This window comes from Sitophilus oryzae, unplaced genomic scaffold (assembly GCF_002938485.1).
Source record: "Sitophilus oryzae breed Bouriz unplaced genomic scaffold, Soryzae_2.0 scaffold_476_pilon_pilon, whole genome shotgun sequence".
In the NCBI taxonomy this organism is placed as follows: Eukaryota; Metazoa; Arthropoda; class Insecta; order Coleoptera; family Curculionidae; genus Sitophilus; species Sitophilus oryzae.
The window spans coordinates 758,062-1,046,419 of NW_022147058.1; the positions used below are offsets into that span (position 1 = coordinate 758,062).

Below are 288,358 nucleotides of genomic sequence, written 5' to 3' on the forward strand. Positions count from 1 at the left end.
AAAAATATTTAACACAACGTAGGTTCCTTTTTTTCTTTTAAATTTCTTGTTGTACAATTGGCCAAAGTATTACCTCTTCAACTTTGTTGACGAACATGGGTTGGTACACTACAATATTTCGCGAACAAGAGAAAAAATAGTCAGTGGCATACATGCTTTTTTTCGAAAAATATTCCAGTAATAATAACCCATATGCACGTCCCTGGTGAATATGTCGACACTTTTTTAGCTTTAAAATATGTCGTATTTATAGTAACTTTTACCCTCAAGATTTCATTCGCAACGCTAAAAGTTCTTGGAAGAAAATCATAATAAATCGAAAAAATATTAAGACTTTAATACCCTGTAGCTACGAAACAAAGCAGAATCAGATCTATGTTGATATGAAAAATAAATCTTATTTTTACGTGAAGAATCTCCCCACGAGAGATGGCACATGTTTTTTGAAACACCCTGTATAAATTTATAATAATTTATTATTGAGCCTGGAAATCTGGTACTGCAAAATCTAAAATAGTTAATTATGTATAGATATTCGTATTAGTTCTACATTTGGTACCGATTTATGAGTTTTTTTGTTTATGAAGTATTAATAAGACTTTTGATAACCTACTTTCAGTTTTTATCTTTATAAATTACTAATTTACTACCTGTTACTACATTTATTATAATTAGATTCATTGTTAAAAATAAAAGTGACTAAATTATTTCATCGATCAAACTTGTTTCTAATAGCAACCATCAAAGTTCTGATTAATCAAGTCTATGAATTCCAACAAACTTATCATGTAAAATATTGCTTGTTTTCAATCGTAATGGTAGTTAGTGGAAAAGAATTTAGAAGTAACTTGAGAAAACCCTTACCTCATGCAAAAAAAGATAGAGGATGTAGACTTGTTCCCGCATTTACCATACAAGCTTTTCAAAAAGGTAAAATTATTTTAATATTTGCTTTACATTGCTAAATCGTCAATTACTTTATAGGAACTTGTGTATTACCTCCACCAAAGTGCAATGCTTTTACCGAATCATTACCTAAATCTTCAAAATTTCGAGTAAATTATAATCGAGGAAATCTTCCTATTTCTATGGAAGCTAAAGGAGGAAAAGTCTCATGGAAAGTAAGTTTAAAAATACTAATTTTAATAAAGTTTTAAAGAAACTTTTACTACATTTAACATTTATTTGGAAAATAATATAAAAACAAATTTATTTTGATTTTGGACTAGCTACATTTTTTTCAGACATCTTTAAACAAAACCAGTAGTAAAATAAATAATAAATAGGTATCAAAAAATAAAATGGTCAGTAAAGACAAATAAAAAAATACACAAAATTTGAAATCAAATTAAAATGTTTCAATTAAAATGTCAAACAGAACAGTCATGGATGAAGACCTATGATGTCGGTACCCTCCACCAAGAATGAATACATGATAGTATTCTCGATAGTACTGTACGATCGAACAAAAAACGGCGTCAGCGATGGCTATGAAATGAAGATCGCTGTCATTTTATATGGAAATTTATATGGGAAATGTTATCGATCGTCATGTCTCAGCCACCTGGACGCCGTTTTTTTTTTTCGATCATACGGTATTATACTCTTTCTTTAATCTTTTTATTCAAAGCTATAGACTTTACACTATACAGGATTATTCACCTCATACGACACGAAGTATTGTAGCCAAACGATTAGATTTTTACAAATTGTAGAAAAAAGTTTTGGGTTCGTTGACGGACTATTAGAGCTACAATTAGCTACAACTACAATTGCGCTACAACAGAATTTTTTTACAAGATACAGAGTGTCCCAAATAAATAAAAAACATCAAAGTTGTATTTCTCTGGGCGTATTTAAGTTTTTAAAACCAAATATTGTACTGAAGTTTTTCCATTTTCTAAATTTTGTGTTGCAATAATAAAAAAATAATACTCCCTTATACAGAGTGTCAGTCTAAAAATTTATTTTAAATAATTATAAACTTTAAACGGCAATAACTTCTTTAATTTAAATGGACCATCCTGTATATTTTACGTTAACAATGCACAATTTAATTGTCTATCAAATTGTATTATACCATTTTTTACCTATCTCTTCAAGTTTTCGCAGGAAATGCATTTAATTATCATTTAACCTCATTTATCAATATACCCATGGAATATTGACATTTTAGTTTTTTATTTAAAAATAACGAATTTAGAAAATATACAGATGCTAAAAACGATAATATTGCTAGCCCATTTGTTTACAAAAAGAGAACTATTTAATTTTTAACTAAATTTAATCTTTAAATTATTTTTTTTAATTAAAAGAGTACACCATTAATTATTAAATATACCACCATTATTTCCGCCTTTTCCGCCCGAATATTAATTAATTATACTTAATTGTGTTAGTTAATAAATTATTCTAAATAAATGTGTATCTGAATCAGAAATCAATATACAGGTTGAGTTTCCTACGATGTTCTCTATGGGCATCTCGGAAACTACTGGAGATAGAGAGTCGGTTAAATGGGGAAAGAATTGCAGTTTTGTGGGGTCATAAATATGCGCTTTTCAGATTTTTGAAAACGTTCATGGCTTACTAGATATTTCGAAAAAATCAAATTTTGGCTATTTTAAAAATTGTCCCTAATTGCATTATCATCTATTTTAGACAAAAAGTGTTCAGACAAAAGTTGTAGATAATCACATTCCTAATGAGTTTTTGTTCTCCGATTTTTTCTAAAGCCTGTCATTTTTGACATATGACACAAACATATGTTTTTTTAAATAGAAACCATAGTTGGCTATGACTTCATAAAAAGCGCCATTTTTTAAGCTTTTCAGCGATGTAAGCTGTAATATGTTTCTTTCACAAAAATTAGTGAGTTATAGCCAATTCTTATCTTTCTTTACTAATTTTACTTAGTTAGCCATGGAAACAAGTTCAATCGTCGTTGCTCTCAGAAATGTGAAATTGTGTCACATCCAATCTTTCTAAATTAAAATAAACAAAAATTGTAAATACATTTTTTTTCAAATGAAGAAAAGCGTGTAGGATTATTAATTCAACTTTTCTTGGCCATACAGGATACGTTGGCCGGTGAAAGTTACTTACGTTTTTTAGAGAACGGTTTTCAATGGTGTTCAAATTTTGTTGTGATTTATAACTTATAAAAAGACAAAATATATTATTTAACGGCTCTTTAAAATTTACACTACACAAACTAAAACTTAAAAAAAAATAATATCACTACGTACACTTTAAGTTATTTTAGAAAATGTTCAAAAAATCCGCAATTATTTTGAGTACATAAATGCATCTTTTTAAAACTGAATTTCTAGCTGTCACAGAACAACCGGTCGACTTAATTAAACTTCTCCTGTTCCGCCTCTTCGAGTTCCTCTCTTAATTCATAAGTTCTTTTGTAAACCTTGTTGTTAACCATACCGCATAAAAAATCTAAAATGCATAGGTCATGTGACCGAGGAGACTCATGCAATTGGTCCACCTCGTTCTATCCCTGAGTTCATAATTATGATAAAAATAATTTTTAACATTTCTTTCATTGTGGGGCGGGGGTTGGTGTGTCATAATGCAAGTCATGTTGGAACCACTGTATTAATGCGCGAGTATCTAAATTTAACTATTCTAACATGTCTTGAAAACCGTTCTCTAAAAAACGTAACGTTCACCGGTCAACGAATATCCTAAAGTATCCTCGAACTCCAACGAGTATCCTCGAAACTGTATGGCCAAGAAAACTTGAACCAATAATCCTACACGCTTTTCTTCATTTAAAAAAACTCTTATTTACAATTTTTGTTTATGTTAATTTACAAAGATTGGATGTGACAATTTCACATTTCTGAGAGCAATGACGATTGAACTTGTTTCCATGACTAACTAAGTGAAATTAGTCAAGAAAGATAAGAACTGGCTATAACTCAGTAATTTTGTGAAAGAAACATGTTATAGCTTATATCGCTGAAAAGCTTAAAAAATGGCGCTTTTTATGAAGTCATTGCCAACTATGGTTTCCATTTAAAAAAACATATGTTTGTGTCATATGTCAAAAATGACAGGCTTTAGAAAAAAACGGAGATCACAATCTCATTAGCGATGTGATTATCTACAACTTTTATCTGAACACTTTTTGTCTAAAATAGATTATAATGGAATTAGGGACAATTTTTAAAATAGCCAAAATTTGTTTTTTTCGAAATATCTAGTAAGCCATGAACTTTTTCGAAAATCTGAAAAGCGCATATTTATGACCCCACAAAACTGCAATTGTTTGCTCATTTAACTGACTCTCTATCTCCAGTAGTTTCCGATATACCCATAGAGAACATCGTAGGAAACTCACACTGTATAAATAAGTTGAATGTGAACGACTCTGTTGTTATAAATACGCATTTGTCAAAAATAGCAAAAAATCTAGAAGGTGAGATGACAAGGTGTTACTTTTTACCACATTGGCTAATACACATAACAAAATTCAGTTTTCTAGTATTAAGAGTTATTAATCAACAAAAATAGTCAATTAATGTATTTCGAATAGTGGGAATATATTAATAGGTCCTATTTACAAATATTTAAATAATTCATATTTTTTAAAGAAATAAGCGAACTATATGGACAACATTAGTACCGTATGGTCAAAAAAAACGGCGTCAGCGATTGTTATGAAATGAAAATCGTCATTGATGTTCATTTCCAAGCCAACTGGATACCGTTTTTTTATCATACGGTATCTGTACTGTGTTAAATCTTTAAATAATAAATATCAATATTCCATGGGTATATTGATAAATTAGGTCTAAATGATAATAAAATGCATTTTCTGCGAAAACTTGAAGATATAGGTAAAAAATGGTATAATACGATTTGATAATCAATTAAATTGTGCATCTGATTCAACTAAAATATACAGGGTGTTCTATTTATATTAAAGAAATTATTGCTGTTTAAAGCTAGTAATTATTTAAAATAAATGTTTAGACACATAGTATAAGGTAATATTATTTTTATTATTGCAACACAAAATCTAAAAATAGGCAACTTCAGTACAATATTTGGTTTTAAAACCTTAAATATGCCTAGACAAATTTTTGCTGCATTTTCACAAAATCGTAAATATTTCAAAAACGGTACGATTAAAGTCCAGTAAACCTTAATCAAATTTACCTTTATTTTAATCGTAGAAACTAAAAATGTGGTAACATACAGGGTGTTCCATTTAAAAAATACAACTTTGATATTCTTTATTTAAACTACTCAAAACAATTATCGCATATTTTCTAAAAAAATATTAATTTGAAAAACAAGATATTTTGAATTTCCTGACTTACGGTTTTAAATAGTTTGGATATTGATGTGAAGAGAAATTCGAAACAATAAGCCTACCCGTTGACCTGTAATTTTTAGTCGACCGACTATTTAGTTGTAAAAGTGAAAACAATACATACTTATGGAGTCGATAGGCCGACTATTTGATTGCATGTGAGCGCGGCTCCATAAGGATATATTGGTTACAAATATGAAACTAAATAGTCGCACGATTAAAAATTGCCAATATGAGTGTAATCAGCGTATAGCCTAAGGCTACGCAATGCAATCAAATATTGGGTCTCGGCTTGAAAATGCATGCTTCATTTAGTAATATGTAATAATTACTTTTAATCAAATATGCGATAATTGTTTTGAGTAGTGTATTCGGGACACTATATACCTTTTGCAAATAATTTTAAATTGTAGCTCTAATAGTCTTACAACGAACCCAAAAGTTACAATTTGTATAAATCTAATCGTTTGTCTACAATGTCTAGTGTCGTATGAACTGAATAACACTATACGTGTTTTGTGTTGCATACACCCTGTGAATGTAAACGGTCATCATTTCTAAAGTAACTAGACGCCGTTTTCTGATCATACGGTATATAAGAATATTGAATAGTAATTTACTTTTTTGAAAATGAACGGTCCAGGGTAAAAATATGATAAGCCCCATTTAACTAATTTCACAGGAGAACCTAGGACAGTTGGTGGTTGTCAGGTTTATTCCCTGTACAGGGTGGCGCCTCTCATACGACGCCGAGGTTCCAAGGAGAACGGTAATCTATATTGAAATAAAATTTTGGGAGCATATGTAGATTAATTGAAAGCATTTTATAAAAATATATTGAGTTCTACAGGGTGTATTTATAAAAACCTACAAATTTTCTAAAAAAAATAAAAATTAACACATTTTTCAACATAACAGAATAATATCAACTAAACAAAACTAGAAAACGTCATTTTTGCAATCACAAGCAAATAAAAATTAATACGTGGCCAAGAGTCATAATTCAGGATTTCTCTGAATGACTAAAGAATACATGCAAGGACAAATAGCACCCGAGACCAAACTGTGACCATTCTTCCAAACAGTTTCTTAACATAGACGCTTGAAGCGATATTTATATTTTTAATAAATATTTTCACTACGCCTATGGTGTATCCGGTGGTATCATACTAATTAATTACGAAAAAAATGACAAAAACTAGTATCGACGTATAGCACATATCAAGTTATCAGGTACATATAATATCAGAAAAATAATTATCGAATTCAATAAAAAAAAAACGCTATGTAAGATGTAGTGGACTGTTTATTTCCCTATAAAACGTAACTCCTGGCTCTTTCTTATCATTGCGCCTTTTACACTTGAAAGCTGAACAAATTACCATTGTAATAAAGTTTATACAAAGTTCACTACAGACAACCAACTATTAAAAATCACTTAAAATTGTCGCTGATGACAAGCTGATGACTCATTCGTTATGTCCTATAAAAAGGTTATGTCCAAAAAAATGGCGTCTAAGGTCACAAATTCTGCTGCAGCCCGTATATGGGCGTTGAATGTAGAATGTTTAGGAGGGGAGTTAATCACCGCGACCTTATAGATCTATCGTGTGTTCCCCTTTCTTGAGTTATAACGAGTTATAACTCATCATTCAGTCTCAGGGCTTTAAGAAAAGTCAGTATCTGAGACGGCTCCACAGAGGCCAGCTCTCCATCCTCGACATCAGACGTACCAAGGTTCATGGCACGAATGGTCGTCGTCTCGGCTCACTCAGTGATAAGGTGTTCTGGTGTTTCCCCATTTTCCCCACGAAATCTGCATTCGCCGTTGTTTCTCAGTTTCAGCCTACTGAGGTGTTCGTTGAGGAGACAGTGTCCTCTTAGAAACCCCGTGACAATCCGAAGATTGTTTTTACTTAAATCAAGGAAAACCTTTGATTTTTCTCGGTCATAAGTTCTAAGGAAGTTTTTCGAGTGTCTTAGACCGTTGGAGGACACCCATTCCAAGTTACGGATGGAGTCTTCCAGATTCTTCAGTTCCGCTTTCAGTTGGTTCCCGTTTGGAAAACAGAACGGTTCTGGTCCAGTTAGTGGAGTGTTCGCTCCTTTTCTAGCTAGATCATTTGCTTTTTCATTGTCTTCTATCCCTTGGTGAGCAGGCACCCAGAGTAGGAGGACTTTATTTTCTTTGCCTAATTTGTTGAGCTTCTCTAGGCATTCTTTGACCAACTTCGAATTGATGGTTACTGAGTTGATCGCATTAAGTGCTGCTTGAATATCGGATAGGATGGCAATTTCCTGTTTTCGATAGTTCCTATCTAAGATAAATTGTACGCATCTTTCGATAGCGCAAATTTCTGCCTGAAGGATACTGGGGTAGGTGCCCATTGGTTCGGAGTATTCAGTTTTCGGCCCAAATACTCCTATCCCTGTCCCTGCTTTGGTTTTGGAAGCATCCGTATACCACATGATGGTATGGTCTTTTATATATGCTGAGTAAGCGTCTCTTTCTTCCAATCCTTTTATTACTCAATACTACAGAGGGTGTTTCTCAAAGTTGTAAATTCTTGGTATGTCATCCACTGGGAGTTGGAGAAGTGGAATTTTCTTTTTGAGGGTGTTCCAAGCCCCTGACCTGAAAGTTCTCCCAGTACTGTTTCCGTCAGTAACCATTCTAATCATTGTCGCATTGGCATAACTACCGACGACAATGTGCAGTGGTGTTAGGTCTAGAATGACCTCCATTGCTGCTGTTGGACATGTTCTCATGGCACCTGTGATGCAGATACATGCCAGTCTCTGTACTTTGCACAGGTTTTGCCTTACTGTACGTTGCTCTAGTTTTGTATACCAAGCAACTGCTCCATAAGTAATCATGGGTCTTACTATCATGGTATACATCCAGCGCAAAATGTTAGTGGCGCAGCCCCACCTATTTCCCGCCAGTCTTCTGCATATCATGAAAGCCTTTGTGGCTTTGCTGGTAATGGTTCTTAATATGCCTGTTCCAGAGAAGTTTACTATCCAGGGTTATTCCCAGATATTTCACTTCCTGTGATGGCAGTATTTCCTTTCCATCTAGATGGATTCTTTGCAAGTTTTTCAAACTTTGCTTTCTGGTGAATGGCACTACTGCGGTTTTATCTGAGTTAATACTCAGCCCGACAGTTCTGCACCATCTCTCAGCGATGCGGAGCCCTCTTTGGATAATATCTCACAGGGTGCCTTCATGTTTCCCCCGTGCAATGATGACTATGTCATCTGCGTACCCTATGCAGTGTATTCCCGCTAGAGTTAATTCTTCCAGTAGTCCATCCACTACCTATAGTCACTCCACCTTGTGGAGTTCCTTGCGTTGTTTTAACAACTACAGTTTTGGTACCTATCTCAGCCTCTGCTGTTCCTGTTGAGAGCATTTCCCAAAACCAGCGAATTATCGTATTGTTCACCCCTCTTGTTTCAAGAGATCGCTTGACCACCTTGTGAGGGTATATGGGCATTACATGTCCTTATCCTTTAGGGTGGCTGCAATGATCTCCTGTAATCGTGCTGTTAAAACATGACAGCTGGTTTTTATATATAAAAACCAATTGTTATGTTTTAACTATGGAGGGCTTTTAGCCTCCATAGTTTTAACTTAACAGCAGTATTACGGGAGGTCGTTGCAGCCACCCTAAGTCATTGATTTTTCTAGATATTTTAAAGCAGTCACAATCATTTCTTTCGTGTTGTCGACAATAGTTGGTCGAGTTTGGTAAACATCGTCTTTAACATACTCCAATAAAAAAAAGTCAAGACCAGATAAATTATGAACATTTAAGTATCCTATTAAATGGTGAACGGACACTACAGTTACCAACTAATAGAGTCATATCAATTCTCTCTGAGATTTTTTTTAATTTTAACTGACATAAAGTGATAACTGGTTAGCAAAATTGAACTAATTTTACAACTATGTTGAAGTAACGTCAGACGTAACATAGCCACCCTAGATTTTATCAAATAATAAAGATCTACTCACACTAAATCATAGAAATGAAAAAATCTAGGAAATATTTGTTTGAGGGGTAGGCAACTTTAATAGTATTTTGAAGAGACATGAATTCCTCATTGAATATCGAAATAATATACTGGGTGTTCCATTTAAAATAAAAGAGTAATTTGCTTTTAAAGGTGACCAATGTTCAGTATTAATTTTGTCTCACCCTGTTTCACTTTTTGAGCCAAGTTTTAATTTGATTTAAAGTACAATCGTTATTTTAACTACATATTGGGCTATACCGAGTAAATTCGAATTTAGGTAGATTTTATTGAAATTTAAAAATTGTTCTTCATTTTTAGAAAATGTTAAATAATGCCAAAAACCTTACATTTTAGTCAGATACTTCTCTATTGAAACTTGCCTTTATTTTTCTCCTAGAATCTGAAAATAAATTAATATATAGGGTGTTCCATTACAAAAAACCCAACTTTAATATGTAACTTTTTTTTAGGGACACCTGTAGAACTCTCTTTATATTTTTTTAAATTTAAATTTCATTTTAATACAAACTGTCGTTCTCCTTGGACCCTGTACGTATAGTCTGTCCAACGACGGGATCCCTGCCAGTCACAATTGTGTATGTCATTTTAATTCACAGTCAAATTGTATTTTCTGTCATTAAACAAATAATAATAATTATACCATAATATTGTAAAACCTTAAAGTTAAGAAATTGGCGCTTATCATGTTTTTCCCCTGGACCCGTCAAATGTTATCATTACAATAATAGTTATTTTTAAGCGAGAAGCGAGTGTCACAAAAAATGAAGTTTTACGGATCTATTAACGTCCCCAAAAGTGTATCTTTTTTGGCCGCTTTTTTACTTTACGGCTGCTTTTGCAAACAAAGTCATTATGAGGGCAGCCTACTAGACACATTTAATTTACTTATTTGAGTTATTTCCACGTCCGATATTAAGATTGTCAAATTAAGCTCCACGCACACTGGTGCGATCACGGCCGCAATCACGATCACGATCAGGGCAGCGATAACATGAGCGATCATTCTAGCACACACCAACGCGTTCACCGCTGTACCTATATGTAGTGGGCCATCCTGTAGGTATACATAGGTACAAATTAAAATTGTGAATTATATATACCGAAAAAAAACATTCTTAAATATTTACCTACAATATTTAAACTTAAACAATAAAAATGTATACATATGTACTATCCAATCCAATTGCAACTCCAATTTTGTCTCAAATTTTTTATTTTTAACTCTATTATTTTAACTTGGATCGAATAAATCATATAGAATTTTGTGTATTTTTACAGTCTTAATTAGCTGCTCTGTTAACTCCATTTCTAAATTGCAACAAGAAAAACACACAAAATAATGGAAAATTTCTATCAGTTGGGTCGCGATCACGCGATCAAACTCGACAAATTAAATCTGATCGCCACCGCAGAATAGACCGCCGCCAGGCCGCTTCTTCTCCAAAACTCGATCGCGCCAATGTGAAACAGCTCATATGTATTCTTCAGCAACTACTGGCCGCGGCCGCGTGGAAATCGTGATCGCGGCCGTGATCGCACCAGTGTGCGTGTAGCTTAAGCTGTACGCACACAGGCGCGATCACGGCCGCGATCACGATCACGATCAGGGTGTTTGTGTAGCCAGTGTGCGTACAGCTTTATAAAGGCGACCTACTAGACACATTTAATTTGCAAAGAAATTTAATTAAATGGAACTTCAGTCAGCAGCTTTCCAACAAGAACCATTGTTACTGAAAATCAAGAAAATGAAATGTTTGTTAACAATATCATGTCTAAAAGTGGTATTACTTTTTCAAAATGTAATAAATGTACATTTAACATAACAATTAATAGCAAATAATGTCCTAATTTATTAACTTCTTTATAACCCAACCAAAGACCCAACTTCTGTTTATAATACTGTTAGTAATTCTGTACTAATTTTTGTTACTTAATAATACACTTTTCATTTGGTTAATAAAAATTTGAATCTAATCTTTCAGTTTCGCCTTTATTTAGAAACAAAATTGTAAAAAAAATTGTTACCTACTTCAAAATATTCTTCAATAGTTATTTGTGTACCAAGGCCGTAAAGTTGATCTTTTTAGGCCGAATCTTCTGGCCTTTCTTGGCCTCGGCTACGCCTCGGCCGGAAATTTCAGGTGAGGACAGAAAAGATCATACGGCCGAGGTGCACACAAAATTGTATATATTTAACGAGTATATTCCGTGTAATGTGGTTTTTATTATTTGTTGGTTATTTATTTGGTTATTTATTTTAAATTTCATTTCACTGATAAAAACGAAAACCTTGTAAATAAATAGCCTAGCAACCGACGGACTACTACATGACGCAAGCCATGACTGGCCATGGAGTATTTAGCGAGTATCTGCACAGAATCCGCAAGGCTGACTCATGCTGGTATTACAAGGCGTCAGACTCGGCTAACCATACACTATTTGAGTGTCACGCGCACGAAGATATACGCGAGAATGCAGAAACAGTAGTTTTTTTCGGGTTCTTGTTATTACCGATTGTGAACCGTCCTAGAACTCTGCAACGCATGCGCAAATGAAATAATGTCTTCATATTTCCTTCTGCGCATACGCATCACAGTTCTAGGACGGTTCAGAATCGGTAATAACAGCTTTGTTCGGGTTCTTGTTATTACCGATTCTGAACCGTCCTAGAACTCTGCAGCGCATGCGCAAATGAAATAATGTCTTCATATTTCCTTCTGCGCATACGCATCACATTTCTTCAGCAACTTCTGGCCGCGGCCGCGTGGAAATCGTGATCGCGGTTCAGAATCGGTAATAAGAGAAACCCGAATTAAGCTAACAAGAACCCGAACAAAGCTAGTATGTGGTACGAAGATTACTAGAGTAAACGTCGGAAACCTTCTAACATCATCGAATGAAAATATCGAAGCGATTTGCGGCATGTTAAGGAACATTATGAAGAAAAAGGCAAAGGACGAAAAAGACAAGATCTGGGTACAGACAAGACCAACATAGAAGAATGATAAGTCTCTAACAATGACTAAAGAATCCAAGGACAAATAACACCCGAGAGCAAATTGTGACGTCACCAAACAGTGCCGTGGCACATATTTTTCTTAACCTAGCTGTTTGAAGCAATATTTATATTTTTTGATAATTGTTTTGACTACGCCTATGGTGTATCATCCTAATTAATTACGAAAAAAACGTATTAAAATGTTAACAAAAGGTACAAAACTAGTATCGACGTATAGCACATATCAAGTACATATAGATGTTAATTGAAATTGAAGAATAATTATCGAATTCAATAAGAAAACGCTAAAAAGTTGGAGTTGACTGTTTTTTACCTATGAAACGTAACTCCTGGCTCTTTCTTATTGCTGCTGCTTTTACACTTGAAACACACAAACTGTTAAAAATCGCTAAAATTGTCGCTGGTGACCAAATGATGACTCATTGTTTGCCACCAAAAAAAAAAGTTAACAATTTCTGCTGCAGCCCGTATAGGGGCGTTACATGTCCTTATATTCTTTAGTCATTGGTCTCTAATCTTGATGAAATACCTTCGGCGGTACCGAGATTGGCGAGCTTAGATAGTTCAGTCATTGGGGATCAAAAAAGGGGCCTGCTTGGAAAAAAGTCCGGAAGTTTTGCAACTTTGCCGGTTTATAGGTTTTGGGGTCCCTAACTAAAATCCATAAAATGCACATTTCCAGACCTGCCGCCGGCGCCGCCATCTTGCCAAGATGGCGCCCAAAATCGGTATTTTGTAAATATCTCGAAAACTATGCGTTTTTCGCAAAAATTTTAGGAGCGCAAAATTAAAGAGAATAAAATTTCCTATAAAAAAGATTCTATGAAAATTTTTGCGAATGTCAGCCCTATAGGCACAAAATCCCTGGAAATTTTACAATTTTGGGTAAAGTATGATATATGTATGTATGTATAGTCGATTTTCCGAAATCAAATGTCGATTAGGGTTTACTAAAACTAGTTTTAGTTTAGTTTCTTCAATTTTGTCATAAAACAGTGGCGTACCATTAATTCGTTTAATATAATAATAATTAATTTATTATTTACCAAGCATTCATGGCGAACTTACCACCAGGTTCAGCATTGGTCTGTTTGTACCAAAAATGCCGAAAAATGGGGTTGGAAGAAAACAAAAACAGGCATTACTCCAGTCACAACGTTGACAAATCCAGCTCCAAAATCCCTATTTGCATTTTTATCCTGTAAATGCAAAACCAACAACTGTGGTAAAACCTGCGGATACAGAAAAGCAGGATTAAAATGTTGAATGATTTGTGCCTACTGCAATGGGAAATCCTGTGACAACGTCGCACTGAAGTATCACTCGACGAATCCGATGAAGAGGAGTTGGACTTGCCTGTAGATATCCCTCTGGCGGCTGAAGTTGAAGAGTTGGACGAATTGAGAGACCACCCTGATGAGCCCAGCACAGCAGACACGATCGACTTTACATCAATGAACCAGGTCCGTCGAGCTTGTGCAGATAAGTTAAAGTTTTTAATTTACCTAGTGGAATAGGCCTCCGGGGACATCACGTTAAAATAAACGTGCCATGTACTTTACCTCTTGGGTGGTGTGGAAACAAGTGCACATTTTTAATAATGAAAATTAATTATTCATAAATTAATGAGCGAATTAATGATACGCCACTGTTTCATGACAAAATTGAAGAAACTAAAATAAAACTAGTTTTAGTGAACCCTTATTGACATTTGATTTCATAAAATCGACTATACGTAATATATCATATTTTACGCAAAATTGTAAAATTTCCAGGGATTTGGTGCCTAAACGGTTGACTTTAGCGTAAATTTTCATAGAACCTTTTTTATAGGAAATTTTATTCTTTTTAATTTTACTCTCCTCAAATTTTTGCGAAAAACGGATAGTTTTCGAGATATTTACAAAATACCGATTTTGGGCGCCATCTTGGCAAGATGGCGGCGCCGCACAGTGGAACGAGCTTATGGGAGCGGTTGGACATGAGGTTTTCTTCTCAGCACTTTTAATCCAAAAGACGAAAAAATGATTTTTATATACCGTAATAATGTATAAACAGAACAATTTTAAATTTTAATGAAAGAAAGTGGTTGGCTCATTACAAACCATCCACAGGGTGACCTAAAAATATAGTATGTTTTGGAAAAATCTTAGAATTTTTAAATGCTTATAAACTTTGCCAAACTGTTGTGGAATGTTTTAGTTTTAATCTTTTTAAAAAGAAATAGCGTTAGATTTTACCACTGAGATCTAGGACTACTGATACCATGTTATAAAAATATGGTAATTAAGGGCTTATATTTTCCTATTTAATATAATTTTGCTAATATGTTCGGTTTGAAAAAAGATATCAAGATGCGGTTTTCACTGACTTTTTAAGCTTTTATTACTCTTTACTATCAGCTAAAATTACATATATTATCGCATTTTTTTGAAAAAACGCGCAATGTTTGTTAATTGTAAGACAGCGCCCCGTAGCGTCTACGTTCAAAAGCTTAGTATTATTTTTTATATGGTATAATATAGAGTAAGAAACGCTCTTTTAAGTGAGCCCCCGCTAGTTGGATTCCGTCCATCCAGTCCGGAGTTATTAATATTTAAATAAAAGTAGATCTAACTTTCCCCCACCACTTTATTTTGGCATAGAGTGACATGGCTAACAGAAAATATTCAGAATTTACTGAAGATTATGAAGCTATTATTTATACTACCCTTTATCTAGGCAAAATTGTGTAAAAACTCCATTTTCTTATTTTTTATAGCAGTTGTGCCCTCTAGTGGCCATTCTACAAACTTGAAAATAATTTCCAGCAATTTCTCATGGCCTCTTTAGTTATGAATATTTTTTTCCGCCGGCCTCACGGCTAATACTTTCCGAGATATAGCCGAAAGCTATTCTTAGTCGGACACCCTGTACAATTTATTATAAGCAAAGAATATAACAGTAAATCAACGCACTAGAATATTTTTATTACAAATAAAAAAGTTCAACACTGCACTTTAACCCGCTTTCTTTTTCCATAAGTTTTCCATATATTTGTAGCACCCTGTATCTGTTTTTGATTTAAGCGTCATTTTGTATTTATCCAATTAATAATTAAATATTAATAAATTTATAAAAAAAATAAAGATAATTTGACTCTAAAAAATTTTAATTAATTTATTGGAATTGAAAACTTTTTGATTTTAGTATAGCATGTATTAGTAATATATAAAATGAAAATGTTTAGAGGGGGCAAGCTGGGGCAAGATGTTAAATTAGTTTCGTTATTAGAAAGGCTTAATCTAGCTTGTGACATATATAAAGTCTTGGCCAACTTTGGCCATTTTTTTATTTTTCTACATACACATTTTTTTGCTACTAAATATAGTATTTAGTAGCAAAAAAATGTTTGTGTCTCTTATATACAATTATTGTTCTCCCAAACTTTTGTGACTATATATATCTTTTATTTTAAAGTGAAAACAATCGTTTGCACTAATATGTATGGTTAAAAAAAAGTATTAATGTCTTTGCCACTTTTTATAAAACTAGGTTGTTTCACAAGAAATGAACACCATAATTATTAAGTCAGTGTAATATCTTCATATGAAACTTTTCAAACAGACATATAATTAACAATATTTTTTTGAGTTGGATAAAATATAACGGTCTGGACTTTAAGTAATTAAAATCTTCTACCAAAATTATTTAATTTAAAATTTTATTTTTAAGTCAATGTCCAACATTTTATATTGGGTCTTTCCACCGTGCGCCGGCGGCAAATCTGGAAATGTGCATTTTATGGATTTTAGTTAGGGACCCCAAAACCTATAAACCTGCAAAGTTGCAAAACTTCCGCACTTTTTTCCAAGCAAAAATCCCCAATGACTGAACTAAGAGTACAGATGGGTTTTTAGTGGGTAGACCCTCTCGCATGAGGGAGATCTTTTCTTTTGTTTTATGGGTAAATAATCCAAACATGGAAATTAAATGTGTCTAGTAGACAGTAGGCCGCCTTTATAATTTGACAATCTTAATATCGGACGTGGAAATAACTCAAATAAGTAAATTAAATGTGTCTAGTAGGCTGCCCTCATAATGACTTTCTTTGCAAAAGCGGCCGTAAAGTAAAAAAGCGGCCAAAAAAGATACACTTTAGGGACGTTAATAGATCCGTAAAACTTCATTTTTTGTGACACTCGCTTAAAAACTGCCTTGCTTTAACTGCCTAAACATACTTTATTTAATTATAATACAGTATGTATATTTCTGTATACAGTATACTTTTAGGCAGACATCAATAAATTGGATTTCCATTACTATTTGCCAATGTTTTTTGAAGGACTTTGTGAAACCGAAAGTCCTTACAAATTGTTCGCCCAACAAGGAATACATGATATGTTAGCTTACGGAGGGCAAAAAATATTTCCTTGTATTCCCCAATTGATTATACCAATCAAAGATGCCCTCAAGACGAAAAATAAAGAAGTAATGTGTACTACGCTAAAGGTACTTCAGCATTTAGTAAAATCTGGAGATATGATAGGCGAGGCGTTGGTACCCTATTATAGACAAATTCTACCTACATTAAATTTATTTAAAGAAAAAAACGGTAAGAAAATCAATTTGGGTAGTTTTTAATTGTTGACTGTTTATTATGTTTTTAAATTTATTTATTAGAGAATTTGCACATTTTTTGAAGTTAGAATATGAAATAGTAATAATAACTAATTAAAAAATTGAAAAAATATTTTGCCGATGCCTTTCAAATATTGCATAAAAATGCGTAGATGATACATACAGGGTGGCCCATCGAAAACGTTCCGCAAGGCATAACTGCCAGGGTATTTTTTTTTTCAAAAAATCCAAAAACACGTCAATTTTGTTTGTGAGGGGGACAACTTCTGCCCCAAAAATGAATGCAAAATCTTCAACCCTCTAAGCGGGGGTGTCATCCCCTAACTTTTTTCAAATGGGAAGGGGGGTCAAGTGACACTACAATGAAAAGAGCTTTCTATTCTCTATATTTCCCCGCTTCGTTTTTGAAAATCGGTCGAGTTATTGAGAAAATATGAAGGATTGAAATTTGAAAAGTTTATTTAAACATTTATCAGAGTAAATGATAAGGATAAATTCCTTCGACCAATTTGCTGTTTTTTCTTATTATTTCTAGATGTTTACGCATTTTTTCACTTGCCACAAGGTTGAACGATCAGGTGCGGTAGTTGATAGATAGCTGTTTTGTGACTTGTGCGTTGAAGTTCTTCTCAATATCGTTAAATTGACCCACAATAGAATTTCCAAAAATACCAGCCCACACGTTCAATTTCTAAGGGTTTTGTGTGTGCACCTCGTAAAAAACCCTGGGGTTGTCCTCAGCCCAGTACCGACAGTTGTGCCGATTAAGTACGCCGTTCAAAAATAAAGTACACTCATCCGAAAAACACACGTTAAATAAGAAATTATTATCATTCGCCACTCGTTCACTCATAGTTTTACAAAATTGCAAGCGACGATCAAAATCGTCCTCGTTGAGTTCTTGAACCAACTGAATTTTGTACGGGTAGAACTTCTGTTTTTTTTAATATCCTTTGGACACTTGTACGATTCACGCCGGTCTCATTGGCTAATTTTCTTGTACTCAGCGTACTATTCATGGCAACTTGGCCCAATACGAATACCTCCATAGCTTCATTTACTACAGGATTTTCCCTCTGCCTCTTTTTGTTCATAACGGAACCAGTTTCGTGAAATTTTGCTACTAACTCGCGAACAATTTTGCCAGAAAGGTGTTTGTCAGGATAGCGTTCAATGAATATGTGCACAACCCGATACATTCATTATTTTTAAAATAAAGTTCGATTATTTCCACTTTTTCTGCAAGTGAGTACACCATGATTGTTAAAAAGTTTAACGATATTGAGAAGAACTTCAACGCACAAGTCACAGAACAGCTATCTAGCAACTACCGCACCTGATCGTTCAACCTTGTGGCAAGTGAAAAAATGCGTAAACATCTAGAAATAATAAGAAAGAACAGCAAATTGGTCGAAGGAATTTATCCTTATCATTTACTCTGATAAATGTTTGAATACTTTTCAAATTTTAATCCTTCATATTTTCTCAATGACTCGACCGATTTTCAAGAACGAAGCGGGGAAATATAGAGAATAGAAAGATCTTTTCGTTGCGGTGCCACTTGACCCCCCTTCCCATTTGAAAAAAGTTGGGGGATGACACCCCCGCTTAGAGGGTTGAATATTTTGCAATCATTTTTGGGGCAAAAGTTGTCCCCCTCACAAACAAAATTGACGTGTTTTTGAATTTTCTGAAAAAAAAAAATTACTCTGGCCGTTATGCTTTGCGGAACGTTTTCGATGGGCGACCTTGTATGATCGAAAAAAAACGACGTCCAGTAGGCTGGGAAATAACAATCGATGACATTTCCCATTAAGTTTACATAGAAAATGACAGCGATCTTCATTTCATAGCCATCGCTGACGCCGTTTTTTTTTCTCGACCATACGGTATTTCAACTAATTTGAGACTACATGCAAATTGTTCATTGTCGACTGAAAGATGCTGAGAGGGGGAGGAGAGGGATATAATTAAATTTACGTTTCTATACCGGGTGCGTCTCAAAAGTGGCTCACCCCTATAACTTTTTTATTTTATCAGATAAAAAAACCAGATTTGATATGTTAGTATATGACATAAATTAGGATTGATTGACGTATTCAATTATTTTCGGCCACTTCCTGTTTCATCGGAAATGACTACAATAAAAAACAAAATTGAATTTTAAATTTCAATCTAGAGTTAAAAACACTAGTTTTTAATTAGGAGCCAATTTCCAAGGAGCCTTGGAAAAATAGATTTGATCGTCTAATGTTATTCATGTCTTATCCTGGCCGGTTAAAAGATGCCCAAATCGTAATTTTAATCATATCTCAATTTTTTCAAATGGAACGGAGATGGCTCATTAGCATATTTCGAAAAAGCATTTTTTACGAATAATTTGGTACTACACACTTGGTGTTTCGAGTCAAATTGTCGTTATGAATCGTATGTTGCAATTTCAAATAAACCCTATTCAAAAATGTCAAAAGTTGACATATGATATGTCATTTTATTAAGAGTGTCATTTTCTATCGAATAAAGCAACAAAACACCGAGGGTACCATTTAAAAATTAAAAGTTGTAGTCATTTCCGGTGAAACAGGAAGTGACAGAAAACAATTGAATACGTCAATCAATCCTAATTTATGTCATATATTAATATACCAAATCTCGAGTTTTTATCCGAAAAAATAAAAAAGTTATAGGGGCACGCCACTTTTGAGACGCACCCGGTATAAATCAGATACTACTAAAACACAATACTTGCTATAAGTTTTTTAACAGAGTTATTTCAGATATTGACACATAGAAATTGTTTATCGTCAAAAATACATACAGATTTTTAGCTTATTTCGACATTCGTTGATATTGATTTTTAACTATAAGGCTACTATTACACTATCAAATTTCTTTGTCAAAGATTTTATTCAAAAGAGTAAAAAATAAAAATAATTAATAAAATAAATTTATAAAATATTGTATATTAACAGTCAAATTTTTCATCAAATATATTTTATAAAAGATCTTTGACAAAGAAATTTGAGGTGTAATACTGGGCCTAGTTCTTGACAAGTAGCAAGAATTATTTATTTATTTGTCGAATTGACTCTATATTACTATACGTACAATGAGAATATCTATACCGGGTGCGTCTCAAAAGTGGCTCGCCCCTATAACCTTTTTATTTTTTCAGATAAAAAAAACTTTTGATAAAAAAAACAGATTTGGTATGTTAGTATATGACATAAATTAGGGTTAATTGACGTATTCAGTTGTTTTTGGTCACTTCCTGTTTAACCGAAGATGACTATAACTTTTGATTTTTAAATGGCACCCTCGGTATATTTTTACTTTATTCGATAGAAAACTACACTCTGAATAGAATGACATATCATATGTCAACATTTGACAATTTCTCTTAAAAAATAGTGTTTTAAATTTCAATCTAGAGTGCTACGGCTGTGTCAAAAATATTAATGGTTAATCAAGGAGCCTGGAAAAATAAATTTTATCGTCTAATGTTTCTCGTGTCTTGTCCTGACCGGTTAAAAGATGCCCAAATCGTATTTTAATTTTTTAAAATGGAACAAGGGTGGCCCATTAGCATATCTGGAAAAAGCATGTTTTTACGAATAATTTGGTACCAGGCACAGTTATGAACCGCATCTTACAATTTGAAATAAACTATTTACGAAAATTTCGAAAATTGACATATGATATGTCATTCTTTCAGAGTGTTATTTTCTAACGAATAATGTAAAAAAATACCGAGAGTGTTATTTAAAAATCAAAAGTTGTAGTCATTTTCGGTGAAACAGGAAGAGACCAAAAACAAATGAATACGGCAATCAATCCTAATTTATGTCATATACTAACATACCAATTCTCGTTTTTTTATCTAAAAAAATAAATAAGTTATAGGGGTGAGCCATTTTTGAACCACACCCGGTACACAACTAAACTATAAAATTTATCGTCCCGTAGCCGTAGGCAAGGTAATTCTCGAATGTCAGTTGGATTGGTTTGGGACTCTTAATTTATTTTGTTATTTAACTATCTGTTATTTTTTTTTTTCGTCTACCCGGCCTGGGTCAACCAGGCGGGCTAGACGATCCTCTGAGAGTAGGTCTTAGCGGAGCAGAAGCACGGAGATACCTTCGACTGCTGCACGAAGGACTTGCTCCAGAGGAAGCAAAAGCGAAAATACTCCTCCGAAAAGGGGAGAGTAAAGAAACCAAGAAACAACCTGACTCATCTCCATCAAAGGGCAAGAGAGGGAGCGAAAACCTCTCACCTCTTCTCCGACAGGGAGAGAAAAAAGCCAGGATGGAAAGCCGTCCAACACCGGGAGGCAAGCAGGGACGTATCACCAGCTTTGCGGCTATTGCTGGTCAAGTGAAAATGGCGGTGCTGCCAAAGGATTTCCCAGAGGTTGCTCAGACCACCGACCAACGAACGTCTCTGGAAGAGGCTATACCGGACGAAGTAGTGGGGATTGGATCGCAACACAACGATCTACAAAATGTGGGTCAGCTGCGTTTTGCGGGGATACATTTTCGGGCGGGCATGATCCTCATAGATTGTGTATCTCAAGAATCGGCGAATTGGTTGGTGGAAATCGCCGGAACTGGTTGCAGTGAAGGGAGAAAACATCCCTAAAGGGTCGGCCATCAGGGTCTTTCTGCCGAGAAGCAAAGGGAAAGACACCACCTACCTACTGAGCCTTATCCAGGGTCAGAACTTCAATATAAGGACATCGAGTTGGCGAGTCATCAACTCGAGGCAGGAGGATCATGGTCAGGTCCTCACAATAGGAATTGACCTCAAATCCAAGGAGACAATAGAGAAATCATAGAGGGACATATCCTCTATTATAGATACGGGACAACACCGGTATCAGGTCTAAGGAGAGATCAAGTTAAAGAGGTGGAGAAAATGGAGACAGATCCTCCAGCCTCCACCTAACGGGTTCCTCAGCCGGAGGCAAGCGACTGTGAAGGGCGGCACGGAGGGCCAAACTCAAACCCACAACTCCAACCGTGGAAGGGTGTGTACCCTCGGAGGAAAAACTGTTGTCAGAGGAGGATGGGAAATACCGTGCCCCCTCTACAACAGGGGTATGATGGGTTATAGACTCTGTGATGAGTCAAGGAAGGGGGGCATAATAGATCTTTAAGGTCGCTGTGATTACCCCCCCCCCCTCTTACTCATTCTACATTCTACATCTGTTATTTTACAATATTTATTTGCAACAGTTGTTAGTTGTCATTGATATGGGAAATATCATCGATCGTCATTTCCAAGCCAACTGGAAATCTTTTATTCGATAATACGGTATTTATTTACATTCATGGTGAGTTTATACTTTATACATCCGACCTTAACCCTAACTGAAACACTAACGTTAGTCCCAATCCCAAGAATTTGAATAAATATTAACGAACGATAGCGTTCGTGTTTCCAACGTATCGATCTTAACAATAGCCTTAGTCATAATAAAGTTCTAAGAAATATGGGATATTTTATGTTCTAAAAGTTATTGCTAACTCAAAACTGATTTGCACATGCTCAATACTAGGGGTTTTAAGAATTTTCCAAATATTCGACATATGATTCGACTGGATTTGAAGGGTTTATAAATGTTAAAAAATTATTTATTTTTTTGTCTAAAAATTATTAATGTAAAAGTAGTTTCACTAGTATTTGAAATTCTAAAAATATTTGTGAAGTTAGGTTAGTTCAAAACATAGGTTTCATATGTACGCAAGCGCTTACTAGAAGTAGACTAGGGGTACTATGGGACGTATGGACGCATGAACGGCATCTCCTTAAGATCTTAAGGTTAACTTCTTAGGGTTAATGTTAAGGATAAGGTTAGGGCTAATCCTCGAGGTATGAACCCACCATTAAACTGTTTATCAAAGTCTATATATTTTTTTATTTTGCATTAACACTTGGTTATTTTTATTAGTATTTTTATATATGTACTTTTATTGTTTTTGCTATGTTTGAAAACAGTTCAAAAAACAAATTTAGGTAGGTACTTACATATCAAATACCAGCAATAATGATTAATATTCAAGAAATTGTTACTTAGAAATCCACCAAAGAAAAATATTAGGTATTTTTGAACTACTGAAATAAATGAAGACTGTCTAAGCTATTACATCGTTAAAAATATTTTTAATTAATATTGATAATTGTTTAAAACACTACCTACTATTTTCTTTATTATTAATATAATAAACATACCTACGTATTCAAAAATTTATAAACAGTGCTTATGAATTTCAGATTTTATATTATTTTTTTATCATTTTTATGATTTTACGACAATTTGGACTATGCTCTTTCAGATGTTTAACATTTTGTTATTTTAAGCTGTTATATAAACAGCAGTAACAGTTTCAACTGTTATTTAACAAAAATAATGGTTTCTCCCACCACTTATGCCGACAATGACGAAAAGGCAGTGCTTAAATTCCTGCAGAGTCCTAAACGAATCAAACTGACTTTGGAAATACTAAGGATCACAAGAGATAAATAGTGCCCCTATGGAAGCATTTCTACCACCAGCTGATTATGTACCCAATCTGTTCTTGTCATATTTGAAAGAAACTCTCTATCAGATTGACCTATCTTGAACAATATTGTTGTAGTTCTTTTTTTTATATTTTTAAAGTAATTTTTTTTGGAAATAATTTGTATTAATTATTATTACATTATTAACATTAGATATTATTTATATATTTCAGTAAACTGCGGTGACGAAATCGACTATAGTCAAATGCGTGGTGACAATTTAGCAGATATAATAAACGATACTTTAGAAGTATTGGAAAAATATGGAGGCGAAGATGCGTTTATTAACATTAAATATTTGATTCCTACATATGAATCATGTATGCTCAATTAACAGAGGAATAAATTAATAAATGTTAACAATAATACATTTTTTCTTTGAAGCTGCTAGAACAATATAATTGTCCAATAGGAAACTGGTGAAATGATCAAAGTGTTTTATGATCAAGCGTACTTTTTATGATGAAAGATGTAGAATTCTTATTGTTATTTTAAAAATTATACATTACCATTTTTGTAACTTCAGACTTAAAGCCCGCTAGATCATAAAACGTTTTGAACGTACTGTAGAAAAAATTATACTGTATCATTAAAATTTGTTATTGACTTTCATGGTTAGAAAAGTGATAAAAAAATAAAATAATTGTTTTATCTGTTGCTGCATGAAGCGCACATGATCATAAAACTTATTTATTTCAAGCAATAATATAAATTTTAAATTTTATTCTCATATTCACACTACAGATTTATAAACATGTGATAATCATGATCTATTAAGTTATGTAATATAATCATATTTTAAAATTTTTAAATAATAAATAGTAGGTAATATGTTCTATATATCCTTCCACTTATATTGCAATTTAGGTTACTGCATTATTTTGATTACCAAAATTTACCAATTTCACAAAATTTTTAAACAATGAGTGTAATGAAATAATCAGAGGTTGGTAAATTTCAAATGAAATTATGTATTTATAAACTATTACAAAATGGCATTTTCTATTTTAAATACATTTGAAAAAGTATTTTCTATTTTGTATTTTAAATAGAACAAAAAAATCAATTTTCTATTTTAAATAGAAAACGATTATGAAGTAAATTGATTAATACAAGAGAGTATAGGGACGACTCTTCTTTGATATGATATCGTTTTACAATCAGAAACGGATTAACATCTTCTTGCTGGATGTTTTTCCGCCACATCCAAATATTTGAATCATACTAAATTCCTTTGCTTAATACATATTCAAGGATACTACTGAGAATTGAGGACGACATATATGCAATTCATCAGCTTGGTCCTTATCACAGGTAACATATAATATTGGTTAGAGTTGGAGGTCGGAACCTTCGGTTTTACAACAGTAAAATAAGCCACCAATTCCCAACAATACACCAAAACACTTTACTTTTGCACTAAAGTAGTTTTAATCATCTGCTGATGATGCTAAGGCCGTTAGGTTAGGTTGTAGGTTGGCCCAACATAGCTGAAGGCATAGAGTACAATATGTAAAAGTCCTATTGTAAAATTTTATTGACACGCATTTTTTTGTGTTCTGCAATTGTCCATGTATGTTCTATTTGTAATTTTAATGACTTGCATTTTTTTGAATTTGTATTGTATATTTTTTATTATTTGTATATTTTTTGTGCTTTTGTTTGTTGTGTAAATGCTTTATCGATGAAGCTATTTTGGCTTTTTGCACAATAAAGCGTTACATATTTGTTGTTGTAAAATACGCGTCAATCTGAAATACGCTTCGCCCGTATGTGGGACCACTAGCTTCCATTTACTTCAATGCATTTAAACGCTTCGCGGTCCTCTCCGCTCTGCTTGTCGCCTCATATGGGGCTAAGCACTAACATGCTTAGCGAAACGCGCGTCCAGAGCAAAAGTAAAGTGTTTTGGTATATTGTGGTGAATTAGTGTTATATTTTGATGTTGTAGCAACAAAGGTTCCAAACCTCAGCTGTAATAGAGAAATGTGTTTGACGCAACACTCCATAGCATCCGCATATGGTTAGTGATCATCTGCCAAACTCATTTACCTCAACAGACGACCCATGTAATCCGGCGCTATATTTTATACGCTTGGAAAAATATTTGCCTGCGTACTTCTTCTTTCTTTGTTCAGTACACGGCACAGCTTCAGTACACGGTACAGTTTACTTGTTTACTAAGGTACAGCGGAGCCTTCTGTTGCATCACAGTAGGGAATACAATTTTAAAGCGCGTATTTTAATACTTCATTCCTTACCGCGGTACAGGTACTTACCGCTTATCGAGGTACGAGCATTGGTATCTCGGAAACCGAAATAGATAAGAAGATGGTTAAATTGGGACAAAGTTATTGCGCTCTAGGATGTTCACCAAGATGTCATCAAAAAAGTTTTAAAAATTTCAAGGATTGCCGAGTTTTTTGGAAAAACGGATTTTTTTGAAAATCAATTTTAATTTTTCCTGTCGTTACTTTTCAGAAAATTAATTTTATTAGAGCTATCTGATGATGTTTTTAGATTTTCAAATTAGCTGATAATTTGTGAGATACAGAGGCCAACTTAATTTTTTTAAATACGGACCTGCAATTTTTATTTCAGGTTTTAAAAAAACTCGGTCTCCTGAGTACAATGATATGGCACACTTGATACTTTTTTTTGTTTTGGGTACCTTAACAGATAATTTCAAGTCCGACTCTGGTTTTTTAATTTATTTAATCTGATTATATTCAGCACAACAATATTGATCAGCTCTAATTAACATTGAATACGGAAAATCACGCCAATTGAAAGATTCAAATAATTAATATCCAGGTCACCAATTTAAAGATATCTATTATTTTTAACTTTTTTATTGTGAATTTGAAATCTCAGTGTACGATCTAATAATATGCACAATATTAATCGTAATTATTATAAATAAATCAACTTCTACAAACTAGTTTCTAATGCTCTGCATGTTCGAAAGGGTTACCACCATCTATAATGCCCACATTTGTTTTTCGTTGAATCTTATTTATAGCTCTTTGAACAGATCTTCTTCTTATACTTCCGAATGCATTTTGTACTCTTTTAATTGTTTTTTATTACTCCTTAATTGTTTGTGTATTGTTTGTACTCTTAATATTGAAATGTATTGATTTCAAATGTCCAACAATTTTTGTTGATTTTCCTTATTCAATGTTAATTAGCGCTGATCAATATTGTTGTGATGAATATAATCGGATTAAATAAAGTAAAAAAACCAGAGCCGGATTTGAAATTATTTTAAATAACAATTAAATAGTTTTGTTATTGTTAAGGTACCCAAAACAAAAAAAAAGTATCAAGTGTGGCATGTCGTTGTACTCAAGATGCAGCCACACTATCCTAAAAACGGCGTATCGGCGTAATGACCTTGAATCGATTTCCAGTAATTCTATTGGCTGAAACATTCATCTGTCAGAAATTTTATCTGTCAAATTCATTTGTCAGAAATTTTATCTGTCAAATTCATCTGTCAAAAATGTCAGCCAATAGAATTACTGGAAATCGATTCAAGGTCGTTACGTCGTTACGCCGATACGCCGTTTTTAGGATAGTGTGGCTGCACCCTCAGGAGACCGAGTTCTTTCAAAACCTGAAATAAAAAATGCAGGTCCGTATTTAAAAAAATTAAGTTGTAAAAATACCATCAGATAACTCTAACAAAGTGGCTATGAGAAAGCGCAATTAGTTTTTTGATTTTCTAAAAAGTAACGACAGAAAAAAATAAAATTGATTTTCAAAAAAATCCGTCTTTTCAAAAAAACTCAGCAATCCTTGAAATTTTTAAAACTTTTTTGATGGCATCTTGGTGAACATCCTAAAGCGCAACTCTGCCCCAATTTAACCATGTTCGTATCTATTACGGTTACCGAGATACCAATGCTCGTACCTCTAATTTGTAGCACCCTGTATACCGGGTGCGTCTCAAAAGTGGCTCACCCCTATAACTTTTTTATTTTTTCAGATAAAAAAAACAAGATTTGGTATGTTAGTATATGACGTAAATTCAGATTGTTTTAGTAGTATCTGATTTATACCGGGTGCGTCTCAAAAGTGGATTGCCCCTATAACTTTTTTATTTTTTCAGATAAATACTCGAGATTTGGTATATTAATATATGACATAAATTAGGATTGATTGACGTATTCAATTGTTTTTGATCACTTCCTGTTTCACCGGAAATCACTACAACTTGATTTTTAAATGGCATCTTCGGTATTTTTTTACTTTATTCGATAGAAAATGATACTCTGAATAGAATGACATATCAATGTCAACTTTTGACATTTTCGCTTTAAAAAAATGGCATTTTAAATTTCAATCTAGAGCGTCATGGTTGTGTTAAAAACAGTAATTTTTATTCAAGGAGCCTTGGAAAAATACATTTGATCGTCTAATGTTTTTCGTGTCTTGTCTTGGCCGGTTAAAAGATGCCCAAATCGTATTTTTAATCATATCTCACTTTTTTCAAATGGAACGAGGGTGGCTCATTAGCATATTTAAAAAAAAGCATTTTTTTACGAATAATTTGGTACCACACACTTAGTATTTCGAGTCAAATTATCGTTATGAACCGCATGTTACAATTTCAAATAAACCATATGAGAAAATGTCAAAAGTTGACATATGATATGTCATTTGATTGTGTCATTTTCTATCGAATAAAATAAAAAAAATACCGAGGGTGCCTTTAAACATTAAGAGTTGTAATAATTTCCGGTAAACCAGGAAGTGACTAAAAACAATTGAATATGTCAATCAATCCCAATTTATGTCATATACTAACCTCCAAATCTCGTTTCTTTATCTAAAAAAATAAAAAAGTTATAAGGGTGAGCCACTTTTGAGACACACCCATAATTCAGATAATATCCCAAATGATGAGTAACATTCGAATGCAGTAGCTGCAATGTCACAGCAATTCCAGCGAATAACTAATTTGTTGCTAATTGTAATTCAGTTGATATGACAAATACTGTTATAAAATTAACAAGAGAATTGAAATGTATAGAAACACCTGCTAATTTTTCACATTTCTTTCGTTCGATTCCCGCGTCTACTTCAATTTCTAGAAGAAAAATTCGACCTGGACTTGCGTTAGGGACAAAAAGAGTCCAAGCAGGCAGACCTTCGAAGCACAGGTCAATTTCGCAGAAAAAAAACGAAGATATCTACAGCGAATGTAAATAATAAACAAAACGCCAATCCGCATTAATAACAAAATATGATCGTTTCCTAAATGATTTTGCCTTCATTCTTGATTTTTTTTCTTTTTACTAGGTATAGTCTATGAGAAGTGAATTTGTAAAAATAATAATTGAATAAAAAATTTGACCTTTGTCTGATAAATTCATAGAAAAAGAAAAATCTGGATATTATCTTTTCAAAATTATTTCTTGAGGTTGATTCTCACTATATCTTCCGCTTCCATTCCATATTTTTTATTGTATTGACGCTATATTATATATTTGTATGGAAGAAAAGGATGTGGAACGGAAGGGAAACAGAACGGATAGTGTGCATTGTCCTATTCATTTACATAATATATTTTATGTAAACGGAAGGGAGCTGATATGGAAGGTATAGCGTAAAAGCAGAGGTAAAAGCGTTCACTATACCTAAGCTTATTATTATTATTTATACGGTATAATATAGAGTAAGAAACGCTCTTTTAACGAGCCCCCGTTTGTTGGATTCCAATCATCCAGTCCGGATAAAAACAGATCTTTGGCGATCCCACCACTTTATTTTAGCAGATAGGGGAAAATGGTTAACAAAAAAGATCCAAACCTTAAAACCATAACTTTTAAATTGGTAGACAAGAGCTGAACCTCTACATTACAGGGCATATTTTTTGGAAATATTACAGCTACAAATATTATATACAGCTTAAAAACGTAAAAGTTTACATATGACAACTAAACAAAAGTGTTGTTTTCAATTTTTTTCATCGTCAGGTTCCATTTCTATAAAATTTTCTAACTTCACTTTCTTAGTTGCAGATAAATTTTCGGTATTTCTGGAAATAATAAAAAATATTTAAAAACAATGTTTTAGTAAAGATTCTATCATTTAAAAAGCATACTTAAAGTCATCGTGCATGTCTTCATTAAGAATCGAAGCGACTTCATCAGGCTCTATTTTTAAATCTTCTAATTTTACTTCATTAATCACAGCCGGACATTCAGCATTTCTAGAAGTTATAAATTATATTATTATCATTATGTTAGTAAATATACATTTAAAGAAAAACATACTTAGAGTCATCGAAAAGCGGGATATGATCTTCAATTTCTATTTTTAAAGAATCTAATATCACTTCGTCAGTTAGAGATTTACTATCAGCATTTCTGGAAAACAATAAAACGAAATTAAAATTACTAAATATATGTCTGGACATTTCTGATCCAATGCTAATGTTTCGCAGAGCCTTTTTGATAATTTCTATCATTTTGAACAGTTCAATTCCAAATTTTCGAATTTTCGGCCCTGTATCTTTTTTTTACTTATAAAAAAATCGTGGTCATTTCCAGATCAATCCTCACGCAGTTTTTTTCGATCATATGGAGATATATAATATAATAAAAGTTATATATAATTATACAGGGTGGCGCACCTCATTCGCCTCGGTTGATTATACGAAAAAGGAAAGATGTAGAAATAAAATTTTTTATGGGTATATGTAGAGAGTCAATGTGCATAATTTAAAATTATTTTCATATATACAGGGTGTGTCAGAACTAAGATCCATACCAAAGTTATATTTTTTCTTATGGAACACCCGGTATTTTATTTCATTTTTGGATTCTTGGGCATAAAATAAGGCATTTATTATAAGGGTTTAATATGCATGCTATAATAAAAAGGTTTGTCAACACCCTGTACATTACTTTTCAGAGTTAATTATTGTGCTGACTTTGAAGCCAGAGAAATAAACTTTACTAAAAAATTGTATTGCTCCCTTAAATGTATACAGGGGTATCAAAAATTGCTGGTCTATTTTAAATATTTATTTTACATAACTTCGTACTTCGTTATTTCAAATACAACACTATGTATTTTTTAAAATAAGTCAAAGCAGATTTAAATGCTCTTTCAAACTATATTAGGGTTTCCTATATCTATCTGGCTCAGATTTTGAATAAAAAGCCATTTATTACTAAAATTGTAATCAAGATAGCTGGTGTCGCCATCGCAATTTGCTAGTGACAGTTAGTAGCTATTTTCAAAATCGACATTAGTTTATGGAGTTTATCTAAATTTATAACAGTTTACTTTTATTTAATTTCTACAATAGTTTGATAAATAAGCATTTATTATTTTATCAAGAAAAATGAAGAAGTAGTTCTTTGATTTATATTACGTTGACTTGTGACGTATGTAAATATACGGATTTTCTATAAAAGAACCAATTAAGGCAAATTCATTTTCTTCCCTTCCATCGACAGGTTTCTGCCTAATAGGTTTTTCATATACCACACTATCAGCTCTACGAAATAGGAAAAGTAGTTTTTCAAAGGAACGCTTGTCAAGAAAATTCCTATTTTGATATCTTTGAGCATAAACCTTCCAGGCGAACAAGCAATTGTCCTCACAAAATAAAATCACTAGTCACATATCCATTCCTTCCCTCAGCAGATATTGCTTCATTTTTCTTGATAAAATACTACTTTCTTTTTTAACCTTATTGTAGGTAAATTAAATAAAATAGCCTGTTATAAATGTAAATAAAGTCTATAAATTAATGTCGATTTTCAAAAATGGCTACTGTCACTAGAAAATTGCCAGGGCGACACCAGCCATCTTGATTACAATTTTATTGAAAAATCGCTTTTTATTCAAAATCTGAGCCAGATAGGTATAGGAAACCCTAATACAGTTTGAAAGAGCATTTGAATCTGCTTCGACTTGTTTAAAAAAATACAGTGTTGCATTTGAAATAACGAAGTTTTTATGTAAAATAAATCTTTACAATAGACCAGCAATTTTTGACACCCCTGTGTACATTTAAGGAAGCAATCAAAACTTTTAGTAAAGGTTATTTATCTGGCTTTAAAGTCCGTAAAAGAATTAATTCTGAAAAGTAATGTACAAGGTGTTGACAAACTTCCATATTATGGCATGCATATTTAAAGATCTTTAAATATCTCAAAAACCAAAGGTTTTAAACATATTAAACCCTTATAATAAACACCTTATTTTATGGTCAAAAATATAAAAATAAAATAAAATACCGGGTGTTCCATAAGAAAAAATATAACTTTGGTATGGATCTTAATTCTGACACACCCTATACATTTCAAAATAATTTTCAATTATGCACATTGCCTTCCCACATATACCCATAAAATATTTTGTTTCTACATCTTTCCGTTTTCGTATAATCAACCGAGGCGAATGAGGTGCGCCACCCTGTATAATAATATTATAAATAAGTTATTATAATTATTATATAATAATTATAATAATAATAATAGTTTACTTGTATCATCAAGTATGTATCATCAAGTATCCCATAAAAAAATATAAAAATTTGGTCTTGAATTTTATTATGGGTCATGGTTTCAAATAAAACAACAAAATCAAACATGATATTTAGTGGAGTAAAATCACTGAGAAAGGTATAAGCACATAAAATCGTTATGAAACGATCGGTTAGGGCTTTGTGCATGTGAAATGACTAATTACCACCTTTTTGGGGGGTTCAGAAATTTTTTATCTCGGAAAATGTCAAAAATCTGTCAAAAATGTATAACCATGTTTTTTTACCTTTCCTACGCGATAACTCCTAAACTAATCAACTTATTCCCATACTCTTTTTTTTAATCGATTGAGGACACATAGACGGTCATAGCTGAAGTAATTAAAGTTCCATAGTGAGTGTATTTTTTTTTGGAAAATGGATTAAACTTTATTGTATCACGATTTTCGGTAAACGAGAAACTTTTTTATTTGAAGGAATTTTTACATAGTATCTGCGTATGAAATAAAGAAAGAATATTGAAAACGTTTTTAAAACTTGTTACAACCTTCTATTACTAATAGTTTTATAGTTATACTGATTTAAAGTTATCAGTATCCCGTGCGCGCGCTGTAGTTACTCGCCGCGCTATTATACCGCCCGGCTGCATCACGTTGTACCGCGGCGTGCTAGATGTGGCATTAATTTATGTTTTAGAGTAAATGTAGAAAATTCTTTATAAGTAATTATATAAGTCGATTTAATATGACATATTTTCGTAATATGTTTTTATGAAAACATGATTACATTATTTTTATTACATAATAAAGACATATCCTGAAGTTTGCATAGAATTGAAACTCTTTTATTAAACTACGAATTTCTTCTTTTAATATATATGTATGTAGGTGTTATCATTTGTGTTTTCTGATTTTGCTCTATATACCACTTACATAACTTACTTATATAAATATGGTTTTGTTTTAAAGTTTGAGCTAAATCTACTAATCTTACCATCGAAGTATATATGGTATCACATTCGGTAGGTGGATTGTTTATAAATGGTAAGTATAATATTTTGGAAACAAAAATGTCGTTGTCAACTAAAGTGTTGTTAAAATCAGTCCAGTTTAAAAAGGTACTTTTGCCATGCTAAATCTAGCATGGCATATCTAAGTAATCACTTACTACTTGTCACGCTAGATTCTTTTTTAGATTTTTCTCTTCTTCGAATCTTTTTTTTTAGATTCTTTTCTATCCAATGTTATAGATTTTAATGAAGAATGTTAGACTAGATAATATTTATTTGATCTCTAACAGTTAGAGATCAAATAAATATTAACTAGCCTAACTATAACAAAGTATTGTTACAAATCCTAATAAGCATGGAACATTGTTAAAATTGAATTAACTTAAGCCTAAAAACCAATAATAAATATGACTACAGTTGAATAAAAAGATATACATATGTACATATGTATATATATCGCATTTAATATTAAATAAATATTTACTAAAAATAAATATACTTTCAATTAAAATGCAAAAAATTTACTAAAAGTAATTTTAACGCAGTATTAAAAATTAAAATATGTATATGTGAATCACATGTATTTAATAGCATTTATAACATATTTCACATGATGAATGAATTGCTATCTATAACACAAAAACTATAATTACCTATTTAAAAAAAAGCACACAAGAAAACAGCACAACATTTTTTTCACAAACAATAAAAGCGGGAAGAGTTACTATAAAAATACTTATCTAAGTCAGTGAAAAATTCATGGTCATAAACGGTTATAAACTTTAATAAATACATATTTAATTTTTTATTAAATAACTCAATAATTTTTTGATCTACATTTTTTTGTGTCTCACGTATAAAAAGATTTACGGTAAATAAAAATAATTAATATTATTCTGGTTTATGAGAAATTATTCAGCCGTATTGGCAGAAGAAATACTGACTATGGATTTTTAACGAACAAGTCAATTTTATTAATTAATCGTATCAATTAATTAATTAAAAAAACTTATAAACATAGTTTACAACATAAGATACCTGTTTGTCTAGATGTTAATTTGTGATGTTTGCCCGTTTTTCCTATTTTATCACATATCAAACACATTATATCAAAATCTCATATTTAACTAGTTTTCTTTTTGTTAATACAGGGTTGTTCACCACATACGACACGGAGTATTGTAGCTAAACGATGAGATTTTTACAAATTGTAAGTTTTGGGTTCGATGAAGGACTATTAGAGGTACAATTTAAAAAGAATTTTACAAGATACAGGGTGTCCCAAATAAGTAAAAAATATCAAAGTTGTATTTTTTTAAATAGAACACCCTGTATATTATTACATTTTTAGTTTCTACGATTAAAATAAAGGTAAATTTGATTAAGGTTTACTATACTTAAACCTTACCGTTTTTGAAATATTTTCAATTTTGTGAAGTTGCAGTAAAAATTTTAAGGCTTCATTTCTCCAAGGGTATCAAAGTTTTTAATACTAAATATTTACTGAAGTTTATTTACTGATCAGTTATTGTGTTGCATAGAATACAGAGTGTCTAAAAATTTATTTTAAATAATTATTAGCTTCAAACGGCAATAACTTGTTTAATTTAAATGGAACACCCTCTATATTTTACGAGAATCAGATGCACAATTTAATTGTCTATCAAATTATATTATACCATTTTTTACCTATCTCCTAAGTTTCTGTAGAAAATGAATTTTCTTGTAATTTAGAACTTATTTATCAATATACCCATGGACTATTGACATTTTAGATTATTTTTAAAGATGTACCAAATTTTTAAAGAGTACAAATATTAATATTGTCGATATAATTCGTTTATTTCATTAAAAAATAAAAAAAAACTGTTTAAATATTTGTTAAAGAGGATCAGTTAATATGATTCCAGTATTCAAACAACATTAACTGACTGTTTGCTTTGATTAATAATAATTGCTCCAAATACTAAAAAACTGAATTTTGTATGGGCATTAGACAGTGTGATAAAAAGTAACACCTTAAAAATGATATTTCATTTTTTAATAAATGCTTATTTATAACTACAGAGACTTTAATTTGATAACTTATTATTATATTGATTTCTGACTCAAATCCACATTTATTTATAATAATTTAATAACGAACACAATTAAGTATGTAATTAATTAGTATATGGGCGCAAATAATGGTGTTATATTTAATTAATGGTATACTCTTTTATAAAGATTTAAATAGTTTTCTTTTGCATACAAATGGGCTAGTAATATTATCGTTTTGCTAAAAACGATAATATTACTAGTCTGTACATTTTGTACATTTGTTGCTTTAAAAACAATCTAAAATGTCAATATTCCATGGATATATTGATAAATGAGGTCTAAATTATAAGAAAATGCATTTTCTACTAAAACTTGAAGGGATAGGTAAAAAATGGTATAATGCAATTTGATAGACAATTTAATTGTGCATCTGATTCTCCTAAAATATACAGGGCATTCTATTTAAATTAAAGAAGTTGTTGCCGTTTGAAGTTAATAATTATTTAAAGTAAATTTTTAGACACTCTCTATAAAGTAGTATTATTTTTATTATTGCAACACAATAACTGATCAATAAATAAACTTCATTAAATATTTAGTATTAAAAACATTGATACCCTTGGAGAAATAAAGCTTTAAAATTTTTACTGCAATTTCACAAAATTGAAAATATTTCAAAAACGTAATGTTTAAGTATAATAAACCTTAATCAAATTTACCTTTATTTTAATCGTAGAAACTAAAAATGTAATAATATACAGGGTGTTCCATTTAAAAAAATACAACTTTGATATTTTTTATTTATTTGGGACACTCTGTATCTTGTAAAAATATTTTTAAATTGTAGCTCTAATAGTCCTTCAACGAACCCCAAACTTACAATTTGTAAAAATATCATCGTTTAGCCACAATACTCCGTGTCGTATGTGGTGAACAACCCTGTATATAATACATTAATAATTAATAATTGTTAATATAATACATTAACAATTATTAATTAATATATTAAACCAAGATTATCATCTTTTGGCTTAATTTCAAAGCAACATCATCTTGCCTTTTAATATAATAATAGCTCCCGTATATAGCGTTTAACGCCTAGCTCGCTATACTAGAGCCGTTCGGTATACAAGGAAGGTAATGTGGCTAGCACTACGCTTCAACCGCCTATTATTACCTCAGGATTGTGAATCCCAAGTACTCATTTAAGGCTGAGTCGACCTAGGTACCCAAACTATTTTTATTTTAATAAAAATAGTCGGCTGATGAAATGCCGGGTGTGGGAATCGAACCCACACCTTGAGATTGGTAGACGAGAGCCTGTACCTCTACGCCACCGGGCACCTTATCTTGCCTTTTTTCCGCAGCATTTATGATAGTTTTTAGGTCTCGTATAGTAGGATTTTTAATAAAAAACTTATAATTTTCGTTAATAGTTTTTCTGTAAATTAAACAGTCCATAACTAAATAATTTATAACGTACAGAATTTACTACATTTCAAACTGCAGGTACAATGCACATAATCAGAAATAGGCTTACGGAACGTGGCGTTCGCCGTGCCACCAAATAAGGGGAATCGAAGAGTCTCGGGGCGGCGAGGCCCGAGCGGTCTCGCGCGCGGCCTATTCGTAAATTTAATTTAGGATAACTAGAAAAGTATTAGCAATAGAAGATTATACCAAGTTTTAAACACTTTTTCAATATTTTTACTTTATTTCATACGCAGATACTATGTAAAAATTCCTTCAAATAAAAAAGTTTCTCGCTGACCGAAAATCATGATACAATAAAGTTAATGTTTGAAGTTTAATCCATTTTCCGAAAGAAAATACACTCACTATGGAACTTTAATTACTTCAGCTATAACCGCCTATGTGTTCTCAATCGATTAAAAAAAAGAGTATGAGAATAAGTTGATTAGTTTAGGAGTTATCGCGTAGGAAAGTAAAAAAACATGGTTATAAATTTTTGACAGATTTTTGACATTTTCCGAGATAAAAAATTTCTGACCCCCCCCCCCCAAAGGTCGTAAAGCCCTAACTGATAATCCTGTATAGATATGATGTAGTTAACCTCCAAAAAATATTTTGACACATTTTCATATCGTTTTTACTCGACTAATTGGATTTATTCTATTAGTGGAGTGCCCGGAGACTTTTACTTCGGAATTCAATCACTTTGAATGTATTAATGTGAAACCTTCTGTATTGTGTTTTAGAGATAAAATACTAAAATGTTTACCCATTTTTTCCGTTGCTTTTAATCTTTTATTTTAGTCATTTAGTAAATTCTTAGTTATTTCCTTCTTATTTTTTTAAGTGTAAAACTTGGAAAATAAGTTAGTCATAATAATGCTTTTATTTATTCACTATTCTAATGAACAATATGCATTCCTTCGGAAACTCTCTATTTATTTATCTAGTAATGCTAAAACACTCTATTTGAAAGTCGATTAGAGAAAATAGTATGATTCATTGGCAAGCGACCTAAATATTTGTGATCAGGTAAAATTGTGATGTAAGAGGAGGCTTAGCTTGTAGGCGGCGGGACAGTAGTTGATAGGCCGACCGGCTATAGTGTTGTGTTTTGTCACAGAGCTGACATTTGGAAGTAGCGAGTCTTTTGACTATGGAAGTAGAAAACCTCTTGTGACGTCGTTCCTTCGAGGATGGTCTTGAGAGTTTGAGGTCTCTCTTGCTTCTCGATTGACACGGTGGGGCGTTGGTAAGGACCCCAATTAGCCTCATCGATTGGAATGCGAATCTGTTTAGCAGCAGATTTGCGTCCGGGGGAAGCCCCTATACTATTTCAGGTAACACTAGCTAGTTGTTGAAGATTATTAACCATTAGATCCGAATAATATTTGAATTAGATGGAAGATATGGAATGGGATATATTGAATAGAATATCAGTGATGTCAGTGGCTAGGGGGCGGAGTACCCCCGGGGGAGTCTTACTATTTAACTATCTATTTTATCCAGATCAGTAAATGTTTGTTTTGTTATTTTCAAGTACAATGAGAGAGTGCTTGCCAATGACCAACTAAATGGATATTTGAGGTGAATTTGCATTAAGCCCCAAAAATAGCAATTTTACATAAGTATATTTATTAAAATATATGAATCTAATCTATAAGCTATACCTATTTTGCTTATATTCTAATCATTGAAATTTTGATTTAAATCGAATTATACAGGGTGGCACCTTTTATACGACGCGTGTGTCCGAAGGAGAACGACTGTTTGTATTGAAGTGAAATTTTGTTAGCTTATGTAAGTTAATTTGAAGAATTTTTTTAAAATTAATATAGAGTTCTACAGGATGTCCCTAAAAAATTACACATCAAAGTTGTGTTTTTTTTAACGAAATACTCTATACATTAAACTGATTTTCGGATTTTAGAAGAAAAATAAAGGCGAGTTTCATTAGAAGAGTATAATATATTATATTTTAGTTCATATTATACATATTTACTACTTTGTAATAAATCAAAATAGAATTACAATATAAGTTGTAAAACTTTTATTGAAAATATTAATAAAAGTCTCCCGTATACAGCGTTTACACGCCTTGGGAGTAGCAAGGTACAGCTTGCCAGGGTCGGACTGGCCATGTAATCAGGGTGGCAATTGCCATCCTTAAAATAACTGAGCTAAAACAACAATTGTGGGTCATATGTTAATAATAAAAATTTAAGTATAATCTGTGGTACAATGTTGTAGCTTTTTCTTTATATATGTTTTTTTTAGTGTAGAAATGAAACAGGAAAAAGTTAAGATAAAATTATCAGGCTATCCCAAAAACTTTATTGTATTAACAATATTTACATTTGCATTGCATTACGGCAGTTCCATGATTCCAAACACTAACAACAAATCAATATAGGAAAAAATTGATCAAAACATAAGGCGAAATACGCAAAATATTTCCAACCGGGCCCCTTCTCACAATTCCACCTAGCCGGAGAGCTGGCGACATATTTAGTGAACATATTTTAGGCAAGTTAAAATAACAAAAAAATTAAAGTTTATTAACTGGTGATCCAAGAATCCCAGATGTCGGGCTGGCATTTTGCTACTGCGCAACCTCTTATATTTGCAAGAAAAATAAATCCAAAAAATATCCTTTAGGCAACTTGAAATTTGTTTATTCTTAAATTTTAGGATCCATTTAATACAGAAATAGGTATGCCAGACTTTTTTTTCGGGTTTAAAGTGCAACCCGACCATCCCAAATATGTTTAATTATTATACCTCGAAAATATATTTTAGGTATTCTAAAATTTTTACAGCGTGTTTATTAGATAATATTAAAAAATATTTGTTAATTGCCAGACGAATTCAACGGTTTTTAATACTTGCCTGACGCAAATAAAGATTTTGAATGAGCGCGACGAAAAAGTCTTATGAGTATTTATAAGCGCGAGAAAGATAGTTTGAGACTCGTCGGCAATAGACGCGGCTGACGTAACAGTATTTTACACTGTTTATATGCTATCATCTGTTTCATCAAAGTCGAATTTAAAAAAAAAAACAATATTTTCGTCATAATTACAATATTAACATTCATAATCAATTTATCTGATAATTTTAATTGTTACTTTAGAAATTATAGTCAAGTTATTGATTCACAAAAAAATCAAATTTAAATCAATAGAAAACTAAAATAAAAAACTTTTATTTTAATTTTTTTTGTTACAGTTAACATTTTTAATATGTTAAAAAAAGTATTACAGAAAATGTGTCAATTGTGGCAATAATGTATAATAAAAGTCTGACAAAACACAGAAGTCAGATAAGAAAAAAAAAGGATTGCCTAAAATACAGATCGTTGTTTTCCACACTTCCAGTTTTACTAAAAAGTTATAAAATAAACTCATAAAATAAGCGTTTTCCATATTATTTTTGAAGATGAATGAAGATGGTTTAGGAAGTGTATTTGAGGATCTCAATGTCTGTTTCTTCATAACAACTGAAAAAATCCTGTAGCACTGTGTATGGTACCCTTTTGTCGGGGATACATTTTCTGGTAAAACCACTTCTTTGAATTTTAGGCCATGTTGTTGGCACACTTTTAAAAATTGTTTGCATTATTCTAGTCTACCTTCAGGAGTAATCACTTTATCAATAATGTATTTTTTACAAACTACACAACTTAAATGTTTTTTTATCCATTGTGATTTATTAGTAGGTACATAATATCCTTAAAATTAATAGTTACTACAATATTTATTTACTGTAATTATTCTAAACTATTTACACTATGCACATCAACGTTTAGTTTATAAATACATACATATTTATACATGGTAACTTAATTGCGACAATCTCGGAATTAAAAGCCTGCAAATAATTGAAATGAAACCGAAAAAAAAATTGTGTTTATAAAAATTTTAAGTACTCCAAAATACTGTTACGCCAGTCGGGTCTCCTGCCGACGAGTCTCAATAAACTATCTTTCTCGTACTTATAGATACTCATAAGACTTTCTTATCGCGCTCATTTAAAATCTTTATTCGCGTCCGGCAAGTATTAAAACCCGTTGAATTCGTCTAGTAATTATCACATATTTTTTAATATTATCTAATAAACACGCTGTAAAAAATTTAGAATGCCTAAAGTATATTTTCTAGGTATAATTATTTAACATATTTGCGATGGTCGGGTTATACTTTAAACCCGAAAAAAAAGTCTTGCATACTTATTTCTGAGTTAAATAGATGCTAAAATTTGAGAATAAACAAATTTCAAGTTGCCTAAAGGATGTTTTTTGGATTTATTTTTTGCAAATATAAAGGGTTGCGCAGTAGCGAAATACCCGCAATACCTCTGCCCAACTTAGGATTCTGGGTTCACCAGTTAATAAACTATACATTTTTAGTTATTCTAGCTTGCCTAAAATATGTTCTCTAAATATGTCGTCAGCTCTTAGGCTAACCCGGGCCCCTCTGGTCCAGTCCGTTCTTGCTATAGCGCAGCTGTTCGGTATACAAGAAAGGTAATGTGGCTAGCACTATACTTCAACTGCCTATTATTACCCCAGGATTGTGAATCCCAAGTATTCATTTAGAATATTGGACTCATCCTAATCAATATTACTTATATTAGCTATTAATTTACCTGGAATCAATACGATGATGCTTGAGGTGACGATTTAGTGCGGCTTTGTTCAAATACTTCGTGTCACACTGTTCACAACGAAACCACTGTCGTTCTTCTGGGGCCAAATGAATGTTCATGTGTGTACTAAAGACTGCCCTACATCGTGTTTGGAAGCTACACATGGAACATCTATAGACTTTTTTCTGTGATTCAAGCAATTCCTTCGCCCTAATAAAATAGTTTTTAAATATTGCAGTGTTCTAACTCTATAAAACAGTTATAACTGTGAAAAGTATATAAGTGTTATAATTCACGGACGACTGTTAAAACTGACAACAAGAAAAGATTGTTAGAAAATTTGGAACAGAATTACCCATATTTTTACGTAATAGTTGGGATGTTATTACAGCCAAATTCCACAAAAGTATGTATGATCTAAACATACTTTAATTAAGTTTTATACAATATTTGGGGCAAACCGAGTCCCTCGCACTGGGCGGCTGTTTCAAGAGACGCCGAAATATAATATCACAAAACACATATACAGGGTGGCGCCTCTCATACGCCGCGGAAGCTCCAAGGAGAACGGTAGTTTATATTGAAATGAAATTTTGGCAGCATATGTAGGTTAACTGAAAGCATTTTATAAAATTATATAGAATTATACAGGGTGTCCCCAAAAAAAGTTACACATCAAAGTTGTGTTTTTCTAATGGAACACCCTATATATTAATTGATTTTCGGATTCTAGGAAAAAAATAAAGGTGAGTTTTATTAAAGAAGCATATACCTAAAATCTAAGGATTTTGACATATTTCACATTTTGTGAAAATGAAGAGAAAATTTTAACTTTCGATAACAGCTACCTAAATTTTAGTTGACCTTGAATAGCCTGATATTTAATTAGAGTAATCATTGTATGTTAAACCAAATTGAAATTTGACCCGAAAAGTTATACAGGGTGAGACAAAATTAATATGGAAGTTTTGTCACTTTTAAAAGCAAGTTACTCCTTTATTTTAAATGGAACACCCAGTATATTTTTTCGGTGTTCAATGGGGAATTTATATATCTTCAAAATATTATTAAGGTTGCCTACTCCTCAAACAAAGATTTTCCCAGATATTTTAATTTTTATGATTTTGCGTCAGTAAATCTTTATTATTTGAAAAAATCTAGGTGGCTGTGTGATATACCTTTTGTTAATTTAACAAAAATTAAAGATTTTAGAGTAGAGTACTCAAGGGTACTAAAAAGATACACGTTTAAAACATATTTTAATTATTACAGAATTAAAACTAGATATAAACCTATAATTAGGCGACAAAAATTAGCTAGATGAAATCAAATGCTCTAAATGCTTCCCTTCCTGTTAACTACATAAAATGATTGCCTTTTAAAAAAGGGTCTTTTCATTTTAAAATGCATATGTGGAGTTCTACCTCGAAAAGCAGCTACAATAATTTCTCTCATGTTGTCGACACTAGTTGGTCGAGTTTTGTAAACACTGTCTTTAACATATCCCCATAAAAAACCAGACTAGATAAATACAAGAGCATTTAAGTATTCTATTAATTGGTGAATGCACACTGCATTCACCAACTAATAGTGTCATATCAATTCTCTCTGATGTAGGATACGTTTGCATTTTCGGCAAATATCTGATTTTTTTTTAAACTGACACAAAATGATAACTAGTTGTTAAAGTTGGACTAATTAGACAGTCATGTTGAAGTAACGTCAGACATATCACACCACCTAGATTTTATCAAATAATAAAGATCTACTCAGATCAAATCATGTAAATGAAAATATCTAGGAAAATCTTTGAATAGGTAATTGGTAGGGAACCTTAATAGTATTTTGAAGAAACATGAATTCTCCATTGAATATCGGACTAATATACTGGGTGTTCCATTTAAAATAAGAGAGTAACATGCTTTTAAAGGTGGCCAATATTCAATATTAATTTTGTCTCACCCTGTATACATTTTTGGATCAAGTTTTAATTTGATTTAAAGTACAATAGGGGTAGGCAACCTTAATAGTATTTTGAAGAAACATGAATTCTCCATTGAATATCGGAATAATATACTGGGTGTTCCATTTAAAATAAGAGAGTAACATGCTTTTAAAGGTGGCCAATGTTCAATATTAATTTTGTCTCACCCTGTATACATTTTTGGATCAAGTTTTAATTTGATTTAAAGTACAATAGACGTAGGCAACCTTAATAGTATTTTGAAGAAACATGAATTCTCCATTGAATATCGGAATAATATACTGGGTGTTCAATTTAAAATAAGAGAGTAACATGCTTTTAAAGGTGGCCAATGTTCAATATTAATTTTGTCTCGCCCTGTATACATTTTTGGATCAAGTTTTAATTTGATTTAAAGTACAATAGTTAATTTAACTACATATTAAGCTATACCGGGTAAATTCCAATTTAAGTACCTTTTATTGTAATTTAAAAATTGTTCTTTATTTCTAGAAAATGTTAAATATTAAAACCTTACTTTAGTCATATTAAAACCTTACTTTGGTCATATACTTCTCTTAAAAAAATCACTTTTATTTTTCTCCCGGAATCCGAAAATCAATTAATATATAGGGTGTTCCATTAGAAAAACACAACTTTGATATGTAACTTTTTTTGGGGACACCCTGTAGAACTCTCTATATTTTAAAAAAGGGCTCTGAATTAACCTACATATGCTCACAAAATTTCATTTCAATAGAAACTGTCGTTCTCCTTGGAACCTCCGTGGCGCCACCCTGTACAGAAGAAGTGCAAAGTTTCAGCCATTTTGGATGCGCAGTTGTTATGTAAAAGTAGTTTGAGTGAGTTGATGTCAGTGTTTTTGTGAAAATTGACAAAATCGAGTATCGAGCTGTCATTAAATATCTGGTTTTGAAAGGCAATACGCCTACACAAATTAAACATGAGTTGGCTTCTGTGTATGGGGACTCTGCACCATCATTTACCACAGTGAAATTTTGGGCAGCTGAATTTAAACGTGGCCGTAAGAGCATGGGAGACGATGAACGTTCGGGACGTCCAAAAACTGCAACTACCGACGATAACATCGTCAAAGTTCACCAAATAGTGCTAGACGACCGCCAAATTAAAGTGAGAGAGATAGCAGAGGTTATGAACATATCAAAAAAACGTGTTTGTCCCATATTAAATCAATATTTAGGCATGAGAAAGCTGTCCGCGCTTTGGGTGCCGCGTGTGCTCACGTTAGACCAAAAGCGTGTTCGTATGAACATTTCCAACGCTATGTTAACGCAGTTTAGGCGCAATAAATCCGACTTTTGGCATCGATTAATTACTTTAGATAAAACTTGGATACACCACTATACACCAGAAACAAAAATACAGTCCAAACAGTGGACGGCAAAGGGAGAACAGGCTCCAAAAAAAGCAAAAACTGTTATTTCGGCTGGGAAAGTGATGGCGACTCTTTTTTTGGATAGTCATGGAGTTATTTTAATTGATTATCTTCAAAAAGGAAAAACCAACACAGGAGCACAGTACGCATCATTACTTGACAAGCTAAAAGCAGAACTTACGGAAAAACGGCCACATTTACAGAAAGAGAAAATCCTGTTTCAACAAGATAACGCACCGTCTCACACCTCAGCGGTTGCCATGGCGAAAATCCACGAATTACGGTTTGAACTGCTTGACCATCCGCCTTACTCACCAGATCTAGCCCCTAGCGACTTCTTTTTGTTCCCTCATTTAAAAATTGCGCTCGGAGGACAGAGATTTTCGTCAAATGAAGACGCAATCACCTTCGTGAACCACTATTTTGCAGAGAAAAACGCCGAGTACTATTTGGACGGGTTACAGAGATGGGAGCATCGCTGGGAAAAGTGTGTAGAGTTACAAGGGGACTATGTTGAAAAATAAAATAAAATATTCAGAAAAAAATGTCTTGTATCTTTGTTAGGTCGGAAACTTTTCAGACCACCCTCGTATTAAGTTAAACTTCAAAATTAACAATTACTACCTGATAACAATTACTTAATAAGGTAAAACCAAAAAGCCCAAACTTTCTTTATGATTATTTTTAAATTTTATGTATGTTATGTTTATTTATGTTATGTTCTTTAAAATCAAAGAAGCGATTGCCATACATTACTAACATCTACAGATGCATGAGCAATACATTTATTTTTATTAGATTGAATTAAAAAAGCCTCTTTTATTTTTCTTTTAGAGGCTATCGCTTCTTTCATTATAATTTTGGCGTTATTAAAATTTATTCTGTGCCCTGTGTCCCATGAATGCTGACAAATCTCCCTTTCTTAAATAATCTTTATGTTCTTTAATTCTAACATTTAAAGGTCTAGATGTTTCACCAATGTAAAATTTATCGCATTCACAGGATATTTGGTATATTACATTTTTTGTTTATTGTTCTGTATTTATTGGTTTAGTATGTGATAAAATGGATCTAAGTGTATTTTGTGTTTTGAAAGATGTTCGTATGTTATATTGTTTTCCTATCCTTATTTTTTCCGAAACGCCTCGTATGTATGGAATTGTAAGTTGTATATATTGTGTATTGTTATCATTGTGTCTATGATTTGGGGTTTGTATTTCGTTTAATGTTTTGTCAATAAAATATGGTGGATAGTCGTTTTTTATTAATGTATTTTTTATGTGGTTTATATCTCTGTTTAGTGAAATGTCGTCTGTACATATTATTTTTGCCCTATCATATAAACTTTTTATAACACCTTTTTTTACACTTATACTGTGATTAGATGTGAAATTTAAGTATCTATCTGTGTTTGTGGGTTTTCTGTAAACATCTAAAATTAGTTTATTTTGAAACTTTGACACTAAAACATCAAGAAATGGCACAAACGATTACCTCTCTCTACTTCTAAAGTAAATTTTATGGTAGGTTCGCGAGAATTTATATAATTCAAAAAAATGTCTATTTCAGAAACGTTATGTTGCCATATTGCAAAAATATCATCAACATAACGCAGCCATATTACAGGCTTTTTTGAAAAACTATTTATTGTATTATTTTCAAAATCTTCCATAAAAATATTACTTAACAAAGGAGAGAGAGGTGATCCCATTGCGATACCGAAATCTTGTTGAAAAAATTCATTATTTAATTGGAAATAAGTAGTTTTAACACAAAGTGTCAACAATTCCAAAATACTATCTATGTTTAATTTTGTCTATCTATTAAATGTGTATCTTGTTCTAATCTATCCCTAATTTTTTTAAGTGATTTATCTACCGGCACGTTAGTGAAAAGACTAACAACGTCAAAACTAACCATTAAACTGTTAGGTGTTATATTAATTTTTGAAATTTTTTCTATAAAGTGTGGTGTGTTTTTAATGCATGAATCGGTGTTATTTGCAATCGGATTTAATATGTCTAGTAAAAATTTTGCTAACGGATGGCATGGAGAATTTATACTACTGACTATAGGTCTAAAAGGTATGCCCTGTTTGTGTATTTTCGGTAAACCGTATAAATGAGGTGGTATGGTATAAATGGGGTAAAAAAAAATAACTTTTATTTTGTAGATTTTTCTTGCAGTGCAGTGGCGAAATACTCATAAAGGATTTTTTTGGATAGATGAATCCGCCACATAGATATAGACATTTTTTATTCTTGTTTTTATTACCTAAGTGCGAACCAAACTGCCCAAAAACCTAAATTACCGTTTTTTAAATTTTGCTATGAAAATTTACATTAAAATTTTAGCGATTTGGCCATGTATGAAAATGGTATTTATTTTTTTACGCGAAATCGGTATGTCATACCAAAAAAAAGTCAAGAGCTCAAATTTGTTCCAAATTTATTGTAGATTTTAAAAATAATTTTTATTTTAGAAAAAAACAGTGGCGTACCACTTTTTTCTTCAATAATATTTAGTTTAAATACCGTAGGGACGCCACTGATGAAAATAAAAAATGTTAATAGCATCAAAAAATGTCATTTTATGGTAAAACAACGTGTACCAAATTTAGTGATTTTCGTCCAACAGGACCCTGAGATATTAAAAAAAAAACTCTTTTTAGGGGCGAAATTCAGGAGGCTGTAAATCCGAAAAAAGGGGCCACTCGCCAAAAAATAAAAAAATACGGGTCACCTATTTTTTTTTCAAGAATCTCTGACCAATTTTTTTTGCATTAATTTCCGGACACCCTGTATAATTAAATTAATTTAATTATTTCGATACAATAATATTTAAGACAAAAACCACTCGAAATTTGTTTATTCTTTTCAGTTGACACACATATTTACGAACACTAAAAGACAATGAAACAATAACCTTAAATTATAGTTTTGATAAATTGATCATAGATGGCGCAATATTAGTTTTCCAATTAAAGTTGGCATCCTTTTTTAGTAAAAATCAAAAGGCGCAATTAGAATTTGCAGTGAATGATAGAAAAATTTGATTATAAACAATGTGCATAACTTTGACCGCGAATAACTTTTAAAGGAATGTTTTTATGGAAAAAATCAAAGAGACCTTTTTTTTGTAGAGTAAAATTTTTTATTACAGCATCTTATTTTAGACAATAATATGGAAATTAGGGCATGTGAAGATTACAGGTACCTGGGATCGATATTTACAGGAGATGGAACGGACGATAGAGAAATAAACAACAGAGTAATACAGGCACGAAGAGTTATCAGATGCATAAATGGCATTCTATGGAGCACTGAAATTACAAAAAACAGGAAATATAATATATACGAGACACTAGTTAAAAGCATATTACTCTATGGATGTGAAACATGGCGACTCAGTGAAAGGAATAAAAAGAAATTAGAGACAACAGAAATGGACGCGATTAGAAGAGCAATGAGAATTTCACGGAGGGATAAGATCATAAATGAAGACATTAGACAACAGATGGGAATAGAGGGAACAATAGTAAATGATATAGAACAAAAACAATTAATATGGTACGGCCATGTTCAGAGAATGCACAATGAAAGAATTCCAAAACAAGTCATTCATTGTATACCACCTGGTAAAGGAAAGAGATGACGTCCCAAGAAAACATGGATGGAAGGAATAAGAAGGTCGATGAGCGAGAAAAATCTGACCGAAGATCAATGGGAAAATCGCACAGGATGGAAGTTAGGCATCGGACAACGTTGTAGGACGTTCTGACTCGATATATCTATATATATATATATATATATATATATATATATATATATATATATATATATATATATATATATATATATATATATATATATATATATATATATATATATATATATATATATATATATATATTTTTTTTTTGTTTTCACTCCTTGGCTTTAGGTCGTTGGGGTTGCAAAGATGTTTCTAGATTTTGCTCATTATTTTTTTATTTTGTGACGACGTTTCGGTTTTTTCCAAGCCAATTATCACCGAAAAGATCGGTGATAATTGGCTTGGCGGACAGATCAATTCGTCTATCCAACCCAGAATATAGAGATGCTGCAATAAAAAAAGCAAAAAATGCATTAAAAGAAAATAACCATCCACAAAAACTAATAAACAAAATATTCAAAGATAGACTCCAAAAATTCTTAAACACAAAAAACAATCAAAATTAAATAGAAAATAAAAAGATTAAAAAAGATATACGATATATTGCGCTCCCCTTCGTAAATGGGTTGTCTCAACAATTACAAGGGTTACATAAAAAGTATAATATAACGATTTGTTATAAAGCACATAACTTGTTAGCTAATAATTTCTCTAAACTAAAATCTGTAACACCGTTAAACAAACGAAGCAATGTTATATATGAAATTCCATGTTCGAACTGCGCCCAAGTTTACATAGGACAAACTTCTCAATGGTTAGAAAATAGACTGAAAGGGCACAAGTATTATAAAAAAATGTAACCGCCCTCACAAATCATGTGTCAACAGAAAATCATACATTCGATTTTAATAAAACTAAAATTTTAAAAACAGAAAATCACCAAAAAAAGAGAGAATTTTATGAAATGGTGGAGATACAAAAAAAAAAAAGAAACAAAAACGCGGTAAATGATAAAAAGACCTAAAAATCTAAGCAAAATATATCTGTCGATCCTCTAACGCACTAAGAACAGTAGACATCGGGTATTGAAACGATAAATACGTACGTGCTCTATAGTAAAGTGTAATGTCCAAAACAATTAAAAACAATAGTTAATATGTGTTATTGTGTTGTCCAGTTTAACAAATTTTAACTCTGTAAGAATCTACGTTCAAGGTAAGACCTTTTAGTTTGACATTTTATCTTATTGATTTTAACTGACTGTTTTTATGTACTTAAAGAGGCTTGAAAAAGACATATACCGTCGAAACGTCGTCACAAAATAAAAAAATAATGAACAAAATCTAGAAACATCTTTGCAACCCCAACGACCTATATCAATATATATCTATATCTACATCTATATATATATATATATATATATATATATATATATATATATATATATATATATATATATATATATATATATATATATATATATATATATATATATATATTATATATATATATATATATATCGATATATATATATATATATATATATATATATAAATTTTTTATTAGAATATGTCTTTGTCGAAGCTGTAGGTTCATTTGCTTTGAAGATAAAAAATTAAATGCAAAAGGTCTGAAAATCCCAAATTTAAATTTTTTTTTATTTAAATGGGGAAATTATCATGATTCCGGCACGGTTTAAATTAAAAATTAAGAGCTTGTTGACGTTGAACAATTTTTTTAGAGCAAAAACTAAAATTTCAGAGGGCGGCAGCAAAAAAAAATCAACTTGGAAAATAACGGACACCCTAATATACAGTTATTAATTACATCAACATAACTCACCTCTTTATCAGCGCGTAAGAGACATAAAGGGTCATTATTACCGCTTTCGCGTTCAAAATAATCTAATATGGATGGGATGATTTTTTTTAAGTGTCAAAACGAATCAAAATGTAAGGAAATAAATAAATAAATGTGGCAACTTGACATTTTTACAGTAGAGCTACCATCTGAATCGCAAGCGGGAAATTTAAATTCCAGTTAGTCAGATCGGCGCTAAATATGTCCATGGTTGGCAAAAATGAATTCAATATCGCGCCCTCGATGATGTAACTATAAGTTTATTTGGTATCGACTATACATATACGTCGCCTTCCACACAAAGTGTCGTAAATAACATTTTGCAAATTTAGAGTAGCAGAGTGAAAAAAACGTCTTTTAGTCTGAGCTAAACAATCTTTGTTAGATATGCCATTTATTTTGTCTGCCACAGCTAAAGAGCCTTTAGTGTTGCAGTTACGACACTTTGTGGGAACATGCAGGAAGTAACTCATTTTTTGAATTTTCGTTATATACGACACTTTATGTGGAAGGCGACGATAAGATTAAGCTGTTATTTACTCCGGGGTCGTTATTTTCGATTCTATGGTGCTCGTGGAACAAAATCACATGAAGCTGATTTTTGGTTAATATCTAGCTTTGGTCGCCCCGATTAACATACAAAAAGTCCCCATTCCTCCGAGAGGGCAAACCACCCCAAAACCATCCCCAAAGGTACATTTTTTTCGTTTTCGCCCATTATCTCGAATATGGTTGATTTTTTCAAAAAAAGACTAGACATTCAAATTAAATCCAATAAAATTATCTACAAATTGATGTATATAAGTCTATATTTTAATATACACAGTGGAGTGCAGCAAACGTCTTAAGTCGACAAAGTCCATTTTTTTGTACATTTTTTAAAGTTTTTCTTATTTATTTAAAAAATGGTTGATTTAAGAAAAAAATACTACATAACAGAATGGAAGCCAGTAAAAATACCTACAAAATAGTGTATATATTTAAGTTAACACAGTGGCGTACACTAAAGGTCTTTATGTTGGTGTTAATATTTTCCATTGTGTAGCGTAAAATTAATAGGTACCTTATTTAAACAAAGTGTTCTTCGTGGTCATCCTCGTTTTCATCAACTTGCTTAGGGACGAGAACATTGCTACAGGACTGTTCTTGGCATTGCCCACAAAGATTGGAGCAATCTAATCCAGCTATCCAGCTTTTCTGCAACTGCAAAGTTTTCCACAATCTATCCTACAGTTGCAGAACACCAATTTTAAAATAAAATTATTAACAGTTGTTGGCAGCAAAAGCTCCCCCTGTTTTTTCCATCCCCAAGAGGTAGCATCCAATTCAATCCCCAACCATGCCTGAATTTGGTGATACATCCGCAAACTGTGGTTGGATGCAGCGTCGGATGTTGGCGGCAGAGATGGCAAGGAGAAGTTCGAGTTGAGGCTTTGTCGCGCAGTATTGTTGTTGAATTTTAAGAACCGGAGTTGATCTGTTTTTATTGATTTACCGGCTCCATATAAAATTAAAAGAAATTATTCTCCTACAAAAATTAATTCACTTTTGTTGGCATTTGGCGTTAAAAAAACTGCTACTTTCCTTTGTAATTCCGGATTTTTTTCTAAAAGCTTATAGGTTGACAACTTTCCCTTTTTATAAATTGCCGAAGTCGTGTCACATCCAGAAATGGCATGGCAAAATAGGATAGAGGTTGTAAGGACACCTATCTGGTTCTGCAGGGAACCTATGTGCGTGATTCTATTAGATTTTGTGGCTTGGCCAGGTCTTAACATGTCTGATTTTGTTTTAAATAGCAGTAAAACCATTAAGTCAGTGTCTTCTCCAACCAATGTTACTCGAGTTTCTGATTTTCCTAATTCTAAAACTTTGTCCACTATAAGTATAGCTGCATCACCGTCTGCCTGAAATACTTGAACTCCAGCTTCTTTAAGGTTTTGAATCAGTTGTTTAATAAATATCGACTTATTGTTCTTATTCGAAAAAAATTGTGATTGGTCGATGGTTGCCATAGTGTCTTCCGAAAATTGGACGTCAGCACAAGTATTTTTTTCACACCAACGCGCGACGCCGGAGTAACTGTTCTTGAATTTTTGTAGGAAAGTCCTTTTCATACCCGTCAAACACAACAACGCATTTTTGGTCGTAATTATAAAGAATATAACTTATGTATTGCTAGTATAAAACCTTGTAAGTGGCTGGAAATTACCAGATGACTTTATGAAGCAAGTGTCCTCTATCTACGACAAAAATCGTATCTTCGGGAGTGGTATTAAATGGAGTACATTTTTTATCAAATAATCCAAGCAGCGCAGATTTCTTTGTTTTTTTGAAAAGTTCCATTATCGTTCCTCAAGTCGAACTTCTCCTTGGCATCTCTGCCTCCAACATCCGACGCTGCATTCAACCACACTTTGCGGGTGTATCACCAAATTCAGGCATGGTTGGGGACTGAATTGGATGCTACCTCTTGGGGATGGAAAAAACAGGGGGAGCTTTTGGTGCCAACAACTGCTAAAAGGCCCATTGCCCCAGATTTTATTTTAAAATAGGTGTTCTGCAACTGTAGGACAGATTGTGGAAAACTGTGAAATTGTAGAAAAGCTGGATTAGCTTGCTCCAATCTCTGTGGGCAATGCCAAGGACAGTCCTGTAGCAATGTTCTCGTCACTAAGCAGGATGACGAGGATGACCACGATGAAGACTTTGTTTAAATCAGGTACCTATTAATTTTACGCTACACGATGGAAAATATTAACACCAACATAAAGAAGAGAATAGTGTACGCCACTGTGTTAACTTAAATATGTACTTATATATGCTACGCTCAATAGTTAAATTCGGGCAATGCTCGAAAAAAATACGCAAATCTAGTTTTGAGCAAGGAATATTTCCCAAACCCGAAAAACCAACTAACCAATGAATTAACACCCTCCAAATAACCACGCTAACCAACATGCCAAATAACTAAACCAATCCAATCAAAAAGAGTGAAACCAATGCAATCAAAGCACACTATAAGCAAAAAATCGAATAAAATAAATTTTTCGTGTTTGGGAAATATTCCTTGCTCAAAACTAGATTTGCCTATTTTTCTCGGGCATCGCCCGAATTCGACTATTGAGCGTAATATATACATGATTTTGTAGGTATTTTTACTGGCTCCCATTTAGTTATGTAGTATTTTTTTCTTAAATCAACCATTTTTAAAATAAATAACAAAAACTTTAAAAAATGTACAAAAAAATGGACCTTGTCGACGTTTGCTGCACGCCACTGTATAAATTAAAATATAAACTTATATACATCAATTTGTAGATAATTTTATTGACTTTAATTTTAATATCTAGTTTTTTTTTTGAAAAAATCAACCATATTCGAGATAGTGGGCGAAAACTAAAAAAATGTACCTTTGGGGGTGGTTTTGGGGTGGTTTGTATTCTCGGAGGGGTGGGGACTTTTTGTATGTTAATCGGGGCGACCAAAGCTAGATATTAACCAAAAATCAGCTTCATGTGATTTTGTTCCACGAGCGACCTTAAATGCCATTGGGGTAATTATGCTAACAATAAACTTACCTGGTATTAAGATGATTATACTTAAGGTGGTGTCGTATGGCTCTTCTACTCATATATTTTTTCTCACAGTGTGCACAGATAAAACATTGGCGTTCTTCTGGTGGTACCGGTTTAACTTTTTTCTTGTGTCTAAAGTTTAAAGAATTTCTGGTTAGGGAATGAATAATGTGGGGTCATTAATATAAAATGCATGACATTATTTATCATAATAAATATTTTTATGTTAACTATTCAATTACCTGGAATTATCCCTGGAATGATATCGCTCGATGTGACATATTAAAGTGGATTTTTGCACATATTTCTTGCCACAATGTGCACAACCAAACAAATTTCGTTCTTCAGGTGCCAAGTGAACTACCATGTGTTTGTTAAGATTTAAGTTATGCGGTGTTCGATAGTTACATATGGTACATTTATAGAACTTTTTCTGCACTTCCTTCGACCTAATAATTTTAAATATTACAATCTAGCAACTGTATAAAACAAGATTTGTTAAACATACAGGGTTATTCACCTCATTCGACGATTTGTAGCCAAATGATTTGATTGTTAGAATTTGTGAGTGATGAAATCGTTGGAAGACTACTAAGAAACTACAATTTAAAATCATTTTCAAAAGGTAAAAAGTGTCCCAAATAAATAAGAATATCAAAATTGTATTTTTTAATTAGTACAACCTGTATATTATGACATTTTTAGCATAGATTTTTAGTTTCTGCGATTAAAATAAAGGTAAATTTAATTATGTTTTGCCGCACTTTAATCTTACCGTTTTTGAAATATTTAAGTTTTTGTGAAAATATATATTTTAATGAAATAAACGGACTATATCGACAATATTAGTATCTGCACTCTTTAAAATTTTGTTATAGCTTTGAAAATATGTAATATAAAATGTCAATATTCCATGGGTATACTGATAAATTAGGTCTAAATTATAAGAAAATGCATTTTCTACGAAAACTTGAAGAGATAGATGAAAAATGGTATAATACAATTTCATAGACAATTAAATTTTTCTTCTGATTCCGATAAACTATACAGGGTGTTCCATTTAAATTAAACAAGTTATTGCCGTTTAAAGCTAGTAATTATTTAAAATAAAATTTTAGACTCTCTGTATAACGTAGTATCATTTTTATTATTGCAACACAAAATTTAGTAAATAGAAATACTTCAGTACAATATTTTGTTTTAAAAACTTAAATACGCCTAGAGAAATGAAGAATTAAAATTATTACTGTATTTTGACAAAAACCTAAATATTTCAAAAACGGTAAGATTAAAATGCGTTGAACCTTAATCAAATGTACCTTTATTTTAATTGTAGAAACTAAAAATGTAATAATATACAGGGTGTTGATTTAAAAAATACAACTTTGATATTTTTTATTTATTTGGGACACTCTGTATCTTGTAAAAATATTTTTAAATTGTAGCTCTAATAGTCCTTCAACGAACCCAAAACTTACAATTTGCAAAAAAAATCTAATCGTTTAGCTAGAATACCCCGTGTCGTATGTGGTGAACAACCCTGTATATACGACCAGTTGAAAGACCGAGAGACAAAATAAAAAGCGGCATACAGTGTTGCCGGTTCGTACGAGAAATAAAATAATAAACGAAGATAATATATCTTAGCTATTCCATAAATTCATTTATGTTAGACAGTTGTTTAAAAATCTATTACAGCTATAGTAAAATGAGTAACTAATTGTGAAAAATGAAGTTCCAAACCTAGATGCAACATTTTTCGTAAACACTTACTAGTGCGGTTTGAAATTTTGATACAAAATCCAGCAATACCGCACAGAATAAATGTATCGACCTAACTTTTATCTCTTTTAATACATTTGATTTTTCATTTAAGCTGTCTACATCACTGTCTTAGGCTAAAAACATAGTGGAGGATAGCGGCGAGCAAACAGCGCGATACCACGTCGAGCAAGCCTCGAGGTGCTAAAACATAGTAGAGCGGCGAGGAATAGCGAGGTACTTGTGCAAATTTATTATTTTCATTTGCTTATTGATAATTTAAATGTAAACAGTGGCTAAAATTATTGGCGGTAGTGTCGCAAACATTTGGTTATATGAAATTTTCAAAAATCGGAGAAAGTGTGGCAAGTTTTATAACCTTTATGAAAATTTGTTGCCACTGCATCTCATAACTTATCGAAAATGTACCGGTTATGGTGATTACTATCTTTCTGATCTCATAAAATCTCTCTTACAAATACTAAATCTATTAATTTTTGGGAATTTATCATTTTCTACAGCGCCACAAAGCGACGAAAACAAAATTATTTGAATCGATCTCACCGCTCGATCTAACCGCTCGAGCAGATCGCCTTTACTATGTTCGCACGTACTTGCCTCCACAGGTTTGTTTTGGACGCGATGTCGCATTGCTTGCTCGCCGCTATCCTCGTCGCTTCACTATGTTCTTGGCCTTACACGTTAAAATTCAGACCACGCTGTTTCGATGACTAGATCCGTATATTATTATGACCTATGACCTAAGTACCGTATGATCTCAAAAAAAATGTTGTTAGCGATGGCTATGAAATGAAGATCGCTGTCATTTTATATATGTAAATTTATATAGGATGTGTCATCGATCGTCATTTCCCAGCTAACTGGAACCAACTTTTCGATCATACGGTATAATAATTCTTATACTAATAATAATTACATATACCTGAAATTCTTATGATTAGTATCAAGGTGATAATCTAACCCGTATCTTGTCATATATTTTTTGCTACAATGCATACAAGCAAACAGCTGTCGTTCCTCATGGGCCAAGTGAACTTTTTCATGATTTCTAAGGTGTTGCATTAGTTGTGATTGGTAATCACATTTGGAACAACTGTAGAGCTTTTGCTCCGGTTTTTTCAACCTAATAAAATTATTTTTAAATATTAGTTTTGTAACTCTATAAAATAGAAATTTAAAGAAGCGTCCATTCTTCTCAAAGAGACCTGGTTTAAATTAAAAGAGAAGTAGAAAACATTTTGTCCATTTTTTTTTAATTTTGCCAAACAAAGAAAAACTGCTAGCTTTTTGCAAGAAACTTACCGAAAAACTACATACACTACATCTTCAAATGAAAAATCTAGTTTTGATGATATCTGAAAAAATTGAGAAAAACTGTTGACTGTCCTTTAAACGCAAAATTTCTTTTTATTATTGCTACCACGATCCGTATCCCCGACTACATGGTCCCCAGTCGTAGTTCCATTCATTATTTTAAGTAGTATTATTCAAAAAATAGAGAAGTTGTACCAAAAAACACTCATCTGGTAATGACAAACAGCGGTATATCCATAGATAAATGAAACAAGTTTAGATTGGAAAGTGCTCATAACGACAATTGTAAACCACACTATTTGGCGCTATTCTTGCAACGGTGGCGACCCAAAGCTTTTGATAATTTCGGATCGGTTCGGCTTTTTCCGGAATTATGTCGTCAAATATTGTTTATTCAAATTTATTATTATTTCCTTTTAATTTTATAAATAAAATACAGTGTGTTGCATACAAGAAACTTTTATATCATGTATGTGAAATACCTATGAAACATTGGAAACCGACGCTATGCCACGATCCACGATGGTTTTTGCAGTTCACAGTTCACAACACAGTTTTTTAGTTTTTAATGCCACTTTTCCACAATTATCACGGGTTTGAGTAAGTAAAATTTAAATTAAACTCACAAGATAGCAATAATTATTTTGAGAATGGACGCTTTAAACACTTTTCGGTATTTTTTTCAATGAAGGCGGTTTAAATTTTGAAAGATTTTATAATTTTTGAAAATTCTTGATTTGACTTTTACAAGAGAAAATTATTTCTGTTATTGTTTGCAGTTCTTCTTAGCAACCGCTATAGCAGCGCCAGATCGCGTACAGCGGTCGCGACCCAGAACAATTATACAGGGTAGCGCATCTCATTCGCCTCGGTTGATTATACGAAAACGGAAAGATGTAGAAACAAAATATTTTATGAGTATATGTGGGGAGGCAATGTGCACAATTTAAAATTATTTTGAAATGTACAGGGTGTGTCAGAACTAAGATCCATACCAAAGTTATATTTTTCGAACACCCTGTATTTTATTTAATTTTTGGATTCTTGGGCCCAAAAAAAGATATTTATTATAAGGGTTAAATATGTTTAAAATATTTGGTTTTTGAGATATTTAAAGATATTAAAAATGCTACAACATGCTACAACAGAATATATTATTAACACCCTATACATTGCTTTTCAGAATTAATTCTTGTGTTGACTTTTAAGCCAGAGAAATAAACTTTACTGAAAAATTTGATTGCTTCGTTTAATGTATACAGGGGTATCAAAAATTGCTAGTCCATTTTAAATATTTATTTTACATAAAAACTTCGTTGTTTCAAAACACCCTATATTTTTTTAAGTAAATCGAAGCAGATTCAAATGCTCTTTCAAACTATATTAGGGTTTTCTATACCTATCTAGCTCAGATTTAGAATAAAGGTCAATTTTTCAATAAAATGGCAACCAAGATCAAGTCAAGTTTCCAATAACAGTAGCTATTTTCAAAATCGAAATTAGTTTATGGACTTTACTTAAATTTATAGAAGTTTACTTTTATTTAATTTGCCTACAGTAGTTTAATAAATAATATTTATTAAATATGTATTTATTATTCTATCAAGAAAAACGAAGAAGTAGTTCTTTCATTTTTTTACGATCACTTGTAGATAATATATGGATTTTCTATAAAAGATCCAATTACGGCAAATTCATTTTCTTTACTTCCAACGACAGGTTTCTGCCTAATAGTTTTTTTTTATAAACCACACTACCATAGCTCTCCGAAATAGAAAAGTATTTTTGAAAGGAACGCTTATCAGGGCGATTCCTATTTAGATATCTTTGAGCATAAACCCTTGAGGCCACGAAGCAATTTTCCTCACAAAATAAAATGACTAGTACATACTACATATCCATCCGCTAGCAGATACTGCTTTATTTTTCTTGATAAAATAATGAATACTTACTTATTAAACTATTGTAGCTAAATTTAAGTAAACTGTTATAAATTTAAATAATAATGTCCATAAACTAATTTCGATTTTGAAAAGAATTCTAACTTTAACTAGAAAATTGCCATGGCAACACCAGCCATCTTGACTGCTATTTTATTGAAAAATTGCTTTTTATTCAAAATCTGAGCTAGATAGGTATAGGAAACTCTAATATAGTTTGAAAGAGCATTGAATCTGCTTTGATTTATTTAAAAAAATACAGGGTGTTGTATTTGAAATAACGAAGTTTTTATGTAAAATAACTATTTAAAATAGACCAGCAATTTTTGATACCCCTGTATACATTAAACGAAGCAATCAAATTTTTAAGTAAAGTTTATTTCTATGGCTTAAAAGTCAGCACAAGAATTAATTCTGAAAAGCAATGTACAGGGTGTTAATGATATATTTTATTGTAGCATGCATTTTTAAATATCTTTAAATATTTCAAAAACCAAATATTTTAAACATATTTAACCCTTATAATAAATACCTTTTTTGGGCCCGAGAATCCAAAAATGAAATAAAATACCGGGTGTTCCATAAGAAAAAATATAACTTTGGTATGGATCTTAGTTCTGAAACACACTGTACATTTCAAAATAATTTTAAATTGTGTACATTCCTTCCCCACATATACCCATAAAATATTTTGTTTCTACATCTTGCCATTTTCGTATAATCAACCGAGGCGAATGAGGTGCGCCACCCTGTATATTTAGACGGGCTTTCCAATCTAAATTTATTTCCTTTATCTATGAGAACATCCACAGCTCAAAAATGCATACTTCTGTTTGTCTACCGCCAATGGACATACAGCACATAGAAAGTCTAAGGTATTTTCGCCATTAAATTCGAATGGGATAAAATGAATTTAGAAAGTCGTTTCTGACATAATATTGTAACTCTGTTTATGTAGTTTGCAATGCGACCTTTTGGTTGAAAATCTTAAAAAATGGACAAAATGCATTTAGTAAGTCTGCTCCTCAAATATTCTTGTGCTTAAATTTGAGAAGTGAAAAGTTCTAGTCCACATATTTAGCGGAAAAACGCGGCTGTTGTCAATTTTATTGTCAAAATATTCAAGATTTTTCTTTAATGACAGATACTAAAATCGCAATTTGTCAGAATTACGTATACAGGGTGCTACAAATTCGGGGTACGGGCATTGGTATCTCGGAAACGGTAATAGATACGAATATGGGGCAAAGTTGCGTATGGAATGTTCGGCAACATGCTATCAAAAAAGTTTCAAAAATTTCAATTTCAAGATTTACTTTTAAGAGTTTTTTGAGAAAAACTGATTTTTTCGAAAATCAATTTTGTTTTTTCCTGACGTTACTTTTTAGAAAATTAAAAAACTAATTGCACATTTTAATAGCCACTTTATCAAAGCTATCTGATAGTATTTTTAGATTTTCAAATTAGCTGATAATTGGTGAGATACATAGAGCAACTTATTTTTTTTTAAATACGGACCTGTATTTTATATTTGTGGTTTTGAAAAAATTTAGTCTCCTGAGTACAACGATATGCCACACTTTATATATATACATTTTTTTGGTACTTTAAACAACAACAAAACTATTTAATCCTTATTTAAAATAATTTCAAGTCCGACTCTGTTTTTTTTTAATTATTTAACCTGATTATATTCATCGCAACAATACTGATGAGCGCTAATTAACATTGAATAAAGAAAATCGAGCCAATTGAAAGATTCAAATAAGTATAATTTCAAGGTCACCAATTTAAAGATATTATTTTTAACTTTTTTTATTGTGAATTTGAAATCTCAAGGTAATTAATATAAATCAACTTCTACAAACTAGTTTCTAATGCTCTGCATGTTCAAAACCCTCCTTATTCACACAATAATGCCTTGGCGTCAGGTCCTGGGACAACCCTATTGCACAAATTTATTTTTCGTTCATTTTATACCCTTTCAACAGATATTTTCCTTCTACTTCCGAATGCATTTATGTACTCTTTGTTGTAAATGTTGAGGTGTATTGATTTCACTTTTACAAATGAGTCCAAACAATGCCCCCCAGCCACTTGGCGACAGGTCCTGGAACCTCGCTTGCCATTATACTGCTCCACCGTTTCCAGTCCATCTTCCGAGGAAATGATTGAATTGTTTATATTATATGTATATTATATATTTTATATTATTTTTTAATATTTTATTGTAATTGATCTTCCATATTCAATGTTTTATCCCACGTCATTGTTAAGTTTTAAAGCTCATCGATATTGTAACGACAAATAGATTAAATATTTAAAGAAATAAGAGCCGGACTTCAAATTAGCTAGAAAAAATATTAAGTGTTGTATATATCATTGTACTCAGGAGACCGAATTCTTTCAAAACCTGAAATAAAAAATGCAGGTCCCTATTTGAAAAAAATAAGTTGACCTATGTATATCACAAATTGTCCGCTAATTTGAAAATCTAAAAATACTGTCAGATAGCCCTGATAAAGTGGCTATAAAAACGTGCAATTAGTTTTTTGATTTTCTAAAAACTAACGACAGGAAAAAATAAAATAGATTTTCAAATAAATCCATTTTTCTCAAAAAACTCAGTAATCCATAAAATTTTAAAACTTTTTTGATGGTATCTTGGGGAACATCCCAAGGCGGCAACTTGGCCCCAATTTAACCATGTTCGTATCTATTACGGTTACCAAGATACCAATACTCGTATCCCAAATTTGTAGCACCCCATATATGAGTTAGGCCTATTCACCTCCAAGCCAACGATATGATCTAATTACAACTCATACACAACAATAAATTTACCTAGAATGATTAGACTCAAGATGATAATTTAATCCGGCTCTTCTCTTATATTTTTTGTCACAGTGGACACAAGCAAACATCCGTCGTTCTTCCGGTGCCAAGTGAAGTTTCTTGTGCTTGCTAAGACTTGAACTATATTGTGATTGAAAGTCACATAAATCACATGTATAGACCTTAAACTGGGCCTTCTTCAGTCTAATAAAGAAAATTATTGCTTATTACTACAGTGTGTTCATTTTAAAATGTTACAATCTTGTAACTCTATAAAACAGGATTCCCTAAACATATAATCTCCCATATTTTCCCATGTTATAATTCACAGACAACTGCTGAACAGACAAAAAAAATTAGTTAAAAAAGTTAGAGCAGAATCAGTCCGCCAACCAGTTCCGAAAAACTAACATTTTATTTACTAGTGGTATTGAGCATTGTTTTTTTTATTCTGCAGCTTGACTACCGCCTAACAGTTTAAAAAGAAATGCTGCTGTTTAAAATAAAATAAATGATATAAAAAATTATCATAAAAAGATACAAAACTCTGACTTAAGCATTTTCTAAAAAGACAAATCTTTTTTTATTTCGGAAAAAAGATTCAAAGCACAAATCATTCGCTTCCTGACAAATACCGGAGTTAGGCAGGGATGTGTCCTAGCTCCTCTCCTATTCAACATATTCGTGGCAGCGCTCTCTATTATAGTGGACAGCAAACTGCAGGAAAGAGGAACGGGTGTTAGATACAGGATACAGGTATGACGGCGGTCTGTTAAAGACTCAGGGCAAAAATACGTATAAAATTCATCACAATGTAACTATGTCCATAATATCTGTTATATCCTTTGAATAAGAAGACTAAGGAAGGAGCATATCAAAAATCTTAGGTACACCGCGATGGGCCTCAAATATGGCCGATTTAAATTCCGGTTTATCAGTGTCGTTCTAATTTTATTTAAAAAATGTAAAACTATGATGTAGGGTAGACGTGGAGTAGACACAATAATTTGTTGTTTTATGTTACGTTGTGAATAAATGTTGGTAGTTATTAAAATTGTTATAAAAATATATAATTCTAATAAAAATAGATAAGTTATAATAAGTATTTATTAACACAAACATCCGATACGCTACTGAAGCAGGTAAGTCAAATTAACGTATCTAAATTCTTTGACAAGTAATAAATAAAAGCTAAAATGCAAGAAAAAATATATAATTAGTAGTTAATTTAAGTGAATTTCATAAATGATCGGTTTACACGTATGTATATTATATAGTCACTTACTGAAATTTGTTCCATTATTTAAACTCATTTTTGCTGAAATCTACACACGCTACACAACCAACTATTTTAGAAATCTCTTTTTCGATAAATCGCGATAATTAATCACTGTTAATTTAAGTTCTGCCACAATTTCCATCTAGATTTTTACCCTTTATACAACTATCAGTAGTAGAATAAATGAATAAATAACATAAAAAATAAGCTCCAAGGTAAAGACTGACAAAATCCACAAAATTTCAAATCAAATTCAAATGTGTCAAATGAATAGTCAAACAGAACTGTCAAGGATCCCCACCCTAGAGTGCTTTTATGGCGCTTTTTCCGCCCACCATGCATGAATACATGGATAGCATTATGCTCCTTCCTTAGTCTTCTTATTCAAATCTTCTCTTTCCCAGGAGGAACAACTCGAACGAACAACTCGAACGCAACTCGTATCCGTGTCGATGTTCATAAATTACTTTGTTAAATTTTAAAACTATGGAGTGTAGAGGTAAGGAGAAATAACTCTTACGGGACTTTTATTGAAAAAGTGGTCACAAAATGGGAAGAATAAGGGTTCGCCAAATAACCACAGTGGCGCTAAAAACGCATGATTCTAAAAAATGAAAAGTAACCATAGATAAGAGAATAAAAATAAATATAACCAAACAACATTACCCAAAAAATTTTTCGACTTTTTATTTTTCAGACAGAGTTTTTGAATATAAAATACTATTGTTTACTATCAATATTTTGTGCTTTATTTTATTATTTAACAATGGTTAAAGTGTGTGGTGCGAAAGTTGATTGAATAGCTGATGGAAAATAAAGAGGAAGAAGCAAAGCCTATGGTATGTAAAATACATAATATAATTCAGTATCGTATTATTTGTATTATGTAAAAATTGAGTCAATCAAAGAAAGTGTAGTAAACATTTTTTCGTAAGATTATTGACATACATGTTACAAAAGTATGTTTTACAATCTTTTTTTATAAAGTTACAACCTAACTAAAATTTATTTTTAATGATTTTAAGTTTGACAGACATGCACAAATTGTTGGCATTTTTTTAAACAAGTAAAAGTAGGGAAATACATAAAATTGTAGGTACTTTCAAGAAATATAGTTAACTGTGAGTGCTGTATTTCAATAATCAAAAATCAAAGTGTAAGCAGCATAAATATTAGGTATTGATTTTTTCAGACAAGAATTAGATTACAGTGATGGCCAAAAGCATTTAGATATTGCTTTGAAATCTACAAATAAGGTATGGCAGTTTCATTTTTAAGAACAAGATGTTTAAAGTTTGTGATAAAATTGTCATCAGAAAAAACTGTCCACTTCAGTATTTACATAGGAAAATATTGGAGGATGAAGCCTACACCTACTGCCTCAGGTTAATTTAAATTCTGAATTGCAACAACAGCAACAAGCAAGAAGGGCACCATTAAAATGTATATTGCTACATAAGTACCGTATGATCGAATAAAAACGGCGTCCAGTTGGCTTGGAAATGACGATCGATGGCATTTCCTATATAAATTTACATATAAAATGACAGCACGATCTTCATTTCATAGCCATCGCTGACGCCGTTTTTATTTCATCATACGGTATTATTATACACAGAAAGAGTAATGTTATACACATAAATATTAACATTTTGTAGAGCAACAACACAATAAAAAACCAAAATATGAACACCAGCAACTAAAACAGGAACCATTAAATGAATATTATACACGTAAGTACAATTTGATTGAATAAAAAACGGCGTCAGCGATGCCTATGAAATGAAGATTGCTGTCGTTTTATATGTAAAATAATATGGAGAATGTCATCGAGATGTTCATTTCCAAGCCAACTGGATGCCGTGTTTTTTTGATCATACTGTCAAGACTTAAATATAGGCCAACTTGGGTTTACATCAAATTGGGAAAAATCATGTAAAATATAATTCTAGTAAACCAATTTGATGTGGATTCAGAAGGAAGATAAATTCACGTATACGTCGACCTGAATATGTTCTTATAATAAAACATTGTTAATTAAATAATTAAAATCAGGTCGATGTAAGCGTGATGTTTCAGGGCTAGCTCGTACACTAAATATCGGTGCTGGAAATATGCAAAGGAGATTTTTGAGCACGTACCCGCCGATAATTGGGACGAGCGGAAAAATATAAAATGGTGTGCTGAAGACAGGAGGAGGCGAGTTAGTCCACGGGATGTGAGCCGTATTATACAGTTAGTAATCCGCGTCATCAGTCGGTTAGCAGAAGACAGCGCAGACTGAAGAGATGTTCCTGTAGAGGTACTTAGTTAACTAAACCATTAAGTCTTTGGCATTCCCCAAACTTGTATTATACTGTGAACTCTATGTTAAATAAATGTGTATTTTGTTCAATGGTTGTTTTGATTGAGAGAGAGAACCTGGTATAGCGACCCTAGCAAACAACCCCCAGCTAGGTCGCGACATATAATACGGCTCACATCGATGGACTAACTTACTCTCCTCCTGTCTTCAGCACACCATTTTATATTTTTCCGCTCGTCCCAATTATCGGCGGGTACGTGCTCAAAAATCTCCTTTGTATATTTCCAGCACCGATATTTAGTACGGAGCTAGCCCTGAAACATCAAGCCCCATCGACCTGAGTTTTTAGTATTTTAATTAACATGTTTATTATAAGAACATATTCAGGTCGTCGTATACGCGAACGATTCCCTTGAATCCACATCAAATTGGTTTACTAGAATTATATTTTACATGATTTTTCCCAATTTGATGTAAACCCAAGTTGGCCTATATTTAAGTCTTGACAATACAGTATTATTATACACATAAATAATAATATTATACACATAAACATCCCTTGATAAAGATCAACATTTTGTAGAGCAATAACAGCATCAAATAATGGAAATAATGGACCCTACTGCTCAAATCAAAAACAAAATTTCAGCATTACCACACTTTATTGGTTATATCAAAAAGAAAGTATTGAGTTTATGAGTCTAGATCCTACAAGCAAGCAGACCTATCACATAATTTAAAAAATGAAGATTTATCTATTATAGTATGTATAAACACTTTGCATCTTTTTATTCAATGTTGTAATGAATTAACAAATTGCAGGTAATTTAGTTCTAATAACGAAAAAAACTTTGGATCAAAAAAAATATTTTCTTCTGATGAGGTTTATGAATATTAAAGAATCTGTTGGAAGTTTGGCCATTACGTGTTGGTATACAATTTATTTATGATGTTACAGTAGTTAAACCATCCCGAGTACAAAACATAAGTTTAAAATCCACTATTATTTTTAATGAATGGCAACTACCAACTTGAGAGGAAGCTAAGAGAAAGGTTCTATTGGGTGGACTACAAGGAAAAGGGACATATACATGAGGATCTGGAAGGGCTATAACATTACGTCTCAAGCCATGGAACAATAGGAAATAAAATTCAAAGGAAAATATTACAATACATGGGATGCAAATTATAGTGCAAAGAATTGAGAAAAAGAATCATTAAAAGTAGTTATAGTTACGATAGTTAAACCATCCGACTACCAAATATATTTAAAATCCACAATTCTGAATGAATAGCAACTACCAACTTGGGAGGAAGCTGCGAGAACGATTCTATTGGGTGAACTACAAGGAAGACATGAGCATCTAGAAGGGCTATAAAATTATATTATTATTTCACGTCCCAAGCCATGTTGGAATAGCTGGGAGTGAAAAAGAAGATAATACGATTCTTGTCTAGAAGTAGTTGATATTAAGGTAGTTAAGCCATCCGACTATCAAATATTTAAAATCCACTATTCTGAATGAATGGCAACTACGATGGCAAAACGTAAATAAATACTTGTACAGTATAAAATTATATTATATTGGCTTAATTTTTATACTAAATAAAATGTGTTACGTTATTTTTGACCTGCATTATATTTATTTAAATCCCATATCATCAATTAAACTTTTAATAAAGTTTTCCTAATTATAATTAACATTAATTTTAAACTAAAAAGCTTTTTCATCTTGAATGAGATTTAAGGAAATAACTTATGAGAAACAATAAAAAGAGGCTCTGATATCTGAATAATCGATAATAAAACCACATATTGACTTACTTTTATACTAAATCAATGCGGGTATGAAGTTATTTTAAAAGCTGCATTATATTTATTTAAAACCCATCACCAATTATTACTTTAAATAAAATTTGTCTTAATTATAATTACCATTAATTTTTAAGCTAAAACGATAAGAATATTTTTCGTCGTCTTGAATGACATTTGCGAAATAACTTATGAGAAACAATAAAAAAAGGGCCTAGTCTATTGCTGCTGAATAAAAATCTGTAATTTATTTCATGCAACATGAAAATAAAATTGTATTTTTTTTTAAACCCGCGGCTTCGCATTTGCTTCACGTCAAATATTTATGTCTTGAATCATCTGTTCTAAAATGTTCGGCGCAAGTCTTAAATTTTAGAATCTTGCTACAGCAGCGCCATCCTAATTCTTCCCTTTTTTTGACCATTTTTTAATGCACGGAGTTATTTCTCCTTACCTCTACACTCCATATTTAAAACTTAATAAAGTTTTTTTTTAAGTATTTTAATGTTTTTTTAAAACAGTAAAAGTGAAAGATAAAATATAACATATCTGATGAATATGTTGACGTTGTTGCTACCAACGATTCAAGGTTGCCATGTGATATGCATCACCCTGCACTCGAATTTAAAAAACAGAAGTGATATAGGTACAATTTCAATAAGGCCAATTATGGCGCAATGAATAATTATTTATTACAGGTGAATTGGGTAGATCTTTACGTTCAGAGTGATATTGATGTGATTATTGCTAAGTTTTATGAAGTTATACACCAGTTCATGGATTTTTTTGTGCCTAAATATTTGGTTTGGGGTAGTAATTTTCCCGTATGGTTTTCAGCAGATCTAAAACAAGGGTAATAGCCAAAAAGAATGCTCATACTAAATACAAGCAAAGTAATAGTTTTAAGAATTATGTTGATTTCTGTAACTTGAGGAGTGAATGCAACAAATGAGTAATTACAGTAATTATATTTGTAGCATGGAAGAACGGTTGTGTGAAGGAGGGAGTGATTTTTGGAATTTTGTGAGATATAAAAAGGGTGGTGTACATGGTATGCCCGAGACTTGAATGACCAGAAGGCGAACGATGGGCAGCATATTGTAAAATTTATTTGCTTTTAACTTTTTTGGGACGACTTACGAAGAATTTAAGAACACGGACTTGAATTATCCTGAGATTGCAGAGGAGTGTATGGACGATTTTGGAAACTTGAATTTCATTGATATAACCTTTTCTGACCTACTGGGTGCCTTATTGTCGCTGAATGTGAAAAAGGGCGCTGGTCCGGATGGTATACCTAATGTATTTCTGAGGGAATATGCCGTTTCATTGTGTGAGCCCTTCAGTGGCGGCTCGTCAGGGTAGGCCTCTGAGGCCGCGCCCCACCTTTAAAATGAAGGAACGATTTATTTTTGTGTATCTAGTTTTTTATTTAATCCCAGTATAACTTATTACAATCCTAAAACACATTCAACATAATAAAACTAAAAAATATATATTTTATAAATACAACCAGGTCCAGGCACAACATAAGCCGGGTAAACCCAGCCAAAAAGAACGCGACTCGACAGGTGCACACAGAGGCGAAACAATTCTAGCTTGCAAAGTTCGAATTGCCTACCTGAATAGCAGCGACGATTTAAGATCATGTGACGCCGGTGACGCGACGGCCGACAACGGGGTACATGCTATATACATATATATATATATATATATATATATATATATATATATATATATATATATATATATTACCCCTAGTAGTACTCTACATTTATATATATATATATATATATATATATATATATATATATATATATATATATATAAATGTAAATTATAACCAAACAACCTGCTATACTACTATATATATATATATATATATATATATATACCCATATATATATATATATATATATATATATATATATATATATATATTGCCTAGTAGTACTCTACATTTATATATATATATATATATATATATATATATATATATATATATGCTATATATATATATATATATATATATATATATATATATATATATATATATATTGCCTAACTCATTTATGTTTATTATGATTTAAGATCAAAATATCAGTTAACTTGTCCAGACCAGGCACATTTACCCTATTAAACAACTTTTTTCTTTATGTAGTATTGCTAGGGTTACCAGATGAAAACATGTACACCCTGGACCAGCCTTCAAAAAAATCCAGACGTCATAATTTTTTTAATGAAGTAACATTTTTCACATTACCTAGTAACTGATGATGGTTACCAATTTTATTTTATTAATATAACAAGATCAAAAAAATACGTTTATATTTAAACTTTTAAAACCTAAAACTTACAAAGTAAAACAATGAATTTACACTACTGAACTGATCAACATTTTTTTAAATAACTATACAGGGTTGTTCATCACATACGACACGGAATATTGTAGGTAAACGATTAGATTTTTACAAATTGTAAGTTTTGGGTTCGTTGAAGGACTATTAGAGCTACAATTTAAAAATATTTTTACAAGATACAGAGTGTCCCAAATAAATAAAAAATATCAAAGTTGTATTTTTTTAAATAGAACACCCTGTATATTATTGCATTTTTAGTTTCTACGATTAAAATAGAGGTAATTTTGATTAAGGTTTATTACACTTAAACCTTACCGTTTTTGAAATATTTTCAATTTTGTGAAATTGCAGTATAAATTTTAAGGCTTCATTTCTCCGAGGGTATCAGAGTTTTTAATACTAAATATTTACTGAAGTTTATTTATTGATCAGTAATTATGTTGCAATAATAAAAATTTTACTACCTTATACAGAGTGTCTAAATATTTATTTTAAATAATTATTAGCTTTAAACGACAATAACTTGTTTAATTTAAATGGAATACCCTGTATATTTTATGAGAATCAGATGCACAATTTAATAGTCTATCAAATTGTATTATACCATTTTTTACCTATATCTTCAAGCTTCCGTAGAAAATGCATATTCTTGTAATTTCGAACTCATTTATCAATATACCCATGGAATACTGACATTTTAGATTATTTTTAAAGATGTACCAAATTTTTAAAGAGTACAGATACTAATATTGTCAATATAGTTCGTTTATTTCTTTAAAAAATAAAAAAAAATGTTTAAATATTTGTCAAAGAGGAACAATTAATATGATTCCAGTATTCAAACTACATTAATTGACTGTTTGCGTTGATTAATAATAATTGCTCCAAATACTAAAAAACTGAATTATTTATGTGTATTAGACAGTGTTGTAAAAAAACTAACACCTTAAAAATGATATTTCATTTTTTGACAAATGCTTATCTATAACAACAGAGACGTTCATTTTCAAAACTTATTATTATATTGATTTTTCTGATTCCAATCCACATTTATTTAGAATAATTTTTAACGAACACAATTAAGTATGTAATTAATTAGTATTTGAGCGGAAATACTGGGGTATATTTAATTAATGGTATACTCTTTTATAAAGATTTAAATAGTTTTCTTTTTGCATACAAATGGGCTAGTAATATCATCGTTTTACTAAAAACGATAATATTACTAGCCTGTACATTTTGTACATTTGTTGTTTTAAAAACAATTTAAAATGTCAATATTCCATGGGTATATTGATAAATGAGGTCTAAATTATAAGAAAATGCATTTTCTACGAAAACTTGAAGGGATAGGTAAAAAGTGGTATAATACCAATCTGATATACAAATATATTGTGCATCTGATTCTCATTCGATATACAGGGTATTCCATTCAAATTAAACAAGTTATTGCCGTTCAAAGCTAGAAGGTATTTAAAATAACCGGAATTAAAGAAACTTTGTATAAGGCATTATGATGACATTGTTACAACACAATAATGCTGCAATAAATAAACTTCAGTAAACATATTTGGTATTAAAAAACTGCTGATACCCTCGGAGGAAAATGGCAAAACTGCAATAATTAGTACTTCCATTTTACTAAGTGTGATAAGCTGTCAAATCAGAACACGCTTAAGCGTTTAATGAAAGCAAAAATGCAATATTACCTTTATTTTAATCGTAGAAACTAAAATGCAATAATATACAGGGTAAAACCCATTTAAAAAAAATAATAACTCTTTGATTTTTTGTTATTTGGGACACTCTATATCTTGGCAAAATATTTTTAAATTGTAACTTTAACAGTCTCTTCAACGAGGCCAAAACTTTCGAACTGGCGAAATCTAATCGTTTAGCTATAATACTCCGTGTCGTATGTGGTGAACAACCCTGTATACATTTTTTAAAACTACTATATTACTAAACGTTCTCTAACCCAATGTGAGTACATATTATCAAAGCAAAACCTTTGAAGGCGGGTAAAAGGACAATAACTCACAATCTTTAAGTTGTTTAATTTAAATTTTAATGCTTAAAAAAGCAAGGGGGGGCTTCATAACTTTGATGTGAATAATAATTTTAGAATATTACATAGAACAAACAAGATTAGTTTTTTGAACCATGCTGAATCCTTTGAAATACAGAAAGCCTATAATAAAAAAGATTGTTTATTGCTTAACTCTCAAATAGCTTTAGAATAACTTTGAATTTTAAATGATTTAACACAATTTAATTAAAGAATTTTTTCTACAGTGATATAATTTCGTTAATTTGCTTATTTCATAACCTATTACAAATAAAAAAAAAATTTCATTTCACCTTTTGTTCAATTTCTTAATGATACAACCATAGATAAATGAAACAAGTTTAGATTGGAAAGTGCCCATAAGGACAATGTAAACACTATTTGGCGCTATTCTTACAACGGTCGCGACCCAAAACTTTTGAAAATTTCGGAGCGGTTCGGCTTTTTCCGGAATTATATCGCCAAATATTGTTTATTCAAATTTATTATTATTTTCGTTTAATTTTATAAATAGAAATACAGTGTGTTGCAAACAGAAACTTTATTTTTATATAAGGACGCATGTATGTACCTATGAAACATTGGAAACCGACGTTATGCCACGATCCACGATGGTTTTGCAGTTCACAGTTCACAGCACAGCTTTTAAGTTTTTAAAGCCACTTTTTCACAATTATCACCGGTTGGAGTAAATAAAACTTTGAATTGAACTCACAAGATAGCAATAATTACTTTGAAAATAGATGCTATAAACACTTTTCAGAATTAATTTAATGAGAGCGGGTTTAGATTTTGAAAAGATTATTATGATTTTTGAAGATTCTGACTTTGACAAGAGAAAATTATTTCTGTTTTTGTTTGCCGTTGTTCTTAGCGACCGCTATAGCAGCGCCAGATCGCGTATAACGGTCGGGACCCAAAATTTTTACGGGCTTTCCAATCTAAACTTGTTGCATTTATCTATGGATACAACCAATTTTCTAATTCTTTGGCAGTTACCTACTTATTAATAATACAACCTTTTGGTTCCCACACACAGAGGGCGCTTATGGTTTGTTTTATTTTAGAATTTGTTCATATTTTAATATTAAAAAATTGATTTTTTCGTTTAAGAAAATAATCTCCCTATCTGGGTTATCAGTGTTTCTTTTTTCAAAAAAAAAAAAAATAAATATGGATGCAGAGTACTCCCTTTTTTAATTTTAATTTTACATTATCACAGAAACATTCTTTTAAGAGGAACGTCCATTCTCGTCAAAAATTAAAATATAAAATTGAAATAAGATGGTACGGAGATTATGATATAGACATTTATTTGGTATTACAACGAAAGGCTTCCTTCTTAAAGAGTTATACAATTTATAATTACAATGAATGAGTTGTGTAAATGTTAACAACTCTAACTAATTTTATTTCTTCCGAGTGGTTGTGTTCTACTTCCTAGGTGACTTTTGTGTGAGTATGCTTTTATTTTAAAGAACACAAGTTTAATTAAATTAAAATAAAAAAATAATTCTTCTACATATATAAATTAAAATAAATATTAAATTTCTAAAAATTAAACTAAATTAAATATTAATTTTCTACAATATATAAATTTGAAATATAAATTAAAATTCAACATATACTAATTAAAAAATAAAAATAAACATAATTCTTAACTAACATAACTAAAAAATTTATCCTACATAATTGAATATCAGCATATACAGATTGAAATAATTAATTCTGAACTTACATTGTAGAATGTAGAATGTACATTACTAATACAAAAAATAAAAAAATATATAAATAAAAAAATATATCTCTCAAAATATATTTAACTAATGCTTAAGTAAATTTCTTTGAATTGTGCATTGAGGTATGATTTGATTATTGCCTTGTTTTTTCTTTCAATTTATCTAATTATAGTTGATTATACGGCTCCCCTCACCTTATGATTTTAGTCTAGTTGTTTTTAATTTTTTAAATTTAGCATACCATATTGTTATCTGTGATTGAACAATTTTTGTGATAGATATAATTTTTGACTTTGAAAAAAAAAATGTTTGACTTTTTTAACTTGTTGTGATTGTATTTTATAAATCTGACCTCTGTAATTTGCTTTGCTTTGGGCCTGATGATGGGAATAGTTTAAAATTCCCGAAACATGTCGCTGCCCTTGCTTTTTTAAGCATTAAGAGGTGAAATTAAACAACTTAAAGGTTGTGAGTTATTGTCCTTTTACCTACCTTCAAAGGTTTTGCTTTGACTACTATATTATTTTGCAATAACATTAAAATCCGGACGTTTATGAAAAATCCGCCTGGACCCACCCGGACGTAGTAAAAACCCAGACATGTCTGGATTAATCCGGACGTCTGGTAACCCTAGGTATTGCAAAGCATGCTATATACAATAAGGAACTACCTAATTAAACTACAAATATTTAGTAAAATATACTCACAGTTCTAACTTATCATCTGGTAATACTCCATTTATAATTTGTTCTGAAATATTTTCTTGATTACCATGTTCTATACTTATTGATTCATTATTTAGAGCAGTATCTGTTGGGCTGTAATATTAAATTTCACAGTATATTTTCCACAGCCAAATATCAATTTGATAATTATAATTTATTTTACATTAAAATTTCAAACTCCAGATCATTATTGAATAAACATAAGAAATATAGTATGTTAAATTAGAGGTAAGTACCTATATAGTTAAATATATCAATATTGTACCTTGAATTTTTTTGAGCAATAAACTAGAACAGTTGAATCTGATACATACAGTAAGGTACTAAACAAACTACATATATATCTTCCCCTAGGAGATGCAAGACCTTGTCGTTGGTGGGGAAGCTCCTTGTCAGGTGCTGGCAGAATCTCCTCTAGCACTTTGGCTCGGTCCAAGAAGCATCTCACTCATTGTCTTGTCTCTGGCTGTAGTGGCCAAGGAATTGCACCAAGACATTTAAACCAGGCACCTTCTACTGTCTGTGGGCATGTCTCGCGGGTAGAGGGTGGGGGGGGTCTTGGCTTAACCGCCTGGACCAAGAGGAGACAACCTCACCAAAAACTCCTATCCTACGATGGCGGGGGCCAGGTCAAAGGGATGCGTGGCTAGATAGAGGACTAGCCATTACTGGTCTCAACCTTGGGGCATCAGGGGCACCCCTTGTATTTACCCCCTTACTTCTACATGCGGGGCTCTGTAGAAGTGGACTGACATATCCTTAGCGACTCGTGGGAACACTATGAGCAGTAATAAAAATAAAACACCACCACTGCAGGGCTGTGGGGGGAAACCCCTCTAGCGACACTGGGAACAGGGCAATGAAAGTTCCAAGGGGTCAAACACCCCAAAGAAAACTACGGAGAGGTGGCTGACACTTGCGCGGGACCGTCCTGCGCTAGTGGCACTCAAGCTACTACCACCTCCTTTAGCAAGGGTCGGGAGCTTACCTCTAAACCCAACATCCTTTCTTCCTCCCCCCCCCATGCATGGGATATCCCAAAATAAACCTTCACCATGCAAAAAGGGTCTTCCGCTACAATAGCAAGACTCTTTTGAGAAAAATCATTATGCAATGGTACTAGCCCAGGAACCCTAGGTGTATCAGGGACAAATTAGAGGTTTGTCTGGAAAAAAATTCAAAAGGTAGTATATGATAACAGGCAGGAATTTCCCCGAGCCTGTATTCTTATAAGAAAGGACATTAACTACACACATGTGTTTCAGAATTTACAACCCGAGATCTTGTTCCTATCATGGTTCAGCTTAATATCGAGGGATTGTAGTAAAAGCATCGTGATTGCTCTGCTGCTTACTTTCCGGGTGACGAAGGGGAGGCACCGCCTCCGGAAGTACGTGGGGAGCTCGTGCGATTCTGCAGCCAACGGCGACTACCTCTGCTATTGGGATGCGACTCCAATACACACAATGAGGTATGGGGAAGCACTAACACTAACACTAGAAGGTGAGTGTTTGCTTGAATTCCTCTTAGCATGCAATCTTGAAGTTCTCAATGTAGGGAACAGCCCCACGTTTGTGACAAAAAACGTGCGGGCAGAAGTGTTAGATTTAACAATCGGGAGTGCTGGTGTAATCAGTTACGTGAAACAATGGAGGGTCTCAACGGAACCCCTATCAGATATCACAGAATCATCGAGTTCAAATTAGGAGGAATCACACTCCAAACAGAAATCGAAGGAATCCCAAGAAAAAACAGACTGGGACATGTATAACACCAATCTCGTAGACAACCTAAAAACCGTATAGATGCAAGTAGGGCCAGAAACCATCTGCATCTAGAATGGTACACAAGGGAAGTCAGCGGTGCAATATTGGATGCATATGAATCTAGTTGCCCTGCAAACAAAGGCATACAAAAAAGTAACAACAAGCCCTGGTGGAACAAGAAGTTGGCCAAACTTAGATCGGAGGTCCGACGACTCTTTAGTAGAACTAAATCCAGTAGCGAATGGCAGCTCTACAGCGAGAAATTAACTGAGTATAAGAAGGAGATAAGAAGGGCAAAGCGGTCTGACTTTAGATCGCTTTTGCGAAAACATCACTTCTACTCCTGATGCAGCTAGATTACACACAGCTATGGCCAAAGAGTGGATCTATCCCCAACATGGCACTTAAGAAATCTGACAGAAGCTACACGGAGGGAGAGGAAGAGAGCAAATCTCCTACTTTATACACACTTCCAGGTAGCATACCTATTGATACTTATGTAGCTCCCACTGAACCCCACAATCCTTGCAGGGGGAAGATTGGGAAGTGGCCAAACTAGTAATAACAGAACAAAAAGCTGGAAAATGGGCGATCGACACCTTTCAGCCCTATAAAAAGCAACAGCAGGAGGTGGATGGGATCTTTCCTGCCCTTCTAAAGGAGGTCAGCAAATAGCTACTCACCATCTACTAAGCATTACAAGAAGCAGTCTAGCGATGGGATATATACCAACCACATGGAGAAAGAGCAAAAAGTGAATTCATACCCAAAATAGGCAAAACTGACTGGACAAATCCCAAGTCATTTAGGCCTATTAGTCTCACATCGTTCATACTAAAACGCTGGAGAAAGTAGTTGACAACCATATTGGAGAAAATCATCTAAGGTTAAACCACTGCATGATAGTCAGCATGCATATAGAACAGGCAGATCCACAGAAACTGCTCTGTACCAATTAACGGGAGCTAATACAGACAAGTCTGGATAGCAAAAGAAACAACAATTTGTGCCTTCTTGGATATTGCGGGGGGCGTTTGACAATATACCACATAAGGTGGTCAGGCGATCTCTAGAAACAAGAGGGGTGAACAGAACTATTATTCGCTGGTTTTGGGAAATGCTGTCAACACGAACAGCAGAGGCTCAGATGGGCACCAAAACTGTAGCTGTTAAAACAACTGCAAGGAACTCCCACAAGGTGGGAGTAACCTCCCTTTGCTGTGGAGCTTGGTGGTGTGGATGAACTACTAGATGAATTAACTCTAGCGGGAATACACTGCATTGGGTATGCAGATGACATAGTCATGATCGCTCAGGGGGAAACATGAAGGCACCTTGTGTGATATTATCCAAAGAGGACTCCGTATCTTTGGGGAGAGATGGTGTAAGACTGTCAGGCTGAGTATCAACTCAGACAAAACCGCGATAGTGCCATTCACCAGAAGGCAAAGTCTGAAAAACTTGAAAAAGAATCCAACTAGATGGAAGGAAATACTGCCAACACAGGAAGTTAAATACCTGGGAATAACCCTGGACAGTAAACTCCTGTGGAATAGGCATATTAAGAACACTACCAGCAAAGCCATAAAGGCTCTATGATATGCAGAAGACTGGCCGGAAATAGATGGGGCTGCTCCCTAACATTTTGCATGGATGTATACCATGATAGTAAGACCCATGATTACTTATGGAGCAGTTGCCTGGTACACAAAAACTAGAGCAACGGATGGCAAGGCTAAACCTATGCAAAGTCCAGAGATTCAGCATGTGTTTGCATCACAGGAGCCATGAGAACCTGTCCAACAGCAGCAATGGAGGTCATTCTAGATCTAACACCACTGCACATTGTCATTGGTAGATATGCCAATGCGACAATGATTAGAATGGTCACTAACGGGAATTAGTACTGGGAGAATTGTCAGATCAGGGGCTTGAACACCCTCAAAAGGAAATACCACTCCTGCAACTCCCAGTGGACGATATGCCAGAGAATGTACAATCCGACGACAAACATGTCAATGTAGTATTGAGCAATAAGAAGGATTGGAAGAGCGAAACGCTTGCCCAGCAGTTAAAAAGACCATACCATAACTTGGTATACTGATGCTTCAAAACCAATACGGGAACAGGGATCGGAGTGTTTGGGCCGAGAGCTAATTACTCCGATCCAATGGGCACTTACCTAGTATCCTACAGGCAGAAATCTACGCTATCGAGGAGATGCGTACAACTTATCTTAGATAGAACTATCGGAAACAAGAAATAGCCATCTTATCTGATAGTCAAGCAGCGTTAAAGGCGATCAACTCAGTATCAATCAATTCGAAATTGGTCCAAGAATGCATAGAGTAAAGCTGAATAAATTAGGCAAAAGAAAACTAAGTCCTCCTACACACTGGGTGCCTGCTCACCAAGGGATAGAAAGCAATGAAAAAGCAAATAATCTAGCTAGGAAAGGGCTTGAACACTCCACTAACTGACCAAGACTCAGAACCGTTCTGCTTTCCAAGTGGTATTTAACCAACTCAAGGCGGAACTCAAGAACTTGGAAGATTCCATCCGCAACCTGGAATGGAAATCTTGCAATGGTCTAAGACACTCGAAGAAGTTTCTGAGGGCTTATGATCAGAGAAAATCACAGATCTTCCTGGGTCTGAGAGTAAGAACAATCTTCGGATTGTCACGGGGTTTTTAACAGGACACTGTCTCCTCAATGAGAACACCTCAGTAGATTGAAACTAAGAGAAACGGCGAATGCAGATTCTGTGGGAAGATGGTGAAACACCAGTACACCATCACTGAGTGCTGCCGAGACGACAACCATTAGGTGCCATGAATTTTGGTACGACTGATATTGGAGATGGAGAACTACCCTCTATAAAACCGTCCCAGATACTGGCTTTTGTCAAAGCCCTGGGACTGTATGATGAGTTATGATTCAAGAAAGGGGGACACAATGGATCTGTAAGGTCGAAGTGATTAACCCCCCTCCCACTCATTCTAAATTCTAAAATTCTACATATATATAGTAAAATATACTTACAGTTCTAACTTATTATCTGATATTACTCGATCTATAATTTCTTCTGAAACATTTTCTTGTTTAACATGTTCCACACTTGGTGATTCATTATTTAAAGTGGTGTCTGTTATGCTGTAACATTAATTTTACAGTATATAGGTATATTCTACAGTCATATAACATTAAAATTTCAAAATCTAGGCACATCATTATTGAACAAATAGACATAAACAGATAGCAGTAAGAAATACAGTAAGGGTAATTAATGTTTTCTCTGAAAACAATACATCACAATTGCATGAATAAAATTTCTACATCCTATGTAGTGATAATATACTTACGATTTTAGATCTATTACTTCATCTATTTTATCCATAGTTTCTAATAAAAAATATCAGATCGGAATAGGATAGGAATTCAGATCCAAAATGAGAGCAACTAATTATCGTCAGAGTTTGTTTTTTTATTTCTATTAACTATACTAGTTATACAATATAGTTATCATTTTTATATTTTTTATTTAAATACCTATATGTAAAGTAATAGGAATTATTTATAATTTAATAACCACAAAGTCTTCACGACATGCATCAACAAACGAATTTTAAATCACTAAAAATACTAATTTTACATGAATGATGATGATTAATTATCAATTTATTATTTCTATTCATAGTCATAGATAAAAGAAAATAATTTACTATTATATTAAGATTTCTATTTTAATTTTAGATAAATATGAATCACGCATGGTACAAAGAATACAAGGTACAAGGTATGATATTGCGCAGATTCCCGTCGCTACGTCACAGGTGATAACAGGTGCTATTGGTCAACACGCTCCGCGCGCCAGTTCAAATCGTCAAGATATTGTTATAAACCTGTTTTTTTTGTTTATATACCGTCATTGAATTATCGCTAAGCAAGTTACTGTTTCTAAATATTTTCATTATTTTTTCGAGTTTTTTATTCTAAATTCTACTTTGATTTTGTTCTTTTATTTAACACTGCAACCTGGAAATTTAATTATATAGTTATAAATAATCTTTTCACGTCAAGAATTTACGAATAGGCTGGAAGATATTCCAAAATGTGTAAAACGTTTAAAAACGTATTCGAAAACATTGACTCGTTCACAAATTCGTGAAAATAAATTAGTCCAGATGTTTGTAAAAAGGTCTCCCTAGTATTTTGAGAAGTTTCCTCGTATCAATGAATTTTTTGAATACTGTTGTATTCTATAGTTTTTGTTTTTGTAGTATAAAAAAAAGAACTATTTATTCTGTTATTTTTTTAATGTCCGTTATTAATATCAATTTATTGTTAGTACAATACCTCATTTAATATAAATAATATTCTACTTTTTGAAATGTATCGGGCCCTAATTGTACCTAAAAGTAATATATTTTTAGTGATATACTATAGTGTAAACTATTTAATATTTCAGTCACTTAAAGTTAATATTTGCATTGAATAATTGCCTACCATTAAAGCGAGGAAATTTGAGCTATATAATCCTTGATGGGCATATTCTGGGTATGCAAATACTCGCTAAATTTTGGGTGCCGTCAACCGGTGATTTATTCTCTAAAACCAGAAAACATCTACATATAAAGAAGCACAGGTCACTAATTTAATAAACTTCACCCTTGGTATTACTTCCCACTAATTATAATAAACTTCACGCTTATAATTACTTCTATCAAAAATACAATATGTTCCTGCATTGGCACTTTAACTTTGAAGCTATAAGAAACAGGGGAGTTAATATTCTGACTAGAGAAAGTTTATAAAATGCCTTTAAAGTAAAATCTCTTCAGTCTGCGGTAAAATACCTTTATTCTTATTAAATAATTTCAATAATCTATGTTTTATTTGCATGAGCAACCACCTAATAACCTAACTGAAAATCAACTTGCATTCTAGAAAAATATTATTGTTAACCAAAGGTAAATCAGAATTTCACGTTCAATAACGCCAACTTATTTTCATTAAAAAAAATTACCACCAATTTTCGTAACTAGGTGATTCGGCCATATTGAGGAACTTTAAAAAAGAATAGTACTATACAAGGTATGATATTGCGCAGGTTGGTCGCTACGTACAGGTGATAACAGGCGCTGTTGGTCAACACGCTCACTTTGCGCCAGTTCAAATCATTAAAGATATTGTTCTAAACCTGTTTTTTTGTTTATACACCGTCATTTAGTTATCGCTAAACAGGGTTACTGTGGAGCAGTGCGTAAGGGAGTCGGAGCTAGAGAGCAGGGGCCAGGTTCAGTCAGCCGGGACAACTTTTTATTTATTTTTTTTGAATACTGTTGTATTCTATAGTTTATTTTGTAGTATAAAAAAAAGAACTATTTATTCTGTTATTTTTTAATGTCCGTTATTAATATAAATTTATTGTTAATTACAATACCTCATTTAATATAAAATAATATTCTCTACTTTTTGAAATGTATCGGGCCCCTAATTGTACCTAAAAGTAATATATTTTTTAGTGATATATACCATATTGTAAACTATTTAATATTTTCAGTCACTTAAAGTTAATTTGCATTGAAGATAATTGCCTACCATTAAAAATTTGAGCTATATAATCCTTGATGGGCATATTCTGGGTAATACAAATACTTCCTTTAAATTTTGGGTGCAGTTCAGCGATTTATTCATAAAACCAGAAACATCTACATATAAAAAGAAGCACAGATTACTAATTCACAATAGCTTCACCCTTGTGGTAGTATTACTTCCACTGAAGAATTATAATGAAAACTTCGCACTTAGAATTGCGCTTCTATCCACCAATTACAATATGTTCCTGCATTGGCATTTTCTACTTTCGATGGGAAACAATAAACTTCCCAACATTTTCTAAATGATGTAACAATTCCTCTTGTGGTTACTTTTCCCATAGATATCCTCAACTCTGTCCTCATGTGAATTTAGAGGCAATGAAAATGAAAATTATTTACCATAAACATCGCAAACTAAAAACCTAATAAACAATTTTATACCGAATATAGAAATAAATTTAGTATTCTTACCTATCGTCAAATCCATGTTAATAGATAATTATTATTTTTAAATATATTTTTGGAACTGCTGGTTTTAGTAATTATTAAATTAAACGAACTAAAAAAGTCTTTAAAATAAACGTTTCTTAACCATAACCTCAAAAAAATGCAGAGATCTCCTGTCAACTTTCTTTATTTTTTATTTATTCATTATTTTCCTAAGTGACGTCACAGGTGGTATGCGCGAACTGAACGAAATTGGAGCCGCTATCGATCATACCTTGTATTCTTTGTACCATGTTTGGTACCATATTGAATCATTATTTTTAAATATATTTTTTGGAACTACTGGTTTGGTAATTATTAAATTAAACGAACTAAAAAGAAAGTCTTAAAAAATAAAACATTTCTTAACCATAACCTCAAAGTACGAATCTCTCCTGTCGCTTTCTTTATTTTTTATTTATTCATTATTTTCCTAGTGACGTCACAGGTAGGTATGCGCGAACTGAACGAAATTAGACCGCTATCGGTCTTAACCACACTTGTATTCTTTTTGTGCCCATAGATCACGGATATGAATTTTACAGAAGTCAAAGTCGTTGTCATATCCATTAAGTCATATCCACACAGGGTTGCCACAATAAAATATTTGATTGTGCAGAACTTGACCATAAAAATGTGTAGCATTGTGTAGCCACCCATGACCAATAATAGTAAACTATCTAATAAGACTATGGAGAATAAGACTAAGAAAAAGACGTACGTTCACCAAATTTTAAAACATGGTTGACATCAGGCAAAACCAGTACAATTGGTTGTACTAGCACACTTCGTACAGTTGGGCTGCACCCTCATACTCATTCTACAAGGCCGTCCGTCCTTGATCTCGTGTATCTCGTCGTACGATACAATTAAGTCCTTGGCCGTGGTAAAGATGTGGATCCATAGATGTGTGGATCCGGTGACTGACCTTGAAACTTGAAACGAGCTTATCCTCTTTAACTTCTGCTTTAATTCGACCTTTATCGTCGTATCGTTAATCAAACATCGTTTGTAAAATATCGATAACGCCGCCCAACACTAACTAAATACAATATAAAATCAGTGTTGCCAACCGTAGCGGAATTCCGCTACGCATAGCGGAATTTACCGTCAAGAGCGGTGTAGCGGCGGCGGAACCAAATGACAGTAAGACGTAGCGGAATATTTTAATTCTCTTAGACGCGTGTAATGACGTCAACATTCTAAAACAGATTATTTATCAGGTAAAGGTGTGGATCCGGTGGCTGACCTTGAAGCCCATATTTGCTGCTTTTGATCATCGATACTACGCAAGCGCACATCGTCGATGTTGCCAAATTGCAGTTTATTTTCGAATTATTTGCAGTTGAAATTTTTTTTGGCGTGTTATTCAATAATAATACAAATTCTATAATTAATTTTATAATTTCAGATTTATCTTGATATCCAAAATTAAGGTAAGGATAATGAATGATTTGAAATGAAAGTATTATAATATATAAAATTGTAATAATAATAATAACATTTATTTATATATTTACATTAGAATTAAAATTTATCATTTACGGATTTTTTCTTAATGGTTTTAAACTTATTAGAATTATTTTATTTCTTTCAAGTTATTTAATTTCTAGTTATTTACAGGCAACAATATTTTTGATTATATGTATTGATGTTTTGAAGTACTACCATGACGGGTCTTATTATAGAACAATAAACGTCAATCGGAGATAGAGGTAACATTTTACCTATTATATAATGTTACTAATATAATATACTTTGATTATAATTTTATTAATGTTTGTATCATAATTTCTTAAAAATATCAAGTTAGTGGATTTTATCGAAGAGTGTGTTGATAAGACTAAAATAAGCTTTATGTTTTATCTTTTTCTCTTTAGAAGGGAGATGGTTTGTATCGTAGAATACATTACAGTATTTAATATCGTGTACTTTGTTATTCTTTTCTTAATTTACTGTAATTTCTTCTTTCCTATAATGCCAAATCTTGACAATATGCTGAAGGTTGAATTTTGATCTTATTAGTTTTATAAGAATAATAATAATAATAGAAATACAAGACTAAATTAAGACTTAGTTTGTGATTTATATTAAGATCTTTCTTATAATATTTGTTATGTCTTCATCTTAATACTATATTATGCTTGGTCTGGAAAATAAATGTTAAAATATCTTAATTTTGCATATCCTATTATATATAAATATGGTTTATAAATCATATATGCTAAGAAAATCACATAAATTAGGTGTAAGAATAGAGAAATCTTAATGTAGCAGAAAAATTAATGCAATATATGTATAAGCAGAATTAAACAAGGTAACTGTTAATGTTGCTGAAGCTGATTCTATTATTTTTAATTACGGAGGCTAAAAAGGCGTTTTTAAGGCCTCCGTAGTTTAATGGAATGTTAAAAAAAATCTATTATGAACATGACAGCATTTAAAAGTTAAAAAAAAAGAAAAAACTTGGACACATCCCTTTTAATTTCCCGAATTTTTAATAAAGCACTTTTTAAACGTGGCATAATAATCTAGATAGGAATCTAGAGTTTTATTTCTATATAATTTTATTGACTGAAAATACATAATAAGCGTTCAAGTGTTGTGCGAAATATTAAAATAATATACCGCGTACTATGATGGAAAAAAAATAGCGTCAGCAATGTGTGAAATGAAGATCGCTGTCATTTTATGGAAATGTCCTCAATCGTCATTTCCCAGACAACTGGACGCCGTTTTTTCGATCATACGGTATATATTGACAAAAAAACACTGAAAAGCACATATTTGTTTTCTACTGAAAATAATTCCAAAATAACTTGCAATCTGGCAACATCGAAGATGTGCGCATGCGTAGTGTCTGTGACTATATGCAGCAAAAACTCGTTTCAAGGTCAGCCACCGGATCCACACCATTACCATTAGTACCATTTATCATAAGTATTATGAGCAGTAAGAAGTTATGTGTTTTATTATATATTAATCTTATTTATTATTAACTAAAACTCAAATCAACAAGGCAGCGACATCTATCAATCAATCAATCAACCGGCACTGTGGCGTGCCAGGTAAAATGTGTTAGAGAGCGCCGGGAGCGGTAGAGGGCTCTAGGCTCTAGTGCGCTGATCGCTATTTACTAGTTCTCGGTGGTTCCCAAAATCTTTTAAAGTAAACAAAACAAAAGCAATGTAGGTTGTACGTGTATTTAGTATTATAAAAAGGTATGCTAATATGATTTATACATATATACATGCATTCAAGCAGAATACATATCTAAATATGCATAAATACCACAATAAAAAATTACATAATTTGCACTCATTTCAGGGGCGCAATATGTCTGAGTTATCTGATTCTGATATAGGAAAAAGCGGATCATCTACTCCGAAAAAGAAAAGGGCAATGAGGCACGAACTGGCCAGAGATGAAAAGAAAAGCCGAAAACAACTTTTTTCCAGAAAGTGGATGGAAGAAGATATTTTTAAGCGATGGCTACTACCAACTGAAGATCCAGCTAAAGCTAAGTGTAAAGTATGCCAGTTGAATTTAGGGACCAAAAGAAGTGATTTGTTAAGCCATGGGAAAAGTCAGAAACATTTAAAAAATATGAACTTAACGCAAATAACTAGACCAATTACTGAAATATTTCAGTCTTCTAAACAAGATAAAAATCTAATAATAGCAGATATCAGATTTACTTTGTTAGCTGCATCTCATAATTTTAGTTTTAGTTCTATTGACCATGTAACCGACACTTGTAAATTAAGTTTTAGTGATTCGAAAATCGCAAAAAATATGCAATTAAGGCGTACAAAATGCACAAGCATTTTAAAAAACGTACTTGCATCTACAATTAAAGAGGCATTGTGTGGTGAACTGAAGAATAACAGTTTTTCTATTCTTGTAGATGAAAGTACAGACATCAGCAATTATCGGTACCTGTGTATTTTAGTTAGATATATTTATGAAAACAAAATCAAAACCGAATTATTAGACTTAATTCCCATCAAGGCTGATGAGGGGTCAGCAAAAGGTCTCTATTCCCTGTTTAAAAAATGTCTGACTGATTTTAATTTAAGCGTGAATAATATTGTGGGTTATTGCTCTGATAACGCCAGTGTCATGATGGGGAACAAAGAATCATTTAAGACTTATCTCTTAAACGAAAATCACCATATTGTTGTAAATGGATGTGTGTGTCACTCGGCTCATTTAATTGCTGCTGCCGCTAGCCAAGAATTGCCAAGTAATATAGAAGCATTATTGCAAAATATCTCCAATTATTTTTCTAGAAGTCCAAAGAGACAGTCAGTTTTAGAAGAATTTCAACAATTTATGCGGGCAGCTCAACTTAAAATTATAAGCCCCAGCAAAACCAGATGGTTGGCACTATCAAATTGTGTTGAAAGGCTAATTGATCAGTGGGATGTTCTTTTAGAAGTCTTCCGAGTAGCTGCCTTTGAAGATAAAAATCAAGTAGGCAATATGATATTTAATGAAATGCAAAATCCCTATGTCAAAGCTTATCTTCTATTTTTAAAACACGTTCTTCCGATCTTTAATTCATTTAATGCTATGTTTCAGTCTTCCAAAGTCCTTGTAGATAAAATGTATGTAGAGAGTAGAAGATTTGTGAAGATACTATGTGTAAACTTTGTCAAACCCTCCTGTTATACGAGTGAGGTTGAACTTGATCTATTAAATGTATTTGATCCAAATGTGTTGCTTCCGGTGGAAGAAATTAATGTGGGTTTGAATACCATGAATTTACTCAAAGATTGTATCAAAGCTGATAACGAACAATTTAAACTTAAGTGTTTGAAATTTTATCAAGTAGCCGTTGCCCAAGCATTTAAAAGATTGCCTACTAAAGATAAATTTTATAAAAATATTACATTTGTACAACCGCAAAATGCTCTGAATGTAAATCTAAAACATGATATTGATGAAATTTGTAACACATTTAAAAATAAAATAGACCCCGTAAAAGCTATAACTGAATATAATAATATAAAAATATATTTTTCTGAAGAAGAAAAAGAAAGTCTAACATGCGATGATGTAATTACGTTCTGGACAACTTTGTTGGACATGAAAAATTTTAACGATGAGCATTTATTTAGAAATATCAGCATAGTTGCTCTGATCATCCTTACTTTAACTCACGGCAACGCGGACGTGGAAAGAGTGTTTTCAATAATGACTGATGTTAAGTCAAAAAAAAGAAATCGCCTTTCACCTGATACTCTGAGTGATATTCTCAGAGTAAAAATTGATTTAGCAACCAAAAATAAATGCTGCACGAGTTATGCAATTAGCGAAAGCCATTTTCAAAAATTTAATCAGTTCATGTACCAATTTAAAACCAAAAATGAGGCAACTAGGTCCACCGCCCCCAAAGAAAATGTTTGTGACACTGACACGTCTGATTCAGATTAGAGCACGATTAGAGTTAGTTAATTTAAGTGTATGTTTATCTTTTAAAGAGAAAATATATTTTTGATTTATTTTCCATTTTTCCAGATAAGGATTTATTTGTGATTTATTGTTTATATTTATATGTTTACAAAATAAAAGTGCTTATTTTGCTGTAATTTTTTTTATATTGAAAAAAATCAATTGCCAAATGGTATCTATATAAATCATAATTCCAAAATAGACTAGATTTGTAGTGAAATTAGAAATGACACGACCGTAGCGGGGAGTAGCGGAATTTGTGTAGTGACGTAGCGATATTCGTAGTTTTCTGGTTGGCAACACTGTATAAAATGAATATAAATGACAATAATGACAGATCGGTATATTGCTTTTTTATAAATTTATATTTTATTTACATTTTTTTAATAAATTAATGTAAATATTTTACTTCCAGTACAAAAGTTAAAGTTTTCTCAGGTAGGTAATATTTTCTGCACTTATAAATTGTCATTTTACATAATATAGTAATATTACTCCGTAAGGAATTTTAGGAAAGAATGCCTTCAAATGTTCGCCTAAAAGGCTCTGGAAGCTCAAATCGGGCACCACCAGTTACGCCAATGTCCGAACGCCAACAAATGGCATTACTAATGCAGATGACTTCTTCGAGCGAATCGGGATCTCGTAGTCCTAGTTCAGGATCAAGATCGAGAGATCGGAATGAAAGAGGTGAAACCCCATTGCATTTAGCTGCTATTAAGGGGGATGTAGAACAAGTGTGTAGATTGTTAGCGCATCGCGCCGACCCTAATGTAGCTGATTTTGCTGGTAAATTTTCAAATAAAATGTTCATGTATTAATTTTGGTTAGTTCTCGGTTGTAGTTCGTCTTGATATTTTGTTATCTTTGATGTCTTACATAGGTAAAAAAGTTTTTAGTCTTGAATATACCTATTCCAGTTCTGATAAGTTCTTTATTTACATTAGAAATATCTATGGGAGAAGGTGTAATCAATATAATAGACTGGTCCAAATTGTATTCTGGAAACTTTGGCAGAATATTCTACTAATAAAAATAGGCAGATAAAAAAATTCATATAAATTTATATATCCTAAAATGCTTTGTTTTGGAGATACAGGGTGTAGAAATTTATAAAGGAAACTTGATTTTTTCTAAATAATTCCTGAACTAATTTCAATATTTGGATGGACATTGCTGTCTGGATGTTTTTTACATGAAAAATTTGATTTTAAGATATGACTTCTCAATATGACTTCAACTTGTAGGAGGCACATGGTGCGGCAGATGGTAATTCTAGCGGGACAAAACTGATAGAACGGAGGGACAACTACTGATAAGAATAAATAGTAGACATTCCAATTGATATAAAAATGCAACAATTATTTTTTGGTCATATATATTCTTTGTATTTCGATACATTTTTATCAACCAAATTTAGTCGTTTTCTGCTCAGTACGGCAGAGGTCATACGAAACCAAAATATTTACAAGTGCTTATACATTCTATTCCAATACCAAATTATTTTGAAGATTGCCAAAGGCATGTACTATTTTACTGTATGTATATTATATGTTAAAATCCTTTGTGCCTTTGTTCTGCAGATATCAAACTTGCACTTTTTTTTCAAATATCGATATAAAGTCTCAAACATCGCTTCAGAGGTCTTGTCCCGCTAGAATTACCATCCGTTGCCACTGTGGAGTGCCACCTAAATATTCTTTAACTGGTTAGAAGAGTAACAACTTTTCGTCTGCTACCTGTATAAAACTACTAAGTAAAAAAATGTACACTTTCGCTGGTTTTTACGTAAAAAAGGCCTCTTGGTAAAAATTACAATTATATTTGGAATGGAAATAGTTGATACATGTCATTGTTGACAAAAAATAAAAACATATTGACTAGGTAGTTATTTGACTGAAATGATAAATTTGGGAAATTTTTGTATTTTTAAATCAATACTAATTTTTTCTAGTAAAAATTATAATGAAATAGTTAACCTAACCTAACCTAACCTTTGGCACAAAATATTTCAAATTTATGATTTTGAGTCTAATAACTATCTATTGTAGTTACTAGTCACCATGTTAAATTTTTGTTAATGGTGACATGTATTGATTATTTCGAGTCGAAATATCTCGAGAACCATTAGTCGTAGCAATACTTAAAGAAACCTTTTTTTACATAAAAAACGGCGAAAATGTATATTTTTTCACTAAGTAGCTTTATACAAGGACGGACGAAAAGTTATTACTGTATTTACTGTTCAAATTGGTTAAAGAATTTGTAGGTGGCGCCCACTACAAATAAGAGTCATATTAAATAAAATAAATAAAATAATATATTTACGGACCAGCCATTTAAATGTACATACAACAAGAACTATAATTACAACTAGAATAAAATCCATCACAACAGAGACTTTACAATAAATTACTACAAAACCACCGCCTTTACTTTATTCTTGAAACTATTTATATTATCACAGAAGAAGTCGATATCACAATCTTTATCAATAATCTGATTAGCCTCTAGACAAAATCTTGTAAGCGCAGATGACATTCCATAATTAGTTCTGTGAAAAGGTATATGGAACAGACCGAACCCACGCAAAATTCTCCCCGGAACATGCAAAGATAGTTTGCTTAGTAAGCTGGGACAGTCAATCTGTGAGTTGAGAATCTTGAAAAGTGTGCAAATATCTATAAATTTTCTCCGATCTCCCAAACTTGGCAAATTCAGTGAATACATTATTTCCTCAATTGCAATATCTTCCACGGTGATTCCCATCCTAAAGCCCACAAACCTCAAGAATTTTCTCTGTATACGTTCGATCTGCTCCACATAGATCTTATAATATGGACCCCAGACTGGGCAAGCATATTCTAGTATCGATCTCACATAGGCAATATATAAAGTTTTGATACAGTTTATGTCATTAAAATCAGTTAACGTTCTTTTAATAAAACCCAACATCTTTAACGCTTTGTTTATCATGAAGTTAATATGATAATTAAAATTCAGATCCTTAACAAAGTATACACCTAGATCTTTCATCACATCAGTTTTATCTAAAATATCATCTTGAATCTTATAATCATAAAATAAAACATTTTTCTTTCTGTAGAACTGCATTACTTTACACTTTGATATATTCAATGACATCCCATTCAACCTACACCATTCACTCAATCCATTCAAATCCTGTTGCCACTTAAAGCAGTCATCCAGTGACTGAATTACCTTGTAAATTTTGAGATCATCCGCGCATAACAAAAATTTAGAGTGTGTAATAAAGTCGGTTACATCATTAATAAATATATTGAAAAGCAGCGGAGATAAATGAGACCCCCGTGGAACTCCGGACTCGACTAAAACCTCCCTAGAAGTGAACCCTTTAATTTTAACATATTAATTATTAACATCGAAATCAAATTTTTCATACCTATCAAGAAATTCCCAGACACCAATTTTCATCCAAATATCGACGTTAGTTCAGAAATTGAGAAAAAAATCAAAATAAAAATGAAACTTCTTACACCTTTTATCTTTGAAACGAAGCATTTTAGTCATAAATTTATACAAACTTTTTTACTTAATTTTATCAGTAGAATATTCTCAATATAGAAGTTTCCCGAATAGAATTGGGACCACCCTGTATACCCAGCATTCCCTCTGCATACGTATCAGTTTTTCAGTTTCAAATTTTAACTCCAATGTTAAACATGTTGGGAATAGCTAGGCATATTTTAAAAGTATTTTGATCAATATAGAGGGTGATTCAAATCTATTTTCGAACTAAAGTTGTATATGGATACAGGGTTCGGCAATAGTGCGTCGGTCATCTGTAGCTGCTAGAATAAAAAACTTAAGAATGTTGTCTATGTGCAAACCTAAAGTATGTACTAGGATGTATTTCAGGAAGATATTTTAACATCTACAGGATGGCTAAAAAAAGTGTGAGTGGATCGGGATGATTTTTTTTAGCAGAACACCCTGTATATTATGGCATTTTTGGCTTTCCTTCTGATCACTTTACATAATCCAAAGATGTTAGTAAATATGTTTTGATAGTTTTAGAAATATTAATAAATAACACAGGCCGACATGATTTTTGTAACACGAGTCAGTTGCAGAATTTCTTCATAAAAATATGCTTCTAATAACAGAAAAAATACTCCTGAAGCTCCTACACGTACCACTTTTCAGTTGCCTAATTACGCCTCTTTTTTGCAGGTAGTCAATTTTATAGATGTCAGGTATTAAGTCTAGGTAGATTCGTTTACATACAGGTAAATTTTATGATGGGATGATTGAAAGGGACGCATTTTGTGCACTATAATATATTGTGAAAAACATAAGAGAGTTCAGTTTTCAGTTGATTTTCGACGTGAGTTGTTCTATGCGTGTAGATAAATAGTACGAAAATGTCAAGTCAAACGCGCCGCAGTTGTAAAGTGTCTCCTGATCGATTTTGTTACATTTGTGGAGAATTTATGGTGCAATCACAAGCCAGACCATTTTCTGAAAATGTGAAGAAAGCCTACTTCAAGTATTTTGGAGTTTTGGTTGGAGATCAAGACAAGCAGTGGGCTCCTCATGTGTGCTGCGTTACTTGTAGCGTGTCGCTTGTGCAGTGGATGAAAGGGAAGAGGAAAAAAATGCCATTTGCGGTTCCAATGGTATGGCGAGAACCAACTAACCATTTTGACGATTGCTATTTTGCCTGACGAAAACTGAAGGTTTTTCCAAAAAACAAAAGCACAAGATCGAGTATCCCAATTTGCCGTCTGCCATACGACCTGTTCTTCATGGTGCAGATCTCCCAGTGCCGATCGCGCCCTTAGACTGGCAAGGTATTGTTTTTTGGAAGATAAGGAAGATATTGAATCAAACAGCTCTGGAGACCAGTGTACTGATCCTACCTTTACCCCAGAGGGCGGTTCCGACAAGCCACATTTGATTGTTCAAAGCGAGTTGAATGACTTAGTGCGTGACTTGGGGTTATCAAAGCAGCAGTCAGAACTTCTTGGATCCCGGCTTAAGGAATGGAATCTGTTAGCCAATGAAACAAAAATCACCACTTTTAGAAAAAGAAATGCTCCGTTCTCTGCATTCTACAGTATGGAGGATTCGTTGTGTGCATGTACTGATATCGATGGCTTAATGCAGGAACTTTCTATAGAACATTCTCCTGTGAGTGGCGCTTATTCATAGATTCGTCGAAATATAGCCTAAAAGCTGTGTTATTGCATAACGGAAATTTAAAACCCTCTATACCAGTTGCCCATTCAGTGACAATGAAGGAAACTTATGAAAATATGCGCATGCTTTTAGATAGAATCAACTACAACAGGTATAAATGGCAGATATGTGGGGACTTGAAAGTTATAGGAATTTTAGTGGGACTTCAGGGAGGATTTACAAAATATTGCTGTTTTCTTTGTTTGTGGGACAGTCGTGCAGTAAATCATCATTATGTACAGAAAATTTGGCCAGAAAGAAGTGAATTTCAACCGGGTTCCCAAAATGTCAAGTATATCCCTCTTGTAGACCCCAAAGACGTCCTCCTGCCTCCCTCTTCATATCAAACTTGGCCTCATGAAAAACTTCGTGAAAGCTATGAATAAAGAAGGTGATGGATTTAAATACCTAAGGCAAGTCTTTCCCCAGTTGAGTGATGCCAAATTGAAAGAGGGTATTTTTATTGGACCACAAATCAGGAAATTGTTGGACGACACAAATTTCACAGACACGCTTACCAGGCAGGAACTCAGAGCATGGACCTCATTTGTTAGTGTAGTGAGGGGATTTTTGGGGAAACAATAAGGATGCGAACTACGAACAATTGGTTAATGAGCTTTTAGATGCTTATAAATCGCTTGGTGCCCGAATGTCTTTAAAAATTCACTTTCTCCATTCTCATTTGTCATTTTTCCCTGAAAATATGGGTGCTGTCAGTGATGAGCAAGGTGAGAGATTCCATCAAGACATAAGGACAATGGAAATTGTTATCAAGGACGATGGGATCCAGCCATGATGGGTGATTACTGTTGGTTTTTGAAGAAGAGAAGACGCGGTCCCTCATAAAAGGAAAAAGTAAAAGTTTTTGTTTATGTTTTGATCTCGTTTCGATTGTTTTTGTACTTTTTAGGTATAAGTAATGTTTGAGGAGTGTAAACTATAAAATATAATCGGTATATAGGCTTAAGAAGTATTAAATCATGTTTTGAATAGCTATCTTAATATATTGAATATTGTAATATTGAATGATGTTTTATTAATGTAACAAAAAAACCTTACGTGTTACGACTTTTTTTTTGCCACTTTCGTGATTAGATAGGTTCATTCTACCACAATATCCTATTGAGCTTTGTGTTACATCGAAAAATTTTTTTTTTGTCGGCCTGTGTAATTAGAAATATTAATAAATATATATTTTTCAGCCTTTCTTAAAAAAATATTAAAAATACAATAGTGGAGTGCCCAGAGACTTTTACCTCGGAATTCAATTACTGTAAATATATTAATGTGAAACCTTCTGTATTTTGTTTTATAGATAGAATACTAAAATATTTACCCATTTTTTTTCCGTTGCTTTTAATTTTTTATTTTAGTAATTTTAGTAAATTCTTAATTATTTCCTTCTTAATTTTTTTATTTTTTTTAATTCTTTTCCTAAGTAAATTTATTGAAATAAATAAATCTAATGCATAAGCTATACCTATTCGGCTTATATTCTAATAATTTAAATTTTCATTGAAATCGAACTATATAGGGTGGCGCGTCATATACGACGCGGTTTTTGCAAGGAGAACAAAAGGTTGTATTGAAGTGAAATTTTGTGAGCTTATGTAAGTCAATTTAAAGCATTTTCTAAAATTATGTAGGGTCCTACAGGGTGTCCCCAAATAAAGCTATATATCAAAGTTATGTTTTTTGTAACAGAACACTCTATATATTAATTGATTTTTGGATTCTAGTAAAAAATAAAGGTTTGTTTCATTAGAAAAGTATATGACTAAAAACTAAAATGTATAGTTTTTGAAATACATTCACCGGCACGAAAAATGGGTACCTCAAAACTCTGATGTATTTTAAACGTTAATATATTTTGTTTTAATAGGCCGATTTTGATGATCTTTTAAGCAGTATGTAGCCAAATTTATTGACTTTTTAGCATCTTTTTCTAAATTAAAAATGAAACTCCCCATCTGTTAATTATACGAGGGAAAACAAAATGTTGATATTTTGGTGAAAGTTTAAAACACCCTGTGGAATAACAGCAAGAAATTTAAAAATCATTTTATCATCTAGATACATCCTTTCTCGATGGTTTGTTTTTTGGTTCATCTCATTAGCTTTATTTTTATTGGAAATATTCGCTTTTGAAGAAGACACTAACATTTTTTCGTAATTTTTACATTAAGACCATGCTTTTACTTTTGGGCCTAGTCAACATATCTAGTAAGTTCTAGTCCCGAAACAGGCCTTCTTGACATAAGATTTGCTTCATTTAATCTTCTATAGTCCGTTAGTTAATATGTACGTTCCTTAAGTGCAATTCATTATCAATTTGAAAAGCTTGCAAACGGCGTCGGCGATTTCTTAGCGACAAACTTAAATAAGTCAATCGTCTCGATTAGAAGTTCTTATATGAAGGTTCCTGGACATCTAAATTGACATCCTCATGGACGTGGCCATAATTCAAAAACCATTTAGTATACTCTATGGTATTAAGGTATTTTTGAAACCGGAATTTTATAGCAAATTCACTGAACTAAACAAATATAGATATATATTTGACACCCTGTATATCTATAAAAATATTTTTCAAATGTGAACTACCACTAAACACATATTTTGTAAAAGGTTTGGAGTGAAAATCTCAAATAGGAATCCAGATACAGAGCTTTTCCAGAATACGGAGCCATCTTGTATGTATGCATTTGTATATGTGTGTTTATTTAAATACTAAAGTGAAACCAACGAATTTAAATGGGTAAACTTTGTAATATATCTTATTAACAATACAATGCAAAAAGTTTTATAAAAATTCGTTTACAGTAAATGAATTCCGAGGTTTGTATCTCATAAAGGCTTAAAGCACTCCACTATAAGAACTGTCCTGAAATCAAAAGGATTTTAGGTATTTACTATAGATGGTATAGGCTTACTTTGGGCTATAAATGTGGTAAAATCTTAAATCATACAGGATCTTCAAATTTCTGCGCCAAACTTCCTAAAATCTACATATATGAAATGCTAATGTTTATCTGTGTCGTCTCTACTGAAGTAACGACTTGCTCTAGAAAGTTGCTTTTTTACTAAAAGATAGCTAATTGGCTCTTCTAAAAACTGTCGTCGCCGGATTTTTTGTTTTTCGTTTAATTTAAAAAAAAAGTATTTTTTTCCTGATGTCGTGGCGGATGCGCCAGGCTTCAACTAGTATAAAATAATTTTTCTTGTTTTTCTTGTTTATATTACTTTTTTTTATTAGATGGAGACTTAAAAAATGGAACATTTTTTGTATTTAAAATATTTCAGAAGGTTTAACGGTTTCGCAGATATTTGAGGTAATACACTACATATATGGCATTTTCCACAGTAAATTTTTATCAAAGCCACCTAATGATTTTTCTCTGGTATTTTACCGTTGAAAGAGCCATATTTTATAATACCGCGTATATCTGGGAAACCGTTAACAATTTTGAAATACTTTAATACAAAAAAATGTTCATTTTATAAATCTCCATCTAATAAAAAAATAATATAAGGCTGTTCCATTAAAAAAAAACGAAGAATTATTTTATATTTTAAAATGTTTCCGTAGAATTTTGAACATCCTGTATGTTTTAAGGATACGAATTACGATATTTATAATTATGTAAGTACAGACTAACTATAGTAAGTACCTAGCATAGTTTTGGTTTCAGGACACATTTTATATTTATAATTTCTTTTAATTGCTGAAAAATATATTTTTTTCTTTCATTTATTTATATTTTTGAAATTATAAAAGCAAATTTAATAATATTTTAGGACTATGTAAAGTGATCAGAAAGGAAGCCACAAATGCAATAATATACAGGGTGTTCCATTTAAAAAAAATCAGCCCGATCCACTCACACTTTTTTGAGCCATCCTGTAGAAGTTAAAATATTTTCCTCAAATACGTCCTAGTACATACTTTAGGTTTGCCCTTAAACAAAGTTTCCAAGTTTTTTATTCTAGGAGCTACAGATGCTTAGTCGAGAATGTACAGGGTGTACATTCATAATAGAACTCGAAAACATATTTTTCCAGCAAGACGAGGCGCCGCTTCGTCTTGCTGGAACTTGCGAGAACGCTGAAGTTATCAACAAATTTTTGCAATTTCGAGAATAATTGAATAGCTAACCAAGATCTCAGCCGTTAACCATGGAGGCCGCCGAGGCCGACGGACTTAGTGTCTATGGATTTTTATCTTTGCGGAAGAATAAATGTTATTATTTTTAAATTGTCCATATAATCTAGACAAGAATTAGAAGTGCTTAGCGGTTATGCGAGGGTATCTTCAACTACTACTGAGTTAATGAATTCCGCGAGAAATGTTCAAAAACGGTCCCGTCTGTCCATGACAAAAGACGGTCGACTTGTCGAACACCTGTGCAAAATCTCGTGTCTTGGTTTGCTATTATTTTTTATTGTTATTGATATAGTTTAAATGTGTTGATGTTAAATATAGTTTAAATTGTTATAAAATTCTGCATCTCTCATTGCAAATATTATTTTCGTTTTAATTGCTGCTCACAGCTAGAATTTTTTTTACATTACAGTCGGCGCCGTTCAAAGTCTACTTATTCAAAGTGGGCGAATTTTTAAAGAATCTATATCTCGAAAAGGAATTGAGCAAAATATCAAGTATGCTATATTTTTGAAAAGGTAATTTTAAATTCTTTTCAATAAATTACAAATATATAGGGTGTTCCATATAAAAAAATCAAATTTTATGTTGATAATTCTTAAATTATTAATTTAAAAAAAAATTACTTAAACCATTAAATTCCACGTAAAAAGGTGCTTTGGAAATGTTTTCATAAAAATACAACATTTTCCATAGCAAAAAAGTTACAGCCATTTGTTGAAAATGCACATTTTTGAAAAACACCCCGTAACTCCGAAACGGTAACAGATTATTGATGTGTGGTTTTTACCATCATGTTTTTGATAAAATTTGAGTTCCAGACACCGATATTAGTTTTCGTATATTCTCCTATAGAAAAGGGTGTTTCTCTTTAAAAAATGGTTATACATATTTCAAAATCCACTCTCCACTCGGTATAGAATATAACAGTATGGTACTTTTGGAATGGAAAATTCAGTGTGCCAAAGATATACTCAATCACAAAGTATAATAATTCATTTAAAAATGTATAACTTTAGTTTAAGAATATATGTGAATCTTATTGCGTACCTAGGTATACAACAAAAGTACTTTGAAAATGTGCAAAACCATTGTTCGCATATTTTATAAAAAGATTGGAGTCAAATTTTAAAACAGAATCCAGATATAGCTTGTTCAGAATGCTAGGTCATCTTATAATATAAATAGTTTTCTTTTTACCGTAGTGTTTTATTTTTTTATAGGTTGGACACCATTACATGAAGCTTGTAATCATGGTTGGTATGATGTAGCCTTTCGATTAGTTCATGCAGGAGCAAATGTCAATGCTAAAGGTATGTAATTATTTTTTGTAATTAATAACTTGTTATCTTATAAAAGTGTTTGCTTATAGGGTTAGATAATGACACTCCTTTACATGATGCTGTAATTAATGGCCACCTAAAACTAATTAAACTACTGGTAGAAAAGGGTGCAGATATTAACGCAAAGAATTCTAAGGGCAAGACTCCGTTGGATATTGCATCGGCATCTGTGCAGCCTTATTTACTGAATCACAACTTGCCTTTGCCCGGTAAGTGTTTTAATCAATTTACTTACACATATAAATTACAATAATAAACTTTAACTTTAAGCTGCTAAATGTATTCGATTGATTGGTATAATGCTAGGTTGCAGTTCATAGTATCTTTACGAAAAAAGTATTTTTATGAAATATAGTAGTGTTGGGAAAAATCGGATGGGGGCTCGTTATTTATTGTTTATTTGTCGGCGGTCGGTCATTGAGATAAAAAATATATTTTGTTTTACTTTTTCATAGCGTACTTTCACCGAAAATAAACTGTAGTATCTAATAAATCGTAGTAGCATTGTGTTATTGTGAATATTTTAAGTTTTTCTGCGACATAATATCCAGTTTTAAAATTGAATTTACCAACTGTATTGTTTGGGCACAGCTTAACTAATAATCGAAAAAAAATTGTTAATGATGATTGTTTCGGATTTTCAACCTCTTTCTCTTGTGAACCCTCATAATAGAAAAATATTAAGTAATAAAATTTTACTTAAGGCCGAGCTTAAGGCTTACAACGAGTCAGCTGTCGCTTTAAAAACTGTTTAAAAAAATGAAATAAAATATACAGCAATACAGTGAAAGCTCTCATAAACGGACACTGACGGTTCCAGTAATTTTTTCCGCTTATGAGAGATGTCAGCTTAAAGGATAGGACTAAGAAATAATATATGTAATATAAAATTACAAATAAATATGTATGTACTAATGATTGCATTTACATATGTACATACATGCATACATTACGACGTCCTATGACTCAATATGATTTATATAATAGTAATAAGGAAAAAAAAAAGATAATACGATATAGTTTTTAAAGAATTTAATTTATATAAATCTTAAAATTACGTGTACATAAGCATAATATGTTAAAAATATTCAAAGTATATAATATTTAAAATATTATTTGGGGTTTTTGAAAAAAGTCTAAAATGTGTGTCTGGCGGAATCTCTCCATTTTTTGGAATGTTTTGGCTTCTATGTTTCACAAACCACTCAAAACATTTTTTGTCTATAATAAAACCTTCTTTTTCCGAAAGTCTTTTTTTAATTTGTATTAATTCCAGATTGCCATTTAGTTCTGGTATCTTCCTTATTTTTGGCTATTTCAGCAGCTTGCGTTTTTCCAATATTAAACCTTTTTGCTAAATTACTAACTGAAACTGTTTCTTTATCTAAAACATTAAAAATTTCCATCTTTTTCTTAAAGGAAAGCATTCTTTTTTTTCGGTGACATTTTAACAAAATAATTACTATACCAATAACAGTGCTGTCTGAACTAACGACAAAATATCAGCACAAACGCGATGCATACTAGATAGATGAATAATCTAATATAAAACGGGGAATGGATGCGACTAAAAATCTCGTTCCGCGTCCGCTTATAGGAGATTTTTAGTCGCATAGCGGAATAATCTAGTGTCCGCGTCCATTTAAAAGAGCGTCCGCTTATCGGATAGCATTTAACATTGAAAATCACATGCTGAAATTCGGTTCCAGGAAACTTTGCCGGTTAAGGGAGATGTCCGCTTATTGGAGCTGTCCGCAAGGAGAGCTTTCACTGTATTGTTATTGTTCTTGTTGGCAAATTCCGCAAATCATTCACTTTATATCTACGTTTAATCACACTAAATTTCGATTAAACTTTCATCAGAATATAGTCTCCCAACGTACTGAACGTACAACTACAAGCAAAGGTTTTTTACAAGAAAACGCGTAAATTGAAAATTAAAAATGCAAATAAAGCAAAATCTCCAAAGCCTTAATCCAAATAAACAACTGTGGTTTTGTCAAATGGAATTTTAAAAGTCGAAAACTGACGTATTATGAATTATTACACAGAAAAAACAACATTTTATTATTATATCAATGGTTAAAAACTATAAATCTTAAAATATAAAGTATGGAGAAAAAATCTTTATAATTTAAATAAATATTATAATTAATATATCCCATCTAAACATTTAAACAAAACAAAAATAAGTAATGTATTTCTGTTCAAAAATGCCAGGTTACTACTCTGAAAACCGACTATTATTGTGAGCGATATGCGAGCAAGTGATTAAACGGTTATCCCACGGTTATCCTCTGTCCTCTATACATAATAATAATAGGTATTGATAATTTCGATTCCAAATATCCCGAGGACCATTAACGATTTTTACCAAGAGACCTTTTTTACGCAAAAAATGTAGATGTATATTTTTAACTCTGTAACTTTACTAACTGTAGTTTTATACAGTTTTATATAAGGACGAAAAGTTATTACTATTCAAACCAGTTAAAACATATGTAGGTGGCGCCCTCTACAAGTAGGAGTCATATTGACATCAAAATCAAATTTCTCAAGTCAAAAAACTCCCAGATAAAATCATTTTCATCCAAATATTGACGTTACTTTATAAATTATTTGGAAAAAATCGAAATAAAAATGAAACTTCTACACCCTGTATCTCCGAAACTAAGTATTTCATGACATATACATTTATACGAACTTTTTTACTTATTTTTATCTGCAGAATATGCTGCCGAAGTTTCCGGAACACAGTTCGGACCACCCTGTGTATAAAAAGGTAGGACTTTTTTACGTAAAACAGGTGCCAGGTGCTCTTCGTTTAGTTCGAAAGGGTGAACGGTTTTCAAGATATTTTCGTTTAAAGATTACGATGCATCGATTTTAGTATGAGTGAAATGATAAAATGTTAAGAAATTTTAAATAAATTAATCTCCTGATTTCGCTAATGCTAAAATCGATACATCGGAACCTTTAAACGCAAATATCTTGAAAACCGTTCACTGTTTCGAACTAAACGAAGATTGGCTTTTTTACATAAAAAAAAGTCCTAGCTTTAATTTTCATTTATTGAAATTACTGTATCTACAAGGATAAAAGAAGTACCACCAATAGTACTTTCCACCCTAATGGAAAGTACCCTTTCAGTGCTATTACGGAGTTTTTTTATAATCACCATTCGCTTTGGCATTAAAAGGTGTGTAAGAGTACCAAATTTCAGGTAAAACGGTTTAAATTTAAAAACGTCCAAAAACTTTACAAATATTTTGGAAAAGAAATTATATTATTTCTTTTAAGTATGAAATAAAATGCCGCTGGCACTGGTGGTAGTTTGACGACTGATTGATTCGTATGACGTTAGGTGACATCAGATTATGACGTGCACGCAAAGATCCATTGATCCAACTGTATGTGACATAAATTGGGATTGACTGACGTATTCATTTTTTTTCGGTCACTTCCGGTTTCACCGGAAATGACTACAACTTTTGATTTTTAAATGGCACCCTCGGCATTTTTTACTTTATTCGATAGAAAATGACACTCCGAATCGAATGACATATCATATGTCAATTTTTGACATAGTCACTCAAAAACAAATTTTATTTTAAATTTCAATCTAGAGTCCCACGGCTGTGTTAAAAACACTATTGTTACTCAAGGAGCTTTGGAGAAATAGATTTGATCGTCTAATTTTTTTAGCGTCTTGTCCTGGCCGGTTAAAAGATGCCCAAATCGTATTTTTATATCATATCTCAATTTTTTCAAATGGAACGAGGGTGGCTCATTAGCATATTTGGGAAAAGCATTTTTTTAAGAATAATCTGATACCACACACTTGGTATTTTGAGTCAAATTGTCGTTATGAACCGCATGTTACAATTTCAAATAAACCATATGCCAAAATGTATATGATATACAGTGTGTCCCAGGCTGAGCGTGCATTAGAAGTTTCTAGAGAACCACAATATCTAGATCGGAGATTTTTTGCACATCATTGTTTTTCAATGAGATCTATGGATTAAAAATATTTTCAATATGGCGGCACTTCCGGAAATACCGGAAGTTGACAGCAACTTTCTTATTTTAAATGGGTACCCCCATTTTTTATTATGTACTTAAATTCTCTGTAAAATTCTATGAATATTGATGTTAAACACTCTATATCTAACATTAACCGTTTCTGAGAAAAAAATTATTTAAAATTTTTGGACGAAAAAAACTACCTGTCAAGAAAATTTGTATAGCCTAAAAGTCAAATTTAGTGATTACCACAGCCACTGGACATAAAGAGAAGGCATGTGGCTATCTATTTCAAAAATTAACTTGTTCAAATGTCATATAATAATGGCGGTAGCTGTCATGGAATTGAGTGATTAAAAAATAAATCATTTTTTTCAAATGGAAACCCAGTTTTTTTATTCCACTAATGAAACGGTTTTTCAATTTGTTACTTTTTAAATATACATGTTCCTATACCTTAAATAAATCGTTTTTAAGTTATTTAAGATTGAGTTAGAAAACGTATATTTTTCTTGATTTTATCTAGCTTCCTTTGACATTAAGTGTCAAACGGTCAGACAATTTATTTCCATCTGTCAGGAAACGAATTATTTGAATTTCCTATAGTACAAATACTGCTTAAGAGTTTAAAGTGTATTTATAAAAATATATCTCGTATTTTCGCTCTTTAGTGATATCTAATAGCTGATAAAAAATGGAGGCACCCATTTAAAATAAGAAAGTTGCTGTCAACTTCCGGTATTTCCGGAAGTGCCGCCATATTGAAAATATTTTTAATCGATAGATCTCGTTGTGAAACTATGATGTGCAAAAAATCTCCGAGCTAGATGTTGTAGTTCTATAAAAACTTCTAATGCACGCTCAGCCTTGGACACCCTGTATATGATATGTCATTTGATTCAGAGTGTCATTTTCTATCGAATAAAGTAAAAAATTCCGAGGGTGCCATTTAAAAATCAAAAGTTGTAGTCATTTCCGGTGAAACCGGAAGTGACCGAAAACAATTGAATACGCCAATCAATCCCAATTTATGTCATATACTAACATACCAAATATCGTTGTTTTATCTGAAAAAATAAAAAAGTTATAGGGGGTGAGCCACTTTTGAGACGCACCCGGTATACAGGGTGTTTTTTGAAATTTTTGAAATTGTGTTACCTGTGCATTGCCCCCATATTCTGAAAAAAACTGAAATGAAAATCACAAACCAAAAACCTAATATAGGACTTTTTCGGTTGGCCCTCTATTTTATATGTCTAAACACATAAATGTTTATACCGGGTGTTGCATCGTCGAGCGGGACATAGGAAATCCCATATAAATTTTAATGGGGTCAATTATTGGCTTCCCTAATTATTTTAGAGAATCATCCTATTTAGGTTTATTGAAGAGCACTAAAACCCACATTCAAAAGAATAACTTTAGATATTTTTGATTAGCCCGTTTACGAGTTATCGTCGATTTCTTTTTAAATATTTCTCCTTTCTTATGGCCCTGTATTTACTTATGAGCATCAGTCAAGGAAAAAGATAACTGTCAAATGAAGTTTTCATTTCAGAAATTTATCTATTTAGTGCTTTATTATTATTATTAAAAACTCATACCTACATCGAAAATATTAGCCATGAATTACACTACCGAAGAAAAAGTATTGATGATTAAATGGTATTCAAATAGTTATCAAAAGGTGTCGGACATGTTTGCTGCTCTTTATCCGAATAGACCGATACCTGGAAAATCTACAATCGCAAGGAATATCCAGAGATTTGAGACCAAAGGTACCCTAATAAATAACTGCAAATGTGAAGCAAGGCAGAAACAAAGAGAAGATGCAAGAATGATACCGACTTGGAAGTTTTATTGTGCGTGGAAGAGAACGATGGAAAGATCAGCACAAGGAAACTTGAGGATGAAATAGGAATAGATCACACTACAGCGTTTCGAATTTTGAAACGACATAAATACTATTCCGGTCGGTGAACTATCCTGACACACGATTTTTCTTAGAAAATGAAGTTTATGTTACCTTAAAATGAATTTCTTGGAATCTTTGACTAAAATCTGATGCGGAAAAACACGTTTCACATTTAGAGTTGTTGGTACAAGCGATCAAAATACGCCTACGGCCTATTTTGATTGCGTTGGTTATTCTTTGGTGTGAGTTTTTTTTGTATTTATAGATTGCACGCTGTTTTTATTTTTTAACACTGTTTTTATTTTTTTCATTTATTTAGAGTTGTTGGTAGAAGCGATCAAAATACGCCGTATTGCGTTGCTTAGTCTTTGGTGTGAGTTTGACTAGTACAAAATTATTAAAAATGACTATTTATTTAAAATAAAAATAGAAAACAAAAAAAGAAAATTCAATGAAACTGACAACATTGTTTTTTATTCTGTCGCTATCATGTCAAATCAAGCGTTAAAATTCTGCATAACGTCAAATATGTGCCAAAAATTACTAAAATCAAATTAAAATATTTTAAAATTCTGCGCATAATCTCCATTTATTTTTATTTAAAACTACTACTAAAAATGGTTACTTTATGATAAAAAAAAGAAAAATGCAAAATTCGTGTGTCAGGATAGTTCACCGGACCCTACTATTCCTTCAAATATGAAAAGCACCAAGAGCTACGAGATGGGGACGAAATACGGCGGCAGGCGTTTTGTTTTGATATGATGGAAAGAGCAAACACGGATAGGGAATTTTTAAAAAACCTGTGTTTCACTGACGAATGCACGTTTACCTTAAATAATGAACAATGTTCAAAATTATCGATATTGGAACAAAGAAAACCAACACAGGTTTGTTGAAACAAGGACGCAATATCCACAGAAAGTAAATGTTTGGGCAAGGATATTTGGACAATATTATCGGGCCATTATTTCTTACGCGAAATTTAAATGCAGAATATTATTTGGAACTACTCGAAAATCATATTTTACCTGCTTTACATGATGCCGCTAGGGAAAATCAGGAAATTTGGTACGAAATGGATGGCTGCACGGCACATAGTACCCTGGCAGTTCGGGAATATTTAGACAATAGTATTAACGGAAACGTTATTGGCCTAAATCATACAGTAAATTGGCCAGCAAGGTCTCCTGATATTTCGCCAAATGATTTCTTTCTCTGGGGCCATTTAAAAACAGGATATACAAGGATAAAAAATACCCAAATCTAAACGAGCTAAAAAATGCTATTTCTGCCGAATGCAATAGAATTTCAGTTTACCAACTAGCGAATGTAAGAAGAGAATTTTATGATCGCCTGGGTTATTGTCTAGCAGTCCATGGAGGAATATTTGAACATCTACTTAAATCCTAAAGTTCCAACAATTTAATAGTACCTAAATTAATAAGTTATTGAATATTGTAATAATACTATAATTAACCTTGTAATTGATTACTTTATTTTACTTTAATTCATATTAATTTGTATTTATAAATACATCTTTAAGATTTCCGATGTAGGAATGAGAATTGTTTTCAATAATAATAAAGCACTAAGTAGGTAAATTTCTGAAATGACAACTTCATTTGACAGTTATCTTTTACCTTGATTGGTGCTCATAAGTAAATACAGGGCCATAAGAAAGGAGAAATATTTAAAAAGAAATCGGCGATAACTCGTAAACGAGTTAATCAAAAATATCTAAAGTTATTCTTTTGAATGTGGGTTTTAGTGCTCTTCAATAAACTTAAATAAAATTATTCTCTAAAATAATTAGGGAAGCCAATAATTGACCCCCTTAAAATTTATATGGGATTTCCTATAATAATAATAATAATAATAATAAAGACTTTATTGCGAAATTTAAAAAAATCACAAAAGGCGAAGTTGAAGCTTAACTTCCTAACTTAACCCTAATTAGTAGACATAATTAATATATATTATATAAAAATATTATAATAAATCAATAATAATTATAATAGAAAACTAAAGGGTAGAATAACATAGTTAGAATATACCGAAAATCAATTAATTAAATATTTATACATGAAACATGAAATAATTGATAAGTATTTATATATGATAGATACACAAAGAGAATAATTCTATGAGTAAAAAAAGCAACCAATAATTAATCCCGTATTATAGATAATTATACAGAAAGTAATTAACAAGTAAGTACATTAAGTAGATAAATAAATAAATCAAAACAAACTAAAATGGAGGCATGACGGGAGATTATAAGATCTGAACATTTAAATTGAAGAATTAAATATTAACTGTCGTATAGAACTTTTAAATTTCAAATAAGAGTTAATTTTAAGATTTACAGAAATTCTATTATAAAGACATGCCTGATAACTGAATGATCTCTCATACAGAGTTGTGCGATGTATAGGGGGAGCGATATTAAACTTGTGACGCAAGTCCAGTGAATGTTCATCATACCTAAATTTAATTTTATCAAACAAATAACATGGACTTTTATTATTGATTATCTTATAAATTAGTAAGTATGAATGAAATTTTCTTCTCCCAGCCATGTTGAGCCAACCAATTTCCGCCATTTTATTTGTGATACCTGTATCATATTTTTTTATACTGCCTATCAAACGGATACAACAGTTCTGTAGTCGTTGAATGCGTTTAGCATCATGATCTAAAATACACGGTCCATATAGTGAGTCACAATAGGTAAATTGTGAAAGAACTAAGGTGTCACATAATTTCTTTTTGAGATTAGGATTTAAGATGTAACGTTGATTGTAGATCAGTTTTAAATTTATGAAGGCCTTTTTTATACATTTGTTAATATGTTCAGTAAACCTTAAGTGAGTATCCATAATCACACCAAGGTTCCTTGCAGATTTACAGCTATTCAACCTCTTTCCGTCCAAAGACACAGAAAACAATTTTTCATATTGGTCTCTAGCCTGTATTCTACCAAATAAAAGACCGTAACATTTATTGGGATTAATGTCTAAACAATGATTAGATGATGTCTTTAGAAGTATACTAAGTTCACTAGAGAGGATGGCATTGGCTTCCAATATTTTTCCTGGTTGGAAAGACATATACACTTGCGTGTCGTCTGCATATAAGCGAAGCGACGTTGAATCTCTCAAACCCGAATCGAGCTGTGATGTGTAGAGGATAAAGAATAATGGACCCAGAATTGATCCTTGTGGGACACCACAATTAATATGTCGAACACTAGACAGCGTGCCATTTAATCTTACAGATTGTGTCCTATCTGAGAGATAACTCTCGACAAGTTTCAATGCGCGACACTCAAGCCCAAGAAACTTTAATATTGCTAATAAGAGTTGATGATTCAACTTATCAAAAGCCCTCGAGTAATCCAAGAGAACCAAACCAGTGAGGTCACCCCGATCAGCAGCCTCCAGAATATCATCCGTTACCTTGAGTAATGCTGTTGTACAACTGTGGTTTTTCCGAAATCCCGACTGAATCGGAGGCAAGAGACTATGTTTATTATGTATTCTCTCAGCTTGATTCAAGAACCCTCTCAAATATCTTAGAGAGGGTTGGAAGGATACTTATTGGTCTTAGATCACTCATACTGGTGATACTGAATACTTTAGGCACAGGAAGTAGAAATGAATACTTCCAACGCAAAGGGAATGTGGAAGTTTCAATGCATGAATTGATAATATGCGCAATGTACGGAAGAATAACTGGATAACAATAAAGGAGCATGGTCAATCCAATACCATCGGTACCCACTGCTTCGGATTCGATCGATAAAAAAGCTGAGCGTACCTCGTCAACCGTAGCGATCCTGAACTCAAATGACGCATTTGTTTTCTTCCTGTTATGTAAGTAGAAATTCAAAGTATGAGGATCGGGAGTGGTAGGCCTAACGGAACTGATAAAGAATTCGCCAAGATCCTCAGCACTACCCACAGAATCAGGAATGTGTTTGGAATCATTGGAATAAACACCCAAGTTTCTCAGAAGCTTCCAATTATCTTTTGCACTGCGGTTACGTAAATTATACTCAAGAAACGCCTTTTTTTCTCTTTGAATAGTAGCACTTGTAAAATTTCGAAGCTGCCTATAATACTCCCAATTCTGAAGTGTCTTTCTCTTTTTATATTTGCTTAATGCTCTGTTTCGAGTCTCCATCAAATATCTTATATTTTGTGTGATCCAAGGTGCGACGATGCAACACCCGTCCGACGATGCAACGTCCGACGATGCAACACCCGGTATATAAAGAACATGTAAAATTAGAAGGTGAACGGGGTGGCGGTGGGGGGTTGGGGGGGGGTAAGGTTAAAAGTAATAACTTGTATGTAATTATCGAGACACTATGGTTACGCTCGTTGAATTTGAGACTTTATGTCAATCATAGATAAATGAAATAAGTTTAGATTGGAAAGTGCCCATAAGGACAATGTAAACACTATTTGGCGCTATTCTTGCAACGGTCGCGACTCAAAGCTTTTGAAAATTTCGGAGCGATTCGGCTTTTTCCGGAATTATATCGCCAAATATTGTTTAATCAAATTTATTATTATTTTTTAATTTTATAAATAAAATACAGTGTGTTGCATACAAGAAACTTTATTTTTTTATAAGGACATTTATGAAATACCTGAAAGTGAATGAAACATTCGAAACCGACGTTATGCCACGATCCACAATTGTTTTTGCAGTTCACAGCACAGCTTTTTAAGTTTTTAATGTCACTTTTTCACAATTATGATCACCGGTTTGAGTACTAAATAAATAAAACTTAAACTCACAAGTTAGCAATAAGTAAACTGCCCGTCAAATTAAATACCACAGCGATTTTTTTACTCATTTTCAACGAATTGTAACTTTGAAAAAATGGACCAATTTTGTTGATTTTTTTAGCATATTAAGGATCGTTTTTCGTAGATTGATCTGATTTTTCTAAATTTTGTATGAGATTTAGTTTTCTATGATACAGGATGTGAAAATAAAAAATCGGTAAAAAAACTTTTAAGTTAAACGGTTTTATCTTATGTGCACTGAAAACTAGAAAATAATAATAATTAGGTATTTTGAACTTCTAGTTCAGAAATATTTTAGTACTAGCCAGAATAGCTTTTAGGCATATTATACTAAAATAAAAACGTGGGGCCCCTCTGAAATCCTACCTATGGCAAAGCATATCTTTATACTTTGGTAGATCATGAGCTCGGCGTTCGCTGGTGAAGCCGCCACGGCTGGTTATTGATTGTCAAAATCTCCAGTTAGATTATAGTAAGTCGATGCAATCCACACTTAGTATAGAAGAAAGTATTACAGCAATAGTTAATGGGCCCCACGTTTTTATTTTATTCTAATATGCCTAAAAGCTATTCTGCCTAGTACTAAAATATTTCTGAACTAGAAGTTCAAAATACCTAATTGTTATTATTATTTTCTAGTTTTCAGTGCACATAAGATAAAACCGTTTAACTTAAAAGTTTTTTTACCGATTTTTTATTTTCTAGTTTTTAGTATTTAACGGAAATGCCTACCGAATATTCCTCATTCTATTTAATTCATTTAGTGCATCATTATTACATGATTTTTTACCTGATAATTTATTACAATCTAATTCCTCAATACATAGCCCTTCCAGAGACTTGACTCGACTTAGAGCCACGTATGTGCTTGCCCTTCCTCAAACAATTTTGAGCCCAAATACACTACTGCATGGTCGACTGTGCTGCCCTACATTTTATGGACGGTGGGTGCCCATGACAAAATTAAGGGTAACATCCTTCTTTCAGCCGTACCATAATTGAATTTTCCTGGAAACTGTATGGCTTTCAGGTGTATAACGTGTATGCCGTCTCTGCCAAAGTCAATCCAAACTGATGATACATCTGTTTCGTACATTTGGGTTCGACGGAACTGAGGCCAAACAATTTCTGTAATGTGGCCTATAGCACCATTTACCAATCCTTTTGTAACGTCAATTTTGGACCGCAACATTACTTTTACTCCTACAAATATTTCAAGTACTGATGGTAAGCCAACGTCACGTTGTGCTATTAACCTGGCATCATGTTGCTCAGGTGTTTCTGTTGCTAACCGTTCTCTTCGTTTCTGTAGTCGACTATAGGTTTCATTTTCACTTTCTTTTGCACGTTTCGTTCTATACTTTTCTTTCGCCATTTCGAGCCTTCTTTTTCGTTGTGTAGCAGTTTCGTTTTTATTTTTGTTTGTTTTTTTTTATTATTGTTTCCATGTTGTTCCCACGAGTAATGGACATTTTAACGGTCGACCCCCCAGAGGTCCAGTAGAGGGGCAAGGCTATAATATACAACAAGAGGCGCCCAATCTTGAGGGGAAAACGCTTGCGACATTACATTTTTAGCCACCCTAATGCCATACAGTCCTCAGCACGTTTTAACCTATTACCTTAACTTGGGTGGTAAAGCTACCGCTAACTACGTAGGTACATTTAATCACCTATTTTTTTTATCTGTCCTTCTAACGTCACACAATCTTGGACACAACTGTTCTGGACACGACTACTTATGCCCTCACCTAATACGCCATTTTGTAACGACGTCCATCTTGGATTTTAAATTTTGTCATAATCACAGTATTCTACTAGTGTAGCCCTTTCATTTGATACCCATATTGAGGGGGTTGTGGAAAAATAAGAAATCCGCCATTTTGTACCGGCGGCCATCTTAGATTTACAATGTTATTGATATTACTATATTGTATTGTCATCGGAACTAAAGGTGTGTACCAAATTTCAGATCAATCTGATAACAGGAAGGTACTTAAATTTCAATTTCTAATTTTGACCCAAATAAACAAACAAATAAATAAATACCGTACGGGTCGAGCTAAATAAAACCGTTTAAAAAAAGGAATGTAATTTTTGTGTTGCTGCCATTTTGCCAAAAAAAAATTAACTAGAATTATAAGTTCTGGGTATAGTATAGCTAAGACTAATATCTCGGGACGTATTTGGAATTTTTACGATAACTTATCTGGAATAAAAGATAATCAATTTTTACTCTAACTTGTATTTTTTCTACCTAGAGATATGCTAACAAAACTGAAATTAACTTTATAATGTAGGAACATGTTACATAAAAAGTGAATGTGAGTTTTACCATTATTCATCAATACCGCGTAGGTCCGTCTCGTACCCGCAGAAGTTCGGCTGTTCTTCTAGGCACACTATCTATTTTATAGTTTTTGAAGATTCTGACTTTGACAAGAGATATGGACAAGAGAAAATTATTTCTGTTTTTGTCTGCGGTTGTTCTTAACAACCGCTGTAGCAGCGCTAGATCGCGTACAAAGGTCGCGACCCAAAAGAATTTCGCGTTCTAAAATTTTGACGGCCATTCCAATCTAAATTTATTTCCTTCATCTATGATGTCAATTTAATAACATATTTTCGTACTTTTGTGCTTAGGCATAAAAGTGTTTTATTTTTATGCCTAGGCGTTAAAATTATTTTTTTATATTATCAATCACTTCGCAATAATGAATACTTTTATGACGTTTGAAAAAAAAATACTGTCGTAATTATTACATTCGCTAACGATCGTCGCGATTTCTTTTGGCTCGGAAGAAGTGCAAATTTTCGGAGAGATCAATACGGACGAGAGCCAGCGACTTTATCGGGCCGGTAGAGCCGGATCGTCGACAGCGAGCAACCGCTTTGCTTTTCGCCGGTGCTGGCCTTGCGTTTGCCGCCGCTCCGACCGATTATCGCCAGTCGAATAAAACACCATTTTCTTAGCGTGCATCGCGGAGATTTTTCATTTTTAAGAGCGACGACGGCGGCCGGGGCCAGTGCGCTGCGATGAGGCGTACGTCTCACGGCAGCTCCCATTCCTCTCAAACGCACAAAGGTAAACACGTCCAAGCATCCACCGTAAGATAAGATCGATGCGTGTGGTGTGAGTGTATCTGTATATTGTATTTGTCTCCCCTTCGGTGGGTGCGAGCGAGTGCCGCGTACGTGCGTGCGAAGGAACGGGCCCGGCCCGTTACGATTTCGCTGCCCCGTCTCGTTATTTGTATGCGGGAACGAGCCGCGGCGGCATCGAAATCCTGGGCCTCCGCCCTCAGTCTGCTGCTGCTAGTTTCGTCTGCGGCGATATCGAGGTAGGAATGTGGCGTTTTTTAGGAAACGTTTCTGCCCATCCGCACGCCGATTCTATCGGAGCACCGGGATTGGTTCAATGCCCTTGCGGAATTAGTTGTCCGCGATCGTTATAAGAGCGCCGCGCCGCCGTCAAGTACGTTCTCTAATTACTCCAAGATCTCCGTGCCTGTTTTTATTTTTAATTAACATACCTGTTTTTTTATCTCGAGATTACGCTAAGATTTTTTTATTGTTCTATAAGATTATTTTTATAAACAACCGTATACTACAGAGTAATAAAACGTTATTTATATTAATGGGTTTAAAATATTGGGTTCCCGAGCGAATTAAATTTACATTCGATTTATAACTATTTAGTATACGCTATTAGTATGTTTATTTTTAATTAGACCGGGCAGATGATTGTATCGAACGTAACTTTTATTTAATAATAAATAGTTTAAATTTAAAACTTGTAGTGTTTGGTAATTTATTTAATTCGAAGTTGATGTTTGTCGAATATAAACATGTTTTCTAAACGTCAAATGTAAAAGGTAAGATTTTTTAATAATAAACCGGTCTGTCTATTGAATTTTTCGTCGATTTCACAGTTATTAGCTTTTCACTAAATTGTTTCTAAATGGTACCAAAACTACTTAGTTACCGTGAATCATGGTAATCTATACCTAAATTATATTTAGATAATTTAAAACACAAAAAATTATAGCAAGTAATGTATTTTAAAATAGAGATTTATCTGCCCTAAATATTTTTAAATTGAACACCAAATTATCTAACTAGTTCAGAATAAGTTGATTTTAAGTTATGTTTATTTTAAGTCATATTTTTAATTCTAACATTCAGAGCACCGAATTGTAAGTTATTCGCTAATTTTGGGAAATATTCGTACGTAGGTATTTGTTTTCTTATTTTTCTTAATTTATGAAGGTTATGTAGGGATAAATATTTTACAACTTGGTTAATAAATTTTATTTGCAATAGACCTTTATTAACTTATTTACTAAACTAAAATAATTAAGTTTAGATATATGCACCTAATTGTGTCTAAATTCCAACCATTTAGGAAGTGAATTAAATGTACAAGATGTTCCATTTTCGTTAGTTTTATGGGGTTTTAGTTATGAGTATCCAAGATCACTGAGCTAGTTTTTTTTATGAAACTAAAGATGCTATGCACAAACCTGGTTTCTGAAATACAGGCGAATTTGAAAATGTTGCATTTTTTGACTCCGTTCGTAGCCTGATTATTTTATATGACTTATCGAAAAGGCGTAAACTGAGTCTCGTAGAGTTTTTCACGTAGAATCCGGTGCTGTAACTGCTTTTTCCCTTTAAGCTGTCATTTTCGAAATATAAGTCAAACTTATGTTTTTTTAAGTGCGACTAATATACCGGGTGCGTCTCAAAAGTGTATCACCTCTATAACTATTTTTTCAGATAAAAAAGTGATATTTAGTGTGTTAGTATATGACATAAATTAGAATGGAATGACGTATTCAATTGTTTTTGGTTACTTCCTGTTTCACCGGAAATGACTACAACTTTCATAACGACAATTTGACTCAAAATACCAAGTGTGTGGTATCAAATTATTCTTAAAAAAATGCTTTTTTCAAATATGCTAATGAGCCACCCTTGTTCCATTTGAAAAAATTGAGATATGATTAAAAGTACGATTTAGCCATATTTTAGCCGGCCTGGACAAGACACGAAAAACATTAGACGATCAAGACTATTTTTTCAAGGCTCCTTAGAAAATTAGTGTTTTTAACACAGCCATGACACTCTAGATTGAAATTTAAAAAACGATTTTATTTTTAGCGAAAATGTCAAAAGTTGACATATGATATGTCATTTTATTCAGAATGACATTTTCTATCGAATAAAGTAGAAATATACCGAGGGTGCAATTTAAAAGTCAAAAGTTGTAGTCATTTCCGGTGAAAACAGACCAAAAACAATTGAACACGTCAATCAATCTTAATTTATGTCATATACTAACATTAGTGGAGTGCTTTAAGCCCTTATGAGATACAAACCTCGGAATTCATTTACTGTGAACGAATTTTTATAAAACTTTTTGCATTGTATTGTTAATAAGATATATTACAAAGTTTACCTATTTAAATTCGTTGCTTTTACTTTAGTATTTAAATAAACACACACATATACAAATGCATACATACAAGATGGCTCCCTTTTCCGGAAAAGCTCTGTATCAGCATTCCTATTTGAGATTTTCACTCCAAACCTTTTACAAAATATATGTTTAATAGTAGTTGACATTTCAAAAATATTTTTATAGATATACAGGGTTAGTCAAATATACTATATCATTTATTTATTCGAGTTTAGTGAATTTGCTATAAAATTCTGGTTCCAAAAATACCTTAATACCATAGAATATATTAAATGGTCTTTGAATTATGACTACGTCCATGAGGACGTCAATATAGACGTTCAGGGACCTTCGTATGAGAACTTCTAATCGAGACGATCGACTTATTGTAAGTTTATTGTTAAGAAACCACCGTTTGCCAGCTTTTCAAATTGATAATGAATTGCACTTAAGAACCGTACATATTAACTAACGGACTACAAGAAGAAGATTAAATAAAGCAAATCTTATGTCAAGAAGGCCTGCTTCGGGACTAGAACTTACTACATTTGTTGACTAGGTCCAAAAGCAAAGGCATGGTCTTAATGTAAAAATTACGAAAAATGTTAGTGCCTTTTTTAAAACCGAATATTTCCAACAAAAATAAAGCTAATGAGATGAACCAAAAAACAAACCATCGAGAAAGGATGTATCTAGATGATAAAATAATTTTAGAAAATACTTTAAATTGACTTACATAAGCTCAGAAAATGTCATTTCAATACAAACTTTTGTTCTCCTTGCAAAAACCGCGTCGTATATGACGCGCCACCCGGTATAATTCGATTTCATTCAAAATTTCAATGATTAGAATATAAGCAGATAGGTATAGCTTATGTATTAGATTTATTTATTTCAATAAATTTACTTAGAAAAAGAATTAAAAAAATTAAAAGCAACGAAAAAAAAATGGGTAAACATTTTAGTATTTTATCTATAAAACGCAATACAGAAGGTTTCACATTAATACATTCACAGTAATTGAATTCCGAGGTAAAAATCTCTGGGCACTCCACTACATACCATATCTGTTTTTTTTATCTGAAAAAAAAGTTATAGACGAGTGAGCCTTTATTTACACACGAGTGAGCCACTTTCAAGACGCACCTGGTATACATTACACTTATTTTTATAAATAAGGTAAAAAAGGCATTATTTACCTTTTTAATCAACATAAATTAGCCTAGTTTAAAAGAGTATAATTATTTTATTTTATTTAATTTAACCAGATAATTTTGCTTTCCATCGCGTTATCTTTTATCTTAACAAACTGCACAGAAAATTAACTTGTGCAGCTTTTAGATAACAGGCTGTCAATCAGAGTCATTGTCATTGGTCCACTCATATTTCTGGTCCACTTCTACACACACAAACTGACTAAAAAATTTGACAACGGATAAATTATTCCATTGTTTTAATTACCTACCTAGTTTAGACCGGCCGCGAATTTTAAAAAAGTTAAATAATGCATTGTTTACCTTGCTTATGAAGATAAGTATAGAGTATATTATATTTCAAAAACCTCATAACACGGCGAAAATAAAATAGAAAAAATATATACACAGGATATCCGATTAAAGAAACGTAAGTTTCAGTCATAATATTTCAAGAATGACAGCTCCCAGCGAAAATCTAGTTACTAGTTACGCCACTGAATTTTAGGTTAAAAATTGTACGGGACTCATTTTTGTCATTTTCGATATGTTATAAGAAAACTAAAAGATAGGAGGGGTGTCGAAAAATGGAACAATTCCAAATTCGCCTTGTATTTCAGGAACTAAAGAGGGCTAGGACAAATCTATGTGCAGCATCTTTAGTTTCACAAAAAAAGCAGCATCATTTCAGATGGAGCGGAGCTCCGCGCTTCAAGCAAGTACCATGGGCCATGAGTTTATATGAACAATTTCACATGGGTCGCGTATGCTCTGTCCGGATGAGTTCGTCGACGGCTATCTTGAAAAAACATCCGCGCGGACGGTCCGCTCCATCTGAAAGCGCTGTAATGTGAAAACCGCACCGTTGTACCGCTACAATAAACAAGAAACTCGAAAATGGGACACCCTGTACATGGTTATTATAAATTATTATTTTTTTTAATAGTAAATATACATACATATTTAAACTGGTATTTTACCTCTTTTTGAACATTTTTTAACTGAAAACCTATTTGAATATTAAATGTAAAAATAAAAACTTCCTTATTTATTTGATGTATGAATATGTATGGAATTCAATTTATATTTCCGTTGTTAAAGTTACTATTACCAAAGCTATTACAGTTCGTGGTGTTATCGCTAATTTCACAATCAGCTTTTCACTAAATCACTTTTAAGCGATAAGAAAACTACTTCTTTACCGTGATTTATGCTACTAAAATTAACAAACCATTTATACATAGTATATCAACAATACAAATATTCTAGTAAAAATATAGAGGTTTATTAAATTGTATTTACACACTAGGGATTTTATTTTAATAAAATATAGTCTTGTATTATTGTGTAGGTATTTGCATTATACATTGGTTGTGTGCTTAAATACCGGGTGCGTCTCGAAACTTTTTTAATTTTTCAGATAAAAAAAAAAGATTTCGTATGTTAGTATAGACATAAATTAGGATTGATTGGCATATTCAATTGTTTTCGGTCACTTCCGGTTTCACTGGAAATGACTACAACTTTTGATTTTTAAATGGCACCATCGATATTTTTTACTTTATTCGATAGAAAATGACACTCTAAATAGAATGACATATATGTCAACTTTTGACATTTTTGCATATGGTTTATTTGAAATTATAACATGCAGTTCATAACGACAATTTGACTTGAAATACCCACTGTGTGGTATCAAATTATTCGTAAAAAATGCTTTTTCCAAATATGCTAATGAGCCACCATCGTTCCATTTGAAAAAGTTAAGATATGATTAAAAATATGATATGGGCATCTTTTAACCGGTCAGGGACTAGACGCTCAAATCTATTTTTCCAAGGCTTCTTGATTAAAAATTAGTGTTTTTAACACAGCCATGGCACGCTAGATTGAACTTTAAAATACAATTTGTTTTTGAGTGAATATGTCAAAAATTGACATGATAATATTTCATTCGATTCAGAAAGTCATTTTCTATCGAATAAAGTAGAAAAATATGGAGGGTGCCATTTAAAAATCAAAACTTGTAGTCAGTCCCGGTGAAACAGGAAGTGACCGAAAACAATTGATAACGTCAATCAATCCTAATTTATGTCATATACTAACATACCAAATCTCGTTTTTTATCTGAAAAAATAAAAAAAGTTATAGGGGTGAGCCAGTTTTGAGATGCACCCGGTATATCTTTGTGGTCTTTTACTTACAATTTCATGTGTAGCTAAAATATTTATTTGTTTATGCTTGAGAACTTCCAAAAATTTCCACCCAATTGAATTAGTTTATCAATTAAATTAATTAAATGAATATTTAATTTTTTACCAATTAAACGTTGAACTGTTTTTTTAAGTAATGTATAGCCGGAAAATTGAATAAAATTTAAAGTATAATAAATCAATTAAACGTTAAAAATCAAAATATGTTTAAATACGCACCGTTTTGCAGACCATTTGCAGACGGTGCGAGCTGCGATGCGATATTCCGTTTGCAGCATATCTATCGCAGAATTTTTTACGTGGAACGATACAATTTGCTATCCATCGATTAAAATAAAAAAAAATAGTCAACCGTGTTCTGGGCTAAGTTTATTTTCGAAGGCAGTGAATGTGAATATTAATAGCCGAGGAATTATTTTATTAGCTTTATACGGGCCCTATTCAGTTAGGCGCGAATCCCGGGTGTTTCAATTAAAATAAGAAAGATACTACTACTTTTCAAATGATGCGGCAACATTATAACGTTGAAAATCGAAACTCCTTCGGCTCGATACGTTTGCGTTTTGTACCTACGTGAAGGCACGTAAAGATACGTATCACGTATCCTTAAACGCAAGTGAATTTCTCACTGCGCAAGCGTACATGTCAAACGATACGTTTACGTCTACGTCTTTGGCCGTGCTTTAACTGTCTATTATGCCAAACGCACCTTCATAATTAGCACATGCAAACGCAAAAATAATTTGATACATACAGTTTCATAACATCATATTACAATCATTGTATGAACATTTGTTTTAAAATTTAGAAATAAAAATGCATTCAAAATTGTAGCAAATCATAATGAACACTTTAAAACACGCAAAAAAGGTACCGTTTCTCTAATGTTTGGAGATAATGTTATAAATATAAAAAGGTTTAATGAATATACCAAAAATGGTTTTACACTTAGATTTAGGATTTTTCAAAAATGGAGTTAAACTAGGGATGTTCGATACGATATTTTGAAGTATCGATACATTTTCTTTCGGTACCTAATAATCGATATTTTGTATCAATCTTTTCCATACGATACGATACGAGTGTACACTTTGACCGGTATCGTATCATATCGATACGTTAGGTTTCGAACGTATTATTTATTATTATTTGTAATTCTCACGCGCTATTCATAAAAATATAAACATAGCGACTTGATTAAAAATGATAGAAAAAAAAACTAGGGAATTGGATCTGTAACAATATTAGCGGTTTCCAGTATTTTAGATCCTAGGTTCAAATGTTTTCATTTGTCAGTAGGTTGTGCTAATGCAATTACTTTCATAAGTAAAACTATAAGGTCAGAAAGGCAACAGAATGTTGTCAACCAACCTAGTAAAACAAGACAGGAGGTAAGCATAAATACTTCTACAAGGGGTATCGAATCAGGTACTAGCAATAGTACGATTGTATGGTTTTACTGGATGAAGATTTAGTGAAAAACGGCCAATAAAAATGTAAATACTTATGATAAAGGAGACATGGACCTTGAATTAAAAATGTATTTGAACAGCCTAAAACTGTAAATATTAACTTGGATCCTTTTCTCTTTTGAAGTAATTGTGGATGCTCTCCAGAATTCAAGGAAGTGGCATTTCAATATTTCTCTAGTTGGAACGTCGGTCAATAGTACCAATGTATGGTCTTACTGGATGATGATTTAGTTAAAAGGGCCAATATACCGGGTGCGTCTTAAAACTGGCTCACCCTTATAACTTTTTTATTTTTTCAAATAAAAAATCGAGATTTGGTGTATTAATATACAGGGTGAGTTTCCTACGATGTTCTCTACGGGTATCTCGGAAACTACTGGAGATAGAGAGTCGGTTAAATGGGGAAAGAATTGCATTTTTGTGGGGTCATTAATATGCCCCTTTCAGATTTTCGAAAAAGTTCATGGCTCACTAGATATTTCGAAAAAAAAAATTTCGGCTATTTTAAAAATTGTCCCTAATTCCTTTATAATCTATTTTAGACAAAAAGTTTTCAGATAAAAGTTGTAAATAATCACATCCTTAATGAGATAGTGTCCTTCGTTTTTTTTCTAGAGCCTGTCATTTTTGACATATAACACAGACATGTTTTTTTAAATGAAAACCCATGACTTCATAAAAAGCGCCATTTTTTAAGCTTTTTAGGGATGTTACTATAATATGTTTTTTTTCAAAAAATTACTCAGTTATAGCCAATTCTTATAATTTTAAACAATTTCACTTAGTTAGCCATGGAAACAAGTTCAATCGCCGTTGCTCTCAGAAATGTGAAGCTGTCACATCCAAACTTGTAAACAAAACAAAAATTGTAAATATGAATTTTTCAAGTGAAGAAAAGCATGTAGATACTCGCGCATCAATGGAGTGGTTCCAACATGACTTTCATTATGACCCCCCCCCCATAATGAAAGAAATGTTAAAAATTATTTATATCATAATTATGCAAACTCGGGGATAGGAAGAGGTGGACCAATTGCATGGGCCACCTCGATCACCTGACCTATCCATTTCAGATTTTTTATGTGGTATGGTTAACAATAAGGTTTACAAAAAAACTTATCAATTGAGAGAGGCACTAGTATGGCGGTACGAGAGAGGTTTAATTAAGTCGACAAGTCCTTCTGTCTGAGAATAGGTAGAAATTTAGTTTTAAAAAGATGCAACTCAAAACAATGGCGGATTTTTTGAAAATTTTCTAAAATAACTTAAAGTGTACGTAGTGATATTATTTTTTTAAGTTTTAGTTTGTGTAATATAAATTGTAAAGAACCGTTTAATAATACATTCTGACTTTTTATAAGTTATAAATCATAACAGAATAAGAATACCATGCAATCTAAGTGAAATTAGTCAAGAAAGATAAGAATTAGCTATAACTAAATTTAACTTTTCTAACATGTCTTGAAAACCATTCTCTAAAAAACTTCACCGGTCAACGTATCCTTGAAAATGTATGGCCAAGACAAGTTGAACCAATAATCCTACACGCTTTTCTTCATTTGAAAAATTCATATTTACAATTTTTGTTTATTTTAATTTACAAAATTTGGATGCACAGCTGCACATCTCTGAGAGCAAAGACGATTAAACTTGTTTCCATAGCTAACTAAGTGAAATTGTTTAAAATTATAAGAATTGGCTATAACAACTATAACAACTATAAAAATAATTGGAAATGAAGTAATTTTTCGAAAAAAACATATTATAGCTTATATCGCTGAAAGGCTTAAAAAAATGGCGCTTTCTATGAAGTCATGGCCAACTATCGTTTCCATTTAAAAAAAACATATGTTTGTGTCAAATTTCAAAAAGGACAGGCTCTAGAAAAAAAACGGAGGACATTATCTCATTTAGGATATGATTATCTACAACTTTTATCTGAAAACTTTTTGTCTAAAATAGGTTATAATGGAATTAGGGACAATTTTTAAAATAGCCAAAATTTGTTTTTTTCAAAATAACTGGTAAGCCATGAACTTTTTCAAAAATCTGAAAGTCTTATATTTATGACCCCACAAAACTGCAATTATTTCCCCATTAAACCGACTCTCTATCTTCTATGACATAAATTAGAATCGACTGACGAATTCAATTGTTTTGCTGTTTCACCGGATGTGACTAAAACTTTTAATTTTTAAATGGTATCGTCGGTGTTCTGTTGCTTTATTCGATAGAAAATGACACTCTGAATAGAATGACATATTATATGTCAACTTTTGACATTTTCGAATATGGTTTATTTGAAATTGCAACATGCGATTCATAACGACAATTTGACTTGACATTCCAAGTGTGTGGTACCAAATTATTCGTTAAAAAATGCTTCTTCCAAATACGCTTAGGGAATGCAATCCCGCACCAAAATCTCAATCCCGCAAACCCGCGGGATTAAAGCAATCAATCCCGCGGATCCGCAAAATTGCGGGATTGTAAACAATAAATGCTCTTCTTTTCTCTCTCCGATTTTGGGATGCGGTTTGGACCAGGTTTTAGATGCATCTATTGTGATTAAGATGCTATATGGTTTTCGAAAATATATTTAGCGAATTCTCGTATACAGGGTGTTTTATAATAGTGTACAAATATGGTCAAGAATCTTTTTTACCGAAAATTTACAATTTTTGAAAAATCGAAATTTTAACTATGTACGATTAATCTGTATTGAAATTAGAAAAAACAATTTGGTGTTTTTTTTAACTTTTTGTTTTAAGGAAAATACGATTTTTTTTCGAAAAATATGCATTTATAGTCATACATTTGGTCCTAAATGGTACAAAAGGCATTGTACATTTTGCATAGGCCCACAATATATTGATATAGCGTGTATCTTAAACTATCTGTACAGAAATTTGGACCGATGTATACAGGGTGTTCAAAAAATATATTTAATATTAAATAAACTTAAATTTTATTATAATTTATCTACTTATTTTATAAATAAAAATATTATTCTGATGTTGAAGTTGTTTTTAACTTGTGTTAGTTATCTGCTTTCAGATACACTCTATATCAATAATTTTTTGGCATATGCAGAATGTACAAAGCTTTTTGTACCATTTAGGACCATCGTATAAAAAACGTCGTATTTTCCTTAAAACAAAAAAAAATAAAAAACCGATCAAATTGTTTTTTTTTCTAATTTCAGTACAGATTAGTCGTACTTGGTAAAAATTTCGATTTTTTAAAAATTGTAAATTTGCGGTAAAAAAGATTCTTAACCAAATTTTCACTCTTATAAAACACCCTGTATACGAGAATTCGCTAAATATATTTTCATATTTTCGAAAACCACATAGAATCTTAATCACAATAGATGCATCTAAAACCTGGTCCAAACCGCATCCTAAAATTTTGATTGTCCCGATAATCATGTCCGGCAGTTTATTTGACGTTATTGTCCACGAGTACTAGTTAAACGCTTTTCTTCACTTAGGCACTCCAGAAAGAAATCTAACAATTAACCTGTTTGTTTCACTTATTTTTAATGGCCAAGCCGTAAGGGGAATCCCCTAGTGTCGATCCCGCAGATCCCGCACGGTAAATCCCGCAACTTTGATTCCACGGAATCACAGAGGGATCCCGCATTTGCGGGATTGCATTCCCTAAATACGCTAATGAGCCACCCTCGTTCCATTTGAAAAAATTGAGATATGATTAAAAATACGATTTGGCCATCTTTTAACCGGCCAGGACACGACACAAATAACATTAGACGATCAAATATATTTTTCCAAGGCTCCTTGATTAAAAATACTAATTTTTAACATAGCCATAGCACTCTAGATGAATTAAAAAAATTAGATGACAGAAATTTAAAATTCAATTTTGTTTTAAGCAAAAATATCAAAAGTTGACATGTGATACGTCATTCTATTCAGAATGTCATTTTCTATCGAATAAAGTAAAAAACTACCGAGAGTACCATTTAAAAATCAAAAGTTGTAGTCATTTCCGGTGAAACAAGAAGTGGCCGAAAAGAATTGAATAAGTCAATCAATGCTAATTTATGTCATATACTAACATAACAAATCTCGTTTTTTTATCTGAAAAAATAAAAAGGTTTTAAGGGTGAGCCATTTTTGAAACGCACCCGGTTAATATACAGGTTGTTAATTTGTTTTTACTCACGGCAAGAGCTTTATGGTTGAAATATGGCAACCTCGACCGTCTCGTCGAGAGACGACGCGACGGGACGAGTCGGCAGCTTAGCTTAGTACTCATTTGGAATGTAGGCAGTGTTGCCATTCTGTTCCCCAATAAGTAACCGTCCAGTTAACAATCTGTATACTCATGACAAAGGAGGGGCCTTGAATTAAAAATGTATTTGAACAGCGTATTGTAAATATTAACTCGGATCCATTTCTTTTTGAAGTAATTGTGGATGCTCTCCTGAATTCAAGAAAGAGGCCATTTCAATATTTTCACTATTTCTTTATAGTTGGAACTTCGGTCCCTTCGGAGCGAATCTTTTCCATGGCAAAAGGTTAAATAGGTTATTATTCCTCAGTTCAATAAATTTAGACGATTAGAATTTGTAGTTTTATTTTTCGATTCTTTAAACCAGAAAAGGTATTTTTAAAAGACTGTTGTAAGTACCTGATGTAAAGACTGATTAGGTACCTAGGTTCATTTCTGTGCTTGTTTATTTTGTAGTTTGAATTTTTCTTTATTCAATTAGAATTATATCTTTTGTTTTTTGTTTAGTGTTCATACGTACAGTTCATACCAAAAAATCTTTTAGTCACGTGATTAAGCTTGACCGGCAAAGCATTGCCCACTTTTATATATTTTCTTTTAATCAAAATATTTTAGTAAACAAAAATAAATTAATTATAAATATATAAACAGTTATTATTTACATCAACAAAACTCGCCTTCTTCACAGCACTTAAGGGATAAAGGGCCATTACTACCGCTTTCCCGTTCTAAATATTCTAATAAAGTTGCGATGAGTTTTCTACGGCTATCTTGTATCAGTTCGCACTAAAAGGGGTTCTAAAAAGAACAATGTTCGACTGCAAGGTCTGCTAGTAAATATTTTCAAGCTTAAAGTATCATACTTTGAATAAGAAGACTAAGGAAGGAGCATATCAAAAATCTTAGGTCCACCGCGATGGGACTCAAATATGGCCGACTTAAATTCTGGTTTATCAATGCCGTTCTAATTTTATTTAAAAAATGTAAAACTGTGATGTAAGGTAGACGTGGGGTAGACTCAATAATAATTTTTTTTTACGTTGTGAATAAATGTTGATAGTTATTAAAATTGTTAGATTTACTACCTTTATACAACTATCAGTAGTAGAATAAATAATAAATAACATAAAATAAGCTCCGTAAAGACTGACAAATCCACAAAATTTCAAATCAAATTTAAATGTGTCAAATGAATCGTTAAACAGAACTGTCAAGGCTCCCCACCCTATATAGAGTGCTTTTTCCGCCCACCATGCATGAATACATGGATAGCATTATGCTCCTTCCTTAGTCTTCTTATTCAAAGGTATCATAGCACTATTTATTTAAACTAAAAACCCGTATAACAAAACTAAAGCGTCAAAACGAATGACAATGTCAGGAAATAAATAAATAAATGCGGCAACTTAACATTTTTTACAGCAGAGCTACCACCTGAATCCCCAGCGCGAAATTTAAATTCCAGTTAGTCAGCACGGCGCCGAATATGTCCATGGTTGGCAACAATGAATTTAAAAATTGCGCCCTCGATTACGTAACTAAAAGTTTAATTGATATGAAATACCGGGTGCGTCTGAAAAGTGACTACCCCTATAACTTTTTTATTTTTACAGTTAAGAAAACGAGATTTAGTATGTTAGTATATGACATAAATTAGGGTTGATTGACTTATTCAATTGTTTTCGGTCACTTCCTGTTTCACCGAAAATGACTACAACTTTTGATTTTTAAATAGCACCTACGGTACTTTTTTACTTTAGTCGATAGAAAATAACACTCTGAATAGAATGACATATCATATGTCAACTTTTGACATTTTGGTAGATGGTTTATTTGAAATTATAACTTTCGGTTCGTAACAATCGAAAATTTGACTCGAAATACCAAATGTGTGGTACCAAATTATTCGTAAAAAATGCTTTTTCCAAATATGCTAATGAGCCACCCTCGTTCCGTTTGAAAAAATTTAGATATCATTAAAAATACGATTTGAGCATTTTCTAACTCGCCAGGACAAGGCACTAAAAACATTAGACAATCAAATCTATTTTTCCAAGGCTCCTTGATTAAGAATTGGTGTTTTTAACATAACCATGGCACTCTAGATTGAATTTTAAAATTTAATTTTGTTTTAAGCGAGAATGTCAAAAGTTGACATATGATATGTCATTCTATTCAGAATGTCATTTTCTATCGAATAAAGTAAAAAAATACCGAGGGAGCCGTTTAAAAATCAAAAGTCGTAGTCATTTCCGGTGAAACAGGAAGTGACCAAAAACAATTGAATACGTCAATCAATCCTAATTTATGTCATATATTAACATACCAAATCTCGTTTTTTCATCTGAAAAAAATAAAAAAGTTACAGGGGTGAGCCACTTTTGAGACGCACCCGGTATATATGTAGTTGTTTCGTTTAAAGAACACCGTTACCATGACAAATATTCAAACTTTATAAGTATCAATTAGACTTTACTTGCTAAATTTCTAAAATTGTTATGGTAACGGAATTTTTGAAATGAGGCTATAATAATATAATCATTAATTTTTAAAGAGCTCTACTTAAGAAACCGGAAGGTATTATATAGCGTTAAAGGAGCCTTTTACACTATTTTTGTAAAACTAGAGCGACTAGAGGTTATATAGTCAAAGGCGACATAGTGATGAATTTTTCATCTCCTTCAGAATGTCAGCTGCAACGTTCGAATGAATTAGTATTATCAGCATAATACATAACTATGTTATAGTGGTAAAAGTGGTAAATATGCATAAAAGCAGCATGTATTAAAAATAACAGAGGCCCCAAGATGGAATTCTGATGACCCGAACCTGATAAAAATGTTTCCATCGGAAAGTATGTCTGATCCAGCAACCCTCACTTGCTTCTAAAAGCTATATAAACTTTTAACAAATTAAATATGCTTTCAGAACTAAATCTGCTTGGCAAATTTATTGTCGGAAGTGTTTTATATTTTAACTGGCCATTAAAAGTATAATCTTCAGTAATAAAATGTCGATAAACTCTAAACATTTTCTCTGGTGGTATTTTGTCATCTATAGTCTGTGAAACGAATAACCTTGAATTTGACAGTTCCCGCGGGCTTTTTTAGTGATAATTTTATTAGGTTAGCAACTTGCAGCCATACTGACGCAATACCGTCTCTAATAGAACAGCCTCAGAGCGAGATTTATGACGTCACGCTAGTTAGATACTACGCATTAATACATATGTTGTAGAATACATGGAAAACATAATTATTCCTCGTATTTTTGGTTTGTATTTTAAAAATGATATAGTTTACATGAAATATGCATAATATACAGTTAATAAATACAATATATATATAGCCATTTATAGTAATAAATACTTTGGCAAATAAACTATGAACCATACAAATGCAGCAAATATTTTACAATATACAAATAATAAATGTAAAATATATTTTAAATGTTGGGGTTTGAAAATCGATCTAATTTAACAAAAAACATTCAATATCTACTAATAATATAAAAACATTTTAAAGTCGTGTAAACTATATCATTTTTAAAATACAAACCAAAAATACGAGGAATAATTATTATGTTTTCCATGTATTCTACAACATATTTATTAATCCGTAGTATCTAACTAGCATGACGTCATAAATCTCGCTTTGAGGCTGTTCTATTAGAGACGGCATTGGTCTGATTTTTAGAAATGTCAAAAGCTGACATTTTACTTTTGACAATTATGACATTATGTGTTGATTTTTGCAAGAAGAGGAAGAACTGTCACTTGTTTTATTATTTTCTATTTCACGAAAGTAAAAAAGAGTTACCTATCTTACCTTCGTTCGGGCACTCAATTTAAAGAATATCAGTAACTTTTTTGACAGAGGGATTATATATTTGCCATGTTGGTAAAAAATAACGGTCAAAATTCAAAGTTATTCATTTTATAGACTATATACATTTGTTTCAGCTGCGTATCACCATGGTATCGCCGAAATAACAAACTCGGGCAAACTATTTTTTGGATTCAGAAAGCAATGATCTTTTGGTCCATTCTTTAAGTCACTTCGAAATACCTTAAAGTGACGGCATGGTGAATTTTATTTCACGCAGAACAAAAATAGAAATGAAAACACAACGGTGGCAAATCGTACATCCTTAATAAACCGCACTAAAAATTATGAGACAAACTTGATAGTTTTCGATAAACACACTTCTTATTTAGATGTTTACCTCTTTTACAAAATGGCAAAACTAAAGAGGAGGAGGGAGGAACCATGGTGGAACAGGAAACAGGAAGTTTAATTATGATCTTTATTCTTATTGGACGAGAATATTTGGAATTAAAGTAGTGGCAATTTTAGTGCGAGCTATAAAAGGATGAAAGTGGATAGGGTATGATCATAGATAAAAGAAAATAATCTTGTATTGGTATGATCGACAAAGTCGAAGTGATTGATACTATTATTTTCCTATTCAGTTAATGCTCAGTTATTTACCTACGAGTTTCGATACGAGTGGAGGGAGGTTCGCTCGGAGTTCGAGACCCTACTTTTATTTAAAATACCTGTAATAGTTCAATAAAATTATAGAAAAATTATTTTATCAAGAAAACAAAGGTGTAGTTCTAATTATGATTTATATTAGGAACAGATGAACAGAGTGAAAATGTAGACGTTGAAATAGTAGGGCCCTGTTTATGTTGGAGCTGTGATAAAGTATAAAGCATACACAGGGTGGTCCGAACTCTCTTCGGCAGCATACTCTGCAGATAAAAATAAGTAAAAAAGTTCGTATAAATGTATGTCCTGAAATACTTAGTTTGGGAGATACAGGGTGTAGAAGTTTCATTTTTATTTCGATTTTTTCTAAATAATTTCTGAAGTAACGTCAATATTTGGATGAAAATTGGTGTCTGGGAGTTTTTTAACATGAGAAATTTGATTTTGATGTCAATATGACACCTATTTGTAGGGGGAGCCACCTGCATGGGTTTTAACTGTTTTGAAGAGTAATAACTTTTCGTCCGTACCCGTATAAAACAACTGATTGAAAAAATATACATTTTCGTGATTTTTTACCTAAAAAATGTCCCTTGGCAAAAAAATGTCCCTTGGTAAAAATCGCTACGAGCAACCGTTCTCAAGATATTTAGAATGGAAATAGTCAATACGTGTCATTATTGACAAAAAATAAACATGTTGAGTAGATAGTTATTTGACTGAAATGATAAATTTGGGAACTTTTTTATTTTTTTAAATTAATCATAAATTTCTCTTCCAAAAAATGATGACAAAGCAGTGTCTCTTGAACTTCTGGCACAAAAACATTTCAAATTCATGATTTCAGTCTAATAACTATTTAGACATCATGTTTAATTTATGTCAATGACGACGTATTGATAATTTAGATTCCAAATATCTCGAGAACCATTACTCGCTGCGATTTTTACCAAGATACCTTTTTTAATTAAAAGACGCCGTAAATGTATATTTTTCTACTCAGCAGTTTTATACAGGTACGGACGAAAAGTTATTACTCTTCAAACCAGTTAAAAAATATATAGGTGGCGCCCTCTACAAGTAGGAGTCATATTGACATCAAAATCAAATTTCTCAGGTCAAAAAACTCCCAGACGCAATTTTCAATTATTTGGGAAAATTGCAATAAAAATGAAACTTCTACACCCTATACCTCCGAAAGAATATATACGCACTTTCTTAGTTATTTTTATCTGTAGACTATGCTGCCGAAGTTTCCGGAATACAGTTCGGACCACCCTGTATACTAGTGAAGCCAAGAAATAAAATGCAGTGTGTACACATATGTTTCTGCTGAAGTTGGGAGTAAATCTGCACCAGTAGACCACAGTAAACATAACAGCAGCGCAACACAAATGCTTGGATTTCTTTGCTTTTCGATCAACTACACAGTGGATGAACTTTCTAGAGCACCAGTCTTTTAATTTCTCTATATACTCGTATGTTGTATCATGTATAATCAAAGGTTTCCGATTTCATACACCTACATACTGCCATTGCTTGCTGACGAGTATTCGACACACATCAGAAGATGGTCAAGCAAGGCGTTTTCTTTCATGAGCTTTTCTGTGACTGAAAAGCCCGATACGTGATGTTATCTGCCTACCGTACTCCGGACATTCAAAAATCTCATTGCTTTGTTGTCTCTTTCCTTTTTGGTTGTCGCTGTTAACTGAGTTTACAATTCTTCTCCATTGAAATCTATTGTGAGCTGCTTCTTCCCACTCATTCTGCATGTTAATCCCCTTTAAGTTTTCGTGGAAAATGCCCTTGTACCTTTTCAGTTGTCCACTTGGCATCCTCTTACCGTCTATAATATAGACTGTGTGATGACTCAAGGAAGGGGGGCACAATAGATCTTTAAGGTCGCAGTGATTAATCCCCCTTCTTACTCATTCTACATTCATCTACCGTCTACAAGCTCATCGTACAGCAGATATTTTGGTATGCGGTTTTCTTGCATTCTGCATACGTGACCAACCCATCTTAAGCGGGATTTTATAACCATGACTCCAATACTCTCGCAGTTAGCTTTTTCAAGAACCAATACGTTTCAGACATGATGGAACCACCGGATTCTTAAGAGTTTCTTCTCTAAGTGTTAAAGAGTTTCTTTCTAATCTAAGGTGTCTCTGTAGCAACTTGTTTAATGCGTTCATGTGTCGGCGGTACGGCATGGCACCCAGGTTTCGCTCCCATATAACATGGTGGGGATTATAATTGCTCGGTACACTGCAAGTTTCGTTTTTGTACTCAAGTCATGATTGTAGAAAACGCTGTCTTTTAATTTCCAGAATGCTCTTGAGGCGCTGCTAATCCTGTGCTGAATTTCAGAGTCAATGTTCGTCTTTTCCGAAATCAAACTGCCGAGGTAATTGAATTCCATCACATATTCCAATAGTTCTTCTCCGATTTTTATAGCATTGTTGTGATCTTCCAGGGGAGTGCACATGATTTTGGTTTTGTCGATGTTTAGCTTAAGGCCCAAAGCCTCGTATGCTCAGATATATGTGTTCAACATTATTTATTGTAATTGTTGTAACGTTTTTGCAACTAGAGCGCAGTTATCAGCGTATTGAAGTTATGGGATGAATTTTGTACGCGTTTTTGCACTGAGCCTTTTTATGTTGAACACCTACAGGATCCTTGGAAGAATATGTAAATTATTAAAATTTTCCAAATTGAAATGTATTGAGAAGTGTTCATGTGTATCATATTGCAGAATTTAAAAACAAAAAAATCTTCACACACTTCAGTTAACTCGTTGTACTTGACTAATAAGTATTGCAGCTGTTCAAAACAAAACTTCTTTTTACCAGCGAAGCTACAAAACAAAATGCATGTATTTTATTTTATTTATAAGCAGGTGTTCATGTCGAAGCGGGGAGTAGATCGAGATTTTTTTTCATCCTATGTCGTTGCCACCCTAATATCTTTGAGTTTATAGTTAAGCACAGCTCCAACATAATCATAGCCAAAGTTTTAAAGAAATAGATGAAAAGCAGAATTAGCAATTCAATGCTAATTGCTAATGCATTTTGACACTTTTTGCCCCACCCTATGTTAAAACCTAGTTACGCCCTTGCATAGGTATTCTCAAACACCAACAGAACTTACATTATTAAAATTTGGCTCCCCTATTGATTTTAGAGTGAAGTCGTAAATAATTTTTTTTAAATGTTTATGTATGGTAAATACACATGCCAAATTTGAACAATTTTGGACCAGCCGATTTTGAGTAATTTAAGAAAATTTGTATTTATTTTTAAATTAAAACCAAACATGTAACAATCAAACACCAGGATTATTTTGTTTGGATTATTTGTTAATAATAATTGTAAAAAATAAGAAAATATTTACTAGTTTTATGACAAAATATATTTTTATGATGTTTTAAACCTGTTATATACAGGGTGTCCCAATATCCCGTGGACATAGAACTACTGCGTATTTTTGGAATCAAAATAAGTTCATTGGGCACAATTTACCTCTATGCAAAAGTGCTTCGTTTGTCCATTAGAGGGCATCAAACTTTAAAAAAAAATGAACATATTTTTCAAGATATATCTTAAGAACCCAATGGCGTAGCGTGGGTTAGGGGCACCCGGGGCGGAGAGCCTCTAGGAGAGATTTGTCGCCCCTACCGAATCAGCCCGCCGCGCCGCCTTTATAACAATTTTTTGTCGCCCCGTAGGTACTTGGAATAGAGGTGTGTAGTTCGTGAACGAATTAGTTCCAATGAACTATTCCGACCCCGGAATGAAAGGAACTAGTTCCTGGTTTTTCAAAGAACTAGTTCCTCAGGACCTATTCTGGAATCGAGACTGTGACCGATATAGAATAATATGCGACGGCGACGGATCGGCTAGCGCGCGTACCCCGATGGTAGGCAGGAGTGGGGAGTGCCAGCCGTACGTTATCGAATCCGAACCTAGAGGAACTAAACTAAAATATAGACAGTTAAAGCACGGCCAAAAACGTAGACGTAAACGTATCGTTTGACATGTACGCTTGCGCAGTGTGAAATTCATTTGCGTTTACGGATACGTGATACGTATCTTTACGTGCCTTTACGTACGTACAAAACGCAACCGTATCGAGCCGAAGGAGTTTCGATTTTCACCCGAATGATACCGAACGTACAAATTCACAAACAACTCGTTTCCACAACTGGCTAGTAATTAAGTTATTTCATAAATTTTGGGGCCAGTGTCACCGAACTGGGCCTATTTTATTACAATAAATTAGTATGAAAATATTAAGCATCATTCTTATTGCCAAAACCATATGAGGATTCTAAAAGATGGAATCTAATAAATAATCATAAAGCTGTGTCTGTTTCCAATATCTTTTTATTACGAACAGCATTTTAAGTTGTAAGGACTACTTTCTGTAATAAAATAATTTCGATTTATAATTTTCTTCATTTTTCGATATTACTTTTATAAATTTAATGTGGAATCATGGAATAATAGATATCCATTTTCAATTTTAAAATTAAATAAATTGTTTCACAAAATAATTTAGAATTACAAATGTACCATTTGCGTCACGCACGTCAAAATACTTGTTTTAACTCTTCTTTACACGACAACGCAACGGCAGACGTAACGTAAGTTTATGCGTTACGTCTCGAGAGATACGTATACGTATTGTGCCTTGCTTTAACTGTAATAATAAAAGACTAGTTTTTACGTACGAACGGATCGGGCCAGCGCGATTGATGCTAGGCAGGCGTGGGGAGTGCCAGCCGTATGTTATCGGATCCGGACATAGAGGAACTATTAAAAGACTAGTTCACGGGAATCTATTCAGTCGGCAGATCCGAGATATAATACAAGGCGACGACGATGGATTCGGCCTTGTCTATTGCCACAGCCGGCGCGGGGTAATTACCACCAAAAATTTGTCTTGGATACTGTTTTTGAGTTTTAGTTTGTTTTTTAAATATTTTATGGGAATGTTTCACTTTAGGTCCCTAAAATATATAATAAATAAGTCCCTAAAAAGAAATAACTTATAAAACGAAGTAGATATTCTGAACTTTTATACAAAAACAAAAAGCTTGAAGTGAGGAAAAATATAATTTTTCGTAAAATTTTTGTAATATTTGCTCCAATTGATTTGTGATATAGTTTTTTAAATTCTGATTTGAGTTTTTTTTATTTTTTTTTATCTGCAATAAAACTTACCTATATGTTTTTAACATACACAATTACACGTCTCGTTATATCTCCGTACATTATAAAAATTATACAGATCATACTGTGAATAGTTCTGACTGACAACGAAACGCATTAAGCTTGATTTTCATGCATCCGTTGTCCGACGATACGATGATACGATATTAATTTTATTGGTTGAATTTAAAGACTTCTGTTGGTTAGAAACGGTTAACCAATCGAAGCCTTTAAATACAACCAATGAAATTAATATCGTATCAACGTATCGTCGGACAACGGATGCATGAAAATCAAGCATGTCAAGGGGGATGTCAATGTTAGTCGGGAACTATTGTGAACTAAAGACCTAGTTCAAGGACCTATTCCTCTGGACGAACTAGAACTAAGGAACTAGTTCCTCCCAAGGAACTAGAATTCCCACCTCTAACTTGGAAGGTCGCTGCCCGTGGCGGCCCGCCCCCTCCGCCACCGCCTTGCTTCGCCACTGTAAGAATCGATATTCCGATTTAAATGAAATTTAGGGTGCTTTATGTTTTGCTAAACGGTTTAACATTTGACTTTCTAATATAATTCACAAAAATCAAGAAAAAGTACGAGAAGGGTGAAAATTACCCTCAACCCTACATACATTTTAGTAGATTATTTTTCGTAATCGTCTCTTGTAGAAGAACGCTACACCACGTAGTTTTTGAGGACGCTCGGACGCTCCGCGCGTATGGTCTTCATCTGAAAGCGCTGTAATTGTCAGCAGTGGTTTACTAATAAACAAATTTGCCTAACGGGCAAAAAAATGCTTAACGTTTCAGAAAGTCCAGGGTTGCGCCTCTTATACGACGCGGAGGCTCCAGGGAAAACGGTAGTTTATATCGAACTAAAATTTTGGAAGCATATGTAGGTTAATTGACAGAATTTTATAAAATATAAATAGTTATATAACTATACATATATAAAATATATATAGTTATACAGGTTGTCCCCAAAAAAAGTTACACTCTAAAGTTGTGTTTTGTGTAATGGGACACCCTATACAGGATGGCGCACCTCATTCGCCTCGGTTTATTATACGAAAACGGAAAGATGTAGAAACCATTTTTTTTGTGGGTATATGTAGAGAGGCAATGTGCATAATTTAACATTATTTTCAAATGTACAGGGTGTGTCAGAACTAAGATTCATACCAAAATTATATTTTTTCTTATGGAACACCCAGTATTTTATTTCATTTTTGGATGTTTGGGCATAAAATAAGGCATTTATTATAAGGGTTAAATATGTTTAAATGCTTTGGGTTTTGAGATATTTATGTAAATATGCATGCTATGATAAAAAAGTGTGTCAACACCCTGTACTTTATTAGAGTTAATTCATGTGCTGATTTTGAAGCCAGAGAAATAAACTTTACTAAAAAATTTGATTGCTTTCTTAAATGTATACAGGGGTATCAAAAATTGCTGGTCTATTTAAATATTTATTTTACATAAAAACTTCGTTATTTCAAATACAACACTATGTATTTTTTTAAATAAGTCTAAGCAGTTTAAATGCCTTTTTAAACTATATTAGGGTTTCCTATACCTAACTGGCTCAGATTTTGAATAAAAAGCGATTTTTCAATAAAATGACAAACAAGATAGTTGATGTCGCCATGGCAATTTGCTAGTGACAGTTAGTAGCTATTTTCAAAATCGACATTAGTTTATGGACTTTATTTAAATTTATAACAGTTTACTTTTATTTAATTTACCTACAAGTAAGGATTTATTACTTTATCAAGAAAAATAAAGAAGTAGTTCTTTGACTTATATTACGATGACTTGTAGATATATTGGATTTTCTATAAAAGAACCAATTAAGGCAAATTCATTTTCTTTACTTCCAAAGACACGTTTCTGCCTAATAGGTTTGTCATATACCACACTATCAGCTCTGCGAAATAGGAAAAGTAGTTTTTCAAAGGAACGCTTGTCAAAAAAATTCCTATTTGGATATCTTTGAGCATAAACCCTTCAGCAGCCAACAAGCAATTGTCCTCACAAAATAAAATCACTAGTAAGATATTTATTCCTTCCGCCAGCAGATACTGCTTCATTTTTCTTGATAAAATAATAAATACTTACTTATTAACCGTATTGTAGATAAATTAAATAAAAATAACCTGTTATAAAGTCCATAAACTAATGTCGATTTTGAAAATAGCTACGAAGTGTCACTAGAAAATTGCCATGGCGACACCAGCAATCTTGATTACAATTTTATTGAAAAATCGCTTTTTATTGTCTATTATGCGCCACCCCTCGGATTGTAGAAAAAAATAAAGGTGGGTTTTATTAAAAAAGCATATTATGCCTAAAATGTAAGGATTTTGACATATTCCACTTTTTGTGAAAATGAAGAATAAAATTTAAATTTCAATAACAGCTATCTAAATTGTAATTTATCCTGTATAGCCTGATATTTAATTACGTAAACCATTGTATGTTAAACCAAATTAAAATTTTACACGAAAAGTTGTACAGGGTGAGACAAAACTAATATGGAACATTGGTTACTTATAAAAGCTACTCCTATATATTTAAAGTTACTCCTATATTTTAAATGGAACACCCAGCATATTATTCCGGTATTCAATGGAGAATTCATATATCTTCAAAATATTATTAAGGTTGCCTACACCTGAAACAAAATTTTTCCTATATAATTTCCTTTTTATGATTTCGCGCCACTAGATCTTATTATTTGAAAAAAATCTTGGTGGCTGTGCTAATCTGTTAATTTAACAAAAATTAAAGGATGTAGGGCAAAATACTGTAATAAAAAGATACACGTTTAAAACATATCTTAAGTATCACATAATTAACACTAGATATGAACCTACACTGAAAAAAGAAGCTATTTAACCTGAATAAAAATGGAGTGCAGCAAAATAAATATTTGTTTCCTATAAGCGGAATAAATATTTGTTTTATATTATTTGAAAAAATATTTGAACTTTGCTAAAAATTTTTGTTTAAGTCAAAAATATAATTATTTAATAAACAATATTTTTATTTCCACCAAAGAAATCAGTTTGTTTCTTGACCCTAGCAAGGTCTTTGTATTATGTAAAAATTTGTTTAACGTGCAGCATCTAATTATTCTCTGTAAATAAAAGATTATGTCTTTACAAAATAAATTACGTTTGCTTCAAAGGAATAGTAATTTAAAACCAAATACTTTTTCAATTTACCTGAATACGCAAGTTGTTTGACTTGTTTTGACGTTTTTTTATTCCAAAATACCTATTTGTTTGGATTAACCAAAATGATTTGTTTGACTCAAAATAAAATGTGTACAGGGTTTTCTTTTATATTTGACACCCTCTATAGAGACCTTATTTTTGAAGCTAGTAAAGAACTTCAAATATAAAAGTTGAATGATTTTTTCCATAGCATCTTTTGAATCTATCAGAAAAAATAAATGCACATCGGAAAGTGGAAAAAAAATCAAAGTTTTATGTATTTTTATTAAAATACCCTGTATAATAATAGCGAAGAGGACTTTTATTTTATCTATAATAATAGACAGACTGTTTAATTCAAAAACACAACTTTGATTATTTTTTTTCAGTTTTCCGATGAGTTGTTTTTTTGTGATATATTTAAAACATAATAATAATGATATGGAAAAAATCCTTCCACTTTTGTATTTCAAGATTTTCATAGCTTTAAAAATAAGGTATCTAGATAGAGTGCAAAATATAAAAGAAAACCCTGTACAGTTTTTCTTCAGATTCTCGTATATACCACTATTTTTTGGTCCTAACTAATTAAAAAAAAAACAATAACATTTACTAAGTATATATTTATTGAAAGATATTATCACTATGACATGTGCACACAGATGCACTATTGAAGGGTCCATATAAAACAAAACATGTTTTTTTCTTAAAATATTGTGTTTCACCTAACATCAAATAACGTGATAAATACCTATACCTAATAATAAATATTCAGATAAACATCAGGAAATGGTACTTACAACGCTTTTACCATCCCCCGTGTAATGAATATTAAACGGAACTGGACAAACTTCTTTGTCAAAAGGATAAAGACGTACATACTTTGTACTATTTGGGTTAGAAACCTCAAACGCTTGTGCCTTAAAACTATATCCTACTGTTTCTAATAACGAATCTTCTTGATGGAACCTGATGGATTTAAAAAACGCCTTCAATCGTCCAAAGGCACTCACTAAACAGACAATCGAAAGCAGGAAAATTTAGAATACACAGAGACAATCTGCGGTTGAATTCATATTATCTGGAAAATTAGTGGTTTCAAATCACAAGGACAGTCGCATACATCACGCACTAGACACTAAGTCTCCGACGCGAACCGGTAAAGGAATACGGATGATGAAATAATTCGAGAAGGCAGGTCAACCCTACCCCTCAATTTTTCGCACGTACACCCGGACATGAATAAAAATTTATTTAATGTCAATAAGGTATTTTTTTGACAAAAATAAAATTACGAAATATGTAGAATGATGTTTGATAAATAAATAGTTATTTAATTAATTATAGAAAATATCAAACAAATATGAGGAAAATAACAATCAAGTCAGTTTACTTAAAGTAAACAAAATTTATTTTGAACAAACAATACTTATTTACGAAAAATAAAAATATGCCAAACACATCATTTATTTACATTTTTCTGTCGTTTATTTTCAGTGTATAATTATGTAACAAAAATTAGCTAGATGAAATCTAATCTAAAAGCTTCCTTTCCTGTTTACTGCATAAAATGATTCTCTTTTCAAAAGGTGTTAAAAGTCATGTTAAAAGGCATACGTAGAGTTTTACTTCAAAAAACAGCCACAATCATTTCTCTCATGTCGACAATAGTTGGTCGAGTTTTGTAAACGCTGTCTTTAGCATATCCCCATAAAAAAATCCAAGACTAGATAAAATCAGGAGCATTTAAGAATTCTATTAATTGGTGAATGCACACTGTATTCACCAACTAATAGAATCATATTAATTCTCTCTGATGTAGGATAAGTTTCCATTTTCGGAAAATTTCTGAGATTTTTTTTGTTTTAACTGACACAAAATGATAACTAGTTGCTAAAGTTGAACTAATTAGACGGCTATGTTGAAGTAACGTTAGATATATCACAGATCACAGCCACCCTAGATTTTATCAAATAGTAAAGATCTACTCACACTAAATTATAAAAATGATAATACCTAGGAAAATTTTTGTTTGGGGGTAGGTAACCTTAATAGTATTTTGAAGAGACCATTGACTATCAGAATAATATACTGGGTGTTCCATTTAAACTAATGGAGTAACTTGCTTTTACAGTTAACCAATGTTTAACATTAATTTTGCCTCACCCTGTATTATTTTTTGGGTCCGGTTTTAATTTGATTTAAAGTACAATAGTTATTTTAACTACGTGTTAGGCTATATTGGGTAAATTCTAATTTAGGTAGCTTTTATTGAAATTTAAAAATTGTTCATTTTTAGAAAATGTCAAATAAGTCAAAAACCTTACATTTCAGTCATATACTTCCCTAATAAAACTCACCTTTATTTTTCTCCTAGAATCCAAAAATCAAAAAAAAATAAAAATGTAAAAAAACACAACTTTGATGTGCAACTTTTTTTGAATATAATAATAATGAGAATTTACACAGTTTCTTCTTCATGCCCGTAGCATTATATGAGCTCCGTAGTACAATTAAAAGTATTAAAAACAAATCCTCATCTGGGACTGATGGGCTTACTCTCAAAATTTTCTCTGAACTGAAACGTTAATCTATCTTACTAATTAACAAGTCATTCCAAAAAGGAGTTTTTCAAAACTGTCTTAAGACAGCAATTATTCCTCTGCATAAAGGAGGAGATAAAGATCAAGCTTCGAACTATCGCCCAATTGCTCTCCTGCCCACATTATCTAAGATCATTGAAAGATTGGTTAAAAAAAAGACTTATATCTTTTCTTCTTAAATATAAAGTATGTACTTACTACCCATCAATTTGGATTTCTAAGTAACAGTTGCACAAATGATGCTATGTTCGACCTTTTTACTAATGCATACTCTAGCCTGAATAACCATCACTCTACAGCTACAATTTTCTGTGATTTCTCTAAGGCTTTCGACTGTGTAAATCATGATATCTTAACTAACAAATTGCAATATTATGGATTCAGGGGAGTGCCACTCGAATGGCTTAAGTCATATCTTGGCAACAGAAGGCAGCTTGTGAGGATGTCTAGTCTTCTTGTAAGCCTATAGAATGTGGTGTCCCTCAGGGTTCAGTACTTGACCCTATTTTGTTTCTGGTGTTTATCAAGGACATTGCAATTCTAGACATTAGCGGTAAAATCTGCTTCTTTGCGGACGATACTAGTTTCACTTGGAGCGGCTCAGATGTTACGGCACTATACGTATAATAGATAGATAGATATTTCTTTATTTATTTCCAATGCTTACAATAAAAACACATCAAATAGCCCAAACAGGCATGGAAACATTGTCAAATAAGAATATTACACACCAAAAATAATATAATTACAGTTAAGATAATACTACAATTAAACTAAGATCTTAACTAGGTAAAGTAAGTAAATACATAGAAGAAATAAAAACGACAGAATTAATATATACAAACAACAAATATTACACATTAGATATCAGACTTATAATAATACTGTCGCTGGATAATACTATATCCAGTACGCACCATACGCACCATTAAATATTGGTGCGATTCTAATCTCCTATGCCTCAACCTTTCAAAAACAAAAGTTTTGTCATATAAAAGTACTATACAACTTTTATACTTAATAACACCACTATTGGACTCTGTGAAATTTTTTTTGAATTGATTTGTATTATATGATATTTTTTTTTATTATATGTATTTTTTTTTGTACTTTTGTTTGTTGCTTGAATGCTGTGTCGATGAAGCTATTTTGGCTTTTTGTACAATAAAGCGTTGTTTATTATTTATTATTATTATTATTATTGAGGATACCCTGTAGAAGTCTATATTTTTCACAAAATTACATTTCAATACAAACTGTTGTTCTCCTTGGAGCCTCCGTGTCGTATGAGAGGCGCCACCCTGCATATCTCTTTCCGTCGTTTCCGTCGTCGGAAGCAAAAAAACACAAATAACAAAGAAAAAAAAACTATTTAAAATATCTAAATGCAACTATTCTAGAACACTTTAGTTTTTTTAACAGATACGTCTACAAAAACCGTTGGCATTCTGTTAAAAAATAAAACTCTGTACTCGGTATTAATAAAGTTTGTTGATGTTGTAGAATCGGGCAGCACGACGTCGTCGAGAGCACAGCCTCGTTCGAGGGATGAGAAGAAAGTCACGTCTTCGGAGAAACAGAAAAGTGGAAGTGCGAGCACCTCGTCCAGCGACATGGAAAATAAGACGAGTTCTGCTGCCGCCGACGACGTTTACGAATTTAAATCTGTAAAAGTAAGCGAAATTACACTATCGGACAAAAGTAGAGAAACTTTTTAAAATTGTGTCTTATTTGTTAACGCAGGGACTGAGGCCGTTTTGTGCATTGGTAAAATTAAAGATACTTAAATAGTTCTTATTTAAATGAAATCATCACATGTCTCACGAAAACTTAAGATTTTATTCAGTTAATTAAATAAAAAACTATAGGGACAAAAATAGAGAAACTAAAAATTAATATATATATTACAAGTACCTAGTTGATGCTAACCTAATAAAATTAATAATGGTTAGAGTAACCGTGATTAGCTATGACTTCACGACATCGCTTTGGCATGGAGTCCAATAGTTTTGTTATGATATCTGGTTCAATGGAATTCCAGGTCTTTTTCAAAATTCTTATCAAATCTTTCTTATTGCTAATGTAACTTCGTCTTATCCGGCGATCTAGTTCCTCCCACAGGTTTTCAATGGGGTTAAGGTCTGGACTTTCGGCAGGAAAGTCCATAACCCTAATTTGTTCAGACAAAAACCATTCTTGTAAAGGTTTCGATTTATACTTTGGATCATTATCTTGCTGCAATATCCAGGTTAAAGGCAAATTATCATCAGCAAATGGAATTATCACTTGCTTTAAGATGTCCAAATAAATAAATCGATCCATTGTTCCTTCTATTACATGCAGTGGTCCCATGCCGTAGCCCGAGAAGCATCCCCACACCATGCTTTACAGTGGCCTTGGTATACTTTGGATCAAATCTTTTCCCTTCTGGGCGATGTATCCACGATATGCCATCGGATCCAAATATATTGAATTTGCTTTCATCTGAAAACAGGACCCTTTTCCAGTCATTCGTCAACAAGTGCAAATATTTTTTTGCAAAGGTAAGTTTGGCCTTCTGGTTCTTCTTACTGATGAGTGTTTTTTTGGCTGCTCTTCTGCGAAATAGCTTCCCTTAGCCGTCTTTGGATGACCTTAGAGCTTATATTGACACCAGGTAGCTCACTCAAAATTTGATTTGTCGATTAATGCAGATTAGTTAAGGCGATTTTTTTAATTATCATTTCAATATTTTTCGTTGTTTTCTTTGGCCGACCACTTTTTTTGTTGACAGACTTATGCAAATTAAACACTGTGCCTATATCCATTTGCCGTACACAATTCCGATGTGCGTTGATTATTTTTTCTCGAGGATCCTCAGACAAATATTTTCCGAATCAGAATATCAACACTTTTCACCTTAAGCAAATAACTACTAAGTATGGTCAATTTTTATGTTGGTTTCTTTATTTATGTCCTTTCAAAAATATTTGTGTCCATATTATAAATAAACACATGATAAGATAAATTTGGAATGTGGCGAAAAATGATGATGGTATTGCTAAAAGGAAATAATATGTTTAAAACAAACATTATTTTAAATATTGGAGATTTTTGAAATCCGACGAGTTTTAAAAAGTTTCTCTACTTTTGTCTGATAGTGTACATCGACTTACTTAATATTACACTTTTCTCGCCCGCAGGAGACCGATTCTTCGCCCGATAAGAACGCGGACGGTGGAGACTCCGAAATTGAGCCAACCGATCCCCTCTCTATAGTAACCAATGCAAACGAGGATTCTAGTAAAAGGGCTTATTCGGAATTCGAAAATAACGAAGAGAATGAAAAAGACGAAGAAAATAAGAGGAAGAGAAGAAAGGAGGATGGTGGAAAGGAAAGTGGAAAAGCAAATCAAAGGAGTACTGGTAAATATAATCTAGTATTATATATCTATAGTCGTAGTATTTTTTTTATTTATTTAATCTGCCAAACCTATATGGAATATATACCGGGTGTTTTTAAAAAGTGACTTACCTCTTACCTTACCTATTTTATCCAGCAAATTAAAACACTAAATTACCACAATTACTTTTACACTGGACGCGCGTTTCGCTAACCATGTTAGCATCATCAGCAGATGATGATAAACTAAAATACAATCGACAATTAGAGCGTTTATATACTCGCTCAGTGGGCCCAGAGTGGGCGTGGCAAGATCTAGCCAACCGAGCGTAACAGTTAGATTTCCGCCACTAGAGTAGTAGGAACAAAGAACTTGAAGGAATTGGACCGTTGTCTCTGTTCATACTATCTTTACATTTATTAATTCTGATGCTTTCATATGCATCTAATTGTCTGTAATTTGAGACTTATTTAATTAATTTCAAGTTATTAAGATCTATACAATGTTCTTTATCAACAATATGTTCGGCAACGCAAGATTTATCCGGTCTACCATATCTTATCTGAGCTAAATGTTCTTTAAATCTAGTTAATATTGATCTTCTAGTTTGCCCAACATATTTCTGATTACAATCTTTACAAGAAATTTCATAAATACCCGACCTTTCCAGTAGAGGTGTTTTATCCTTTGGATTACCTAATAATTGTTGTAATTTATTATTAGCACTATACACAAGTTTATAATTGACATTCTTAAAAATTCCTTTTAGATCACGGGATAACTGTCTATCAAACGGTATTGAAAAATATTTTGACGTTTCTTTCTCCACTTGAAAAGTCGAATTTTCAGAAATAATTAACCTATACCTACGTTTTCTAATTATTTTATCAACTAGTGAAGGAGAATATCCATTACACTCAGCTACATTCCTAATGTAATCTCTTTCTATTTCATATCTTTCGTTGGAAAGTGGAAAACTAAGAAATTTAAACTAGCCATTTTATGTTCAATACTATGATATGATTCATTAGGAATATATCTGCGTGTAGTGGTATTTTTCCTATAGATCTCAAATTCCAGGCAATTATTAGTATTTCTAATAACTAATACATCTAGAAATGGTAATCTGTCGTTGTTCTCAATTTCATGTGTAAATTTAATGGAAGGAAAACGATTATTTCAACCCTTAACTGTAACATTTTATCCTTTCAAATAAAAAAATCGAATTTTGGTATGTTAGTATATGATAGAGTTGGAATTGATTGATGTATATTCAAATAAAAAAAATTTCCTGTTTTACCTGAAATGGCTACAACTTTTGATTTTTAAATGGCACCCTCAATATTTTTTTGCTTCATTTGCTAGAAAATGATATTCTGAATAGTCAACGAAGAAATAGTAAATGTCAACTTTTAACATTTTCTCTTAAAAAATACATTTTAAATTTTAACCTAGAGTAGTGTTAAAACTATTAATTTTTAATCAAGGAGATTTGGAAAAATAGGTTTTATCGTTTAATGTTTTTGTATCTTTTCTAAGCCTATTAAAAGATGCCCAAATCGTATTTTCAGTATTATCCCATTTTTTCAAACGGAACGAGGGTTCACTAGCATATTTGGAAGAAGCATTTTTACGAATAATTTTGTACCACATACTTGGTAGTTTGAGCCAAATTGTGGTTACATTTAAGACCATGGCACACGAAATTGAAATTTAAAATGCTTTTTTTTAATTGAAAATGTCAAAAATGTCGTTCTATTCATAATGCCATTTTCTATGAAATCTGATTAGAAAAATATTTTTTGAAGCGACAAGGTTGCAATTAATTTTAAGTAAGGTACCTTTCGGTAAAAAAAACGGAAAAAGACACTCACAAATAGTTGTTTTTTATTAAAATGTGATTAAACAAATACTTCAAACTTTATGAGTTGCTTAAAGTAAGTAGTCAGAACAACTGTTAAAAAAATATTCACAAATAAGCTCTTATTAGTGAAAATACGAATAAGTTTGTAAAAATGTGAAAATTTTTGGGGCGAGTAATGTCTGCCCGTTTTTTATTATCATAAAATATGACAAACTTCAAACAAGTTCCAAAATGGGATAGCTGTTAAGTCTACTTTTTAAATGAACTTTGACTCATCAAAAAATATGAAATTTTATCTGAGATTAAATAATTTGTTCTATCAATCAATGATACCAAAGAATATTATAGTTTTTAAGAACTCTCGTGTGGAAGCTTTAGTGATTTGTCACACGGTGGCGCTTTTGAACATAATCGAAGCCTGAAAATGCTAATATTTTAAATTTTGAGGACTACGCGCGGCGATATTTCGTACGGTGTTGCCAAAACATATTTTATTTCTCGATATTTAAAGAAATATGTATTGATCATATATTTCGTATTCGTTAGTACATGAGGCATCCTAAGGCTATAAAAACGTAGCTATGAAAATAAAATTTTATATTTTTAATTTTTTTGTACCTTCTAATAAAAATTACTTCTATTCCAATAAAAAATTAACTAGTATGATTATGTGTTATCTGTGCTAGTATTAGGAAACTGGAGTAAATACGGAGAATACTAATTCGTTCTCTAAGATGAGTACTACTAAGTAATTTTTTAAAATTCGACCCATAAGGGGGTGTAATTAGATAAAGGGGTGTAATTATACAAAAAAAAATCTGTACCTACTAGGAGTACGAACTTTTGCACAGATGTGGCACATTTGAACATTGATAAGCGATTTTTGGAAATGTATAGCCTAAGGGTAGTGAAACTGGGGGGTGAAATTTTGTACAAAAAATGTTAGTTCTAGGAGTATGAAATTTTGTACAGAGTTTCCTTAAGTGACGAAAGTGTGTTTCGGAGATGGTAACAAAAAATTAAAACAAAACAACCCCTATTAAAAAATAGGGGATGATGATGGAACGGTGAAAATTTAGGGTTATTTGTATTTTTTAATGCCAACTAAAAAATAAAAACATTTTTTTCTTTTCAAAAATAAAAAATGAGGGTGGGCTACCCTCTTGGCTACCCTTACCACATAAGGGTATAAAAAATAGATAACAACCTATTCTTAGACGTACTGAATATACATATAATTTTATCAAAATCGGTCAAGCCGTTTCGGGGATGGTAACAAAAAATTTAAGAAAGCAACCCCTATTAAAAAATAGGGGATGATGGTAGAACGGTGAAAATTCGGGTTGTTTGTATTTTTTAATGCCAAATAAAAAAAAATAAAATATATTTTTTTCAAAAAATAAAAAAAATGGGGGTGGGCTACCCTTATCACTTAAGGGTATAACAAATAGATAACAAACTATTTTCAGACCTACTCAATTTACATAATAAAACGTCATCAAAATCGGCCAAGCCGTTTCGGAGATGGTAACAAAAAAACAACCCCTATTAGAAAATAGGGGATGATGGTAGAACGGTGAAAATTTAGAGTTGTTTGTATTTTTTAAGGCTAAATAATTTTTTTTTTTTTCCAAAAATAAAAAAAATGAGGGTGGGCTACCCCCTCGGCTACCCTTATCACTTAAGGGTATAAGAATAGATAACAACCTATTCTTAGACGTACTGAATATACATATAAAATTTTATCAAAATCGGTTAAGCCGTTTCGGAGATGGTAACAAAAAAACTTAAAAAACAACCCCTATTAAAAAATAGGGGATGATGGTAGAACGGTGAAAATTTAGAGTTGTTTGTATTTTTTAATGTCAAATAAAAAAAATTAAAATATGTTTTTTTTTCAAAAAATAAAAAAAATGGGGGTGAGCTATCCTTATCACTTAAGGGTATAAAAAATAGATAACAAACTATTTTCAGACCTACTCAATATACATAATAAAACGTCATCAAAATCGGCCAAGCCGTTTCGGAGATGGTAACAAGAAAACAACCCCTATTAGAAAATAGGGGATGATGGTATAACGGTGAAAATTTAGAGTTGTTTGTATTTTTTAAGGCCAAATAAAAAAATATTTTTTTTTTCCAAAAAAAAAAATGAGGGTGGGCTACCCTCTCGGCTACCCTTATCACTTAAGGGTATAAGAATATATAACAACCTATTCTTAGACGTACTGAATATACATATAAAATTTTATCAAAATCGGTTAAGCCGTTTCGGAGATGGTAACAAAAAATTAAAAAAACAACCCCTATTAAAAAATAGGGGATGAAGGTAGAACGGTGAAAATTTAGTGTTGTTTGTATTTTTTAATGCCAAATAAAAAAAAATAAAATATTTTTTTTTCAAAAAATAAAAAAAATGGGGGTGGGCTACCCTTATCACTTAAGGGTATAAAAAATATATAACAACCTATTTTCAGACCTACTCAATATACATATAAAATTTCATCAAAATCGGCTAGCAACAAAAAAAAATATAAAAACAACCCCTACTAAAAATAGGGGATGATAGCAGAACGGTGAAAATTTAGGGTTGTTTGTATTTCTTAATGCCAAATAAAAAAATAAAAACATTTTTTTCTTTTCAAAAACTAAAAAATAATGAGGGTGGGCTACCCTCTCGGCTACCCTTATCAGTTAAGGGTATAAAAATAGATAACAACCTATTCTTAGACGTACTGAATATACATATAAAATTTTATCAAAATCGGTCAAGCCGTTTCGGAGATGGTAACAAAAAATTAAAAAACAACCCCTATTAAAAAATAGGGGATGAAGGTAGAACGGTGAAAATTTAGTGTTTAGTGTTTGTATTTTTTAATGCCAAATAAAAAAAATATTTTCTTTTTCTTTTTTCGCAAAATAAAAAAAATGGGGTGGACTACCCTTATCACTTAAGGGTATAAAAAATATATAACTACCTATTCTCAGACCTACTGAATATACATATAAAATTTCATCAAAATCGGTTAAGCCGTTTCGGAGGAGTACGGTAACCAAAACCACCCAAAACTGTAACACGGGAATTATATAGATAATATTATATGAAAACTGCGGAGTGCGGAGAGCGGAGAGCGGAAAGACTGATTATAGCAATAGATGAAATTTAAAACTATAATTTAAAACTATTCAAGAAAGTACACACAAAACAAGGCAGCGCCGCGCGTCTGTTCGTTCAATTCCGAGCAAAATAGCGAGGCCCCATCGACAGGTCAGATTTTGATGCGAGACGAGACTTCTAGGGTATTAAGATATTCTTTGATGATACGCTTATGAAATCTAACTTCGGAGCGTTAAGACTTAGAGAGAAAATTCAGGGATGTTTGAGGCGGAATATCTCGAAAACTACTAATTCTACGTAAAAAATGATAAGGACCATTTTTGTAGGTAATTATCTAAGCTTCATTTTCTATTTAAAGAAATTTTTTTTTGAAAGCATATTTTCGCAGATATTTGCGAAAAACTGATTTTTGGGCCATTTAAGGCCATTTTTTTAGCCAAAGCTGGCCGAGCACTATATTACAAATTTTCCCATAAAACTACCCCCCAAAAGGTATGCAATCTGCCTGAAAAGTCCCGGTCGACGAATTAAGCCGTGGTTTCAACCTTCATTTACTAGACTAAAAATGTAGATCATCTAGAAAATAATTTCACTGCGTAATTGAGCGGTTTTATGATAGTAGATAGTAGTAATGTTGAATATACGAAATGAATTGTACTGGAAGTGTAAATTATTTTAACTGAAGTATCCTTTAATTTATAGGTCAGGGTAAAGGCCAGAATAATAAACAAACGTCAGGTGGTACCGGCAAGTCCGCTGGATCTAGTGCAAAATCGAGTAGTTCTACTCCAACAGATAAAAAGAGTCCTGTTAGTAGTCCGAAACCCAACGTGAGCAGTTCTAGTGATGCTGAAGTAGATGGTAGTTCAACTTCAGCGGATGGTAAAACTACTGATTTAAAAGTTCCACCATTAAAGATTGTTATACCTCAAAGTTCAGCTAATGAACAAGATACCAATACAAGTAGAAATGGTAAGTTTTATTATAGAAAACTGTGAAATCTAGGTTGACGTACTTCTTCAATCAGGGTTGACGTACTTCTTCATAAATGTCATAATTAAGATTATAATAATTCTAAGATAGCGTTTAATTATAAAAGTACTAATAGGTACTTAATAATATTTTTTCTTCGTACTTAAGTGCTGTGTAGTCGAAAAAAAACGGCGTCAAATTGGCTTGGAAGTAGACGCGTCAGTACAGCTAATGTTTTGCTTACTTTGGTTACAGTTTTATCAATGTGTTCGCTAAATTTCATTTTGGTATCAAGCCAGACTTTTAAATATCTTATGGTTTTGCTGAGGTTAATTTCTATATCTGTATGTGCGGCATGAAATATTTAAGTAATAAACACACCTATCTTAAAACCGACAAAATTGAAGTTACGAGGTTTTCACTTCGTAGCGACGATATAAAGTATTTAAAATTTGCCATTAATTTCAAGAAATACATTCAACAAGAGGCATCATATTTTATTAAAATATCTTGAGAACGGTTACCTGTAGCGATTTTTGTTAAGAGGCCTTTTTTACGAAAAAAATTACGCATATATATATATATATATATATATATATATATATATATATATATATATATATATATATATATATATATATATATATATTTTTTTTTTTTTTTTTTTTTTTCACTCAGCAGTTTTATAGAGATACTGACGAAAAGTTGTTACTCTCCAAACCATTTAAAAAATACGTAGGTGGTGCCCCCTATAAGTAGGAGTCATATTGACATCACAATCAAATTTCTTATATTAAAAAAAACCCAGACACCAATTTTCATCCAAATATCGACATTAGTTCAGAAATTATTTTGAAAAAATCGAAATAGAAATGAAACTTCTACACCCTGTATCTCCGAAACGAATCATTTTAGGACATACATTTATACAAACTTTTTTACTTATTTTTAACTGCAGAATATGCCGCCGAAGTTTCCCGAATACAATTCGGATCATCCTGTATATTAATAAAATATATTTTAATAAAAATATGTAATATGTAGTTGGTCTAATTTTTTGTAGATTTGTTATTTTTTAGTTATAGTTTCGATTGGTTAAATAAAAAAAAATGTGAAACAAGAACAAAACTCCTAGTATTTTATATAATTTTTTTATGAAATATTTGGTATTCTAATATCAGAATATATCAAAGTTAAACTTGTCCACCTTGTAACATTATAATCCTAATCTGACAAACGGGTTTTACGAAGATATTCTCGCAACTTCGTTCCATTTAAAGTAGAATTTTTTTTCTATCTTCGTCAATTTACTTGCATAAATGTTCCCATTGCTCATGGGAAGGCTGCATTCACAATCAAATTTTGCATATTAAATCCAGCAAACTTTATTTTCAACCCAACTCTGGTGCCGTATTTTTCGATCATGTCATATATTAGATAAATAAAAATATTCAACTCAAAAGTTTTTGGAGGAATATAAGAAAAGCAAAATAATAATTTTTAGGCAAAAATAATTCCCAGAGAACACATCAGGCACTGCCCTACATTGTTGCTAGTTCTAATAATGATTCAACTGAAAATGATGGAACCACTGGTAGTAATGACCAAGAAAGTAATTCCACTTCAAAAGAATCGGAGAAAAAGGATGCAAGTAATGGACAAAATGATGAACAGGTACGAATAATGCTAATTATTAGAGTTCTTATTCAAGTATATAATTTAGTTTAACAAAATACATATTTTTATAGATATTTTCGATAAAGGAATTATATCATTAGAAAAAAACAGAGATAACCTTTATATGTATGTACTTGTACATACAGACCTTCTTAGTCAGCAGGTTGATTTCAAGCATCGTGCCTTCGTGAAATTTCATGTACTATCCGTCTCCACTCATTTCAATCTTCAGCCATTCTTATTGATTGTAGTAACGTTTTTCCAGTAAGCTGTGTTGTCAGATCTGTGTATCTTGTTGGCAATCTCCCGCGGCTTCTCTTTCCTTGCACCATGCCCTCCAGCGTCTGTTTTTCTAACCCATCCCGTCTAACTAAATGACCAAAATACCTAGCAATGTTTCCTGCGACAATGGTGCGGAGCCTTTTCTTTACCTCAATCTGTTTAATAATATTTAATTTGTCAAATAATTGATAGGACTGGATATATTAGTTCTTTTCTTAGTCCAAGAGATCCTTGGCATACGACGCGACGCCAGCAGTACAGCTCGAGTTCATCTATTTTCTTCTTATCCAATTGCTTTAGCGTCCAGAAAATACCAGGCTTCTTATGAATATGATGAATTTTCCATATCTTTGTGATCTTCGTCATAGCTTGTTTAGCTAGTGTGGATCTTTTAATCTCTTCACTACATCCACCCTGATTCGTGATGAGAGAACCAAGATATATGTACGTGTTTATCTTTTGGATGTTATTGATCTTCCTTGTATTTGGTCTCTTTTGGTTTTGGTTTTGTCGGTCTACTATCATTATCTTGGTCTTCTTTTTGTTAATTTGAAAATAATAAAAATTGTCATCAGCGGCAGCGTACCGCAGGTTGTTAATTTTGACACCGTTGATCGTTATTCCTCCTTCCCATTTCTCTTAGGCACGCCTCATTATCAATTCACTATATACAGGGTGTTTCAAAACAAATGCGAAAAACTTCAGGGGGTGATTCCTTGTTCAAAATAAAGGGTAGTTTGCTTTATAAACGTTGGGTCAAAAGTCAACCATTAGGGAGATATCGCGGTACAAAGATGGCGGAAAAATAATGTTTTTATTTTTTATCTTGAAAACGAAAAGAGATAGACTAATGAAATTTTACGGAAGCATTACTGTTATGAAAACACACTTTCTGGTCATTTTTTCACTTTTTTAAAATGAGTGGAAGGGGTTGAAATAAACTACCCCTATCATTCTTGTTAATGAAATTTAAAGAAAAATCTTATCAAACACATGCAAAAAAAATTAATTTGGATAGTTTAGTTTGTTTAGAAACTTTTTTATCTCTTGTGTTTTTTTGATAAAACTCACCGATTTGAAATTAAAAAATAAAATGTAAAAGCATTACATGTCAGGACAAAAAACATTTTAGATAAAGAATCTAGTGGGCAGCTGTAATTTTTTTAGGAAAAAATCTAGTCGGCCGCTGTCACTTTTAGGATGTTTCTAATATTGTTTTATTTGACATTACCCTACTGCAATACGTTATTATCTAGATTATTATTATTATCATTATTATCACTAGATTCTTAATCTAAAAATATTTTTAGTCCTGACATGTAATGCTTTACATTTTATTTCTTAATTTCAAATCGGTGAGTTTTATAAAAAAAATACAAGAGATAAAAAGTTTCTAAACAAACTAAACTATCCAAATTTTTTTTGCATGTGTTTGATAAGATTTTTCTTTAAATTTCGTTAACAAGAATGATAGGGGTAGTTTATTTCAACCCTTCCCATTTTAAAAGTGAAAAAATTACCAGAAAGTGTGTTTTTATAACAGTAATGCTTCCATAAAATTTCATTAGTCTATCTCTTTTCGTTTTCAAGATAAAAAATAAGAACATTATTTTTCCGCCATCTTTGTACCGCGATATCTCCCTAATGGTTGACTTTTGACCCAACGTTTATGAAGCAAACTACCCTTTATTTTGAACAAGGAATCACCCCCTGAAGTTTTTCGCATTTGTTTTGAAATACCCTGTATATTGAAGATCATACCCATAAAATATGTTGTTTCTACATCTTTTCGTTTTCGTATAATCAACCGATTATACGAAACTCTGTATACAACTGCTTTGATATATTCAGTTGACTTACATTATAACATTTTCCTCCCCCCCCCCTCCTTCTTCTGTCTTAACAGAATGTAGTGGTCAGGTTAAGAGTCTATTACGCTGTACTGTTCGGGTCACTCTCAGGCGTCGGGTAAAGCGGGTGTGTGGCCGAAGGAAATATATTATATTCCAGAAATCCTGCCTAAGGCTTAGCCCCATCCTGTCGTGTTAAGTCACACCTAAAATTCCAAACACACGTGCTTTGATTAAAGCTTGATTAAGATTTGCCGATTTTTATTTAGCATTTGCCATAAAATAGCGAGTAATTTGTTACAAAATCATATAAATTATATATCACTGTAATCACAAAACATCAATCTATTTCCGTATTGTAACGGAATTTTAAATTGTCTTTATTTTCGAGAAAATTTAGTCCAAACGTAAGGAATATTTTGTTGATGTTTGACCATCAAAATCTTAAAAATAAAGAAGTTGTCTAAAAATGTGCTACAATACGATTATAGTATAATGGGCATGTTCCAAAAAATATAAATTCGCAAATAAATCATTGTATTGCATAGATTAAGTCTTCATTACTTACAATACATAGGAAATTAGGAAAAATGCCATGATATCATTTTAAAAATTAAATTATAATTTCAAACTTGAACAGTCCCGGTTGAGTTGTGACGTACATAGCCTTCACCAATCACGTTTCAGATCGTAGAAAGGGAAGTTTCATATCATATGTTGGTATGCCTGGCTCACGCGTATCGGGCGCAGCCATTTTAGATTTTGTTATTATTTTTCTTCGTGCTTTTCAGTTCAGCGGTAAATTTTCTTGGTTATAACTTTTAATTTTCGTAGAAAGGGAAGTTTCATATCATATGTTGGTATGCCTGGCTCACGCGTATCGGGCGCAGCCATTTTAGATTTTGTTATTATTTTTCTTCGTGCTTTTCAGTTCAGCGGTAAATTTTCTTGGTTATAACTTTTAATTTTATCTAAATGGGCTCAAAAGTATGAAAAAACTTTTTTGGATCATTTTCGAATGGTGACGGAGTATATGGTGGACAGTTTTTATATAGACAATTTAAAATACTTGTGCTGATATAAAGAAGTTAAAATATCAAGGTGATATTTTTTTTCTTCAAGAAGTTATTTAAAAGTAATAAAACCATTGTTTATAGAGCATAGAGTGAATCATAATGATAACAGTTCGATTGGATACGTTCAATAAAAAGAGGGCTTCTGTACAATCAAACAAAAAGTACACCTGAACATTAGGTGACTGCAAGGGTAAAAGTGTACAGAAAGTGGAGCGAACTAAATTTTTAAGCTGTGCAGCTAACACTGGTGATTTTTAAATTATAACTAAATATGTAGGTTTTTATTTATCTATTTATATTTTAATTTTAGGCGGCATGTAAACATTATGTCATACATAACAAATAAAATCAAGAAAGGTACCACGGCTATAATTTATGTAGAGTGAACGAAGATAACATCTTACTTTCTAGAAATCTTAATTGCCAATCTTCTCATAATATTTATATTTTATGTTCTTGTAGCGGGTTAATTGTAAATTGACTGCCCTGATATTCAGAAGTCTTATCACCATCAAAATGTAAATTATTACTATATTGTAATTAAAACACTTTATATTTAAATGCCTTTTAATTTAATAAATTTAAAAAATAATAAAATATGTATATTTTGTATATGTAATACACAATGTATGTTTCCTTCGAATCTGCCTGAAATACAGGGTGGTCCGAACTGTATTCCGGAAACTTCGGAACCATATTCTGCAGATAAAAATAAGTAAGAAAGTTCGTATAAATGTATGTCATAAAATGCTTAGTTTCGGAGATACAGGGTGTAGAAGTTTCATTTTTATTTCGATTTTTTCTAAATAATTTCTAAAGTAACATCAATATTTGGATGAAAATTGGTGTCTGGGAGTTTTTTGACATGAGAAATTTGATTTTGATGTCAATATGACTCCTACTAGTAGAGGGCGCCATCTACATGTGTTTTGACTGTTTTGAAGAGTAATAACTTTTTGTCCGTACCTGTATAAAACTACCGAGTGAAAAAATATACATCTGTGTGACTTTTTACGTAAAAAATATCTCTTTGTAAAATCGCTACGAGCAACCGTTCTCAAGATATTTACAATGGAAATAGTCAATACATGTCATTATTGACAAAAAATAAACACGTTGAGTAGATAGTTATTTCACTGAAATGATAAATTTGGGAAATTCTTATTTCTTTAAATTACTCAAATTTTTTTTGCAAAACAGGACGATAAAACAGTTTCTGTTGAACTTTTAGCACAAAAATATTTGAAATTTATGATTTCAGTCTAAGGGCGATTCCATGATTACTAACGGGACAAACTGAACGAAAAATAGAATGTTTTCGAAAAATATTTATAACTTATATCGTTCATACAACAATGACCTTATAATATTTGTTAGCAATGATTTTAAGTAATAATTTGCCAAAAAAATATTACTTGAATATTTATTAGCTTGGCGGAAATATTACAAAAAAATGTGATTACTAACGGGACAAAAAAAACTTCAGACATTTTTTCAAATAATTCAGAGAGACAGACCTGTGAATTTGAACGCCTTACACAAAATGTAAAAATATAGGATGGTAAAGGTCCCATCTAAAAAATATTTAAGCATATTACTCTCATTTATTTATCAGGTGTATAGGTTCTTGGTGGTAATTTATATTTACTAACGGGACATTACTAACGGGACGGTTTTTTCCAACAGATATATTATTATTTTTAAAACAATAAGTTCAAAAATTACCTAATTTAATGCGACCAAATAATATCAACATATATGAAAAACTGTCAAAACCTAATCCTTAACCTAAAAGCACTTGAAAATTGTATTTTTTTCTGATTCTCGGTATTTTTTAATCAATATATGATGCTGATCAACGGATCTGAAATAATGTGAGCTTGCTATCCCTGGCAATGGTTTTCCGCAAGACCATTTTCCGTCCAAAAAAGGCTTAACTTCGTTGATTTCATCCTCTGTCACATATATACATCTTATGTTTTCCAACTGTTTGGCGCACTCGAAGAATTCTTTAGCAGAATTAACTATAACCTTCCTGCTTTTAACATCATTCCAGACCTAAAATATTATTTTGTTGTCTTAGTAAAAGTAGACAGATTATTACACATTGGCATCGGAAAAAAACCTCGACGGTCTCTAGACTTTAGATTAGCTACATAATATAGGTTCTCGACGAGAACACCGACCATGAACGCTCTATAGATCTGTTTACGTATCTAATTGTAGGCCCTACCTTTCTCTTAACATTTGCACCGACTCCATCCACTGCACCCTTTCCGTGAGATGTTGCGAAAAAACTCCATGTAATTTCAATATGTCCAATTCTTCAGGCAGAAAACATAACGTGGATAAAGTGTATCGATTCTTGAATTGTCCCGCACAGCCGTCACTGAATATAACCAAGCTTTTTAAAACATGTTTTTGGCCAATCCAAGAAACAATATTTTTTATGAAGACGAATACGGAATATTTATCGTGGCTTAAATAGTTGCTGATTATTGCGAATGAGTACACTTGCTTGTCAGATAGCCAGGCCACCCCGGTAAAGACGGTAACTTGCTCATGATGCCAATGTGCACTTTGAATTTCATCCTGTGCAGTCAGGGCAAAATTTTCCGCAAAATCGATTTGCAAAATAACCTCATCTTCAGGGATATTAACTCTCTTAACATCAAAAAATGTTTGTTGTACATTTTTGATAAAATGGTGTCTTCTAAACGCTGGTAATTGATTTTCCAGCATCATAATTGTGGAATTTAGTGTTTCACATTGAATTACAAGCTTTGTTTGGCCCTCAATAGTAATCCACTGTTTAACTGATACAGAACTTTCTCCATCAAATACCAGTGGTAAACAGGAAAAGGTTAAATCAATTTCCTTACATTTACTGCATTTGTTCAACATGCACAATCCCTGTGTACAATTCCAGGATATTTCAGAAATCAAACTTTTGTGGTCTTTAGGAAAAGTTGTGATGTTTTTCTGAAGAACTTCCAAAATGTAAAAAACGTTTGCGTGATATTTGCACACACAAACATTATGTGGCATTGCGCTGCTAAGCAGGATGCATGATGGTCTGACCTCATAAAATTTACTTAGTTTTATTTTAGTATTTGGATTCTCTTCTGTAAAAATCTGGAAGGCTTCTTTTATAGTAAGATACATGTATCTTTTTGGAACGTATTCGACATGATCGCCTCTTTTTATTTTCACCCGGTCTTTCATTCCAGGAGACACCCTGCTAATATCCTCTCGTAAATAAAATTTTTGAATTTTTTCAATTGTCTCCTGTGATAATTTGCGTTTGTTATCAATTGACGGACTGGTAAACTTGCTAATATTTTGCATTTTTAAATTTGGTTCAATTTTTTCCAGAATTTTTCTTAAAACGGCCACTTTCTTATTTTTATCTAAAGGAAGTGATTTATTTGCCGCTCTTACAGCTTTTCCAAGGCTTTGAGCCGTTTTATAGGGTAATATGTTTTCTTTGTTCTGTAAAATCCGTTCTCATTTTCTTTCCCTATAGCGCCTCTTTCTTTCTTTTTCTTTAATGTTCAGTTCCACTTTCAATGCGATATTATTTTTGGCCAAATCTTTTAGTTTTTTCCTGTATTTTATCTGATTTTTAGCATAATTTTTCAAATAATTTTGTTTTAAATTTTCATTTTCATAAATCTTTTTTCTGTAATTCGAAACACAGGCTTTGATTTTTTGTTTGCGTTCGAAACTATTTTTCCCGTCCTAAAATATAATTTTTGTTTACTAACGGGACAAAAATTAATTTTAAAAAACTACAAAGCTAGAACCTTTAAAAAAGAAACAGTTAAAACATTAGAATTTGTTCACACAAAACTTATATTTTTTATCTTATGTAAAAACCTCTTGGCTTGAAGTATCGCTATATATCAATTTATTGTATATTTTGTTTACTAACGGGACATAAAATTTAGATATACTTATAATATTTTATCACAAAATATACTTACTTGGAAAGAGTAACAACACAATAATTCTATCACTCAAACAGAAGCGCAAAGAAAACTGACAGCGTTAGCGCATTGCTCAGCTTTTTTATCCATAGCCACCTTGATAAAACAAAGCGATTTTTTGGAATTTCACTGTGAAAACCAAAACTATTTTGTTCTGACTATTTTCAAGGAGCACTAGATAAGAAAGTTAAGTTATTCTAGTTTTGTTATGTACTATAGACATTATACTACAAATAAAAGTACAAATATTTTAAAAAATGTCTCATTTTAAAATTAACAAAAATATGTATTGTTTGTGGAATCGCCCCTAATAACTATTTAGTCAACATGTATAATTTATGTCAATGATGACAGGTATTGATAATTTCCATTCCAAATATCTCGAAAACCATTACTCGTAGTGATTTTTACCAAGAGACCTTTTTTATGTCGAAAACGTCGTAAATGTTTATTTTTTTACTCAGTAGTTTTATACAGGTACGGACTAAAAGATATTACTCTTCAAACCAGTTAAAAAATATGTAGGTGGCGCCCTCTACAAGTAGGAACCATATTGACATCAAAATCAAATTTCTCATGTCAAAAAACTCCCATACACCAATTTCCATCCAAATATTGACGTTACTTCAGAAATTATTTGGAAAAAATCGAAATAAAATGAAACTTCTACACCCTGTATCTCCGAAACTAAGCATTTTATGACATACATTTATACGAACTTTCTTACTTATTTTTATCTGCAGAATATGCTGCCGAAGTTTCCGGAATACAGTTCGGACCACCCTGTATATAACACTCTTAAAAAATAATATTTTATGCTTATATAATAAACATTATTGATCACATATTAATACATTTAATAACAGAACTTTAAAATAAAATATTTACTTGATTTTATGTAAAAAGGCACTGCATTATTTTATCTATACAATGTATTTTATTAATAGTCTTCCGAAATAACTTAACCATGAACGTATTTATTAACATTCTTGGTGCCAATATAATTTTTCTAATTGCCTTGTTCATCTTCTCTAACTTTTCTTGGTCAGATAATAGACGTACTTTTCTTGATCAGATTGTAGCGTATCTGTTTTATACCATAATTATGAATACTGTGATTTTCCGGAAATACTATTTATCTTAGTTATCAGGAATTACATTTTTTTCAAATTAATTTTTCCCCACCTTCTTCCACATGTAAAAAACAGGCCATTAATTTAACAAATCAAACATAATATAAACTCACTTTGAAATGCTTTGAAATCACATTCATAGCTTAAGAGAAGTTTTCTGAAAAAAACAGCATTTACGACTTTTCATCTTTTTTCGGCGCATACAAAAACATTTTATTATAGTTACTGGTAAATGTTATCCAAAAATGGAACAATTAATTTTTTAGCATTATTGGAAAATAGTTTAAATGCAAATTTAATTTAAAATCAAAAATAAACAATTGTAAACAATGTCATTTTGACATTGAATAAACAGCAATGCTGCCAACATCATAAAATTCACCAAGTTTATTTCGAGACGAAAACCAGCCAATCATATTCGTGAGGGCTACATACGTCATCGCAGCGCGCGTAAGTGTGAAATTCAAACTTTTACCTCATTTTTTGGCATAATATTAAGTTTTATATAAAAAAGGCTAAGTAGCAAGCACTAATTAGGTTGAAATCTGCATAATTACGTGGAAATTGAAAAACATGAAACATGCCCATTCTTTATCTTTAATTTCCTACCTCATTTGTGTAAAAATTCCTAGCTAGTTTTACATAAAACTAGCTTAAAGTAAAAAATTACAAATCTGTGTAATAAATAAATATGCTGAAATTAAGTTCTTATGGGTTTAGTGATTTTCTCGTATTGTCCTGTCGACTCCAGGTCTTAATACTAAACCTACTCATTATTAACGATCTTAGGAAACGAATTGAAATCCTTTTTGGAAATCCACCACAGGTTTAGACATCGCAACAAGATTACAAATTTTGCCGTAGATATTTCAAGATATTTTAGTATATAATATAATTATCTTAATAGTATTTCTAGAATACTATGAGATCATTAAAAACACTAAACCTTTTCTCTTCTATCGATCAGCGCGGAAATGGTGCGGGGGGCTCAGGGGGTCACTCGCAGCATCAGCGCGTATTGCGCAGTTCTCATCGCGGCAGCAACAGCTCATCACCGCAGCTTCAACGTCATTCCCCCTCGCCCTCTAGTGGCACATCTTCGGCTTCAAGTCCGGCCGCCACGGGGAATTGTCAGCAGGCCGACATCCCCACTTCGACAGGGGCGGCAACCTGTCCCACACAATCTAAAACTGATTCGCAGGTATGACGTTGCAGACGCTATATGGCGGCCAAACTGGGACGTTCGAAATATAGAATGCGTACAGGGTGCTTCAATATTGAGTATATCTTTCTCAAATTCAGTTATAACGCCTATTCTAGATTCTTTCAATAAAGTAAAATGATAAGGTTATACATAAACGTCGCGTTGTTACGATAATCCTTGTAAACGGTTCCTGAAATTTCGACATACCTTATTAGTACGCATTTTATATGATCCCAAATTATTAGCCTCTGTCTGTAACTAAAAGGAATATGTATTTGATTTAGTCTTCATCCGATCATATTTATCATTTATTTATTAATAACCTTTTCATGTTACTTTATTTTATGTTTCATCAGTCCGTTTGTGTTTCCTCGTTCAAAAGTGATTGTCTTTCAGCTCGTAATATAATTGTATCACATTAAGATGCTAGTAACATTTTTTCAGGCTACTCAAAACTCGGAAACAGAACCAAGTACTTCGAACAATTCCAATACTGTAATGCCAGTACAGCCGTCTGTCGAATTGCATCCACGCAAACGAAAAATGAAGCAGAGCCGTGAACAAGCTAATTCACAGGCCCAAACTACAGAACATCAAGAATCTACTTCTGAAACTCGGGAAGTGCATCCTCACGAACAACCTATTACTAATTGTTACAAACTTTTTATGAACATTCGAAAACAAGTAAGTTATTTAAAGAAACAGCAAAACAAAAATTTTCTTTTTCTTTTTTTAGATTGAGAAACGACGAAAAGGATTATATCTTGTACAACCAAAACCACCGCAAGGATTTAATCATTATCTTATGAATAGGTGCACATATGTGCTAGAAAATACTGCTCCGACAACACCTAATATAAATTATCCTCCTACATTACCCCAACAAATGAAAGACTTATTTGCTGAACAAGAAAAGGAAAGATATAGATTAAGAATGCAGGTAAGTAAATAATATAAGGCGAATAGAAGAATTACTAGATTGTGATATTAAAATTTTGGGAAGAGTTATACGAAGTTGTTGATAAAAGCTCCCTAGTTGATTTTTAAACTTAAAAACTAGTTAGAGCGATGTCTGTTGGTCGATTTACCTATAATTATTTTTTTGCTAAGTTCTATCGTTAAGAGTTTCCGAATTATAATCGAGCGTCCGGATTGCACAACGACCTTAGCGCGTGGCCGCGGGCAGCCCAGTAGGCAAGCGATACAGCGACGCGTTGTTGCGCGCGATTTAACAAAATAAATAATTTTAAACCTGCCGTCTTTTCGTTAATAATTATCGTATCCTGTTGATTTTTGCATAGAAATACTCATGAGTCTTTAGCGCTTCCGACAAGCCTAAATAACTGGATTATTTTTTATATTTTCGATTTGTTTACATTGCCCGAGCATATTATAACTTTGAGATAAAAATCTCTGTTATAAATTTTAAAACTGACAGATATGAATACTATCATTTAATTAGTTATACATTTAGTTACAACATATTCAAAATTTAGGTCTATCGGTTTATACTAGCAGTAATAACGAGTATAAATAAAAAAATGGTCAGTACAACGCTCGCCGTTTTTAGCGCACGTTCAGCTTTGGTTTTAGTTTTAGCGCTATTTTGACAGAAAATAAATTCTGAACTTTGATCAAATGACAAGAACATTATTATTGCCGATATCTCCTGATTATAATATAGTTCTTTTTTCAAAATATTGCATTGTTTTACCTTAAAAAAAAACTTGAATTATGCGGCTTTTTTGCGAGAGCTACCGGCGCTGCGTTAATAAAGAGATGGCTATGTACGTCAATCGAAAGATAGTATTTGCGAGTCTTTTGTTTACACGGAGTATAGAAAATTTTTGCCATAGCTTGTTTACTACCAGTAGTATTTGTGCGTTTTTTAAAATTGTTTATTATTGAATAGAGGGAAATGCTTTTAAGTTTGAAGTACGGAAGTAGAAATCCGGATAAATGAAATTGCATTATTTCCAAAAAATCTCGTGACGAGGTAAAATTACAGTCTATTGTGGCTATGATTGACGTACATAGCCATCTCTTTATTAACGCAGCTCCGGTAGCTCTCTCAAAAGAAGCCGCATAATTCAAGTTTTTTTTAAGCTAAATTAATGCAATATTTTGAAAAAAGAACTACATTATAACCAGGAGATATTGGCAATGATAATGTTCTTGTCATTTGATCAAAGTTCAGAATTTATTTTCTGTAAAAATAGCACTAAAACTAAACCCAAAGCTGAACGCGCACTAAAAACGGCGAGCGTTGTACGGACCATTTTTTTTATTTATACTCGTTATTACTGCTAGCATAAACCGATAGACCTAAATTTTGAATATGTTGTAACTAAATGTATAACTAATTAAATGATAGTATTCATATCTGTCAGTTTTAAAATTTATAACAGAGATTTTTATCTCAAAGTTATAATATGCTCGGGCAATGTAAACAAATCGAAAATATAAAAAATAATCCAGTCATTAATCTTGTCGGAAGCGCTAAAGACTCATGAGTATTTCTATGCAAAATCAGCACGATACGATAATTATTAATGAAATGACGGCAGTTTTAAAATTATTTATTTTGTTAAATCGGCGCGCAACAAAGCGTCGATGTATCGCTTGCCTACTGGGCTGCCCGCGGCCACGCGCTAAGGTCGTTGTGCAATCCGGACGGTCGGTTCTATATGAAGGGTAAGGGGAAAAACCGACAATTTTTTTAAATTTTTAAGTAATCAACTTAATTTGTTAGTCCTAGTCCCAAACACATGTTAAATTGTAATTGGATATAACAAACGATATCCAAATAATAACGCGTACAGTAATATATTTTTATATTTTTAATATGGTATTTGGCAATATTAAATCACCGTTTTCTCCGGTTTTGTGGCATCGTCGGTTTTTTCCCTTACCCCACATATATTATTATATCTGATATGACAAATATCAAATATTTATATCTTTTATTGTTGAACTATCCTATGTATCTATGTACTTTACATAATCTATAGCCCATTCTATACATAAGTGATATTAAACTAAAAAGAGTGTCTGATAACTATTGCAGCAACCACGACATTATATTTAAAAGAGTCGTCGGAATACAAGTTTTTAATAAAGGTTATTTTAAAAAATGCTATTTTTTGAATATGAATTGACTACAGTTTAAGATGAAAAGAGATAATTTTAAAAAAATATAAAATTTATGTTTGGGTGTTTAACACAATAGGTCTAGAGTCTCTCCAACGAATCAGAGAAGATTTCGACAGACGGTATCCAAAAAACGATAAATTACAATTTACCTGTTAACAACTGTCATTGTCATATTTTTACTCATTGGACAGATTTTAATCTAATTTTATATGTACTTTAATCCAGAACTGTAGATTTTAATTATAGAATTCAGTAAAGTTTTAACAGGATTTAAAATACACACAACCAAACTTATATGGAATCACTCTTTATTTCTGACTAAATTTCTTGCAAGGATAAAAATTGATATACAATTATGATAAGGCTTTTTGTTGTAAATAAACAAGATAATAAAGAATAAACGATTGCTGCGATTTATTTTCTTTTGAATTTTGTGTTCAGTAGTAAAATCACGATTGTCCTGTAATTTTCATCCAATCCAAAAAAAAATAAAAAATGCCTTAAGTTGGATTAACAGATGTACAGAGGGGAAGAATTATTGCTCTCACCGAACAAGGAATGATCCAGAGAGACGTAGCAGAGATAGTAGGCGTTACCCAGGGTGTTGTATCGAAAACATATGCAAGATACTTGGAATTAGGAACACACAAGGATAGGCTCATACAAAGTCGTCAAAGAGTCACAACTGAACAACAAGACCGCTTTTTGTGTGCTAAATTGCTAGAATAAATCCCAATGTTTCTCATCCAGAGCTACAAAGACAACTTCTGGCAGCTACAAGTGTGAACATTTCAGTTAAAACCATATGAAAAAGGCTTCGTGCAAGAGGGTTTTACAGTAGGAGAGAGTTACGGATCCCACAGTTATCTCGGCAAAATAAAATTGACTGGCTAAATTGATGCCTTCAACATCAAAACTGGACAACTGAGAATTGGCAAAATGTTCTTTTTTTCGGATGAGACCAGAATTGGCCTAAGATCAGATAACCATCGAATTCGGGTTCTCAGAGCTCTAGGAAGACGAGCGAGACTTCAGGCTGCCAAATCTGTACCAAGATATAAAGGAGGAACTGTAATGTTTTGGTTTGGCAGGCGGGGAGGTATTATACTAGGAGCAAAAACTCCATTGTCATGAAAAACTCCACTTCAACAAATTTTAACTGGTCAGAGATATGTTGATTTGGTGCTAGAACCAATCGTTAGTCTTTGGAAAGCTGCAATTGGGGATAATTTTAACTTCATGCACGATAGTGCACCTCCCCATACCAGCAGAGTGACTAGAGAATATCTTGAAACGGAAGGTGTCATAGTTTTGGACTGGCCTGCCTATTTACCAATCTAAACCCTATTGAACACTTGTGGGACTAGCTCAAAAGAAGGGTTAGAGCTCGTTGAAACAATCCAGCACAGCTTATTGATGCAGCATTAGCATAATGGGAAAACATACTCCAAGACAACGTGGATAATTTAATAAGAATCATGCCAGCGCGGATAGAAGCCTGCATAAGGGCTAGAGGTGGCAACAAGGAATATTAAAATTATCAATTTTCTTTTTGTTTATGCTTTTTGGCCATTAAAAATTGAAATCTTAATTTCGTTTCAGAAACCAAACAAATACCATTTTGTTTATTTTGGGAACTGATTAATTTTTTTTTATTGCAATATGGATTATTTTTCATTAAAAGTCATTGGTAAGGACTGAATTTTATTCATAAACAGAACATTTTCATACATCTCAAAAATTATGAAAAATAATAGATGGTTCCATATAAGTTTGGTTGTGTGTATAAATAGCCATATGCTGTAACTTCTGTGAAATTCATTTCTTAAACTTAAAACTCCTAACCTTAACGTTTGACCATAAGGCTGTAAATAAATGTCCTTTCTTACCTAGTTAACACTCAATCCTTTTAGTTTAGTGGCGCTCTAGAGAATCTTATTTTTTTATAGCATGTAATTGAAAAGGAGAAACTGGTTTTATCAGTAGAGCAAGAAATATTACGAGTCCACGGTAAAGCAGTAAGAACATTGCATAATCAGCCATTACCATATTCTGTATGTACAATTTTGAGGGATGAAGAGGTTTATAATTTAATTACTCCCGAACAAGAAGAAAAAGATAGAGTTGCTAGAGCTAGATTTAATGGTAAATAAATCAGGATATGTCTTTACCTCTGTGGCGGATTAATCTCTTCAAAAAAGTCCTATGGGTATTTCGCCATTGTAAGAAAATCTACAAAATAAAATAGTTATTTTTTTAAACACTGCTGCATTAATCCAATGGAGATCAGCTTGTCAGCAGTGATTTACTAATAAACAAATTGGCCTAACGGACAAAAAAATGCTTAGTTTCGGGAATTATCTCTCTTCCCAACGAACCCAAAGAACAAAGAAAAAACTATTTAAAATATCTAAATACAACTATTTAAGAACACTTTAGTTTTTTTAACAGATACGTCTATAAAAACTGTTTACGTTCTGTTATATGGTAACATATTATGGTAGATATTTTAAATAGTTTTTTTTCTTTGTTCTTTGTACTTCCTACGACGGGAAGTGATGTACTTCCCAAAACGTTAAGCATTTTTTGTCCGTTAGACAAATTTGTTTTTTAGTAAATCACTGCTGACAAGCTGGTCTCTGTTGGATTAGCGCAACAATGTTTATAAAAAATAATAATAATAGCTCCCGTATATAGCGTTTAACGCCTTGAGAGTAGCAAGGTACAGCTTGCCATCCTAGAGCCGTTCGGTATACAAGGAAGGTAATGTGGCTAGCACTATGCTTCAACCGCCTATTATTACCTCAGGATTGTGAATCCCAAGTACTCATTTAAGGCTGAGTACTAAACTATTTTTATTTTAATAAAAATAGTCGGCTGATGAAATTCCGGGTGTAGGATTCGAACCCACTACCTTGAGATTGGTAGACGAGAGCCTGTACCTCTACGCCACCGGCCACCTTTTCTCTTCCCAACGAAGTTTATAAAAAATAACTATTTTATTTTGTAGATTTTCTTACAGTGGCGAAATACCCAATAGGACTTTTTTGAAGAAATCAGGATATGTAATGATTTAAATATACCCTGTTGGTCATCCAATTTATGTGGTCTGGATTTTAATGGGTGTAATAGAGAATAATATAAACAACCGGTTGACAGATAGAGAGACAAAATCAAAAGCGGCATACAGTGTTGCCGGTTTTTTACGTTTATAGGAAAATGTGTGTAGAAAAATATAAGCTATTTTAAAAACTTTCATGTATACTACTGAAATGATGATAATAGGTTTGTTCCAACCAGCATTTCGGGATCGTTTCGAAATCGTACTCGAATCGGTTTTCTTGCACTTTGTTAGCATGCGCGGACTTCGAATAGTTTCGTGACGGTGCAAAAAGTATCAACGTTGGAACGCTTTGTGGATTGTTTTCGGGACTGTCAAAAGTGTATCGATCGGTTTTTTGTTTTTTGTTTAGAATTTCATAACATAACCCTATTATTTTTGTTTGCAATTTGCAATAATAATAATTATTATTCTTGAAATGGAGAATCAGAATCCAGTAATTGTTGGTAAGTATTGTTTCAACTGTATACTAACTCACTTACCTGTCCTCTCTATATGATCCTGTTATGCGTAGTTTCCTGTTATTTCATTGCAGGGGTAGAATCTTTGAACATTATTTTATAAATAAAAAATTAATTAAAATTTCCGAACGATTTAAGCTTGATTTTCATGCATCCGTTATACGTTGATACGATGGTCCGACGGTGCTCTGATTGGACATAGAGTTTTCGCGCCACTTTTCATCCGTAAATATTTTACTTCAGCCCGTCAACTGACGTTCATACGATAACGGACGTTTTGACAAATTTAATCTAACCCTAATAAAAATATAAGTAAAATAGCAAAATCGTTATGGAAACGAAAATATAAAATAACACCAACGTATATCCGATAAACGGAGGCATGAAAATGCAATAAATTTAAATACTGCGTTATTTTCTAACCAATCAAAGCCTTTAAATTCTACCAATAAAATTAATATCGTATCAACGTATCGTTGGACAACGGATGCATGAAAATCAAGCTTTACTCCACATAAACTCACAAGCAAAAGTATAACGCACGAATTTGAAACGTATAACGTATTCGAATTTGTAAAAAATAACCAAGACAGAAGCATCAGCCGGACACCGGACCAGAATCAGCTGTTAAAAATCGCTGCCAATATGCTTTAATGCGCAAGTCAACCCAAACAGTTCTCATTTAGACCATGTACCGAAATTGCTGTTCTGAAATCGTAACTAAACGATCCCAAGGTAGGTTGGTACGCAAATAGGATCGTCCGATAACCGTCAAATCTCGGTTGGAACACATTTGAATTACTGCGCACGAGCGTGATCGTTCGGTGACGGTTCTGCGGCCGGTTTGGAACAAACCTAATATATCTAAACTAAATATAATCTATTACAGCTGTAGTAAAATGAGTAACTAATAGTGAAAAATAAAGTTACAACCCTAGATGCAACATTTTTCGTAAACGCCTACTTGTGCGGTTTGAAATTTTGATGCAAACTCCGGCAATACCGCATAGAAGAAACGTGTCGACCCAATTTTTATTTCTTTTTAATACATTTGATTTTCCATTAAGCTGTCTACATCACTTTCTTACACGTTAAAATCCAGACCGCACAGTTTCGATGACTAAATCGGTATAAGTATATATCTGTTTTTAGGCCGCTTATTTTTAAGTTGGTTACAAGACGTCGATGATAAATGGGAGAAAATTAAGGAACACATGCTCTTGAGACATCACCACGAAGCGGAATCTCTTCACGCCGTGCAAAAAATGAACTGGGAATGGAAACTGAAAGAGTTGAGTCTCTGCGATAAAAAGTCTACACCTAAAATAGACAAAGTGCACGTTCCCGAAGTGCACGTTAGTGATGATTTTAATCTCCTACCTGCATAAGATGTTTTATTTAAGGATATGTAAATTTGTTATATGCTAATTTTATATACGTTTATCTAATTATAGAGTAAACTTAGGTAACACAGTTTCCAATGAGATAAAATCACGCAGAGTTTTGGCTCATAGTATTATGGCATTATAAAATATTGATAGTACTGTACTTATAGACAGAACTTTTGAAATATAAAATTGGAAAATATATGCTGAAAAATATGACAAACAATGAAAATGGTAAATAAACATTTTTCGTATCTAAAGTTTTAAAAGGTCTGTCGTTAACTTTTGTAAAACACACGTATTTTGTGTAATCAACAGGTCAATTTGATTTTATAAACACACGTTTTTGTAAAATCAAATGTTTTAGAGTTGTTTTGATTGTAAATATCTAAGATAAAAATGCATGGTATTATGTATTTAATTATTTACTGATAAAACTTAAGTTTTGATTTAATAAACTTTTATGGATTTTTATTTCACAATGCATTGTTGAGGTGAGGATTGTCCATATATTACCTTTCACTTCCATATTCAGCTAATATACAAACTTTATATACCGGGTGCGTCTCAAAAGTGGCTGACCCCTATAACTTTTTTATTTTTTTTAGATAAAAAGACGAGATTTGGTATGTTAGTATATGACATAAATTAGAATTGATTGACGTATTCAATTGTTTTTAGTCACTTCCTGTTTAACCGGATTTTTAAATAGCACCCTTGGTATTTTTTTACTTTAGTCTATAGAATGTGATATTCTGAATAAAATGACATATCTTATGTCAACTTTTGACACTCTCGCTTCATAAAAATTTGTATTTTAAAATTCAATCTAGAGTGCCATGGCTATGTTAAAAACGCTAATTCTTAATCAAGGAGCCTTGGAAAAATAAATTTTATCGTCTAATGTTTTTAGTGTTGTCCTAGCCAGTTAGAAAATGCTCAAATTGTATTTTTAATCATATCTTAATTTTTTTAAATGGAACGAGGGTGGCTCATTAGCATATTTGGAAAAAGCATTTTTTTACAAATAATTTGATACCACACGCTTGGTATTTTGAGTAAAATTTTAGTTACGAACCGCAAGTTATAATTTCAAATAAACCATATGCGAAAATGTCAAAAGTTGACATATGATATGTCATTCTATTCAGAGTGTTATTTTCTATCGAATAAAGTAAAAAAAAAATACCGAGGGTGCCATTTAAAAATCAAAAGTTGTAGTCATTTCTGGCGAAACAGGAAGTGACCGAAAACAATTGAATACGTCAATCAATCCTAATTTATGTCATATACATACCAAATCTCGTTTTTTGAAAAAATAAAAAAGTTATAGGGGTGAGCCACTTTTGAAACGCCCCCGGTATAATATACCAATATGATAGGTACAAAGTTTGTGGTAACAAAATAATGTTACCTGTGGTACCAACCACTAGTAATGGTACCAACCACAGGTACCATTATTCTGTTATCTGTGTTGGTACGTTTTTTACGAGTTTCCGTTGGGATAAAAAATACAATTTAGAATAACTATCGCTACTTTATTTAATGCTAAGTATAAACAATACAGTTTTTATTTATGTAAAGATGTATGTATTTTAGACAGGCGAGAGTACCAAACGAGAACACATTTAGTCCATGGCAATACAGAAAGCGAGTAAATTTTAGTATGTAAAGCGTTTTTTGTGACTAGAAACAAAATAATACGAACATATATGAGTGGCCCCACCGAAATCGTGTAGCATTTAGCGCTTATTAATAGGCATATAAAGAGACGCTTTACTCACTTTCTGTGGCCATGGGCTTATACCGTGTAGAATCTGAAATTTTCGGCTTCTCCATTATTGTTAGGAGTCTGAAATTTTGGCCCTTTTGAACTTTTTGGTTTTCCACCCTTTTCTTACTAGAAATATAATAATAAATAAACAAAGAAAGATTTGACCGTTGATAACGGTCTAAGATATGAAATATATGAGATGGTATACTGGGTTCGGTGGCTCACCCCACGCTTTTTTCAGATAAAAAAACGAGATTTGGTATGTTAGTATATGACAGAAATTAGGATTGATTGATGTATTCAATTGTTTTTGGTCGCTACCTTGGTTTCACCGGAAATGACTGCAACTTTTGATTTTTAAATGGTACCCTCGGTATATTTTTACTTTATTCGATAGAAAATGACACTCTCAATGAGTAGAATTATGTCAACTTTTGACATTTTCACTTACAAAAATCTTATTTTAAATTTCAATCTAGAGTGCCATGGTTGTGTTAAAAACACTAATTTTTAATCAAGGAGCTTTGGAAAAATAGATTTGATTGTCTAATGTTTTTCGTGTCTTGTCCTGGCCAGTTAAAAGATGTCCAAATCGTATTTTTAATCACATCTCAATTTTTTCAAATGGAACAAGTGTGGCTCATTAGCGTATTTGGTAAAAGATTTTTTTACGCATAATTTGGTACCACATACTTGGTATTTCGAGTCAAATTGTCGATATGAACCAAATGTTACAATTTCAAATAAACCAAATGCGAAAATCTCAAAAGTTGATATGTCATTCTATTCAGAATGTCATTTTCTATCGAATATGGTAGAAATATACCGAGGGTGCCATTTAAAAATCAAAAGTTGTAATAATTTTCAGTGAAACAGTGGAAATGACCAGAAACAATTGAATGCATCAATTATTTCTAATTTATGTCATATACTAACATACCAAATCTCGATTATCTGAAAAAATAAAAAAGTTATATGGGTGAGCCACTTTTAAGACGCACCCGGTAAGGGGAGTATATTGGTATATCAATGACAAGGAAAGTCCAGAGTTTGATGTTGAGTTGTTTTTCGCTCCTAACCCAACTAAAAAAAAGACAGTTTATATTATTTTGGATCGACACCACTAGAAATTAAATTCCCCTATTATTTTACATATAAAACGACAGCGATCTTCATTTCATAGCCATCGCAGACGCCGTTTTTTTTTCAATCATATTTTATTTTTTATAAGATTAATTCAAATCGTTGTAGAAAGATATACGGCGTCATTTTCTTTGGTAACTGTTGATATCAGTTGATAATATGTTCAATTTCTGTGGCAGTCTGTGGTCAGTTCTTATCAAATTAAAATTATTTATTATTTTAAATATCCAAACAAATATCTCTTTTCAAGTGACATTGACGTAAATTAAATTAAACCAAACCAAGGATATCAAGACTGATTAATGATTAGTCCTCAACAATCGCGTGTAAAATACTAACTTTTTTACATTCACACTAGGAAGTGAATAAGCATTTTAAAATTTATCCAGAAATTTAATTTTGGTTTAAAAATGGTTATTTCAATTTTAGATAGTAAAGAAGACGTAATTTTAAGCCTTTGTAACTTAATAGAGTCAACAGCTAGTGAAAGTATTGAAAAAAATGGAGTTTTTAATGTTGCAGTATCAGGTAAAAACAAATTTCCTTTTTGCTCTAAATATAAGTACTAAAACCTGAGAGAAAATATCAATGTAAAGTATTATTGCATATATTGAATATTATACTACATATTATAATGAAAGAATATAACTAAAATAAAAAATATATAATAAAAAACATAACCTAAAAATGATTTTAGTCGTGACGTCACGTCACGTCTGATATGTTAGGAATGTTCATTAATATCGATATATTATCGTCGATAGTTTTATTCCGGGAATATTAAAAAGATTAGATTTTGTGACATCGGTATTTAAATTTGCAGAAATAACTTTATTAATGATAAGATTTCAAAAGATTAACAGTAATATGCATAAGTAGGGGACGTTCATAAATTACGTGAGGCATTATTGATGATTTTTAAAACACCAATTCACCACAAACCACATTACACCAAAACACTTTACCTTTACATTGGACTCGCGTTTCGCTATATAACCATGTTAACATCATCATCAAATGATTAAAACTAAACTAATATCTACGAATTGGGCGTTTTTTCAGTTGGTACTGACCAAGTAAGTCAAAATCAATCGAGCGCACAATGGTTCCCCTTAATTAGCTGCGCGGTCATAACTGTAAGATATCTAGATATAGCTCGACTGCACCTTTTTTAATAGAAATTGATAACAAATGCTAAATAAATGTATATAAAAAAACTTAATGCAATATGTATTAAAAAAATTGGGCCCAGTTCGTGTGATATGCATTTTAAGTTCTAACTATTCGGAAAGGTATACAGATTAGGTTTGCACATATTATGTACATGTTTTTTCATATTGAAGAGGTCAAATTTATATTAAATGATGAAAAAATAAAAGAGACAATTGCTTCATTTTATAAATACAATTTTATTGTCAATTGATATACAGTGTGTCCACGAAATAAGTTGACACGAAGAGGAAAAAATAAGTTACTTTTATTTTAAGACAAAAAGTCAATCTTTCACCACCCAGTATAAGATCCAGCGGCAATTCGCGGCAGCCAGTGACAATTAATTTATATGCAATATACTTTAAGCAACAAGTATTATCATGCCGTTTAAGAGGATTTGAAAGGGAAAGTAGTTAAAAGTCTTAAAGAGTGACAAGCAAAAATGTAAAAATACTATTTTTGTTGCCGTCAAATAAATTACCATAAACTAATATTACTTAGGTTTAATTAAGTGCAACAAAGAAAAAAACAGTTCTTTTTACCTTCTTTTCGAACGTCCATTACAGAAAAGGCAACAGCTTTTATCAATTTTAACAAAATAAGTAATGAATTGGCGTTATCTGAAAACTGTTTATGTCAGCTTGATACCAGTAGCAAAAATGTGACATTTCTAATAAAAAAAAGCGCTACGCCAGGCTTACTTGATTTTCTTATTTATTATGTATCGTTTACAGGGGAATATAAGAAAAGTATTAGCAACAGTTTCATGCAAACATTTTGAAATTAATATTTCTAAGTAATGACCTATCTGGGAACCACTGTGCATCGGGTCAATTAATTACCGTGACTAGAGCAATAGAAAAAAGAGAACTGGAAGGAATTGGATCATTATTCTTTGTTTATCTTATCTTCATATTTATTTATTTTGACGCTCTCATAGGAATCTAATTGCCTGTAATTTGAGACTTGTTTGATTAATTTTAAATTATTAACATCTATACAATGATCTTTATCAAAAATATGTTGAACAACGCAAGATTAATCTGGTCTTATTGATTAGTTAGATTAATTAGTCTGGTAATATTGATCTTCTATAATATGATGAAAATATATATAAATGAAAAATACGGCTTTAGCGATGGCTATGAAATGAGGATCAATGTCGTTTTATATGTAAAATTATACCTATAGATGTCATCGATCCTCATTTCCAAGCCAACTGGCCGCCGTTGTTTTTTCGACATACGGGAGTTTGCCCAACATTATTTTGATTACAATTCCCTTACATAATTTTTTTAAATAAATATATTATTGTATAAAGGATAAAATCTCAGGTTATATCGGTCTGTTTTCATTCAATAACATTCATTTATTCATTAAAGCCTCTATATTTCGTTAGTGGTTACTAACATCATCAGGAGGTACCAAGCTACAAGAAACATTATTCTTTACAACAAAGCAATCCAGCAAACAATACAAATATACAAGATAAGAGTTACCATAATAAAGACGAAAGTCAAAGAACAAAAAAAAACACAAAAATAAATCAACAAAAATTTCGTCACAAATTACAATGAGGTAAAAAACAATAATATATGGCAACTAATTATATATAAGTAAAAACCAGAAATATTAATTAAATAATCTAAAATAACTTACAATTAGAGTTAAAATATCTGTACGTAATATAGTATTGTATGCATTCATCTTCTTCTTACAGTGCCATACTCTATACAGAGCGTCGGCTACCTCTCGCATGTACTTGTGATGTGTGTCATTAGTGTTTTCACAAGTACACGGGACCTACAGTTTATCGCCGAATCTGAAGGGCACTATTTGAGAAGCTGTACAAGGCTAAATTTACTCAAGGTGGTTTGCCATTGCCTTCCTTGAGGTGGCGGCTCGCTGGTCGCTCTATTTAGATAAATCAATATTTTTATTTAAATAAATAAAGCGACCGTACTGGCTGAGGATCGAACCCAGTACCATCCCATCTCTCGCACCGCAGATCGACACACTACTGCTTGCGCTACGGCCGGCCACATGCATTCGTAAATGAATATAAATTCATTTTAAATACATTTCAAAAACCATTTTACCCGTCTCTGCTTTTCAACATGCGATTAAAATCACACCTTTAAAAATGTAAAGTCAAAAGGGAAGCCAATATTTGGACGGTTCAAAATTTGGAGATCCCTTGCAATCTAGGGGAGAATGCCCAACAGTGAGACATTTTTTTAAGACCGTAAAAAATATTTTATTTTTTCATCAAAATAAACTATTTTAGTATACTTTCAAGGCAACCACTAAAATTAACAATATTGTTATTATTGCATTTGTCTCATTGTTGGGCCCTAAGGTCAAACAGTAAGAAGAGGAAGTTTTAAACAAATAACTATTTATTAATTACTTAAAAAATAGTTAAGAGTATTTATTTGCATTTGGCATAAAACAAAGTAGAGGTGTCTTAAACAAAGAACTTAAAATATATAAACACAAGTGCTAAAAATATAATTAACTTAGTCAACTAACGAATAAAAAAAAAGAGTTTCATAGGTTTTTGTTGTTAATGTAACTTCGACTTAAAATAAAGAAAAACTCTGTTATATAACAAATTCATAAACCAAATAATATATGTGTTAATCTGACATAAAATAACAACGCTAAAATGTTAATATTTAACATTGGACATAATATGTCTGTCAGGGTAGATTGTGACAAAGCATTCATCTGCAGAAGATGAATCTAAAATTGGTTCTTCTCCAGAGCTATCGGAATCAATAAACACTTGTTTCTTCACGCTTCACTCTCTTCACTTTGAATTATCTTTTCTTTGGTTCATATTAAACTTAGCTAAGTATTTTTCTTGTATTGCATTTGCCTATAATTTTTTTTAAATATTACTAACAATATAATACTATCGATACCATGATAGACATGTTCAACAGTGCCAATGAGTGCTCAAAAGGTACCTATGTATGTCCCAGTCTTAACGGGTGCACTGTATGTCGGACACTGTCTCACTGTTGGGCAATATATTTTGTCTCACTGCCGGACATTAACACCAGTCGGCCATTTTGTAATTTATTTTATTCTAAAACTACTTGAACAAAAGAACTTAAAGGTATATTCTAAAAAACCATTCTAAACTTACCTCTCCACTAATAGATTTATTAAAATAACTAAGTGTTGGCCTAACAGACTGAAGAAAACGCACTTGTTAAAAATTATTTTTTGCTTCAGAAATTTTATTGGGTGCAGTTGATATATATCTCCCAACACTGCAGGTTCCATATTTGATACAGAATAGTTGGTATATCGGTAGTGTTTTACTCTCGGGGAAAAAAAGGGGAATTGAATTCGACGCGTTTTAAATGAAGGGGATTAAATGTCTCACTGTTGGGCATTGTCCCCTACCGGTTGCATCTCAAAAGTGGTTCACCCCTATAATTTTTTTATTTCTTGAGATAAAAAAAACGAGATGTGGTATGTTAGTATATGACATAAATTATGATTGATTGACGTATTCAATTGTTTTTGGTCACTTCCTGTTTTACCTGAAATGACTACAACTTTTGATTTTTAAATGGCACCCTCGATCAAATCTATTTTTCAAGGCTCCTTGATTAAGAATTAGTGTTTTTAATCTAGCCATGGCATTCTAGATTGAATTTTAAAATACGATTTTTTATTAAGCGAGAATGTCAAAAGTTGACATATGATATGTCATTCTATTCAGAATGTCATTTTCTAGCGAATAAAGTAAAAAAATACCGAGAGTGCCATTTAAAAATCAAAAGTTGTAATAATTTCCGTTGAAACGGGAAACGGGAACTGACCAAAAACAATTGAATACGTCAATCAATCCTAATTTATGTCATATACTAACATACCAAATCTCGTTTTTCTATCTGAAGAAATAAAAAAGTTAAAGGGGTGCACCACTTTTGAGACGCACCTGTTATATATAATCTCTATGTTTTCAATTCCGATGCACCCGGTATCATCATCATCATTTTCAGCTTATTCAACCATTTCCAATTATTAATTTAAGTTACATATACTTTTGCATTTAAATTTTTTGAAAACCGCAGCAATGTTTGTTGAATTTTAAGACAGCGCACCCTAGAGCGTACAGTGTACTGTTAAATGCTTATATATATGTTTAATATAGAATAAGGTTTATATGGTTTAATATAGAGTAAGCAAACATTTTTTAAACGAGCCCTAGTTTGTTGGATTCCTATTACCCAGCCCAAAGTTATTAACATTTAAATAAAAACAGATCTAACCTTCACCTACCACTTCATTTTAGTAGGAAGGAGGAAATTGTTCAAATATTCGTCATTATTTATGGCACTCCATATATTAACAAAATTTTGTAAAAATTACATTTTCTTATATTATTTGCAATAGCAGTTGGGCCCTCTAGCGGCCATTCTACAAACTTTAAAATAATTTCCAGGAATTTCTCATGACCTCTTTAGTTATAAGTATTTTTTTGCTTAGAATCTACGGCTAATATTCTCCGAGATACAGCCGAGAGGTATTCTTAGCTTAGTCACTCTGTACATAGTTTACTTTATTGTATATTTATGAATATTTTTAGGTGGATCTTTAGTGTCTTTCTTAGCTAGTGGATTACCACAAATCAAATCAGATTTTCGTAAATGGAAAATATTTTTTTGCGATGAAAGATTAGTTCCTGTAGATAACGCTGACAACACATTTGGCCAATATAAAAAACAGCTTGTAGACACTAAAGAAATAAATCTTACCGAGGCTCAGTTTGTGACGGCTAAGCAGAATACTTCAGGTATTTGTTACTTTTTTTAATAATTGCTAAAAAATCATTATTAGTAAGTAGGAAAAAATTAGTAATAGGAAATGTTTAGGTGAAGAGGCCGCTAAGGATTATGAAGATCAGATAAAGAAATTTGTGCCAGGAACTCCATTGCCTCAATTTGATATGCTTCTCCTAGGAATGGGCCCCGATGGTCATACATGCTCTCTTTTTCCTGGGCATACATTATTAGGTATTTGTGCTATTAGGTATACAGTAGGGTTTTCAAACCGTGATCCCGAAATCCCAGGATCCCGGTGAATGTTTAACCTCGAAATGCCGATATTAAATCCCCGGATCCCGAAAATCTTGACAAAATTAAATGTCCAATCTAAAATGATTCGACTTTATACACTTTAGTTTTTCAAAGATCATATTTTATTTAGACTTAGCAGAACGTCAATATCTTAAAGTTATATTTCCGTGCTTGCTATATTTTACTATTTTTGCAACAAGAATTGTATTTTTTTACTTACTAACTGCTAGGGTGCCTAACTACGAATGTTACTTTGTTTTGTCTGTTTTAATAAAGCTGTTTTTTCATTTTCTTTTTGATATACCGGGTGCGTCTCAAAAGTGGCTCACCCCTATAACTTCTACTATTAACTATTTTTTCAAATAAAAAATCGAGATTTGGTATGCTAGTATATGACATAAGTTAGGGATTGATTGACGTATTCAATTGTTTTTGGTCACTTGCTGTTTCACCGGAAATGACTACAACTTTTGATTTTTAAATGGAACCCTCCAAACCCACCAAATATGCTAATGAGCCACCCTTGTTCCATTTGAAAAAATTGAGATATGATTATAAATACGATTTGGGCATCTTTTAACCCGCCAGGCCAAGACACGAAAAACATTATACGATCAAATTTTTCCAAGTCTCCTTCATTAATAATTAGCGTTCATTAACAATTAGCGTTTTTAACACGGCCATATGGCACTCTAGATTGAAATTTGAAATACGATTATTTTTTAAGCGAAAATGTCAAAAGTTGACATATGGTATGTCATTGGTTAGGTTAGGTTGTGCATCACAACCTATTCAGTGTGTCATTTTCTATCAATTAAAGTAGAAATATACGAAGGGTGCCATTTAAAAATCAAAAGTTGTAGTCATTTCCGGTGAAATTGGAACTGACCAAAAACAATTGAATATGTCAATCATTTCCAATTTATGTCATATACTAGCATACCAAATCTCGTTTTTATATTTGAAAAAATAAAAAAGTTATAGGGGGTGAACCACTTTTGAGACGCACCCGGTATATACCTGCATTTGAATTAAGTATTACTTTAGATTAAATTTCTCATTCTGACAGTCAATTCCGGGATCCCGGGATTATAGGTTCTTATCCCTGGATTTCAAAACGGGATCCCGATCCCGACAATTGGAAACCCTAGTATACAAGGTCCGGCAATTGTCCGTCGGGCATCTGTAGCTCTTAAAAAACTTAGATATTTTGTGCAAACCTAAAGTATGTGTTAGGATGTATTTCAGAACAATATTTTCTTCTACACGTTTAAAAAAACGAAGAAAAATTATTTTATATGTTAGATAGTTTGGCATAGAATTTTGAGCACCCTGTATGGTTTACGATTACGATATTTATAGCAAAGTAAGTACAGACCAGCTATAGTAAATACCTAGTATAGTTTTGATTTTGGGACATTTCTTGTATTTTTATTTTTTCTTAAATGGCTGAAAAGAATATTCTTTTTAATTATTTATTAATATCTCTGAAACTATTAAAACATATTTAATAATATTTTAGGATTATGGAAAGTGAACAGAAAGGAAGCTAAAAATGGAATAACACACAGGGTGTTCCATTAAAACCATTAAAAAAAATCCCGTTCCGTTCACACTTTTTTGAGCCATTCTGTAGAAGTTAAAATATTTTCCAGAAATACATCCTAATACATGTTTTAGGTTTACACTTAAACAAAATTCCTAAGTTTTTTACTATAGGAGCACCGACGTGACGTACTATTATTGCCGGACCCCGTATACGATTTTATTAATTTATTTTTTAAGATGAAATTTCCAAATTGGTTGCTTCCATTAGTGATTCGCCTAAACCTCCACCTAACAGAATTACGTTGACTTTTCCCATTATTAATAATGCTAGAGTGTGTGCATTTGCTATATGCGGACAAGACAAAGCCGATATTATAAAGGTAATATAAAAATTACAATACTTTTTTGTGTAGCAAATATTATGTTTATGTAGCCATAGATAAATAAAATAAATTGAGATTGGAATGCTTGTCTTCCGTCCAAAACTATATCCAAAACTTATAATTCTTTTGTATCGCGTTCGTTGTAGGGCGTTGATAGCATTTTCCCTTGCCAAAGTAAAAAATCTTCAAAAATTAAAACCGCCCCACGGTGGGGTATTAGCATGAAAAAGGTGATCGAAATTCGAAAAAGCAAATGTGTTTAAGATTTCGCAAAAAAAGATAAATGATAAGTTAAATCATCTCTGCCATGAATGGCGTTGCTATGGGTGTGTTTAGTTGCATTCATTTGTTTCAACGAAACGTCAAAGTTGTTACTTCTCACAGATAAGAGGTAAATGGCTAAATTTTATGTTTAAAATTATAAATTGTTGTTGTTCTTGTGCTCTTTTTACGTTTATATTATTGTTTTGATTGAAAATGGCTCAGCAAGCTGCAAGTATGTATTCTACAAAAACGTATTATTTATTTTGATATTCCCTATACTAACGATTTTTTTTGCAACTAAAAGTTAGGCGTTCAGAAAATTTGATTAAATTTGTGACATTTTTATTACACTTAGAGGTTTAGTTGCGCATTTCGAAGAATTCAGCATATTGTCTATACACGTTTTACTTAGTAAACATTGGGCTTTCATACACTAAAATAAAATACTGCGACTTTTTGCGACTTTGCTGATAAAATGAGAAAAACATTCTTGGTTTCCTCTAATTTGCCAATCATTGATATACTAATGCGAGGTGTAAACCGCGATGGCATTCTTGTGTACAAAGCGATCGCATTAGTGCCATTAGCAGTATAGCACAATTTGGCATTAGTAGCGACTTTAGTGGTATGGGCATTGCTCGCGGATCAGTCGTAGCATTAGTAGAATTAGTTGCGATATTACTACTGGCATTAGTGGCATTGACCGTGGAAACACTGGAACAGTGATTTTTCTTTCTTTTTTTAGAATCGATGAATTATCCTTTATTTTGTTCATATTATTTCCTCTTTAATTGAAAATAGCAATAATTTATATAAGGTCTACATAAAAAAATTTCGATCAACTATCTCTTACCCCACTGTGGCGCCCTGCCTTGTTGAAAAAATACCGAAAAGCGTTTAAAATGTTTTTTTATTCAAAATTATTTTTGCGATCTTGTGACTTTATTTTTGAATTTTATTTGGACAACTCCGAGATAACTGTGAAAAAGTGCATTTAGAAAACTTAAAAACCGCTGTGTGAAAATATGCAAAACATGCTGCTGTATGAAAAACTGTATTTCAGGTTTTTCATACATGTTCTAGAGAGACACGCGGAGAGGAAGACCGGGAAGACGACCGAATATATGAGCTCTGTCGTCTGAAGAGATTAGACTAATTAAGTTTTTCTTCCACATAATTACTAGATTTATTATTGTATTTATATTAAAATAAATAGTAAACAAAATATACAGTCCACATCTTTAATTAATAAAAACTACCAACAAACACGGGCATTGGTATCTCGGAAACCGTAATAGATACGAAGATGGTTAAATTGGGGTAAAGTTGCGCCTAGTGCTGTTCACCAAGATGCCATCAAAAAAGTTTTAAAAATTTCAAGGATTGCTGAGTTTTTTGGAAAAAACGGATTTTTTTGAAAACTAACTTTATTTTTTCCTGTCGTTACTTTTTAGAAAAATAAAAAACTAATTGCACATTCTCATAGCCACTTTATTAGGGCTATCTGAAAGTATTTTTAGATTTTGAAATTAGCTGATAGTTTGTGAGATACAGAGGCAAACTTATTTTTTTTAAATACGGACCTGCATTTTTTATTTCAGATTTTGAAAGAACTTAGTCTCCTGAGTACAATGATATTCCACACTTTATACTTTTTTGTTGTTTAGGGTACAACAAAACTATTTAATTATTATTTAAAAAAAATTCAAGTCCAACTCTGTTTTTAAATTATTTAATCTGATTATATTTATCGCAACAATATTGATCAGTGCTAATTAACATTGAATAAGGAAAATTGAGCCAATTGAAAGATTCAAATAAATAATATCCAGATCAGCAATTTAAAGCTATTATTTTTAACTTTTCTTATTGTGAATTTGAAATTCTTAGTGTACGATCTAATAATTTGCATAATATTAATCGTAGTTATTATGATTAAATTAACTTCTACAAACTAGTTTCTAATGCTCTACATAGTCTACATGTTCAAAAGGGTTATTACCACCCTCCCTATTGCACAAATTTATTTTTCGTTCAATTTTATTTATATTTATTATTAACTTTTGAATAGATCTTCTTTTTATACTTTCGAATGCATTTGTACTCTTTATTGTAACTGCCTAGATGTGTTGATTTCACTTTTTTGTAAAATTTGGACCTGTCGAATTACTTGACGTCATCAGACGGTCCAGGAACCTCGCTGGCCATTATACTGCTCTACCATTTCCAATCCATCTTCCGGGGAAATGATTTGATTTTTTATTTTATATTTTATTGCATTTGATTTTCCGTATTCAACCCACGTCACTGTTAACTTTGAAAGCTTATCAATACTGTAACGATGAATATATTAAATATTAAAAAAGAACAGAGTCGGACTTGAAATTAGTTTAAATAAATTGTGTGCAAATTTCCAAAACAAAAAAAATATTAAGTGTGGCATATCATTGTACTCAGGAGAGCGAGTTCTTTCAAAATCTGAAATAAAAAATGCAGGTCCGTATTTAAAAGAATTAAGTTGGCCTCTGTATCTCACAAATTATTAGCTAATTTGAAAATCTAAAAATACTATCAGATAGTCTTAATAAAGTGGCTATGAGAATGTGCAATTAGTTTTTTGATTTTCTAAAAAGTAACGACAGGAAAAAATAAAATTGATTTTCAAAAATATCCGTTTTTTCCAAAAAACTCAGCAATTCTTGAAATTTTTAAAACTTTTTTGATGGCATCTTGGTGAACATCCCACAGCGCAACTTTACTCCAATTTAACTATGTTCGTATCTATTACGGTTACCGAGTTACCAATGCTCGTACCTCGAATTTGTAGCACCCTGTATATAATTCTTAGTTTCGGAGATACATGGTGTAGAGTAGTTTCGTTTTTATTTCGATTTTTTCCAAATAATTTCCGAAGTAACGTCAATATTGGGATGAAAATTGGTATCTGGTAGTTTTTTGACATGAGAAATTTAATTTTGATATTAATATGACTCCTACTTGTAGAGGGCGCCACCTACATATTTTTGAATTATTTTGAAGAGTAATAATTTTTGTCCGTATCTGTATTTTTGTCCGTCTAAATTATGAATACCATAATTTAAATAAATTAATACCATCATTGCCATAAATTAAACATGTCGACTAAATAATTATTAGACTGAAATGATAAATTTGAAATATTTTTGTACCAAAAAAGTTCCCAAATTTATCAGTTCAGTCAAATAACTACCTATCTACTCAATATGTTCGTTTTTTGTCAAAAAAGACATGTATTGACTATTTTCATTCCAAATGTCTTCAGAACGGTTGCTCGTAGCGATTTTTACCAAGAGATCTTTTTTACGTAAAAAATCATCGTAAATGTATATTTTTTACTCAGTAGTTTTATACAGGTACGGACGAAAAGTTATTCCTCTTCAAACTAGTTAAGAAATATGTAGGTAGCGCAAGTCTACAAGTAGGAGTCATATTGACATCAAAATCAAATTTCTATTGTAAAAAAAACAGATACCAATTTTCATCCAAATATTGACGTTATTTCTGAAATTATTTGGAAGAAATCGAGATAAAAATGAATCTTCTACACCCTGTATCTCCGAAACTAAGCATTTTAGGACATACATTTATTCGAACTTTTTTACTTATATTTATCCCCAGAATATGCTGCCAAAGTTTCCGGAATCCAGTTCGGATCACCCTGTATACTAACATCCAAAATTTGTTTTCATTTGAAAAAAATAAAAAAGTTATAGGGGTCCATTAGGAGTCAGCCACTTTTGAAAAACACCTGATAGATACTGTTGAATTGAACTAACAAAGCACATATCTTTTAATTTTAATAAATAGGAGTGTTTTAAATTTGAATCGATGCGAACGTATTAACAGAATAGATTAATACCATGATATAAAGAAAACAAGGTATGATATTGCGCAGGTTCGTCACTACGTCACAGATGATAACGACACCATTGGTCGGTAAGCTCCGCGCGCCAATTTCAAATCGTCAAACTGATGACACAATAAATTTTAAAATGACTTTTCAAATGTCAAGCTTCCCATATTTTAAGTCTTTTTTTTATTAGTGGCAATTGAACAATATGGATATTTTTTTATGGCGTATTACGTCACAGGTGATATGCGCAAACTGAAGGAAATTGGGGCCGCTATCGATCATACCTTGTTTTCTTTGTATCATGGATTAATACCATATGATCGAAAAAAAAACGGCGTCCAGTTGACGTGGAAATGGCGATCGAAGACACCCCCATATAATTTTACATATACCTAAAATGAGAGCGATCTTCATTTCATAGCCATTGCTGACGCCGTTTTTTTTATTATATTGTATTATAAGTATGTGAACACTAATTTTCCAAAGGCCATATTAAAAAAAAGTTTGTTAACTTGACTTTTAAGCGTATTTGTAAAACGTGTCTAATCAACAATCTAATCAAAACTAATTGCTATTTTTATTCGATCATAATATCCATCGAATCTTTAATTTTTTATCTACGATATAAAACTAAACTAAAAACATCTCATAAAGCTTTTTAAAACGTACTTTTCAATATTATAATTGAGTTTGAATTTGAACTAACCCTATAGAACAGAAAATAATAAATCTATATTTATTATATACAGGGTTGTTCACCACATACGACACGGAGTATTGTATCCAAACGATGATATTTTTACAAATTGTAAGTTTGGGGTTCGTTGAAGGACTATTAGAGCTACAATTTAAAAATATTTTTACAAGATACAGAGTGTACCAAATAAATAAAAAATATCAAAGTTGTATTTTTTTAAATGGAACACCCTGTATATTATTGCATTTTTAGTTTCTACGATTAAAATAAAGGTAAATTTGATTAAGGTTTATTACACTTAAACCTTACCTTACCGTTTTTGAAATATTTTCAATTTTGCGAAGTTGCAGTATAAATTTTAAGGCTTCATTTCTTCGAGGATATCAAAGTTTTTAATACTAAATATTTACTGAAGTTTATTTATTGATCAGTTATTGTGTTGCAATAATAAAAATTATGCTACCTTATACAGAGTGTCTAAAAATGTTTTTTAAATAATTACTAGCTTTAAATGGCAGTAACTTATTTAATTTAAATAGAACACCCTGTATATTTTATGAGAATCAGATGCACAATTTAATTGTCTATCAAATTGTATTATACCACTTCTTACCTATTCCTTCAAGTTTTCGTAGAAAATGCATTTTCTTACAATTTAGACCTCATGTATCAATATATCCATGGAATATTGACATTTTAGATTGTTTTTAAAACAACAAATGTACAAAATGTACAGGCTAGTAATATTATCGTTTTTAGTAAAACGATAATATTAGTAGCCCATTTGTATGCAAAAAGAAAACTATTTAAATCTTTATAAAAGAGTATACCATTAATTAAATATACCACCAGTATTTCCGCCCAAATACTAATTAACTACATACTTAATTGTATTGGTTAATAAATTATTCTAAATAAATGTGGATTTGAATCAGAAATCAATATAATAATAAGTTATGAAAATGAACAATGAACGTCTCTGTTGTTATAAATAAGCATTTGTCAAAAAATTAAATATAATTTTTAAGGTGTTACTTTTTACCACACTGTCTTAATACATGGGTATATTGATAAATGAGTTCTAAATTACAAGAAGATTCATTTTCTACGGAAACTTGAAGAGATAGGTAAAAAATGGCATAATACAATTTGATAGACAATTAAATTGTGCATCTGATTCTCATAAAATATACAGGGTGTTCCATTTAAATTAAACAAGTTATTGCCGTTTGGTTTGGTTGCGTTAAAGCTAGTAATTATTACAATAAATTTTTAGACACTCTGTATAAGGTAGTAAAGTTTTTATTATTTCAACACAATAGCTGATCAATAAATAAACTTCAGTAAATATTTATTATTAAAAACTTTGATACCCTCGGAGAAATGAAGCCTTAAAATTTATACTGCAATTTCACAAAATTGAAAATAATCAAAAAAGGTAAGGTTTAAGTGTAATAAACCTTAATCAAATTTACCTTTATTTTAATCGTAGAAACTAAAAATGTAATAATATATAGGGTGTACCATTTAAAAAAATACCACTTTGATATTTTTTATTTATTTGGGACACTCTGTATGTTGTAAAAATATTTTTAAATGGTAGCTCTAATAGTCCTTCAACGAACCCATAACTTAGAATTTGTAAAAATCTAGTCGTTTAGCTACAATACTCCGTGTCGTATGTGGTGAACAACCCTGTATATTTTATTAACGAAATTTATAAATTTATGTTTTAGAGAATACATATCGATGAAGAAGATTTACCGGCAGCTAGAGTTAAACCTGTTGGTAAAGTATACTGGATTCTTGATAAGGCAGCTGGCAAGTACTTGGTTTAGAAATTATTAATTTTGTTGGATAATGGAAATTAATAAAAGGATACTTATTATATAGTTGTAAAAATTATTTCAACCATTTCCATATTTTATAGTATATAGTATTTTTTGACCTTATTTTATAACTAATGCAAATGTAAAAAGCTCGCAAATAAGTATTGAAAATAATACATATTAAATTTTCCATTACCAAACCAACAATAACTCATGGATGAGGAATGCAAAATGTTTGGGAGGGGGGTTTATCGCCGCGGCTTTACAAATCTTTTGTGTGTCCCTCTTTCTTGAGTTATAATCTATCTATTACGCCAGCACCTCTTGCGGCTGGAACCTGTTCTAATCACACGTACCGACCTGCGCATTAAAGATTCTCGGCCGTGACGTTATCTATGAACTGAACTGGCTTTTATTTTTCTAACGGTACTGCCAATGACTAAAGAATCCAAGGACATATAATATCCGAGACCAAATTGTTACCATGGCTTCAAACAGTGCCGTGGCAATATATTTTTCTTAACTTAGCTGCTTGAAGGGATATTTATATTTTTGATAAATGTTTTGACTACGCCTATGGTGTAGGCGGTGGTATCATAGTAATTAATTACGAAAAAAACGTATTAAAGTGTTAACAAAATATACAAAACTAGTATCGACGATTAGCACATATCAAGTACATATAGTATCAGAAAAATAATTACCAAATTCAACAGGAGAACGCTAAAAATGTGGAGTGGACTGTTTATTTACTTATGGAAACGCAACTCCTGGCTCTTTCTTATCATTGCGGCTTTTAAACTTGAAAGCTGAACACATCACCATTGTAATGAAGTTTAAACAAAGCTCACTACACACAACAAATTATTAAACATCGCTAAAATTGTCACTGTTGACGAGGTGGTGACTCATCCGTAGGCTCCAATATGATGGCGTCTAACGTAACAAATTCTGCTGCAGCCCGTATGGGCGTTACATGTCCTTGTATTTTTTAGTCATTATATTGCTCTCATCTACAGGAGTGGGGACAGCAACACTTCGATATCAGCGCGCGGCGTATCGAGGAAAGTATCGATAGATGCGAATCCCCAAAACTCTACTGCATAAAAACAAGTACTGAATAAAATTATTATTTTACAAATAATTCGATGGCCTTAATTATAAATCTAATAAAACTGAACTAACTTAACAAAACCGAATTAATTTATAACAGTTAGCTTTATTACAATATATGGCTACATTGTATTTCTTCTTTTAATCTTTTTATTCAATGGTATCACATATAAAACACGCTAGACTATAAAACTTTTGGATTACACTTAGTACAACCTACTTATTCTACCATATTTTACGTAACAACATTTTATGGATTTGCATGTCTAAGGTAACTTATGCCCGATGAATTGCTACATAATTTGTTACATTCTGATATACTTTTTGTAATGTCATGGGAAGTTAATATCGTTTCATTGCTACCAAATTTGGTGTGAATTCTATGTTACCATCGAAAACACTACACAGATTCCAAGCAAAAAAGAATCCAATATTTCGTTCACAACATCCTCAAAGCGAGAAATATTTTATTTTGAAGAAAATACTGGTCTTCTCTCAACATAATTGTCAGCTACTGACAAGAGACTATGGAGGCTCTAGCTTTATGGAGTAGACTATGGAGGCTTCTAGCCTCCATACAAGAGACTTAACAAGAGAGTCTGTTTACATATCTAAATTTTGTTCGAATTTTATGTACGCTTGATCAAAACAGCAACCGTTTTCTGGCAAAAGTTAATGCTCAAGAATTTTGCACGACTGTTGGCCAATTAGCCATAAATCTTTGCAGGTTTTAACAGGGTAGTACGTTTCCTAAAGCAATATTAACATTTTAATTATTTTCCGAAAAATAAATTAAAGTATAACGCTAAGACGTAATTTTCAGAGATGCACGGAACAGCGGATATTTGCCAAATACCTAATATTCGTTAGATGCAATATACTGAATACCGTCTTCTTCTTGCGGTGCCGTGCCGTGCCTGTCTTCAGGCGTTGGCGATCTCCATGACTATTTCAAGTTTGAAGAGTTCTTTATGAGTTCTTTATCTTTTGCTGCATGAAACAGCCTCTCCACCCTAGACCGGTTAGATTCCGATCATCCAATCATACGGTATTATAATGTAAAAAATATACCCTATTATCGAAAAATAAAACGGCGTTATGTTGCAAAATAAAAACACTAAATCACCACAATACACCAAAAACACTTTTACTTTTACACTGGACGCGCGTTTCGCTAACCATGTTAGCATCATCAGCAGATGATTATAAACTGAGTTTATGGATTTGTACTCTCGAGGATGCTAACATGGTTAGCGAAACGCGCGTCCAGTGTAAAAGTAAAAGTGTTTTGGTGTATTGTGGTGATTTAGTGTTTTTATTTTGCTGTGTAACACCAAAGGTTCCAACCCTCAACTGTAATAAGGCGTTATGTTGGCTTGAAAATTACTAAATCGATGAACTTCAACTTATTATATACAACTTATGTATCCTCGACAGTATCCTTCTACATTTTTCTTATTGTTTGCACCGTCACGCCACTGATGGAGTGAAATGACAGAAAGACAGACGAAACTCAACCGTGTTGTCATATTTATGTACCTATCTCTTTTTAACTCTCATAAAAGTGCCAAACCATGTATGATTCTAAAAAATTGAGTTTTATGAATGGAGTGTTCTGTCTACCTATATTTAGATGTCTTTGGTTATTTCCACGCCAAGTGGACGCCAATCATATGGTACTTTTCTTAATTTGGTTTTGATATAATTTTGATACTTATATCGCAGCTTATACCGTATGATCGAAAAAACTGCGTCCAGTTGGCTTGGAAATGACGATCGATGACATTTCCCATATAATTTTATACAGGTTGTTTCAAAAAACATGCCATCTCTCGTGGGGAGATTCCTCACGTAAAAATAAGATTTATTTTTCATATCAACATAGGTCCGATTCTGCTTTGTTTTCTAGCTACAAGGTGTTAGTCTTAATATTTTTTCGATTTATTATACTTTTCTTCCAAGTCCTAGTAGCTTTTCGAATGAAATTTTGAGGGTAAAAGGTACTAGAAATGCGACATATTTTAAGGCTAAAAAAGTGTCGCCATATTCACAAGGGGCGTGCATATGGGTTATTACTGGAATATTTTTCTAAAAAAACATGTATGCCACTGATTTTTTTTCCTTTGTTAGCGAAATAGTGTAAGCAGATTAATGCCAATAAAAAGTTGTCTCTTGATATTTTGTCGATTTCGGTCTCCTTATGATGATATAAACGCAATTTTATTAATTTGCCTTTATCCAATAAGCCTAAAAGCAACCTTTAAAAAAAATTAATATCATTAACTCGAGAAAGTTTCACATAAGTACTCATTGATTCATCATCAAAAAATATGAAAAAAAGTTCCTATAAACATGGGTATGAAAATGCATAGTTTTAGAGATACAGAGGATGTTAAATCTTTTTAAAATTAGGTTTTTTGTAATAATTATCTTAAATACCATATTTTTATTATTTGAAATTGCCGTATGCTGGACTAAGAGTAATAATAACTAATAGTAATAATATTTAATAATTAGGTAAAATATATAATTTATTAATTTCATTTTTATTTTAATTTTATTAATTGTGATTAATAAAATTGCGTTAATCTCATCAAGAAGGCCGAATTCGTCAAAACATCAAGAGCTTGATCAAGAGATATCTTTTAATTGGCATTAAATTAGCCTACACAGTTTTGATATCAAAATAAATAAAGTCAGTGGCGCGCATGTTTTTTTTTTTAATATTTCAGTGATAAGTGATAACCCATATGTACGTCCCTGATAAATTTATCGACACTTTTTTAGCATTAAAATATGTATCACTGTAATTTTTACCCTCAAAATTTCATTCAAATCACTTAGAGTACTTAGAAGAAAATTATAATAAATCAAAAAATTATTAATAGAACACCCTACAGGGTGCTACAGTAGCTACAGGGTGTTTTCGTAGCTACGAAACAAAGCAGAATTGGACTTGAATTGGACCTATGTTGATTTGAAAAATAAATCTTATTTTTACGTGAGGAATATCCCCACTCGAGTTGGCACATGTTTTTTGAAACACCCTGTATATAAAATGACAGCGATCTTCATTTCATAACCATCGCTGACGCCGTTTTTTCATAAGCATCATCATATTGTATAACGTCTATATCGATATATTTTAGAATACCCATCCCTAATCTAGATTCTAGAAACCTAACCTAATGTAACATAATAACATATGACAGTTGTCAAATTTAATTTTTACAGTTTTTACTAGACCTATTTTAAAAATGAAATAATTTTCAAAGATATTATAAACCATTAATTACAAAGATGTATTATTGATGTAATCTATTCAATTATAACATAGCAGTCGGTAAAATTTCAAATCATGCCACAGAGATCTAATGAAATAAATGTATCTAGAGCGGCTCCCCATTATCTACATGAGCTACCCCAAGAGGATGAAGAGAGATTGGAAAAGTTATTTATTAAACTTGATAAAAATGGAAATGGAAAAATTGATATACACGATCTAACGGTTGCGTTACAAGAACATGGGATGCATGAACGTTATGCAGAGGTATGAAGTTTTCATATGGATATTTGTAAAATATTACTATGTTGTTTTAGTTAATTTAATTTATTTGACTATATATTTTTTCATTTACATAACATAAATTACTATCCAAAATATTGCATATTTTGTATATTTATTCCCTTTTAGTCACAATCATTAATATTTTTTTAGAAATTTATTAAAAACAGTCGAACATCAAGTGAATTTCTATCCTTGGCTGATTTTATATATTACGTGAGAGAACATGAGAAGAATTTACGGTTACATTTTTCCAGTATGGATAAGAATAGAGATGGTAAGTAAATCTTTTAGATTATGGATTAGAATGGAATTGCTTTTTTGGAACACTGGTTTACCCAGGGTTCTAAAATATCTTCATGTCTGTTATATTTAAGATTCTTTACTCTAATCTTTGTTACAAAATATGGTGGCATTGGTAGGTAATATTTTGATAAATATACAGGGTCTGGCAATAGTGTGTCGGACATCTGTAGCTGCTAGATTAAAAAAGTTGGGAATTTTTGTGCTGTATCCGCCTCTGCCTGGTTAATAATTTCGTGCAGAAGATCTTCCTGAATCATTTTTCTTTAAAATCTGACTTGCTGGTTGCTAATTCACTATTTTATCATTAAAAAATCGCGATTTATCAAAATGACGTCTTAATGTCAGTGCTATTTATTATTTACAAAAAAAAACGCACATCTATATTGCATAGTAACATAACCGCACCCTGATAATTTATTAATTCGTAATAATGAAAGTAGAACTGGTAGACACTTTTAAATCAATTATTCCTTAGAGATTGGACATGAAACAGTTCTGCTGTTGGATAAAATTTTGTATGGCACTCGCGTGTTATAACATATAAGTCACTTGAGAAAATTAGAAGCTAAACATTTCCCAGAGTGACTTGTAAGATAATACACTAGTACCATAAATAACTATTTTTTTTTTTGAAAAAGTTACAAACTCAATAGAATCAACCATACAAATGAGGCAAAAACAAATAATAAATGCAACATGTACACGTGCACAAATGTGAAAGACCGCTGATTAAAAAGTAACGGCGCACACATTATCGGTTTTTACGAACATGGACGAACCGACGATTAAGATTTCAATCAAAGGTAGAAATTTTTACCGACGGTGATGATATCTGTGTTGTGGCACAGACTAATCAGTTTTAATCTTCGTTGTTAATCGTGGCGATTAAAAATGACAAAAATGAACAAAGTCTGTGGGACCCTTAATATATGAGTATATGTATATATTTCGATAGTTTCAGAGATATTAATAAATAAATAAAAAATACATATTTTTTAGTCTTTCTTAAAAAAATTATTAACAATAAACGAACTGTCCTAAATCGAAACTATATTAGGTATTTTCTTTAGATAGTCTGTACTTACTTCGATATAAATATGGTAATCGTAAATTTAACAGGATGTTAAAAATTCGACGCCAAACTTTCTAAAATATAAAATAATTATTCTTCGTTTTTCTTTAAATGAGACACCTTGTATATCATTTTTTCAATAGATTGAGAATTAAAAAATGAACAATTTTTGTATTTAAAGTATTTCAAATTTTTTAAAGGTTTCGCAGATATTCGCGGTTTTATATTTCATATGGCATTTTCCACAGTAAATTTTTATCAAAGCCGCTGATTTTTCGCTCGTATTTTACCGTTGTAGCTGTGAGTGTATCTTCGAAACCATTAAAAATTTTAAAATACTTTAAATACAAAAAATGTTCATTTAAAATTTAAAGAAATATCCATCTAATAAAAAAATAATCTATAATACATGTTTTTTACTGAAAAAATTATTTACATTTTAATTGTAATGTGTAATGCATTATCAACGCTACCTAAAAAAATGTTAAATATAAAGTGCAATGGACTGCCGCCATCGAGGGTGACTTCAAGGTAGCTTTTCATATGTGGCTGAATCGCCGTAGAACCTCCACCAAAAGAAAAAAAACTTATTACTGGAAAAAGTCGTTATTATAAGCAACATAGACAACAAATAAATTTATTAAAACAGTATAGTAGTTATTTTTTCAGTAGGAAAAAAATATCCAAGTTATAATGATTCATAGTTAAATGCATAAAACTTGTTAGTGCATAGACTTGTTAAATGAGACAATTAGAATATTGGGGAAGGCAAAATGCTAAGATATTAGAATGCTTAATATGATACCATTACCTTTTTAAATAATCTAACGTCACTATAGACAATATTTATTTCTCATTTTTTGCATTCATTTGCTGTCCTCCATTGTCCTCCATACGCCGTTGTGCAGCTCTGAACTGTTCAAGAACGCGATACTCTCCCTCCATTCAATTGAGTCATAAAGTTCAGAACTGTTCCGCGTCAGGCTATCGCGTACAGCTCCTTTCAGAACCGTTCTGAGTAGCCCAGGGCTCTGGAACTTGAAATTCGCGAATGGAGGGCAGCAATTATTGGAGTCCACTAAACACTGTACTATACAGGGTGTCCCAGAAATAAGTGCAAATATTTTAAAGGTAGATCTCGATAAGAAACATATTATCTCTTTATCGTTTTTCAAATAAGTCCAAAGTAACGGAGTTATTTTACTTTGAAAATTTCCAAAAAAATTATTTTTTGCTAACATTTTGAGAACCACTGGATCTTTTCTGGATTTACTTTCTTGTTAATTTAATCTACTACCTATGTTGCCATATTATCCAGAAATTATGTTTTTTAACTAAAAACTAAAAAATTTCCAAAAAAATTTTCAAAAAATTCCGAATTTTCAACAATTTTTTTTCGCGAAAAAAAATCTCATAGGCGTGTTTCTGGGGTTGAACTATACTACCAGTTAAAATAATAGCACTTATTTATGGGACACCCTGTATTAATAATTCTTCTTAAATTCAAATTACACTTACTGTAATCGGCAAAAGCCGTCAAAACCGTTGTGTCGAACGCGGTCGCCGGGGCTCTGTAGTGGCGTGACGTAACGTTTGGCCACGCCCCGTTCTCGCGCAATAAATGTGTGTGTTTGTAGGTGTTTTTGAGATACCAAACGTGCAAATACAATTCTAATTTTTTGTAGATCTATTATTTTTTAGTTGTAGTTTGGATTGGTTAAATAAAAAAAATATGAAACAAGCCCATTATAGTCCAAAAGCAAGAAAAAACAGCAGTTAAATAGTCTCTCTGATTTAGGTTTTTATTTATTTTTTCAGGGAAAATTGATCTGGAGGAGCTTATTAGGGCATTCTGTGATTTAGGAATACCATTGGATCGAAGTGAGGCAACAAATTTACTCCAAAGGTAAGAAAGAAGTTTATCTACATAGATAAGATTTAGATAAAACTATTTCATGTTAGTTTTTGCATGTAACGGAACGTTTAAGATTCATGTAATTCGTGAGCGGTTTCTGTATTAACAAACAGAATTGTAGGCGGCTAAGCAATACATTTGATTATTTAGGGTGGATGCAACGACGTCCCGTAATCCTGCTGTTAAAACATAACAGCTGGTTTTTATATATAAAAACAAATTGTTATGTTTTAACTGCAGGATTACTGGACGTCGTTGCAGTCACCCTTAGTAGGCAGTTGGCCTTATTAGATTTTGTTCAAAAGTTTTTCTTGTATTATCTAGTTTAAACCTTCGTTTCTTGTCAGCTCATCTTTTGAATTGTTTCTTGTATTACCACAGTGAATTTTTTTTTATATGTTTATATTATACCGGGTGCGTTAAAAGTGGCTCACCCCTATAACTTTTTTATTTTGTGAGATAAAAAAATGAAATTAGGTATGTTAGTATATGACATAAATTAGGATTGATTGACGTATTCAATTGTTTTTGGTTACTTCCTGTTTCACCGGAAATGACTACAAGTTTTGATTTCTAAATGGCACCCTCGGTATTTTGTTACTTTATTCAATAGAAAATGACACTCTGAATATAATGACATATTATATGTCAACTTTTAACATTTTCGAATATGGTTTATTTGAAATTGAAACATGCGATTCACAACGAGAATTTGACTCGAAATACCAGTGTGTGGTACCAAATTATTCGTAAAAAATGCTTTTTCCAAATACGCTAATGAGCTACCCTCCTTCCATTTGAAAAAATTGAGATATAATTAAAAATACGATTTAGTCATCTTTTAACTGGACGACTAAACTCTTTTTAACTAAGACACTAAAAACATTAGAAGATCAAATTTATTTTTCCAAGGCTCCTTGATTAAAAATGGGTGTTTTTTAACACAGCCATGACACTCTAGATTGAAATTTAAAATGCAATTTTGTTTTAAGCGAAAATGTCAGAAGTTGACATATGATATCTCATTATATTCAGAGTGTCATTTTCTATGGAATAAAGTAAAATATAATACCGAGGGTGCCATTTAAAAATCAAAAGTTGTAGTCATTTCCAGTGAAACAGGAAGTGATTTGAAAACAATTGAATATGCCAATCAATCCTAATTTATGTCATGTACTAACATACCAAAACCAAATCTCGTTTTTTTCCTGAAAAACTAAAGAAGTTATAGGGGTGAGCCACTTTTGAGACGCACCCGGTATAACGAATTCGTTGCACAGGCTGATTTTCATCGAATAAATTTGGTTTAAACTGGTTGAAAATATACTTTATCAGAACTCGCATTTAGTAATAACAACTAAAATTTCAAATAAAATTGATTAAATGGCAGCCAATATGTTTTTACAATATGCATATTTACATATAGTTCAAATTTACATAGTTTCTCTTTCAACGATATATTTATCATAAGTTGGTATTTTTTTTCAAAACTATGGCGTACGTATTAGTGATGGGTATTACGATTCTTTTTAGTGAATCGAATCACACGATTCAATTTCTTATATTGAATCGACACCTACGATTCGTTTACCTGAACGAACCACATGCACAATATACGTATTATAAATAGTATATAATACAGATGACATTCTCCATATAATTTTAAAATGTCAGCAATCTTCGTTTCATAACCATCGCTAACGCCGATTTTTTTATCATATTGAGCAGAGGCCAAGAATATTTATTGGGAGTTGCATAAAAACACGATTTCATCTTTTAGTCCGACATTTAATGGTTTATAGTCGGTAAATATTATTTTAACAAAAATATTAACGTGAAAATTAAATGCATTACAGATACTCCCGTACTAACCACAGTATAAATACGTTTTTTCTTGTAAATAACCTTCTTACCGTTTGCATTTTATGCCCATGATGTTTTGATGATGTTTATTTAGGGCTTTTGTTCAAGTCTAAATATTGGTGCCCGACCCTTCTCTATGCCTGTATCATCGCCGCGCCGCGCCTTAGAAACGAACTAGTCGCATTGTGATCCGATTCAATTCTTACGAGTCTTTTTCATGGCTCATCGTTCAAATGTTGTGGATCCGTGCTGGCCACGATTCAATTGAACGAACCGTATTGTAAGCAATGAATCAATTCTCACTCTTTGAACGAACGAGACGTTGAAACGAACGATCGCATTGTGATCCGATTTAATTCTCACGACTCCTTTTTACAACTCATTCGTTCAAATTTTATGGATCCGTTGGTATCTACCAGTCATATATACCGAATTATCTGGTTAGAGACCATTCGGTATGTATGACTGGTGGTATTATGTGTATATATCGTGACAACGATAACAATCTGTAGTTATAGTTTCTGTTTATAGTGTGCCGTTTTTCAATAAAAGTTTTCTAAGTTTTACGTTTACTCCTGGTTTATTCTCAAGCCTAGTCTTGAAACAATATTACACTGTTCTGGCCACGATTCAATTGAAGGAACCGTATTCTAAGCAGTGAATCGAATGTCACGATTTATTTTTAATACTCGTTCAAATGAACGACTCCTTCATTTTTTGCCTACCTCTAGTACGTATAGCAATTTTATTTAAAATTCGCTATTAATTGAAGTTATTTGTTATATGCAACATCAGATCAAACCGTTCACTTAAATATGTGTCAGAAGGGATTCTTTTGTTGATTGTCGATATTATGATTTTGCATTCAGTCGCTCAAATATATGATTAATTTTACCTTAAAAGAAGACTTTTATTTTTTATTTACAATGTCGAAACTAACTTTTCAATTTCTTTTCGAAATTACAATACGAATTGGTCCTCAAACATAATAGGATGACTATGTCAAATTGCCTGTTGAAAAAAGACGATAATAACAATTTTGCTGATATCCCTTTTCAAAAGACAACTTATTAGTTGTCTTTTGAGTTGATTATATTTAATCCCGTAGAAGCTGTGAAATGTTCGTAGCAGTAAACAGAACTGAAGGTCTTTGGATTAAGCCTTAAACCATTCAGTTAAACATTTTCCACAGACAATTAAATAAAATAAATAAATGTTTATTAATGGACTGGCCAATTTTTACAAAAATAAAAGATAAAAATAAATTAAACATAAAAATAATAAAAACTCAATAAACAACAAACCAAACCAATATAAAGTAAAGTAAAATTTAAGAAGGTACTAACAAGTTTCATGCAGCCTAAAAAGTTTCATATTTAAAATATTTTACGTTTCTATTAAAACAATACATGAGTCATTAAAAAAATCTATGTTAGTAATTCTGGAACATGAAGAATATCTTCCTTCATGTGTTCTCACCGAAAAGTGTGTTAAAGAGGACGATATACCAGAATTATCGGAATCCCCAGTAATTCCATATATATTGTTCATTTTTCACCCTTTTACTAGGCAGCAACTCCAAATTGTCACTATCTAAAGTGGGGGTAAAGAAATCAGTCATACCATCGTCACTTATCCTTAATTATTATCTATAGATAATTATGAAAGTGTACAATTTAAAATTTCCGAAGGATTTACTCCACACAAACTCACAAGCAAAAGTATAACGCACACGTATTCGAATTCGTAAAAAATAATCAAGACCGAAGCATCAGCCGGACGCCAGACCAGATTCAGCTGTTAAAAATCGATAATCCCTGCCAAAATGCTTTAATGCGCAAGTCAACCCAAACAGTTCTCAATTTGGACCATGTACCGAAATTACCGTTCTGAAATCGTAACTAAATGATCCCAAGGTAGGCTGGTACGCAAATAGGATCGTCTGATAACCGTCAAATTTCGGTTGGAACACATTTGAATTACTGCGCACATGCGTAATGGTTTGTTGACGGTTTTGCGGCGCGGCAGGTTGGAACAAACCTCTAAACTAGTTGAAGCCTGGCGCATCCGCCATGACATCAGGAAAAAAATACTTTTTATTTTTTGTTTAATTAAATGAAAAACAAAAAACCCGGCGACGACAATTTTTAGAAGAGCCAATTAGCTATCTTTTAGTAAAAAAGCAACTTTCTAGAGCAAGTCGTTACTTCAGTAGAGACGACACAGATAAACATTAGCATTTTATATATATGTAGATTGTGAATGTTATCAATCGTAATTTTCAAGCCAATTTGACGCTGTTTTTTATCAAACAGTATATTTTGGTCAACTTAATGAAAAATTAACAAAATAATTAAACAGCACACGAGAAAAACGATGAGTGTCCAAAAACGGGGATAAATGTTCAGGAAAACGGTTTTTAATTCAAATTACGGATGGACATTTATTGTTTTCCCCATTTTTAAATGCTTGTTTCTATGTGACCGTTATCGATATTCCCGTTTTTTTTTATATATTCCCATTTATTTCATTATTTTTCCCTGTGCTCTTCAATTCCTTTTGGCACATTTTCAAGAGATGAGTTCACTTCATCGTTATTATTAGTTTCAAAATTGAGCCATATTAAATTTAAAGTAAAACTGGTCTTCGCTGCTGTTTTGCAAATTATTATTAACTTAGATTCAACTTTATATATCGTTGATAAGAAAATTTTAAGTTCTACGGAAATATGTAGAAATATATAGGGTATTCCTTAATGACATGCTAACATTTAAGGAGGCGATTCTAGAACCTGTTCTAAGAGAAAAACTTCATGAATGTATGTGCTAAACATTTTAATTTCTGAGATACAGGGTGGTAAATTTTTCTAAAAAAAACTTTTTTTCATAATATCTTTGATTTTATTATAGATATATTTATGAAACTTTATACATGTCTTCTATGCATCAAAATAACTTTTTTGGTGTACAAAATATTTTATTTATTTTAACCAGTGCTGTCCATACGGGTTTTACATTGAATATTTTTGGAGAAAAAAGTAGTACACCGCTGACTTCTCTTAAAATAAAAATTATTTTCAAAATCTCCATTCATTTCTAATCATTTTTTATTTCTTGATTTTTTTCGTCCGATGCATAGTTTTTGCTTAAAAAAATAAAGTCAGTTTACTTCAAATGCTCTCCTAATCTTTAAAACTTTTTTTTGTTAGCATTTAATAATATTTTTGTGCTAAATTCGACAAATTTGTAAAAATCTATTTTCGTGAAAGTGCAAATTACATGTGTGCTATCTAGGGAATGCAATCCCGCACCAAAATCTCAATACCGCAAACCCGCGGGATTAAAGCAACCAATCCCGCGGATCCGCAAAATTGCGGGATTGTAAACAATAAATGCTCTTCTTTTCTCTCTCCGATTTTGGGATGCGGTTTGGACCAGGTTTTAGACGCATCTATTGTGATTAAGATGCTATGTGGTTTTTGAAAATATATTTAGCGGGATCCAGCATGTGCGGGATTGCATTCCCTAGTGCTATCTCTTAGCAACGTGCTAGCAAATCACAAAGTACACTATTGTCAATAACATATTTATGGATAATAGAGTAATTTTATTATATCTCTAGAGATACTTGGCTTGCGTAAAAAAAAATTCTACCGTCCAATTTTTTTCTCAAAATAGTAGAGTCATTAGATTTAGTATATCTTAGCCGTAATAACAATAAATACATTTCAATAGTCGCAGTCGTGGCAAATAAGTCACTGTTTACATCATCTTATTAAATCATACTGTCATTTATACACATTTTCTTTCAGAATGGATCAAGATGGCAGTCTGAATATTAGTTATGATGAATGGCGGGATTTTCTACTCCTTGCCCCAAGTAATAATATTCAAGATCTTATTACTTACTGGAGACACTCAACTGTAAGTTTTATTTTTGTAATATTTTTTCTAATATATCTGTTTATTTCTGAAACCTTTTGGAAATATAGACCACTGAAATATAAAATTAAAAACTCAAAATATTGTTACGGATTCCTTGGGTCCTTTAATTCAAACTCACGATGAAACACTTGACAAAATTATTTTCTAACTAGAAATACAATCACTACAATACAACAGACTATGAATTCTAAGTAACGATTTTCTAGGCACCTTCGCCAATTAGTCCACAACTCAGTATTACAGAGCACTATTCAAAAATTGACTAACTGTCGAGCGCGGGCAGTGCTCTATATACCGTAACGAATGGTCCCGAAAGTTCCATTCTAGATCTCCATCGAATTCCTTTTGTTTCTCGAAATTTCCGCTGTCTGGATGTCCAACCAATATCTAAGAGATAGCGCCCTACTCGATCCCCGCCAAGGTCGCCACACACAATGTAAACATGCTTAGTTATGGTTTTACGCTCATCCGACAGATGTCCTACACCTTGACAAGATAGTAGAGTTGCGATAACATGAAGTTGTGATAATATAGGTCTCCCAGAACGCTAAATTACTTATATCTACACGAACGCTCTACCGATGAAATTTTTAATATTTTATCGGTAATAAGCTATGTAAATTTTAAGATTAAACTTCTAATTCCATCTAGCAAAATATGGTATATTAATAAGCCAATTCTTTGGTGTGAATTCACGACGAGTGGCACATCGTTCCACGTATTTGGTATATATTTATCCCCATTCGAACGGGTTAATTTCTCTAAATTCATTGGGTTATATGCTTTTGCACAACATCTATAAAATTAAAAACTAAGTTCTTATGACTGGATCATATGATTGGGACTCGACCATACGATTAAAACGGACGTGACGTCATCACTAATGAGAATTTTGATTTCTATGATTGGCCGATAATTCTTGAAGTAGTATTCCTACAAACAAAAGTCATTTCGGACAGCGGTCATCTAACAACGATGCGCTGTAAATCATATTGGTTTAAGTTTAAGGAAATGCATTGGAGGGAAGGCGTTCTGTACAGATATACAGTATAGTACATCTGTCGTCAGTTCTCTGTTAGATAATAGAGAACTGAGGTTAGATATTTTTGTATTAAAGATTTTTTTAAACGGAACAAGCCTGCTAAAGATCGTATAGCTTAAATATCAAAATTGGAGATTATTACAGATGTTACATATTAATGAGAAAACATATATATGACTTTGTTACAAAATTAAGATCTGTAAAAAGTCTTCCAGTAGTCCATTATAGTTGTTCCTTAATTTAACTTTTAAAAAGTTTCCAAAAAATATTTAAAATTTTTGAAATGTATGAATGAATATATACATTACCCATAAACTTTTAATAAAGCTCTAAGGACAAAAAGTTTATTGTTAATTGATGCGTCATTTTATCAATTTAATACTGTATCTTGAGCTCTAGTTTAAACTAGTTTTGTTTAGATATTTTACTTGACATTATTAAACATTTATTTAAATATGTAGCCAACTTTAAGTGGGTGAACTTGTGAATACATACATCCTTTTTCTTTGAATGAAGATTAAGGTAGATTTTTAAGTAATACGTTAAACGATAATTTAAAGGTCTCAAAAATCTATTGTTTTTCTATTTTGAAAACTAATATTTTAGATTATATCAAAAACTAGATTTCTTTGTTTATTCTACTAACTTTAATTTACTTATCAATCCAGCTGTTACAGCCTGTCCAACGAATCAATTATTTTCAACAAGTTCAAGTAATTTTAGTATTTGTTCATGAGTCCAATTCAATTTGGAAGCCATCGTCTAACGTAACTAGTGAATATTTAAAATAAGTTAAAACCACATCTACATCACTGATCATTGGTTATATTATGACGTGGTATTAACTAGTGCTTTATTAGGATTGAAAATTCCACATAAAAAATATATTTTCAAACTTAAACTCACTTTGAGATTTAAATATTATCTACCCAAGTTATTAACCAAATTAAGTAACATTAAAAACTGATACTAATAGTAAATAATGTATAATGTAGAATGTTTAGGAGGGGAGTTAATCACCGCGACCTTACAGATCTATTGTGTGTTCCCCTTTCTTGAGTTATAACGAGTTATAACTCATCATACAGTCTCAAGGCTTTAACAAAAGCCAGTATCTGAGACGGCTCCACAGAGGCCAGTTCTCCATCCTCGACATCAGCCGTACCAAAGTTCATGGCACGAATGGTCGTCCTCTCGGTACACTCAGTGATAAGGTGTTCTGGTGTTTCCCCATCTTCCGCACAGAATCTGCATTCGCCGTCATTTCTCAGCTTCAGCCAACTGAGGTGTTCGTTGAGGAGACAGTGTCCTGTTAGAAAGCCCGTGACAATCCGAAGATTGTTTTTACTTAAATCAAGGAAAACCTTTGATTGTTCTCGGTCGTAAGTTCTGAGGAACTTTTTCGAGTGTCTTAGACCGTTGGAGGATACCCATTCCAAGTTACGGATGGAGTCTTCCAGATTCTTCAGTTCCGCTTTCAGTTGGTACCCGTTTGGAAAACAGAACGGTTCTGGTCCAGTTAGTGGAGTGTTCGCTCCTTTCCTAGCTAGATCATTTGCTTTTTCATTGCCTTTTATCCCTTGGTGAGCAGGCACCCAGAGTAGGAGGACTTTATTTTCTTTGCCTAATTTGTTGAGCTTCTCTAGGTATCTTTGACCAACTTCGAATTGATGGTTACTGAGTTGATCGCGTTTAGTGCTGCTTGACTATTGGATAGGATGGCAATTTCCTGTTTTCGATAGTTCCTATCTAAGATAAATTGTACGCATCTTTCGATAGCGTAAATTTCTGCCTGAAGGATACTGGGGTAGGTGCCCATTGGTTCGGAGTATTTGGTTTTCGGCCCAAATGCCCCTATTCCTGTCCCTGCTTTGGTTTTGGAAGCATTAGTATACCACGTTATGGTATGGTTTTTTATATGCTGAGTAAGCGTTTCTTCCTTCCACTCCTTTTTATTACTCAATACTACAGTGAGGTGTTTCTCAAAGTTGTAAATTCTTGGTATGTCATCCACTGGGAGTTGGAGAAGTGGAATTTTCTTTTTGAGGGTGTTCCAAGCCCCTGACCTGAAAATTCTCTCAGTACTGTTACCGTCAATGACCATTCTAATCATTGTCGCATTGGCATAACTACAGACGACAATGTGCAGTGATGTTAGGTCTAAAATGACCTCCATTGCTGCTGTTGGACCATCTGTTCTCATGGCACCTGTGATGCGGATACATGCCAGTCTCTGTACTTTGCACAGGTTTTGCCTTGCTGTACGTTGCTCTAGTTTTGTTTACCAAGCAACTGCTCCATAGGTAATCATGGGTCTTACTATCATGGTATACATTCAGCGTAGAATGTTAGGGGCGCAGTTATTTCCCGCCAGTTTTCTGCATATCATGAGAGCCTTTATGGCTTTGCTGGTAATGTTCTTAATATGCCTGTTCCAGAGAAGTTTACTATCCAGTGTTATTCTCAGATATTTCACTTCCTGTGATGGCAGTATTTCCTTTTCATCTAGATGGATTCTTTTCGAGTTTTTCAAACTTCGCTTTCTGGTGAATGGCACTACCGCGGTTTTAATAGTAAATAATAGTATTTAATAAAGTAATAAGTACCTAACCATTATACTTACGTACTTCATACGTACCTCAGTAATAATAATTATTGTAATATGATGGTTTTTATTTGTCTTTTGTCAAATGCAACCAGGCTGCCACGTCAAAATTCTCAATCAAACAAATAGTTTTTGCAGCGTCCGCAATTCCTAAAAATTCTATTCACACGTCGCTACTTTTGATGTTGCAGGCGGCAAAGAAATACCGCACATTGATGACCTGCGCTTCATGCTTTTGAGGGTAGCAGGCGTGTTCATATCAGGATTCACTAAAGTTGCGCAGTTTTTCATACACCAGTGCAGTAAAAGCTGCTAAATGCAGCATTGTCGAGAAGGGCAAAAGGATCCTCTGTTTAATGGAATTTTATAAAACTTTTAATTACTATAACTAAAAACTGAGTTAAATTAATAACTAAATCCAGTAAAATCCAATAATGAAACAAAATATAGGTAATAAGGATCTATCATACATCTGTATAATCTTATAATCTGCAATTTATTGAGAATATATTTTTATAATACTGTTATAGTACAGTTTGTTTTATGTTGTTTTACTATTATCAGTTTCTATAATGAACAATAGTATTTGCAAAAATTTTAATAACTCTCTTTTAATAGGAACTTTATCGGGTGAAATAATATTTTTGCTACCGCATTTGACTATATTTCTAATGAGGGCTCTCACTACCAGTTTATACATGTAAGTAATTTATCCATCTTTTTGTGGTGTGTTTAACGTTATTGTGGATTTATGTTCAATTTCTAACGTGGTTAAATTTGTAGTTGTTCTTTTTAGTAACATTAGGTATTTGGTTAAGATTTTAATTTTAACTACCACTTTATTATGTGTTTAATGCCATTTCGGATTTACATCACACACATTTTTCTGAAAACGCTATTAATAATAGAAAAATAATTAAATCTGGTAAATTTGTTATTTTTGAGATTTTCATATTATTTAGAAGTAATTTATTTGAGTTATAAAATAGTTTTCGAGCAATTTTTCTATTTATTTAAAAAGATCAACTGTTTTCCTCTATTTAGTTGTTTTTGAAATATACGAAAAATACACAAATCAAAAATCTAATTGCTATGCATTTGATTGACTATTGGAAGCAGTCATTTCAGTATACACTCAATGAATATTATTGATCGACTTTTTAATATTTTTTTGTTGCGAAAATGTCCGTTTTTATCAGTAGTATCCGCGTTGTATATACAGTTAGAAAATATTATGTTTTTTTTTAATTAAATCTACATGAAAACAGCTATAATTTAACTTTTAATTACTAATGCTTTGCTGGTTTTAAAATATATAAATATAATAACGGTAATTACCTCTGTGCATATTATATTTTTTAATATAAAAAGAATATTCGTTAATGTAGGAAAGTATGTTTTATCTATGTCAGATGCCGCTAAATGGCCCAGCAGCTGATGCGGCTTATGTAAAATCCTTCTTCTTCTTCTTTATCTATGTCGATAAGTTTTAAAATGTCCCAAAAAGACCCGACTTTTAAGATCCGAACCAAATAACCAAGTGAAAAAAAATCCATATTGCATACATTTAAGAGCCAATTAGCCATAATTTACAAAACATTTAACGACGTTTTTCTTCATAATAGACAGTTAAAGCATGGCCAAAGACGGTAAACGTATCGTTTGACCTGTATTTACTTGCTTTTACGGATACGTGATACGTATCCTTGCTTTACGCAAAAAAAAAATATTACTTATTTTTTCAAAAGTTCAAAACGCAAACTAACAAGCCGAAGGATTCTCGACATTGCTTGATTTATTCCGATTATACAAATTCAAAACAGCTTAGCTACTCTGGAGATTTATTTAACTTATTTGAAAAATTGGAAATTGTGTAATTAAAAATATACCTTTTTAAATATTATAAATTAATCATTTGGCCCGGCCAGATTGGGCCGGCTAGCAAAGGGAGACATTAGCTTAAAGTACTATTACGGATTTCGTGGGTTCTTTTCAAATCAAACACACGATAAAACATTCAACGAGTTTATTTTCCAACTATACACACAATTATTATACTAATATTATAATAATTAAATATAACCACAAATAACTATTTAAAAAAAACCATTGCCAATTTGTCACAATTTGCTTGTTACAGAACTCATTCCTATCACTATTCACAATTGACTGACTGGGCGCACTTCGAACTTTATATATCCGAGCTGATCTTATCGCAATTTCTATTCTAGAACTCTGTTGAATTATTTTTTGTGTCCTTCTCTGTGAAAGTTCTTCACAACATCCGGGATTTTCCACCAATGTTTAAGAGATGGCGCTCGAAAAAGTGTGCTATATTACCGATGGAATATCCATCGGCAGTACAGAGAACACGCTCAGCGGTTGTTTGCTCCTCCGATTGCCCTCTTCGTAATTTTATCATATCTTTTGAACAAAAGTAAATATAAAAAGTAGAATGGTAGAATGAGTAAGGGGATGGGTTAAGGTTGATTCTAACTATACCTTCCGTATCAGCTCCCTTTCATTTCCCTTCCGTTTACATAAAATATATCATGTAAATGAATAGTACAATGCACACTATCCGTTCCGTTTAGGTTAGGTAGGTTACATTTGTACCAGCTCTGTTAACATTTTGCTGATATTTATTTATCCTTCCACCTCTTAATTAAAACTATTACTTTTTCAAAAGATACAAATTTTTAAAATAAAACTTTCGTAATGATATAAATTGTACAATAAAAAGTATGGAACTGATACGGAACGGACGCTTACGTATAGCGTCAATACAATAAAAAATACGGAACGGATATGGAAGGGGTATGGAATGGAAATGGAAGGTATAGTGAGAATCAGCCTTTAACCAGCGCGACCTTAAAGATCTAGTGTGTCCCCCTTTCTTGAGTTATAGCTCATCATACAGTCTATAACAACTCATCATACATGGGGATCTTTCTGTTGTAGGGGGACAGGGTATTTTCCATCCTCTTCTGATAACAGATGTTCATCCTCCGAGGGCACCCTTCCACGATTGGGGTTTAGCCCTCCGTGTCCTTCACAATCGAGTAGCTTGTCTCCGGCTGAGGTGGAGGCTGGAACATCTGTATCTATTTTCTCCACCTCTTTAACACAGAAGAAGCTTTAACTTGGTCTCTCCTTAGACCTGATACCGGTGTTGTACCAAATCTACAATAGAGGACATATCGCTCTTTCTCTATTGCCTCCTTGGATTTGAGGCCAATTACACCGCAAGAGTAAATCAGTCCACTTCTACAAAGCCCCGCACGTAGAAGTAAGGAGACGAGAATACAATGGGTTGCCCCCTGATGCTCCAAGGTTGAGACCTAGAGGCTAGTCTTCTATCTAACCAGGCATCTTTTTAACCTGGTCCCGCTAACATAGAATTTAGGTTTTTGGTGAGATTGTCTCCCCTTGGTTCGGGCGGTTAAGTCCGAACCCTCTGCCCGTAATTGATGACCACAGACAGTAGAGGGTTCCTGGTATGACGGACAGGGTAGTCCTATCCGGCATCGTTATACGTCTTGGTGCAATTCCCTGGGCACGACACTACAGCCAGGAACAAGACAATGAGACTCCTTAGACCCAGCCAAAGTGCCAGAGGGGATTCCCCCTAGCACCTGACCAGGAGCCCCACCAACGACAAAGTCTCGCGTCTTCTAGAGGAAGAAGTGTAAAAAGTTACGCTGCTTTTCAATATTCTGTAGGTCCCTGATTTAAAAGCACGATAAAAACTGATAACTTATTTATTAGATGACTGTAACCACAATAAACTAGTTATTTATATCACAACAATAACACTCTAACGAATAACTATCGATTCTGACCACTTTTTTACAATTTCTTCCGGCTTCGCCATTTAGTTCACTAATTTTACTGAAAACATGAGAATTTAGAGTGTTTATAGCGCCATCTCTAGGTGACATCATCGATATTTCTTATAGCTTTTACCATTATTTTTTTATTTTATTATTTTATCATTATTGCATTTTCTTTATTATTTAGTTACAACAGAAATTAATTTTCTGTTAGAATTCGTTGATTCTTATTTTTTCGAGGGATGTCACTACGCTCCGTAGCGGTCTGTGATAGTGATAGCGGTATATCAGAAATTGTGACTTAATCACTGATATCAAAAATCACGTTCCCAAAACTCGTATAAAACGGTGACGTAATCACGACTTTTGGTAACAGCGTTTTTCGGAACCATGTTCACGGTATTATTGTATTGTCTACGGATTTCATTAATAACAATATACTATTAGACCTAGTCATTTTTAAGTAAAACTAAATAAATACTTTTAAAGCTAAACATTAAATATTAATTAAATTTTGTGAATCGTATTAGGATTATCAGTGCATGAACAAATTATTATAGCGGTATCAACGATAATTGGTTAATGAGGAGTTTTACCCATTTAAATCATCAAACAATTAGTCATCCTGGTCGAAACGTTGTAATAACGTTTTGTATTAACACTTAAAAAATGAAGGAAAATGGAAGTGCAAGGAAATATTTGATTTCAAAACAAATAATGCATTATTTGCATTCTTGACCACAATAGATCTGAAAAGGTTTTCAGTTGAACAGACTTGATAGCTACCACAAAAATCTAACTTTATTTTTAATGCTAAGATTGTTGCAACAAATTTACAAAATGTGATTATTTAATTTAGAAATAATTGTCTATGGTGTGAAAATGTACAGGGTCCGGCAATAGTGCATCTGGCATCTGTAGCTTCTAGAATAAAAAACTCTAGAATTTTATTTAAGTGCAAACCTAAAGTATGTACGAGGATGTATTTCGGAAAAATATTTTAGGGCTTCGATAGGGTAGCTCAAAAAAGTGTGGGTGGATCGGGATTATTATTTTTTAAATGGAACACCCAGTATATTATTGCATTTTTTGGCTTCCTTTCAGATCACTTTACATAATCCTAAGATATGAGTAAATATATAAGTAAATATATTTCGATTATTTCAGAGTGTTAATATTATATTAATAAATAAATGAAAAATATATATTTTTCAATCTTCCTTAAAAAAATTATTACAAATACAAGAACTGTCCTGAAATCAAAACTATAGAGGGTGCTACAAATTCGAGGTACGAGCATTGGTATCTCGGTAACCGTAATAGATACGAACATGGTAATGAAATTTTAAATTGGGGTAAAGTTATGCTTTGGGATGTTCACCAAGATGACATCAAAAAAGTTTTAAAAATTTCAAGGATTACTGAGTTTTTTGAAAAAAAAACGGATTTTTTTGAAAATAAATTTAATTTTTTCCTGTCGTTAATTTTTAGAAAATCAAAAAACTAATTGCACATTCTCATATCCACTTTATTAGGGCTATCTGATAGTATTTAATTTTATATTTAGATTTTCAAATTAGCTGATAATTTGTGAGATACAGAAGCCAACTTAATTTTTTTAAATACGGACCTGCATTTTTTATTTCCGGTTTTGAAAGAACTCGGTCTCCTGAGTACAATGATATGCCACACTTTATACTTTTTTATTGTTTTGGGTACCTTAACAACAACAAACAATTAATTATTATTTAAAATAATTTCAAGTCCGACTCTGTTTTTTTAAATTATTTAATCTGATTATATTTATCGCAACAATATTGATCAGCCGCTAATTAACATTGAATAAGGAAAATCGAGCTAATTGGAAGTTTCAAATAAATTATATCCAGGTCAGCAATTTAAAGATATTATTTTTAACTTTTTTTTTATTTTATTATTATTATCTTTTGAAATCCAGTGTAATAATATGCGTAATATTAATCGTAGTTAGAATAAATTAATTTCTACAACTAGTTTGTAATGCTCTACATGTTCGAAAGAGTTACCACCCACCGTAGTCCTTGTATCTTTAATATTTTTTTTAAGAAAGGCTGAAAAATATATATTTTTTTTATTTATTAATATCTCTGAAACTATCAAATGTTACTAATATCTTAGGATTATGTAAAATGATCTGAAAGGAAACCAAAAATGCCATAATATACAGGGTGTTTCCATATAAAAAAATCATCCCGATCCACTCACACTTTTTGGGCTACTCTATAGAAGTTAAAATATTTTCCTGAAATACATCCAAGTGCATACTCTAGCTTTGCACTTAAAGAGAAAATTGACAAGTTTTTTATTCTAGGAGCTAGGAGCTGTATGTCAAAAACTGCAAATAAATCATCCACATACCTAAACCATACTTTTGGAAAATACTCAAAATGATTTTTAGTCTCTATTTTAAATCTGCTCTTGTTAAATTACCCAAAAATCTAGACAGCGGATTACCCATTGTCGTACCTTCTCGCTGTTCAAAGAAGTTGGTATTAAATTGCAAACAATTTTGATTCATATTCATACTCGATGCGATGTAAGTTCATTATACTCAGTCACAGCTTTGTTGTCGAAACCCTTTGTTAGTAACACTTTTAAGTAGCGTGGAATTGGAACACTTCTGAACAACAAAGATAAAACAAAGAGACCAAAACTTCACCATCATGTGAAGCCCTAGTCCTGCGTTATATTTCTTTGACTGCTACCGTAATGCTTGCCAGTTCTATCTGTAGAATGCTGACGTCGCGTCGTTAGACATGGTTCATTTATCTTGCATTATCAACCTTCGTCATTATATTCCACAACTCGTTTCTTCTTTCCTTTAAGATCCATCTTCCAAGATAAGGATTAAATTTTCAGTTACTTCTCGTCTCCTCCATTGGAGCAAAACTTGTAGGCTTTGTCATAAACACATTTCTGAGAAAAGCTATCTGCATATTATACCTGTAGAAGGCGTGCTCTTTTAGCAACCTCTACCTGAGGTGGTGCGGCGCACAGTGGATAGACAAGGGATAGACCCAATGCAATTTGCTGGCAACTATGCAAAATTTCTAAGTTGAGACATTTTTTGAACAAATGTGTCCTACAAACTTCATATTTGTTAAAACTAGTCATAACTTTATTTTAGATAACTTATAGAATAGTGCACGGGTGTTTTTCCAGAATATGTATTTTATTTGAAATTTCGTATTAAATTGACTAGTACAAATTAAACTGCATAATTTTATACTTCTAAAATTTAATGACCTTTTTATCATATTTTTATTCTATATTATGAATTATGAGCTTACGATTTGTCCAGTTTAGTACCAACATGTATTCAATAACAATAATTTTCGAAGTCTTATTATTATACCGGACGCGTCTCAAAAGTGGCTCACCTCTATAACTTTTTTATTTTTTCAGATAAAAAATCGAGATTTGGTATGTTAGTATATGACATAAATTAGGATTGATTGACGTATTCAATAATTGTTTTCGGTCACTTTCTCTTTTACCGGAAATTACTACAACTTTTGATATTTAAATGGCACCCTCAGTATTTTGTTACTTTATTCGATAGAAAACGCCACTCTGAATAGAATGACATATCATATGTCAACTTTTGGCATTATCACTTAAAACAAAATTGTATTTTTTTTATCTGTTATTGAGGTTAAAGGTTTCTTAAAAGAAAAATAAAAAGATTTACTGCTCGTAGGCGCTCGTTTAGAAAATATACAGGGTGGCCCATTAGTGCGAGGAAGTCCAATATCGTCGTTGTTAACGAAAATATGAAAAAAAGTTCTATACAGTTTCTAAAAATATTTTGTTGTATACAGGGTGTCCCCAAAAAAAGTTATGATAAAGTTTTAAGTTTTTTTACATTGCACCCCCAATTTTTCTGTACATAATTGGATATAGCATAGAATTTTGCATATTGTACCTCATCTTCATCTGATTCACGTAAAATATACAGGGTATATACAGGTTCATTTAAATTAAACAAGTTATTGCCGTTTAAATCCGATTACTAAATATATTATCTTGGAAAAGAGGACGATTATTAAATAAAAATTTATAATGTAGGTATTCGCCAAAGATCAAACATAATCTTTGTTAAAGAAGTATCCGATTTTTTGCGTCTAGGCGTAGTTGTGTTTTGAATGGAAATAAAGAAGGCCTAAGTTATGACGCACCTATTTTATGACTATTATTAGCTTGTACTATGGACAAGAGTTGGTTATATTTGTTCAGGTTAAGCTGACCCTCTACCCTAATATAAATAATACTGTAAGACCCTTTTTAATAGCTTACATTGATTAGGCATAGCCGTAGTCTAAGGGTAAAATTAATATTTTATATCGTTTGTAGAATATACCTTCTGGCTCTATCATATAGCGTGGTATTGGAACATCCTGTCCCAACCTAATGAACCCAGCTTGCACTTATAAATCACACGTTGAGTTAAGGCACATCATACGCACTCTAGCGGATGTCTTCTTGAAATTTATAATGTGAGATTATACATTATAGATTACTAATTTAAAGTTAAGTTAAAAAATAAATTATATTATCTAAATAAATAAAAGAATGTTGGATTAGTTACACCATTTATAACTCCAGAACGACTGGACCGAATTTTTAACGATCTCTGATTTGTTGTATTCTTCTCCTTCCCGAATACAATATCTAAGAATTTCACGGACGAAAAATACACAGGGTGATGGTACCTTATAGGTCCGTCGCCAATCTTGAAGTTATTGATGTAAATTTGATATTAATATATTCTACAATTAATGTATTAACGTTTTAAGTACGGATACTCGGCTAAATGTCTGACATCACTTCAATAAAATTATTTATTTTTTGACCAAATTTGAGGTTATAATATAGCTTTCTCAATTAAGTTTAATAAGAGCGACAAAGAAGACACAGAATTACGTTTGTCTTTTGCTCGCGTCTGCGCATACCGCTGACAGTAACAATGAAATATTGAAAATCGGGATTTTGTTTTATTTATACTTTTCTATTAATTTTGAAAAATAGCGGTAGCGATATTAAGCTGATAAAAATAGATATTATATTTTTGTGTTAAATGTTTAGAAGAGGATCACAATGCTAAAAGCGTCCGCCGTAACAGAGTAATTTTTTTTTAATTTCACTCAAAAAATGAGTTATTTGGCTCATAAATGACCTAAATACAAAATATTTTCATGGTGTCTGTCTGTCTGTCCGTCCGTCTGTCCGTTTGTAACACGATAACTCAAAAACCGCTAAACTGATTTTAACCAAATTTGGCACAAAAATACTGTGGCACCCGAGAATCTGGCTATTAGTTTTTGGTGGTGGTGGGGGGTTGGTAAGGGGGTATAGGAGGGGATTAAAAATTTTAAAAAATCGTAACTCCAAAATTACAGTTGCTACCGAAACGCGGTTTTCAATTTAAGATTAGGATTAATATTTGCAACAAAATTTGTAATAACATCAAAATCAGTCAAAGTCGCAGTTTTTGAAATAAAAAAAAATTGAAAAATTCTTTTACTTTGAAACTAAAAGAACTGCCTACCAACTTTTTATTAACATATTTTAGTATGGGCGGCTATACGCCTCCCGGTGCCAATTTTTTGCATTAGAGAATATCATAAGTGTCCCTCTTCTCAATTCTGTATAATTTTTTTTAAAAATTCGACATACCTAAAAGGTACCAGACCCGACAACAGATCTAAAAGCGATTGGTCTCCATCATTCGAGAATATCATTCAGTCAGTTAGCTGTACCTCTGGCTGTACCACAAGATTAACAAAATAACTCTCGCGTCTGTTCACTGTTAAGTACCCGTGTTAGCTAATTTTAAATAAAACACTATTAACGAAAAAATGTTACGCCACTGGCTGTGACTATTGAGATAACGGATAATTCAGAGAATTCCGGCTGGCGGTACCTCAACGTACCGACGATACTAGAAACCAGTCAGCTGGTCATACTGATACCGCGAAACACGTGGTATCGTAGGAACGGATTCCTCGTCTGAGGAGCGAAGGCTGATTCATTCTCTAGTAGAGGCTAGTGCTAGTTGGTGCTAGTGTGTGATATAATAGCAGGAAGTGATATTTTGGTTGTGATATTTATTATTAATACTATTCCTTCGATATAATTTAATTGCGATGGCGGAAATGTTTGAACACGACTTGTTCCCCGGAGTCACCCCGGATATGCTAGACGATTTGGCTTGTATTTTTAGAATTATGGCTGTAGTATTCCGACAGGTAATGTTTTTTCTTTTAATATTTTGCACATTGAATATGCTACGTTAATAAGTAGTTTTATCATTCATCAAATTGATAATTTTTATATCAGATACTAAGGCCAAGTACCGAACACTGATAAGTATCCTTAAAATTGATCTAAAGACGGTTACTAAGGCATGTTATATTTTATAAATTATCTTTTGGTATACAGTAATTTTTTTCTTTGGCTAGAGAAACCAACAGATTTTAAATTCAAATACCAATGGCGGGATTTTTGGAAACTTCTTTTTCCCGTGCCATTAATCATAATATAAATAAATAAAAAAATACGTTTTAGTTTGAATAACAGGCATTAACATTAAATAATTTCTAATAACGATTTTTCAATTTCGAGAACTATTAAATGATAATAATAATATAAATTATAGATAACGTTGGTAAATTATCAGAAACAAAGCATTACCAAATTGTAGGAAAGAACTAAATTTTAAATTTGTTAGTGTGAAAGTGCATTAATTTTAATAACGAAGATTGAATAACATATTTTATAAAATCCAACTGGTCTAAACTTCTGTGTCCGCCACTGACTGACTAACCCTATCTACAGCGTGGAGGGTGAACATCACACAGTGTTGCCAATTTAACTGTTGTCCCATTAGATCTAGCAGATTTTTTCAATTCAGCGTAAAAAAAACTTCCATCTAGAGGCTTGGCAGTTTTTATTTTCGAAGAAAATAGTATATAAAATTGACACAAACAAGGGGCGGATACAGGAATTTATTACTATTGGCAACACTGAATCGCTTCAGTAGTGACTCTGTTTTCTGTTTTGTTATCTTGCATCTTTTTTCCTTTTCATTCAACTTAAAATTTAATGCTACAGCAGTACCGCAGTTACTGTAACTATTTTAAAAATAATTTCATATTGAAACCGAGTAACAAGTAAAATTACTATTGGTGGTACTTAACTGATTTGCATTTGAACATAAATTTATCATTTCGTTATTAACTAGCATGCTGTCATGCTGTTAGCATATAATACATACCATACGAACGATAATCACGGGCGGCTTGGAAATCATCATCAATAAAGATTTTAACTCAGTCGGCATTTTTAATCCAAGCCAACTTGCCTTGATATTTAAATCTACGTACATTACGAAGTATCTTCATTTGAAATTTACATTTCACGAAATTTGGCCAATATTTGTTACCTAATACCAAACGATCGCAAAGAAGAGGCGTCAGAGATGGTTCGGGAATGAAGATCGCTGTCATTTTATATGTAAAATTATACAGGGTCGCTGATATGTATGGGAACGGTCGATTATTAGGTAAATATAAGAGGTACCGCAGAAATTATAGGGTTTTTGAATATCTATTAGCGAGTAATAAAGTTAAGTATACAGGGTGGGTTATAAAGGCACATCAAAGTTTCATTTTTTAAATGGAACCTCCTGTATATTATTGCATATTTCAATTCTTCCTTCAGTTCTAAGCAAAAATCAAGATACACACAATGTACGTCAAACCAAGCGTTTCCGAGTTATTGACTTTTGAAAATATCACTTGAACAATTCGATTTAATTAATTTCGATGTGTTCGGTTTCATTTAACGATGAATATCAAGTCTGGAAAACGAAGTCGCTTGTACACGCTAGTATTTCTATATAATTTATTTATATAAAAATGCACAATTTAAATAAATTCTACTAACTATTTACATTACTCGAGTACTTACGTCCATAAAACAAAGGCGAGTACTTAAGGGTTAAGTATCACAGTTTCCGCCGCCTGGCATAGTTGAATGAAAACCAAACACGTCGAAATTAACTAAATCGAATTGTTTAAGTAGATATCTATTTTCAAAAGTCAATAACTCGGAAACGGTTGGTTTGAGGTACCTACATTGTGTGTATCTCGACTTTTGCTTTGAATTGAAGGAAGAACCGAAATATGCAATAATATACAGGGGGTTCCATTTAAAAAAAATGAAACTTTGATGGGCCACGACTTTATGATCGACCCTATATACTTAAATTTATTATCCTCTAATAAATATTTAAAAACCCTATAACTTTTATATTTAACTTTTTGCGGTACCTCTTATATTTTACCTAATAATCGACCGTTCCCATACATATCAGCGACCCTGTATGTGGGATGCCATCGATCGTCGTTTCAAAGCCAAGCGAACGCCGTTTTTTTTTCTCGATCATACGGTTTTATTTATAATTTTACTTCATAATTAATGGATTCTTTAGACGACGATATTCTTGACGATAACTTGGTTTATTGTCCAAGAAAATATTTAAATAACTAAGCATTGATATTTACCACACAGTATTAACTATAATATATAATAAATAGTATTTAAATATATATTTTTAAAGATAACTTCCAAAGAGACGTTTATTAACGTTATTTAAATTTATCATTCTAATAATTTCATTAATTTTGTATTACTAGATTCTGAAAGACCGATTAGTTACTAGCAAAAGTTACATTTATTTTTACTACTTAGCCCTGGGCAGTATCAACTTAATTTCACTTTTAGCAAGACGACCTTTGTTTTCGCATTCCTCTACGTCACGAACGCTATGAAGCAATCACTTTATCAGAGGCGTACAGCAAAATTTTAAATATTTGTATTTTACATTCATTTCCAACAAAACTATAATTTGCCTTTGTTTTTATTTGTTCTCTGTTCTCAATTTTATTTCAAAGTTTATCTAGTGATTCTTTAGTATGTAAAACGTTCTTTTTGTTACTGATTAAATTGAAATCCATTGTTTACCCATTGAGTAGAATTTATCTATGAAATAATTACTTTTTGGACTACCCTTTAGTAGATTACATTTGACCTCTCTATACAATCTCACTGTCTGGAAATTTTTTAAGTATTTTGTAATATCAGTTTGAAATTTTGTGTGGAATTGTTCGGTTTATAAATTTCTTTATTATAACGACAGTAACATGTTTCCAACGGTTGTATTACTTTATAATTGGAAGGGCATTATCATTAGAACGAGCCGAAGGAAATTTAAGAAAAAATATGTCTTTGCGTTTAGTTTCTGGATGCTTCAGGTACTGTTTATACATATGACTTATTTTTAGAGGTTGGTTGGTAATTGGAATAGAAACCGTTAAAATTGCTTTAAATCTCAAAATTTTAATTATTTATTCAACGTGCGGTATTCCAATCGGACTTTGATATTCGACACCGATTGGAATTGTATATTATCGCTATGAACTAGAACTTCGATTATTTTCATATTTCGATAAATTATTATACTTATTAAATATACTACATTTTAAAAATGACAATTTAGTCGTAGTAAATCAGATTTTACCTTGAGCAGTATGAATATTAAACAACAGGAAAATCAATTCAAACACTTAATACTATATACATTCTCTAAAATATATGCTGAAAAATATATGATTTTTATAATATAACGAATAAAGATTTCAACTTAAACTTGATTTTTGCAATAATCAAATATGTATTTAATGTTATCGTGTTATATTTAATACTAGTACTTACAGGTACAAATAGACAAGAAATTTACAAGATTTTTCCTCTTATACCGGGTGCGTCTCTAAAGTGGATCCTATAACCCCTATAACTATTTTATTTTTTCAGATATAAAAACGACATTTGGCATGACATAAATTAGGATTGATTGTCGTATTCATTTTTTTTTTGGTCACTTCCTGTTTTACCGGAAATTACTACAACTTTTGATTTTTAAATGGCACTCTCGGTATTTTTTTACTTTATTCTATAGAAAACGACACTCTGAATAGAATGACATAATATCATATGTCAACTTTTAACATTCTCGCATATGGTTTATTTGAAATTGTAACATGCGGTTATTAATGATAATATGTCTCGAAATACCAAGTGTGTAGTACCAAATTATTCGTAAAAAAATGCTTTTTCGAAATACGGTAATGAGCTACCCTCGTTGAGATATAATTAAAAATAGATTTAGGCATTTTTTAACCGGCCAGGACAAGACACGAAAAACATTAAACGATCAAATCTATTTTTCCAAGGCTTCTTGATTAAAAATTAGTGTTTTTACATTGCCATGGCACTTTAGATTGAAATTTAAAATACGATTTTGTTTTAAGCAAAAGTTGACATTATGATGTTATTCTATTCAAAATGTCATTTTCTATCGAAAAAAGTAATAATATACCGAGGGTGCCATTTAAAAATCAAAAGTTGTAGTCATCTCCTGTGAAACAGGAAGTGACCAAAAACAATTGAATACGTCAATCTTAATTTATGTCATATACTAACCTACCAAATCTCGTTCTTGGGTGAGCCACTTTTGAGACGCACCCGGTATATTACAATCTAGTGACAACTAGACTTAAGAATCTTACATCTAGTTTTCACTAGACTCGTCTTTTATATATCTTATCATTTCTTAATTAAGAGTAACTTAGGATAAGATAATTTAATTAAGAAATCTGTAAGTTGATTAATAAATATATGTATACTAATTTTTTATATTTTAATCGACTCATATCAAATGAAAACCGTAGAAAAGAAAATGATTAGAAAATTATGATTATCAAAAAATAATTTGCTTTATCAGAAGTCAGAAGGATATACAAAAACATTAAATATTTATTTATAGAGGAACCGGAATTCCCGGTACTACGCCTCTAAGGAACCGGGATTTCCCGTTTTTTTCGGTACATTCAGTACTAGCCAATTTTTGGTCGATATTGGTGTAGTTCGTCAATGAGCAAGCAAGGGATGGTTTTCAAAAGTAAAATCGATAAAAAATTGTTGCTTGCTTTAATGAAAATAATATCAAATTATTAAGTAATCATTCATGAGAAAATTAACACGAACACAAATGAAAACAAGTGAACAAAAACATAGTTAACTTGTTTATCAAACAACATAAACTAACTTTTAACTAAATTTGAAAAAAAAACGTTACATATTTGAATTAAAAATGAAAATGTCTATAACATTACATAAAATATAACTAATACATATCGTAATAAGGCGGACTCTGACGACTCGTGTACTTGGCCAACACATTTTTTATTGACATGCAGCGTCCGGCGATAGTGCGGCGGCGCGGCGTAGGTCCTATAATAAATAACTTTGACTTGAAATTTTGTATTGATGCCCGACGCACCCTGTATACCTTGTATACCAATAACAAATGTTTGTCAAGTACACGAGTTGTCAGAGTGCGCCATAATATAAATAATACACGAACTGGTTTCTATTTGGATTCAACGCAGTGGTGTTTACAAAAAAAGTTTGTTTTTTTTATTTTGTAGAATACCTTTTAAGAAATGTATAGTCATTATTTTTAATACTTGCATCATCAAGTGTGGTCAGCCTATTTTATTTTACTATTAGGGCTTAAAGAATAGACAACACATGGGAACACAAAAAGTCAGCTATCGAAGCTGACCTTATCCGTGATAAAAATATCAATAATTGTCATCAGACTTTGAGTGAGCGGCGTTAGATGATTTTTATGTTGCCGCTAGTATATCGCTGGCAGTTTTTTCAGTGACATTATATAAAGTATTAAATGTACCTGCAGAGGGAGATCGCAAATTACAAAAATTGTTCTGAAAATATAAATATAAAATAATATCATGTTTTATTTTATTATTTTTTCTAAACCTCTTCAAAAAGTAGCCTGTATTCATTGTAAAAACTGTTAAAAATGTCTAGAATCTCTGTGTTGGAACAAACCTACCTATTATTTCACGACTGAAAGAGAATATAAAAAAATAAAAAGTTGGATTTTGTAAACAACATTGCGTCGAATCCAAACGGAAACTATCTTATCAGTGACTTTTTCTCGTATAACAAATTGACCTAAAAGACCAAGAATACGTTTCAGGAGTCATATTTCGTTTCAAGTCAAGAGTTCAGAGACAAATAAAAAAAACTGTTAAAATGTCTAAAAATATCTACTCAGAGAACAGTTTTTTAACAGAAAAATCTATTCCGTTGACATTCTGTTAAAAAATAACATTACATAAATATTCAATATTCTTAACAATAACGGGAAGGGGAAGCAATATAAACGATCTGCGTTTAGAATTGATACAAATCCAATACATATTTTGAAAATAAATAATGCATTATTTTATACCATTAATAATTAGAAAATATAAATTGAGAATGATAAAAAAAATCCATATTCATGCTAATTAAAAATAAGGATTGATGTATGCTCTTTACAAAATATATGGAATTTAATATTCCAAATCTGCATTATTTAGTTAAATTGTTCTTTATTTTTATATTTGGAATACTTTTTTTTCCAGTATTTGGATATTGGAGAGGATATGAACATTCCTGATGACTTTACACAAAGTGAAATGCAAACTGGTATGTGGTGGCGTCACTTAGCAGCAGGAGGAGTAGCAGGAGCTGTTTCTAGGACGTGTACGGCCCCCTTGGATAGGCTTAAGGTGTTTCTTCAGGTAAAACAATACTATATTTAAATTTGTCCCATTTGTCAAAACGAACGCCTTCTTTGACGGTTTTCATTTCAAATGATCAAAATCTGGCAATATCACAGAAGAATGTATTGTACAGAATTCGGCAATAGTGCGTCGGGCATCTGTAGCTTCTAGAATTAAAAATTTGGGAATTTTGTGCAAACTTAAAGTATGTACGAGGATGTATTTCAGGAAAATATTTTGACTTCGATAGGGTGGCTCAAAGAAGTGTGAGTGTGATCGGGAAGATGTTTTTTAATGGAACAGCCTGTATGTTATTGCATTTTTTGCTTCCTTTCAGATCACTTTACATAATCCTAAGATATGAATAAATATATTTCGATGGTTTCAGAGATATTAATAAATAAATAAAAAATATATATTTTTCAATCTTCCTGTAAAAAAATATTACAAATACAAGAACTGGTTTAGTATCAAAACTATATTAGGTATTTACTTAATAAATAATATTTTCTAGCCTTTAGCTGTGTATTTTTTCTAATTTCGAAAAATCGAAAGTAGAGAAAAAAAAAGTAAAAAGAAAATTGTTTTGCTTGTCGTAAAGGGGGGAACCAAGCTCCACTCCCACAACCGGTTTCTGGGCCTACCCTTCATCAAGTGGGTTCTCCAGGGGCTGGTTCTCACCGATACGGCAAGCAAAACTTTTTCAATATCAACAGACGATGTTCCTCTGACAATCTTCCTTAAAAAAATATTACAAATACAAGAACTGGTTTAGAATCAAACTATATTAGGCATTTACTTTGGATAGCCTATACTTACTTTGCTATAAATATCGTAATATCAAATCATACAGGGTGTGCAAAATCTACGCCAAACTTAACGCTAAACTAACCAGCACTTAAGGGACATAAAGGGCCAGTACTAGCGCTTTCCAGTTCAAAATATTCTAATAAAGTTGCGATGAGTTTTTTTACGGCAATTATGCTATCTTGTACAATGGCGGGCAAATTGTCAAACTAAAACCAATGAATCAATTTTTTAGTGTATACGTCTCAGCCCAGTGAGTGTTTTATTCCTTTAAGGGAAATGTATTCTAGGTGACGTCGTTACGTTACCAGGCCCTCCTTGTGCCTGATAACGAGCAAAAAAAAACAGATAAAGGGAAATTAAACAACTTTCGTTGCACGTCAACAATGACACCATGCGTCGTCTTATGGAGTTTGCTGGTGGTCGTGTTATGATGTGCAACCAAAGTTATTTTAATTTTCCTAAAATTTTGCTTACTGGTAGTTCACTGGAGTACCAAGTTTTTATTAAGGTGACATATTTAATATACAGGGTGGTCCGAACTGTATTCCGGAAACTTCGACAACACATTCTGCAAATAAAAATAAGTAAAAAACTTCGTGTAAATGTATGTCCTAAAGTGCTTAGTTTCGGCAATACAGGGTGTAGAAGTTTCCTGATTTTATTTTTTAGCCGACCATACCAATAGGTATGGTAGGCTATTAGGATCGGCAAAAAAAAAGTTTTTTTAATTTCACTCAAAATGAGTTATTTGGGTCATAAATGACCTAAATACAAAATATTTTCGTGGTGTCCGTCTGTCTGTTTGTCTGTCTGGCTGTCTGGCTGTCTGTCTATCTATCTGTCTGTCTGCCGTCTGTAACACGATAACTCAAAAACCGCTGAACCGATTTTAGCCAAATTTGGTACAAAAATACTGTGGCACCCGAGAATCTGGCCATTAGTTTTTGGTGGGGGTGGGGGGTTGGTAAGGGGGTATAGGAAGGGGTTAAAAATTAAAAAAAATCGTAACTCCAAAATTACAGTAGCTAGCGAAACGCGGTTTTCAAATTAAGATTAGGAATAATATTTGCAACAAAATTTGTAATAACATCAAAATCAGTCAAAGTCGCATTTTTCGAGATATTAACATATTTTAGTATGGGCGGCTATACGTGCCTCCCAGCGCCAATTTTTTTAAATAATATATGAAGTAACATCAATATCTGGATGAAAATTAGTTTCTTGGAGTTTTTTGACCTGACAAATTTGATTTTGATGTTAATATGACTCCTATTTGTAGGGGGCGCCACTTACATGTGTTACATAACTGTTTTGAAGAGTAATAACTTTTCGTCCGTACCCGTATAAAACTATGGGGTGAAAAAATATACATACCGGGACTTTTTACGTAAAAAATGTCTCTTGAAACCTGGTGACTATGGAAAAAGTCAATACATGTCATTATTGACAAAAAATTAACATGTTGAGTAGATAGTTTATTAACTGAAATTTGGGAAATTTATATTTTTTTAAATTAATTATAAACTTTTCTACAAAAAAATGGTGATATAACAGTTTCTGTGGAACTTTTGACACAAAAACATTTCAAATTTATGATTTCAGTCCACATGTTTAATTTATGTCAATGATGATAGGTATTGATAATTTTGATTCCAAATATCCATCACTCGTTGCAATTTTTACCAAGAGATCTTTTTTACGTAAAAAAACTCCGTAAATGTATATTTTTTACTTAGTAGTTTTATACAGGTACCGACGAAAAGTTATTACTCTTCAAACCAGTTAAAAAATATGTTGGTGGGGCCCTCTACAAGTAGGAGTCATATTGACATCAAAATCAAATTTCTCATGTCAAAAAACTCCCAGACGTCAATTTTCATCCAAATATTACCGTTACTTCAGAAATTATTTTGGAAAAAATCGAAATAAAAATGAAACTTCTACATCCTGTATCTACGATACTAAATACTAAGCATTTTAGGACATATTTATACGAACTTTTTTACTTATTTTTATGTGCAGAATATGCTGCCGAAGTTTCCGGAATACAGTTGGGACCACCCTGTATATTTTAACACGCAAGACGTTATCTCTATAGAAATGCGTGAATTTTAGTAAAATATGGCATAAACTAATCTGTATATATTATGTATTATAATAACAAGACGTAATGTTTGTCTCAATAATCTTTCAGTCTCTGTCACAAATAATATTGTCTCTCCCCCCAAAAGTGATAGATTTAAACATTTCATATCATAAGTAAAGAAAGTTGATATTGTCTTGGATGATAACATTATTAATTTACAACCAGATTATACTATCTAAGTAATAAATCTATAACTAAAATGAAGTTTTCTAAATACATATAGGTACGATAGCTGTCGATATGGAAAGCCAGAAAAAAATACTACAAAAATGATTTACTTTTGAACTAAAATGGCAGATGACATATACAATTGACGGTCATTAATATCGTAGTATTCTTTCTGAACAAAATTTATCCATCACTATATGTAACATCAGTATAGTTATTAATTAATTTCATGAAAAATACATGTAGCTAAAATATTCAAACGGCAATTTAATTTTGTCTTCAATCAAATTATTTGAGTATATTTGGAGTATATTGATCATCATCAGGCCAAGTCTTCCCCCTCCCCAATGTAGCTTAATATTTAAATACAAATAGATATAGTGCATAGCGCACATGACGAGCCATTGTACAAAACAAACGAATTAAACGTCAAAAAAGGAAATTAAATCTTTCTAATAAAATCCAGGAAAATATCAATATTTGATTTGCAGAATATTTGTAATGATTAAAGTATTTGGTAAGGATTAAATGACTAAAGTATTATTATAATCATATTAAAGGATATTAAAGTAGTAATAAGGATTAAAGTATTAAAAGTATTATACTGGTTTTAAGTCGAATATGAGATGAAAGAGAATGTCTAAAGATATACAATTTTGCAGCTAATAATACCAATAGTCTTACTAATTTATAAATAAATGACACGTTAGGTCTTAATTTCTAATAAGAAAATCCACAATATCAAATCAGAAAACTTAACGATTAACGAACAATAAATTAAAAATAAATAACCTACTCATTGGTCGTGACGGCAAAGAGTAGCTATTTCTCTGACGTCACGACCAATACTAGCCTGTTTATAGCAGCTTGAAATAACTTGAATTTCGGAGCATTAATATCGAAATGGCCGTTTGGGATATTTTTTATGATACATATTTTCATACAATATGTAATTATGACCGACAGTTTTTTTCCAATTTAATTTTTTTGTCAAGTTGCTTATTGTTGCAATAAAAGGGGCCCTATACGCAACGATTCCATCTGCATGCCAAATCGCACAGTTCAGATCTGAAGACCAAATCGATAACGATCTTTTCACACTACACGATCAACTTTTATAAAAGATAATTTTGTTAGAGTATAGTCTAGTACAGTTCCCGCCAAATCAGTGGTCTATGCAATTAAAAATATTCAGCGTGTCGAAAGATCTCATCTCTTCGGTGAGATCTTTATCCGCTACCACAAGTTGAAATTTGGACTGAATAGAAGGACTGTTCCACTAAGAATAGCTCTCGGCTGTATCTCGGAAAGTATTAGTTATAGAGCTTGCGGATAAAAATATTCCATGAGAAATTGCTCAAAATTATTTTCAAGTTTGTAGAACGGCCGCTAGGAGGCGCAACTGTTATAAAAAAATAAGAAAAAGGAGTTTTTACACAATTTTGCCTAGATAACGGGTACTATAAATAATAACTTCATAATCTCCAGTAAATCTTGAATATTTTTCATTAGAACCATTTTTCCCTATCTGCCACAATAAAGTGGTGGGGGAAGGTTAGATCTGTTTTTATTTAAATATTAATAACTCCGGACTGGATGAACGGAATCCAACAAACGGGGGCTCGTTTAAAAGAGAGTTTCTTACTCTATATTATACCGTATATACAATAATAATAGGCTTTTGAATGTAGACGCTAGGGGGTACTGTCTTACAATTGAACAAACATTGCGCGTTTGTTCAAAAAAATTAAATGCGATAGAATACATATGTAATTTTAGCTGATAGTAAAGAGTAATAAAAGCTTAAAAAGCCAGCGAAAACCGCATGCTGATATCTTTTTTCAAACCAAAGTTATTAGCAAAATTATAATAAATACGAAAATATAAGCCCTTAATTACCTTATTTTTCTAACACGGTATTGCTAGCCCTCTTGATTATGAACATTCTGACAAAAAATAAGATAGAAATGATTAGTTTATTCTAAAATCGACAATATACCAGAATACCATAATACCAGATCAATTAATATCTAATAATTAAGATATCAATGACAGTTAATAAGAAACGACGCCTCAGTGAAGTAATAGTTAGCTTTGGAAAAAAGTTGGTTTTGACGTAATAGCTTTGGTAATAGTATAAACGTCAATGTGTTATTAGATCAACATTTTGATAGTCTTAGCAAAGTTTTTTCTCTAGTGAAGAAAGGCATTCTTAGAAAAGCAATCAAAAGATAAAAAACGCTGCTGAGACTATCAAAATATTGATATAATAATATTTTGATGTTAAAATTTAAAAGCAACTTTTTTCCAAAGCCTTTCATGAATTCACTGATGTGTCGTTTCTTGCCACCGTCATTGATATCTTAATTATTAAATATTAATACACCTAGTATTATGGTATTCTGGTTCATTGTCGATTTTTTGAATAAAATAATCTTTTTTATTTTATTTCTTATTAGAATGGTCATAATTAAGAGGGCTAGTAATACCGTGTAAGAAAAATTAGATAATTAAGGGCTTGTATTTTCGTATTTATTATAATTTTGCTAATAACTTTGGTTTGAAAAAAGATATCAAGATGCGATTTTCGCTGACTTGTTAAGCTTTTATTACTCTTTAGTATCAGCTAAAATTTCATATATCGCATTTAATTTTTTTGAAAAAACTCGAAATGTTTGTTAAATTGTAAGACAGCGCCCCCTAACGTCTACGTTCAAAATATTATTTTTATTGTTTATGTAGTATAATATAGAGTAAGAAACGGTCTTTTAAATGAGCTCTCATTTGTTGGATTCCGATCATCCAGTCCGGAGTTATTAACATTTAAATAAAAACAGATCTAACCTTCCCCCACCACTTTATTTTAGCAGAGAGGGCAAAATGGTTCTAACAAAAAAGATCAAAATTGACTGCAGATTATGAAGCTATTATTTATAGTACATCGTATCTAGGCAAAATTTCCTTAAAATTTCATTTTGTTATTTTCCATAGCAGTTACGCCCTCTAGAGGCCGTTCTACCAACTTGAAAATAATTTCCAGCAATTTCTCATATTCTCTTTAGTTATAAATATCTTTTTCCGTAGGTCCTACGACTAGTACTTTCCAAGATACAGCCGAAAGCTATTCTTAGTGGGACACCCTGTACAGGGGTGGGTCAAATTCGACGCTTTTAAATGGAAACACCCTTTTCTATAGGAGATAGATAAAAACTAATATCGGTGTCTGGAGCTCAATTTTTGTCAAAAACATGATGGTGAAAACCGCATATCGATATCTGTTACCGTTTCGGAGTTACGGAGTGTTTTTCAAAAATATGCATTTTAAACAAATCGCTGTAACTTTTTTGCTATGGAAAATTTTGTATTTTTATGAAAACATTTCCAAAGCACCTTTTTACGTAGAATTTAATGGTTTAAGTATAATTTTTTTAAAATTAATAATTTAAGAATTATCAGCAGAAAATTTGATTTTTTATATGGGACACCCTGTATATTTTTAATTTATTGAAAAGCATTTCAAATTACCTTTCCAAAAATGTAACACACTTGATATTTTGCTCGATTCCTCTTCGAGATATAGAGTATAAAAACATTCGCCCGCTTTAAATACGTAGGCTTTGAACGGCACCGGCTGTAATGCAAAAAAATTCTAGCTGTGAGCATCAATTAAAACGAAAATAATATTTGCTATGAGAGATGCAAAATTTTATAACAATTTAAATTTGTTTTAACCAACATCAACACATTTAAACTATATCTAATAACAATAAAAATAAATAGCAAACCAAGACATGAGATATTGCTACAGATCAGTGGCGGATACAGAGGGGGGGCCCATGGGGCCCTGCCCCCCTAGAATCTCTAAATTATGTTAAATATTAGGCTTTTGGGTAAAAAATGGCGCCCTAAAAAGCATATTCTACATTACGTTTTATTTTGGGCCCCCCCTAAAATAAATTCCTGTATCCGCCCCTGCTACAGATGTTCGACATATCGACCGTCTTCTGTTATGGTTTGGTTTGGTTTGGAATTTCTCGCGGAATTCATTAACTCAGTGGGGTTGAAAGATACCCTCTCATAACTCCTAATTTTTAATTCTTGTCTAGATTATACGGAAGAATAAGAAACCTTTATTCTTCCGCAAATATATCCATAGGATTAGATCTATGGGCACTAAGTCAGGCGGCCTCGACGGCCAACGGCTAGTATCGTGGTTAGCTATCGAATTATTCTAAAAAAAATTGCTGATAACTCCAGCGTTCAGAGGCGGTGCGTCGTCTTGCTGGAAAAATATGTTTTCGAGTTCCATTAAGGGCATATCATCAATAAGGGATCCAAAGCCTACTAGTTAAAAGTGGCGAACTTTTAAAAATTCTGTATTTCGAAGGGGATTATAACAAAATATCAAGTGTGCTATATTTTTGGAAAGGTAATTTTAAATTATTTTCAGTTAATAAAATATATAGGGTGTCCCAAATAAAAATCAATTTTTCTGCTGATAACTCTTAAATTATTAATTTTAAAAAAAATTATACTTAAACCATTAAATTCTACGTAAAAAGGTGCTTTGGAAATGTTTTCATAGAAATACAAAATTTTCCATAGCAAAAAAGTTACAGCGATTTGTTAAAAATGCACATTTTTTAAAAACACCCCGTAACTCCGAAACGGTAACAGATATTGATGTGCGGTTTTCACCATCATGTTTTTGATTAAAATTGAGCTCCAGACACCGATATTAGTTTTCGTCTATCTCCTATAGAAAAGGGCGTTTCCATTTAAAAGCGTCGAATTTGACCCACCCTGTACAGTTCAAATCTCTCAGATATCGTTCCGTGTAGGGCCCATTTAAGTGTTACGTATCTATTTTGACCTGCACTATTTTTATCAGAAAAAAATACTATTTGAGACATGTAAATTTGAAAAAGTTTATAGGACAAAACCTACAAGAATAACTTTATTTTGGAAAAAAATATATTTCATAACACTCTGAAATATAATTTCAAAAGAATTTCAAGAACTAGTTCCGATGAAAAAATTATAAAAATTTGAGAAAATCTACAAAAAAAATATTTTTTTCTGTTTTCCGACATATAATATGAACAATTCTGACTTATAACGAAACCCATGAGCAAGCAATGGGGATGTCAATGTTAGTCGGGAACTAATATGAAGTAAAGACCTAGTTCAATGGAACTATTCCTCCCAAGGAACTAGAATTCCCATCTAAATACTAGGCACATCATTTTTTTTACGTTTTTAGCATTAGTGTAGTAAATTCAAAATTCGATGATTTATTAATTTATTAACAATTAAACGAACACAAACTGATACTGATTATTAAACTTCATAACGCTATAAAAAAACTGTAATTTATGACTATACATATATACACAAATATTTAATTTTATTATTTAACAGCTTTCTAATGTTTACAAATTACTGAAAACAGAACTCACACTGCTTCAATTTGAGGTAAATTAACAGTCACACCAGGTTGCTATTCCTTCTCCTTCACATTCTCCTGTTAAAGTGCTAAATTTGAAGCTACTGTTCCAATGACGTTTTCCTGTCGTATACTTCTAGAATCTAACGTAATTATCTTAATTAACAGCATGATATAAAAATTAAACATGCCTCTTATCAGTGTTATTCTTATGTAAAATATCGTTACTAAAATTTTGAGACCGTATGCTCTATCAATACTTATACAAGTCTTAAATTTTATTCTTATTGTAATATTTTCTTTCCCAGTAATTATTTTTTAAATAATTTTATGTAGTATTTAGTTGATGTACCGTATGATCGAAAAAAAAACGGCGTCAGCGATAGCTATGAAAGGAATATCGCTGTCCTTTTCAAATGTCATTCTGTCAAAATTATATGGGGAATGTCATAGAACGTCGTTTCCAAGCCAGCTGGACGCCGTTTTTTTTTCGATCACACGGTATATTACTCCATAATTTAGTGACGAGATTACTGATATACATATTTGATGTTCTTATTTTAAATTTACAATTTATATTGAAATTTATATACATTGAATATGGTAAATAAATACTCTTTAAAAGAACGACAGCTCTCTAATATTATATTTTTGTTTCACCTATATAAATGACCACGAACGGCCAATGCATTAAATGTGATTAATGTGTCAATTAAGGCCACGATTTGTTTCATTGTTAATTTCAATATAATAGAAGTCCATTTAACTTAAGAAACAGATAACCCAATTTTACTATTTTTCTTATATGTATATCTTTAATCCGTTTAATGACGTTTAATCCATTTTCTAATTTATAACTAGATACAAAGCACAATTCCTAATTATTACCTGTCAAATTAAGATCATTTTACATAAAATACTCACACATTCATTGTTGTACCGTATGATCGAAAAAAACGACGTTGGAAATACGCCAGGGCAGTTAGCAAAAATAGGGGAAGTTTTTGCAATCAAGCTGATTTTTTCACAGATGATAGTACTCATTAACAATACTCTGTAAAAAAATGTTACACCTCCTAGAGCGCTTGCTTCCTCCGCCATGTTGAATTAAAGATGGCGTCTGATCCTATTCTTTAAAAAATCGTAACTTAATTTATTAACCGATTTTCGTCAAGTAAAAAATTAACTTACTCATAAAAGAAAATTTTTTAAGCCCTTAATGGTTTATATATTTTAAATCTACATTAAATTTCCTACAATTCTCCAAGTTTTTATAATTTTATCGCTATGTTTACTATTTTTCTGAGTGCCTTGAATGTCGCTTCGTTGAATCAGTTAAATTTTGCAAGGGTCCAAAAAAATTAACTTACTCATAAAAGAAAAATTTTTAAGCCCTTAATGGGTAATATATTTTAAATCTACATTAAATTTCCTACAATTCTCCAAGTTTTTATAATTTTATCGCTATGTTTACTATTTTTCTGAGTGCTTTGAAAGTCGTTTCGTTGAATCAGTTAAATTTTGCAAGGGTCCAAAAAAATTAATTTACTCATAAAAGAAAAATTTTTAAGCCTTTAATGGTTTATATATTTTAAATCTACACGTTTTGGACTAAAGAAGGAAATAAAAATACAAAACTATTTTGACAGGTTGTTTTTCTGTCAAAAATAAAAAAAAGGAAAAATAATAAAAGAAATCGACTTGCTTTTGTTTATTTTTTTTTGAACCGTACTCCGTAGCAAAAAAGGTTAAAGAATATGCGCTCTTTTGTTTTGATTTTGAAACAGTCCTTGAGTTTATGATAGGTTGAGTAGTGCGGGAAATATAGTGTATAGTGGTCCTTAAGGATACAAACAAAAATAAAACTTATGCTGGATGTAAAAATACTTTATTTTTTGCTCGGTTGACAAAAAATAAAAACAGTTGCCTTTGGTTTTAGGTTAAACCTTTAGTTAAACATATGAATTAAAAAAAAACATTAAAAATAAATTAAAAAAAAGAAAAAATTGTTTTTCTTCATAATAGATAATAATAAACACTGAAATTCTTTTTATTCCAACAGAAAAGTATAAATTCAACTTTTAATAACTTTTAACTACAAATACATAATAATAACTTTTTCACATTTGTATTTACACCTCACCATCATCTATTTCCCCTTCTTCATAATCGACTCTGGGTGCATTTAGACAGGCTTGATTGCATTTTTTTACACAAAATGCTGCATTTCCGATTATAAGAAGCACAAACACAGTTTGCTGTGCAAAGATCTATGCATTTGCAAAAAAAGTTGCCATTATAGGTGTTCGGGCCCTGGAGGTTTGGTGTAAGTCACTGGGAAAAGCTCATTGCCACTGGCAAACCACCCCCACTCAAGTGGATTTAACTCGTTTCCTCTCCTTGTACCTGTAAATATACACTAAAAACGTGTTGATTACTGGAGTCTTCTGTGGGAGGAAGATTTATCAAATCAAAATTAGATCCCAAACCTTGTGTTCTCAAAGTTCAATTTTGGCCTCAAATTTTTTTGGAAATTTTCCTTTTTTGCCCCTTTTTTTTAAATATCTCCCATATCCTTCATTTGTCTGTAATTAGTTATACATTGTTGGATAGAGCATAGATGGTTCTCATTAACGCAATTTTTTTTACTTCTTGATATTGTACAGAGTGTTGTAGAAATCGATCCAAAGTCAAAAATTTGCAAAATCTAAAAATCCTAAAAATCTCGAAAATGATAACTTATTGTAAAATGATGGTTGACCCCTGTGTGGATAGAGCTTGTGGAGCCCTACAATTGCCCCATTTAAACTGTGAATGAACCTATCTCGAATAAACGAATAGTTTTTGAGATATTTCGAATAAAAGTTTTCAATTGTCGATTTTCTGAACCCTTTGAAAAAAATCGATTTTTGAATTTTTCAATTTTTTGTACTTTTTTCACCTGAAACGTGTAAAGGGCGCTAAAATATGAATATTAATAGCATTTTTATCTTTTTTTGCATTATCATGTATTTTAAAAAAATCCCGAAAATTAAAAAAATCGGTTTTTATTTTTTTTCTCGCCCTGTATACGACTTTTTGACAAATTTTGTTATAAAAATAGCTTCTCTTCCTCCTTAATATGGAGTTCGTTTGAGGTAAATCGGTTAAAAAATAAGAAAGTTACAGTATTTAAAAAAATATTGTGTCGGCCATCTTTAATTCAACATGGCGGAAAAAGCAAGCCTCCTAGAAGGTGTAACTTTTTTTTACAGAGTACTATTGATGAAAAAATTTTTTACAGAGTACTATCATCTATGAAAAAATTAGCTTCATTGCAAAAACTTCTCCTAAAGGCCATTATTTCACCTAACTGCCCTGGCCTAAAATGAACATCGATGATATTCCCCATATAATTTTGCATATAAAATGACAGCGATCTTCATTTCATAGCTGTCGTTGACGCTGATCGTATTGTATAAATTTTATAAAATTCTATTCGTCTTGTTGAAGTATGTACGAATTTATGAGATTTGATTTTGCATATAAAATGACAGCGATCTTCATTTCATAGCTATCGTTGACGCTGATCGTATTGTATAAATTTTATAAAATTCTATTCGTCTCGTTGAAGTATGTACGAATTTATGAGATGTCATTTGAAAAACTAAAAATATTTAATGATAACAGCAGAACATATAGTTTAAACTTGTATTATTAATAAGTAAATTACATATATAAAATGTTTAAGTTAAATAAAAATAAATTATTATGATAATCACAGATTTTGTACCATAAATACCTATTTTAACTGGGCAAAGTTCAAATGTGGCTTAATGCAGTTTTTTAGAACTTCTCATCTTGGAAATTAGCCAATATAATTGTCATTAGTTAGAGGTGGACGGATGCCGATGCGGCGTTGTGTTTATTTAAAGATCTTTTAAATAGAATAATTTCATTAATTTTTATTACATTTAGATGCCAACTATACAGGGTGAGTCTTAAATAAGTGCAAATATTTTCAGGGCGGGGATCTCGATAAAAGAAACATTTTTCTCTTTACCGTTTTTCAAATAAGTCCAAAATATCCGAGCTATTTTACTTTGAAAATTTCCAAAAAAAACGATTTTTTTGTAAATTTAATCTACTACCTATGTTGCCAGTTGTCATATTATCAAGAAATTATATTTTTTAGCTAAAAACTAAAAAAAAAATTGAGTAAATTCCAAATTAAAAAAAAAAATCGTGAATAAACCTCATCGTGTTTCTGGGGTAGAAATATGCTACCCCTAAAAATATTTAAAATATTTGCACTTATTTAAGACTCACCTTGTATAACGAGTTAAACATTTATACCTGTCGGTCTCTTGATCGAAAAAGCATAAAAGAGGTTAGGATTAATAAAGTAGAGTATTCAGTGCTCGCGTAAATAATGGGACCGTTCTTTTAGTTTTCAAACCCTTGCATATATCGCGATGAAATCTTGCATATACAGTAGGGTGGGTCAAAAAAATCGAAACTGTTAAAATTATTGTGCATTAAAGTTTGACAATAAATATATTTTAAACGGTTAATTTAATCGACTAATCATAAGAAACCATTTTTGTAGAGCAGTTAATTTCCTAAAACCATGAGCTGCGTGTATCACAATGATTTTTTGTTAACGAGTTATAGAATTAATAAAAAAAGAAATCTGCCTTAAAATCAAACTTCAACCTTTAATAACTTTCAAACGGTGAGGTTTACAAAAAAATTGTAAGAGACCTTTTTTGTAGAGAATTCAATTTCCTACTAATATATGGGCAACGTGGCATTGTTTGGGAAATATCGTAAATTATTCTTGATCTGCAATTTTCCTGTATATCGCGAGTTGTAATGAAAAATAATTTGAACTTTTTATTTGTATAGTGAAATTAATGTTTACAATTCGATGCTGAGGTAAAAATCTAGAATTAAATAAACGTATAAAGAAATTTCAGGAATCTAAATCTAACTGATAAGAGAATTGAGGTATTTAGCGGTTTCTCGTTAAAATTTTTTGTGCTGTTGCCAGCTTGTGCTGAGAACAGGATATTTGGGGATTGATAAGAGCAAGGGACTTCCGATCCGTTGAGGAGAGTCTGTTCTTTTCGCAATCCCTATAATTAAAAGGAAAATAATATGGAGCAAAAACAAAAAAAAATCCGATATGAACGAAATAAAAGAAATGTTCGATTTTATTAGAGAAAATATGCAAGTAATGGATGGTAAACTATCTGATGTTATAAAGGAGCTGAGAGATACTAAGCTAGAAAATGCGGCGTTGAAGACAGAAATTAAAGCGCAAGGAATGAAGATTGCCAATTTGGAAAGAGAGATTAGAAAGAAAAATCTGATTTTTAAAGGTATTATGGAAGATGAAAAAGAGGACTTCGAACTAACCAAACACAAGACAATTAAAATTTGTGAATCCTTGGGAGTGCCTATTAAACCAGAATTTGATGTAGACCAGGTAAGAAGAATAGGCAAACAAATCCCAGGTAAACCGAGACCAATATTACTACAACTCACAACTACAAATAAGAAATTCGAAATACTAGGAAAAACTAAAGGATTAAGAGGATCTAACATATGGATTGATGAGGATTACCCAAAGGAAATACAAGAAGAAAGAAAAATTCTGGTGTCCGAAATGAAAGAAGCATGGAAAAAGGGCGAAAAAGCACAACTTAGATACAACAAACTAATTATAAACGATAAGGTATATGATGCAAGCAACATAATAAATAGGGAGTCAACTAGCCAATATAATAACGCCGACAAGAAGAGAAAACCCGATATGAGATCACCGGAAAATGATAAATTTGGAGAACAACTGAGAAAGATTACGCGAACTTCAAAAAACTAGAACTAACCAATGGATTACACGGAGCAGGATTATCGGACATGGAACTTGGCATTAAACGGACATTGAAAGGAAACTTAAATGGAAAAGGCTAACATTTGGTACATGGAACATTCGGTCGATAAATGACAAAGAGGGCGAACTAATTAAAGAATTTGAAAACATTGACCTAGACATACTAGCTATAACTGAAACTAAAAAGAAAGGAAAACAAACAGTAGAATTACAAAATGGACATATAATGATTTTGAGTGGGGTCCAGAATGAGAAAAGGGCACAGACCGGAGTTGGTTGTATTATAAAAAGTACCTTAGCTAAATTTGTAACTAAATGGGATACTATATCAGAAAGAATCATTATGGTACAATTAAGGCTTGAAGACAAGAACACGATACACATATTAATACTGTATGGCCCAAATGAAGATGAAAAAGCTGAAGTAAAAGACGTAAAAGAAGTTTTGGGATGAGACAAGAAAGCTTAATACAAGCAGTAGAAATGAAATACCTACGAAAAGTGCTAGGGGTTACGAGGATGAATAAACTACGCAATTCCCATATTAGAGAGCAGCTGAAAGTCCAGCCAGTACTAACAACTATCGAAAACTGCCAGTTGAGGTGGTACGGACATTTGAAAAGACTCAACAAAGAGAGACCAGTAAGAAGAGTATGGGAGGCAAAAAGGCAGGAAAAAAGGGAAAAGGGTAGACCTGCAACTACTTGGGATCAAAATGTTGCAAAATTACTTAAAACTAGAGGGATCGGCTGCGCCGAAGCAGCAAGCATGGCCCTGGACAAGAAGAAGTGGCAACATTTTATTTATGGAAAGTAGCTACTAGAAGCCTACACTTTCCGGTAGAAGGCCTTCGATTATACATATACTAATATATGAAACGAGATATTTCTTGCACAGTGGCACACAGTTTTGTTTAAAAAAATATTCCAGTGGGGACCCATATGCACGTCTCTGAATCTATCGACACTTTTTAGCATTAAAATGTATAGCACTTATAATCGCTTTTATCCCCAAAATTTCATTCGAATTGCTAAAAGCATTTCGAAGAAAATTATAATAAATCGAAAAATGAAGACTTATCCTCCTGCAACTACATAACAAAGCAGAATCGGACCTATATGGATATAAGAAATAAATCTTATTTTTACGCGGGGAATCTCCCCACGAGAGATGACACATGTGTTTTGAAACACCCTGTAAAAATTAAGTAGTCATTTAAGACTGAATCGATCTGAGTATCTAAACTATACATACTAGAAAATTAGTCTCTATCTCTTTTAAAAGAATAAAAAAATGCTTTGCAAAAAATTCATTATTACAAATAATTATCCTTCGATTTGTTTCTTTAATTTTTTATTGTAACGGAATGATATTATATACACTCAGATGCAAAAAAAAAACGCAACGGAGAAAATTTTGGTCAAATTTAAACTGTTATATTTTTGTTATTTTTAGCCCTATTTTCATGATTTTTTTAGCAGGCTGTATATAATTATATCAACTTTAATTTGTAAACTCAGTTTTTTCTAAACTTTAGTATTTGGCATATTTTTTTTATTATAGGGTTAATCGAGGGGTTGCTTTTTACCTTAACTTTGACACACCCTGTGCAATAATTTCGTGTGTAAATTTTCCTGAAATATAATTTTAGGGTCAGAACCATGTCTCCTGAGTATTTTATTTTTTGGATCATGTCAATACATGCCTTGGTTAATTTTTAAGAGCGAAATGAACTTGCCACCAACAATTTGCAATTTTTTCAATTATAATTCATTTTTGAAGTTTTTTTTCTATATGACAAGGCAGCTTTGGTGATTATTGTGAACTATATACTACTATAAACTGCCCATCATGTTCGATGTTTGGAAAATGCTTGGCAGGAGGGTTAGAGGTCGCGAAGCGTTATCAACTTCATTAAATGAACTTCGCTTGGTCCTTAAAGAAGAATGGGAAAACATAACGCAATATGATATATGCAGCCTCAATGACAGTACGAACAAACGTATACAGGCAGTTATACCAGCCAGGGGAGCAATACAAAGTATTAGAGTATTTTTTACAAATTTTTTTCAGTTAGTCCTGTTATCGTTATTAATGTTTATTAAAACCAGGACTGTATCGTTAGTCTTTAACGTTTTTTTTTAATTTAGTATAGATTATCCGATGCAGCGTAATATGACGTTACAACAATAGTCACCAAAACACATTTCGTCTTTTTAAAAAAGTACATCAAAAGTAATGATAACTGAAAAAAATGCAAATTGATCGTGATCAGTTCGTTTCGCTTTTAAAAAATAACCAAAGCATGCATTGACGTAATCCTAAAAGCAAAATGCTCAGAAGACATGGTTCTTACCGTAAAATTATATTTTAGGAAAATTGACACCCAAAATTATTACACACTGAGTGTACTTTATAATGGTACATATAATCAATTTTAACTGAAATTTCAAAATTCAATAAAATTTAAATTTATTTTTAGGTCCAGCCGTCTAAGCAAAAGATTGCAGATTGTATGCAATGCATGATTAAGGAAGGTGGAATTAGTGGACTTTGGAGAGGAAATGGCATAAATGTATTAAAAATCGCTCCAGAATCGGCGATAAAGTTTGCCGCTTATGAACAAATCAAGCGCTTATTAAAGGGTGACTCAAAAAATAGTCTGACGATATACGAAAGGTTTTGTGCTGGGGCTATGGCTGGGAGTATCAGCCAGACAGCTATCTACCCCTTAGAAGTTTTAAAGACCCGATTAGCTTTACGGAAGACTGGCCAGTATAAAAGTATTGCTGACGCAGCGTACAAAATTTATGTCAGAGAGGGTCTAATGAGTTTTTATCGAGGTTACATTCCAAATATTCTAGGCATTGTTCCATATGCCGGAATCGATTTAGCGGTTTACGAAACATTAAAGAAGAAATACTTTAAGACTCATTCAACTGACGAACAGCCAAGTTTTTGGATGCTTTTAGCTTGCGGTAGCGCTAGTAGCACTCTAGGACAAATGTGCTCTTATCCGTTAGCGTTGGTTCGCACCAGATTACAAGCCCAAGGTATGTATACACATATACACATATATTCAAGACATTATTACTTTTCGCAGAAAAAAAACGTGGGTGTTTGGGAAGGCTCGAAAGAAAACAATTTTTTTTCTGCGTACTACTGGGAACTAACAATAATCATAATTATTACTTTTATTTCAATCATTCTAGTATTATCTTAGATCGTGTAAATTTCGTGGATAAAGCTATGCCATAAGTTATTACACACAATTTTGTTTTCACTGGCATAACATTTTCTACTATGTTCTCTATGGATATCTCGGAAACTACTGGAGATAGAAAGTCGGGTAAAGAATTTCAGTTTTGCGAGATCAAAAATATGCGCTTTTCGGATTTTTGAAAAAGTTTATGGCTTACTAGATATTTCGAAAAAAAACAACAAATTGCGGCAATTTTAAAAATGCTCCCCAATTCCATTATAATATATTTTAGACAAAAAGCTTTGAGATAAAAGATTTTTTTCAAAAGTGTGTCATTTTTGACATATAACACACACATGTTTTTTAAATGGAAATCATAGTTGGCCATGACTTCATAAAAAGCGTAATTTTGAAAGCTTTCCAGCGAATTCCTATCTTTTTTGACTAATTTCACTTAGTTGGTATGGTATTATCATTCCATTATGATTTATAATTTTAGATAGATTTATAAAAAGATAGAAAATTTTATTAAACAGTTTCTTTACAATATACATTAAACAAATTAAAACTTAAAAAACTAATATCACTATACAGGGTGCGGCAATAGTGCGTCAGGCATCTGTAGCTCCTAGAATAAAAACTTGAGAATTTTGTTTAAGTGCAAATCTAAAGTATGTACCAGGATGTATTTCAGGAAAATATGTAAACTTCTATAGGGTAGCTCAAAAAAGTGTCAGTTGACCTGGATGATTTTTTTTAAATGGAACACCCTGTATATTATTGCATTTTTGGCTTCCTTTCAGATCACTTTACATAACCCTAAGATATGAATAAATATATTTCTATAGTTTCAGAGATATTAAAAAATAAATCAAAAATATATATTTTTCAGCCCTTCTTAAAAATATTAAAAATACAGGAACTGTTCTGAAATGAAAAGTACATTAGGCATTTACTTTAGATGGTCTGTTCTTACTTTGCTATAAATATGGTAATCGTAAATCATACAGGATGTTCAATATTCTACGCCAAACTTTCTAAAATATAAAATATTTTTTCTTTGTTTTTTTCAATGGAACACCCTGTATATTATTTTTTTATTAGATCGAAAGTTAAAAAATTAACATTTTTTGTATTTAGAGTATTTCAAAATTTTTAACGGTTTCGCAGATACACGCAGTATAATTTCATATGGCGCTGTCAATGGTAAAATACGAGAGAAAAATCATTGGGTGGCTTTGATAAAAATTTACTGTGGAAAATGCCATATGAAATATAAAACCGCAAATATCTGCGAAACCGTTAAAATTTTTGAAATACTCTAAATACAAAAAATGTTCATTTTTTAATTCTCCATCTATTGAAAAAATAATATACAGGGTGCTCCATTTAAAAAACCAAGAAAAATTATTTTATATTTTAGAAAGTTTGGCGTAGAATTTTGAACATCCTGTATGATTTGTGATTTTCATATTTATAACAAAGTAAGTACAGACCATCTAAAGTAAATACCTAAAATAGTCTTGATTTCAGAATAGTTCTTGTATTTTTAATATTTTTTTTAAGAAGGACTGAAAAATATATATTTTTGATTTATTTTTTAATATCTCTGAAACTATCGAAATTTATTTATTCATATCTTAGGGTTCTGTAAAGTGATCTGAAAGAATCCAACCAAAAATGCAATAATATACAGGGTGTCCCATTTAAAAAAAATCATCCAGGTCCACTCACACTTTTTTGAGCCACCCTATAGAAGTTAAAATATTTTCCTGAAATACATCCTGGTACATACTTTAGGTTTGCACTTAAACAAAATTCTCAAGTTTTTTATTCTAGGAGCTACAGATGCCCGACGCAATATTGCCGGACCCTGTATACACTTTAAGTCATTTTAGGAAATGTTCCTAAAAAATCTTTAAATGTTATTGTTTTGAGTCCATAAAATGCATCTTTTTAAAACTGAATTACAAGCTTTTCTGACAGAACGGCGGTCGACATTTAAACTTCTGTTGTTCCGCCTCTTCGAGTGCCTCTCTTGATTCATAACTTTTCTTGTAAACCTTGTTGTTAACCATACTACATAAAAATATAAAACGGATAGACCGAGGAGGCCTATACAATTGTTGAAGGTTAGGTTATACGTAGGTTATATGATCCAAGATTATTATCGACACTATACAAAACCTTAAATGAAATTATCTAAAATAATCTAAAATGCGCTATTTCTAACAGTTACTGGTTGTAATATTATACAGGGTGGCGCACCTCATTCGCCTCGGTTGATTATACGAAAACGGAAAGATGTAGGAACAAAATATTTTATGGGTATATGTGGGGAAGTAATGTGGACAATTTAAAATTATTTTGAAATGTACAGGGTGTTTCAGAACTAAGATCAATACCAAAGTTGTATTTTTTCTTATGGAACACACACACACCCAGTATTTTATTTCATTTTTGGATTCTTGGGCCCAAAAAAAGGTATTTATTATAAAGGTTAAATATGTTTAAAATCTTTGGTTTTTGAGATATTTAAAGATATTTAAATTTGCATGCCACAGTAGAATAGTTTATGAACACCCTGTACATTACTTTTCAGAATTAATTCTTGGACTGAGTTTAAAGGTAGAGAAATAAACTTTACAGAAAAATGCTATTCCTCCCTTAAATGTATACAGGGGTATCAAAAATTGCTGGTCCATTTTAAATATTTATTTTACATAAAAACTTCGTTATTTCAAATGCAACACTATGTATTTTTTTTAAATAAGTCAAAGCAGATTTAAATGCTCATTCAAACTATATTAGGGTTTCCTATACCTATCTGGCACAGATTTTGAATAAAAAGCCATTTTTCAATAAAATTGTAATCAAGATGGCTAGTGTTGTCATGGCAAGTTTCTAGTGACAGTTAGTAGCTATTTTCAAAATTGAAATTAGTTTATGGACTTATTTAAATTTATACCAATTTATACTTTTATTTAATTTACCTACAATAGTTTAATAAATTATATTCATTAAATATGTATTTATTAATCTAATAGAAAAGAATAAGGATAGAAATAAGAAAAACGAATAAGTAGTTAGAACAAGTTCTTTGAATTATTTTACGATAACTTGTAGATATATGGATTTTCTATAAAAGAGCCAATTACGGCAAATTCATTTTCTTCACTTGGTATAAGTTACAGCAGTTATGGTACAAGCAGTTAAGTGCAAGAATCCTTATATAATTTTATTATATACCTATACTGCAAGAAATTTGTTTTCTATTTTATAATTTGGCTTGCCTGAAAAAAGCCTTTTACCATCCTTTTACTACCGATAGTTGCGCCCCGGTGGTACGAAAGTACTACCATTGCACGCAGGCCGCTAACTCCCGTTCGGGACTTAATATCTAACCGACACTTTCCGACAAGTCGGAATTAGCTATCTCTGCGCTGTAGTTGTCATTTTGTGGATCTGCCCAAGCTCACCTGATGATGGAGTAGGGCTCCGAAACGGGTAGTGAGAGCACGTTGATCCACATTATGACAAACACAGCGTAGAATTAAATGTCTATATAAGCAGTTAAGTGGCAAGAATCCTTATATAATTTTATTATATACCTATACTGCAAGAAATTTGTTTTCTATTTTATAAATTTAAGGAACCAATACCATTTTTCAGTAAAGTTTATTTCTCTACCTTTATACTCAGCATAAGAATTAATTCTGAAAAGTAATGTACAGGGTGTTAATAGTCTATTCTATTGTAGCATGCAAATTTAAATATCTTTAAATATCTCAAAAACTAAAGATTTTAAACATGTTTAACCCTCATAATAAATGCCTTTTTTTGGGCCCAAGAATCCAAAAATGAAATAAAATACCGGGTGTGTGTTCCATAAGAAAAAATATAACTTTGGTATGGATCTTAGTTCTGAAACACCCTGTATATTTCAAAATAATTTTAAATTGTGCACATTATCTCCCCACATATACCCATAAAATATTTTGTTTCTGCATCTTTCCGTTTTCGTATAATCAACCGAGGCGAATGAGGTGCGCCACCCTGTATAAGGAGTTAGGAGTTGGGTGCTCACATATTATGTGAAATGCATTTTATGTATAGTCTGTTCAGCTAAAGAATATATAAAAGTGACACTAGTTGTTATTGTTATACATATAAAAGTGACAATAGTTATATTATAGTTAGTTTCATTGAAAATCGTCATTTGTCTAGAAAAATTAGTCCCTTGCTTGATAGACTATGTATAAAATTTACTTGTAATTTACTACACAATTACTATAACAATAACAAATATTTTATTATGTTTTTTTTTTGCAGTATTACATCCAACTATTGACCCTGGAACCGCTACAATGACGGGTGTTTTTAAGACTATCCTGGAGAAAGAAGGTATTTTTGGTCTTTATAGGGGTATAACTCCGAATTTTATTAAGGTTATGCCAGCAGTAAGTATATCGTATGTGGTCTATGAATATTCAAGTCGAATGTTAGGGGTAAATATGACGTGATGCAGGTGCATGTTAGGAACAAATTACATTATTTATTATATTTATTTAAAGAATCTATCTCTTAATCTTTAAAAGATTGCAAATAGAGGTGAACAATTTTTAACTTTTAAATACTCTCAAGATTCTCTGATGAAACTAAGGTTAATTAGTTATTTTAATATAATATACTTCTGACACCAAATAGAATATTTAAGAAGCTTTACAAACTGCATTTTCTCGAACATCTCTTTAATATATCACTCCTTTTAAGTGTTAATGGAGTTGCTTGCGTTTTACTACCAACACTTATATACATTTAACTTCTTTAAGTTTAAGTAAAAATGTATTTTAGTAAATCAAATAAATTTATGTAGTATTGTAAACATATCTTAAATTGGTCATTTAGAATTCATTAAAGGGGTATTGAAGTCTGTTGTCAACATTTGGCATAATATTTTGACAACTAGGTCAAAATTATGAAGTGATCGAGTTGAACTAATTCATATTAATTTTTATATCCCAGCATAGTAAATTTTAATAAAATTTAAAATTCAGATTTAGAGTCCAAACGTTGAAGCGTTACTATATAAATTTGAAGAAATTCTTTATTTTCTATGTTCTCAGATAAATATTTATATATTAAATTTATAAAATAATTCTCAGTAAAGATTTTATTATATTTAAAACAATTTTTAATTGGTGCTAGTTTAATTTTTGCTACCCTTGGTTCGGTGATAAATGAAAATAAAGACTGTCCAACGAGTCAGGGAGAGTTCGACACAACAGCTGTCACTGTCAGGTATCCTCTCGTCGGATAGATTTTAGTTGTGTAAGTAAACAAGCAACTTCAATGACTAATAATATGATAATTGTTACAAGAATGTATTCCAAGATTAAATGTGATTGTACTTAATATTTTTAAAATATTTATTATGTTAAATTAGTGTATTTACAGATTAAATAAATGAGTTTCAATTTGTAGTTTTAATTGTACCTATTCTCCTAACTTTTAATTCGTTTTGTTCAGTAAAATAGATAGAAACGGGTATACAAACTAACAGCGTTTTTAGACCCGGCAATTTACTCGTTAAATTAATTTCACCAGTTATTGTCTTGTGCAATTTTTTGGCGTTGTTAAATGACAATATAACGTCAAGTAAGTCAAGATCATCTTATTTAAAAGATTAAAAACTACAAGTTCTATTGTCCTTTAAAAATTTAATGTTTATGAATCAATTCAGTTTCTTAAAAGCCGAATGCTTGTTTTTTAATTTATCTTTATGTGTACATATTTCAAAGCATCTAAGGCGCATTCTCACGACTCGTGTACTTGACAAACATTTGTAATTGGTATACAGGGTATACAAGGTGCAGGGGGCATCTATACAGAATTTCTAAGTTATTTATTATAGGAACTACGCCGCCGTACTCCCGCCAGACCCTGTAAGCCAATAAAAAGTACTTGCCAAGTACACGAGTCGTGAGAACCCGCCTTTATTTTATAAATAATTTCTACTTCCTTGCCAGATTTCAGGTGGATTCTCATATATACCTTCCGTTTCCATTCCATATCCGTTTCGTATTTTTTTATTGTATTGACGCTATACGTAAGCTTCCGTTCCGTATCAGTTCCATACTTTTTATTGTACAATTTATATCATTACGAAAGTTTTATTTTAAAAATTTGCATCTTTTAAAAAAGGTAATAGCCTTGTAATAGATTTAATTAAGAGGTCAAAGAATAAATGTCAGCACAATGTTAACTGAGCTGGTACAAATGTAATAACTTGACAACGCTGTTTCCAATAGGCTTCAGTCCGTCCCGTCCGCCAATAAAATGTATGGAAGGAAAGGATATGGAACGGAAGGGAAACGAAACGGATAGTCTGCATTGTCCTATTCATTTATATGATATAATATTTTATGTAAACGGAAGGTAGCTGATACGGAAGGTATAGTGAGAATCAACCTTAACTCGACAAAGATACCATACGATCCAAGAAAAACGGATGAAGGTTGCTGTTATGCGTATTACCAAAGAATAAAGTTTTCGTTTTTGTAGTATCTTTGGTATTACTTAATGAATGTCATCGATCGTCATTTCGAAGCCAACTAGTTTCCATTTTTTCTCGATCATAGGGTATTTAATAAGATTACAGCTTAAAACTAACTTAAAGCTACAACCTAACCTAACCTAATCTTTTATTTTACAACTTTTATTTTCAAATATCGCTGCTTTCTAAAAATAACAGTTACAAGAATAACATTAACACTAATGATGATTTCGATTGGGCTGCACCAGTTCTATTCGAATGCTCTCAGGGCGAGCAACTGTTAAAGAGTTGCACTTGCACAGTGCTGGAGCGAACTGGACAGAACCGACCACGTATGACGGTTCCAAAATTATTGCACAGAGTGCTAGTTTACGAAGCTGCTCTGATGCAGCCGAACGAAAAAATAATCCGCACCGAGTCAGTGCGACGTGAGTCGAACACAATTTTACATTGCTCTTGCTTTACTCTTAATAAGGGGCGTCCAGACCAGATGAGCGAGCAGTAACGAGCGCGAGTAAACATTTATTCAAATTCGCTCGTGATTTCTGCTGCTTTCGAGCACATTATCAGCTTCAGTCCAGACCTAGCGATTATTTGTATGTTCGGCGTTGATCGGTGTGTGGCACTTCATGTTCATAATGTCGGAAAAAATTGTTGCTTGTGCGTCTTTCATTGTATTTTATAAATTGTTGAAACGTCAAAAGAGAAAACGATTGCAGAGGAGATGGTGGAACATAACTCTTTTTAAAAATCGAGTTTCTCATGTTGGTAACAATTTACTAAACGATGTTGAAGCAGAAGATTCTGGAAAATTTAAGAACTTTTGTCGGATGTCACTTACAGATTTTAATACCTTATTAGATTTAATTGACATAAAAATAATGAAAAGTCATACCAATTACCGAAAAGCAATTTCACCTAGAGAAAGGCTAGCTATAACCTTAGATACGGGTCTTGGCGATTTTTGTACTCCCCCATCTAAAACAACTTCATTCGGCCATTCCATTTTTGATATTCGATCGCAAACGTGGTAAACAAAATCCCGTCCAAACCGAACGTGCAATAGCGCGAATTTTCTTTGATGTACCGATACGCGTGGAACCAGGGTTGGCATGATATATATCATGATATTTATACCTTGATATATATCATGATATTTATAAAAAAATAAAACTCAACAATCAGAAAGAAAAAAACAAAAAAGATAATAGAGAACAACGGCATACGGTCGAGTCGGCCGCTGCTGGCACGTATACGTAGACGTAAAGAATCTTTTACGTGTATAAAAAATAACAAATATAAGAAATGCGCATGCGTACGTAAACGTTTACGTGTTTGTAGGCCGACTCTGCCGTATGCCCTTGTTCTCTATTATTGATTGGATCTGGGACAATTCAAATGTACCAAAAACTTTGCCAGAAACAGTATCAATTGATTCTGACTCTGAAGAATCTGACGATGATTTACCACTAATAAAATTAATAAATCAAATATAAATTTGTTTGTTGTTAGTTTTAGAATATCTGTTTATTTTTTTGAATTTCCGTTTATTTCTTAGAATTCCTAATTATTTTATAGAATTTTCGTTTATTTTTTAGAATTTCTGTATATTTTTTAGAATTTCTGTTTATTTTTTAGAATTCCTGTTTATTTTTTAGAAGTTATGTTTATCTTTTTAGAATTTCTGTATATTTTTTATATATTTTTGTTTTAATGTTGTTCCTATTATGTGCAAAGCAACAATAATTAAGTTGAAATAAAATATTTGCTTGAGCCCTTGATTTTACTTGATACTAGCAGTTTTACATGAAAAATAAAAACAAAAATAAATATCAAAACTTGATATACATCGGATATATATCCGATATTTGATATTTATATAAATATCATGATATTTGCCAACCCTGCGTGGAACAGCGTCGAGCGCGAGCAAGCAATCATTCGCTCGCTCGCAGAGCCGTCCACACCAGTTTCCATAGCGTTCCCATAGAACATACCCGAATTCTTGCTCGCTCCTGCTCGCTCATCCGATGTGGACGCCCCTTTACCAGTCGAAATTGTAATTCTGTTCGAGTTCGCATTGAGTGCGGCTTAGTGCAGCCAGTCGAAATCGCCATAATATGATGTAAGGTTAGGTATCGCCGATTTACAAAATTCTAAAAAATGTCTATATACTGTAAACAATAGATCTTGTATTTTCAAATAAAACACTGGATTTCCCTCATAACTTCTTTATTACATTTTAGTATTTAGGATTACGACACAAACATATGTATCGTGCGAGCGCACGGTACCGACTGACTGCTGCGGACGCCTCACTCCCAATCTTATCTCCCGTAACATTCTATCGCCTCTGTCATAAAAACCATGCATTATGAATAATACAATCTGACATAATACATAAACCATAATTTGTTAATCATAACAATACACTATATAAACAAGGTACTCATAAAAATCATAACACTCGGCCATCCTACTTTCCGGTCGTCCTCGACTTCCCTCCTTTATTGCTTCTGAAAAGATAAATAAAAAAAAAAAAAAAAAATTATTTATTTTTAAGTTTCGATGCTCGCATTAGAGCTTTACTTATTTTAAGTTTTTATGCTCGCATTAGAGCTTTACTTATTTTTAAGTTTTTATGCTCGCATTAGAGCTTTACTTATTTTTAAGTTTTTATGCTCGCATTAGAGCTTTACTTTTTTTTTAAGTTTTTATGCCTCGCATTAGAGCTTTACTTATTTTTAAGTTTTTATGCTCGCATTAGAGCTTTATTTATTTTAAGTTTTTATGCTCACATTAGAGCTTTATTTATTTTTAAGTTTTTATGCTCGCATTAGAGCTTTATTTATTTTTAAGTTTTTATGCTCACATTAGAGCTTTATTTATTTTTAAGTTTTTATGCTCGCTTTAGAGCTTTATTTATTTTAAGTTTTTATGCTCGCTTAGAGATTTATTTATTTTAAGTTTTTTATGCTGCTTTTAGAGCTTTTACTTATTTTTAAGTTTTTATGCTCACATTAGAGCTTTACTTATTTTTAAGTTTTTATGCTCTCGCATTAGAGCTTTACTTATTTTTAAGTTTTTATGCCTCGCTTTAGGAGCTTTTATTTATTTTTAAGTTTTTATGCTCGCATTAGAGCTTTATTTGTTTTTAAGTTTTTATGCTCGCATTAGAGCTTTATTTATTTTTAAGTTTTTATGCTCGCATTAGAGCTTTACTTATTTTTAAGTTTTTATGCTCGCATTAGAGCTTTACTTATTTTTAAGTTTTTATGCTCGCATTAGAGCTTTATTTATTTTTAAGTTTTTATGCTCGCATTAGAGCTTTATTTATTTTTAAGTTTTTATGCTCGCATTAGAGCTTTACTTATTTTAAGTTTTTTATGCTCGCATTAGAGCTCTACTTATTTTTAAATTTTTATGCTCGCATTAGAGCTCTACTTATTTTTAAGTTTTATGCTCGCATTAGAGCTCTACTTATTTTTAGGTTTATGCTCGCATTAGAGCTCTACTTATTTTTAGGTTTTATGCTCGCATTAGAGCTCTACTTATTTTTAGGTTTTATGCTCGCATTAGAGCTCTACTTATTTTTAGGTTTTATGCTCGCATTAGAGCTCTACTTATTTTTAGGTTTTATGCTCGCATTAGAGCTCTACTTATTTTTAGGTTTTATGCTCGCATTAGAGCTCTACTTATTTTTAGGTTTTATGCTCGCATTAGAGCTCTACTTATTTTTAGGTTTATGCTCGCATTAGAGCTCTACTTATTTTCAAGTTTTTATTTGCATAGGTTTGCCGCCAGTACACATTGATTGTGGTGCGCCCTATGTTTTTATTTTTATTTGTTTATTTTTTTGTTTTTGTTTTGTTTTAGGTTTAAATCAGTAATAACTTCCTTGTATTTTATATTCAAAAATTAAATATCATACGGTCATCTTAACAAAAACCAGAATCTAATACTTAATAAAATAATTCATAACCAAATTTCAAAATATAGCAAATGACAATACACGCCTTATATTGGCTGCTAAGGTGTTTGCTTATGTTAACACTATCTAACTATTTAATTATTCTGATCTACTTAAATTTTGATTTTTGTTTTATTTTAACAAGTAAGTAATAATGAAATTAAGTAAAGTGGGGAAAACCTAATCCACTTTTAAATTGTTGTATTCAGAGTAAATTGTAACTTAAAAGAACGTTCGTTCATCCTGACCTTACTCGGATCACTGCAAATCGTTGTCCCTTTTTAGGGTTCTAAAGAATTGAATGTTGAAACATACAAAACTTTATATCTACTTAATAATTGTTCGCCTTAAGTAAACCCATAAAGTCGAAGAATATTTTATATTAGACGTTAGATTTCTTTTTTTTTAAATATTAGATGTCACCTTATGGCAGATACTGTATTTTGTAGTACCCTAATTGTCAGAATTAATTATTTATTACTCATTTGATCTTTGATTATTGCATAGATTTCATTTAGTTTTTGACTGAAAATTTTATTTATTATGGAACTGTAATTATTTTTTTATTATTTAGAAATATTTGTCTGCCAAAAGCTTTCATAAACTGATTTATTTTTCTTTTACTTTTGTTTGCAGTTTTAAATCACATTTCTCCAAATATGAGAATTAAATTCACCTTGCTTTTCATACAGTAACCAACCAAGTATATTTTCAATCGATTCATATTTTGACCTAATAATAATAATATATATATATATATATATATATATATATATATATATATATATATATATATATATATATATATATATATTTTTTTAATACTAAAGATATTTCGTTTTTATTTTTAACTATTATTTTTTTATTTACTATTTTTACTGAAAAGTTTAGATTCAATTAGACCACCAATCAGAACCCAGTTGAAGAGGATCGGGCCCATAATCCCCTACAACCAACGACCCTCAATGATCATTATCGAAGCCAAACATTAATTAATTAATATGGGTTGCAGCATTGTTACCCTGTGCTTTTACTGATATGTGTTACTAAAAGTATAAGAACATTTAGTTCTAATTTTTTTTATAACTTCCTGTAAAATTTAAAATTAATTAAAACTGAAACTTTTGTTAAAACTGGAGATGTTTTTTTTTATACAGTCTTAAATATTAAATATCAATTTACTAATAATAGTCAACTGCATGAAAGACTGGTATGGTTTTTCATAATTCCTTGTACGAAATATAGTGTGAGTTGTATGCAGTAATTTGTTTGTAACAGGTTTTTTTTTATAAGTTATTTTTTTTTACCAAAGAACTTTAGTTTTTATCAATATGCTTCGAACATTTTATTAAACTATCGCAGTTGTCTTTAAAACAAAATATAGAAATATTAGAAATATTGATGATATTCTGATCCTCTTTGTTTAGCAAGTACTTAGTCATATTTAATTCTTGGTATTTTTAATTAAAAAGAAAATTTTATCCTGTAAACATACAGGGTGCAATTTGAGTGTTTTTGCTTGAACTCTGTTGTGGTTAAATAGGAAATGATATTTACTCAATTGTTTTTAATAAGAAATTATTGAGTTTTGATACACTATATACAGCAGTCAAATTTGCAACATTCCATGAAAGCTGGAGGCAATGAAATTGATATCTATTCATAAGTAATAAACATAAATTATTATTTTGTTTTTTTTCTGATACTTTAGTGTTGATGAATACTACAGATTGGAAATTATATTTTAATTTAATTAAATTCGATTTTTTTTAAATGCATTAAAAATTTTGTTAAATAAATAGTACAGAGTGAATAATGGTGTGATGACTTGAAAGGATACATAATGGTTGAAATCAAGTTCCAACTATATAATAGGACAACTAGTAGTTCCAACAACTAGTAGTAGGTAGTTGCTCAATTTGTTTCTATATAAAAGAAACAGATACTTCATATTCTTCTAAACTTCATATTCCAAATCGCTCAGCAAACTTATCATCTGTAAATGACTCTACTCGGCCATGCTACCGAAAGAAACACTATGATCGCTTGATAATATTTTCCAATTCATTTATCATTCTACAATTCATAAAACACTTTAAATGTCTTCCATATCACTAAAACAAATTTCAATAAAATACATTAGCGAATAAATCATGGAACAGAATATAAATAATTCAAATAGTGAAATCACATAATGTTTCCGAAGAGAACATTCAGAATAAACATTTGTTTTTGCTGAAAGTAGAATGTTGTGAGAATATTGCGTTCAATGTTAATTTATTAATTTTTCTTTGTTGCAACGCTCTCTGATTTCTTATATTGATAAACCTTATTAATTTTTTAATTACTATTGCCTGAAGTAACGGCTTTTAGTATTTTAAACTTCCTATTTCTTTTTATTTATTTATTTATTTTTTTTGCTGAACAAAAGTAATTATTTAAACTTTTGTATTCCTCTGACACTCTACCTTCTGGTAAAATCTCGAGGGCTTGACTAAAAACATAACAACATATAAAATATAAACAACACAACACGAAATTAATTAAATGGTTTCTTTTAAACTCCTCTGTATAAATTGTTAAACATACAAAACAATTTTTTTTGTGCATACTAATTTCTTTTTACAAATCCAAACAAATATTATTGTGTTATGTAAAAAACTCTGTGTGTTTATCGACCTGTGTACGAACATTTTCTGTTATCAATTATCACCATATTTTTTTTTTGAAACATATTGTGTAACTCCTTTTATTTCTATTAACAGACTATTTTCCAAGACCGTCCTGAAAATAATAATTAGTCCTTAATTATTTTAAAAAGAACGTTATATCTTTATAAGAAACAGAAATAATTTTTGAATCATAAACTTTATTAAAACAATAATTATTTTTAGACTATATCGGTCTATAATGTTTGTAGAGACTTATTTTTGCGATTATTTGTTCACAGTGTAAATTTAAACCTTGGTGACATTTTAAACCTTCATATTGTTTAATTTTATTCACTAGAAATGATTAGCCTTTACAAAATCAATTTAAATAATTTAGACATTAAAAATTTGATTTTGCTTGTATCAAATTTGCAAAGAGATTATGCAAAAATGCTTGTTTTTAATTTTAGTTAAAACATTTTTTTGTTATACAGGCTGTCCTATATTGATATCACTATCATTAATTGATCTGAACCTTTTATTTTATTTGATTCTTTTACAAATTCAATTTATTGGAATATTAATTTCAATAACGTCTTTAAAATCATAAACAAGCTACTAAAAATTTTATATTCGTAACTATGAAACATAAATTAACAATTAATTGATATCTGTGTACTTATCTTATTCGAATGTATCCTCTGAAGCTATATTTTCTCACTGCTTTAGTGTTTATGTCAACATGGTCAATCAAAAGACTTATTTTAGCAAAAATGACTTGCAGTTTGCACCTTGCACATCGTAACAGCCTTGTCTTTTCCCATTTTTGAAGTAGGAGTGGATAAGCCAATTTCCAAATGTTCCTGTATGTATCCTTTTTATTCACTAACACTGCTGGACTTGTTGCTTTATGGCTTTATGTCCTTTTCCAGCAACTTAACTTATGGATTCACACACAACATGGCATATTGGCACTTTTTAAACTCTTGTGGTACTTCTAGTAGTTCTTTCCCACTTCTGATATGTAAACAATAGATCTTGTATTTTCAAATAAAACACTGGATTTCCCTCATAACTTTTTTATTACATTTTAGTACTTAGGATTACGACACAAACATGAGTATCGTGCGAGCGCACGGTACCGACTAACTGCTGCGGACGCCTCACTCCCAATCTTATCTCCCGTAACATTCTATCGCCTGTCATAAAACCCATGCATTATAAATAATACAATCTGACATAATACATAAACCATAATTTGTTAATCATAACAATACACTATATAAACAAGGTACTCATAAAAATCATAACATAATATAATTATTATAGTGGTTACTTGTTGAGTAAAACTATATATGTAAATAATATTAAATACGTTCTATGAAAAGACTATAAAGAAAATACAATGCGTGTAACGTTATAGAAAATATAGGAAAAGTAGCATTACTTTATTTAAATTGTTAAATTTATACGGTGTTAAATCAGATGTGTTGCAACCTGTAGATTCTAGAATCTATCTCGTTATTCATCTGTTAGTATAGCGTAATAATAATGTCTATAGAAAGTAATACTATTACAATGCGTGATATTAACCTGTCCTCTTTTCCTAGCCAGTTCTCCATCCCACCACTCTTGCCCGTCTACCACCTCCAGCGCTCTCTTTTTTATAAACTCCTCACCAATTTTCATACATTCTATTTGAAATTTCTTAGCTATTTCTTCTATCTGTTCTTCTCTCTCTATTTGTTCTATACCTATTCTTATTTTCTTCAATTTTTCTCTAACCTTCTCCCAGTTAACCACCGACATGTCCACAACTCTTCTCTTTATAATTTTCTGCATTTCTTTAATCCTAAATTCAATGTATCTATGATCACTCAAGCTTTCCTCTTCAACATTAACTCTCCAATCCTCAACCCTTATTCCCCTGCTCCACGTACTATCGATATGACTCTCCCCCATAGAGCTACTAAAAGTTGCTAAGCAATTTTCCTTATTATCACACTCCAAACCGTTCTCAATTGCCCATTCTACTAACCATTCTCCTTTCTGATCACACTTATTCCCTCCCCACAGCTTATTTTTTGCATTAAAATCCCCCCAACAACCATTTATCACTAACCCTATTAATTTTTTCCCCTAACTGCATTAAAACTCTAACCTCATTTCCCCCTGGCTCGTCATATATACTACTTATCATGAAATCCTCTATCTTAACCGTGGTAATATTTTTATTGCTTAATCCCTTAATCATAATACCCTCCATCCCATCTATAACCCATATTTCAGTTTTACCCTGTGTATCCCCCTTGTATCTTCTCCACCCTTCCCATACTTCTACCTGCCTCCACGGTTCCTGCACCAAAACCACCTTAGCCCTTATTTCTTCCACCCTTCTTCTCATAACCCTCGTTGCTTCCTTTCCTCTCCCCAAATTTATCTGCATTATCCTCATACCCCATAGTCCACCCTTCCCGCATACTCCCTCGTCATTCTTGTGTACACCGGACAACTCCTGTCCGTGGCCTCATGTCTCCTCATGTCGTCCGCTATTCCCATCCTCTTACAATTAATACATCCAAGATTCTCCTCGCTACAATTGAGCCCTTCGTGACCATCCAATCCGCATCGGTAACATGCCACCTGCTCCTTACAATACTTAACCACATGGCCATATCTACAGCACTTTCTGCACATGGTCACGTTGAAACTCTCCTCCAATCTGTGCACCACCAGCCCTTTTTCATGATGAACTTAAAAGCGTCCGGGGCCACTTCTAATACCACATGTTCCTTATACTCGCTCCTTCCCCTTCTACGAGCTACCACTTTAAACACGTCCTTGATCTCCCTATCCCCAACAATATCGCCAATGTCCTCGTTCTCTCTTACAAGCCCCTCTAAAAATTCATTATCGCTATATCCCCTCTCTATTCCCAAAATTACTAGCTCCGGTCTCCTTACTCCCCTTTCCACAACTGACACCCGTTTATCCTCTTTTAACCTTTCTCCCACTTTTGTCCACTGCTCCTCATCCCTACACTCAACAACAAGTGTACCCCCAGCATACCTTTTAATCCCCTTTAAACCATCCTTCCCAATAATGTCCGAAGAAAGTCTCGCCTTGATTGCCGCCATGACATTTGTATCAGTCTCTTGCCCTCTCACCACAACCTCCCTCTTCCTTTGAACCTCCGGGGTCCTCCAAACTGGCACTTCTAACCTTTCCTCCCTCCGCACAGACGCTATCTGAGCGTATGTTTTACCCTGCATCAATGCCTGTTTCTCCCCCACCACTGGTATCGCAGACTGCTTCACACCCTCCCTTTCCACCGGCTTCTCACGCACTGCTCCAACTGCCCCCATAAATCCCTCTACTAAGCGCTCTTCCAACTTTTTAAACCTATTCTCAGTTTTAATTTCCCAATCCCTAAACATTTTGCCCAACCTATCATTCTCCCTTTTACTACTCTCTTTCCCTATATTTCCTGTCTCCCTTATTTTCCCGGTACTATCCCCCAGTGCAATAACAAATGCAGTGAAAATGTCTAACAGATCATTCAATATGTCAGCCACCTCCGTCTGCTACGCTCTATTAAATTGGATCTTAGACCCGGAATAATCTAGTCGTGGCCGCCCTGATACTCTGTATACAATTTTTTACTTTACTAAATTCAACATTAACATTAAAATTATTACTACAACGCTCTACAGCCCCAGCACCCTCTTCCTCCGCTTCCTCCTCTTCCTCTGCGTCATCTTCCCTAGTTGTAGTTGTCCCCTCCTTCATAGTTACTCCATCCGCTTCCAGTCCTCCAGTAATCGTGTCCTCTTCCTCCGCGGCTTCGACACCTTCACCCCCTGTACTTTCCTCTAAGGACTTACTGAGCACCTGCTCAGCCTCGCTCATAGCCTTTGCCAGGATAACCCCAATCTTGGCCTTGCCAATCTCCACCACTCTCCTCTTCTTTTCCACCTGCTCCGGCGACTTCTCTTTTTCAGGAGTGTAAAATTCCTCTTCCACACCTCTGAACATTCTTACCGGTGACCTGGGTAGACTACTTCTCCTCGGGAAATTTCCGCCCATCTCTCTTATCTCCTTCTCTAGTCTTTCCATTTCCAGAGTCTTCTCCTCTCTTCTCCTCTTGACCCCTTCCTGGGTGTCCTCCCTTTCCGCCATCTCCACGTTGTACAAGTAACTAATTTGTAGCAATAAAAAAGGCGAACACCGGACTACTCCGACATTCGCCAATCGCTCACGTGACTAACTATAACACTGAGGTGACCACAATATTGTACGAGTACGTGGAATTTGTCCATAAAAAAGGCGAATATCAGATTGTTCTGATATTCGCCAATGCGCACGCCTGTGCTTATATATCACCAAGTCCAACTGTCTATTATACTACTATCAACTAAAGGTCTTTGTCCTTATATCTTACTAATCCACACTGTCCTACTATGTAAGGTCTTTGTCCTTTGCTCTTAACTACTAACCACTAACCTAATTTGTCCTATCAATGTCTTTGTCCTTGTCCCTCTGTACACTATCGATTGCACCTGCGCACTTACTAATAAGTCCACCACAATGTCACACCTGCGCACTACTCGCCCGACTATTAGCGCTGCGCCCCCGAAACTAAGTGAGGTTATACCACCTTGTTGGGAGTATGCCCCCGAAACACATTGAGGTTAGATACAAAATTACTGTGACTGACACACGTCTTATCTCAACGAGAGCTAAACACACAATGCGTGATATTATGAAATCTAAAATCTAAATCACACTTTTACTACTGCATCGACATAAATATCCTTAATAATCTAACCACTAAATATAGTCTGTACGCTATTGTTTAAAATGTACGTTACTGTTTAAGACTGAAAACATTTTAGATGTTAAATGCAAAACTAGAACTTAAATATACACTTAGCTGTTCTTTTATGTAACCCTGCTTCAAACAGTAGCAGGCGAGGAGGTCTAGCATCTCTGTACTGTCTGTCGGCGATCCAGGCTTAGAAATGGGGGTGAAGCAGCACGGGGCTCAAGCCACATCCACGCTGGGGCACTCTATGTGTAAGACAAATCAATCCTACTGGGGACACTTGTCCATGGGACATCCGTCCATAAGATAGTGGCACAAGAGAACACTACTAGGACCTTGAAAAATAGTCCATACCTTGGACACTTGTCCGTAAGACAATGTCCGTCCGTAAGACCCTAAGAACACGAAACTCTTGTTTAAAATCAAACACCGTCTAATAAACAAAATGAACCTACCTCGAAATACTTCCGAGGGCTCAATAAATAATAAACAATCTGTCCTTTCTTCCAAATGACATTCTGGAGGACAAAAGCAAAGGGACGCCAACGTGCCAGCCAAATACAAATACAAGTTGGGACATCCGTAACTCTACCCTAAAAATATTCACTAATAATATCGAATCTAAAAGGAAAATAACTCAGCTTTACCTGTAGCTTCGAAATGGCAGCTGATTCAGATAATACAGCCAGATTTAAATGACCACCATTTCTCAACACTGGGACTAATGGCGTCTAAGAGGCCAAACGGTCCAACCAAAAGTGAAGTTAGATCACAGAGAATTGACAGAAGCGATGTTGCGCGCTCCCACAGAGCGATACCAGGGTTGTGTCAAACAATAACAGGGTTGTGCCAAACAATAACAGGGTTGTGCCCAGACATCATATATCATAATCAAAGACATGTAAAGAACTAAAAACGTTACAATAAACAATATTTGGTCTAACTCCTTACGCAAAAGATAGTTTTCGGAAACTTCCGGAACCTAACTTAAAACTTTAACAACCAAACACCAAAAAACGTAATATTTATAACACAAAGTAATATCCTCTGTCAAAATTTAAGAAATGCATTAATGATTAATTACTAAAAATTAATAACATCAAACTTACCTTAATATACCTAAACACCAACTTCACAAATATATTAATACCTTTGCTCTCAACATTATGAAACACATTGAAATAACCGTAAAATTGAAAAATAACAACTTTAAATGATCGACTTTGACAGGTGCCAGCCTCTTTAAATCAAACCAAAGCCTACTATCGGATGTGGTTAACATTGAAATGATTGTTATAATATGGTTTGACGCAGGGTATAGGTCAAATTTCGTAATTTTTTTTTCCTTTTTTTCCACAACTTTAGTTCTAATATACCTCTATGTGCAACGGTACGGAGCCTAAACTAAGTGTAAATGAAACATATGAAGAATTTAGTAATTGGTCACTTGAATTCGAAAATGAAGAAAATAATATTATTCTAGAGCTTTCTAGTGGAGAACGTTATTGTAGAAATATAGAATTCTCGAATGACCTAAGAGCACTGGTGCTTAATTCGAAAATGAGCCACACTACTTTGAAAGATCTTATTGAAATAATTAATAAACGGTTTAGGCAAAGAAAATTATTCCTGTAGCAAAATCCTAAGTTTGCTTTTATTATTTGGCATACAATATATTGTGTTCCTCCCACTGAGAAGGGACAGCAGCCAGTACTGTCTTTCCATTTTCAATAGTCTGAACAACTTTGAAAGGCATGACGCTTCAAGTGCAAAATCTGAAAATAAATATCAGAAAGTATTATTACCAACATTTTTTGTTTCACGACCGATTAAAAATTATGGTACGGTCGCCTGCAAAAAAACCTGGGACATTTGGGTCATGTCAAATGTGTGTATCTGTCAATTTTCAATGTAATAAATCATTCGGTGTCCCAGGTAATAAATGATTCGGTGACCTCTGTTTTATTTATTATTTTTTCTCACTCCAATCTTACAATTTTTACATTCTTAATCTAATTTCTTCAATAGTCAAGAAGCAGGACGTTTGCCAGTGTTCCGTCGATCTGCGTGAATCCCCTTTGGCCCGCGTTCAGCTCGATGCTGTTCTTCAGTTTGGCGCTGAGAACTCTGTGCATCAAGCGCTGCCCGGTTGACCCGATGGTTATGGGTCGCCAGTTGGTGGGGGTCTTCTATCTTCTTGGGGACAAGGACGGTCTGGAGCAGCTTCCAGCTTAAAGGGTGAGTGTTTCTGAAGAGAATGGCAGACATTACAATGGACCAGTACCTCACCGGGATGTTCTTCGCCTGCTGGACAGTTAGGCCATCTGGCCCGGGGGCCGACACCTTCCAGTTCGCCATTGCCTTTTCAACGTCGTTTGGTGTGATAGGTTGGAAAGGGTTCGCAGCCTTCTTGGGTTGTACCTCCTCCGAATCCTCGATAGACTGGCCCTCAAATATATCACCGTAAAAGTCTTCGACGTCTTGTATGGATGGTAGTTCCGGGGGCTCGTTCAGAGCTCGACCGGATAGGATCAAGTCGGCAAGCATTGATTTGTCTTTCTTAAAAAGGTCCTGCGCCTTTTTATATGCACTGGCGCGTGGACCCCTGCTACCTCTGGAATTTTTCGCCGAGTTTTGTATGTTTGTGGGGCGATTCGGTGCTGACTTCCTGCTGCTTTTGTTGGTAATTTCAGCCAGCCAGGCGTCAATCGATTCCGTCAGTGCACTCCTGGAGCCCAGGAGTGCCTGGTCTATGATTTTCCGCAGGAGCTTTTCAGTGGCGGGCAGGTCTCTCCGCTCCATACAGAAGAACTCCCTGAATTCGCGGCTCTCGGGTATGGGTTCCTCGATATTCGTAAGTCAGGAGCGGTTTGGAGAGGGGTCGTTGGGTGTTGCGCCAGTAATTTCCTCTTGTTGTTTGGAGGGGTCGGGGTTATTGCTGGGTGTCTCGCTGCTCGCCGTTAATCCGCTTTGGACTATAAGGTTGCTGAGTATTACAACTTGTGCTTTGAACATATGGCTCTAGAGGACAAAAATGCAAAACTTCTCTTTTATAGTAGGCAATTTATTTAAACTATGTTTATTTGACACAAATGATGAGTACTCTCATTGTACTAAATGATGATGTTCTTAGTCCCACGTTTATGAAAAAAATCTTATAAATAATAACAATGTTGGAGCTGTGTTCCATCTAAGGAAATAATAATTTATAGTATGAAAACGGTGTAAGTATTAAATAAATCCCTGTGATAAAAAAGAATTGAAATAACATTAGAACATGATTCCTACAATATAAGCCTAATATAAGATAAATATGTTTTTCTTTAATGAAAAAGAAACATCAATGTTATATTTAATTAAAAAAAACTTAAGATACTATAAATTTACTTTAGGACAACAAAATGCATAGATCGTAACTACTCTGATTCAGAAGAATCACTGCTGACAGAATCTTCCAAATTTATAGTATCCAAATCACAGGTAGATGAAGTATCCTCACATATAAGATATTTCTGTACATCATTTTCTAATAAGTTAATTTTTCGCGTTGTTACTGTTCTTCTTGCTGGTATGAGGGGTTCGGATATTAATAGTTACCTCTTTAATAGACCATATCCATATATTATTTTTTCCTTTTCTTGGGTATGAGGTTTTATAATAAATTGAAAGTTGGAAAATTTTTATGCGACGTTTCGCTCCAACATAGTGGGCTTTTTCAGGCACAAGTGGTGTCTCATTTGACTGGAAGGTTCATCAATATCTAATAAAGAACGCATTTTTTGAAATACAAATAATTTTGAGTTCTTTTCCTTATGATCAAGCCAAGTATTAACCAGATCGGCATTGCTTATCAATTTTACTCCATCTGAAAAGTATTATAAAATAAAGTTCGTCGCAAGCAGACGCAAATGAACTATACAAAAATTAAAAGTGTATGAATATGACAACACATATATTCAATAAATACGATATGTTTTGATATGTTTTTTTAAATGCCTTTTTGAAGTTTGAAAACGTAAAATTTTTATACCCATTTAAGAATCATCTTAAAAAATAAATGAAAACTAAACAATCACGAACTTGTTTAGAAGTAAATTTAAAGTACATTCCTTGTTTAACAATATACGTACCGTTTAACTTCATAATATACAGAACTACTATGAATGTTATTCTTTTCACTGATAAGATAATGATCGCAAAATTTATTTTTAGTGAAAATATTTGCTAACAAAAAACGCTGTTTATGAAAAATAATATACAGGATGGTTGAACATTGCTATAAGTATATAATTACATATTCAGATATTAATAAATTTTACCTTTTTTTTTCGATTTTTGTCTATGGGACGAAGCACTGTGCGTCGTGCCAATGCGACCTGTGTTGTTAGGTGGCCGCAAAGTACTCATTGTTAGCCGCCTGCTAACAATGAGTACTAAGTTGTACGCCGCCATCAGATTGCAGGGCTCCCGACTCTCGATTGGCCATTTCTGACCGGAACCCATTGAGTTAGATAATGAAAAATCTCCTCAGATTGAGAAGACTGAAATTGCTAATCTTGTTCCTTAAAAGGAACGAAGTATCTAGAGTGACAACCAAAATGCTCGCCGCAACAGATAAAAATTCAGCCCTCGCGGTGCACACTCCCGGTAGACACTAAAAAGTGCTAGGTCGCCTAATCAATCTGACTCATGTGACTGCTCATTACCTTCAGAGAGTTAATACAGGACTCTTCAATTCGCGCGAGAAAATGAGACTGTTGCAAAACGGACATAATGTGAAACTGTTCCGGCATCGATCCGTGTGAATAATCTCCTCTGCTTTTTCTTGATTTTCCACAGTATAAGCAATATTGTAGGTGCGTTTTATAGGTATTAAAGCGTGGCGTCGCGCGGCCTGGTTTACAAAAGTTTGAATACCTTGTCGCCCTTCAACTGCATTGTCAGTATTTGATCGATTGTCGTTGATGACATTATTTAAATCAGCCAAGATCTTTCCAACCTGTCTAATTGAATAATTAGATTTGGTTGAACGTGGCTGCCCTTAGAGCAAACTCACATTACTAACAACCTCCGTTTGTCTTCTTCCCCCCTTTTCGATCGTGTTCTCAAACCTAAAATATTCAAAAGCATTATAGTATACGTAAATACACGATTTATTATATATTACCTTCTTTTTCCATATTTAAAAAATGAAATGATGGCAATATTACAAACTACAAATAGATAATTAAATTGCTCATCATACCATCATCACTATATCTCCAAAAAATTACAACAGATTGAGATTAAATTTCGTATAGCTTTACTTCTTACTTACACTTTGACATGGACTTGGCTTAGTAATACAAAGTACATATTTTTTTAATACATATTATATGGCAAATTAATAAAAAAAATACAATTTGATTTTTTAAGAAGTAAAAATTGAAATATTTATTTTACTGAACGAATGCGTATAATAAATGCATTTCGGCTTGTTTAGAAATAAATAATAGGGTAGTAATTATTTGAATATTGATATTGGAAAAATAAAAAATACGTTTGACTAACAATGTACGTAATTGGATAAATTTTTTTTATAAAATGTCTATAAAAATTGAGAAAATTGTCATTGTAGAGATGAGATGATTTTTTTCCAGATTTTAGAACAATAAGATGCAATTTATACCAATAATGTTCAAAGGAGGAGATGTATGAGCCCACCAACGCTAAATTGAGGACCATCCTTAGCTGAAATTGCTCAAATGGAATAAGCGGCCTAATTCATGAAGGAATTCCTCAAAATTATGAGGAATTTTTGTTTCCTTTATTGCATGAAGCGGCCGCTTAACTCGTGTTTGACCACGAGGAGCAGTTTGTGTGTTCTGAACATCATCGATTAGGACCACCGTCGCGTCGAGGCTTTCTATCCTTTGTGGACTTATCTGACTCAGTTGGACATGTACTTCGGGTAGGGTCTCCTCTGATGAGTCCCGTCCCCTTTTCTGGCCACAACGCACTGGCGTATCTGACACCGGTATGGTAGGCCTGGTATCTAATGGTATTAATGGTATTACAAGACTAGGTCTTGTTTTTGGACGTTTTGATGTTGATACGAGGACTTCCAGAGAAGTCTCGTATCGGCAGCGCTTGTTAGAAGTCGATCCACCTCCAAGCTGCACCAAACATTGGGATTGCTCCCGCACCTCTACGCCGCTAGCGCCGGAAGATGCTTTGGTCGGATGAGATTCGGTATTCGCCATGATACTATAATTATATAATTCTCTCGACGGGGTCACAGAGTTACATGTACTCCTGCTTCGTGTGCTTGAGTAACGCCTGGTACTCTGTCTTCCGTCTTCTACTGCGTATCTGATCAGTGCTAAGCCCAGTGGCCTTAGAAATCTCCCCTAGAGAAACGCGCGGATGTATTGGCTGCCTCGATTCCTGCTAAGATCTGGAGGATGTCTAATTCTGGCCATAGGCCTCAAATCTTCAATACCACGAGCGTGCTCAACTGGATGGCTTGCATGCTCGTGTGCTCAGATACCCTTGAAAGTAGCGCATACTTGCACTTATTCCTCTCTCCACATTTGCGCATTAACGCAACAGATGCAAAGTTCTCACCTACATACTGTGGGGGGAACTAACCGCTAATGGGACTTCTGCGAAGTTAAGGTCCACCCCTATAGTTAGGGTCCACTCCTGCGATGTTAGGGTCCCCTTCCAAGGCGTAGCCATGTTTATTCCTCCCCCATATTTGGGCCTCGCTTGTTGGGACAGCGGAGTGCTCACTTTATCTGTTACAGTAGGTGAGGTGAATTTGCTTGACATCGGAGACGTCACGTCAGTGCGGCCTGTGTTGTTAGGTGGCCGCAAGCTACTCATTAGTTAGCCGCCTGCAATTAGGTAGCAGGGCGCCCGACTCTCGGTTGGACGTTTCTGACCGGAACCCAATAAGTTTGGTAATGAAAAGCCTCGTTCTAAAACTAAAAAAAATCTTGTTCCTAAAAAGAAACGTTTATCTAAAGTAGAAACAAAATGCCCGCTACCACAGATAGAAATCAGCCTTCGGGGTGCACACTCCCAGTAAACACAAAAAGTGCTAGTTCGCCTGGTCGATCTGACTCATGTGACTGTTCATTACTTTAAGAGAGTCCCCTACACAGCTGACCATTTTGTAGAGACACCCCTACAAACCCCCGCTAACCATTGTCTATATAAACTCATAAAAAACATAGACTTGAACTAAAGTCGTCAGCGTAAAAGAAAATATTTTGCCTGAAGAAAAACTCTCTTAACTCAAGAAAACTGGTTCTCTTGAAAAATTCGAAAATTTCTCTTGAATCTATTTTCATTCAACCAAGTGCAAGTTACTTTGTGTCAAGATAATAAGAAAAATACGCTAGGAAGTACTTCATTCAAGAAACATGGTCATTTTTCCAATAGCTAAATACTCTTTTGATGAAAAATAATAACAACACGCAAAGACGATGACGAAGGACGGTATATACTGTTTGACCAGCGGATCTGAAGCTACGGAAGGAATGCGAGAAAAAAAAATCGATATTGCCACGTTTATCTATAAAATTGCAAAATTGCCAGACATGAACTATAAATTTAATATATTTTTATTATATATAATGTGTTTAGCATATATTCTGACGTATATTACTAAGGAATTTTAACGTAGTTCATATTGTTCGATATGTTTTATTTAATAACTTATTTCTTTCATTCTGTATAATCTGCTTATTATGAAAGTTGAAGATTTTTCAACGATATCATTGGCAAACCGGCATCGCCGCGCACGGCCGCCTATTCATCGAACATGATTGGCGAGAGTACGTCACAGGATTTGTTACCACGCGGTTGCCATGGCTTTTACGCCTTTCCTATTCGCTTGCTTTATCCCCAACTTCATGGTCTCTTCTGAAAAGAGTAGGAATATTGAATACTATTGAAATATCCAGTGGCGGTGTCATTATTTTGATCATTATTACTTTATTTCATTATTTTATACCGGTTATCCTAAACTTTATTCCTATATTTTTCGTATATTTGATAGCTAAGTTGTGTTTTATTGTTTTGTTATCTTGTTATAATGTTTTTCGTTCGTAGTTTTAATTATTAATATCAAGTTTGATCGTATATTTGCGTTTTAAAATGAATAAATTTGTTAAGGGTAAGACGCTACACAGTCAGACAAGAGAAATAATAGCTAATTTATAGGTATTATTTATATAGTAATAGCTATTATATAGGTAAGTTAATAATAACGTGGATGAAATCTCATTTGGTTTATTTCTTTGTGTTCATAATAGGGTTTGCGATGAAGAAGCTACAGAGAGTTCGCTTAAGTTGCCGCTTAAACGTGAACTTGAGCGGATATTTCTTTATACCGGAGTTAGGGTATCGGCTATAAAAAAATTCACACAAGATAAAAAAGGCTGAAAACTAACCCCAATAAAATGATATCCAGCTCTGGAAAGAAACGACCACGTGAGACTGCTGTCGAAAAGCTCGACGACTTTTTCGAAGTGGTCAGGAATTTGATAAATAGATTTTATCTCGAATTCAAACTCGTCCCGACAATTAGAAAGCTTTTTGCAAAAATTGCAGGAAGAATCGAATTTTCCTTTGCAGGGAAACGCTTAGGGGTTATTAAAATCAAATGATTTTTTTGGCGTAAATGTCAAAATAACAGATAAATATTAATGGAGCTGCCCATTATATTGCAGAGAGAGATATAAATATATACGCGAAATTCGAAAATATAGCCAAGTATTATCTATTTGGATGAAACATATGGGTAGACAATGACCTAACCTTTAAAAACTGCTTGCGGAGCGATACCATATCTGGTGTAATAGGCAATATTGGATCTACTGGTGAGTAAAATTATGTTTTGTTTGCGCTTCCAAAGTTAACTATTTTCAAGATTTTTTTTGCTGGAAATAGTTATATCTAAAATTATATATTATAGAAAAAAATATAGTTAGTACAGATATATAAATAAATATACCTCAAGACTCAGTCTTGATCATCTACTGATGGCAGACATGGTTAGCGAAACGTGCGTCCAGTGTAAAATTAAAAGTGTTTTGGTGTATTGTACTGATTTAGTGTTTTATTTTGCTGTGTAACACCAAAGGTTTTAACCCCCAGCTGTAATTATTTCTTCTATTATATTAACAACACAATAATAAAATGATTCAAAATATTTAAGGGAGCTTTAATAAAAGCTTTTAGTGTTTATCTGCTAACTCAACAGTAACGATTCAAACAGCATAAAGTTTTTTGAAAAAAATTATTAATCTGAGTATTATATTTATGATACACATTATTTTCATATAACACCGTACGCCCATGCCTATTTTATGAATGAAATTGGGCGTGTTTTGTTTACAGCTGCATTCTCCTGCCGATACCCCGTAGCTACAGATCCGTTGGTCACACTATACAACCAGTCGGCAGGCCGATCAGTCGTACATCATAGTACGCACGGGTTTTGTTGCTTGGAATTTTGCATAATTTGCTTTTTAAACGCATATCGTATAACAAATTAGTGATCGTTATTAACATGCATTTGTCATTTTTTATGGACAAATTCTAGGATATATGGATTCTTTAAAGGAGTTTCTGAAAAAATGGAAATTAGAGCATTTATTTGCTATATTTGAAAGTAAGAGACATTTACCTAATGCACCTGTTTAGATAATGCTTGTGTGACTATAGATAGAATAAGAATATAGGTATCGATTTTTTTATGCAAATAATTACAAAAATTTTAGAATTTCAAGTCGTCGTATTAAAAAATTCAAAATGTGACCAAAGCTTATAATTTTAATAATTTATTTGCTTTACTTTGAAATCGTGATGTAACATTTCTTTGTAATTTGTAGAGTGATGAACCACTCCAAAAAATACCAAGGAGTGAAGAAGCAGAAATAACTACTATCGAGGAAAATAATATCACTTTACTTACTACAGACTAGGAAAACCTAAATTTATCAGAAAATAATATACCTCGTAATATGCCTCGTAATATATGATGTATAGACTTCTCTTAGATCAAAATAAATTTTAGTTGAGTCAATAGTATTCGCTATTGGTTTAAGAAAAGTATCTCTTTAATCAAGAAATGTCCCTAACTAAGTCCCTAAGTTTTCAATAAAGAATTTTTGCATGAATCAAAGAGACTATTGTTCTTGTAGCAAGAACTTCTTTGCATATTCATTTTGGGTCAAGAGTGAAATACTTTGGACAGATAGATTCTTCTATTCTCTAAAGTAATTTTTTAAAGCTTATGAAAAGATAATTAATGCTTTGGGCAAAGAAACGTCGTTCTTGGCTCTATTGAAAAGCGCCAATCTTTTAGGTCAAAGTCATATTCATTTCGACTGAGAGATCCTTTTTTTCAGTGTATGCATCTCCTTTCTGTTTTGCCATAATCTTGAATACTAGCATATGAGGAAAAGCGCCATAAACATTATACTACTTATTTCTTGATTATGTAATTTCTGTTAGTGGTGTGTTAGACTTTACGGCTATATTTGTTGCAATATTTGGGTAAAGTTGTTACTTGTTTAGCTTTTGTTTTTGGTTTGTTTTGTTATTGCTAAATTCCAAGTATATAGGGACATTCATCTATTAAGGGGACTGGCGGAAGACACGGATAGCAGGATACTGCCTGGAAAGTAAAGAAAGTACTGAGCGCAACATGTATACGTCTGAAGCTGTGAGTAGAGGCATGGGATATATCAAACTTGTATTTGCAGTGTCGGCACAAAAAATATAATTTAGTTTGTGCAACAGACTTATAATGGTGAAGCTCACTCTTAGTTAAAATACAATACAGACAAATAATTATAAAAAATGAAAACAATATAGGTATTGAGTCTTCTCTAGGATGTTTTTAAAATTTTATTGATGTTTGCATATATATTCTAAAATAATGTTTTTAACAACCCTACCATTTACTTGTTATTCATTTCCCTCAAAACAAAAACACTAAATCACCACAATACACCAAAACACTTTTACTTTTACACTGGACGCGCGTTTCGCTAACCATGTTAGCATCATCAGCAGATGATTATAAACTGAGTTTATTATTATAAATAATAGTACATAGTATTTCTTTTTCAGCCTTATACCCTTCTGGGGGTTAAATGCTCGCTGCTGCAGGTTAAAAATAGCCAAATGCCTCGTCATCTAATTAGTGACGCGCATGAATGGATTAACGAGATTCCCACTGTCTCTACTCACTATCTAGCGAAACCACTGCCATATTTTAGTGTCTTGGGAGATAGAGAACAGTAGTTTTTACATCATACTAATAAAAGTGTATGAATTATTGAACATGTTAACACACATGTCAAACCACTACGTCAAAAAAGACTCAGTCAACAAGGAGCCTGTAAATTAGATGAAGCCTATTTTCATTTACATTTTATAGAGATAAGATAGCAGCCTTTGAAATCAAACTGAGTTGTATAAAACGCAAATACTTGATTTCAAGTAGTTGAACAATGTGAGCAGTGTTTCAAGTACTTGCAAAAGTGGTTTTACAAGAATAATCAGTTTGCAAGTAAAGTTGGTCAGTTTTCTTCCATGTTAGGACTTGCAGAGACAAAATATTTGACGTGTAAACACGTTGTCAATTTCTTGAAGTAGCAGTTGCACGAAAAAATGGTGCCAAGTAGGTTGTCCGAATTTTACGAAAAGCATTTTACGAAAAGCACGAATGTTTGTAGAACGTTAGCAGTGTACAATATAGAATCAAAATGAGAGATGCTGCCTATGAAAGCGTTTTGGAATAAATAATTATACCTTAGATTTATCCATGGTTTTACCCATATTCTCTTACCCATACTCTTGCTTTTCGTTTTTTGTTTCTTTCTAACAAAATATGTAATTCATCACTTGACGTATGACATAAATTATTCACACCACATTTAACAATCTCGGTGGTCTCCATAATTCTTGCACAATAATTTGACCAGTGTAAACATACAATTTTAAAATGTTCAATTGCAAGTACTTGCCATCAAGTATTTGCGCAAGCAAAACTTGCAAAGTGTAAACACCGCTTAAGAGAAATAATTATTATAAAAATTTAATTCATATATAAAATTATATGCAATTACAAACTAGATTCCTAAACAGCAAAAAGATATTCATGGAAGACAAAAACTATATGAATACCAAATGCCACAGCTCTCACAAACAAAGTACAGAAATAATAGTACTATTGTACGTGTTATGCCATAGTCAAAATTCTGTAACCATATGTGTAATACAAGCACACAAAGCTTTGGAAATAAACTGACAGAAAAACGAATAATAAGTAAATGGTAGGGTTGTTAAAAACACTATTTTAGAATATATATGCAAACATCAATTAAAGTTTAAAAACAGCCAAGACAAGATTCAATGCCTATATTATTTTCATTTTTTATAATTATTTGTCAGTATTGTATTTTAACTAAAAGTGAGCTTTGCCATTATGAGTTGGGTAAATTAAATTATACTGCAGAAAACAATCGTGGGTTGTTGGTTAATTTATATAAAATTATATGCAGTTACCAACTAGATTTCTAAACAGCTAAAAAGAGATTCATAGAACACAAAAACTATATGAATACCGAATACCACAGTAGCTCTCACAAATAAAGTACAGAAATAATAGTACCATTGGACATGTTATGCCATAGACAAATTTCTGTAATCATATATATAATACAAGTACACAAAGCTTTGAAAATAAACTGACAGGGAAATGAATATTACAGTTGAGGGTTGGAACCTTTGGTGTTACACAGCAAAATAAAAATAGTAATCACCACAATACATCAAAACACTTTTACTTTTACACAAAAAACACTAAATTACCACAATACACCAAAACACTTTTACTTTTACACTGGACGCGCGTTTCGCTAACCATGTTAGCATCATCAGCAGATGATTATAAACTGAGTTTATAATAATAAACTCAGTTGATAATCATCTGCTATTATTTATAATAGTAACATATAATAGTAATAACATATAATAGTAACTAATATAATAAATAACATAAATAAGTAACATATAATAGTAATAATAATAAACTCAGTTTATAATCATCTGCAATAGCAATACAAGGGTGCTGCATGTACGTAGCTGTCATGGCTGGGACTTTGCGGTCACGCCATGGGCCTTAGATGGTAGATGGCCATAAGCATGCTAACACACCTATTAACGGCTCTTAGCCCACACACGACGCATAAACGTCGCATGTATCGTGGAGCCCCATTTAAGAGCGCCATGGATGCAACTTGCTTTAAGCTGCTTTGTCAGCTCCAGGCACTGAACAGTTTGTTCGTTACAAAGTCGCCAAATGCCACGTGCCCCGATCACCAGGGGACAGAAATGGAACTCCTTACCGGGCCATCTTGAGCGCGCCGCTTCGAGAAATTTCTCGTTAGCATATACGGCACATTTGCGTGTATGATCTCCGAAGGAGTATGGACCGGAAGATGCACGACACGTTTTACCGTACCACGCACCAACCGGTCCACATCCTTCAGAATAGCCCCTGTCACTGCAGTACTCTGAAGGCCTTACTGGAGCCAGGGTATCAGATAACTACGAATAATACATAGCTTCTGATCCGGCTTCAGTGGTGCCCTCTCCACCGCTCTCAGCCAAAATTGCAAGTTAGGGATATTTGGCTTGTTCAGACCCGTAGAACCATAGTAATGCCCCAAGTACTTGAACGACGAGATCACCTGTAGAGCTGGTGTTTTCCTCCCAGAGATGGAAAAAATGCTGCGCGAGATAGGTAGCTTCCGCTTATCGCCACTGCAAGTCGCCGTCGCATGGGCGGTTGACTTGGACGGGTTCACGGTCATTCCCCGGCACTGAACAAATTCACTGACATCGTTAAGCGCCAGTTGCATTTGTATTTGGCTGTCGTTCAAGGGGACTATGTCATCAGCAAATCCTAAAAGGGCGACACTTGTGTCGTTACCCAGAGAGCCCCCTGTGTGCTCGTCATTCACGTTGCATAGCAATTCATCCATGACTAAATTGAAGAGGAATGGAGGCAATGGATCGCCCTGTTTGACACCTCACCTAAGAGATAAGCGTTGAGTGCATGCGGTGCCAGCCTTAATAGTCGTATTGCAACCGTTGATGCTCGACATTATGTACTCCACTAGACCCCCCTCAATCCCTGCCCTCCTCATAGCCCTGCACATCGAAGAGTGAGAGACGGAGTCGAACGGTTTGCTTAGGTCTAAGGCTACGACATTGTACGCCTGGTCGTTGCTGAGTCTCGTACCAATAAAATGGTCGAGAAGCAGGGTATTGGCCAAGGTACCATCGAGCTCCCTAAACCCGCGCTGTTGCGCACATAACTCCACTAGTCTTCTCTGCAGAACTCGATGGAGGAGCATTTGGGCGACCGACCCGATGGCAATAGGCCTCCAATTGGTCGCTAGTCTTCGGTTACCCTCTTTAGGGACTAATACTGTGTGCAGCTCCTTCCAAGCTGGCAGTTGGACGTTCCTGCCCACGATGACACTAAACACAAGGCTTAAGTAGTCGTGAGGAACTCTCTTCACGTCTTGGACAGTTAGGCCATCCAGACTGGGGCTTTGTTCTGCCACCCTTTAATAGCATTTCTTACCTCTGCAGAGGAGATGGGGTAAAATGTAGATGCACCCCTTTTCTCAATGCTGACTGGTTCGTCATCTTCAGCCGACGGGGTCTCGAATACTTTACCGTACAGCTTCTCAACGTTATCCACATTTGGGACATCAGGTACGTCATACAGGCCCTTGCCGGATAACAGGATATCGGCTAGATTTGATCTGTCCCTTGCGAACATATCTTGAACCTTCTTATACTCGGCGGCACGGTTACCCTTACCGCCGCACAGTGCTCCACTTAAAAGGACAATATGGACAAAAATCGAAACAATGCCTGAAGTGTTGTTAGTTGGTGGTATTTATTTTGTAAGTATGTATAAAAACTAGTGAAAATAAGACAACCCGAAGAAAGCTATGTATTTATCTTAAAAATAAGTAAAGAAATTAAATATTTTGTTGCACCTACAAAATTCTCAAGATATGTTTACTTGGAAAACAGGTCTTGTGATCTGGATGAGCAGCATTCAAAACTTTTCTCAGTAAACAATATTTTCGCTGGGAAAGATCTAAATCTAAGACTAACGCTAGTTTTTTTCCGGAGATAAACAGTATTCTGGTTGGGCTAAACCTCGGGTTAAACTACTATACAGCGGAGACCAGGCTACTAGTAATATAGCAACTTGCCGGACGAATTTACGCTTACCCGATTGCGTTTGTACTTATTCACTGCCGGCTAGTCGGCTGGTCAGGCAGTAGGCAGTTGCAGTTGTGCTTGGACGGGTCGGTCGTGACAGACTAGGAATACGACGCGAGGAGTTCCGAGCATTTATTATTTTCATTTTAAGTGTTTATCTTCACTTAAGGTAACATGTAAAATAAAAATACTTAAATATGTATTATTTGAGTGTGTTTACAAGCCAAAACTAAAAATAAATAAATTCTCTAAGCCCAAAACTCATTTCCAAAATTAAAAAATACCTCAATAAAATAAAAAAAAACTAAAATATTACCCTAAATAAAAAAAAAGTTATAACAAGTGTTTATAATATATAAAAGACCACCTTCTTGTGCTAGACATAAGCCTAGGCGGTCGTAAAATCCCAGTCTGACATTGGCTAACATATTAGGGCTAATAGTTTGGAAAGCCTCTCGTATTTTTACTTGAAGCTCATCCAGATTATTAGCCCTATTATGACCATACACTTTGGATTTTAGATAACCCCACAAAAAGAAATCATTGGGAGAAAGATCTGGTGATCTAGCGGGCCACAAAATAGTTCCATGTCCACTAATTGAACGATTGGGAAAAGTATTGTTCAAATATTCTAGAACAATACGGGCATTGTGGGCAGGGCAACCATGGGTCTTGTTGAAACCAGACATTGTGGAATCTTTCTCCCAATCTTTCTTTGCAACATTTAAATTACCCTCTATAAAAAATGGACCAATCTTATGCTCCCCTACACACACAATAGATCTATAAACACACAATAGATCTATAAGGTCGCGGTGATTAACTCCCCTTCTAAACATTCTACATGCTCCCCTACAAAACCACCTCAAACATTTAGCTTTTGAGGATATTGTGTGCGTACCTCAAAATATTTGTGCAAATTTTCCCGAGACAAATATCGTACTTGTGTAGGGTTATGACGACTCAATAAATGAAAACTTGATTCGTCGGTGAAAACTGTACGCCGAATAAAGTTTTCATCTAAATTGGCCTTTTCCATTACAGATTCACAAAACGCCATACGCCGAAATTGGTCTTCATGGAAAATTTCTTGAGTTTTGCGCGCTTTATACGATCGGTATCCATTCTTTTTAAGGACTCTTTTAACCGTGCTAGGTGAAGAATCTGTTACCTTACCAATTTGATTACTTGAAAACGTGGGATTTTGATCCGCGGTAGCACAAATGAACACTTGCTTTAACTCCTGTTCTTCATTAATCAACACATCAGGCTTTTCGTGTTTTTGTGGGGACACGCACCCATGTGTTATTTATTATTAATAATTCTTGATTAATTCCCCAAAATTATTAATAATTCTTGATATAGTAGGTAAAGGTGGAATTGGCCTGTTTACAAAAGTTTGTGGAAAAATTGTTTGTATATCCCGATAAGACCTATTTTGGAAATACCATTTTACAATTTGAATTTTCTCACGAACTTCGTAAACATCCATTATTTTACTTAAAAAATAAATTTTACACGAGAGCTGCCGCGAGAATCTATGTATCCGTTTTGGCTATTAAAACACGAATAAATACAAATTCTGAAACATTCTTATCACATATCTACCTATTTTTATTTTATCGCATTTTTTCGCTTGCTTTTTATCCAGCGGACGGGTATACGCTAATTCGTCCGGTTCTGCCTATGTTACTACTACGGTGGTCCGGTCTGTATGTTGGACTGGACTTATGCTCGCGGCAAAACTTAACTCTTCTGCCGGAGTAGAACTTAGGAGATGTGTAACTCGCCGTTTAATAATAATTTTGTTTATGTATACAGAGTGTCTTAAAAATGAATGTTTTGAATTTAAATTTTTCGAAAGACTAATGCCAGGGAGAGAGAAAGTCTTTCAACATCCCAATTATACATGAGTTATTAAATTATGTGTGTATAAGTCCTGGATAGTCTATATATATTTCGTATGACAGCAAAGGATACTATTGATGATTGACAATATAAACAATACTAAAATATACATACAACCACATACAAATTGTCAAACTTCAAGTCCAAACGGATAGAACAATACAATGTAAAAATAAGAAATAATTGTATAGAATAAATAATTAAATAGACAATAATTGACTAGCATTTTTTTTTCCAGTATATATTCTATTTTAACACTCTATATAGTTTTAGAAACAGACGTAACTTTTTTTTAGTTTTAATTTAAATAAGTAATAGTTAAATGTAACTAATTTCTAAAATAAAAGTAGTTTTTAAAGAAAAGGTGACTTTGACATTCAATAAGTTAAATTATGTTTACTTATGACGGTTATGATTCTATACACACATACACATACAACCTCCCACAACGGAAGTTGAGATATAAAACTGAAGTACAGTTTGAAAAGTGAAAAGAACAAAGTGTATTTGAGCCAGGAAAGTATAGTCTTGATAACATGTTTTGTATAGACGGCCTACGACAGTTTACCAGTAAACAAATTATAGGACACCCTTCGAATAGTAATTGAACTATATGAATTATATCAATGCAGCAAACAAAATTACGAAGAAAATATAGAGTGTATTGAATCCTGACAAAGACATAAGAAATCACCAATAAAGGTACACCTACATTAACACTAGTTGAGAGTTTCGTGGCATACGACTCAGATATATGCATCTTATAAAGAATAGAAATACCTAAAGTACAAATAAATTCCGTCCACTAGATGATCACGGCCCATATGAAAAGGATGTCAATTAACCTTTAATGATGATATTTAGCACAGATCGAACCAAACCAAACTATAGGTGTACAGATAAGTATCGCTGATAAACGAGAAGCAAAACAATTAGTATGTTTCGACCATATAAAAAGAATGTCAGTCAAAAGGCCTGTGACATACGTGCGCACGGAAAATGGTAGAACAAAGATATCCTTAGACAAGATGCTATCATTAGAAAATATATTAAAGAAGGATCATGTCAATATAGAAGGATATGGCTGCCTAATAATTACAAACGGTCAACAGTGCTGTAGAGAGCTCACATGCATATGTATATAAATCTCCTATCCGCCCCTAAACTATCATTCCCTAGAATATTCCTCAGTGCCAACATAGGATGTCAAAGTTGGTACCATGTCCGAGCTTGTGGAACCAACAATTCGAGTGTCACAGTGCATTACCTCGCATCATTTTTGATACGATTTTCCAGGAAATCTAAATAAAGATGACTAATTTTACATTAAATTGTTACTATTTTTTTAAATGAATTATTATTTTATAGAGCCGAAATGTCAATGCTTTATTACCCAATAGAATATTTTAAATTATTTTTGTGAAAATATTGTATTTTTTTTAATAATAATATAATTTTATTAAAAAACAAAAATAATTATTGGTCTCTTTTGATGATGAATATTATGGTTATTATTGATGTTAGAAATTTCTAAACATTCTTAAGTTAGGTTACATTAAGGCAGATGCTTGATTTTGTAGTAACCTAATTATCTAAAACAATAATTTATTATAAACCAATTTTGATTATTTCATAGTTTGTCACTTAGTTTTTTTTAAACTCAAAATTTGCTAATTTACATATTCCATTGCAAACCATTTCTTTTTTTTATTTGGATATGTCTATTTGCAGTTTAACTTTTTACAATTATTAGTTGTTTTTTTTTGACAGTTTTATATTAAACTTCTCCAAATAATGTGAGAATTAAAATTATTTTGCTATTCATTAAGTAGAAGACTGAATTTTATTTTTTTAAAATCTATTATTATTTTGACTGTGTTAAAACAAAATATCAATAAAGAACATTGTAAATATTTTTTGATAATTAATATAATTCCTGTTTTTCTTACACAGTTTTTTTCCAATTTTACTTATAAGTTCAGATTCAAAATGATCATCAATCAGAATCCAGTCGAAAAGGATCGAGCTCATAATCCTCCGCAACTAAGAATCCTGGACAACCATTATCGAAACCAAACATCAATTAAATTACATAGATCTTAACCTATGTAAGGTGATAAGTGTAATTCAGACTAATTGAATATTTTGATTAAATCTTCTTTTCCAGAAAAGTTTAAGATTAATCCAGAATTGACATTTTAGTTTAAACAAGAGAACCCACCCTCCTCCTCAGTACAGTACAAGTATGGGAATATTTTTTTTATTTAATTTCTGGCACTTAAAATACACGGTTAATCTACCTCAAATCTCCACATTGCCTGTCGAAAAGGCGCATCCTGGCCACGGCACCACTCTGTAGTGACTTAACTTATTGGATTCAAACAACCCGTTATTAAAAAATATTTATTTATAAATGTAATTTAAAATGTGGAGAAATACGTGTTTACAGCTCGACAACCAAGCTCTAACTGAATACAAATACAATGAGAATTAACGAACTTAACAATAATGCTTGTCTCAGCGAAAACAGAATTAAAGTCTTTTTCATATGATCTTCATGGTAAAGGGTTGTGTAACACCTCCCCCCTAAGATTCGAATACACAGCTTGGCTAGGGTAGTCGAACATCTTCTAGTGGAACATCCCTCTGTTGTGGTGTAGGTGTTTTCCATTTCTTCCAGGCAACGTAGATACAGACGATGAAAAGCAGAACGTACATACCGATTGTCCACGCACTTGGAATTGCCGATACTTTTTCGAAAACTAATTGTGGTTTATTGTCTTTTATTTCTGATTTTAATTTATACAATTCGGTCCAGGTTTACATTGTCTATATGGGCACTAAGATTGACCGAATGTATAAAAAATGTATTTTCGTGAAAATCCGAAAACAGAAAAGGTTGTGTTTTAATTTTTATTGTTTTTTGACTATTGATTATCAGTTCATTGTTTGTTTTCACTTGGCAGTTCGACGGTATTTCTAATAAATACGTTCCAATTACACGTACACTTTCTTCTTGCTGAAGACATTTCAAATTTATAATTTCTTCGAAGGGCGTCACGTATATCCAGTTATTCGATGAACTTAATTGTTTTGAGAATGAGTGGGAAATTTGTGCTTCAATTTGATGGCACTGCGACAGGTTTTGAATTTCATCTAACAGCTGTACGGCACAGGAATCCTGGTCTTTGACTTCTCGTACATCGGACTCGTCGCAGATAAACAGCTGGTCTCGGGTATCACGGCATTTGTTGGTTTGAAAGGTCTAGTGCAATTTGTTTTTTAATAAAAAATTATTTTTAGCTATTACAACCTTAAACAAACTCTTTACAAATACTGGTACTGAACAAAAATGAAAATAATCAAAATTTTCTTTAAAGGTTAATGGAATTTTTAATAAACATGTAATTCTATTATTTAATATATAGCACTCAACTTCAATAATTTTTTCGTATATGAGAATATTTTCAAATGTAACGTTTAACGGAATTTTATCGATTCCAACAATATTTTGAATATTAATTAGTTCATTGAATAAATCTTCAGTTTTCACAATACTGGAATTCGTGACTTAGAGAAAGCAATAGAATTTTCGATATCTTGTGGAACATTATCGACAGTTTCATAAATATTTATTAATTGAATGAGTGTGTCTTTAATAAACATCGAATTTTTTCTATAAACTGCCCCTTGAACTATTTGTTCAGTTTGATTGATTTTAAATTCTAAAAGCTTTTCGTTGTGTAAAATTTGTTTAACACTAGAATTAAATTCATTTATCACTCTGAGCGATAAAGAATTTTGTTTCAAAATATTTTCCGCCAAATTCTTTTGATTGGTTTGTAGATTATTTATTAATGTGTTGTATCTTTCGCCATCGGATGCGTCTGAATTTCCACTGATAGTTTTAAATACCGACCCTAAAGCATTTATTAAGCCTCGCTTTGTTCTATCAGATCGTGGTATGATCTGATTTATTTCTGAATTTACTCGCTCTTGTAAAACGTTTAAAATATTTAAATAGTTAATTGAATCAAATGTATAATTTTTATTTTGGTTTATTAACCAAGTTAAATTAGTCCCATTTATATTAAGTGTATTTATTTCTAATATTAAAGGATTTAAGTCATAATAATGAATCAGCGTAAATGAGCTTTGCCGTAATTTTGCCTTTCCAAGTTTCATCGGAATTATACCGGGGTTGTCATTTAACTGTTTCAAGAGAATTTTTTCTTGTCCGAAACAAAGTCCTGATAGGATTCTGAAAATAAATATGAAAACTAATTATTAAAACTATACCTATGTTTCAGAAGACGTTTTAGATTACTTAAATGTATTTTTCCACGTGTTTTACTTGTCGCTGTTTTTCTTGGTAAATCAACTGAATCTAAGTTTACTGGTTTGTGGAATTTGTCAGAGTTTTTCTGTCTTACAAATTTCTTAGGATAAGCTTTTTGTCCTTCCTTGAATAATAATTCAGGGTCATCGCGATCTTTATTAATTTTATTTGCGACAGATTCTTTGTGATTTATTAATTTTTCGTTCAATTTAGAGTATAAGATTTTCGATTTTTCTCTGTTACTTTCAATATAATCGGTAATTAAAATTTTATTAATATCGATGTCAAATGGATCATCGGATGAAACATGTCCATTTATAACCTCAATTGGTTTTAAGTTTGTTACCGAATGTATTGTATGATTGTATGCTAAAATTGCGTAAGTGATTTTCTGGCTTACAGAGGTGTTGTTTGAAAACCTTTGTTGTTTAATAACCGAATATGTTCTGAAAGAGTAGAGTGTAGTCTTTCAACCATTCCGTTCGATTGTGGGTGGTTTGGAGAACAGAAATGTGTTTTTATCTCATGCAATTCAAATAACTCTGTAACGACTGAATTTTTGAACTCTGTACCATTATCTAATATAATTTGCGATGGAATCCCATGATGTGAAAAAAATATTAATAGATTATTAACAATATTGTCGCGACCTAGCTGGGGGTTGTTTGCTAGGGTCGCTATACCAGGTTCTCTCTCTCAATCAAAACAACCATTGAACAGAATGTGCATTTATTTAATATAAAGTTCACAGTATAATACAATTTTGGGGAATGCCAAGACTTAATGGTTTAGTTAACTAAGTACTTACAGGAACATCTTCAGTCTGCGCTGTCTTCTGCTAACGGACTGATAACGTGAATTACTGACTGTATAATACGACTCACATCGATGGACTAACTTCTCCACTCTCTTCAGCGTACATTTTTATATTTTCTATCCCTCGTGGTCATCGCCGGTTACGTCGTTCAATCTGTTTTCATCTAATTACATTCACCCGGCTATGACCATGAGGCAATCGAACTTTGGTAGCCTGCGTTTGATTATCGACCCGAGATTGTTGTATTTTAATTGTTTAATTATTAATGTTATTTAAAAACATATCTGGGTCGATGTCATACAGGTAACCGATCTCTTGGGCCTATATCAAATTGTTTTTTCCCAATTTAATCTAAGCCCAATTTGACATCTATTTAAGTCTTGACATATCCCCCGGGCTTGGAGAGTTGGTCCCCAGCGATAAAAAAAATATTCTATAAAGACTTAAATAGGAATGAAAGTCATGAAAATAAAATATATAAAAGAAAAATATTTTTATCGTTCACTCTTTAGTCCTGTACAATAATAAGGGTCCTACTCGATACCACCCGTATTGAAGAAGTGCGTCGTCCTTGTACGTTGCGTCCGGTTGCGTCCATTTCAACCATAGACTTCAACTGTAGCTCATATCAGTTAAGTAATGCACACACCAACACTGCCTTTGCCTTTGTTTGACTGGTTGCCTTCTTATCTATCGCATACTTCTATTCGTCCGCGCGCTTGGTTTCAATGTCAAACGGGCGACGGCCTTTTGAAATTGCTGGGATCAGCGGAATACTGGACAATTATTTTTTCTTTTCTTCATTAGTGTACTGTTTTCATTCGAGTCAAACAAAATTTACTTGTTAATATTTCTTGGTTTTCTGGCTTCTCTACGGTATTATGGGTTCAGTGGCTTGTTACTTCAACCATCCAAATTAGTTTTTTCTCCAGGCTGGTTATTGCTTCCATATCCGTATCAAAAATTTCCATACATCTCTAATCCATTGGAATTCGAGGCAAAAAGGCGAGTGGCGTGTTTAACATTTGCTCAACTGAACAGAGCTTGTGATGCTGGAAGGTTTCATCTCACTGGTGTGGTTGGTACGTGTTTCCAGACAGCAACTCATTTCTTCCTCCGACTTCTTAGTGTTGATTGTGGTATCGGCAGGTGTGATACAAAGATTCATGAAGGATTAAAGAGTAAGTACTATATTTTATTCACATCTCTAATATCTTGAAAGTATTTCTTTCCTCTCTTTTTTTATCCTTATTTTTGCTCAATGTTAGAAAACAAATAATATGTCACCTAAAAATACTCAAAAATAGATTAGTTTCTATCAGTCTCTTGTTTTTTTTTTTTTTAATAATATAATATAAACGTAAAAATATTCTTAAATGCTACATTAATTAGTCAGTATCCTTTATCGTGGTCCATCGTACTTGGCTTAAAGATTCAAACTTCGACTTTAAATATGACTCATAAGCATCTAGTCCAGGGAGGGTGGCTAGGGTGGATAATGATATCCTTCGCCATCTTGGCGTTGGGGCTTTTGGACATCATATCCATTCTCCTACTTGTGCAAGAAATAGCTTGCTGGGGTCTAAATTCATCACGAGTTTCTTCTCTTGGAACGTTTGTTTTACGATCAAAATAGTCAAACTGTCGGTTCCAACAAGGGTTGTCTAATAGACGTATACTTGTGCTTCTTATATGCGTAACTTCTTGTGTCGGAGGTATATCTTTATCTTCCACATTGTTAAAACAAAACATTGGTACACTTGAGGAGTTGCATTTCTCTTCTTCGAGAAAGAAAGGATTCCATTTTTCTATTTCATCTTCCTCGACATTGCCAGGGAGGGTATTCCACTCATCCTCAGCCGGCATAACTTCACTTGCAACAGGGAGGGCATCGTCTTCCTCTACCTGTGCGAACTCAATTGCGACAGGGAGGGTATCATTCACTTCCTCTGCCTGTGCGTATCCCATTGCCACGGGGAGGGCATCACAATCTTCCTCTATCCGTGCACTTTCTAAATTGAGGGAATCCAAATCGTCCTCTTCACAAATATTCACACTATTCTCCTCTATCTCATGCTCCTCTGACACAATAAATATACCATGCATATCAGCTGTTTGTCTCTCAAACAGGGGTGGGTTTTGTTCAAAAATCCTGCTCTGGTAGTCCTCAACTAAGGGTGGGTTTTGTTCGAAACTCTTTGTCCGGTTATCTTCAATCAACTTTTGTTGTCTTCTCTCATAATTCGTATTAAAATTATATTCGTCTGTATTGTTATACCTATAGCTAGCATTAACTGTTTTATACTGATTATCATAGCTAATATTCATGCCATAGCATTTTTTATTCTCATGTCCTGATTTGCCTCTTACATTATCAATATCTTCAACCCTATGACCATTGTACGAAGAGTCATGCTCTACCTGTCTTTCATTCCTTTTTAAATCGTCTGAATTATAATTATAGTAATCATTATGTTTATAATTATTTTCACTAGCTGAATTATTTAAATTTGTACTACCTTCGTAGAAATGGGACGAACGTGCCAACGTGTTACAATCTGAACTTCTGTCTTTTAGATCACTCAACTTGAAAATAATACTTTTTAACGCGGTAAAATCCATATCACGGCTTGACAACATATAATAATATTTGTCATAAGATGGATGCAAACCATTCTCAAAATAGTCTCTGAACTGATCAAAATTAATTTCATCATATATTTCTTGAAACATTGAAAGTAAATCAAAATAATAATGTTTAATGTCCTCGTTTGCATCCTGCTTACGTGAGCGTAATTTGGATTTTAGTTTTCTAATTGTTATATCACCGCCAAAATTTGAAATGAAATCTCTTTTTAGATCCGGCCAAGTTTTCTGAAGATTATCTTTTTTTGAAACCAAAAGACAGATGCGTGTTTCAGATAACACTGCAAATATCGAATTTTATATGCACAATCCCAACCATTTCTATCAGTAATTTTATCGTAGTTAGAAATAAAAGACACTGGGCAATCGTACCTAGGGTCAAATGTAGGGGGTTCAACAAATTTAGGCAGAACTGGAAGTCTTTGAAATTCCATCATGAAAAATTTTAAAATAAAAAGTTTAGCTTGTTTAAAAATAATTAGTTAGAGAGTTTATGACATTGAAATATATCAAGAAATATTTAAATATAGACAAAGCCATTGGCATTTGAATGAAATTTAAACGTTAGAAAAATAATAAACAAATGTGGATGAGAATGTACTCATATTTCAAAATAAAACATGATGTGTAGGTCAGGGTGAAAACTACAGTCGTCAACATTTTCCAGCACTTGACTTTATAAATAAGTGTAATAAATAATATTCAAATAATATATAGGGTATTCAATTATTATGTGATACTTAATAAAAACTATAAAATAAAATATTCATACTATAATAGTAGATATAGGTTATTTAAATATTTATCAACTTAAATATACTAAAATTTAAAATCATTTCGTATATTTTACGAAAACAAAAATCGGGCAACAAAATTGATATGCAAAAATTTAAATTTGACGAAAATTGCATATTGGATAATATTAATGAAAATAAAGAAACTATGTTAAAAAGCAAAAAACTAAATATATCTAAATCAATTCAATAAGTCAAAACTAGGACATTCTTGGCATTCCCAAAATATAAAAAAAATTAAAATACGTGCCTTCATCACATGTTGTGGTGGCGAAAAATATAAAAATAATTAATTAAAAAAAATTACTTTAAAAGGGCTGTTTTGCAGCAGATAAAAAGGACATTTCCGCCATATGTCTTGATTGTGGGGAAGTGTTGAAAAGAGAAAAAAAAATATTTGAATTAAACAAAAGAACTTTGCCTCCACTACATGTTGCGGAGGTGTGTGGGGTTTACCCGTAATTTGCATTAAAAGAAGGCTGATTTGACTAAAAAAGAGACTGGCGCCTCCACCACATGTCGTGGTGTTAAAGAAAGTAATTAAACATTTGCATTCAAACAGGTTGCTTTGATTAAAAAAGAGACCGGCGCCTCCACCATATGTCGCGACCTAGCTGGGGGTTGTTTGCTAGGGTCGCTATACCAGGTTCTCTCTCTCAATCAAAACAACCATTGAACAGAATGTGCATTTATTTAATATAAAGTTCACAGTATAATACAATTTTGGGGAATGCCAAGACTTAACGGTTTACTTAACTAAGTACTTACAGGAACATCTTCAGTCTGCGCTGTCTTCTACTAACGGACTGATAACGCGAATTACTGACCGTAATAATACGACTCACATCGATGGACTCACTTCTCGACTCTCTTCAGCGTACATTTTTATATTTTCTATCCCTCGTGGTCATCGCCGGTTACGTCGTTCAATCTGTTTTCATCTAATTACATTCACCCGGCTATGACCATGAGGCAATCGAACTTTGGTAGCCTGCGTTTGATTATCGACCCGAGATTGTTGTATTTTAATTGTTTAATTATTAATGTTATTTAAAAACATATCTGGGTCGATGTCATACAGGTAACCGATCTCTTGGGCCTATATCAAATTGTTTTTTCCCAATTTAATCTAAGCCCAAGTTGACATCTATTTAAGTCTTGACAATATCACTAGCTGTCAAAGAGTTTAGATAATACGCTTGCACATATTTCGAAAAACTGTCTATTATAGTTAAAAATTTGGTTTTCTCATAAGTATAGGTATCTAGGTGTACAATTTGGAAAGGTTTGGTTGGTGTTGGGGTTATGTTTATAGGGATTTTCTCATATTTACCAAGTTGACATATGTCACAATCATTAATGTAACTTTGTATAGAGCTTTTTAAATTCGGCCAGTATTATTTTGATTTATTTTTTGTTCTGTCTCGTCTATGCCTCTGTGATTACTTTTCCTTTGTGATAATTTTTTATGACATCCTGTATATTGTTTTTAGTTACAACATCAATAAGCTTAATCGTACATCGTTTGAATTGTATAGAAGGTCATTTAAAATTTTTACGTATTACTTCACAAAAAGGTTCAAAATTATTTGGATTTTCGAAATACAAATAATACATTTTTTCGGGTAAGACAAATTCTTTAACAAATTTTAATATATCGTTTTCAAAATTATCTTTTGAGAGCTGAACAAGAAATCTACGTTTTTTCTCGAAAAGAATTTTAATTTTTGGTTTTGTAGGAGAGTGTAACACTTCACTAATAATTATATGATTTGCGCCAAAATTTACAGGTGATTCGCAAATTGGAATTCCTACAATAGGATCTTGTTCGTCGTTTGAATGGATTGTGTTGACGTCATCGTTCTGTTTCTTGATTGTTTGCTAGTTCGTTCTCGATATCTGGTTGTACTAACTTAGATACGTTATCGGTATTGTCTACAATATCTTCGTGTACTGGTACATCTGGCAGAGTATCGGTATACAAGTCTATTGGTGGTTCTATCTGTTGGGACGTCATTGGTTTGTCAAATAAGCCCCTTTTCGTTTGGTCATATTCGCTAATAATATCGTCTAATTGTTCCCAAAATTCGGTTTCTTTTGTATGAATTTCTACACGGGAAAGTGCATTTGCATTTGTGTTAAGTTTTTCCTTCTTATAAAATATTTTATAGTCGTATTCTTCCAACTTTATCCTCCAACGCAATAATTTTGAATTTGGATCTTTTAACGAAAATAGCCACTGTAGTGGTTTGTGGTCCGTAATGATGTTAAATTGTCGTCCATAACGGTAAGGCCTAAAATATTTAGTCGCCCACACAATTGCTAACAACTCCTTTTCGATAACAGAATAATTCTGTTCGGACTCATTGAGCTGCTCCAATTACTACGTTACTAGCGTCCGTTGTCAGGTTAAAAGGTCTAGAAAAATCTGGAGTATTGGTTCATTAATCAGTACATTCTTACAGGCTTCGAAGCATGATAGAAATTCCTAGTTGTGGACAATTTTTGCACTTTTCTTTAGACACTTCGTTAGCGGCTTGGAAAGTTTTGCGAAGTCCTTTATAAACCTTCTATAGTGCCCTAATAAACCTAGAAAGCCTTCTATCTCTTTTGTTGTTCTTGGAATTGGAAATTTCTTTATGGCTTTAATTTTATCGGGGTTGGGCTTAACATCATCGGGTGTCACGATATGGATATGACCCAAATACGCTACTTCCTTTTTGAGAAATTCCGACTTGTCCAATTGAATCTTAAAGTTGGACACACTTAGTCTTTAAAATACACACTTTAAGCTATCTAAGTGTTCCTGTAAAGATGTTGAAAATACAATTATATCGTCTAGATAAATTAAACATTTCTCGTTTTGTATGCCCCGTAAAATGTTGTCCAGTACACGTTGGAATGTCGCCGGCGCGGTCTTAAGCCCAAACGGCAATCTAAGGTATTCGTAATGACCATGTTCGGTGTTGAAGGCGGTTTTCTGAATCTTCCACCTCAATTTGATGAAAACCACTCGCCAAGTCCAACGTTGTAAAGTACTAGCACCTTCCTAACTTGACCAGTAAATCGGTTATGTTTGGTAAAGGGTATTTGTCGTTGATGGTTTTTTCATTAAGCTTCCTATAATCTACCACCACTCGCCATTTTTGCTTCCCAGAAGCATCAAGCTTTTTTGGGACTACCCAAATTGGTGAAGACCAGGGCGAATTGCTTGGTCTTATTATATTTTGTTTTAACATCTTCATCTGTTCAGTTACCTCTTTTCGATGTATAAAAGGATATCTGTATGATTGTAGTATTATTTAAAATTGTCGTTATAGCTTCACCATTTTTTGCTAAAGTTATGCATTCTGGAATTTCACAGTTATGTATTTTCTGGTGTGGTAGTATAATTTCTCCATTTCTAATCGAAGTCTTTACTTTTATAACCTGTTCAGAACGTGGGAAAATTGTTATTAAATTTAAATTATTATTTGTGTTATAATATTTTAATTTAATTTTGGTATAGGGTGTTATTAAAAATCCGTTTGAAAAGTCTAATTGTGCCTGTAATAGTTTTAAGTTAGCTAAACCTAAAAGGCCGTGAAATTTATTGTGAAATTTAAAAAGAAAGAATTTTAAGGGAATCTTGTTAGGCATATTAAAAATTTTAGAAGGCGGTATTGTCGCACTGTACTTGTGTGCCGATTTTTGGAAAACTGTAGAAACAATGAATAGATCGTTTTTAATTAAATTTGGAAAATACTTTTCTGCAATGTCAGGATCTATAAATGATTTTGTAGAGCCACTATCTATTAAAATTTTAATGTCAAATTCAGGAAAAATAATGTAAGATAGTTCACTAGAACTAGATGTATTTAAAGAAATAATTTCTGGTTCTATTCTGGTTCTGTTGTAGGAGGAGCTTCCATAAAATTTTCGTCATTTGATTCGATAGTTTCTAAATGTCCCTCGTAATCATACTCTGGTGGATCGAAGTTTTGGTAATCGTATTGATCAGAATATTCATAATTACTTTGATCAGTTAACTCAGTCGAATTATTTACTGATGAACACTGTGTATTAAAAAGTTCTTCTGATATAAAATTACGCGGTCCAGATGGTTTAAAAAATTAGGTTTAGTTAAAAGATGCTTTGGGCAAAGGAATGTCGTTCTTGGCCCTATTGAAAAGCGCCAAGCTTTTGGGTCAAAGTCATATTCATTTCAACTGAGAGATCCATTTTTTCAGTGTGTGCGTCTAGGTAACTGCATAATAAATTTAATATTTCTAATGTGTCATACTGCCGCTCGTCCCACACTTCTTTTCTCTCTCCCCACACTTGCAATCTTCTATTTATAATCCTGTCCAACACTTTTCCAAGTGTCGGCAGTAGGCTTATAGGTCTCTCTCCCCCGCTTTTCTTTTTCAGCCAGCATAGCTTGGCCACCTTCCAAGGCCTTGGGAAATACCCCGCTTCCCAACAATTGTTGTAAAGCGACAGCAGTTCTTTTTCATATATGTTCTTAATGTTCTTGATCGCCTCATTCGGAATTCTATCGTCTGCTGTCGCTTCATGTCCCCTTCATTGTCCTGTTGCCAGTCTTCTGTCTCTATTCTGTGCTTTATTACTTTCAGTTCCTCTTCCTCTTCTCAGCCTTTCTCTGGATGATATTTTCTAACTCTTGCCATTTCTCTTGTTTGTCTGCTCTCTTCCTCTGCATCCTCCCATCTTTCGACTCTTCTGCCTTTGCTAATACCCATTCGTCTCATTATTTCCCATATCTTGTTCCACTTATTATCTTCCATAATACCATCAATCAGTGTGCACTGCCACTTTGCCTCTTCTTTGTATTGCTTCTTTAGTCTTTTGTATTCTTCTACTATATCGCTCATTAAAATGAACAACGTCGTAACTCAAAAAAACTCATTTTTCACAATTGCAACTGAAAGTTTTTGGAATTTTTTCTTTGGAAAGCAAAATATTTTGGACTAACCCCAGTAATAGATTCTGTGTTAATAATCAATAAGAATATTATAAAAACTATTTATAATTGATTAACAAACTTATCAACAGTTAAGGCCTCGGCAGTAATAACACAAAAGTTTTAGAATTATGACGTTGTTGACAAAAATATAAAATTTGAGACATGTCTTAACTTGAAATATGATGTTGTTGCCATTGTCCGATATTCTTTTTTTTTAAATAAAACTATAAGATAAGAAAATTCTGAAGTTTCGAAGTCTTGGAAATGAAACGATAGATTTTAAAAACACATTTATTTGAAAAAAAAACATGAAATAAACATCAAAAGTACTAAATGAAATTAGGAAAGGATACAAAACAAACCTTAAGGCTAGTAAAACAAATTTATAAAAAGTTTATAAAAACTATAAGTTATTATAAAAGTCACTATAATATTTTGGAATGTGATTTTTATTGATCAAATCCATAAGGTCCCGTTTTTTATTCTCCGCAAGGCAAGGCTTACTATTAAATGCAGGCTTCAAAGAGACTGAGTTACCTAATTTTTTCTTTTTAGTTATAACTTTAGTCTCCAGGAATTCATCATTGTAAGAATTTTTATAATATACAGAGTCTGGAGATTCTCGATCAACTTTTATTACCTTAACATTAGCAAGTTTTAAATTTGACATGTTTAGGGGTCCAATGTCGGAGGCGAACTGCTTCAAGTCATAAAAGTCTTGATAACTGCTAGCTTTTTTGCTGTTCTAATAGCTGCAATCTGGTGTATAAAATGGGCCACCTCTCAATTGACGTTTGACCTGCCGTTCAATGAGTGAATGGGCAGAGTCACCCTCATTTTGGGTGTGGCCCTTTATAAGAAATTTGTGGGTGATTGATTTTATTCCAAGGTGGCGCACAGAATATAGATAAAACGCCAACATAAATTTATTTTTCTGTTGACCCACACAGTTATCCGAGTAGAAAATGAATTCACAATCGGGAATTAATGCTGCTTTTTTTGCAAGTATTTTAATACGCAGGTGCCCAATTCATTAACACATCGATGACCATGCGACTCATCCCATACGTAACATTCACAGTTATTTGTCTGTAAATCGTAAACTGTAAAATTCAGGACGTTTAGCTTTGATTTGTAAAAAATACTGAGACGTCACCCTTGGGGATTTGCATTACTGCTTGAAGATCATAAACAGCAACGACGCCATTGAAGTTGATATTTTCCTTGTCTCTTTTCTATTCTTCCCGTGATAAAATTTTCTCAGCCAGATGTTCGTCGTATTTTTCCTTGAGTTGCTCTTTTTCTTCAGTTGCAGCGTTGTCGTATGCCACACAGGTTTCACAAAGATCTTTCTTGGACATAAAAAAGGAAATGTTGAATTCTTCCATGAAGACCCGTTGAAATATTGCGTAGGATCCATATGGATTATTTTTTTCTTTGCAATTAGAAACATAATCTCTATGGATATCGGCCATAGAACGACTGCCATCTATGAAGGTTCGTGAAGTATTTGCCCTGCAGTAATGGCTTTCAATCTTAGGTATGGAATTTATATGGGCCCGAATACCTTCGCGAATTGATGGATCCAAACTCTTATGTTTTCCGTGTTTTCCTCTTTGATCGGATTCAAGTAGTACACCTGCTAGCTGATTACGTTTTTCCTGTACTGTGCGTATTGTCCGGTCGTTGATGTCCAGGGTATTTTCAAAAAACAGCTTACAAACACGAACTTTTTGACCTTGTTTAATAAAATAATAGGAATTATTATTTTGCCGTGGATTTCTTGTACCTCCAATTCGAACATATCTATATGGCGGCGTTATAACCGACATAGAATTATTGATAAACTGTCTCGATATTACCTAACGACCAATACGTCGAGAAAATATTATTTCTTTCTTCTGAGCTGAACTTGGTTGAACATTTTAATTTACACTTCTCACTGCAAGGCGCTCTGATTTTCCTTTCTTTTCGATTTTTTCTGGTTATTGTGGTTACAACATTCGTATTGGTTTTCTGTAAAAAATATCCAACATTCACATTCTGTTTTATTATTTTTTAGAAATTGAAGTTAAACCTACCTGATTCTTTTATAGGTTTGTAAATTATGATTCCGGATGTTGTTGTAATGTCTTCGTAGAGCTGTGTTTGAACACTTTTATCCTCGTTCTTGTCATTTTCACTTTCGACGACATTAGTGATTTCCATTTGATTTTATCTGCCTCCGAATTGTTTATGGCAAGCTGGCAAAGTAGTTTTCCACGAGACATGATTCTACGATAAAATTAAAAAATTAAAGTCAAAATTTGACGCATCTGTCAAGACAATACCGTCGTAGGCCTAAATAATGATTGACAATAATCAAGATTTGTTAATATTATTTACATCAGTAACGTCGTATTTCTCTTTGCTTAGCTGTCACAAACGTGAGTTGAAAATTTGATTTTTAGCAGTAACGGCACAAAAATAAATAATACATTTGAAGATTCGTTTTTTTTATTGCAAGAACGGCGTATTGCAAAATAATACGACCTAAAATCTTGACCGAACTAACCTCTAAAACGGCATAATACGAAATAATATGTTATTT

The 288,358-nt window shown here is 32.4% G+C and overlaps 7 protein-coding genes and 1 long non-coding RNA gene across 17 annotated transcripts; 6 read left to right on the top strand and 2 right to left on the bottom strand.

The window, feature by feature from the left end:
* Nucleotides 1-716: 716 nt before the first annotated feature.
* On the top strand, nt 717-23,959 carry LOC115886261 (parkin coregulated gene protein homolog). Its single transcript, XM_030905353.1, has 4 exons — nt 717-930; nt 985-1,121; nt 16,671-16,992; nt 23,756-23,959. Exons 1-4 carry the CDS (start codon nt 816-818, stop codon nt 23,914-23,916), a joined length of 735 nt encoding a protein of 244 aa, XP_030761213.1. The 5' UTR covers nt 717-815; the 3' UTR covers nt 23,917-23,959.
* A 5,447-nt stretch (nt 23,960-29,406) lies between these two features.
* LOC115886223 (zinc finger and BTB domain-containing protein 41-like) lies at nt 29,407-79,405 on the bottom strand. Of its 2 annotated transcripts, none has more exons than XM_030905311.1 (11): nt 79,022-79,405; nt 78,702-78,812; nt 73,875-73,985; nt 61,613-61,807; nt 56,437-56,637; nt 53,975-54,181; nt 53,736-53,864; nt 41,261-41,470; nt 29,867-29,959; nt 29,695-29,802; nt 29,407-29,628 (listed from the first exon to the last, which is right to left on the bottom strand). In XM_030905311.1, exons 1-11 carry the CDS (start codon nt 79,054-79,056, stop codon nt 29,547-29,549), a joined length of 1,482 nt encoding a protein of 493 aa, XP_030761171.1. In that variant the 5' UTR covers nt 79,057-79,405; the 3' UTR covers nt 29,407-29,546. The 2 variants fall into 2 exon arrangements, with proteins under 2 accessions (XP_030761171.1, XP_030761170.1); XM_030905310.1 differs by having other exon boundaries at nt 78,702-78,818; nt 79,305-79,402.
* A 5,277-nt stretch (nt 79,406-84,682) lies between these two features.
* LOC115886252 (protein FAM200A-like) lies at nt 84,683-87,498 on the top strand. Its single transcript, XM_030905345.1, has 2 exons — nt 84,683-84,966; nt 85,073-87,498. Exon 2 carries the CDS (start codon nt 85,082-85,084, stop codon nt 87,182-87,184), a length of 2,103 nt encoding a protein of 700 aa, XP_030761205.1. The 5' UTR covers nt 84,683-84,966; nt 85,073-85,081; the 3' UTR covers nt 87,185-87,498.
* An 18-nt stretch (nt 87,499-87,516) lies between these two features.
* Nucleotides 87,517-167,718, top strand: LOC115886250 (ankyrin repeat domain-containing protein 12). Of its 9 annotated transcripts, none has more exons than XM_030905336.1 (13): nt 87,517-87,640; nt 87,706-87,991; nt 97,811-97,900; nt 97,960-98,139; nt 140,328-140,497; nt 142,007-142,229; nt 147,892-148,161; nt 149,666-149,835; nt 159,136-159,369; nt 159,817-160,056; nt 160,109-160,312; nt 164,475-164,670; nt 167,260-167,718. In XM_030905336.1, exons 2-13 carry the CDS (start codon nt 87,721-87,723, stop codon nt 167,493-167,495), a joined length of 2,484 nt encoding a protein of 827 aa, XP_030761196.1. In that variant the 5' UTR covers nt 87,517-87,640; nt 87,706-87,720; the 3' UTR covers nt 167,496-167,718. The 9 variants fall into 9 exon arrangements, with proteins under 9 accessions (XP_030761196.1, XP_030761199.1, XP_030761200.1 ...); XM_030905339.1 differs by having other exon boundaries at nt 140,328-140,491; XM_030905340.1 differs by having other exon boundaries at nt 87,706-87,892.
* Nucleotides 152,381-153,547, top strand: LOC115886254. The gene is made up of 3 exons (XR_004050861.1): nt 152,381-153,071; nt 153,128-153,293; nt 153,357-153,547. It is a non-coding gene; the product is annotated as an uncharacterized LOC115886254 (long non-coding RNA).
* A 2,888-nt stretch (nt 167,719-170,606) lies between the features above and the next one.
* On the top strand, nt 170,607-185,392 carry LOC115886253 (6-phosphogluconolactonase). Its single transcript, XM_030905346.1, has 5 exons — nt 170,607-170,937; nt 176,231-176,437; nt 176,517-176,657; nt 178,506-178,648; nt 185,241-185,392. Exons 1-5 carry the CDS (start codon nt 170,820-170,822, stop codon nt 185,340-185,342), a joined length of 711 nt encoding a protein of 236 aa, XP_030761206.1. The 5' UTR covers nt 170,607-170,819; the 3' UTR covers nt 185,343-185,392.
* Nucleotides 185,393-189,645: 4,253 nt separating this feature from the next.
* LOC115886221 (calcium-binding mitochondrial carrier protein SCaMC-2) lies at nt 189,646-242,458 on the top strand. Its single transcript, XM_030905307.1, has 7 exons — nt 189,646-189,996; nt 190,165-190,288; nt 193,208-193,295; nt 198,979-199,090; nt 219,191-219,349; nt 236,262-236,832; nt 241,314-242,458. The coding sequence occupies exons 1-7, from the start codon at nt 189,805-189,807 to the stop codon at nt 241,502-241,504; spliced, it is 1,437 nt and encodes a 478-aa protein (XP_030761167.1). The 5' UTR covers nt 189,646-189,804; the 3' UTR covers nt 241,505-242,458.
* A 36,324-nt stretch (nt 242,459-278,782) lies between these two features.
* Nucleotides 278,783-280,117, bottom strand: LOC115886229. The gene is made up of 2 exons (XM_030905317.1): nt 279,701-280,117; nt 278,783-279,646 (listed from the first exon to the last, which is right to left on the bottom strand). Exons 1-2 carry the CDS (start codon nt 280,093-280,095, stop codon nt 278,821-278,823), a joined length of 1,221 nt encoding a protein of 406 aa, XP_030761177.1. The 5' UTR covers nt 280,096-280,117; the 3' UTR covers nt 278,783-278,820.
* Nucleotides 280,118-288,358: the final 8,241 nt, after the last annotated feature.

Excerpts from the sequence above, each read along its gene's own strand:
- LOC115886261 (XM_030905353.1), top strand. The coding sequence starts at position 816 with ATGGTAGTTAGTGGAAAAGAATTTAGAAGTAACTTGAGAAAACCCTTA. Across the intron at positions 931-984 it reads CATACAAGCTTTTCAAAAAG|GAACTTGTGTATTACCTCCA; the intron begins GTAAAATTATTT and ends ATTACTTTATAG. Across the intron at positions 16,993-23,755 it reads TTTATTTAAAGAAAAAAACG|TAAACTGCGGTGACGAAATC; the intron begins GTAAGAAAATCA and ends TATATATTTCAG.
- LOC115886223 (XM_030905310.1), bottom strand. The coding sequence starts at position 79,360 with ATGACTATGAATAGAAATAATAAATTGATAATTAATCATCATCATTCA. Across the intron at positions 54,182-56,436 it reads ACTAATCATAAGAATTTCAG|GTCGAAGGAAGTGCAGAAAA; the intron begins GTATATGTAATT and ends TAAAATTATTAG. Across the intron at positions 53,865-53,974 it reads CATTCCAGGGATAATTCCAG|ACACAAGAAAAAAGTTAAAC; the intron begins GTAATTGAATAG and ends TTTAAACTTTAG.
- LOC115886252 (XM_030905345.1), top strand. The coding sequence starts at position 85,082 with ATGTCTGAGTTATCTGATTCTGATATAGGAAAAAGCGGATCATCTACT.
- LOC115886250 (XM_030905336.1), top strand. The coding sequence starts at position 87,721 with ATGCCTTCAAATGTTCGCCTAAAAGGCTCTGGAAGCTCAAATCGGGCA. Across the intron at positions 149,836-159,135 it reads ATGGACAAAATGATGAACAG|CGCGGAAATGGTGCGGGGGG; the intron begins GTACGAATAATG and ends TCTATCGATCAG. Across the intron at positions 164,671-167,259 it reads TGCTAGAGCTAGATTTAATG|GCCGCTTATTTTTAAGTTGG; the intron begins GTAAATAAATCA and ends ATCTGTTTTTAG.
- LOC115886253 (XM_030905346.1), top strand. The coding sequence starts at position 170,820 with ATGGTTATTTCAATTTTAGATAGTAAAGAAGACGTAATTTTAAGCCTT. Across the intron at positions 176,658-178,505 it reads TCCTGGGCATACATTATTAG|ATGAAATTTCCAAATTGGTT; the intron begins GTATTTGTGCTA and ends TTATTTTTTAAG. Across the intron at positions 178,649-185,240 it reads ACAAAGCCGATATTATAAAG|AGAATACATATCGATGAAGA; the intron begins GTAATATAAAAA and ends TTTATGTTTTAG.
- LOC115886221 (XM_030905307.1), top strand. The coding sequence starts at position 189,805 with ATGCCACAGAGATCTAATGAAATAAATGTATCTAGAGCGGCTCCCCAT. Across the intron at positions 189,997-190,164 it reads TGCATGAACGTTATGCAGAG|AAATTTATTAAAAACAGTCG; the intron begins GTATGAAGTTTT and ends ATATTTTTTTAG. Across the intron at positions 236,833-241,313 it reads CACCAGATTACAAGCCCAAG|TATTACATCCAACTATTGAC; the intron begins GTATGTATACAC and ends TTTTTTTTGCAG.
- LOC115886229 (XM_030905317.1), bottom strand. The coding sequence starts at position 280,095 with ATGTTTCAAGAAATATATGATGAAATTAATTTTGATCAGTTCAGAGAC. Across the intron at positions 279,647-279,700 it reads TCAGGACATGAGAATAAAAA|CTATAGGTATAACAATACAG; the intron begins ATGCTATGGCAT and ends AGTTAATGCTAG.